The sequence below is a fragment of the Erythrolamprus reginae genome, chromosome 12, assembly GCF_031021105.1.
Source record: "Erythrolamprus reginae isolate rEryReg1 chromosome 12, rEryReg1.hap1, whole genome shotgun sequence".
NCBI classification, from domain to species: Eukaryota; Metazoa; Chordata; class Lepidosauria; order Squamata; family Dipsadidae; genus Erythrolamprus; species Erythrolamprus reginae.
This window is the reverse complement of record NC_091961.1, coordinates 2,272,515-2,559,857: the sequence shown is the minus strand read 5'-3', so window position 1 is coordinate 2,559,857 and position 287,343 is coordinate 2,272,515. Positions and strand designations below refer to the sequence as shown.

General features: G+C 43.0%; 9 protein-coding genes and 4 long non-coding RNA genes across 25 annotated transcripts in view; 2 read left to right on the top strand and 11 right to left on the bottom strand.

The window, feature by feature from the left end:
* ANK1 (ankyrin 1) overlaps positions 1-30,527 on the top strand; it is a 105,324-nt gene extending 74,797 nt beyond the window's left edge. For 3 of the 12 annotated variants that reach the window (XM_070765491.1, XM_070765489.1, XM_070765499.1), the window contains 14 exons: positions 1,108-1,336; positions 3,471-3,596; positions 4,543-4,662; positions 5,749-5,833; positions 7,779-7,859; positions 8,144-8,275; positions 9,562-9,708; positions 15,042-15,431; positions 15,528-15,600; positions 18,303-18,576; positions 23,514-23,597; positions 25,247-25,312; positions 26,261-26,378; positions 28,651-28,943. In XM_070765491.1, the coding sequence (XP_070621592.1) occupies positions 1,108-1,336; positions 3,471-3,596; positions 4,543-4,662; positions 5,749-5,833; positions 7,779-7,859; positions 8,144-8,275; positions 9,562-9,708; positions 15,042-15,431; positions 15,528-15,600; positions 18,303-18,576; positions 23,514-23,597; positions 25,247-25,312; positions 26,261-26,350 (1,897 nt within the window). In that variant the 3' untranslated portion in view covers positions 26,351-26,378; positions 28,651-28,943. Of the gene's footprint in view, positions 1-1,107; positions 1,337-3,470; positions 3,597-4,542; positions 4,663-5,748; positions 5,834-7,778; positions 7,860-8,143; positions 8,276-9,561; positions 9,709-15,041; positions 15,439-15,527; positions 15,601-18,302; positions 18,577-21,755; positions 21,874-23,513; positions 23,598-25,246; positions 25,313-26,260; positions 26,379-28,650 lie in introns of all 12 variants that reach the window. The other 9 variants (XM_070765497.1, XM_070765494.1, XM_070765498.1 and 6 more) reach the window with 7 other exon arrangements.
* Positions 30,528-30,684: 157 nt separating this feature from the next.
* On the top strand, positions 30,685-40,091 carry NKX6-3 (NK6 homeobox 3). Its single transcript, XM_070765500.1, has 3 exons — positions 30,685-32,639; positions 39,028-39,197; positions 39,788-40,091. Exons 1-3 carry the CDS (start codon positions 32,267-32,269, stop codon positions 40,010-40,012), a joined length of 768 nt encoding a protein of 255 aa, XP_070621601.1. The 5' UTR covers positions 30,685-32,266; the 3' UTR covers positions 40,013-40,091.
* A 17,143-nt stretch (positions 40,092-57,234) lies between these two features.
* Positions 57,235-88,984, bottom strand: GPAT4 (glycerol-3-phosphate acyltransferase 4). Its single transcript, XM_070765487.1, has 13 exons — positions 88,711-88,984; positions 73,034-73,792; positions 69,612-69,681; positions 68,942-69,239; positions 67,865-67,939; positions 64,458-64,547; positions 64,100-64,193; positions 63,234-63,349; positions 63,040-63,095; positions 61,478-61,563; positions 60,355-60,483; positions 60,165-60,244; positions 57,235-58,059 (listed from the first exon to the last, which is right to left on the bottom strand). Exons 2-13 carry the CDS (start codon positions 73,196-73,198, stop codon positions 57,951-57,953), a joined length of 1,368 nt encoding a protein of 455 aa, XP_070621588.1. The 5' UTR covers positions 73,199-73,792; positions 88,711-88,984; the 3' UTR covers positions 57,235-57,950.
* Positions 88,985-95,445: 6,461 nt separating this feature from the next.
* Positions 95,446-181,308, bottom strand: FER1L5 (fer-1 like family member 5). The gene is made up of 51 exons (XM_070765618.1): positions 181,287-181,308; positions 172,180-172,235; positions 171,318-171,409; positions 170,292-170,436; positions 169,103-169,187; positions 166,593-166,723; positions 164,387-164,515; positions 164,172-164,234; positions 163,465-163,515; positions 161,798-161,828; positions 159,657-159,772; positions 156,924-156,992; positions 156,153-156,196; positions 153,566-153,648; positions 152,059-152,171; positions 150,282-150,395; positions 149,019-149,196; positions 147,227-147,351; positions 146,012-146,112; positions 144,632-144,821; positions 143,826-143,981; positions 143,062-143,193; positions 141,540-141,703; positions 141,146-141,260; positions 140,048-140,150; positions 138,754-138,917; positions 137,402-137,575; positions 135,504-135,645; positions 131,549-131,626; positions 129,676-129,857; positions 127,072-127,233; positions 125,812-125,934; positions 124,849-124,947; positions 123,415-123,576; positions 121,269-121,434; positions 120,746-120,771; positions 118,099-118,218; positions 116,273-116,395; positions 114,889-115,044; positions 114,324-114,415; positions 113,038-113,208; positions 111,822-111,970; positions 110,637-110,776; positions 109,613-109,701; positions 109,333-109,428; positions 107,040-107,181; positions 104,701-104,800; positions 103,237-103,442; positions 101,804-101,913; positions 97,003-97,150; positions 95,446-96,783 (listed from the first exon to the last, which is right to left on the bottom strand). Exons 1-51 carry the CDS (start codon positions 181,306-181,308, stop codon positions 96,121-96,123), a joined length of 6,591 nt encoding a protein of 2,196 aa, XP_070621719.1. The 3' UTR covers positions 95,446-96,120.
* Positions 181,309-186,676: 5,368 nt separating this feature from the next.
* LOC139175016 (small serum protein 2-like) lies at positions 186,677-192,075 on the bottom strand. The gene is made up of 5 exons (XM_070765811.1): positions 192,066-192,075; positions 191,642-191,771; positions 189,819-189,912; positions 188,859-188,970; positions 186,677-186,867 (listed from the first exon to the last, which is right to left on the bottom strand). Exons 2-5 carry the CDS (start codon positions 191,738-191,740, stop codon positions 186,756-186,758), a joined length of 417 nt encoding a protein of 138 aa, XP_070621912.1. The 5' UTR covers positions 191,741-191,771; positions 192,066-192,075; the 3' UTR covers positions 186,677-186,755.
* A 2,393-nt stretch (positions 192,076-194,468) lies between these two features.
* Positions 194,469-198,417, bottom strand: LOC139175017 (small serum protein 2-like). The gene is made up of 4 exons (XM_070765812.1): positions 198,346-198,417; positions 196,541-196,634; positions 196,088-196,199; positions 194,469-194,630 (listed from the first exon to the last, which is right to left on the bottom strand). Exons 1-4 carry the CDS (start codon positions 198,346-198,348, stop codon positions 194,522-194,524), a joined length of 318 nt encoding a protein of 105 aa, XP_070621913.1. The 5' UTR covers positions 198,349-198,417; the 3' UTR covers positions 194,469-194,521.
* Positions 198,418-200,471: 2,054 nt separating this feature from the next.
* Positions 200,472-204,976, bottom strand: LOC139174757 (uncharacterized). Its single transcript, XR_011560420.1, has 4 exons — positions 204,896-204,976; positions 203,152-203,245; positions 202,698-202,809; positions 200,472-200,630 (listed from the first exon to the last, which is right to left on the bottom strand). It is a non-coding gene; the product is annotated as an uncharacterized lncRNA (long non-coding RNA).
* Positions 204,977-207,291: 2,315 nt separating this feature from the next.
* LOC139174756 (small serum protein 5-like) lies at positions 207,292-211,748 on the bottom strand. Its single transcript, XM_070765303.1, has 4 exons — positions 211,657-211,748; positions 210,305-210,398; positions 209,830-209,959; positions 207,292-207,479 (listed from the first exon to the last, which is right to left on the bottom strand). Exons 1-4 carry the CDS (start codon positions 211,657-211,659, stop codon positions 207,371-207,373), a joined length of 336 nt encoding a protein of 111 aa, XP_070621404.1. The 5' UTR covers positions 211,660-211,748; the 3' UTR covers positions 207,292-207,370.
* Positions 211,749-213,472: 1,724 nt separating this feature from the next.
* On the bottom strand, positions 213,473-217,360 carry LOC139175013 (small serum protein 2-like). Its single transcript, XM_070765809.1, has 4 exons — positions 217,247-217,360; positions 216,321-216,414; positions 215,859-215,970; positions 213,473-213,654 (listed from the first exon to the last, which is right to left on the bottom strand). The coding sequence occupies exons 1-4, from the start codon at positions 217,343-217,345 to the stop codon at positions 213,546-213,548; spliced, it is 414 nt and encodes a 137-aa protein (XP_070621910.1). The 5' UTR covers positions 217,346-217,360; the 3' UTR covers positions 213,473-213,545.
* Positions 217,361-219,268: 1,908 nt separating this feature from the next.
* Positions 219,269-225,323, bottom strand: LOC139175015 (uncharacterized). Of its 2 annotated transcripts, none has more exons than XR_011560458.1 (4): positions 224,073-225,323; positions 221,691-221,787; positions 220,881-221,010; positions 219,269-219,427 (listed from the first exon to the last, which is right to left on the bottom strand). It is a non-coding gene; the product is annotated as an uncharacterized lncRNA (long non-coding RNA). The 2 variants fall into 2 exon arrangements; XR_011560457.1 differs by having other exon boundaries at positions 219,269-219,423.
* Positions 225,324-226,175: 852 nt separating this feature from the next.
* Positions 226,176-229,342, bottom strand: LOC139175014 (uncharacterized). Its single transcript, XR_011560456.1, has 4 exons — positions 229,236-229,342; positions 228,272-228,359; positions 227,779-227,908; positions 226,176-226,330 (listed from the first exon to the last, which is right to left on the bottom strand). It is a non-coding gene; the product is annotated as an uncharacterized lncRNA (long non-coding RNA).
* A 2,968-nt stretch (positions 229,343-232,310) lies between these two features.
* LOC139175012 (small serum protein 2-like) lies at positions 232,311-237,413 on the bottom strand. The gene is made up of 4 exons (XM_070765808.1): positions 237,300-237,413; positions 235,485-235,578; positions 234,314-234,443; positions 232,311-232,495 (listed from the first exon to the last, which is right to left on the bottom strand). Exons 1-4 carry the CDS (start codon positions 237,396-237,398, stop codon positions 232,387-232,389), a joined length of 432 nt encoding a protein of 143 aa, XP_070621909.1. The 5' UTR covers positions 237,399-237,413; the 3' UTR covers positions 232,311-232,386.
* A 1,985-nt stretch (positions 237,414-239,398) lies between these two features.
* On the bottom strand, positions 239,399-245,829 carry LOC139174730 (uncharacterized). Its single transcript, XR_011560417.1, has 5 exons — positions 245,741-245,829; positions 244,530-244,623; positions 242,587-242,716; positions 241,512-241,586; positions 239,399-239,968 (listed from the first exon to the last, which is right to left on the bottom strand). It is a non-coding gene; the product is annotated as an uncharacterized lncRNA (long non-coding RNA).
* Between the last annotated feature and the right edge of the window lie 41,514 nt (positions 245,830-287,343).

Here is a 287,343-nt window from a genome sequence, read left to right as displayed (position 1 = left end):
TAAAAAAATACAAAGAGGGTGATAGATGTTGTACCAGCCTGTTATGGTACAAAACTAGGTGCCAAGGTTCTGACTGACAAACCCAATGAAAGCAAGCGCTGTTGGAATGGTCCAATCTCTTGATGCCAAACTTTATTGAGTACATCATTTTGGCTTGTTTGAAAGCAAAACCAGATCTAGAGCTTTCCTGTGCTAAAGTTCAAATGCTACCATCACCCAATTAGCTCCGGTCACCTTGTCCAATTCGGTCTCTGGATATTGGCTTCTGTAAGCACCTGCCAAAATGTCCTTCGTTCTCATGCCCACTCCTTGATGCCTGTGTTGTGGTTCATCAGATGAGTTTGAGGACACAAAGTTGGTGTCTGGGTTACCATCTGGACCTGCAGAAGGTTCTGAGGAGCAGGAGGACTCCAAGCCCAATGCAGGGCAGGGCCCATCTACTTGTGCTCAGGTGGACAGATAGCTGTTTTCATGATTTGAGCTGAGTGATGGGGAGCTGGGGGCCCACTCCAGATGCAAATATACACAGAGAATTGTGGACAGGAGAGCAACATAGGACCGAGAGCCAGCTACCCAGGAAATGAAGGATACATTGACAAGTCTCTCCCTGGCGGGAGTCATGGTTGTCTGAGACAACTGTTCATGTGAGAGGTAGTATTCAGATGGTTCTCACCGGTTCGTGTGAACCATTGGTGGAAATTTGGCCAAGGTCACTGAACTAGTAGCGATGGTGGGCTGCCAACGCTTGTGGACCACCTGTGGATGTATAACCTTGAGCTTTGTGAGTGAATGCCTTTCTAAATGAAAGGGGGTTTCTCCTCATTAGAGTGATGCTCGTGAAGGCTGGGTCAGAACAGTCTGGGTCATTTTCTTCCTCCCCCTTCCTTCCCCCCTACTTCATTGGCAACCTGAGATGTGACAATACTTGTGACAGCAAATGTCTTTTGAAGCTTGATAAAGGTGGTGTTGCCGCTGAATCAAGCTCGACTTTTATTGATCCCATAGAAACGTCCATGTTGTTTTCTTGGCAACTGTAACAGCGGTGGGTTGCTCACCCTTGGCATATTCTGGTGGTCTCCCATCCTATTAATCTTTTCCGCTACGTAGGTTCTGGCTGGCAGACTGCCCACGCACAGCCGAAGCTGTCCATTTCGCCACCCTGTTGTACAAGGAGCTGGCAGCTGTGCCCTACATGGCAAAGTTTGTGGTGTTTGCCAAAATGAATGACGGGAGGGAAGGACGCTTGCGCTGCTACTGTATGACCGACGACAAAGTCGACAAAACGTTGGAGCAGCATGAAAACTTCAGAGAAGTGGCACGTAGCCGAGACATTGAGGTAACTCCTCTGTTGTAATCATAGGTTTATGGGCACTGAAATTTGGGAATAAAATATTACTGGAGAGTGATGTTTTAGGCCCAATTGTGTGCTGAATAAAACCTTAATTCTTCCTCTATGGAAAGGCAGCAAAGTCCAGGCTGAGTAAGCAAGCTGCAGAATCTATGACCATGTATGGAAAGCATTTAACTTGGTATGCAATATGAAGAAAACCTATAGCTAACTTCCATATAAGGAAATATATGCCTTTTACTCTCATTCCTTTGCAAACACACAATCCAGGAAAAGGCTTCCGTTAATTATCTATAGGGAAGTCATGAGAAGCTTGCCTTATATGGTGTAGGAGTGAATGGTAGTTGGAGGATGGCTTAATGTATGTAGCGTTCGCAAATTGGTTATTATGTACCACATGTCAGAAGAGTGAAATACAATAAAAGGAGCGATCCTGATTTAACAGAGGTCGCCTCATCGAGAAAACTTTCTCTCTGTCGCTTCATTCTGATGTGGTGATCATGGCATTCAGTGCCTCCCTTGAGGTCGACCCACTGGGGGAGGGCTGCATGCCTTCACTCCTCGTATTAGGAGATGAGCCCGAAGGCAGAGTCAAATGCGTCACTAGTTTAGGGCAGAGGTCTTCAAACTTGGCAACTTTAAGACTTATGGACTTCAACTCCCAGAATTCCTCAGCCAGCTTTGGATGAGACAATGCCGCTAGCCGCTCCAGATCCCTCTTTGTTGGCTGAGTAATTTTGGGAGTTGAAGTCCACAAGTCTTAGAGTTGACAAGTTTGGGGACCCCTGGTTTACGGTCACTCTGGCCCCACAAGAGACCTAAAGCACCTTGAACAGAAAAGAAGAAAATAAGCAGAATTTTAAGGATAGTTGCAAACATTTGGGTTTCTCTATGTCCAAACGAATTCTTCCAACATGGAGCGAAGATACGCTTTTATTTCAAATAATCACTGCTTTGTTTCTTTTCAGTGTTTTTTAGTATCTTGAAATTATTTTAAGGGCATTTGTTTTTGTTTTTGTTTTTGGCTTGAGTTTTTTTATTAAAGTGGTACATAAAAATAAAATATTAAAAATGTATATACTAAGGGGAAAAAAGAGAGAAAAGAGACCTAAATTCGGGATCCCGTGAATTCCATTGACTTTTATCTAGCACCAATTTGCCTTGACAGTTAGTGGTTCAGATTCCTTTCTATAGGGAGTATAAAATTAACTTGTCATACTTTTGAACCCTACCCCGGCTCCTGATTTCTTGTGCTGGATACTAGGACACTTATTAATTGTCAGTCACTCCAAGGTTTAATCCCCCTCCCCCTGCCTGCCACCTTGGCTACTTTCCAGATTAATTTTCCATTGTAAAATAATTACAATTAGAATTTTCTGTAATAATTTATTATTTATTTTTATTTGATTTGATTTGACTTGACTTGATTTTGATGCAACCCAATTGCAGAATGCGGCCGCGAGAGCCATCATGGGGCTTCCTAGATTCGCCCACATTTCTGCAACACTCCGCAGCCTGAACTGGCTGCCGATCGGTTTCCGGTCACAATTCAAAGTGTTGGTAATGACCTTTAAAGCCCTACATGGCATTGGGCCAGAATACATCCAGAACTGCCTTCTACCGCATGAATCCCAGCGGCCGATAAGGTCCCACAGAGTTGGCCTTCTCCGGGTCCCGTCGACCAAACAATGTCGTTTGGCGGGCCCCAGGGGAAGAGCCTTCTCTGTGGCGGCCCCGGCCCTCTGGAACCAACTCCCCCCAGAGATTAGAACAGCCCCCACCCTCCTTGTCTTTTGCAAATTACTTAAGACCCACCTTTGTCGCCAGGCATGGGGGAGTTAAGTTATCCTTTCCCCCCTAGGCTATTACAAGTTATGCATGGTATGTTTGTGTGTATGTTTGGTTTTTTATAATAAGGGTTTTTTAGTTGTTTTTATTAATTGGATTGTTCATGTCGTTTTACCACTGTTGTTAGCCGCCCCGAGTCTGCGGAGAGGGGCGGCATACAAATCCAATAAATAATAATAATAATAATAATAATAATAATAATAATAATAATAATTCCACACTTACTCTGGGTGGCTGATGATCACCCAGAGAATCTTATAGTGGTCTTCCACAGGTGGCCGAAGGCATGCCACTTCACATGGAGCTTTCTGGAAACCTGCTACCAATCAAGAAGGCTGCCCAGCAACGGAGCTTCTTGTTCCAGTCATTCCATGAAAATCGTCTCATCATTCCAGTTAAGGTAACCAGCAAAAGTTTTGGAAATCTGCGGTTGTCACTGGTGGTAAGAGAGAAACATTAGGACATGGGACGGAAGGCATGCTGGTGCACTTATGCAGGCCCCTTACTGACCTCTGAGGAATCGGGAGAGGTCAACAGTGGAGAGTCTAAGGGTAAAGTTTTGGGGGTTAGGTGATGATACTACAGGGTCCGGTAGTGAGTTCCATGCATCAACTACTCGGTTACTAGAGTTGTATTTCTTGCAGTCGGGTTTAGAGCAGTTTACTATAAGTTTGTATCTGTTGTGCGCTCGAGTGTTGTTGTGATGGAAGCTGAAGTAGTCATTGACAGGAAGGATGTTGTAGCAGATGATTTTATGGGCTGTGCTTAGATCGTGTTTCAGGTGATGTATTTCTAAGCTTTCTAAACCTAGGATTGTAAGTCTGGTTGCGTAGTGGAGGAGTGGAGGGTTCTTGTAGTAAAGTATCTCTGGACATTTTCTGCAGTGTTTATGCCTGAAATGCAATGTGGGTTCCAGACAGATGAGCTGTATTCAAGGATTGGTCTGGCGAAAGTTTTCTGTCCTCTGGTTAGTAGTGTGAGATTACCGGAGCAGAAACTATGTAGGATTAGGTTAACAACTCTTGAAGCCTTTTTGACGATGTTGGTGCAGTGGCCTTTGGCACTTAGGTCATTTGATATGAGTATTCTGAGGTCTTATACAGAGTGAGAGTCATCTGTAAGGTCTTGTTTGTTCAGCTTGTATTTGGTGTTCTGATTCTTTTTGCCAATGTGCAGGATGGAGCATTTTTTGGTTGAGATTTGGGGGGGGCATTTTTTTGGGGGCATTGTTATGTATGTTGGGACTGGTCCTTAGGCGTTTCGTTGTATTGTATTATATATTTCATTGTATATACGGTGTATATACATACAATGACAATATTTGTAATGTATTATTATTTATGTAGGTGAGGGACAGTAGCCGGGAAGCCAGTGGCTCTTTGTCCTTCCTCCGCAAGCCCATGAAGTATGAAGAACTACAGCATGTGCTGTGCCATTTGAATGTCACAATGCCACCCTGTTCCAAGGTCAGTTAGTCCACCTTTTCTTGCCCTATCCTGCCCAGTGATGGGCTGCCAAAAGTTTTACTGCCACATCGTGGGCATGGCTTATTTTGTGGGTGTGGCTTAAAAACAGCTGGTCCAAATCCAAGAGTCTTACTATACTTGACACAAGTCCCAAAACTGGAAAATGCAATGTGCTGGAATGCAAACTAGAAACGCAGAAATCAAGATTTAGAAATGACGTTGTTACCTGCAACTATACTTGGCATGATTAGGGCTTAAGTAGTCTAAGGGTGTGGCCAATTAGCCTGCAGCTCTACTCTCAAGGAGACCTCTTCCTGTGTAGCCACTCTTGCCTTCTAACAGCCCTGTGTGCCCTAGCATCGAGAAGAAGAAGTCCCTCCTCCTCTTCTACATCACTCATGTGCACCTCTTAACTATCAGACTCTATTGCCAAGTGCACGGGGTGATGGGACTGCACCACAACCACCTCTTGGTCTTTGAGATCCATGACTAGCTGCGCGGGGTGCAGGCGGGCCACAACAGTATCCCAGATCCTGCCTTGCATTCTTTTATAACCTTTAACCTGATTTTAAAATGTTCCCTGCCACCTTAACTGCCAGATAGTTTCTCACCTCTTGGGCAATATAAGGGCATGGAAATGTGGTGTGGGCTGCATTACCGGAAGATGATGGCCCTGAGAAAGTTCTGTTATCTCTTTCTCAGAGTGGCCGATACAATAACATCTTCACACCTGCAGATTGGCTGAATCCACATTGGACTGTTGGGAGGGGTCTCTAATTTCCTTTATTGCAACTGTATGCTGTGAAGGACCTCAGAGCCTGCTTTGATTTTGCCCCGCTTTCACCTCTCTTCAATAAAAGGCTCCTTTTGAAATTCCAAGTTTCAAGAGTCTTTACTTTCTTGAGTAAGGAGGAGAGGCTGGGCCTCACAGGAGATCTCCCAAATCAATGTTCTCAGGCCCTTGGTCATGAGATGTCCCAAGCCGGTGGCAGAAGTGGGAGTCTTTCATTTTTGATTATTCGTTGGGTGGGTGCTCCTCTCCACTTTGATGCCGGACAATCTCAACCCCTTTCCTTGTTTTTCCAGACTTCTGGCAGTGAAGAGCGAAGGAGAACATTGACGCCACTTGCCCTGAGAGAGAGATACAGCCTGCTGAGTGACAGCATTTTGGGTAAGTGTTCTGTCGGGCTCTCTGGTAGAATCCTCCCAAAAATTCACAGGTACAAATTCCCTTAACCTAAGCCCTCTTTTGGTATAGCAAAGAGCACTCATCTCCAAACAAACTGGTAATTTGTACAAGTCCCTTATCAGTTCTGTGATACTTAGCTTGCAGCTGTGAGGCAATTCACAGTCCTTCTTCTTTCACAAAGTGAAACACACTTTGCTCTGGTTTAGTTTCAAAGCGGGGGGAAATCAGCACACAAAAGGTCAAAGTCAGCAGTCACGAAACACAACGATCAGATAATCCTCCACAATGGCCAAACCCACAGGCTGCTATTTATAGCAGCCTCACTAATGAACACAGCCCCACCCAACCACAGGTGGCCTCATTTTCTTTGATAATAATCTCTCAGTTGTTGTTGCCTATGCATCGCTCTCCGCATGCGTGGCTGTATCATTAACTCTTGTGCTGAATCCAAGGAGGAGCTAGATAATTGATCTCCTTCTGAGCTGTCTGCCCCACTCTCCTCCTCCCTGTCACTCATGTCTTCTTGGTCAGAGGAGCCTTCATCATCAGATTCCACCGGGAGCAAAACAGGCCTGCGGCATGTGGATGTCTCCCCCACATCCACAGTCCTTGGGGCAGGAGCTGGGCCAGAGCTAACCACAACAGTAAGGGGACAAGACCTTGGACAGAGCCCAGAACTCTATTCCTCCTTGCTAAACTCTTAGTATTTCCCTGGGTGAAATTAAATAACCAGTGTCAGGGTTGGTTAGCTGGAAAGTGTCAAGGTTCCAGGTAACTTCCAAACTAAATCTGAGTCTGTGTCCAAGTGCTCCTCAAAATTCCAATTTATCGCCGGAGCAAACCTGGCACCTACCCTGGGAAACCAGTTGAAAGTTCATATCCATTCAAGGCACAACATAAAAACCACACGAATTGTTTCCTTGTTTTTCAGTCCTGGGCCAGCACAAAATGAGTAACACTCACTCTAAAGTAGAAGTAAACATACATTTTATAATCAGTGTTTACAATCAATATTCAAAATGCTACGGATAGTTTAAAGACATAGGTATTCCTAAATACTATTTAATGTAAAGCTAAGCTAATTGACATTGAATCTAATACTGAAGTCAGCTATGGTATGTTGGGGTTATGTGATTCCATCAGAGGTGGGTTCCTCTCGGTTTGGACTGGTTCTGTAGAACTGGTAGTAACTTGGTGGCCTGGGTTGCTGAAATTGGCAGTGACCCAGGCCTCCCCAAAGCCCTGTTTTTGCTTCATTTGAACATAAGAACTTAAGAAGAGCCCTGCTGAATCGGGCCAAAGCCCACCGAGTCCAGCATTCTGTGTCCCACAGTGGTCCACCAATTGTCCATGGGGATCTTGAGCAGAAAGAGAAGGCAAAACCCTCCCTTTCCCTTGACCCCCCAACAAGTGGTATTCAAGGGAATCCTGCCTGCCTCCACCAACATAGAGGCGGCACTTGGACATCCATTTCAATAACCACCTATGATACACTCGGCATCCATGAATCTGTCTAATCCTGCCTTGAAGCTATCAAGGCTGACAACTGTCATGACCTTTTCTGGAAGGGAATTCCATAAACCAAGGACCCTCTGGGTGAAGAAATATTTCCCTTTATTTGTCCTCACTTCCTTACCTATGAGCTTTAGGGAGGGCCCCCTCGTCCTAGTATTGTGTGATAGAGAAAAGAATTTTTCTCTATCCACCTTTTCTATCCCATGCAGGATTTTATACCCTCCGAACAAGTCCCCTCTTCAATGCCGTCTTTCAAGGCTGAAGAGACCAAGGCGTTGCAACCTGGTATCATAAGGGAAGGGCTCCATTCCCTCGCAAATGCTTTGTTTTCAAGGCGGTGGGGAAGAAAGAACCCCAAGAAAGCCCAGTTGGATGGAGATGGTTGAGTTTGCCTTTGTTCCTCTCTTTCCAGGATCCTTTAACAGCACAGAGAAAGACAAGACCAACATGAAGTTGGCGGTCATTGCAGAACACCTGGGCCTCAGTTGGGCAGGTAAGTATCCCTGAACTGGGTGAAAGGTTGGGGAACCAAACAAGGTTAGGAGACAAAATGTTGGAGAGAAACCTGACCACCTAACCCTGAGACTGACAAAGAGAAACAGAGAGGGTGATGCAGAGAAATAAGCTTTAAAGTCTAGCTCCCTCTGTTGGCAGTCTGCAACACCTGCACCCAACAGTTATGGACAGAATCCTAACAGCGATGAAGTCTAGTTACATTCCATTTTTACCTGATGGTTGACCTGTCTCTTATACTGTATTTTCCCCAATTCTCTGCAGAGCTGGCTCGGGAACTTCAATTCGGAGTGGATGATATCAACAGAATCCGAGTGGAGAATCCCAACTCCCTCCTGGAGCAGAGCATGGCTCTCTTGAATCTTTGGACCAGCCGTGGTGGCCAGAGTGCCAACAGTGAGTATTAATGACGAGCGTCAGAAAGGAGGGCTTCATCTTTTGCGTATATCAGGGAGGGGCTTTAGATGTTCTCCAGAAATTTTCTATGATCAGCTCATGTCATCAAATATATATATATATTTGGGTTACATCCTGTAATACAGTAGTACCTCTAGGTACGAGCTGCTCCACATGTGAGTATTCCAAGTTATGAGCCGAGACGCGAGCAAAATTTCTGTTCGACACCCGAGCTCAAATTCGGGATACGAGCCAAGCTTCCACTAGGTGGCGCAAGAATTCCTTGCTTCCAGTTATCTCGGCGCGAAAAGCCAAGTCTAAAGGCATTCGTTCGAGATGCGAGTTGATCGACATACGAGCTCGGGTCTGGAACGAATTAAACTCGTATGTCGAGGTACCACTGTACCACAATGGAAGGGTACATCAAGAGCAGCGAGGGGATTCAATTTTTTTTACTACTGGTTCTGTGGGTGTGGCACGGTGGGCGTAATGTGGCAGGGGAAGGATACTGTAAAATCTCCATTCCCTGCCTGTTAATGTATGAGCAGAGTAAATCCTTGTTTGCCAAGGTTGTGCACACAACAGAAATGTTTAGATTGAGATCAGTTGTGAATAAATACTCAGCCACATACAGATATACTAACTTGAATTAAAGTTTACTTTGAAGAAATAACATATTCCTATAAACAGTCTAACGTCATACACGTAATAAGTTGGAATAACAATCCAAATACAGTATTACCAAGTGCCTAGTCTTTCTTACCGGTTGTCTTTGTCAAAATCAGATACAAGGATATTAAGCCTAAACACATTTTAGGTATAACACATGACTACAATACAGAGCATGCAGAGAATTGCAGAGCAAACCTAACAATGAGTAGCCATTAATTGTGAGTAGCTTAGACCAGTGTTTTCCAACCTTGGCCAGTTGAAGATATTTGGACTTCAACTCCCAGAATTCCCCAGCCAGCAAATGCTGGCTGGGGAATTCTGGGAGTTGAAGTCCAGATACCTTCAACTGGCCAAGGTTGGGAAACACTGGCTTAGACAAAGAGAAACAGACAGGGTGACTCAGAGAAATAAGCTATAAACTCTAGCTCCCTCTTGTGGCAGTCTGCAACACCTGCAGCCAGTATATTGACAATCCAACAGTTATGGACAGTTATGGAGTCCGAACACGATTTGCAGTCTCCGAACGCTCTTCAAAAGTAGCCCCATGCAGAGCCCCATTTAGGTCTAGCTCTGTTTCCTTGTTCTTACCCCGTTCTTACTCATCCTTTGTCCAGTGGAGAGCCTTTACGCAGCCCTTCGCAACATTGACCGTAGCGAAATTATCAACATGCTGGAAGGTTCTGGGCGACAGAGCCACAGCCTGAAGAGTGACAAGCGCTACCGGCACCGAGACTATTCTGGGTCTCCCTCCCAGTTAAATGGTGAGTCCCAGATCCGCTCTCTTCTACCAGCTTCGGGTCTTTCCGGGTTGCCTCCTGTGGTCGCCGCAGTCCTCCTTCCTGTCTCATTCTGGATCTAATAACCGACGCTTGGCAGAGGAATCATCGCGCTCACCACCCGGAGGGCAGTACGTAGCCTGAGTTCATCTTTATTTCATAGCCAGATCGTAGTCGACGGGGTTCAACCCCGTCTCTCTTTCTCCCTTAAAACATTGAGCAACGTTTCTCAACTTTGGCGGCCTGAAGATGGTGAGAATCAGTAATGGGTTGCAGCCGGTGCACCTGGGATCGGGGTTCCAGTGGCGGAAATTGAGATGCGTGTGCATCTCCGTAGGCTTAATGTGTGCATGTGCGTGAACGTGCAAGATTTGGCTTCTGAGCTCTCGTGCATGAGATTTTGACAATTTCCGGCGGTTTTTTGCTCCTGCGCATGCGTGGGAGCAAAGAAATCACCAAAGGTCAGCAAAATCTCGCATGCGAGAGTGTCCTCATGTGAGATTTTGCTTGCTACACATGCACAGAAGCCAAATCTCATGCTGACAGGTGTCCGTGAGCCCGCAACGATCCCAGGAGGACGTACCGGCAGCGGCCGGTAAGTGGAACCCCCACCTGGTGAACAGCATCCATTCCTAGAACTTGCCAGACTACAGCTAGCCACGTGTCTTAAAGCTGCCAAGGTTGACAAACAATGGCTTAAACATGGATAGATTAGACGCACACCTCTGATAGAGAGAGGGAAGTGTGTGGCCATTGTTCTCCGTGGGATTTGAGTTATTCGCCCCGCTTCAAAATTGAACCAGGAAACAGTTCCGCGGATGCAATGGTTTGGGAATAGCTGTTGAATCCGGAAGGTGACGCCCCACAGTTAGAGACCAGGCCTTGGACAGCTTAAGTTGAGATGGGGATGATCAGCGGCTTATCGAGGGGGAGGGATGGATGGGTTATCGAGGGACCCAGAGTTGCCATCAGGCGTCCCTTTGAAGATAACTTACACAGGTGCAAATCAAGAACGGGAGCGGGTTTTAGTGGGTGCCGGAGAGCAAAGTTGGCCCGCGAGGCTCTGATGCGATTAAGAGGGGTGCATTTAGCTTCTCTGCTGCACTGCCGTTCTTTTCTTTGTCTTGTCTTCTTCCCGGTGTGATCTTCCACTTTCTCTCCCGCCAGAGGGGGCGCTGAGTGTACCAAGTTGGCTGGCTGGGAGGTGCCCGATATGGCGCCACTGGCTTCACCCCGCCTCTCTTTCTCTGTCTCTCTTTCTCCCTCCCTCCCTCCTCCTCCTTCTTCCTCCTCCTCTGCCCCCTGTCTCCACTGTCTCGGCCTGTCCTGTTCCCTCTCTCGTGTGGGTCTGAGACACCCTAGAGCTGAGGCTCCAGTGAAGGGCTGCTTGTCTTGGGTGCTACCGGTGTGCCCTCCGAGGCCGTCGTGGGCGCACACGCCCGTCGGCATGAGATTTGACCTCTACGCATGCTCTTCAAGTGAAATCTTGTGAAGACCCGCGCGAGAGCGACATTTTGTTGATTTTCGCCGACATCGCACATGGCGAGAGCACTCACACGAATTTTCACTTGCTGCACATGTGCAGGAGCCAAATCTCGTGCAGGGGCATGCGTGTGTGTGTCGGGGGCGCATCCCAGAATTTCCTACCAGGACGAAGCACCTGACCGCACCGACTGCTGCCCATCACTGTAGCGGCTTCACTAACTAGCGCATGGATTGCCCGCTTGGCTTGGTCTTTCTCCCCCTTTGCACCTTCCTACTGGCCCCCTCCCTCCTTGCCTCTCCCCCTCCTGTGCTACTGCTGCTGCCGCCGCTTCTATTCCTTGCCCTCCGGCAGCTTAACCCCCCCCATGCCTGAGCTGAACTTGGGCAGAGCCAAGCCTGGCTGCAGCTGGGCACTTCTGTCTCCTGGCTGTATTGGACGATGGTCACACTCACACTGAATCCTTGGGGAAAAGAGACGCCCGAGTTCTTCCGCTTTCCTGCACTTTCCAGAGGTTCGGCCCCTGCAGAGGTTCCTGGAATCAACAGGAGAGAATATTTCTAGCTGACGGTTGATAGCGTTCTGTCTTGCACATCAGCTGGCCGGTCATTATCCCCAAATTAAAACTCAAACACAAAGGTTTCAAACAAGACCTTTGTTGAACTGCACAAATGTGAACCAAAAAAAGGCTTTCGACTGCCAAAATCCAAGTGTGAGGCCAGGTTGATAAGATAAAGTCCCACACAGTTGCTTTTCGAGCCAAAGTTTTCTTACAAGAAATTAGCCCTATAAACGTCCAGTACTGTATCAAGGTTTGTCAGGCAAAACCACTCTTTGCAGGCTCTTCTCCTCCCCTTTATATACCCTCTGGCAGTGCAGACTAAACACAGCTGTGGTTGCTTCCTCTTTCTGAGCCTCCATAAATGTTCCTGCCTCCCCTGCATCCTTCTTACCCGTACATTCAGGACTGGGTCCCTTATCTCCTCTTCCTCCTCCTCAGGCCCCAGTTGGGGGCTGCAAATCCCCAGTTGGGGTTCTACAGCCTCTGTAGGCTCCTCCCACCCACTCTCCCTCCTCCTCCTCCAGCTCACTGTCTGACTCCTCCGACAGCCACACAGGCCGACCGTGCCCAGAGGGCCCCAGTTCATCAGGCTCAACGTCAGTTGCCAGAGGACCTGGCTGCAAGCCAACCACAACAGATAGGAGGGGGCCTTTGATGCTCTTGGAGCTTGGTGGTTTTCTGGAAGACGTTTCCTTACCAAAGTAGGACACATCATCAACGTTGGTCGTTTTTCTCAGTCCTGGCAAAGATGGTTTGGGTAACGAAAAGTCTCCAAGGAAATCACCAAACTCAGAGAAGCATCAAGAACCTCCTTCACTCCAGAAATGTGGTTTATTGTTGTAAGGGTAGAAAAGCAGAACTTTGGGGGGAAATGGAGTGGACTTCCCTCCGTGGCATCTTCTAACCAAGCAAAGTCAAGGCGGCTGCTATTTACACTTTCTTTCTCATCTTTTCCTCCTACGCAAGACCCTTTTTTTCTGAAAGACCCTCCCCCTTAATACTTTGCTCACCCCTTCCTCTTTGCCAAAGTCAGAGCTCTCTCCCTTCTTTCGCACCACTTTCTCACCCTCCTGTCATTTTTGGTTGAAAGAGGGCCACAGTAGCTGTAGGGGAGCAATCCCCTCCCCACGATGCTCTCTGGCTGGGCCTAGAGTCTCCTGCAGGAATTCGTTTATTAAATTTATATGCTGCCCGTCTCACTACTGAGGGACGCTGGATGGGCTGCAGGCATCGTGGCCCTTTTGGCCATGGAAATAGAGCTGTCCAGGGAATCGGCCAAAGGACAAGTTGCAGGCAGCTGCTTTGTGATGTTTAGCAAATTGGAGCCCAAGAATGTATACTTTGGATGCAAGATGGCTAGATGATAGATAGGTAACCTATCATCCAGAGATAGATAGATAGATAGATAGATAGATAGATAGATAGATAGATAGATAGATAGATGGTGGATAGATAGATAGATAGATAGATAGATAGATAGATACAGAGACAGACAGAGACAGACAGATAGATGATAGATAGATGACAGATAGATAGATAACAAATAGAAGATAGATAGATAGATAGATAGATAGTTTCATAGATTCATAGATAGATTGATAGACAGAAGATAGATAGATAGATAGATAGATAGATAGACAGACAGATGATAGATAGATGACAGATAGATAGATAACAAATAGATGATAGATAGATAGATAGATAGATAGATAGATAGATAGATAGATAGATAGATAGATGGTGGATAGATAGATAGATAGATAGATAGATAGATAGATAGATAGATAGATAGATAGATACAGAGACAGACAGAGACAGACAGATAGATGATAGATAGATGACAGATAGATAGATAACAAATAGAAGATAGATAGATAGATAGATAGATAGATAGTTTCATAGATTCATAGATAGATTGATAGACAGAAGATAGATAGATAGATAGATAGATAGACAGACAGATGATAGATAGATGACAGATAGATAGATAACAAATAGATGATAGATAGATAGATAGATAGATAGATAGATAGATAGATAGATGATAAATAGATAGATAGATTGATAGATAGATTCCCAAACTCGATAGCATTCCGCAAGAAATGACAAATTGTGCTTTGATTGTTGCCTTATCTCAATGCAGAGGCAGCTTCCTGACTCTGCCCCCCCCATGCCCAATACATAGGCTTTATCCCAGAATCCTCAGCCCACACGACTGCTCAGGTGCAATTTTTACTCCCCTTAACCAAATGGATCCATTGTGCTGGGTCCAGGAAGCGCCAATCCAACAGGTTGGGATGGAGAGAGATCCTTCGATGCCCAGGATAATCTCCATGTTCAGAGTCTTGTTTCTCAACCTTGGTTGACTTTAAGAGGTGTGGACTTCAACTCCCAGAGTTCCCTAGGCTGGAGACTTCTGGGAGTTGAAGTCCAGGCCTCTTAAAGTTGCCCAGGTTGACCCACACTGTCCAGAACATTGGTTCTCAACCTTTATAATGCCGCGACCCCTTAATACAGCTCCTCATGTTGTGGTGACCTTCCCACCCATGTCTAGCGCCAATTCTCCCAACAGAGCTTTAAGCTGATTGGCAGGAAGGTCAGAGGGACACTCCCACTGTAAACATCTGATTGGTCAGATTGTAAAAATACGTTCCAAGGTGCCAGAATAGAAGCTTTAGTTCCTCACACGAGGGGAAGTTTGTCTTTTCCCATGGTCCTAAGCAGTGATGGTGAACGGTTTTTCCTCGTGTGCAGAAAGAGTGTGGGTGCATGCTATCACAGATGCACGAGAGCCCACACCCATAATTCAATGCCTAGGGAGGGCGAAAACAGCTTCCCCACCTCCTGGAGGCCCTCTGGAGGCTGGCAACGGCCTGTTTCCCAACTTCTGGTGGGCCCAGTAGACTCCTGTTTTGCCCTCCCCAGGCTCCAAAGGCTTCCCTGGAGCCGGGAGAAAATAAATCTGCCCTCCCAATCCCCCCGGAGGTTCTCTGGAAGCCAAAAATGTCCTCCCAGAACCTCTGCACAAGCCAAAAATCAGCTGGCCGGCACACACCTGCACATTGGATCTGAGCTTCAGCAACGGCCATAGCTTCACCATCACTGGTCTTAGGCGACCCCTGTGAAACGGTCGTTCGACCCCCCAAAGGGGTCCCGACCCCCCAGGTGAAGAACCACTGGTCCAGAGGGACAGGGTGGGGGCTGCTTAACCCTGTCTGCCCCCCCCAGCCCAGCTCAGTGTGTGAGTCTGTCGCCCTCTGTCTGCCCACGCAGGTTATGCTTCGCTGCAGGACGAGCTGCTGTCCCCCGCCTCCATGCACTACGCTCTGCCTTCCCCGCTCTGCGCCGACCAATACTGGAATGAGGTGGCCATCCTGGAAGCCATCCCCATGGCCGCCGGCGAGCAGGACGCCCTGCTGGAGATGTCGGACATGCAGGTGTGGTCTTCCGGGCTGACGCCCTCGCTGGTGACTGCCGAAGATTCCTCCCTGGAGTGCAGCAAGGCTGAGGATTCGGACGCCACGAGTGAAGGGCGGCTCACGGGGCCACCGCTGGAGGATGTGCATGGCCCTGACCCTCTTGGTTCCATGGACCTGGTGGAGGAAGATACAGTGGACTCAGACGCCATGAATGGCCTGATGGACATGTTAGAGCAGGAGGAAGGTCAGAGGTCAGAGGGGAGAAGGCCAGAGGGCGAGCGCTTAGCGGGGGCCCTTGGAGGGAGTCAGGGTGCCCACCGTGACCTCTTTCTCATTCCAGGCCAGCAGAGAGTCCAAGTGGGCATCACAGAGTCGCCCACTGTTAGCCGGGTGATAGAGAAGGGCAAGGACAGGTAAGGCAATGCCCAGCTCATTTATTTTATGCTTCGGATTTATAGGGTCGCCCTTTTCCTAGCGGACTCAGGGCAGCTTACAGTGATAAAATTTATTTATTTTATTAATTAATGGGATTGGTATGCCGCCCTTCTCCGAAGACTTGGAGCAGTTCACAGCATAATAAAAAACGGTATACAGTGACCCCTCATTTTATGTGGGGGATGCGTTCCAAGACCCCCCGTGAAAAACGGATTTCCGTGAAGTAGAGGAAAGATTTTTTTAATGTATTTAATGAGTATTTGGACTTTTAAAACCAACCCTTTGCATTAAACAGTCATTCTATAATCCCTAATCATCCCTAAGAGCCGGGGTGGCGCAGCAGGTAGAGTGCTGTACTGCAGGCCACTGAAGCTGACTGTAGATCTGAAGGTCAGCGGTTCAAATCTCATCACCGGCTCAAGGTTGACTCAGCCTTCCATCCTTTCGAGGTGGGTCAAATGAGGACCTGGATTGTGGGGGCAATATTGCTGGCTCTGTTCAAAAGTGCTTTTGCTAACATGTTGTAAGCCGCCCTGAGTCAGTTTCAAAATGACCAGTGTAGATTTCCTACCCCTGGGCTGCTGTCTTCTCGTTGATCATTCTGCCTTTGTGTTGTGGTTAGCTCTGGCCCAGCTCCTGCCCCAAGGAATGTGGAGGTGGAGGTGGGGGAGACATCCACATGTTGCAGGCCTGTTTTGCTCCCAGTAGAATCTGCCGACAAAGTCTCCTCTGACCAAGGAAGTGTGAGTGACAGAGAAGAGGGGAGTTTGGCACACAGCCCAGGAGGTGATCAGTCATCTGTATCATCCCTGGATTCTGAACAAGAATTAATGACACATCCACGCATGCGTAGAGTGATGCATAGGAGACAACAACTGAAGGATTATTACAAGAGAAAATGAGGCCACCTGTGGTTGGGTGGGGCTGCTGTAATTAGTGCTACAGATAAAAGCGCAGCCTGGTGTTTTAGCCTCATGGCAGTTTATCTGATTCATTGTTTCGTCAAGATCGTGGTTTTTGCTGTTCAGGATTGTGTGTGTGTGGACTCTCTGGACTTTAGAATTGGACTCAATTTCCCAGTTATTGGGTGAGCAATTGGATTGCATTTCACCTGTGCCTTGTGTGTACCAGAAAATCCCTTTGACATTTAAAAAGGGAGCTGTTTCTGTTTTTTTCTGTTGATAAAAACTTTTGGGTTTTCTTTTTATCGTGTGGTGTGTGTATTCCTGGACTAATTACCCTGTAATTACGGGCGGTTGGGACACGCCGGCAGAACACTTTGTAGCATAATAGTTTGCGTGTTTAGGTGTGATCGTCACAATCTTTTGCTCCTTAACGCAGAGAATCAGTCATTTTTATAAAAAGTTCAAAGTGTATTTAACAATGAAGGTGCTGCAGGATTGGGATCATAGTTCCCTCTAAGCTGAGCAGTGAGCAATCGCTCACTTAAAAATCATCATCAACTCAGAGTTTTCCAAACCTGCCCAGAAGCCGAGAGGGAAAGAGTGAGAGGGAAGGAGAGAGAGGGGAAGAGAGGAAGAGAGAGAAACAGATAGAAAAAAGAGAGGAAGGAAAAGAGAAAGAAAAAGAATGGGAGTAAAGAAGAGAGAAAGAAAATCAAAATCTAGTTTGAAACTAGCTCAACTATTTAAGTGGCATTTTGATATTGATAGAGTTGCCCTATTATGAGCTCACTGTTATAGGCACACAGTACAGTGTTTTATTTTGAAATTCTCTGAGGCAAAACAGGGTGGGTTTTTTGTTTGTTTGTTTGTTTGTTTGTTTGTTTATTCTTTCTGTGCCGCCCAGTCCCGAAGACACTATACTTTTCCGGCCACCCCCCAAAAATATTAGAGGGAACACTGATTGGGATGGGATGGAAATGGAATGAATTGAACGAGCGAAGAAGAGATAATGTGGCATATGAATTGCTTCTTTTTAGAAGTACAAAATTCTGTGGTTCTTTAAATAAAGTGTTTCCCTACCCCCCCCCCCCACAAAGTATGACCACTAGTATCTCCTCTCCTGTCTTTGGCCCTCCCCTCTACTCTTCTCCTTTCCTTCTCCTCCCTTCCCTATAATATTTGGATTGGAGAAACAAAGCCCATTTCTTTCCATCTTCTGGATAGAAACAGTCTGAGTAAGTAGATCAATGGAAAAAACCCTGCAAAGACTTAGGGCTTGGAAAACATTCTTCTTTGCAGAGAGCTTGGGTACATTAATAGCACCTGGTTAAAGCATCTGGAGCAAGTAAAGCGTTGAAAAAACCCCTATAAAGACAGGGTTTGGAATACATTCTTGGCAGAGAGTAACAATGAAAGAGCTTGCAAGCTGGTAAGAGCTGGGAACATCGTTAGCACCTGGTTAGGGCTGGAAAGAAGTTTACTCAGAGCAAGTCAGAACAATGAAAAAATAACTGCAAAGACTTAGGGCTTGGAAAACATTCTTTGCAGAGAGAATCAATGAAAGAGCCTGCAAAGTAAGAGCTGGGAAGATCGTTAGCAGCTTGGTAGGGCTGGGGGGAAAAGCTACATTCAGAGTATAAGACTCATCCAAATTATCAGGGAGGAAAATTGTACGTCTTACAAACTTAAATATACGGTGTGATTTCTGAGTCTGGGTTCGCTCCGAGGGCCATGCACAGAACACACACCCTGTCTTTATTTGTCCTTGACCGCAGGCTCGGCGAATGGGTGGTCGAGGGCGCCTTCATCTCCAGCTTGTCCGACCTGGGCAAAGGGGTCTCCTTGAGCCCACCGGCCTTGCGACAAGGGGTGTCGTCTTACAAGTTGCGGGGCCGGGAACAAGAGAAACTGGAGCACATGCGGATCGATTCCTCGGAGGAGCGGGAAAGCTCCCCTTTCCAGAGGGACTGGAGTCTCCACCCGGGGAGGCAGCAAGGCTTGGCCAAGTGGTTGGAGGACTCTGGCAGCAGCTGCTTTGCACAAATGCAGGTAAGGGGACAGGTGAGAACCTCAACGTCCGGCCCGCAATGGAGCCCCATTGGTTGACATTCAAATGAGACCTCGGCGACGTAGAGTTTGGCTCTCGGGTCGCCAACTTTCCTTGCCACCGTTATTAAGCGAATCGCTGTACCTGTTAAGTTGGGAACAAGGTCGTTAAATGAATCGGGCTTCCTGCTTGTCAAAAAGTTGCCAAACCTGCAACTGTCATAAATTTATTTATTTTATTGATTGATTTGATTTGGATGCCGCCCTAGGGCAGTGATGGCAAATCTATGCATAAGTGTGCCAGTGTGCCTGCCATCCTTGTCCTACGTTTCTCTTATTCTTTTATTTTATTTTATTTGTTTTGTCACATACATATTGGTAGTATACAAAGATATAATATTTATATACATGATACTAGTAAGAGAGAAACATTAGGATGGGACGGGAGGCATGCTGGTGCATTTATGCACGACCCTTACTGACCTCTTATGAATCGGGAGAGGTCAAGAGTGGGCAGTCTAAGGGTAAAGTTTTGGGGGGTTAGGTGATGATACTACAGAGTCTGGTGGTGAGTTCCATGCATCAACTACTCAGTTACTAAAATTGTATTTCCTGCAGTCAGGTTTAGAGCCGTTTACTTTAAAGTTGTATCTGTTGTGTGCTTTATGTGTTGTTGTGGTTGAAGCTGAAGGAGTTGACAGGAAGGACATTGTAGCAGATGATTTTATGGGCTATGCTTAGGTCGTATTTAAGATTATGTAGTTCTAAGCTTCCTAAGCCCAGGATTATAGATCTAGTTGCATAGGGTATTTGGTTGAGAGTGGAGGAGTGTAGGGCTCTTCTCGTAAAGCATCTCTGGACATTTTCTAATGTATTTATGTCCAAAGTGCGGTGTGGGTTCCAGACAGTTGAGTTGTATTCAAGGACTGGTCTGGCGAAAGTTTTGTATGCTCTGATTAGTAGTGTGATATTACTGGAGAAGAATCTACGTAGGATTAGGTCAACAACTCTCGAAGCCTTTTTGGTGATGTTGTTGCAATGGGCTTTGGCGCTTAGGTCATTTGTTGAGTATTCCAAGATCTTTAACAGAGGGAGGGTTGTCTGTCTTGTTTATTCAACTTGTATTTGGTGTTCTGATTCTTTTTGCCAATGTGAAGGACAGAGCATTTGTTGGTTGAGATTTGGAGTTACCAGATGTTTTCAGACACCTAGTTAAGGTCTTTTTGGAGAGTAGCTGATGTTGAAAAGTTTGACATCATCGGCGAAGAGAATGCAGTTGCTTGTAATGTGATCACAAAGGTATATATACATACATTGCATTTAGGACCAAGGGCCAGCAGATGGCGACCTGCTGCTTTTGCTATGGGAGGTCCAGCAACCCAGCTGGCCAGCCATAGCGGACTTCTGGGCTATTTATATCTGCTTGTCCGGCCAGCAATTCTGCTTGCTTCCTAATCGGGTAGAATCGGGGTCTTGCTTAGGGGGCAGAGCCAGCAGGACCAGAAATAGAGCCCCTCAGCCTGCCAATGGCTGGGCCTGGCTTCCGAGAGGGACCCTAACCTGGCGGAAAGATTGGCACAGCACATTCCCGACCCACGGATCCTGATCCAACCACCCCCTTGAGTTGAAGCCGACTTCTTGCCTCGAGAGGCTTAAGCTAGGGTGACTTTGACAAAGCTCTTCCTTGGAGAAGGGGGGGACGGACGAAGGACGAAGGCTTGGCTGAGCAGCTGCTCTGGGGCCGGGCTAAAATTACAGTCCCCCTCCTTCCTCGACATCTTCCACTACCTAGTGCAGAGAGAGAGAGAAGGAGGGGGAGTGAGTAGCTGCTCCGGCCACCGTCCCAGAAGGAGCCCTGCAGCCGTAAAGAGCAGAAGGCATTCGACTCAACCCGGCTGGGATGTGATCGGCCACCGGCCGCTCCTACGGGACCATGTGGGGCTTCCTGACTCAGCTGCTCATCAGTTTAGTCCTGCTGGGCTTCTTCCTGGTCAGCTGTCAGAACCTTTTGCATATAGCCCAGGGCTCCGTCCAGTTCGTCCTGAAACACATCCACCAGGAGCTGGACAAGGAGCTGGGGGAGAGCGAAGGGCTGAGTGACGATGAGGAGCCGGCTTCCACACGGGTGGTGCGCAGACGTGTCTTCGTTCAGGTAGACCTTTGCGTCATGGGCGGGCGTTAGACTCGGACGAAGGAGATGCCCACATTGATGGAGAAAGGTGTTCTTAGAAACATAGAAGACTGACAGCAGAAAAAGACCTCCTGGTCCATCTAGTCTGCCCTTATGCAATTTCCTGTATTTTATCTTAGGGTGGATATGTGTTTATCGCAGGCATGTTTAGATTCAGTTCCTGGGGATGGCCCAACCACGTCTGCTGGATGTTTGTTCCAAGCATCTACTACTCTTTCAGCCAAATAATATTTTCTCATGTTGCTTCTGATCTTTCCCCCATCTAACCTCAGATTGTGCTCCCTTGTTCTTGGGTTCACTTTCCTATTAAAAATGGACCAGAATATCTCCGGGACCGCCTGCTGCCGCACGAATCCCAGCGACCGGTTCGGTCCCACAGAGTTGGCCTTCTCTGGGTCCCGTCGACTAAACAATGTCGTCTGGCGGGACCCAGGGGAAGAGCCTTCTCTGTGGTGGCTCCGACCCTCTGGAACCAGCTCCCCCCAGAGATTAGGATTGCCCCCGCCCTCCTTGCCTTTCGCAAACTCCTTAAAACCCACCTCTGCCGTCAGGCATGGGAGAATTGAAACATCTCCCCCTTGCCCATGTAGTTTTGGTCTATGATTGATTGTGTGCTTGTTTTTTATATATATTGGAGTTGCTTTTATGGACTTTTTAATTTAAAACTGTAAATTAGATTGCCAAATATTAGATTTGTTACTATGTACTGTTTTTGCCATTGTTGTGAGCCGCCCTGAGTCTGCAGAGAGGGGCGGCATATAAATCCAATAAATCTAATCTAATCTAATCTAAAAACACTTCCCTTCTGAACCTTATTTAACCCTTTAACATATTTAAATGTTTCGATCGTGTCCCCCCTTTTCCTTCTGTCCTCCAGACTATACAGATTGAGTTCATGAAGTCTTTCCTGATACGTTTTATGCTTAAGACCTTCCACCGTTTTTGTAGCCCGTCTTTGGACCCGTTCAATTTTGTCAATATCTTTTTGTAGGTGAGGTCTCCAGAAGTGAACACAAGCTTCTTCTGAGCTTTTGGGTACCAGTTGAGGAATCTGTGGCCCTGGTTGAGTTTGGCCAATTGGCAAGAGAACATTGTCAGGCAGGGAATATGTGAGTTCGATCTGGACAGGGAATATGATTTTGGGGACTTAAGTAGAAACATCGCAATTAAAAACCAGGCATCCCATGACAAAATGATGATGGAATCAAATGAAAAAGAAGACTCAAAATATTATGAAATTTGGAACACATTTTATGATTGGCTTGAAATGCGAAAGCAAAATAAATCGGCAAATAACGCTGGTCAACACAAAAAAATTATCAGCAAAAGTAATGTCTGTTTTATAGAGTTTGATTCAAAAAATATGCCGAGTTTTGCTCTATCACATAAAGTATCTGATGTAGAAGCATTTTTGTTATTATGTTATTTCTGATATGTAGATTTTAAAAATGTCGCCAGTAAATTCCTACACCTTATAATAATGATGCCGCTCCATAGAAACTATACCTACTACAGAAAAACTATACACACTTTTAAAATCAGAACAAAAAATGATTCAGAAAAATACAAGGTCAACTGCAATGGTTACAAAAAATATTTTTTTGTAGACCTGTATAATTAATTTAGAAGTGTATTTATGATGATTCTTAACTATGCTTAAATTACTACAATAATATCAATGGATTATTTCTTGGGCAAGATTTATTTTGCTGGAAGGATGTTTTTGCATTTGGTCTTTTAAATGTTACGCTGTACGGGTTCGAATCCCAGAAAGGGTGCTGCTAGCGGATGAGAGGTAAATAACTTGAAATAGATCTATGCTAGTCTTCCTTTATTTCTTTGTTGGTAAATATAAATTCAATACAAAAAGAATTTTTTTTTCCAAAAATGATGGTCTGCAAAAGCTCCTGGATTGTGGCTGAAAAGTGAAAATAGAAGCAGTATGTTCTGATCCATATTTGGATAGACCAAGTTTCCCTGATAGACAGGTGTCACTGGGTGGGTGGGGGGAACAGTTATGTTGTATGATATGCCTAATTTTATAAATAAATTATTATTATTATTATTATTATTATTATTATCATCATCATCATCATTATTATTTAGATTTAGATTTGTATGCTGCACCTCTCCGAAGATATAAAAAATAAATAAATAATTTATAAAATATAATTTATAAATAAATTTACTTATTTATATTTAAAAACAACACAAAAGAAAACAAAGACAAAAAATAGACAAAACAAAACAATACAATCATACATATAGCTACACTACGTAACCTTTAGGGTTGTAATACAGCAATTTACATTGACAGTAAATTCATGCTCATGTCACGTTTGTGATAATGTAATTGTGTAATCTTTTTCATTAACGTATTTAATTCACTGAGATTATCACAGTCATTTAGCATAGTTAAGAGTCATCATAAATGCACTGCTCAATTAATTATTTACAGATTTATTTTGCTTTCTCTTTTCAAGGCGATCGTGAAAGGTATTCCAAACTTCACAGGATTCCGAGTCCTCTTTTTTGTTTAATTCCATTTGTCGTTTTGTCGAATTCACAGTATGCCTGGTTTATAATGGCGACGTTTCTGACACAAATGAAACAAACGAACGTTACTGGAAGAGCCCAGATGTGGGCAGAGGAGAAGCGATCCGGATCCCAAGTGGATCTCTGCTTCTCTTAGTTTTATTTTTATTTATTTATTGGATTTATATGCTCTGTGTTTTTCCACCCTCTCCAGGGTAACGAAATATTGGATATCCCTGGAGAACAAGTGACCGAAGAACAATTTACCGATGAGCAAGGCAACATTATCACCAAGAAGGTGAGTCTATGGTGCAAAGAAAGAGAACAAAATATAAGAGAACAGCAGAGTTGGATGGGACCTTGGAGGTCATCTAGTCTAACCCCCTGCTCAAAGCAGGAGACCATTCTGGACAAACAGCTGTCCGGTCTGTTCTTTAAAAGCTGATGGAGCACCTACAATTTCTGAAGACAATTTCTGTTCCACTAGTTAATTGTTCTCACGATGAGCAGATGTCTCCTTAGTTCTAGATTGCTTCTCTCCTGGATTAATTTCCACCCGTTATTATTTATTTATTCATTCATTCATTCATTTTTATTTGTTTGTTTGTTAATCAGATTTGTATGCTGCCCCTCTCCGTAGACTCGGGGCAGCTAACAACAATAATAATACAATGTAAACAAATCTAATATTTAAGTTAATTAAAAAAAAAAAACCAATTTAAGAAACCAATCATACATACTGACATACCATGCATAAATTTTATAAGCCTAGGGGGAAGGGAAAGTCTCAATTCCCCCATGCCTGACGATAGAGGTGGGTTTTAAGGAGCTTACGAAAAGCAAGGAGGGTGGGGGCAACTTTGATATCTGGGGGGAGTTGGTTCCAAAGTGTTGGGGCCGCCACAGAGAAGGCTCTTCCCCTGGGTCCTGCCAAGCGACATTGTTTAGTTGACAGGACCCGGAGAAGACCCACTCTGTGGGACCTAACTGGTCACTGGGATTCGTGCGGCAGAAGGCGGTCCCGGAGATATTTTGGTCCGGTGCCATGAAGGACTTTATAGGTCATAACCAACACTTTGAATTGTGACTGGAAACTTATCGGCAACCAATGCAGACTGCTTTCTGGAGCTTTGGAAAATAAGTTGGTGCTCTATTTTTGTGTGTGTGTGTTGCAGCCCCTCAGATATTGGAACATAGCTACCATGTCATCGTATGCACATCACAAGCAAACAGCCTGAGACCAGACTGTTCTGCATCACACAGCAACCTGAGCACTAATTAACGTCCAATTAAGGCTCAGACACAGAGTTTTGACATGAAATGATCTATTTACAATCCAGGTTGTGGAAAAATACAAATTAGAGCCAAGGAATGTCTTTTAGTTCAGAGCAGGAGGCGGAGTTGATCAGCAAAAGCAGAATTACTCACAGGCTTCTTTAACCCTATAATTGTCCAGAACTGTAACAAGGTAGGTTTGAACAACAGGCAAAAACTTTGAACGTGTTCTTTTTCCTTCGAAGGATCAAACGTTGATTTTCTGCAAAGGGAACCTCCCAGCTCCTCCCCCTTATATATACAACCTGGGAGTACAGACTGTGCCCAGCTGTGCTCAAGTCCTCCTTCTTAGTCTGTGTAACTGCTCTTGCCTCCCCTGCATCCTTCTCACTCTTGCATCCAGTATAGGGTCCCTCATCTCCTCTTCCTCATCAGACCCAGGCAAAGCCCCAGTTGGGGGCTGCAAAGCCCCATTTGGGAGTTCTATAGCCTCTGCAGGACCCTCACACCCTATCTCTCCCTCCTCCTCACTGTCCGACTCCTCTGACAGCCACACAGACGGACCATGCCCAGATGGACTAAGAAAACCTCTGCCTTCAAGTTTGAACAGACCCGGTCCCCTACTTCCTTCCCCTTCGTCCACCCTTGACCTCTTGATTTCTCCAATTACAGATTATTCGGAAAGTGGTCCGGCGACTGGAAAGCGAAGACGGGCGGGCGCACGAAGAGGTGATTACCGTGAGTGCCCCTCCCAGCCCAGGGACTGGGGGGGCATGTCTGGATGTGAGGCTGGTTTTACAAACATGTCCTACGATGGCTGGAGAGGATGAGCAACCCCCTCCCCCTCCCAAAACCTGCTTGCGATGGTCTTGAGCCCAGCGTTGTTCCCTTCCTTATGAGCTTCGGTGGCACAGTGGTTAGAGTGCAGTACTGCAAGCTACTTCTGCTGATCACCGGTTGCCAGCAGTTTGGCAGATCGAATCTCAGTAGGCTCAAGGTTGACTCAGCCTTCCATCCTTCCAAAGTCGGTAAAATGGCGACCCAGATTGTTGGGGGCAATAGACTGACTCTCTATAAACTGCTTATTGAGGGCTGTAAAGCACTGTGAAGTGGTATATAAGTCTAAATGATGATGATGATGATGATAATAATAATAATAATAATAATAATAATAATAATTAATAATAATTAATAATAATTTATTAGATTTGTATGCCGCCCCTCTCCGAAGACTGGGGGCGGCTCACAACAACAATAAAAACAATATTATAGTGAAACAAATCTAATATTAAAACAAAATCTTCAGATTTAGGCTGATATACTACTTTACAGCCCTCTCTAAGCGGTTTACGGAGTCAGCCTATTGCTCCCAACATTTTGCTCCTCATTTGACCGACCTTGGAAGAATGGAAGACTGAGTCAACCTTGAGCCTACGGAGATTCAACCTGCCTAACTGCTGGCAGCCGGTGATCAGCAGAGGTAGACTGCACTGCTCCACTGAGGATCTTTCTTATGGCTATTGCTATTCCTCCGTTGGGATTCCGGATTCTCCCTCCTGCCCTCTGACCCCTTCTCCTTCTGTCTCTCTCTCTCTGCCTGTCTCTCTCCTCTCCTGTCGCATCTCCGTTGGGTTTGCTGGCGATGGGCTCCTGCTTGGCTCTTGCTGTCTGGCTGACCTCCCCCAGGACGAGGATGTCCCGAGATCGGAACTGCTTGGGGGAAGGATGGGGGCTCAGATAGTCAAGCGAGCCAGCCTGAAAAGGGGGAAACAATGACCCACCCCCACCAGTGGCCTCTTTGGAGGTAATTCACCCCTTTGGTCTTAATACATATGCCGCCCCTCTGTGGAGAGGGGCGGCATACGAATCTAGTAAATTATGATGATTATTAATATGGGCAGGTTGGGGACGGGAGGGTTTAACTTAGGGATGCAGAGTTTAGCATTTAGTATTTAGACTTTTATACTGCTTTGTAGTGCTTTTACAGCCCCCTCTAAGCTGTTTACAGAGTCAGCCTCTTGCCCCAAACAATCTGGGTCCTCATTTCACCCACCTTGGAAGGATGGAAGGCTGAATCAACCTTGAGCCGGTGGTGAGATCTGAACTCTGGGCAGTGGGCAGAGTTTCCCTGCATTCTAACCATTGTAGCACCAGGAAGGAGAAGGAAAAAGGGAAGAAGGAAGGAAGGAAGGAAGGAAGGAAGGAAGGAAGGAATAGCACTTATATACCCCTTCACAGAGCTTTACAGCCCTCTCTAAGTGATTTACAGTCAGCCTCATGCCCACAACAATCTGGGTCTTCACTTGACCCACCTTGGAAGGATGGAAGGCTGAGTCAACTTTAGGGAATCGAACTCCTGGCAGTGGGCAGAGTTAGCCTGCAAGACTGCATTCTAACCACTGTGGCACCAGGAAGGTGAAAGAGAAGGGGAATAAGAGGGAAGGAAGGAAGGAGATTGTGGAAAGGAAGGAAGGAAAGAGAGAGAGTGGGAAGGAAGGAAGGAAGAAGGAAGGAAAGAGAGAGAGAGAGTGGGAAGGAAGGAAGGAAGGAAGATAGCAACAGCATTTAGACTTCATGGGGTTTTTCCAGCCCTCTCTAAGTGGTTTGCAGAATCAGCTTCTTGCCCCCCAACAATATGGGTCCTCATTGACCCACCTGAGAAGGACGGAAGGCTGAGTCAAACTTGAGCCGGTGGTGAGATTTGAACTGCTGAAATCCAGCTAATAGCTGAAGCAACCTGCAGTGCTGCACTCTAACCACTGCGTCACCCTGGTTGAGGGCATGCTATATTGGGTACTCCCCCCCCCAAAGGCCAGACACTAAGGCAAGAAACTCCCCCTAGGGCTGCATAATGCCCAGCGCTTCAGTAACTCCGGGGACTGTCCGAGATTGTTTCCTTTTTCCACGGCTGCCCTTGTGCCATCAGGCCAATTGGAAGAAACACAGTTGGTGCATTTGTACACCTGTTTCCACCACTCTGGCTTCAGAGGTTCGGTGGGGCTGGTGTGTAAGGCGAATCCCAGCCTGTTTAGAGTTAGTGTGGGGGGCGCCATAAAGGCTACAAAACAAGCTCATGGTTTGAATGCAGTTTTCAATTGTGCCGTAAGCAACTGGCAACCTTTTTTGGTCCTGGATTTGGGGTGTGTGTTTGTGTTGTGGCTTGCTCTCATTGTGCCTAGCCTTCAATGGGGATCTTATGACAAAATGGAAAATAGGGTCACCTTCTTTATCGCAGCTCCACCAATATTGGAACTTGGAGCAATCAGTAGATTGGTAGAGCAGACGTCTTAACAGGGGCTGCAGCCACGGTGGCGCAGTGGTCAGAGTGCAGTACTGCAGGTTACTTCTGCTGCCTGCCGCTTGCCTGCAATTTGGCAGTTCAAATCTCACCACTGGCTTAAGGTGCAACTCAGCCTTCCATCCTTTTGAGGTGTGTCAAATAAGGACCCAGATTGTTGGGGGCAGGAGGCTGACTCCGTAAACCGCTTAGAGAGAAGTGTCCTTCCTTCCTTCCTTCCTTCCTTCCCTCCTTCCCTCCCTTCAATCCTTCCTTCCTTCCCTCCTTCCTTCCTTCCTTCGTTTCTTCAATTCATCCTTCCTTCCTTTTGTATATTAAGGGGTTTTAATTCGCTTTTAGTATTGGATTATCATTGTATATTGTTTATGATTGCTGTTAGCCGCTCCGAGTTTTCGGAGAGGGGCGGCATATAAATCCAATAAAACTTGAAACTTACTTACTTCCCTCCCTCCCTCCCTCCCCTCCTTCCCTTTCTTGCCATAGTGGCGCAGTGGTTAGAATGCAATATTGCAGGCTAATTCTGCCCACTGCCAGCAGTTCGATCCTGACTGGCTCAAGGTTGACTCAGCCTTCCATGCTTTTGAGGTGGGTAAAATGGGGGGGGGGGTCTAGATTGTTGGGGGCAAGAGCCTGACTCTGTAAACGGCTCAGAAAGGGCTGTAAAACACTGCAAAGCAGTCTATAAGTGCAGGGACTATTGTTAAGTGCTGTCATTTGTGAATGTCGATCCCAGCCTCTCCTCTTCTCCCCTCCCTCCCTTCTTTCTCCCTCCCTCCAGGGCCTCACCTCAACACCCATCCACTAAACCTCCACTCTCCTTGTTCCTCTCCACGCGGCCAGGCGAGCGGAACAACGAACCTCCAGAGGCCGGGCTGTCTGTCTGCGAATTCTTTAGGTTAATGGCATGATTTCTTCCGTAAGAGACATAACTTTACCGTCTTAATCCGCATGACCGACCGACTGCCGACGCATGAGCTAAAAAAAGTTCTTTCTCCTGACTTCGAGAGGAGAGGGGCCGGGACAATTCCCCAGGAGAAGGAGGGGAAAAAAATAATAACGGATGCAATTGTGTTTTTGTGTGTTTTTGCGTGCGCGTGGCGTAGGGGGGGCCTTCTTTCCAAAAGCCCCCTACTTTTGACGTGGTGCCTTGGCCTCCTGGGGAAGAAGGAGTAAGCTGGATGGAGATCCTACTCGCCGTCCCATCGTCCCCGGCTCAGCCCTCCATCCACCCATCTGGAACCCCAGAAGGCTTCTCGCTGAGCCCTTCTGGCGACTCGGCCCAGTTGGAGAAACGCTGAGGTCTCGTGTAGAATAAGAATACGGACAGATACTTACTATGCAAACACCGACCGAGAGGCGTTCGGCAGAAAACGGATCTTTGGAAACGTCTGCAGGCAGCCGGCCCCTTTGGGGGGGCAGGAAACCGAGAGCCGTGGAGAGCAGGAAGGTCTTCGAATCGGGAAGGTCTCCCGGGGTCCTCCCGGTCTCCTTGGAACCCATTCACACATGCACACAGGCCTGCCCACCCCCACTCACGCCCACACACGCAGGGTGGTGGTTTTAGACCCGCGTGGGGAAGGAAGGAAGGAGGAAGAGAAGGAGAAGAAGAAGGGCTAGTACATGAGCCTCTGCCGCCAAGGGCATCTGTCGCCTTCCCGCAACTTGGCCCCGGGCCGGAAGTGTGCGACCGCCCGTGTGCGCCGATGCTTGGCTCCACCCAGCACAATCTGTTGCTCAGGAGAAGAAGGGCAGTGTGGTTCCCTTTTGCCTGCACTTCCGTACGGGAGGACCCCAGGGGGCCTCTCCACTCAGCACAGTCGTGGCATCCTGCCAACACTTCTTGGACCAGTCCTAGCTGGGAGGGGGGAACCGAATTCCTTCCCTCTGCCCGCTTCCCCCTCCGTCTCCCGCTCCTTCCCCCCCACCAGCCACTTCCTGGATCAGACCTGGCAATGGAGGGAGCGATGCTCCTCCTCCTCCCCCCTCCTTTTTCTCCCCCCACCTCATTAAATTGGCCGTCCCTATTGCTTGGGAGGAGGAACTTTCTCCAGCCCCTTCGCCACCACCAACGGGCTACTCTCTTGGGAACAATAGGTCCTTTGACCTCTGCTTCAAATTTTGGAGCATCCCTCCCCCCAGGAATACAAGGGGCACAAGGGTAGGGGGTTGGTGGGCACAGGGGCTGGCCCAGCAGTCACGGGGACGATCAAGAGTAAGCATGGAGCATCTCGGATTCTTTGGCCATCCCCTGTGGTCACCCCTGGCAGCCTGGCACTCTTTGCCGGCCGCGGTGCCACTTTCCAAGCCCCTGCACCTGGGATTCTGCCCCCCAGCCCTGCCCAGGAGGAAGTCCTTGTAGGGTTGGGGGGAGGAAAGGCAGGAGGGCCGGAACTGTTGGAGGATCCCTCCCAGTGAGACTAACGGAGCATCCAACTCTCCTTGTCCACCACTCTCCCATCATCTTGATTTGCAGCCTCGTACGGCCTGCCCTTCAAACACTCCCCCCTCCCTTCCCAAATTGCTGACACGGAATTGCCCTAGATTCTGGCACGGGCATTCCCACCCACCCAACCCCCAGCCCTCCGCCTCCATTGCTTTTGGCCTCCAGTAGTGCATAGGAAAATTACAAAAAAAAATAAAATTAAAATAAATAAATTTCGAGCTGTGAACTGCGTCCCCCTCGCCTGCCTGCGGGGGGCGCCGCTTTTGCCCGCCGATCGCTAGTTGGCGCTGTAAAGGAGGGCAATGCCTAGAGAATGCTGCCAGTCTCTGCACTCTAGATGCTTTTTAGAAGTTTCGGGGTTACTTTTTCCTTTCTTTTTTTATCATTACGGGGAATTTGAGCCGATTTGGCTCCTTCGTGTCTTCCCTCCATCCTCCCCCACCCCCACTCCAGTGTATAGAACCATCCTCCCCCTCCACCGGCCCCCAGAATCCAAGTTAATAAAGAAATCAACACCACTCTCAAGTGTCCCCTCTGTGGCTTCTTTGACTTGCCTGGGTATCGGGGGGCAAGGGGGGATCTCGACTGACCGTGGGCACTGTTGGAGCTTTCGGGGGTCGCGTTAACTGGAGGGGAGGGAGAAGCGAGGAGAAGTCAGGTCAGGAGTGAAAGTTGGCAAAGGATGGTGCCTCTTTTAAAAGAGGGAGTAAAGTACTAGTAGTCTCCCCCCTGTGTGTGTGTGTGTGTGTGTGTGTGTGTAAGAGGTTTGGGGGAGGGTTGGCATTGGGTCTTCATTTCTTTCCTTTGAGCTTCATTTCCTGACAGCACCGTTGGGCTCCTCATCCAAGGATGTCCCTCCAGAAGGGGCCTTGACCTGATCAGAGACCCCCCACTTAGATAAGCAGGACTGCTTCGTACATCAGAAAGTATTAGTCTGGTTGCTGTCACCCCAAAACTATGTGGTTATTTTGTGCTTAGATCATCCATCCCTCCATCCCATACATTTCTTTCTTTCTTTTTCTTTCTTTCTCTCTCTCTCTTTCCCTCCCTCTCACCCCTATCTTCTTTTTTTCTTATTTCTTCCTTCCTTCCTTCCTTTTTTCTTTCTTTGTTTCTTTCTTTCCTTCTTTCTTTATTTCTCTCTCTCTCTTTCCCTCTGTCTCCATCTCTATTCTTTCTTTCTTTCTTCTCTCTTTCCCTCCCTCTAACCCCTCCCTTCTTTCTTTCTTTCTTTCTTTCTTTCTTTCTTTTCTTTGCTCTCTCTGTCTCCATCTCTCTTCTTTCTTTTTCTTTCCCTCTTCTCTCTCGGTGTCACTCTGTCCCTCCCTCTCACCTCCTTCCTTCCTTCCTTCCTTCCTTCCTTCCTTCCTTCCTTCCTTCCTTCCTTCCTTTCCTTCTCTTTCATCCCCTCTCTCTCCGTTTTCTTTCTCTTTCTCTCTACTCTCTCACTCCATCCATCACACCCCGTCCAAAGCAAAGGCAGCCTCTATCATTCCCTCCTCCCTCCTGCCAGCATTATTAGCCATGTGTTAAGGTTCTGGTGTTGACCGTGGAGCTCTCAAAGGGTCATTTATCTCGGAGCAGCCAATCCAGGCCCTGCACTCCGATGGAGCCCAATGAGAAGTGGGAGCACCCACGGCCTCCACCTATCAGGGGGGCGGCATTCTAATCAGCCCGGCCTTTTATCAGAGGAGAGGGAGCTTCCTTTGAAGTTCAGTGGGGTGGCCGGTCACTCAGTCTTGGCTTCGGAATTTGCAGGAAACTCATGGACTTGAGTCACTGTTGCCTCGGCCAGCAGGGCAGCTCCGGACTGCCACCTGACTCGATCCACACAGAGCGGCAGGTGGACCTTGCAAGGGTTTCGGGATGGCATTGCCCAAGCGCCAATCACCTTGGGAAGCGTAGAAGCGACACTCCTTGGTAGGTGCCTTCGCGAGCAAGCGGCCGAGCTATGGACTCCAACCTGCAGGGCACGTTCCTCCTCAACGGCCCTCAACTCCCCCCTTTCGCGGAGGTGAAAGCCCCCATGTGCCAGTACGCGGTGCAAAACTCCTTTTACAAGCTCAGCCCGCCTGGGCTCAGTGCCCAGTTGGTGTCCGGCACGCCCCACGGCATCAGTGACATCCTGAGCAGACCGCTGGCTCCTCCGAACAACGGCCTCCTCTCCGGCTACTCCCACGTTGGGGGATTCAACGGGCTGGCCGCCCAGGGCATTTACTACGGCCCCCAAATGGGCAACTTTGCCAAGGCAGGAAGCGAATATGGAGCCAGGGGCAGGAGCTGCTGGGCCGAGCCAGCCCAGGAATGGCACGAATGTGGCAATTGTAAGTAACCACTTGGGCACGGGGGAAGGTTGCATGATGTGGGGACGTGGCTGTGGTGGAGAGCACCCTGTAGGGATGGTGGCGGTGCCATTGGTCTCAAAGGGTGAAGGATAGGTAGCACAGAAGCATGGAAACATAGAAGATTGACGGCAGAAAAAGACCTCATGGTCCATCTCGTCTGCCCTTATACTATTTCCTGTATTTTATCTTAGGATGGATCTATGTTTATCCCAGGCATGTTTCAATTCAGTTCCTATGGATTTACCAGACACGTCGGCTGGAAGTTTGTTCCAAGCATCTACTACTCTTTCAGTAAAATAATATTTTCTCACGTTGCTTCTGATCTTTCCCCCAACTGACCTCAGATTGTGTCCCCTTGTTCTTGTGTTCACTTTCCTATTAAAAACACTTCCCTCCTGAACCTTATTTAACCCTTTCACATATTTAAATGTTTCGATCATGTCCCCCCTTTTCCTTCTGTCCTCCAGACTAGACAGATTGAGTTCATTAAGTCTTTCCTGATACGTTTTATGCTTAAGACCTTCCACCATTCTTGTCGCCCGTCTTTGGACCCGTTCAATTTGATCAAAAAACTTAAATCAGCTTTGGAACTTGGTCCCAGAATTTGCCCGGTCATCCCAGTGAGTTATTGGGGTGCTAGTTGGCTCAAATGCATGGTGTTCCCCAAGGTGGCCTGGACAGGTCTGCTGGAAGTTTGTTCCAAGCATCTACTACTCTTACAATTCAAGTTTGTTCCAAGCATCTACTACTCTTACAACTCAATTCCCGTAGAGAAGAAAACACTGCGTTGTGTGTGTGGACAATGGAGCACAAAATATATAGAAGGGAAGATTGTTGCTGAGAAATGTGGATTTGTGTTGGAGCTGAAGGCTGAGTGAAGTTGGGAGGACCTGGAAAAAAAGGGGTGATCCGAATAAGATCCTAAGGGACCAGGTGGGTTATTTTTTCCCCATAGGAATAAGAGCCTAGGCTACATTCTATGGAGATGCTGATGAATACAGAACATGATAGAGTCGCCAGTGCTAAGGAATATATCCGGAGCTCCCCCCGGAGATTAGAAAACTGCCCCCACCCTCCTTGCCTTCCGTAAAACTCCTTAAAACTCACCTCTCCCGTCAGGCATGGGGGGATTGAGGCCTCCCCCCCCCTCCCGGGCCTATACAATTTATGTATGGTATGTTTGTGTGTATGTCTGCTTTAATAATGGGGTTTTTAAATGTTTTTTAAATTTATTAGATTTGTTATGAATTGTTTTATTGTATAAAATAAAATAAAATAAAATAAAATAAATAAACTGCTCAAAACAATAAAGGGAGCCCTCAAAGAACCCATCCTAGATCTGAATGGATGAAATATCCTCATTGAATCCTTTGTTCTGTACAAAGTGGAATGCGTACAACAGCAGGTGAAATGGATGGTCCATCAGTGTTGCTTCCTAAGTGGATGGTTTGATTGGAGTTATATTGTGTTGTTTAAGTGTTCCCTTTATTTTTTTGAGCAGTGTACAAACTCCATAGCAGTAATAATAAGAAGAAGAGGAGAGAAGAGAAGAGAGAATAGAAATAGATAGAAAAGAGAAGAGGAAGAGAGGAGAGAATTAGTTAGAATTAGAATTATTAAAACCAGGGACTTGGAAGGGACCTTGGAGGTCTTCTAGTCCAACCCCCTGCTTAGGCAGGAAACTCTACACCACTTCAGACAAATGGTTACCCGACATCTTCTTAAAAGCTTCCAGTGTTGGAGCATTCACGACTTCTGGAGGCAAGCTGTTCCACTGGTTGTTAAACCTGTCAGGAAATTTCTCCTCAGTTCTAAGTTGCTTCTCCCTTTGTTTAGTTTCCACCCATTGCTTCTCGATGTACCCTCAGGTGCTTTGGAGAATAGGTTGACTCCCTCTTCTTCAGGGCAGCCCCTCAGATATTGGAAACCTGCTCTAACGTCACCCGTAGCCTTTCTTTTCAAAGCAAGAGAAAGTTTAGAGATGCTAGACTTCATGAACTCCATCTGTGTAGTCTGGACTCTGGAGGACAGAAGGGAAAGGGGGGACATGATTGAAACATTTAAATATGTTAAAGGGTTAAATAAGGTTCAGGAGGGAAGTGTTTTTAATAGGAAAGTGAACACAAGAACAAGGGGACACAATCTGAAGTTAGTTGGGGGAAAGATCAAAAGCAACATGAGAAAATATTATTTTAGTGAAAGAGTAGTAGATGTTTGGAACAAACTTCCAGCAGACGTGGTTGGTCAATCCACAGTCACTGAATTTAAACCTGCCTGGGATCAACATAGATCCATCCTAAGATAAAATACAGGAAATAGTATAAGGGCAGACTAGATGGACCAAGAGGTCTTTTTCTGCTGTCAATCTTCTGTGTTTCTATGTTGTTTTTTAATGGCTTTGTAAGAACTCCACCAAATTCAATGGGGCGGTGGTGGGAGGGACGGGGACGGAAGGGTTTCTTGAACCTTCCTGATTGGCCCGTTTTCCTAGACAATGGCACAAACCCCTCTTGACTCTCCGCTGCCACCCGGGTGCCCCTTGGAATGAGGGAGGGTGCCAGGGAGTCCGAGACAGCCGATAGGAGCCTCAATTAAGAGCTAGGAAGGAGGCGAGGAGCAACTCATTAGAAGCGAGGGCAGGGCCAACCGTTGACCCCGTGGATTTAACAGCGAGGAAAAGAACTCTGGTCTCTCTCTCTACCCCGTTGCCTGATGGTGGGGACCCTGAACCCCAAAGCTTCATTGGGTTCTTGGGTAGAATCTCCTGGCTTTTGCAATCAGTGTAGACTTCAAGAAGGACTTGAAGGAGAAGAACCAAAAAGAACCAAAATTTCATGAATCCATAATGGGAGTCATGAAAGAAAAGGGTGGGGGGAGAGACAGAGACAGATACAGAGAGAGAGACAGAAGGAGAGAGACAGAGAGACACACGGAGAGACAGAAGGAGAAACAGAGGGACAGAGAGACAGAGAAAGAGAGACAAAAGGAGAGAGACAGAGACAGGAAGACAGAGACAGAGAGAAGGTGAGAGACAGAGACAGAGACAGACAGAGATGAGAGAGAGAGAGACATACAGAGAGAGGGACAGAGAGAGAGAGAGAGACAGAAGGAGAGAGACAGAGAGAGGCAGAAAGACAGAGAGACAGAGAAAAAGGAGAGAGACAGACAGAGAGACAGAGAAAGACAGAGACAGAGAGAGAGAAAGGAGAGAGAGAGAGACAGCCAGACAGAGAGAGAGACAGAAGGAGGCAGAGAGAAATAGAGACATAAATAGAGATGGAAACTGAGATGGATATATAGATAAAGAGACCGAGCACAGGGTTCAAAAACACCCTCTTTATACCCAGAGCAGGCTCCAAAGGTTTCCCTCTTCTGCACAAATGGAGATTCCTAGAAACGTGGTTTGATTTTTGCAAAACCACATACAGTATTGGGTAGAACCGAGTCAATTATATTAGTCCGGCCCTCTAAAACCATCCCAATGTCTTATGCGGCCCTATGGCAAAATTAATTGCCCACCCCTGGACTAGAAGATCTCTAAAGTCCCTTCCAGCTCTATTCCGATTGATTGATTTGCTATATGAGTTTGTTGCCTTGAGTTATTGGTAAACAATAATCCTGGTGGGCTAAAAGTAAATGGAATTACAGTGGTGCCTCTACTTAAGAACTTTTCTAGATAAGAACCGGGTGTTCAAGATATTTTTTGCCTTTTCTCAAGCACCATTTTCTAATTAAGAACCTGAGCCTGGAAAAATTTCCCAGGAAATTTGAGAGCGGCACAAAGGCCCCGCCAGTTTCCTGCCATTCCCCCTTGAATCCCGGCCATCCTGGGCTTTTCTGGGCTGCCAGAGGAGCCTTTCGGTGGCGCATAAGGAGGCTTTGGCAGCCCAGAGCAAACGAAGCATTTTCCTTTCTCTGGGTGCTTGGAGAGGGAATCAACCTCTGCCAGCGCCCAGAGAAAAGAAAACGCTCCTTTCGCTCTGGGCAGTGACTGTCCTCCTCCTCTTCTTCCTCCTCCTCCTCCTCCCACCCAAATTCTGGGCTTTTATTTCTTTCCCAGTGGGTTTGCACACATTACTTGCTTTTACCTTGATTCCTATGGGAAAAATTACTTCTACTTACAAACTTTTCTACTTAAGAACCTGGTCACGGAACAAATTAAGTTCTTAAGTAGAGGGACCACTGTATTTGTAAAGAATAATAATGGTGGGATAAAAAAATTAATAAAGGACACATATACAAACACACGCGCACACAAACCCATTATCCATAACACAGACAGTAAGGAAGGTGATCAATTATTTCAGCCAATTAATCCAGTAGTGGGTTGCTACTGGTATGGTTGAAAATGGCACACTGGTGGCGCTCGGTGTGCTGCGCATGCAGCTTCAATTCTCTTGGGTGCGCGCACGTCCCACTGTGTTTTTGCTTCATGCGCATACACAGAAGCAAAAATCTCGCAAGGGGATGCGTGTGCAAGATTTTGGCAATTTTGTTTGCTTTTGTGCGTGCACATGGAAGGAAAACAATCGCTGAAAATTCCCGTGTCCACACAACGTTTTGTGAGTTTTTTTGCATAGAAGCAAAAATACGCTGGGACCCACGCACGGGCACGCGAGGGAACCGAAGGGTGCTGCCCCTGGGGGAAGCTGGATGCCAATCAATGACCATGATGCCCATCTTGTCTGGATATATGCAGAGTAATGCAGGAGGAATAGATACGGGTTTTTTTTGTGTGTTAGCAAAAACTCCAGAAGAGAAGGATTTAGGGGTTGTGATTTCTGACAGTCTCAAAATGGGTGAACAGTGCAGTCAGGCGGTATGGAAAGCAAGTAGAATGCTTGGCTGCATAGCTAGAGGTATAACAAGCAGGAAGAGGGAGATTGTGATCCCCTTATATAGAGCGCTGGAGACCTCACCTACAAAAAGATATTGACAAAATTGAACGGGTCCAAAGATGGGCTACAAGAATGGTGGAAGGTCTTAAGCATAAAATGTATCAGGAAAGACTTCATGAACTCAATCTGTATAGTCTGGAGGACAGAAGGAAAAGGGGGACATGATCGAAACATTTAAATATGTTAAAAGATTAAATAAGATCCAGGAGGGAAGTGTTTTTAATAGGAAAGTGAACACAAGGACAAGGGGACACAATCTGAAGTTAGTTGGGGGAAAGATCAAAAGCAACATGAGAAAATATTATTTTACTGAAAGAGTAGTAGATCCTTGGAACAAACTTTCAGCAGACGTGGTAGATAAATCCACAGTAACTGAATTTAAACATGCCTGGGATAAACATAGATCCATTGTAAGATAAAATACAGGAAATAGTATAAGGGCAGACTAGATGGACCAGGAGGTCTTTTTCTGCCGTCAATCTTCTATGTTTCTATAAGATACCAGAATACAGTGATACCTCATCTTACGAACCCCTCTTCATACGAACTTTCGTAATAAGAACCAGGTGTTTAAGATTTTTTTGCCTCTTCTTCCGAACTATTTTCACCTTCCGAACCCCAGCCACCGCCACTGCCCCCCCCCCTGGACTTCCATTGCCAGCCGAAGTGCTGGGATTCCCCTGAGCCTCCCCTCGCTGGGATTCAAAGCAGCGCTGGCAAAAATGAAGGGAATCCCAGCGAGGGGAGCCTCAGGGGAATCCCAGCATTTCAGCTGGCAATGGAAGTCCGGAGGTGGGGTTTCCCAGTGAGGGGAGCCTCAGGGGAAACCCAGTGCTCCGGCTGGCAACGGAAGTCCGGAGGTGGGGTTTCCCAGCGGTGCAAGGCAAAAGGGTTGACTTTTGGGATGGGGTTGCATGCATTATTTGCTTTTACATCGATTCCTATGGGGAAAATTGCTTCGCCTTACAAACTTTTCTACTTACGAACCTGGTCACGGAACAAATTAAGTTCGTAAGATGAGGTATCACTGTATATTGCACCAAGCAAGGAACCAGATAAATGATGAAGATACGTTTGTAGAAAACAACAGTTTTACACTTCAGTGCAAAATATCTACTGCTTCAGTCTTCTATATACAGGAACCTTACTTTAGGTTTCTAGCAGATACTAAACCAATCTAGGCTTCTTCGTATTACTATCACTACTCTACTCAATATTTAACTCATGCTCAAACTGCTCCAGCCAGCCAACTAACAACCACCACCATCATCAACAGCAAGGAACAGCAGACAGAAAGACAATCATGGTAAAGTTGATTTGCATCTTATAATGTTCTGGCCCAATCAGGTTGCAGTTCCCGCCCTATGACTCAGCATTAACATGCTGTACGTTCTGCTTTTTACCTTATATGGCAATACAATGAAATATCACCCAGGATGGCTAATCCTGACCTGTCTTCCTCCACGCAGCCACAGGGCACCTGGGTGACGGCCTCCACAAGAAGAAACATACGCGGCCGACCTTCACCGGCCACCAGATCTTTGCACTGGAGAAAACCTTTGAGCAGACCAAATACTTGGCTGGGCCTGAGCGGGCACGACTGGCATATTCCCTGGGCATGAGCGAATCCCAGGTAAAGGTGAGTTTTGCATACTCAAAACTTTGGAGAACGTGGTAGATAGACTCTCAGGCCCAAGGAGGTCAGGGTTCCGTACCAACCAGGTTTGGTAAAGGTCAGCTTCATAGATAAACCACCTTCTGTTGTGGTAACTCAGAGGTGGAGCAGTGGGTGTAACTAAGTGGAAAGAAGGGGAAATAACTAAGGCAGAATGCCAGCAAATAGCCCGAATCTGTAAAGATGAAGTAAGGAAAGCTAAAGCTCACAATGAACCAAGGCTTGCAACAAGAGTAAAAAGTAACAAAGAAAGAGAGAGAGAGAGAGAGAGAGAGAGAGAGAGAGAGGTGGAGCCTTGGCCGTCCGTCAGCCTTCAGCCTGGAGGTGGCTGATGCAGAAGAAGAGAACAGCTGGGTCCTGTGCCTGATGCACCAATATGCAGAAGGCGCTGACTGGCACACACATGCACGTTGGAGCTGAGCTAGGGCAACGGCTTGCGTGCCAACAGATATGGCTTCATGTGCCACCTGTGGCGCCCCTGCCATAGGTTCGCCATCACTGATTTAAATCCAGGATCCCTGATGGCCTTCCCTACCTCCCCTCCTCCTTCCCAGGTGTGGTTCCAGAACCGCCGCACCAAGTGGAGGAAGAAGAGCGCCCTGGAGCCTTCCTCCTCCTCACAAGTGGGCGCTGGACCAGGAGAGCGGGCCGCCTCTGACGAAGACGACGAATACAACAAGCCCTTGGATCCAGACTCCGACGACGAGAAGATCCGACTCCTGTTGCGCAAACACCGGGCCACCTTCTCCATCGTGGGCCTAGGCTCCCACAGTGGCTGAGAAGGGCAGGGCCTTGATGGGGCCTGCAGCTTCCAGGGGCGAAGGAGTTGGATTCAGCAGGCTGGACATGGGGAGTGGTGTCGACGGTGGCGGGGAGGCCTTTCTTCAAAGTAGGGCCACAGAGCTTCTGGATTTGGTGCAGATGGGTAGCTATTGTGGCTGTACACAAGTTTGGGGCTGGACATCAGGTGGAAGAAGCCAGCTAATATCCAGGCTTGCCAGCAACCTTCCTTTCAGTTGGAAAGAGATGGGCTTTCATTGGTCACTGCATTTTTAATAACAATCATAATAATACCCATAGGCGAAGTGTTTCAATCAAGCTGCAAAATGGCTCCCAAGATTTACGAGGACAGCATGATGGGGCCGTTACAGGCGTTGACTCAGTCCTTTCATAGCTCCTTCTCCCTGGTTCAAACTGAACTACGTTGGGAATTTTGCAGGGATTTGGAAGTGGGGTGTGTGTGTGTTTGGAGGGGGCAAAGGAAAGTTGGGTGCTTCTAATGGAGTTACGATTTTATGATGCAACCACTATGTTTCATCCAACTACCGTGTCCAGCATTCTGTGTCCCCCAGTGGCCCACCAATTGTCCATGGGGATCTTGAGCAGAAAGAGAAGGCAAGACCCTCCCTTTCCCTTGACCCCCAACAAATGGCACCCAAGGGAACCCTGCCTGCCTCAACCAACATAGAGGCGGCACTTGGACCTCCATTTCAATAACCACCGATACCCTTGGCATCCAACTCCCGTGTTTCCCTGAAAATAAAACCCTGTCTTATATATATGTATATTGAACCCTGAAATAAGCCCTTGGCTTTTCTGCCATGCATTCAAAAGCTGATTGGGCTTATTATCAGGGGATGCCGTATTTTTGGAAAAACAGGGTATCTGTCTGTCTGTCTGTCTGTCTGTCATCTATCTATCTATCTATCTATCTATCTATCTATCTATCTATCTATCTATCTATCTACCTTTCTATCTATCTATCTATCTACCTACCTACCTACCTACCTATCTACCTACCTACCTACCTACCTACCTATAATCTATCTAAATATCTACCTAAATATCTATAATCTATTTAAACCCTGTCTTATATATATTTTTTAAACTCTGAAATAAGCATTTGGCCTTATTGCCATGTACTCAAAAGCCGATTGGCTTATTATCAGGGGATGTTTTACTTTGGGGAAAACAGGGTATCTATCTGTTTGTTTGTCTGTCTGTCTGTTTGTCTATCATCTATCTGTTTATTTGTCTGTCTCTTGTGTTTCCCCCAAAATAAGACCCTGTCTTATATTTTTTTGAAACCTGAAATTATTGCCATGCACCCCAAAGCCTGATTGGGCTTATTATCGGGGGGGGGGGGTCTTATTTCTTTCCTTTGAGAATAGATGGAGCGTCAATTAATTTAAGGTCAAGCAACTGACAAATAATTCCAGTGATGAAGAAGAGGGCCTCTGAATGAGGGTCACTCTCCTTCACGCTTTCTTAACCCACCTTCAAGAAAGAGAATTGGGAGGGGGAGGGAGGTCAATTCACACGTGGCCACGCATGACGCCTTTCTAGATGTCCTGTGCATGTAACTTGTATTGGGAAAAGGACAGCACTTTATTAAATTGCCGGCCAGAGTTGTTTCGAATAGCGAGATGGGTGGCATATAAATTTAATTCATAAAACAAAATGAAGTAAATCAATTATATGGCAAACGCCTTCCTGGTGGGAAGAGAGGGGTGGTCCTATGGGGTCTTTGGAACTCTCTGAGCTTAGTGGTTTTTTCTCCCAGATCTTACATGACTCAACTAGGGAACATTTTCAGTGCTAAAAAGCAATGGGCTTGACTCTTTGTGGTCTGCCTGCCAGTGTCAGTGTTGGTGATTCTTGGTGGTTTCTTGATTAGGTTGTGTTGTTGCTGTTTTTGAGTGTTGTTTGTTTGAGTTGGTATGTCCTTGATTTTGGGGTATTGTTTACATTAACATAAGAACATAAGAGCCGTGCTGAATCGGGCCAAAGCCCATCGAGTCCAGCATTCTGTGTCCCCCAGTGGCCCACCAATTGTCCATGGGGATCTTGAGCAGAAAGAGAAGGCAAGACCCTCCCTTTCCCTTGACCCCCAACAAATGGGACCCAGGGGAATCTTGCCTGCCTCAACTCAAAGAGAGACAGAGAGGGAGGTAGAGAGGAAGGGAGGAAAGAAGGAAGGAAGGAAAGGAAGGAAGGAAGGAAGGAAGGAAGGAAGGAAGGAAGGAAGGAAGGAAGGAAGGAAGGAGAAAGACACAGAGAACATAAGAACCTAAGGAGAGCCCTGCCTGAATCGGGCCAAAGCCCATCGAGTCCAGCATTCTGTGTCCCACAGCGGCCCAAGAGTTGTCCATGGGGATCTTGAGCAGAAGGAGAAGGCAAGACCCTCCCTTTCCCTTCACCCCCAACAAATGGGACCCAAGGGAACCCTGACTGCCTCAACCAACATAGAGGCAGCACTTGGACATCCGTTCCAATAACCACCGATACCCTTGGCATCCATGAATCTGTCTAATCCTGCCTTGAAGCTATCAAGGCTGACAGCTGTCACAACATTCTGATTGTTGGCCTGGTATTAATTTTGCTGTTAACCTCTGCTTACTTGGATATTGATTGCTGGCAAGGAGAATTTGTGATCTTTTAGCTTTTGGATTGTCTCTTTTAAACAGTGTGTAGATGTTGTTTATCTCCAAGCGCCTCTTGATGGCTGAATTGTCTGAATGACATGCTTCTAGGAATTATTTTTGGACTTTGCTTGGTTAAAGCTGCTCATAGTTCCCCAGTTCAACTGCAAGGAACACCCAGATATAGCAGAGATTCATTATCCCAAACAAGGAGCTACCAACTAAAACACTCAAACAGTAAACAACAGCCTTGGAATCACCAAGAAGGCTCTTCTATGACACGTGGACTTCAACTCCCAGAATTCCTGAGCTAGCACGATTGGCTCAGGAATTCTGGGGGTTGAAGTCCACAGGTCATAGAAGGGCCAACTTTGCCTATCCCTGACCTAGAATACTCTCACCAATACTGACAAACAAACAGAGACCCATCCCTTCTAGCACTGATGATGTTATCTAGTTGGGTAATGAAACATTTGCAAGAACAACATCAACCAAGCTCACCGGGGTGCCATAACCTCCCCTGTTTTGACCGCCTCTTGCAAACATTCCATTCTGGAGCTAAAATAAAAGAATATGAAGAATAGCATGAAATCAGAGCACTTTACTTGGCTTCATTCTTTTGCTATCTTCCTCAAGAGATGCCTCCTCCAATGGTTTGCGATTTTGTCCAAGTCCTTTGCAATGCACAAGGTTAGGGGAACGACATAGAGTAACCGATAGAGACTTGTAACTTAGTGTAGGAGGGATAAATTAAAACCTAACAGCCTTCTGAAGAATAATTCTGACAAATGCAATTCCTAGGACAGGAGTTGGATGACAGAGGAAAACACACCTGGAGCATTGTTTTGGAATATATATATATTTGTTTTCGTAGATTTTCACGGGTACAGGTATGACGGTCTTGGTATATTCGGGTTTCTTCCCGTGTAGGATTTGGAAATTTCTGGCGACGTTTCGACGAGGTCCCACAACCCCAGGTGTTACCCCACTGACTCACCAGGAAGTTTCTACACAGCAGGCAATTGCTGAGCCATCAAACCACACCCAGCCACCAGTATTTATAGAAGGAAGGCAGCTCAGGTCTCGCAGTGTTCGCCTTAGAACAAGGACAGAAACACCAGCCTGAAGATGATGAGTGGGACCTCATCGAAATGTCGCCAGAAATTTCCAAATCCTACACGGGAAGAAACCCGAATATACCAAGACCGTCATACCTGTACCCGTGAAAATCTACGAAAACAAATATATTGGTTTTCGTAGATTTTGATATATATATTGATATATATATTGATATATATATATATATATATATATATTGATATATACATACCTATACCCGTGAAAATCTATAAAAGCATATATATATATATATAAGGCAGAGCCCCAGGTTCAAATCCCAGTAAGGGTGTGGCTACCTGATGAGGACAAATAAGCCCAAAATAGATCTATAGCTGCATTCGCTGGCTGGGGCCTCCTGGGAGTTGAAGTCCAAATATCTTTAAGTTGCCAAGGTTGGGCAAACCCTGAGCTAGCCATACCCTTACCGGGAATCATCATGGCTCTTTCACCGAACCCACGAGAGTCAGAGTAAAAATTCCTTCGGTATGGAAAATTCTGCAAAACTGGGAAGTAACATCAATCAAACTGAACCTTCCGAGAGTTTTTTTGTCTGTAGCGCCTTTGCTGTGCCCGTTGCTGCACCCAGCTTGGTTACAGCTGCTAAATGGCAGAAGGTTCGTTGGCGCCCTTGGCGTGGGTGGGCGCATGCGTGGCGGGAGAGAGGGCGAAGTGCATGGGGTGACGATGGATGTGCTACGGCGGGGGGCGGGTAGGGAATGAGGTGTACATACAGGGGCCGGTCAAATTCCTCAATAAAAAGCATAACTTGGATGCGCTAATGGTCTTGTTTTATTTTCCCACACATCTCAAGGAAGAATCCGTAGGGAACGGTCCATGTGTCTTTCGGGAGTTGGGCGCTGGGGTGGAATGCTCCCACTGCCGTTACCGGTGCTTTAAATGTGCAGTTATGGGTGTCTTGCATACATGCGTACACATTACAACGTGTTTTGATTCTGCGCATGCACAGGATGTAAAATCTTGCAACAGGATGCGCACAGGTACGCAGAACCGGTAGAAAAAAATTGAATTTCTTTCTTTTTTTCCCCCTTCTGGGCTCCAACTATGTTTTTCCTATCGCAGTAAATGTGTATAATTTTAGAAGAGCTGTGCGTGTGTGTTTGTGTACATACACATATAGCATATATAGTAGGTAAGGTATATTTTTGTATGCCTGTGTGTAATATGTATGTACAGATGTGGCATATATACATAGAATTAAAGAGTATATTTTGGATGTTCAGTAATAGTAAATAGATAGGAAAGATGAGCTGTTTCTATTTGTTGTAACCCAGTTCTTTCTTTCTTTCATTCTTTCTTTCATTCTTTCTCTCTCTCTTTTCTTCCTTCCTTCATTCTTTCTTTCTCTCCCCCTCTCCTTCCTTCCTTCCCTTCCTTCCTTCGTATCTTTCTCTCTCCCCCTCTCCCTCCCTTGCTCTTCTTTCCTTCCTTCCTTTCCTTCCTTCGTATCTTTCTCCCTCCCCCTCTCCTTCCCTTGCTCTTCTTTCCTTCCTTCCCTTCCTTCCTTTGTATCTTTCTGCCCCTCTCTCTCCCTCTCTCTCCCTTGGTCTTCCTTCCTTCCTTCCTTCTTTCCTCCCTCCCTTTGTTTCTCCTTCCTTCCTTCCTTCCTTCCTTCTTTTCTTATTTATATGCCGCCCCTCTCTGAGGACTCGGGGCAGCTTACAACTTGCAGCTAGAAAAAAGAGAGAGCAAGATCTTTGCCAGGGGCCCTTGTACTTTTCCCAAGTCTTGCAAGACCACGGGCCGCCAGTTCTTCCAAAGTCCTTCCAAAGCCGCTCATGCTGGCACCTATTAGCACGCAATCAATCTCAATTTATCTTGAGCCGACCAGCAGAAACCTATTGAGTTGTCAAAGGGGCAGAATTGATGTTGTATCAATAGCTCCTGTTTGCTTCCATTCCTCTCCTCCTGGCCAGGCGTTGGGTGGACTTGGCTCACATGCTGAAGTCTAAAAGGGTTGGGTCAGCGGTGAAATCGACTCGCCTTCCCTAAAGGTTTGGAAGCTCTCGCTCTGCGCTTTTTTGGCCCATGCGCTGCTCGTGCACAAGCTTTTAGAATAGAATAGAATCCTTTATTGGCCAAGTGCGATCAGAAACATAGCGAATTTGTCTTTGGTGCACATGCTCTCTTTTCACCCTCTGTCCATGCTCAGAATGCTTTATGCGTGTGCAGAAGGTAAAAAACCCCAAGAAAATTAAGAGCCTTGGTGGTGCAGCAGTTTGGCACATCGAATCTCAGTAAGTTCAAGGTTGACTCAGCCTTCCATCCTTCTAAAGTCGGTAAAATGAGGACCCAGGTTATTATTATTATTATTATTTATTAGATTTGTATGCCGCCCATCTACTCAGACTCGGGGTGGCTCACAGCAATGATAAAAACAATATACAGTAACAAATTTAATATTAAAGTTTAAAATAATAATTTTACATTAAAAAGCCTAAAAACTCCAGTATATAAAAAAGTAAGCTTGGCTGCATAGCTAGAGGTATCACAAGCAGGAAGAGGGAGATTATGATCCCACTATATAGAGCGCTGGTGAGACCCCATTTGGAATAATACTGTGTTCAGTTCTGGAGACCTCACATACAAAAAGATATTGACAAAATCGAACGGGTCCAAAGACGGGCTACAAGAATGGTGGAAGGTCTTAAGTATAAAACGTATCAGGAAAGACTTCATGAACTCCATCTGTAGAGTCTGGAGGACAGAAGGAAAAGGGGGGACATGATCGAAGCATTTAAATATGTTAAAGGGTTAAATAAGGTCCAGGAGGGAAGTGTTTTTAATAGGAAAGTGAACACAAGAACAAGGGGACACAATCTGAAGTTAGTTGGGGGAAAGATCAAAAGCAACATGAGAAAATATTATTTTACTGAAAGAGTAGTAGATCCTTGGAACAAACTTCCAGCAGACGTGGTAGATAAATCCACAGTCACTGAATTGAAACATGCCTGGGATAAACATATATCCATTGTAAGATGAAATACAGGAAATAGTAAAAGGGCAGACTAGATGGACCACGAGGTCTTTTTCTGCCGTCAGTCTTCTATGTTTCTATGTTTCTCATTTGTGGGATTTAAGCTGTGGGTTTGTTGAAAGCAACTCACCCAGAATTCCTGAAGGCCCTTAAAAGGAAAGGTGCTTCTTTCAGAGGTTTATAGGTGCCATGGTGGCGAACCCCATGGTCATATGATCAGAATTAAAGATGCTTTCTGTGTAATGTAGACACCCCCCCCCCCCCTTTCTCAAGATCGTAGTTCCTGGTGGAATCTACCTTCGAGGGAACTTGAGGTGAGATAGCTAATGGCTCCTCTCCGCCAGCCGGGATAGGACCAGCCTTGACTCCATCCCAGGTGGCAGCTGGCTGGAAGCAAACACAGCTGCAATATATGTGAAGAGGGGGAAAAATCAATGGGCGATAAGACCCATCAAGCAGCAATTAATAAAGGAGGCAGGAGCAACCATGGAGGCGGAAGAAGGGCTGGGATCCATTGCCCATCGCTAAACCTGCCTTCATGAGTCGTTTCTTCCAAGCTAGAAGGTCAATTACATCTTGGTCCACGTCACTCACCCTCCTGGGACGTCAGCGAGGAGGAGGTTAAAAATAGACTGAAGATGGCGGCTTGTAGGCCAGTGTGCTCCAAAGCCATGCCACCAACGTTAGGGGGGCTTCAACCAGCCTGATTTGAGTCCTCTATCTTGGGTTTGTTGACTGTGGATTCCCCTGTATTCAATCTGGCCATCTTGAAAATGGTGGACATTTTAATACACATGGCTTCTGTTTGGGGGATTGTCATTGTACACAGTTGGACGTGGTCCTTTTTGAATCTGTAATACTCACTTACTTTTAGAATCATAAAATTACAGGGCTGGAAGGGAGAGTTTAGAATTAAGAATTTAGAATAGCAGAGTTGGATGGGGACTTGAAGGCCTTCTAATCCAGCCCCCTGTTTAGACAGGAAGCCCTTTGCCCCTTTAGATAAATGGTTATCCAATCTCTTCTTAAACAATCCTCCTCTCCTCTCCCCTCCCTCTTTCCTTCCATCATCCTCTTCCTTCCTTCCTTCCTTCCTTCCTTTCTCTCTTTCCTTCTCTCACTCCCTTCCTCCTTCCTTCTTTCCTTCCTACCTACCTACCTTTCCTTCCTTCCACCCTTTCTCTTTCCTTACTTATCTCCCTCCCTTCCTCCTTCCTTCTTTCCTTCCATCATTTCTCCCCTTCCTCCTTTCCATCCTTTCTCCCCTTCCTTCCTTTCATCCATCCATCCAACCATCCATCTTCTCTTTCTTTTTCTCTCTCCCTTCCTGTTCCCTTCTTTCCTTCCATCCTTTCTCTTCTTCCTTTCTTCCTTCCATCTATCCTCTTTCTCTTTCCTTCCTTCCTTCCATCTATCCTCTTTCTCCTTCCTTCCTTCCTTCCTTCCTTCCTTCCTTCCTTCCTTCCTTCCTTCCTTCCTTCCTTCCTTCCTCTTCTTCCTTCCTCCTCTGAAATGGATCCAATACCCAGCATGCAAGAAAGCCCGATGTAATTATCTCACATTTCCTTTTTGATGTTGTCAGAAGGACCCCAGTGCTGTTTGTCCGAGCCCTTCCAAAGAGGTTCTTGAGGCTGTTTCTGACCGTAATGGTGGTCAGGGATAAAGTCTTGCCAACTTCCCTGGCGCAGTTAGGTCTTTTTTCGCTCACCTTGGGACCCTTCGTGCCGATGGAAGATGTTTTTGACATTTTCTAAGCTGTTTTGGCGTTGCTGACAATTTTTAATGTACTAACTGCCTGGTCCAGTGAGCTGATTAATTGGCGCAAGAGGGATCAATACAAAACAGAAAATTAAAACAATTTTAAAGTGATTAAGTAGTTTAACACCTGTCTGCCAGGCTGTCAGCACAGGAAGAAAAATACGGCAGGTGGCAAAAGGCCCTTGCGCAGCCGGAGAGGATGACAAATGGACCTTCTCCGACTGGCCCATTTTCATGCCACGGGAGAACGGGAGCTTTGGCCAATGTCCCTCCAGGATCTGCAAAGCCACAAACAAACACCAGCCCTGATCCTTATTCTGGGACAGAGATGGCACACCCATTTTCTCTCAGGTGCCAGAAGCACCTGCGCATGCGTTATCCACACCCATAATTCAATCTTCTTCTTCTTCTTCTCCTCCTCCTCCTCCTCCTCTTCTAGTCCTCCCCCTGCTCTGTTTTGGTGGTCATCTTCTTCCTTTTCCTCTTCCTTCTTCTTCATCCTCTTCTCCTCCTCCTTTTCTTCTCCCTTTTCCTTTTCCTCTTCTTCTTTGTCCTCCTCCTCCTCCTTCCTCCTCCTCCTCCACCACCTCCTCTTCTTCTTCTTCTTCTTCTTCTTCTTCTTCTTCTTCTTCTTCTTCTTCTTCTTCTTCTTCTTCTTCTTCTCCTCCTCCTCCTCCTCCTCCTCCACCACCTCTTCTTCTTCTTCTTCTTCTTCTTCTTCTTCTTCTTCTTCTTCTTCTTCTTCTCCTCCTCCTCCTCCTCCTCCACCACCTCTTCTTCTTCTTCTTCTTCTTCTTCTTCTTCTCCTCCTCCTCCTCCTCCTTCCTCCTCCTCCTCCACCACCTCTTCTTCTTCTTCTTCTTCTTCTTCTTCTTCTTCTTCTTCTTCTTCTTCTTCTTCTTCTCCTCCTCCTTCCTCCTCCTTCTCCTCCACCACCTCTTCTTCTTCTTCTTCTTCTTCTCCTCCTCCTCCTCCTCCACCACCTCTTCTTCTTCTTCTTCTTCTTCTTCTTCTTCTTCTTCTTCTCCTCCTCCTCCTCCTCCTTCCTCCTCCTCCTCCACCACCTCTTCTTCTTCTTCTTCTTCTTCTTCTTCTCCTCCTCCTCCTCCTCCTTCCTCCTCCTCCTCCTCCTCCACCACCTCTTCTTCTTCTTCTCCTCCTCCTCCTCCTTCCTCCTCCTCCTCCTCCACCACTTCTTCTTCTTCTTCTTCTCCTCCTCCTCCTCCTCCTCCACCACCTCTTCTTCTTCTTCTTCTTCTTCTCCTCCTCCTCCTCCTCCTCCTCCACCACCTCTTCTTCTTCTTCTTCTTCTTCTTCTCCTCCTCCTCCTCCTCCTCCTCCTCCTCCTCCTCCTCCTCCACCACCTCTTCTTCTTCTTCTTCTTCTCCTCCTCCTCCTCCTCCTCCACCACCTCTTCTTCTTCTTCTTCTCCTCCTCCTCCTCCTCCTTCCTCCTCCTCCTCCTCCTCCACCTCTTCTTCTTCTTCTTCTCCTTCTTCTCCTCCTCCTCCTCCTCCTCCTGTACATAAACTTCTTCTTCCCCCTCCTCCTCTTCTAGTCCTCCCCCTGCTCTGTTTTGGTGGTCATCTTCTTCCTCTTTCTCTTCTTCCTTTTTCTCTTCCTTCTTCATCCTCTTCTCCTCCTCCTTTTCTTCTTCCTTTTCAACTTCTTCTTTGTCCTCCTCTCCTCCTCCTTCTCCTCCTCTTCTTCTTCCACCTCCTCCCCACAACCCCCACTGATGATGTTATCTAGTTTGGTGACGAAACATCCACAAGAAAGCCTCCACGTTCAGAGACCACTTAGAACCCCTCATTTCAACACCGAGCTACACATATTCTATTCTATTGGCATCTTTCTCATTTCAGATTACAGTGGTACCTCTACCTAAGAATGCCTCTACTTACGAACTTTTCTAGATAAGAACTGTGTGTTGAAGATTGTTTTGCCTCTTCTCAAGAACCATTTTCCACTTAAAAACCTGAGCCTCCGAAACTGTAATCGGAGAAGGCAGGGAGAAGCCTCTGTGGGGCCTCTCTAGGAATCTCCTGGGAGGAAAAAGGCCAGGAAAAGGTGGGGAGAAGCCTCCGTGGGGCCTCTCTAGGAATCTCCTGGGAGGAAACAGGGCCTCCACCCTCCCTGTGGTTTCCCCAATCGCACACATTATTTGCTTTTACATTGATTCCTATGAGAAAAAATCGCTTCTTCTTACAAACTTTTCTACTTAAGAACCTGGTCACGGAATGAATTAAGTTCGTAAGTAGAGGCACCACTGTACTTAATTTTAAATCCGCCCACTCAACCATTCCTCCAGTTCTCAAGCTTCGCTTGCTCGATTGCAGGGTTCGAACACGAGACAAAGTTTTGCTGGGTTGTAACTTTGGCCAGGATCTTCAGGGGGTGGGCAGTGAAAGTTGAGCAGATGATACGAGGGGGTGTAGAATTGAGTTTGTGTGCTGGGGCTGGGGGTGGGGGGAGACGTTGGCAGCTGGATGGATGATTCTCCCCCTTCAATTCCACATCTCTTTTCTTCCAGACAAACCCCGTCGGATTTTCATAAATCAAAGCACCCCACTCTTTAATAAAAATTTATTGACTTACAAGTGATTATTTATCAAAAGGCCATTAATAGCAGATCCTGGAATGATGTGCTATTGGGTGGTGCAAGGAGACTAATAGGAAATCAATGCTTACACCCGGGTGGAATGCAGATAAGGGGGCTCTGTCTCCCCCCAACCACCCATTTGCAGCCCGAGCCAGCCCTTGCCTTCCTGGTTGCCCAAGTAGTCCCCAATTTATATATCATTTACAAATGAAGGGATCAATACTTTTAATCTAGAGCTAAATTTATTAACTTTCCCATCGGAGAGAGAGAGGGGTATTGACTGGGGGGACGGGGAGCGATGGTGGCAGGAGGGAGAAGAGGGGGACGCGAGAGCAAGACGGATGCTTTGGAAGTCACCTGGGTGGCCTTGTAGCTCTGGACGCCTCTTGTCTCCTTTCCGCTCGCTTTCCTTCTTGGCTCCCTGGGCGTATGTCCTTCAACAGATCAAGAGAATCACCGGACAAGATGATGGCGGGGAGACTCAGCTGTCACTCACTCTAGGAAAGGCGTGACACCCAAGGTACAGTGGTCCCTCTACTTACGAACTTAATTCGTTCAGTGACCAGGTTCTTAAGTAGAAAAGTTTGTAAGAAGAAGCAATTTTTCCCATAGGAATCAATGTAAAAGCAAATAATGTGTGCGATTGGGGAAACCACAGGGAGGGTGGAGGCCCTGTTTCCTCCCAGGAGATTCCTAGAGAGGCCCACGGAGGCTTCTCCCTGCCTTTTCTGGCCCTGTTTCCTCCCAGGAGATTCCTAGAGAGGCCCCAGGGAGGCTTCTCCCCGCCTTTTCCAGCCGTTTCCTCCCAGGAGATTCCTAGAGAGGCCCCAGGGAGGCTTCTCCCCGCCTTTTCCAGTCCTGTTTCCTCCCAGGAGATTCCTAGAGAGGCCCCATGGAGGCTTCACCCTGCCTTTTCCATTTACAGTTTCGGAGGCTCGGTTTTGTAAGTGGAAAATGGTTCTTGAGAAGAGACCAAAAAATCTTGAACATCCAGTTCTTATCTAGAAGTTTGTAAGTAGAGGCGTTTGTAGGTAGAGGTACCACTATGGTCTCTCTGAACCCCTTGCAGCGGTCCACCAAAACACACACACACTCTAGTGGTGGGATTTAAGTTTTTGTTACTATGGGTTCTGTGGGCGTGGTGTAGATTGGTGGGCGTGGCAGGGGAGGAATACTGCAAAATCCCCATTCCCTTCCGATCAGCTGGGACTCGGGAGGTAGAGAATAGATGGGGGTGGGGCCAGACAGAGGTGGTACTTACCAGTTCTCCAAACTACTCAATTTTTCCACTGCCGTTTCTCCGGTGGCTCAAAATTTCCACTACCGGTTCTCCGAACTACTCAGAATTTCTTCTACTTACCGGTTCTCCGGATGGCCCCAGCTTGAGGTCCAGTGGGAAGGGCCACCTTCTGAAATCTTAAAATCGAGGTTTGCTCCAGTCTATCTAGGGCCTGTGGGGAAGCAAGACACAGAACAATGGCATCGCATACACACACACACACATACATACAAACACATGCGTATATATTTATTATATATTGATAAGTTATTATGAACAAACGTAGTGAAAACATTTTTAAATTGTTGCTTTATTATCGTTTTTATGATGTTTATGGAAATGGAAATTGCATTTTCTTTGTTTTGTTTGTTTTGTCATTGTTTTTCTTTGCTTTGATTTCTCTTTTTGTTATATATATATTTTTAATGTCTTTTTTAAATAATCAATAAAGACCATTTAAAAAAAACCCACCAAGCTCCGAGAACATCAAGGACTCTCCAGAAAGGATTCTGTAATGAAGGCAGGCAAGACAGGACATGGTTGTACAAAGTCCGTGGCCTACCCTTAATTCTCCTAGCTATGAAACACCGTTAGCAATACTCGTTCTCCCAGATCGAACAGAGAAGCGATAGAATAAAGGCCTGTGGACTTGGCGCTAGTTTTTTTTTAAATTCACAGGTTGAGAGACGTCAAGGTGACAGGCACAGGTCAGGAGCTGCTTGTGCTGAAGGAACAAATCTCTTTTTATCAAAGCGGGCCAAAGTTCAGGGTTGTACATACGTACACACAAACACAAACACACAGAGAAACAGAGGGCTTCTCCCTAGACTGATCACGGCCCGTTGCTCTTTCCCTTCCAGGAAGTTGAGAATGTTGGGAACCGATCCCTGTCCAAGGTGGGGCCTCCCTTTGCTCGGCTGTTGAGGGACTCATTTTATTTTTTTTTATTACTTAGATTTGTATGCCGCCTCTCTCCGAAGACTCATGTTGGTCCAAAGGGCATCTTCCCATGTTCTCAGGGGCTGCAGCCCAAGGAGACGGAGAAAGCGCATTTTCCTTCCATGTCTCGAAAGAGGGCAAACCCCTGACCCAGAATCTTGGGTGGTGGCATGTGGGAACAGGTGATGCCCTGTCGCTGGATCTAAGGAGGCTGTTGTGAGTTGAAGACAATCCTCCTCGGGGAAATTTATGTATTGATTAGATTTATATGCCATGCCTCTCCGAGGACTCGGGGCGGAAATGTTAAGATGCCAGCAAAGTCTTCCAGTCTACAATGGCTGAAAGAAGGGAGGTAAGTTCTTTCTTCGCCATAAATGTCTTAAGGTCCAGTTGGAACCTTTGTAAAGTTGGAGAAAAATTCTTATCACTTCTGGAAAAAGAGCTGAGGTGGCGCAGTGTGGGTAGAGTGTAGTACTGCAGGCCACTAAAGCTGACGGCTAGATTTGCAGGTCAGTGGTTCAAATCTCACCTCCAGCTCAAGGTTGACTCATCCTTCCGAGGTGGGTCAAATAAGGACCCGGATTGTGGGGGCAATATTGCTGGCTCTGTTAAAAAGGGCTATTGCTAACATGCCGTTATGCCCTTTGTTAAAAAGGCATTATAAACAAATGTTTAAATTTTTTTTAAAAAGTGGACCTTAAGTTCTCATGCTGGCTTAGGAGCAAGGGGAATTGCAGTCAATATACATTACAATAAACAAACTAACAAACAAACAAATAAAACCCTTGAACCACAAAATATAACTCCAAGTAAACCAAACTTCTGTGAAATCAAACTGTCCATTTAGGAAGCAACAGTGATTGACAGTCAATTTCACCTGCTGTTGTGCACATTCAACTTTGTACAGAACAAAGGATTCAATGAGGATATTTCATTCATTCAGGTCTAGGATGGGTTCTTTGAGGGCTCCCTTTATTTTTTTGAGCAGTATATTTAAAGAGAACATTCCATAGGAGTCTTTTCACATGTTATACCAGTGGTTCTCCACCTGGGGGTCGGGACCCCTTTGGGGGCCGAACCACCGTTTCACAGGGGTCGCCTAAGACCATGGGAGAAGACAAATTTCACGTGGTGTTAGGAACTAAAGCTTCTATTCTGGTGCCTTGTAACATATTTTTACAATCCGACCAATCAGGTGTTTACAGTGGGAGTGTCCTTCTTTCCTTCCTGCCAATCAGCTTCAAGCTCTGTTGGGATAATTCGCGCTAGACTTGTGGTTGGGGGTCACCACAACATGAGGAACTGTATTAAGGGGCATTAGAAAGGTTGAGAACAGCTGATCTAGAGGTTTGGCTCTGAGGATGGATCTATGTTTATCCCAGGCATGTTTACATTCAGTGACTGTGGATTGACCAACCACGTCTGCTGGAAGTTTGTTCCAAGCATCGACTACTCTTTCAGTCAAATAATATTTTCTCGCGTTGCTTTTGGTCTTTCCCCCAACTCACCTCAGATTGTGCCCCCTTGTTCTTGTGTTCTTTCCTATTAAAAACACTTCCCTCCTGAACCTTATTTAACCCTTTAACATATTTAAATGTTTCAATCATGTCCCCCCTTTTCCTTCTGTCCTCCAGACTCTACAGATGGAGTCCATTAAGTCTTTCCTGATACGTTTTATGCTTAAGACCTTCCACCATTCTTGTAGCCCGTCTTTGGACCCGTTCAATTTTGTCAATATCTTTTTGTAGGTGAGGTCTCCAGAACTGGACACAGTATTCCACATGGGGTCTCACCAGCACTCTATATAAGGGGATCACAATCTCCCTCTTCCTGCTTGTTATACCTCTAGCTATGCAGCCAAGCATCCCCCCTTTCCCTTCTGTCCTCCAGACTATACGGATTGAGTTCATGAAGTCTTTCCTGATCATCTTTATGCTTAAGACCTCTCACCGGTCCGTCTTATGCTCCCAAAATATGGTATCTCGAACAATGCAAGGGATCCAAGCACTAGAGCAGTGTTTCCCAACCTTGGCAACTTGAAGATATCTGGACTTCAACTCCCAGAATCCCCCAGCCAGCATTCGCTGGCTGGGGAATTCTGGGAGTTGAAGTCCAGATATGTTCAAGTTGCCAAGGTTGGTGAAACACTGCACTAGAGGACCGAAAAGCCTTGGGAGTTAAAGCAAAGAGGTGGGTGGTGTTTCTAAAATAACAGAAAGTTAAAACGGCCACGTCGCTGGCACCCTGACTTCAGCAACTGACCCTCTCTGCTAAATGTTGCCCTTCTTTGCAGCTGGAACTTAGTGGGGATTACTTGAGAGGTCTGGAAGCTGGAAGGGACGGTGGGGAGAACGGAGCCTGTGTAATTCGGCCCAGAGTTATTTGCAGAATCTGCTGACGGCAGGCCAAGTTTCCAAAGGACCGAGTTCTTGAGGGGTCAAATGGGTCACCTGACCACAGGCCGAATTTATCAATTCCTTCCCCTCAAGGCCGCCGCTCCCACCCGGCCCTTTTCCTTCCAGTGATGCCAGGAGAAAGGAATTCACGCAGGGCAGCAAAGAGGGAAAGGGTCAGACTAACGAAAGGCTTAATTTCTAAGTAAGGGAGCCCCCTTGCCTCCTTTTTAATACCCAGAGAGATATACAGTGACACCTCGTCTTACAAACGCCTCGTCATACAAACTTTTCAAGATACAAACCCAGGGTTTAAGATTTTTTTGCCTCTTCTTACAAACTATTTTCACCTTACAAACCCACTGCTGCCACTGAGATGACCCGCCTCCAGACTTCTGTTGCCAGCGAAGCACCGGTTTTTGCGCTGCTGGGATTCCCCTGAGGCTCCCCTCCATGGGAAACCCCACCTCCGGATTTCTGTGTTTTTGTGATGCTGCAGGGGAATCCCAACGGGGGAATCCAGCAGCGCAAAAACGGGCGCTTTGCTGGCAACGAAAGTCTGGAGGTGGGGTTTCCCAGCAAGGGGAGCCTCAGTGAAATCGCAGCATCACAAAAACACAGAGGTCTGGAGGTGGAGTTTCAAGGACTTTGGTGTTTTTGCGATGCTGCGATTTCACTGATGCTCCCTTCCCTGGGAAACCCCACCTCCGGACCTCTGTTGCCAGTGAAGCGCTCGTTTTTGCAATGCTGGGATTCCCCTGCTGGGATTCCCCTGCAGCATCGCAAATACACAGAAATCTGGAGGTGGGGTTTCCCATGGAGGGGACCCTCAGGGGAATCCCAGCAGTGCAAAAACGGGCACTTCACCTGGCAAAAGGGGTGAATTTTAAGCTTGCACACATTAATCGCTTTTCCAGTGATTCCTATGGGAAACATTGTTTCGTCTTACAAACTTTTCACCTTAAGAACCTCATCCCGGAACCAATTAAGTTTGTAAGACAAGGTATCACTGTAGTATCTGATATATCTGTTTGGAAACTTCACATGCAGCCGTGCGAGCAGTCCTGGGTCTCCTCAGATATACCCATGCTTCTCCCACACTCCGCAGACTGCATTGGCCGCCAATTGGTTTCCGGACACAATTCAAAGTGTTGGTGATGACCTATAAAGCCCTACATGGCATCGGACAAGACTACTTACGGGACCACCTTCTGCCGCGCAAATCCAAGCAACCAATTAGGTCCTACAGAGTTGGCCTTCTCCAGGTTCTGTCGGCCAGACAATGTCTGGCGGGACCTGGGGAAGAGCCTTCTCTGTGGCGGCCCCGGCCCCCTGGAATCAGTTCCCTCTGGAGATTCGTACTGCCACCCCCCTCCTCGCCTTTCGCAAGAGCCTCAAGACGCATCTAGGTCGCCAGGCATGGGGCAGCTAGATCACGCCCCCCTTTTCTGACCATGAAATGTTTATGTGTGGATGTGATTGAGTTATTGACTGCTTTTTAATGTAATGGGACTTTAGCTTATCGTTTTTAATTATTAGATTTGTACACATCATATTGTTTTTGTATTGTGTTCTGCCAGCTGCCCCGAGTGTTCGGAGAAAGGCGGCATACAAGTCTTAATAAATAATAATAATAACAATGCAGCCCAGGCCGAGAGGACACGACTCTACACCGGACGTGCCTCCTTCAACATTGTTTAATACAAAAATGCAGAGCGGGACCCATGCGGCAGCTGCACTCGGGTTGTTTTCTTGAGAGGGGGAAGGCGGGATCCAGGGTGGACGGTGCAATGAGGGGGGCAGCCCCCTCCTCTGAAGCGCTTCCCCACAGGAAGTGGCCGGAAGGGATCTCTCGGTGGCCGCAGAGGTCAGAACAGCCCCCGCCCGTCTCCGGGGCACTCCTCTGGGGATACAGGGGGGACATCAGCCCATTCTCGCAAAAGATGACCAGCACTGGCGAAAGTCCCACAAGTGGTCGCAGCTGCTGGGCTTGAGCTGGAGGAAATTAGGACAGGGTCTCTTTCCCTTTGTAAGGGGGCGGCGGCAGCACCGCAGGAAGAGGAGGAGGGGGGTAGTGAATTAGGACCCCCCCTCCCCGCTGAACTTGAAATGCCGCTGCAGGTCAGCTAGGAGTCCCGAGACCAGAAATTGTTCTTTGGGCAGTTCAGTGCTGTAACAGATTCTCCCCCCGCAACTCTCGTCCGTGGGGGCTCAGGAACGGCTGCGGTCCTGGTGGTTGCCCACGATCATCTTGCTGTAGAGCTTCTGCTGCTCTTCTTTGAAGGTGTCCTTCACCTTCTCCCTCTTCAGGCCCCCGTCCCTGGGGGGGGGGAGACAGAAAGAGAGAAAGAAAGAGAAGGAAGGAAGAAGAAAGAATGAAAGAATGAAAGAAGGAGGAAGGAAGGAAGGAGGGAGGGAGGAAGGAAGGAGAAAGAAAGAATGAAAGAAGGAAGGAAGGAAGGAAGAAAGAGAAGGAAGGAAAAGGAGGGAATGAGAGGAAGGAAGGAGAGAGAGAAAGAAAGAAAAAGAAGGAAGGAAGGAAAAGGAGGGAATGAGAGGAAGGAAGGAGAGAGAGAAAGAAAAAGAAGGAAGGAAAAGGAGGGAATGAGAGGAAGGAAGGAGAGAGAGAGAGAGACAAAGAAAGAAAGAAAGAAAGAAAGAAAGAAAGAAAGAAAGAAAGAAAGAAAGAAAGACACCCGTGAGAGTAGAATGGTCGTGCTGGTCTGGAGTGAGAGGTCAGCTATGAAACTGGTCTTTGGGGAGCATCTAGAACGAGATTTTAATGTCTAGGGATATCGCTGGTCATCCAGGTCATGGATGTCCCAAAGGTGCCTTTTTTCAGGTGGCACAGTGGTTAGAGTGCAGCAGCACTGCAGGCTACTTCGGCTGTTAGCTGTAGTTCAGCGGTTCAGATCTCACCACCGGCTCAAGGTTGACTCAGCCTTCCGTCCTTCCGAGGGGGGTCAAATGAGGACCCAGGTTGTTGGTGGAAAGAGGCTGATTCTGTAAACCGCTTAGAGAGGGCTATAAAACCACTATGAAGCGGTATATAAGTCTAAATGCTGAGTGCTTCTGGTTTTGTCTTTGAAGATGTTGCTCTTCTCATCTAAGAAGGTTCTTCAGCTCCGACTTAGATGGTGGGGAATGGAAGGATTTATAGCCATTCCCCAATATCCAAGTCAGCTGAAGAAGTTTCTTGGCTGAGAGGCGAAACATCTTCAAAGAAAAGGAAGGAAGGAAGATAGCAACATTTAACACTGTAGAGCCTCGGTGGCGCAGTGGTTAGAGTGCAGTACTGCAAGCCACTTCTGCTGATCACCGACTGCCAGCAGTTTGGCAGATCGAATCTCAGTAGCCTCAAGGTTGACTCAGCCTTCCATCCTTCCAAGGTGGGTAAAATGGGGACCCAGATTGTTGGGGGCAATAGGCTGACTCTCTATAAACCGCTTAGAGGGCTGTAAAGCACTGTGAAGTGGTATATAAGTCTAAATGCTATCGCTTTACAGATCTATCTAAGCGGTTTAGAGCATATTGCCCACTCCAACAATCTGGGTCTTCATTCTACCGATCCCGGGAAAGCTGAGTTAACCTTGAGCCGGTGAGAAATGAACTGCCAAACTACTGGCAATCGGCAGTTAGCAGAAGCCTGCAATACCGCCTTCTAACCACTGCGCTATCTATCTTTATCTATCTATCTATCTATCTATCATCTATCTATCTATCTATCTATCTCATCTATCTATCTATCACCTATATCTATCTATCTATCTATCTATCTATCTATCTATCTATCTATCTATCTATCTATCTATCTATCATCTGTCTGTTTATCTCGTCTATCTCATCTATCTATCTATCTATCTATCTATCTATCTATCTATCTATCTATCATCTGTCTGTCTATCTGGTCTGTCTATCTCGTCTACCTATCTATCTATCTATCTATCTATCTATCTATCTATCTATCTATCTATCTATCATCTATCTATCTATCTATCTATCTATCATCTGTCTGTCTATCTCGTCTACCTATCTATCTATCTACCTACCTATCTATCTATCTATCTATCTATCATCTATATCTATCTATCTATCTATCTATCTATCTATCTATCTATCTATCTATCTATCTATCTATCTAATTAGATTTGTATGCCGCCCCTCTCCGAGGACTCACACAATTCAACAAACCATGCATAAAACGGGACAGAGCCAGGGGAATCAATTCCCCCATGCCTGGCGACATAGGTGGGTTTTTAAGAGTTTGCGGAAGGCAAGGAGGGTGGAAGCAGTCCTAATCTCTGGGGGGAGCTGATTCCAGAGGGCCGGAGCCGCCACAGAGAAGGCTCTTCCCCTGGGTCCTGCCAAACACTTCTCTCCTTCCCTTCGTTGCCCCTTCCAACCGATCAGTCTGGATTGGCTTACCACAAGAGATCCACCAGGCCTCCCTGCCTGGCGATGGCGGACTTCACCCGGTTGGCAAACTGCACGGCGTCTTCAGAGGGCTGAAAGGGAAGGCAGCCGAGAGGGTCAGTGGTCTCCAAGAAAGAATCCGGGGGAAATCTCAGCTGATTTTTTTTTCTGGTGTCCAGCGGTCCTGATCCAGTTAACTCACCTCTCTGACCATTGGAGGCAGGTACCAGACGCTGCAGACAATGGCCCAGCTGGTCATCATCCGGAGCAGGTAGTTCACCATGCCGTATTTGCTGCTGTTAAAAAAGGCGTCTCCAAACTGGGGGTCATACTGAACGGGGGGGGGGGGACGGAGAAAAAGAGTGGATGGGCGGGAGAAAAAAAAAGGAAGATGGTGAGAAGATTCACCTAGCATACAAGAAGAGAAGCCTGCAAATTTATTTATTTATTCGATTTTTATGCCACCCTTCTCCTTAGACTCAGGGTGGCTTACAACATGTTAGCCACAGCATTTTTTTTAAACAGAGCCAGCTTATTGCCCCCCCCTCCAATCCGGGGCCTCATTTGACCCACCTCGGAAGGAGGGAAGGCTGAGTCAACCTTGAGCGGTGGTGAGATTTGAACCGCTGACCTACAGATCTAGCAGTCAGCTTTAGTGGCCCTCATTACTGCACTCAACCCCCTGCGCTACCTCAGCTCATTGTATAGGGCAGTGTTTCCCAACCTTGGCAACTTGAAGATATTTGGACTTCAATTCCCAGAATTCCTCAGCCAGCGAATGCTGGCTGGGGAATTCTGGGAGTTGAAGTCCAGATACCTTCAACCTGCTAAGGTTGGGAAACACTGGTATAGGGCACTGTATGCCAGAACTAGACACAAGGACAGTTTTTTTTCCTGAATGCCATCACTCTACTAAGCAAATAATTCCCTCAATACTGTCAAACTACTCAATACGGCTGCATAACTATTAGTCTTCTCATCGTTCCCATAACTCATTTCCTCCCACAAATGACGGTATGACTGTTTGGCCGAATCCCATAGAAAAAGGGGAAATTAAACAAGGTGGGCGGATCCCAGCAGGTATTCTCCTACCTGGGGATTAATGAACTAAATAAGGCCCCATGGGTCAGGGAGAGTACCGAAGCCCATGTTCTTCCAATTACACATGATTGTGGGATTACAAGACGGCATTCCAGAAGCCGCCTTGGTGAAATGTTGGGTCCTTCCTACTTTCAGCCACACCCAGAAAGTACAGCCACGCCCACCTTTCCAGGTGCCACTCTTACCTTCAATGTGTTTGCTGCCAAGCGGCAACCAGCCCTTACCTTGATGGCAACAGGATACACTGTAGCGTCAATCTCAAAACTCCCTTTCTTAAACATCATCACCGAAGTGTTGTTGATACACGTTCCTATTAAGAGAAATGAGAGAATATCTATAGGAGCTATGCGTGCTCCTGGGCCCCATAACCTGTTGGGCAGAGAGAGAGTTTTGCGCACACGGACGTTAACCCACCAGGTAGCCATAGTTAACCACTATACCGAATTGAAGTCTTCAATGAAACACAGCAGCAAGGTTTCTTGTAAAAATATATTTTACTTTCTCTTTTATCAAACTGCTTCTCTAAATAAACTATCATACAGTACAGTGTTCCCTCGATTTTCGCGGGTTCAAACTTCGCAGAACGTCTATACCACGGTTTTTCAAAAATATTAATTAAAAAATGCTTCGCGGTTCCCCCCCCATACCACGGTTTTCCCCGCCCGATGACGTCATAGGTCATTGCCAAACTTTTTTCTGCCTTTAAAAAACATTTTAAAAATAAACTTTAATAAATAAAAATGGTGAGTAATAATCTAAATGGTAGCTAAGGGAATGGGAAATTGTAATTTAGGGGTTTAAAGTGTTAAGGGAAGGCTTGGGATACTGTTCATAGCCAAAAATGGTGTATTTACTTCCGCATCTCTACTTCGCGGAAATTCGACTTTCGCAGGCGGTCTCGGAATGCATCCCCCCACGAAAATCAAGGGAACACTGTACTTTCATATAACTCTTATAATATCCACCACTGCAGCCACTAAGCGCTAACCACCCAGTATCAAACCACTCTCTGTAACAAAACCTCTCTGTATCACACCACACCCATACAAGGGTGTTCCTCCTTATATAGGATGCAGCCAATCAGGTTGCAGTACAACTAGCAAACCTATGATTACATGAAGATTATGGCTTACATCAGCCTCTCCCACGGTTACAAACCATTTACTTGCATTGTGATATTACCTTCAGAAATGAATTTATTTCTGAAGACCGCCTTCTGCCGCACGAATCCCAGCGACCGGTTAGGTCCCACAGAGTTGGTTTCCTCCGGGTCCCGTCAACTAAACAATGTCGGTTGGCGGGACCCAGAGGGAGAGCCTTCTCTGTGGCGGCTCCGACCCTCTGGAATCAGCTCCCTCCAGAGATTAGAACTGCCCCCACCCTCCTTGCCTTTCGTAAACTCCTTAAAACCCACCTCTGATGTCAAGCGTGGGGGAACTGAAACACTTCCCCCTGCCTATGTAGTTTTGTGTATGATATGATTGTATGTATGTTTTTTATATATTGGGGTTCCTTGTTTTTTAGACTTTTTAAAATGTATTATTGTTATTTTAGAGTTTAACTATTAGATTTGTCATTATATATTGTTTTTATCATTGCTGTGAGCCGGCCCGAGTCTACGGAGAGGGACGGCATACAAATTTAATTAATAATAATAATAATAATAATAATAATAATAATAATAATAATAATAATGTTTGTGTGTGTCCCTCTCTCCTTTCCCCTGACTATGATTTAAAAATGTCAACTTTCCATTTAAGGAACAGACTCTAAATCTGGGGCTTACCTTCAGGGAAAATAAGGATGGGCAGTTTACTTTTGTCGTTAGCGTGCTCCGATAGCCTAAGGGAAGACCCAGAAAGAGAAGAGAATCTTAGAAGAAACGTCTTTGGCAGATCCAGAAACAAGAGGTCAGCAACGCTGGAGTGGCCTTGGGCTCCACTTCACTCTACCAGAGGGAGTAAGTCATGAGCTACGTACCGTCTAGCCACCAGGTGGCGATCTTTGACCTCAGACCGCTCAAACCAGACGTGTGGACAAGCTTTCACCATGGCCCTCTGAATGACGCCCATCAGCCCTCCATGGATTTGGCCCACCTGAGCAAAGAGGAGGAGGGGGAGGAGGTCAGAGGTCACTTCCCGCAGCAGTACCAGAATAACATGGCTGCCCTCCCCCCAAAATAACAGTTTAATTCAGAAAAGTTTAATTCAGAAAAGTTTAATTCAGAAACCAAGCGCCTTTCGCTCCCAAGACTCGCTTGCCCCACAAAACATCTGAATATACTGCTCAAAAAAGTAAAGGAAACACAACACTCAAATAACATGTCTTACATCTGAATGAATGAAATATTCCCATTGAATATTCCATTTGCACAACAGCAGGTGAAATGGATGGTCAATCAGTGTTGCTTCCTAAGTGGACAGTTTGATTTCACAGAAGTTTGATTTACTTGGAGTTATGTTTTGTTTTTTAAGCGTTTCCTTTATTTTTTTGCGCAATGTATTATTATTGTATTTTTCAGTGTATAAGATGCACCTTTTTCCTCCCTAAAAGAGGCTGATAATTAGGGTGCGTCTTATATTGTGAATGTAGCTTTTTTTTTCTCAGGTAGCGATCTTCCCAGCTCTGACCTTGCGGGCAATTTCATTGTTTCTCTCTGTGAAGAATGTTTTCCAAGCCCTAAGTCTTTGCAGGTTTTTTTTTGTTGCTCTAACTTGCTCTGAGTAAGTTTCTTTCCAGCCTAACCAGGTGCTAATGATGTTCCCAGCTGTTATTAGCATTGCTACTCTCTGCAAAGAATGTTTTCCAAATCATGTCTTTGTAGGGTTTTTTAAAATTGCCCTTACCATAGCATAGTAGCCATCGCTGGCCAGAATGATGACATCAATCGGAGACGTATGGTTAGCCACACAGATCCCTCCGTTGCGGGGCCTATTTTCCCTAAGGTTGAGGAGGAAAACGAGATCAGATCAAATCAAATCAAATCCAATAAATAAATGAATGAATGAATGAATGAATGAATGAATGAATGAATGAATGAATGAATAAATAAATGTTTTTAGAATGTTTCGGTATCAAATCCCTAGCCAGTTCTACATTTTGCCTGTGCTCCCTTTCTAGGGAATCATGGTACAAAGAAAGATTTGTTCTCTTTCTTTGGACAAACATCTCACCACCTCCCTCCCAGTCCCCACCAGAGCATACTTGTGATGGTAGGTGATGATAGCCGTCAGAGCTCGTATGCAGATCCGGTAGCACATCAGGTGCACATGCTTGCTGAGGAATTCTTTGTGCCTAAAGAGAAGAAGAACCACCACCGTGTTGTTATTCCATCCGGGTTTATAATTCAACCCAGCTGCTGACGGGCTAATAATTTATAGCTTACAAACCGCAGGGGAAAATAATAACCACAACAATAACAACAACAAATACACATGTCTACAAAAATATTTTTTTGTAATCATCGGAGTTGACCGTGCACTTTTCTGAATCATTTTTTTGTTCTGATTTCAAAAACGTCTATAGTTTTTCTCTAGCAGGTACAGTTTCCATGGAGCAGCATCATTATTATAAGGTATAAGAAATATACCGGCGGCAGTAATTACCGCACACATTGAAAATGTAGAAATAACGTAATAACAAAAATGCTTCTATATCAGAAACTTTATGTGACAGAGCAAAACTAAGCTTGTTTTTGGAATCAGCACATCAAACTCCATAAAACAGACCTATCTGTCTGAGCTTAGCTGTTTTATCTACAAGGGTTATGCGGAAAGGAAGGTTACAAGGCACGCAGCTCTCGCGGGGGAAGCTGGTACGACTATCGTGTAACAGGAAGCCAGTGGAAGAGAATGACCACTGCTAGTGGTCAGTAGATCACTGACTGGCGTTGTGGTGAAGGCTAGAGATGAGCGTCCTCATTCCGTTTCCCTCCAAGGGCGAAGTGCGTGCTGTCATATGCTCCCTGAATGCTAAGGGCATGAATGCTGCTGTGATGGGGGCCCAAGATTTATTTTTATTTATTTATTAAATTTGTATGCCACCCCTCTCCGTAGACTGACTGAAGTGCATAAAATCGACAGTCAATTCAATTCACTTTATTAGATTTGTATTCCACCCCTCTCCGAAGACTCGGGGCGGATCACAACAATAATAAAAACAAAATTCCAGCGAAAATAAATCTAATATTAAAAAGCACATAAAACCCCATCATATTTAAAAAAGCAAACAACATATCCATACCCAAACATAAATATATAAAAAAGCCTGGGGGAAGGTGTCTCAACTCCCCCATGCCTGGCGGTATAGATGGGTCTTGAGTAATTTACGAAAGTCAAGGAGGGCGGGGGCAGTTCTAATCTCCGGGGGGAGTTGATTCCAGAGGGCCGGGGCTGCCACAGAGAAGTCAGTGCCGCCCGAGAATTTCTTGACCGTTTCAAGATTGAAGGCGAGGCTTTCCTCCACTGTAGAGTGACAGGAGATGAAACTTGGGCTTATCACCAGACTCCAGAGGACAAACGTCAATCAATGCAGTGGCGCCAGACCCCTTCTCCTCCAGCCCAAAAATGCAAAACTCAGCAATTGGCGAGAAAAATCTTGGGCCCCTCTCGCGCACAAATCTTGGGCCCCCATCGCAGCAACATTCCTGCCCTTAGGATTCAGGTAGTGTATTACAGCGCCCTTCGCCCTTAGAAACATAGAAGACTGACGGCAGAAAAAGACCTCATGGTCCATCTAGTCTGCCCTTATTCTATTTTCTGTATTTTATATTAGGATGGATATATGTTTATCCCAGGCATGTTTCAATTCAGTGACTGTGGATTTACCAACCATGTCTGCTGGATGTTTGTTCCAAGCATCTACTACTCTTTCAGTGAAATAATATTTTCTCCCGTTGCTTCTGATCTTTCCCCCAACTCACCTCAGATTGTGCCCCCTTGTTCTTGTGTTCACTTTCCCATTAAAAACACTTCCCTCCTGGACCATATTTAACCCTTTGACATATTTAAATGTTTCGATCATGTCCCCCCCTTTTCCTTCTGTCCTGCAGACTCTACAGATTGAGTCCATTAAGTCTTTCCTGATACGTTTGATGCTTAAGACCTTCCACCATTCTTGTAGCCCGTCTTTGGACCCGTTCCATTTTGTCAATATCTTTTTGTAGGTGAAGTCTCCAGAACTGAACACAGTATTCCAAATGGGGTCTCACCAGCGCTCTATATAGCGGGATCATAATCTCCCTCTTCCTGCTTGTTATACCTCTAGCTATGCAGCCAAGCATCCTACTTGCTTGCTCCCTTGAAGGGAAACGGAATGAGGACGCTCTCTTCCGCTGGCTTCCTGCTACACAATACCAACTTCTCCCGCGAACATTCCCTGCCAGAGCTACGGGCCTTGTCAACTTACTTTCGTAATGAAATGTCTGAAAGAAAACCACCAGCTCAGAGAGCACCAAGGACCAACTCTGCTTCGTATATCTTACAAGAACCCACTCCTGGGAAACACCCTCCGCAAAGCAAGGACCCTTCACTCTCTTGCCATAATTGGCTGATTTCAAAATAAGATCCCAGGCGAAGAGCTTCCTCTCGAATTACCCTATAAACCTGAGCAGTGTAGCCGAGGGCTTACGACAGGCATTTCCTTAAGATGCTATCTGTCAAGTAATGAAGTCAACCTTCTGAAATAAATATACCCTGAGAATCCTGACCTGCCAGTCTTTTTACAGAACGATCTCTTGCCCCATTCCAATCTCTTTTTTTGCATGGCCTCAAGTCATTCTTGACTGTCTAGTGACTGCCCGGATTAAGTCCGAGCTGTTTCCTGGGCTAAATTTTGAAAGTGGTTTGCCTGCCTCCTTCTTCCCACATCTAAATGCCTCTCTAACCCGCCCATTAAGTTTATTTAATGCTCCTTCAAGGCTCTGAGGACAACGTCCCACATAATTGAAAGGAATGACAGCCAGAGAAGATGCCTCGCTCCTTTTTCACTCTTGGCTCTTCTGCCGAAACAGTTGGGTAGAGAAGGAAAGTCAGTTTACCTTGAAGGACAATCCGGGGGTGGGATTCAGCCGATTCTGACCGGTTCGCATAAACCGGATCCTAATTTTACAAGGACCGGCTGGCCCTGCCCATCCTGCCCTTCCCAGGAGTCTCCATGCCATCCATTTTGGATGCCAGGGGACTGCAGGGCCCATGTGGAGGCTCTGGAAGGGTAAAAAACCCCGGGCCTACTGGAAGTACTGGGAATGGGCTGCTCTCCAGCCCCTGGAGGGCCTCTGGAGGCCAGGGGAGGGCGAAAACGGCCTGGGGCCATTGAGCAATACCATTTAGTTCCGTCCAAGAAGAAACAAATGATTCTACTTTGAGAGATTTTAATTGTTTTTTATATTGTTCTTCATTGTTGTATGCTGCCCACAGTCCAATAGGAGTTGGGCGGTCTATAAATCAAATCAAATCAATCAATCAATAAAAGATAGATAGATAGATAGATAGATAGATAGATAGATAGAGAGAGAGAGAGGGATGGATGGATGGAGAGAGAGAGAGAGAGAGAGAGAGAGAGAGAGAGAGAGAGAGACGGACGGACAGATAAATACGCTGCTGAGGACTCACCTTCCATTGGGTAAGAAGCCCACCATGGTAGTGCCTGACACCAAAAGGCTAATACCAGTAAAGGCCAGGGCAACCCTACAAGGGGGAGGGGGGGGAGAGAAAGGGAGGGAGAACAAGGTATCAAGGCTTAGAATCTCATTCAATCGCATTCGAATCATGGCAAGAGAGCTAGTTATACGTGTGTTAAAAACCTTTTGAACTGGGGGCTGACCAACAGCTGAGGGATAGGGAGGGGGCAGTGGGATGTGAGGTAGCTGGGATTCTGTAGCCAAAACAAAATATTTTCATTGGGAACCAAGGACATTCTCACACCTGGTCGGAGGAAGACGCAGTGATGTCACCAGGCAACCAGAGCGCACCGTGATTGGATCATGTTAGGACTCTGTCCATAACTCTTGGGTTGGTCGGCTGCAAGTGTTGCAGACTGCCACAAGAGGGAGCTAGAGTTTATAGCTTATTCCTCTGAGTCACTCTCTCTTTGGCTACGCACTGTTAATGGCTACTCACTGTTAGTTTGCTCTGCAACTCTCTATGTGCTCTGTATTGTAGTTATGTATTCTAGCTTAAATGTGTTTAGGCTTGATATCTTTGTTTACTGATTTTGACAAAGACAACTGGTAAGAAAGACTGTGTACTTAATAATATTTGGATTGTTATTCTGACTTATTATGTGCAGGACTGTAGACTCTTTATCTGAAGATGTTATTTCTCAAAGTAAACTTTAATTCAAGTTAGTATATCTGTGTGTGTTTGAGTAGTTATTCCCAACTAATCTCAATCTAAACGTTTTTGGGTGTGCACAACCTTGGTAAACAAGGATTACTCTGCTCGTACGTTAACCTGTGACTGATTGTTTTGGGAAAGTGGGAAAACTTTTACTTTCAATTAGGTGAAAACCGCAGGGACTTTTCAGAGTCGGTTTTCACCAGATCTGGGCCTATATGATATTTCCAATAAATCTATTCTTCGAGGAATCTACCTGCCTTGGGAGTTTCGCTTGCTGGGGGTCTATTACTTGGAACACCTGACGCAGGGTTTGTCCTGGCTGCCCAATGAGGAGCCCGAACTGGCCCGTACCTGAGCGGCAGCAAGAAGCAATAGCGGACCAGGAAGCCCAACCCCCACAGGATGGTGAGGCGCAGGCTGATGTAGTGGAAGTTGTAGTTGGTTCTGCTCAGCAGGTTCCAGGATGCCAGCTCTTCCGCCGAGAAACGCTTGGTCACTTCATCGTCCATAATGCTCTCCACGCCTTTGCGGGAGAAGTAGAAGATGTCGGACAGCTCAAACTCAGGGGCGTTCAGGGTCTTGTTGCTGGAGCTCCTGCGGTTCTCCTTCATCTCCTCTTCCAGCGAAGTGGGCTCTTTGGCAATGATTCCTGCAACAAAGACACAGGCCTTTTTCAGCTAAACAGTAGGAGAAGCGGTGCCTGACGCCTCTCTCTCTCTGTCTGTCTGTCTCTCTCTCTGTCTGTCTCTCTCTCTGTCTGTCTCTCTCTCTCTGTCTGTCTCTCTCTCTGTCTGTCTCTCTCTCTCTGTCTGTCTCTCTCTCTGTCTGTCTCTCTCTCTGTCTGTCTGTCTCTCTGTCTGTCTGTCTGTCTCTCTCTCTCTGTCTCTCTCTCTCTCTCTCTGTCTCTCTCTCTGTCTGTCTCTCTCTCTGTCTGTTTTTTTCTCTGTCTGTCTGTCTCTGTCTGTCTATCTCTCTCTCTCACACACACACACATTTAAGAAAAGGCACCTGGCCCTCTTACCATTTACACAGGGCTTATAAACAGGGTGGTTCATCTCTTTGGCGCCACGCTCAATTCTTAACGTTGCCCACTGCAAGACATAAAGAGAAAGAACAAGTGAGATTATTATTATTATTATTATTATTATTATTATTATTATTATTATTATTATATTTGTATGCCGCCCCTCTCCGCAGACTCGGGGCGGCTCACAGCAGTGATAAAACAGTATACAATGACAAATCTAATATTAAATCTAAAATAACAATTTTACATCAAAAACCTAAAAAAACCCTTATATAAAAACATACACACAAACATTCCATACATAAAACTACATAGGCAAGGGCAGATGTCTCAGTCCCCCCATGCCTGACGGCAGAGATCCTTTGGAGCCAGACGTGAAACCTATTTCTTTGAACTATAGCAGTAGCATTTAGACTTATATACATCACTTCATAGTGCTTTTAATCTTTTCTTTTATGTGTTAGTTGGGGGAAAGATCAAAAGCAACATGAGGAAATATTATTTCACTGAAAGAGTAGTAGATCCTTGGAACAAACTTCCAGAAGACGTGGTCAGTAAATCCACAGGAACTGAATTTAAACATGCCTGGGATAAACATATATCCATTGTAAGATAAAATACAGAAAATAGTATAAGGGCAGACTAGATGGACCATGAGGTCTTTTTCTGCGGCCGGTCTTCTATGTTTCTATGTACACTGAGAGCATTTGCACCAAGACAAATTCCTTGTGTGGCCAATCACACTTGGCCAATAAAGAATTATATCCTATTTTACAGCCCTCTCTAAGCGGTTTACAGAATCAGCATATTGCCCCCAACAATCTGGGTCCCCATTTTACCCACCTCAGAAGGAGGAAAGGCTGAATTAACCTTGAGCTGGTGGTGAAATTTGAATTGCTGAACTACAGTGAGCAGTTAGCAGTGCTCCATTATCACCACTGTGCCACCCCGGCTCTGTACTAGGGTGCAGATGGTAAGGAGCGACAACGGAGGCTGGCAACTAACACAATGCCTTAATTTTATCCTTGGAGTGGACAAGCGGAAGCTTCTCTACCCCGAGGATAAAACACCCAGGCAGAAACTGAGCATTGTGGCATATGTGATACAATGGTGTGAGCCCTGCACAGATCTGCACATTGGGTTAACAAAACAACCAGTTCACAAAGGCACGGCGCATCGTAGGAGAACAAATTCGGCAGTCCATCTCCATTTCAAAGACACAGGCCAGAGTTTTGAAGACAACCAAGTCCACGTTTCGGACAGAGAAGACCGCTGGTTTGAAAGGGGGGGGGGGTCGAAGAGGCCATCTGTGTCCAAATTGAACAGCCCTTCCTCAACAGAGGGGGAGAGATACGATATCATCTATCTCCAATCTACAACACCCTTCACAGTTCCTATACATATATCCATCCTAAGATAAAATACAGAAAATAGTATAAGGGCCGACTAGATGGACCATGAGGTCTTTTTCTGCCATCAGACTTCTATGTTTCTATGTTTCTATACCAGTGGTTCTCAACCTGGGGGTCAGGACCCTTTTGGGGGCCACCTAAGACCACGGGAAAAGACAAATTTGCAGGCTCTTTCATTGTTACTCTCTCCGAATAAAGTTTTTTTTAAGCCCTAACCAGGGGATAATGTGCTGAAGCTGACCAGATGAAGGACGCTATCCAGGAGAATATCTGGTAAGCAAATTCTTTTCCCTATTTTCCTCCCCCAAAAACTAAGGTGCGTCTTATACTCTGAAAAATACGGTACTTCTGTCATCAACTTCCTTTTAAAGGAAACCAAAGAAAAGCCCTAAAAGCCCTCTGCTATCCAGGCTTTCACAATGGCGCCTTCATTCTCCTTTATTCCCATTTTAAATTTTTCCATAGTTTCATTATCGTTAACAGGAGCTGCTTCCGACACAATCTATTTGCACAGTACGACGGTTTGACTTTAGACGATTTCAAAAATAACGCACACCGGGGAAACCAAAGTAATAGGCATTCTTAGAGTTAAATGCCATGCGCATTCTTACTCTGGCTGAAATGAGGGTTTTGGAGGAGGAGACACAATTTCCCCGCGAGTGGCTCCGTAGAGACAGCTGCTTGTGGGGCTGCCTATGCCAAGGCTCTGGCAGAATTAATGAACAGTGGTAAACGGATGTACAGGGTCCCAGGTGGGCCCTGCGTTTTCGGGCGAGGCAGCCCCCAGGAAAGTGACAAATGGAAACAAGAGGGAGGTTCTTTCACGCGAGGGCTTCAAGGTGACCCTCGAGGTGATGAATAGCTTGTTTTTATACCCCCCCCCCCACTTCCATCCTTGAAAAGTGATTGGAGGGTGGGGGGTGGGGAGACGATGGTATTATAGAAACCTAGAAGATTGACGGCAGAAAAAGACCTCATGGTCCATCTAGTCTGCCCTTATACTATTTCCTGTATTTTATCTTAGGATGGATCTATGTTTATCCCAGGCATGTTTCAATTCAGTTCCTGTGGATTTACCAACCACGTCTGCTGGACGTTTGTTCCAAGCATCTACTACTCTTTCAGTCAAATAATATTTTCTCCCGTTGCTTCTGATCTTTCCCCCAATTAACTTCAGATTGTGCCCCCTTGTTCTTGTGTTCGTTTTCTTATTAAAAACACTTTCCTCCCGAAGCTTATTTAACCCCTGAACATATTTAAACGTTTTGATCGTGTCCCCCCTTTCCCCTCTGTCCTCCAGACTAGACAGATTGAGTTCATGAAGTCTTTCCTGATCAGTTTGATGCTCAAGACCTTCCACCATTTTTGTAGCCCGTCTTTGCACCCATTCCTTTTGTAGGTGAGGTCTCCCATCGTCTCCCCTTTTGATCTACACCAGAGACTGTATTTGAGTAGGAGAAGAAGAGCTATTCTCTGTCTGGCTACTTCTCCATTTTGAATGGATAGCAATCCCCACGCAGGGGAAATTTTAATGGTTAAGCAACGCCCTACACCTGCCTGCCAGGAATATCTTCACTTGTCCTTACGTCACAGGTTCCAGTCATGCCCACAACCCATGGACTCGCCTGAAACTCCCTGTTTCCTCATCCTGTGTCGCAAGAGATTCCTTCATTCTCTGCTGGTTGCTGGCACAACCCAGGATTGCTCCCCCAACCCCAAGGCATGTTAAAAGCCTACCTCCCAGAGACCAATAAGAGCTCACAGGGTGGGCCTCCTCCAGGTCCCGTCGACTAAGCCCGTGTTTCCCAACCATGGCAACTTGAAGATATTTGGACTTCAACTCCCAGAATTCCCCAGCCAGCATCCGTTGATTGATTGATTGAATGAATGAATGAATGAATGATTGATTGATTGAATGCATGAATGAATGAATGAATGAATGAATGAATGAATGAATGAATGAATGAATGATTGATTGGATGGATGGATGGATAACAAACTCACCTGGAAGATCTGCAGGAGAGTTTTCATGTAGAGACGGCGGATGCCGAAGGAAACGCCAAAGATGGCCGGCACAATGATGAAGACCAAAAGCAGAGTGAAGAGGACGGTCAAGGAAATGCCCAAGAGGTTAACGACCAAACTGTCAAAGGGCAGCAGTATAAACATGATGAAGGGGGGGAGGGGGGCAGGCTAGGCCAGCTGCCCTGCAAATTCCTGAGGCAGGAAGAAGCTGCCCTGGTCAGGCAGTCAGTCCAGTTCCCCTGTCCACCAACAACCACCGCCTTGTGTGTAGAGCAGGTCTCTGGTTTATCACGGGGGCCATTTCAGAGTTCACACCCTTCTTCTGATGGGCTTCGGGTGGCCAAGATCCCCCATGACCTACTCTGGAACGAGGCCACAGCACAGGCAGGGACTGGGGAGACTGGCTAGGGGCGAGGTGGTTACACAAGGGGTCACTGCACAAGCCGCTGGAGGGGCAGGGAGACCCGTGCCCAGAAACAGCTCCCCGAATGCTGGAAGGACGAGTCTCGTTTGAGTTTTCGGAAGCACACAACGTCTCTTTGCAAGAAGTAGGTGGGCTCTGCATTGGCGGGAACGCTGGCTAGAGCCCTTGCCCCCTGGACACAAGAGCCAGCTCTGGTTCTCCCATGGCAAAAATCCTCCGAAGGTCCCTAGATCTCATCCACTGCTGAAGGAGTCGCTCTCCAGTCCATGGGAGTCGCCCTGAAAAGTGCAGTGTTCCCAGATCGCAATCGCTACCTGAGGAAAGAGAAAGAAAAATCTCAGTGCAACCACAAAGGAAGTAACTTGTGAAGCCACATAACCACAAAGTACTGTGAGGCCACATGAAAACTTCTCCTCCAGGCAGAAGCAGCTTCTCACTTTAAAGGCAGGCGAGGTGAAAGAATCGGAACACAAAATACAAACTTGGCAGAAATGAACTTGTAGACCAGGAGTCTCCAACCTTGGCAAATTTAAGCCCAGTGGACTTCACCTTTGCTGGCTGGGGTATTCTGGGAGTTGAAGTCCACCAGGCTTAAAGTCATCAAGGTTGGAGGCCCATTGATGCAATGATGCCTTGCATGGAGACCTTTTCCTGCTAATCTCAGAAGAGGACTCTGGATCGGATTAGAGAGGGAACCAATCCGGAGAAAAGAGGTTTAAGGGATCTGTCTTCTAAGCCACCAGAATACATATCTCAGGGGTTGCCACAAAGAAGGAGTCAACCTATTCTCCAAAGCACCTGAGGGTAGAACAAGAAGCAATGGGTGGAAACTAAACAAGGAGAGAAGCAACTTAGAACTAAGGAGAAAAATCCTGACAGTTAGAACAATTAATCAGTGGAACAGAAGTTGCCTCCAGGAGTTGTGAATTCCCCAACGCTGGAAGTTTTTAAGCAGATGTTGGATAACCATCTGTCTGAAGTAGTGTAGGGTTTCTTGCCTAAGCAGGGGATTGGACTAGAAGTCCTCCAAGGTCCCTTCCAACTCTGTTGTTGTTGTTATTACAACTACATTGAAAACACTAGCACTACATGCCACCAAATATACAGATGTTGTCATAAACCAGGCATTTTCAAAGGTGCTATTCCCCCTTTTTTCTTCTTCTGCCCTGAGGAAGGAGGCTAATAAACCTGATGTAAAGTCTCCTGCACCAACACGGGGCTGGACTAGATGACCTTCAATGTCCCTTCCAACTCTAATAATAAATAAAAAACAGGAAAGGTGTACATGGCACAGCTAAATAAAATAAAAACAAGAAAAAGTGCACAACCCAAATGGACTGGGAAATCCCCCTTTAAAATATTGCTAGACATTGCTGAATGTAATGTAAAAGTACAGTTTAATCCAGGGGTCAGGAAGTACCTTAAATACTCAACAAGCCACAAAGGTCCTACCCCGAAGCTTCCCATTTGATTCTGAAGCCGACCAGGTCTGGGTCCCCCACCATAGAGTCTCTTCCTAGCACAATGTCCTTTTTCTTCTGCGGACTGGAAGTCTGGCTCCCCCACCATAGAGTCTCTTCCTAGCAATGTCCTTTTCTCTTTGCCGACTGGAAGCCTGGCTCCCCCACCATAGAGTCTCTTCCTAGCACAGCATCCTTTTTCCTCTGCCGACTGGAAGTCTGGCTCTCCCACCATAGAGTCTCTTCCTAGCATGATGTCCTTTTTCCTCTACCTGTCCTAACCGAAAGCCCTATCAATTATGGAGCCGACTGGCCACAGGTAGCCGCAGCGGAGGGCTGAAAGAGCCACACCTGGCTGACCCTGGGCAATCCATGAAGCACTTCACTCCCGAGGGGGTAAAAAAAAATATGATCCCACTTTATAGAAAACTCTGCATTTTACTCACAGCAAACACAGGGTAAAGAGGAATCACACGGGAACGGAATACAGAGCCATAGCTACCGTCCAAAGCGTTTCGGCTGACAGTCAGGGAAGTGTCTCTGGAGAGCGACTCCCCTCCAGGCAGCCTCTGGCGAGGTCTGAACTGCAATAGCTTATAGCCTTGCATCACAGCTGGAACGGAACAGCAGCCAGATATTTGCAACCACGTGTAATCCCTACACGGTGTTCCAAGAGATTCCAGAGTACAGGCTCAGGGTGAGGGACGTGTTTTTTCCCATATACAAATACGCCGGAATCATGACAACCGACGGCCTGGCCAGGCCTCAACTAACCCAAGAGCTGGCAATGAGGGACAGCATACCTCTTTCTCCACAAGGCTAAAAAATGCCCATCTGATGCAAGCTAGAACAATCCTCATTACCGCACTCAGTACTGTCAACCCCTAACCCCCAACATTGTTCCCTTAGACTATCCACGATTGACCTCTCCAGGTTCCTAAGAGGTCAGTAAGGGGCGTGCATAAGTGCACCAGTGTGCCTTCCGTCCCCTGTCCAATTGTCTCTCCTTTATCTTATTCCCCTTATATAGAGCGCTGGTGAGACCACATTTGGAGTACTGTGTTCAGTTCTGGAGACCTCACCTACAAAAAGATATTGACAAAATTGAATGGGTCCAAAGACGGGCTACAAGAATGGTGGAAGGTCTTAAGCATAAACCGTATCAGGAAAGACTTCATGAACTCAATCTGTAGAGTCTGGAGGACAGAAGGAAAAGGGGGGACATGATCGAAACATTTAAATATATTAAAGGGTTAAATAAGGTTCAGGAGGGAAGTGTTTTTAATAGGAAAGTGAACACAAGAACAAGGGGACACAATCTGAAGTTAATTGGGGGAAAGATCAAAAGCAACATGAGGAAATATTATTTTACTGAAAGAGTAGTAGATCCTTGGAACAAACTTCCAGCAGACGTGGTTGGTAAATCCACAGTAACTGAATTGAAACATGCCTGGGATAAACATATATCCATTGTAAGATAAAATACAGGAAATAGTATAAGGGCAGACTAGATGGACCATGAGGTCTTTTTCTGCCGTCAGTCTTCTATGTTTCTATGTTTCTATGTTATCTCATATATCTTTTCTTCCTTTCATATATCTTCTCCCCTATTTTGATATCTTTTCTTCTGTCCTTTTCTTTATATATATTATTACATGTCTATTCTCTTCAATATGTATTGTGTATTGGACAAATAAATAAATAAATAAAATAAAACCAGATTAATGTTAATCACAAGACAGTTGATTATTATAGTCCCAAGGGCAAGAGTAAAAGATATTTAATCCGATCCTCTCAAAATGTATTTGGATGCAACTCCCAACTTCTGCAGCCAATTTGTGGGAATTGTACGAGTAGTAATGCACCACATTTACTACTCGTACAATTCTCCGCCTACAGTAATGGTACGAAGTCATGGTACGAATGCAAAGCTTTAGATATACATTATTTGAATTGTTAGAAGTGTGTGTGTAAATTTTGTATTTCTTCAGATAGATAGCGTAGCTGCAGCAGTGTTTCGAAATGGCGTCTGTAAGTGATGTAGGTTACAAGCAGCGAGTCGTCATTGAACTTCTCACTGTGGAGAAAGAAACTGTTGGGAACATTCCCAAACGTTTGTGTCCAGTTTATGGAGAATCTACAGTCGACAGAAGGACGGTTAGTCGCTGGGGAGAGAGGGGGAGGCCCCTTGCTCTAAGGCAGGGGTAGGCAAAGCTGGCTGTTCTATGATTTGTGGACTTCAACTCCCAGAATTCCTGAGCCAATCATGCTAGCTCAGGAATTCTAGGAGTTGAAGTCCACATGTCATAGAAGAGCCATCTTTGCCTTCCCCTGCTCTAAGGCAATGTTTCTCAACAAATTTAGGATTTCAGCTTCCCAAATTCTCTAGCCAGGATGAGGAATTCTGGACATTGTCTCTTTCCAGGCTGAAGAGTCCTTTGAATGGGAAGAAAATTATTACTGTAAATCAAAATATCTAAAATGTGTGTATGTGGGGTGGGGGATCAAACTTGGCAATTTTAAGATGTGTGGACTTCAACTTCCCAGCTAGACATTTTGGGAATTGAAATTCACACATCTTAAAAGTTGAAGTTTGAAAAACACTGATTTACATTATGTAGACTAATTGATACTAAAATACCTACCCTAAATATGGGATTTGTTGGCTTTCTCTTCCTCCTGCTCTGGTAAATTCTCAACTGTTCAAGAGAATCATGTTCTTTTACATCATTTTGGTTAGTTCTCATATATACTGTAGTATCATTCTTTTAAGATTTACTTCTTGACATCTGGATAATGAAGTTAATGCTATTTTTTTTAAAGCCAGTGTCTAAGGAAAACGTTCAACTTAGTTCAATGGGGGGTTGAACTAAGCTTTGAGCTTTGAGAAGGGCGGCATAGAAATCTAATAAATAAATAAATAAAATAAATTTACTGATATCCGTTATAGAAACATAGAAGACTGACGGCAGAAAAAGACCTCATGGTCCATCTAGTCTGCCCTTATACTATTTCCTGTATTTCATCTTACAATGGATATATGTTTATCCCAGGCATGTTTAAGTTCAGTTACTGTGGATTTACCAACCACGTCTGCTGGAAGTTTGTTCCAAGCATCCACTACTCTTTCAGTAAAATAATATTTTCTCACGTTGCTTTTGATCTTTCCCCCAACTAACTTCAGATTGTGTCCCCTTGTTCTTGTGTTCACTTTCCTATTAAAAACACTTCCCTCCTGGACCTTATTTAACCCTTTAATATATTTAAATGTTTCGATCATGTCCCCCCTTTCCCTTCTGTCCTCCAGACTATACAGATTGAGTTCATGAAGTCTTTCCTGATACGTTTTATGCTTAAGACCTTCCACCATTCTTGTAGCCCGTCAATTTTGTCAATATCTTTTTGTAGGTGAGGTCTCCAGAACTGGACACAGTATTATTCCAAATGTGGTCTCACCAGCGCTCTATATAAGGGGATCACAATCTCCTTCTTCCTGCTTGTTATACCTCTAGCTATGCAGCCAAGCATCCTACTTGCTTTTCCTACCGCCCGACCACACTGCTCACCCATTTTGAGACTGTCAGAAATCGCTACCCGTTTTATTTATCCGTTATAATAACTGCAGTCTGGAAAAAACTCTCTTTTCCCAAGTATCCAGATCCAGTTGGGGGGAATATATTCCCTGCCACAGTTTCCAATTGCACTTTAAATGCAAGTTGCTTCATTGATCAGAGGAAATTGGCAAAATTGGCACTTCTAGAATACGTCAAGGTCCAAAATTCATTACTCCACAAAAAGCAAACATTACTTGTTATTTCTCAATTATGTGTCTTCAGCAGTACTGAAGTAATATCCAAATATGCACACACACACACACACTGAGGGGGAGAAAAGTACAGTGTGTTATTCTCAGAACTAGGTAGTCATTATAGGAAACAAAATTGTGAGTTCTTTTTCTCTGCCCCTTTGATCCAATAATTCTGTTTTGGCCCCAAATCCATTTAACTCAACAGCCTGCAATCCTCCTGCCACAAATAAACCCTTTACATAATATAGAGCTCTTATGCATTTTTGCAGAAAATCCATGCAGGACATTATTTAAGATGCATGTATTCGATGTATGTTAAGTATCAGTTAATTTGTTCCTCTCCTAAAATTGTATATCGTAGCTAACTTGCAGAAGAAACCCTATTACGGGAAAATGTTTTCATAAATACAAAACTTCCCATTAAAAATGTTAATGTTCCGTGAAAAACATGAACACTTTCTCAAAACGAACCCAACTTCCCCAACTAACAGAAACTGGGCAAGCTGTAGCTTCTCTTATTTGCTTCTTAGAAAGTCAAATACAGTAGAGAGAAAACTGAAGTTCTGTTTTGCAATAGCACAAGTAGCATATACCCTCTAGTTCTCCTGTAATTAAGACTCCAGTCCAAAACCAATTCTGCAAACTTAGGAACAAGTTGCTACAAGCTCAGCCTATAAAATATTTCCACTGCATAAATAGTTGGGAGTCTGCAGTTCCCAAGAGACCTGGGCCTTCCCTCCGGCAGAGATTATTGTAAGTGACTAAAACTAAAATCAAAATAGCTTTTTTTAAAGCAATCTGTTAAATTTGACACAACCAAGGCCCTAGATAATCTGTGTATTTACTTACATAATACATCGAATTTAGAGGCCACCCAATTCTGGATGACTTATATAATGAGAGGCGAGGACAGTAAAAAAGAGACAGAGAGAGAGAGTACATTGTGTCTACTTAAAACAACATTATTTACAGGTAAAGGACATTTTCAAAAAGCAAGGAAGCTAAAGCAACCTCCCCTCTGACTCAAAATAAACAATGACTGGAATATTCACTGACTTGGTTCCTATGTCAGGCTACGAAATAATTGTGCTTAATTTGCTCTTGGTTTAGCATATACTATGAACTATCTATTGTCCTGTGGAAGCTATAATTTATATGTGAAGATAACTGCATTAACTCAGCTGTAATTTAATAAGCCACAAATATGTAAGGCATCGGATGCAACAACCTACTGCTTGTTTTAGATACATTTTAAAAAAAAACTACTATGCGAATATCAATGTATTCCCCATTGACTCTGCTTGCCAGGCGGTCATAAAAATTGATCATGTGATCTTGGGACCACTTGCCAAGCGTCTTAATTTTGATCAACTGTCCATGGAGATGCCGCAACTCATTAAGTGAGAAAAACGATCAGTGCTGTTGGTAAACCCACTGTTGTAAGTCGAGGGCAACCTCTAGATACCGTCCTATCTACTATAAATAAATATAAATATATAACTGAAAGTAACTACAAGTGTGTATTCTTCTTCTGTGCTTTTCCACTCTTTATTTTATAGTTCCACTATTTTACTTCTGTTTTGTTCACACTCTTTTCTTTTTATTGCTGTCAGCTGCCTAAAGTCGACCAAGGGTGAGAAAGGTGGCAAACACATTTAACAAATAAAAATAAGTATAAGTACTTTTTTATATTTTTTGTAAATTTTACAAGTTATATAGAATTTTAAAGTTAGCTAAAACCTGGCTAAAGAGAATATACATACAGACTTGCTGTGCACTCCCCCATATTTTATTACGGTATGTGTATTTCAATCGTTGTATTGTCCTTTTTTTTGCGTGAGTATTGTCTTTGTATTGGTTTTTGTATTTATATTTGTAAATAAAAATTTCTATTTAAAAAAAAGTAAGTACTGTATAAGTATCTCTAAAGCACCAGAGGGCAAGACAAGAAGATCATAAAAGGCAGTTTCAATCTATAACTAAGGAGAAATTTCCTGCCCGTGATAACCGTTAATCAGTGGAACTGTCTCCAAAAGTTGTTGGTGCTGCATTGTGGGAAGTTTCCCAGAAAAGAATGGACAGTCATTTGTCCAAAATTGGTATGTAGGGTGAATCTCCTGCTTGAGCAAGAGACTGGGCTAGAAGACCTCCAAGGTCCCTTCCAATCCTGTTATTCTACGTTCTAATATCTGTGTCCTCTTGCAAGCACTTTTGATAAAAGTAGCTAATATTTTGAAATACTTAACTGATATTTTTTGGAGCTCAAAAGATTTCAAGAAAAACCCCCCACTCCCCAGTTGTCTAAATAGTGCGGGCACACCTAATTATTGTTTTCTGTATAGCTAAACCACACTGCTGAACAACCGAAAAAACCCTCACTGAAGGCTTCCATTCAATGTTGTTTTCTGAAAGTATAATCCTACTCAATCCTACAGCTTGCATAAATACATTGTGAGCATTGTGAATATTCTTTTCAAAGGCCGAGGTGCTGTTTCTGGCTGATTTTGAGAGATGGGCACAGGGAATATGGTTAAATAATCTGTAATATCCCTCTGGAATGGGTCATATATTTCAGCGTGTACTTCAAACCTGGCGTCTAAGGTGATTTCCTGGATTGACATAATGTGGAATTTGTTATTTTTAGTCACACTGGACGCAATTTAAAGTCATCAGAATTTAAATGACCTGAAGCCCTTTGAGGCAGGCTGAACAGCAGGTTTTCAATCATTGTAAGGTTTTCACAGGTCCTCTGAAATTGCCGTTGTTATCAGCACACTTGGCAACTTTAAGACTTGTGGACTTCAATTCCCAGAATTCTGGGAGTTGAAGTCCACAAGGCTTAAAGTTGCCAAGTTTGGGGACCCCTGATTAACAGTATCTCCATACAGTAAGGAGACTCTGACTTTTTGAGCTTCTCTTATGCTATATTAGGGGGGGAAAGCAATGAAGCAGTCTGCATTGGTTGCCGATCAGTTTCCGGTCACAATTCAAAGTGTTGGTTATGACCTATAAAGCCCTTCATGGCACCGGACCAGATTATCTCAGGGACCGCCTTCTGCCGCACGAATCCCAGCGACCAGTTAGGTCCCACAGAATTGGCCTTCTCCGGGTCCCGTCAACTAAACAATGTCGTTTAGCGGGCCCCAGGGGAAGAGCCTTCTCTGTGGCGGCCCCGACTCTCTGGAACCAGCTCCCCCCAGAGATTAGAACTGCCCCTACCCTCTTTGCCTTTCGTAAACTCCTCAAAACCCACCTTTGTCGTCAGGCATGGGGGAATTGAGATATCTCCCCCGGGCCTATATAATTTATGTATGGTATGTTTGTAGATATGTCTGCTTAAAAATGGGGTTTTCTTAACTACTTTAAATTTTAAATTTTAAATTATTAGATTTGTTATGAATTGTTTTATTATGTTGTGAGCCGCCCCGAGTCTACGGAAAGGGGGGGCATACAAATCTAATAAATAAAATAAATAAATATAAATAAATAAAACTTTAAGACTTGTGGACTTCAATTCCCAGAATTCTGGGAGTGGAAGTCCACAAGCCTTAAAGTTACCAAGTTTGGGGGCCCCTGATTAACAGTATCTCCATACAGTAAGGAGTCTCTGACTTTTTGAGCTTCTCTTATGCTATATTGGGGGGGGGGGGGGGAAGCAATGATCATTGCACAAATAAATCCCAAATTTTCATTCAAAAACACCAATGACAAAAGCTAATTTTATCCCACTGTCGCCACATTACGCCAAGACCCATTTCTCCAGAGAAGGCTGATGTTAGGAAAGGCGGAAGGGAAAGAGAAGAGGATGACCAAGAGCAGGGGGGAAATATAAATAGTACATATATTATATAATATGGTACATTACTTCTCTGCAGCATCAAACCCATAGATCCCTATCAGTTTGTGTCAGTCTTCATGCACCTGTAGCTGAGCTACAATTCCTTTCATTCCTGCCTATCATCAGTGGCCAATGGCCCTGCTTGCTGAGGATGACAGAGATGTCACAATCTACAAATATTTGAAGAATGCCAGATAGAGAATGCTGAACTACAGCATGTATGTCACCCTTCATCCGCCTGATTAGCCAGGTGATTATTACCGCTACTGATAAGATACCATTAGGCTTATTAAAAGTATTCCAATTAGATTTTTACCATCGTAAAAGCATTGCTAACAAAAAGCCTCTGTAATCATGTCTGACCAAATCCCATAAATTGCTAATCGAGCTATCCAATTAAAATACTCCAAAAGTACATGCAAGGTTCTGAATTTCCCAAGAGCCATTATTGGACAGATATTCCTGAAATCAGAGAACAGGGAAGAAAGAAAGAAAGAAAGAAAGAAAGAAAGAAAGAAAGAAAGAAAGAAAGAAAGAAAGAAAGAAAGAAAGAAAGAAAAAAAGAAAGAACTAAAGAAAGAAAGAAAGAACTAAAGAAAGAAAGAACTAAAGAAAGAAAGAAAGAAAGAACTAAAGAAAGAACTAAAGAAAGAAAGAAAGAACTAAAGAAAGAAAGAAAGAACTAAAGAAAGAACTAAAGAAAGAAAGAAAGAAAGAACTAAAGAAAGAAAGAAAGAACTAAAGAAAGAAAGAACTAAAGAAAGAAAGAAAGAAAGAAAGAACTAAAGAAAGAAAGAAAGAACTAAAGAAAGAAAGAAAGAACTAAAGAAAGAAAGAACTAAAGAAAGAACTGAAGAAAGAAAGAACTAAAGAAAGAAAGAAAGAAAGAAAGAAAGAAGAAAGAAAGACATGCATATACAGTATATGAAACATAGAAACATAGAAGATTGATGGTAGAAAAAGACCTCATGGTCCATCTAGTCTGCCCTTATACAATTTCCTGTATTTTATTTTAGGATGGATCTATGTTTATCCCAGGCATGTTTAAATTCAGTTACTGTGGATTGACCAACGACGTCTGCTGGAAGTTTGTTCAAAGCATCTACTACTCTTTCAGTAAAATAATATTTTCTCATATTGCTTTCCCCCAACTAACCTAATTTATTTGATTTTTTTAATGCCCCCTTTCTTCTTAGGGAGGCTTATAACCTGTTATGCCCAGATTTTAGCCCAGATTGCTTATGTTGCTTGGTTTGGGCCTCATTTAGAATATATTTTTATTTAGTTTTTTATGATTTTTTTTGCTTTCAAATGATTTTTTTACATTTTAACTACAGTTTAACTGTAAGCCAGCCAGAGTCATTGAATGAGATGGGTGGTGATAGAAACTGAATAAATAAATATGCTCCCTCCTTTGAACATTAAAACTACTCTAAGTAAGTTTCAATTTCAGCAACTTGAAGATATCCCAAACTCCCCAAATTCTCTAAATCAGCATGTTTTAAAGGCGGGTTTAAAATCCCAGGTTTCCTAAATCAGCATTTGTCGGGGACATTGCTGCGGAAATTTTGGCAGCTTAAGTCATGCATCTTAAAATTGCCAAGGTTCAGAATCATTATTCTAGAGCTGCTGTTATTAAAAAGTTTGCTTTGGGGACCAGTGGAGGTTCCTGGGACTGTCTCTGTGGGTCTGCAAAGTCAAATAATTGTTTAAAAACATCTCCAATTTAATTTCTAGTGCAGGAAATATCAATAGCTGCAACCCAGATAAACCAAAGGGATCTTTAGTCATTTTTAAGAATTGAGGACCTGTATACTGCACGAGTCAAAAAGAGGGCGGGGAAGATATTTACTGACCCCTCACATCCTGGACACAAATTGTTTCAACTCCTACCCTCAAAACGTCGCTACAGAGCATTGCACACCTAGACAACTAGACACAAGAACAGTTTTTTCCAAACGCCATCACTCTGCTAAACAAATAATTCCCTCAACATTGTCAGACTTTCTACTAAATCTGCACTTCTATTCTACTAGTTTTTCTCATCATTCCTTTCACCCACTTCCTCCCATGTTGGCTGTATGACTGTAACTTGTTGCTTATATCCTAAGATTTTTATTAATATTGCTTCTCCATTGCTTATTTGACCCCTATGACAATCATTAAGTGTCGTACCCCATGATTCTTGACAAATGTATATTTTATTTTATGTACGCTGAGAGCATATGCACCAAGACAAATTCCTTGTGTGTCCAATCACACTTGGCCAATAAAAAATTCTATTCTATCTATTCTATTCTAAAGGATTCTGAGGGCAACATGTTTGAAAACCTCTACTCCACACAAGTGGCTTTCAAACAGGGCAATTTTTAAATTATAGGGTTTTCAACTCCCAGAATTCCCCAGCCAGCATCAAGATTCGAAGCCCGTTTTGCTGTTGCAACCATTATCGCTTCCCAGCTTGCCTAACAAACTGGGTGGGTGGGAAATAGTATGTAGGCTCCAGACATCAAGAACACAGCTGTTAGAGCCAAGGACACTTCCACAGGTGTTTGCCAGAGCTAACGCGTTTTTTTTCCTCACAAAAATACCAAGAGATTCAATTTGACAAAGTCACCTGGGAGGATTTTATAACTGAATTATGTGCGGGAATTAGTTAGATGAGGTTTGCCCTCATGATGAGTGCTGAAATGATGCACTCAATAAAGTTTTGCATTCGGAGCTTGGAACGTCTCGCTCGTGCCTGCTTTGCTTGGGTTCCTCAGTCGGAATGTGGACAGCCAGCATGGTTCCCATTGTGTGGTTGGGGAAGTTCTGACAATTAAAGTCCACCCCTCTTAAATTGGCCCAGGTTGAAAAACATTGCTCTAGAGCCGTGGAAGGTCTTAAGCATAAAACGTATCAGGAAAGACTTCATGAACTCAATCTGTAGTCTGGAGGACAGAAGGAAAAGGGGGGACATGATTGAAACATTTAAGGGTTAAATAAGGTCCAGGAGGGAAGTGTTTTTAATAGGAAAGTGAACACAAGAACAAGGGGACACAATCTGAAGTTAGTTGGGGGAAAGATCAAAAGCAACATGAGAAAATGTTATTTGACTGAAAGAGTAGTAGATCCTTGGAACAAACTTCCAGCAGACGTGGTAGATAAATCCACAGTAACTGAATTTAAACATGCCTGGGATAAACATATATCCATCCTAAGATAAAATACAGGAAATAGTATAAGGGCAGACTAGATGGACCACGAGGTCTTTTTCTGCCGTCAGACTTCTATGTTTCTATGTGTTTCCCAAAGTGTGGTACCCACAGGGGTATGGGAAGAGTTTGCTGGGGGTACGTGTTCAGAAAAAGTTCTGAAATACATCTTGTCTTTTCCAGCTTCATATTTATGTGAAGTTGCTTTTTCAGCATTTGTAGACATTAATTCGAAAAAAAGGAACAATTGGACGTGGAACCGCATCTCAGATTAAAATTAACAACCAGGGAACCAAATTATGATGATCTGTCAACCCAGCACAAACAATTTCATCCTTCTCATTGATCCAAATTAATGTTATTTATAATATAATTTTTATTTATATTTTATTATGAACAATTTTATTTTTCATTTATTATCATTTTATGTATGTACCCAAAAAAGAAAAAAATATATTTTGATTGTTATTAAAATACATCCATTTTTTTTTGATGAGGGGTACTAAGCATTACGAAAATTATAGAAGGGATACGCATGTCAAAAGTTTGGGAAACACTGCTCTAGAACATGTGTGTGTGTATATGTGTCCAACCATGACAACTTGTGGACTTCACCTCCTAGAATTCCCCAGCCAGCATACCTAGCAGGGGAATTCAGGGAGTTGAAGTCCACAAGTCTTAAAGCTGCCACCTTTGGACATCCCTGAGTTAGATTATGAATCCCAGGAGCTGTGTGGGGAATTCTGGGAGTTGAAGTCTTGGCAGAGAGAAAGGAGTCAAGCTATTTTCCAAAACATCCAAAGGCCAGACAAGGAATAATGGAGGGAAACTGATCAAGGAGAGATTCAACCTAGAAACAATTTTCTGACAGTGAGAGCAACCAACCCATGGAACAGAAGTTGCCTTCAGAAGTGGTGGGAGCTTCACCACTGGAGGCTTTCAAGAACAGACTGTCAGAAATGGTGTAGGGCAGTGGTTCTCAACCTTTGGGTCGGGACCCCTTTGGGGGTTGAACGACCATTTCACAGGGGTCGCCTAAGACCATGGGAAAAAACAAATTTCCAATGGTGTTAGCAACTAAAGCTTCTATTCTGGCATCTCGGAACATATGTTTACAATCCAACTAATCAGGCGTTTATGGGGTGGGTGGGTTTCCCTCTGACCTCTTGCCAATCAGCTTAAAGATCTGTTGGAAGAATTGGCGCTAAACTTATAGTTGGGGGTCATCACAAGATGAGGAAATGTATTATTATTATTATTAATAATAATAATAATAATAATAATAATAATAATATATTGGATTTGTATGCCACGTTAGAAAGGTTGAGAACCACTGGTGTAGGGTGATGGGTCTCCTGCTTGGGTGGAGGTTTGGACTAGATGACCTCCAAGGTCCCTTGCAATTCTATCATTCTATATTCAATGGAACAACTTGCCTTCAGAAGCCATGGGAACGTCATCCCTGGAAACTTCCAAGAAATGATTGGACTATCTTGTCAAATATGCGGGTAGGGGCCTCCTGCTTGGGCAAAGGGGGTTGGACTAGATCAGGGATAGGCAAAGTTGGCTCTTCTATGACTTGTGGACTTCAACTCCCAGAATTCCTGAGCCAATGATGCTAGCTCAGGAATTCTGGGAGCTGAAGTCCACATGTCATGGAAGAGCCATCTTTACTGCTGCCCCTGGACTAGATGATCTCCAAGGGGAAGAGCCTTCTCTATGGCGGCCCCGACTCTCTGGAACCAGCTCCCCCCAGAGATCAGAACTGCCCCTACCCTCCTTGCCTTTCGTAAACTTCTCAAAACCCACCTTTGTCGTCAGGCATGGGGGAACTGAGATATTTCCCCCGGGCCTATATAATTTATGTATGGTATGTTTGTAGGTATGTCTTTTTAATAATGGGGTTTTTAAAATATTTTAAATTGTAAATTATTAGATTTGTCATGAACTGTTTTATTGTGTTGTGAGCCGCCCCGAGTCTACGGAGAGGGGCGGCATACAAATCTAATAAATAAATAAAATAAATAAATAAATAAGGTCCCTTCCAACTCTGTTACTCCATATTCAATGGAATCACTTGCTTTTAGAAGTCATGGGAGCTTCTTCATCCCTGGATGCTTCCAAGAAGAGAAATTGGACTGCCATCTTATCAAAAATGAGGGTAGGGGGCTCCTGCTTCGGCAAAGTGGGGTTGGACTAGATGACTTCCAAGGTCCCTTGTTAAAGCCTAAGATCTGCCACGTTTGGACAACCCCGAATGTCGTCTGGCGGGTCCCAGGGGAAGAGCCTTCTCTGTGGCGGCCCTGACCCTCTGGAACCAGCTCTCCCCTGAGATTAGAATTGCCCCTACCCTCCTTGCCTTTCGTAAACTCCTTAAAACCCACCTCTGCCGTCAGGCATGGGGGAACTGAAATAACTTCCCTAGGCCTATACTGTTTATGTATGGTGTGTTGTGTGCATGTTTTTAAATTATGGGTTTTTAGTTTAAATTATTAGATTTGTATTACATATTGTTTTGCCACTATTGTTGTGAGCCGCCCCGAGTCTATGGAGAGGGGCGGCATACAAATTTAATAAATAATAATAATAATAATAGCTGCCCAAATTTGGACCCCCCCACTTGCAAAGGGGCTATTTATTTCAGCTAAATTATCTTGAGATCGAATCCCGCCTCCTTAATTTGCATTGGTTATGATTTATACTCCCCTTACCAGGCGGGGGTGGGAGGGGGGAATTTAGGGGGCGACCCCCTCCCCCTTTTTCTTCACACAACCCCTTTGAGAAAGAGAACACCCCCCCCGCAGCCTTGTGACGTCATATCAAACAACACTACTGCGAGGTAGGCCAGAAAGGGGGTGAAGGCAAGACGGGGTCTAACCGCCGTCTCCCAAAGCGACCCCTCCCCGCAGCCCTGGGCGTGGTCACTCACCTGCCGCTGCCCCTTCGGCCCGGGCACCTCCCCCACCCAGGCCGCGGCTCAGGAGACCGTGAAGCGCCGCTGCCGCTGCCGCCGCCGCCTCAGCTGGAGCCAGGAGAGCCAGCCGCGCGGGGCTAGCGCGCATGCGCGCTGGGCCCTCGACGTCACCGCCTCGCCGCGGGGTCGTCAGCCGGCGCCGTGGCTCCTCCCACGCCGCTTTGCCTCACCTCTTCTCTCCACCACCTCCCTTGCCAGCTCGCTCTCGATTTCTCTTCCCGACCGACCAATCGCAGCTCGGCCCATCAGAGGTGGACGGCGCCTGCGCAGAAGAATCCTCCCCCCCCCTCCAGTTCTCGCGTATTGCTTTCTTTACTGGACACGTCACAGCTTTTCGGGACATTTTCTGTGGGCGAGAATGTGTGTAGGGGGGAGGCTGGGGTGTGTGGGTGGGGCGGTGACGTAGACATGCGCCTTGTTGGAGGAATCATTGCTTGAGATCCCGCCCTCGGACCCCTGGACCAATGAGAAAGCCGCAATTCTTTGCCCGATGACGTTGATGGAAGCAATAGGAGCTGCCGGTGTGAGGCGGCCTTTTTGAGGGAATAGAGAGATGGAGATCGAGAGATAAGTGATAACTATTAGGACAGAACAGAATATCAAACAATTAATAGAAAATAGAATAGAATAGAATTTTACAGCAGGCTAGAGTAGAATGGAATATGAAATAATTTGACTAGAATATGAAATAATAAAATAGAACAGAATGGAATTAGAATAGAATATGAAACAATAAAATAGAACAGAATAGAATAAAATATGAAATAATTAAAATAGAATATGCAATAATTAGAATAGAATATTAAATAATAAAATAGAATGGAATATGCAATAATTAGAATAGAATATGAAATAATTAGAATAGAATAGGATATGAAATAATAAAATAGGACAGAATAGAATGGAATGTGAAATAATTAGAACAGAATAGAATATATAGAATAATTAATAAGTGACATTTGTAGGAATTAAATATATATCCATAAAATGTTAATAAAATGTTAGCCGCCCCGAGTCTATGGAGAGAGGCGGCATACAAATCTAATAAATAAATAAATAAATAATATAGAATTAGTTTTGAAGTACTGAAAAATAAACTGCAGAAAAAGAGGAAAAACAGGGGAAATAAACAGGAAAATGGAGAAGCTGTGGAGCACATAATATTATAAGGTTAGTACATATTATGCTACCTGAAATTCAGTGATTCTGGATGCCTCACAATAAATCAAATTACAATAAAACATACAAAATAATAACAGCAAATCATGATCTTTTAGGATCTTTGTCTGCCTGTCAGTCAATTATGGTTCAGTCACTAACAAAAAGAAAAACAGCAGCATTTTAAAATTCTGCCATCCCACCGAAGCACTTCACCCAGTTGGACTGTTTAACACTTTAATTTACAGCAGATTAGTGTTTTTCAAAGTTGGCAACTTTAAAGTTCTGGTTAGGGAGTTCTGGGAATTGAAAGCCCATATATTGAGTTGCAGAATTTGAAAAAGATGAGTGTAAATTCTCCAGATATTAAATTATTTAATCCATCAAGTCATTTATTGTCATTTTAGAATTCCAAAAATAAAAACAATGCTCGATTTTCCCTGACAGTTTTCAAAGTTCAAACGAAAACCTTTTGAAGGGCAACGCTATCTTTCATACAACCTTCTCACCTATTAGCGATAACACGTTACTAAATCATTTGTAAGTCTAATTTTTTTATTATTATTTTTTGCCTGGAGGAACTTTGAAGAAGTCAAATACCGAGATGGTCTGAATTGATAAAAGTTCTGCTGCCTCCTACTGATTCAGCATAATAGCCAGATTTGAAATATTAACATATTTTGAAAAGGAAGTACAGGGTTTTGCTTAGTAGAAAGGATGAAATATCATTGCATCCTGAAGATCAACATAAAAAATGACCCTCATGTAGCATAGAAGGAGTCCAGCCTGGGACAATATGTTCTTTGGCACGAACAAGCCTTTTCTTTCAACTGTTCCCTCTTGGCTTAGAAAAGATAGTTGCCATTTCAGTTTGCTGACTTTCTTGTCACAATTCCAGTTCATCCCATCAGCAGACAATATGAGAATTTGAGCTCCGTGATCCAAGGACAGAAAATCCAGGTTAACAGCTAAAGGTGGAACACATGAAAAGAACGCGAGTGAAAGGGCAACATAATTTTCCTGGCAACACATCAGTGGCTTTTTAAAGAACAGGAAACCGTGTTTGTTTAAAACATTGGGGTTTTTAAAAAGAAAACAAAAGCCACTATTATTTTGTGCCCATTGAGATGGCGAGATTGTGTTTTCCGCCAGTTATAATAAAGTTCCCCTCCACCCACAATTGAATTCGGCTCCCACTGTCTGCAATGGCGTTTCTCAACTTTGGCAAATTTCAGGTTTGTGGACTTCCGTTCCCAGAATTCTCCAGCCAGCTTTGAAATTGGAACTGGAGCCCATACATCTTACAGTAGCTAGGAAGGAAAGGAAGAGGAGAGAGGGAGGGAGGAAGAAGGAAGGAAGAGGGAGGGAGGCAGGGAAGGAAGGAAGGAAGGAGAAGAAGGAGGGAGGGAGAAAAGAGGAAGAAAGTGGGGGAGATTTTTGATGTTCACTACCATCTTCCCAAAAGCAAACTCAATTGTGAAACTCTGGAAGTTGGAAGTCATTCTACTGAGTTTTTAATCCAACCATGATCATTCTGTTTAGGTAAAGAAATAGCCCTGAAACAGTAACCCAACAGGTTGTGAGTTGTGCAGTAGGATACAATAACAATTTTACTATGTTTGTTTGTTTGTTCATTCATTCAACTTCTGTGCTGACTCAGGGCAACTTACAACAAAATATAAAAATATAGTTAACAATAAAAAGAAGTTCAATATAAATTAAAACAATACTGTAACCCCAGTAAAAAATTTACAACTCAGCAAAAAAACTCACTTTGAGTTTTAAAACAGCTCCTCATAAGAGGGACAGGAAAAATATGTGTCCATATTTTTCCTGTACTTCTGATGAGAAGCTCTTTTACTTGACCCATCTGCACAAAAGCCACACAGGTATTTATTTCTGGTTGTGTTCCCATGTCCTTGGTAGGGCCTACAACTTTTGCTGCTATCTTTGTTGACCATTAATTGGTGACCAATTAGATCTTTTTACTGCCAGCTGAACCACCGAGTTGTATTTTCTCCCTAATGGTCCCTGTTTCGATTATCTGATCCTTTCCTTGCTTTCACTTACAGGGTCATAAAAAGGGGTTCGAAGCCATTAAAACATTGTTTGTAATCTTTGGCCACAAAGAAAGAGTTATTCAATAGGAAGTGACTGGCCTCTATATTCTTTGGAACTTTATCTCCCCCCCCCAAAAAATAAAACATTCTTGCAAGTTCCTACTTGTAATTAGCTTCCCTTGCAAGGGCCAGATATGACTCCGTTTAACCTTTCTGAACCAAGTCAAAGATGCTTAGAGGTTGCCAGGGAGGGCAACATGCCTTTACAGTGGTACCTCTACCTACAAACACCTCTACTTACAAACTTTTCTAGATAAGAACTGGGTGTTCAAGATTTTTTTCCCTTTTCTCAAGAACCATTTTCCACTTACAAACCCGAGCCTCCAAAACTGTAATCGGAAAAGGCAGGGAGAAGCCTCTGTGGGGCCTCTCTAGGAATCTCCTGGGAGGAAACAGGGTTGGAAATGGTGGGGCGAAGCCTCCATGGGGCCTCTCTAGGAATCTCCTGCGAGGAAACAGGGCCTCCACCCTCCCTGTGGTTTCCCCAATTGTACTCATTATTTGCTTTACATTGATTTATATGGGAAAAAGTGCTTCTCCTTACAAACTTTTCTACTTAAGAACCTGGTCACGGAACGAATTAAGTTCGTAAGTAGAGGTACCACTGTATTTTAAAAAACAACTGATATAAGACATACAGGTATTAGAGGGGAAAAAATGTTCCCAAGTTGCAGAGACCACAGATTGAACATTCGGGCGAGTTGATCTGTCCTCGCAAATATTTCTGCTGTCAACGACAGGTTTAATTTTATTCCCGAGCCAATGTTCAGAATAATACAGGGACCCTGGCAGGAATTGGGGAGAGGAAGAGAAAAAGGGAAACAGAGTTCAATGGCAAAAAATGACCGTAAAGCAAGAGGGCCAGGACTTTTGCACGTCCAAGAAATCTTGGAAGGAATGGAATGCGCTATGCAGGACTCCAAAAATTTTTGGCTGTCTCCCAGGTTCTCAAATGCTCACCGTCCACAAAAGAAGCCCAGCTCTGAATGCCACATCAAAAGATGAGTGCGTCATGCACCTGCCTCTCTTGATGTGCGTCATGGGCAGCACATGGCAACAGTCTGGGAAAGTCACATGTGCCTTTGTAATGCCAGCCTGTGGGATTGTCCTGGAAGGACAGCGGTCAGAAGAGGTCAAAAGACCGACAACGAGTTAATAGAAAATAATAATGGCATGTGCAGAAATGGATAGAATAACAATGATAATGAAAGACAAGGATGAGATGGGCTGTTACAAAATTTGGGAGAAATTTTTACCAAGGTCTAGGGAAGGCCACACTTGGAATCCTGCATTCAGTTTTGGTCACCACGATGCAAAAAGGATGTGGAGACTCTAGAAAGAGTGCAGAGAAGAGCCACAAAGATGATTAGGGGACTGGAGTCTAAATCATATGAAGAACGGTTGCATGGCTAGTTTAATGAAAAGAAGGACCAGGGGAGACGTGATAGCAGCATTCCAATATCCCAAGGGTTGCCACAAAGAAGAAGGAGTCAAGCTATTCTCCAAAGCACCTGAGGGTAGAACAAGAAGCAGTGGGTGGAAACTAAACAAGGAGAGAAGCAATTTAGAACTAAGGAGGAATTTCCTGACAGAACAATTAATCTGTGGAACAGAAGTTGCCTCCAGAAGTTGGGATTGCTCCAACACTGGAAGTTTTTAAGAAGATGTTGGATAACCATCTGTCTGAAGTAGTGAAGGGTTTCCTGCCTAAGTAGGGGGTTGGACTAGAAGACCTCCAAGGTCCCTTCCAACTCTGTTATATTTTGCCCAAACAATCTGGTTTAATCCGCAGTTTCTTGATTTTCTTTCCCTGTGGAATTATTTTCGTTTAGGCTTTTATTATAGTTTCCCAAGTGTCTCGAATGTTTTTTTCCCCCTGATGGATTTTCCTCTATGGAACCTCTTATAAGTGTGTTGAAATCATCAGTCTTGAAATAATACAGTATTAGTTCATTTCCTCCCTGGTTTACAGGAGGGCCAACCATCATGGACACTTTGTGAAATACTGCAACCTGGTGGCACAACAGAATATTGCTGACCCAGTGGGTGAAAAGAGAACGGTAATCGAATCTACAGTAAATATTATCTGTAAATATAATCTACAGCAATTCCAAATATGTAAAAATTATATAATTATGATTTGTAACTTTATGTGCTAATTTGTCTCCTAGTCCAGGGCTTTCCAATCTTGGCAACTTTAAGACTTGTGGACATCAACATCGCAGAATTCCTCAGCCAGCTTAGGAATTCTGGAAGTTAAATTCCACAAGTCTTAAAGTTGCCAAGGGTGGAGACCCTCTGCGATGAAATGGACAATGCAAAATTGGTATAGGTACATGGTGGACCATATTCAATTTGAAATTATGGATAAAAGGATCAATTCGGATAATGAAACTGAGTTGAGACAACTGATGGGACGGTGGGACAAGGTAAGACGATATATGACGAGCAGAATCCGAGACCAAGCTACAAGAAATAAATTGGAATCACTCTATAATATGTAAACAGATATATTGCTCTTGGGTCAAGTGGACTATACAAGAAACACCCCCGATTTGGTGGTGGGGAATGTGTGTGTGTCTGGGTGGTGGGCACAATTCACTATGCACTGTTTTATGTTGTGTGATATAAAAATTGTTAAAAATTAATTTAAAAAATTAACTTTAAAAAAAAGGGTGGAGACCCTCCACCATTCCAGACAGGGGGCTAGTGTTTGATCTCAGTTTGTAGATACAAAACGGTGACAGACAACCTATAGACTTCAAGTCACATAGTAACCCAAACCGTTTTTTAATTCATTTTGACTCATGATTATTTAACTAATTGTGAAAGTATCCAAATTTTCAGATCAGCTTGGTTCAGGGAAAGCCAAACAACTGTTCGTAAACCTTATGTGGACTTTTTGCTGAAAAGAAGAAATAAACGATGGATGAATTTGAACATTAAGAATGTTTTTTGGCTTGTCCAAAAATCCTAATATGAGGAAAGACTACAGTAAGACCTCACCTATCGCTGGTGTTACGTTCCAGACCCAGCCGCGATAGGTGAAATCCGCAATGTGGAATTTTTCGACTGATAGTACTTATTTAAGTATTTATATTGTAATTGTTTGGTAAGTTTTCATTGTTTTAAGTGTTTATAAACCCTTCCCACACTCTTACAAAATACATATCACAGTAGTACATATATAATATAACTTAAAACTAATAAAAATAATAAAAAACAATAAAGCAACAACATTCTTTTTCTCTCTCATACGTATACGTAATCTCTCTCTCTCTATCATATATCCTAAGAAATATTTCTTGAAAACCCGTGATGAAGTGAAGCCGCGGTAGGTGAAGCGCGATATAGCGAGGGACTACTGTATAAGATTGTAATGGTTTTAAAAAAAAAGCCAGACATAATTATATTTCTTAAATGTGTTTATTGTTATTTTTCCACTTCTTCCTTTGCCTTGTTATCCATTTCTTTTTCTCTTTGGATTTGCTTTCTACTCCATGAAAAATTTCTTAATATATATATGTATTTTAAAAAAGGACGATCTCACCCAAATCATCAAAGGACCATCGATGGCATATTTATTTGCATAGCATGATTTGGCTCAAGTGATGGCTGAAATCATGCGTAACTCAGCTATTTAAGGTTCTATTAACTCACAAGGCTTTTGACTTCCCCCAACCTACATTTGATTTTAAGGATGGACCTTCTTCACCACTGGAAAATAGTAGGACAGCATTCAGAAAGCTACTTTCTTCTGAAGTCCTACCAAAGTCCACACCTGTCTTCTCTCTTCCTCCCCCTGCAAGAATTTCAGGAGTTGGCTTTGAACTCTGAGGAACATCATCACAAAAGTGAAAAGTGGTATCAAATTCATAGAAGTCTTGAGTGTTTCTATTCCTTATAAGACCCTTTGAGGGCAACAAGGATGATGAAAGAACGGCCCTTCGGTGCAAGACATTTCAAATAGACTGGGCAAGAATTTCTGTTGGGTGGCCAAAAAGTGGTCACTTAACTATAACAGACCAAAGCCTTAGCAGATGGTGGTATCCTGTAAGGATTTTATTTTATTTTTCAAGAATAACTATTATTTATGGGGTGATTTCGGAGTTTTCCGTCTTTTTTTAGGAGTTGGAATTTTTTTTGTGGGACCTGTTTTTTTCTTGAAAGAAGTTGGCCGTAATTTCTTGTTAATTGGTTGTGGTGGCCTTGGGACAGTTGTTTTTGGTGTTTTTTTAGGAGATGGCTTCTTCGAGGTGGGAGGTAACACTTTCTTCGGAGTTGTTGGCTTCAGTTTCTTCGGAGTTGTTGTTGGTAGTTTCTTCAATGTTGTTGTTGGCACTTTCTTCAGAGATGTTGTTGGCACTTTCTTCAGCGTGGTTCTTGGAAATTTGCTTGGAGTTGCTGGTGATGTTTTCTTGAGAACGGTTGTTGGCACTTTTTTGGGAGCTCCAGGTGGTCTTTTCTTGGGAGCTCCAGGTGGTCTTTTCTTGGGAGCTCCAGGTGGTCTTTTCTTGGTAGGTCCAGGTGGCCCTTTCTTGGGAGCTCCAGGTGGCCCTTTCTTGGGAGCTCCAGGTGGCCCTTTCTTGGGAGCTCCTGGTGGCAATGACACATTTGAAATTGTCTGCTTTATTTCTGAGGTTGTCCGTGTTATTTGAAAGCTTTGGTTAATATTATTCTGTGGAGACTGTCTGGACCAAGATGGAACTTGAAGTTTCATTGGGTTAACCAACTTCATGGCCATATAACCCTGAGTAAGGAAAGTTAGAAGATGGAGGAAACCAGTGAAAACTGAACTCTATTCTCTTTCTCTCTCTCTTTCTCTATCCCTCTTTCTTTCCCTCTCCCTCCCTCCCTCCCTCCCCTCTCCTCCTCATTCTCTCCACTGACATAGTTCCACCTCTACTACTTATAGTGCTCGATTCCCCTTCAAGGTTCCATTTTCAGATTCTTTTCTCAGAAAACGTACTGGAGCAGCGTAGATGAAATCTATGAACAGCCAGATCACCAGCAGGATGCAAATCAAAATTAAGATCTTCCATTTACTCTTCTGCCATACGATAAAATGGATGCTCTTTAAGGGGGCTGTGAACCATAGGAAAGAGGTCTCCGGTCTCCTGGTTTGCGGGAGGAGAAGGGAGAGAGGAGAGGTGGTGAGATAACAGCTGTATGTGTCCATCTTTATTTATTTATTTATTTATTATTTATTTATTTATTTAGTTAGTTAGTTAGTTAGTTAGTTAGTTAGTCCAATACACAATGAGGGCTTTAGAGTACAGTATCTCCTCTATAACCTTCATCATGTATTTTACTATGTGTATGTATATATATCCCAGTGGGTATGGTTAGCTGATGAGGCCAGAATAAGGCCGAAATAGATCTATCATGGTCTCCCTTAATTTTCAAATTCAGCAAAAAAACATGTGACATATATATATATAGATAGATATATAACCACTAAAACTCTCATTGTGTATTGAACAATATATATATGTAGATTGTTCTGAGTTTGGGTTTTGCCCTGTGTAATATTTTGCATGTTTATGCGACGTTTCGGTGAAATCACATTCACCATCATCAGGCTGAATGATGGTGAATGTGATTTCACCGAAACGTCGCATAAACATGCAAAATATTACACAGGGCAAAACCCAAACTCAGAACAATCTACATACATATACCCGTGAAAATTTACGAAAACAATATATATATATATACATACACATACACACACACACACACACACACATAGTAAAATACATGATGAAGGTTATAGAGGAGATACTCGTAGTAAAATATATCTAAGAAAGAATAGAAGAGAAGATATAGGAATAGAACATATCAATGAAAGAATAGAAGAAGAGATATAGGAATAGAAGAAAGGTATAGGAGATATAGGAGAGCAATAGGACAGGGGACGGAAGGCACTCTAGTGCACTTGTACTCGCCCCTTACTGACCTCTTAGGAATCTGGAGAGGTCAACCGTAGATAATCTAAGGGTAAAGTGTTGAGGGTTTGGGGATGACACTATGGAGTCCAGTAATGAGTTCCACGCTTCAACAACTCGGTTACTGAAGTCATATTTTTTACAGTGAAGTTTGGAGCGGTTAATATTAAGTTTAAATCTGTTGTGTGCTCTTGTGTTGTTGTGGTTGAAGCTGAAGTAGTCATTGACAGGCAGGAGAGGGCAGTAAAAGCACTATGAAGCGGTATATCTCCGAGACCACCTCCTGCCGCACAAATCCTATCCTTCATTTGCTTATGCTCAGCTGGCTTCTTTGATCGCTTGCCATTCATTTCTGCTTCATCTAGAGATGCAGGAGCCCCCAATGGTGGTCACTGGGACCAGTGATGGGCTCCTACAGGATTGGCCAGGTACGCAGAACGGATAGGGCTCTGGGTATGTTTTTCCTATCTCAGTAAATGAGGTTGAATGTGTAATATGGCACATATTCATAGAATTACATAGTATATTTTGTGTATGACACATGGCATATATTCATAGAATGTATTCGTAGAATTACATAGTATATTTTGTGTATGACACATGGCATATATTCATAGAATATATTAGTAGAATTACATTGTATATTTTGTGTATAACATGGCATATATTTATAGAATATATTCGTAGAATTACATAGTATATTTTGTGTATGACATGGCATATATTTATAGAATATATTCGTAGAATTACATAGTATATTTTGTGTATTACACATGGCATATATTTATAGAATATATTCGTAGAATTACATAGTATATTTTGTGTATGACATGGCATATATTTATAGAATATATTCGTAGAATTACATAGTATATTTTGTGTATGACATGGCATATATTTATAGAATATATTCGTAGAATTACATAGTATATTTTGTGTATTACACATGGCATATATTTATAGAATATATTCGTAGAATTACATAGTATATTTTGTGTATGACATGGCATATATTCATAGAATATATTCGTAGAATTACATAGTATATTTTGTGTATGACATGGCATATATTCATAGAATATATTCGTAGAATTACATAGTATATTTTGTGTATGACATGGCATATATTCATAGAATATATTTGTAGAATTACATAGTATATTTTGTGTATGACACATGGCATATATTCATAGAATATATTCGTAGAATTACATTGTATATTTTCTGCGTGACACATGGCATATATTCATAGAATGTATTCGTAGAATTACATAGTATATTTTGTGTATGACATGGCATATATTTATAGAAGATATTCGTAGAATTACATAGTATATTTTGTGTATGACATGGCATATATTCATAGAATATATTCATAGAATTACATAGTATATTTTGTGCATGACACATGGCATATATTCATAGAATGTATTCGTAGAATTAGATGGTATATTTTGTGCGTGACACATGTCATATATTCATAGAATATATTCGTAGAATTACATTGTATATTTTGTGTGTGACACATGGCATATATTCATAGAATATATTCGTAGAATTACATAGTATATTTTGTGTATGACATGGCATATATTCATAGAATATATTCATAGAATTACATAGTATATTTTGTGCATGACACATGGCATATATTCATAGAATGTATTCGTAGAATTAGATGGTATATTTTGTGCATGACACATGGCATATATTCATAGAATATATTCGTAGAATTACATAGTATATTTTGTGTATGACACATGGCATATCTTCATAGAATGTATTCGTAGAATTACATAGTATATTTTGTGTATGACATGGCATATATTCATAGAATATATTCGTAGAATTACATAGTATATTTTGTGTATGACATGGCATATATTCATAGAATATATTCGTAGAATTACATAGTATATTTTGTGCATGACACATGGCATATATTCATAGAATGTATTCGTAGAATTAGATGGTATATTTTGTGCATGACACATGGCATATATTCATAGAATATATTCGTAGAATTACATAGTATATTTTGTGTATGACACATGGCATATCTTCATAGAATGTATTCGTAGAATTACATAGTATATTTTGTGTATGACATATGGCATATATTCATAGAATATATTCGTAGAATTAGATACCGTAGTATATTTTGTGCGTGACACATGGCATATATTCATAGAATATATTCGTAGAATTACATAGTATATTTTGTGTATGACACATGGCATATATTCATAGAATATATTCGTAGAATTACATAGTATATTTTGTGTATGACACATGGCATATCTTCATAGAATGTATTCGTAGAATTACATAGTATATTTTGTGTATGACATATGGCATATATTCATAGAATATATTCGTAGAATTAGATACCGTAGTATATTTTGTGCGTGACACATGGCATATATTCATAGAATATATTCGTAGAATTACATAGTATATTTTGTGTATGACATGGCATATATTCATAGAATATATTCGTAGAATTACATAGTATATTTTGTGTATGACACATGGCATATCTTCATAGAATGTATTCGTAGAATTACATAGTATATTTTGTGTATGACATATGGCATATATTCATAGAATATATTCGTAGAATTAGATACCGTAGTATATTTTGTGCGTGACACATGGCATATATTCATAGAATATATTCGTAGAATTACATAGTATATTTTGTGTATGACATGGCATATATTCATAGAATATATTCGTAGAATTACATAGTATATTTTGTGTATGACACATGGCATATCTTCATAGAATATATTCGTAGAATTACATAGTATATTTTGTGTATGACACATGGCATATCTTCATAGAATATATTCGTAGAATTACATAGTATATTTTGTGTATGACATGGCATATATTTATAGAATATATTCGTAGAATTACATAGTATATTTTGTATATGACACATGGCACATATTCATAGAATATATTCATAGAATTACATGGTATATTTTGTCTATGACACATGGCATTGGTTGCTGATCAGTTTCCGGTCACAATTCAAAGTGTTGGTTATGACCTATAAAGCCCTTCATGGCATCAGACCAGAATATCTCTGGGACCGCCTTCTGCCGCACGAATCCCAGCGACCGGTTAGGTTCCACAGAGTTGGCCTTCTCCGGGTCCCGTCAACTAAACAATGCCATTTGGCAGGACCCAGGGGAAGAGCCTTCTCTGTGGCGGCCCCGACCCTCTGGAACCAGCTCCCCCCAGAGATTAGAACTGCCCCCACCCTCCTCGCCTTTCGTAAACTCCTTAAAACCCACGTCTGCCATCAGGCATGGGGGAATTGAAACATCTCCCCCGGGCCTATACAGTTTATGTATGGTATGCTTGTGTGTATGTTTGCTTTTAATAATGGGACTTTTAGTGTTTCTTTTAAATTATTAGATTTGTTATGTATTGTTTATTATTGCTGTGAGCCGCCCCGAGTCTACGGAGAGGGGCGGCATACAAATCTAATAAATAAGTAAGTTAGTAAGTAAGTAAGTAAGTAAGTAAGTAAGTAAGTAAGTAAGTAAGTAAGTAAGTAAGTAAATAAATATTCTGACTTATTATGTGTATAACTTTAGACTGTTCATCAGAATATGTTATTTCTCAAACAACCTTAATTCAAGTTAGTGTTCCTGTGTGTGGCTCAGTAGTTATTCACAACTAATCTCAATCTAAACATTTCTGTGTGTGCACAATCTTGGCGAACAAGAATTACTCTGCGCACACATTAACAATATTCATCCCTCGGCCAGGTTTTATATCAGAGCACCCCCCGTATTCTGATCTTACTGTGGTTCACTCAGAAAGGGGTTTGCGTTGGGCTCTTCTCTTCCTCTCCCAGCTGGAAATTCATCAGCTTCCAAATCGGTGAGCAATTCCAGAGACATTTCAATCTTACCCTGGAAAGCCGGAGACACAAGGACATAAGTTGGGGTTACAAGTCATTCCAGGTAGCCTTGAATGTAGAATTACCAGAGATGGAAGGGACCTTGGAGGTCTTCTAGTCCAACCCCCTGCTTAGGCAGGAAACCCTACACTACTTCAGACAGATGGTTATCTAACAACGTCTTAAAAACCTCCAGTGTTGGAGCATTCACAACTTCTGGAGGCAAGTTGTTCCACTGATTAATTGTTCTAACTGTCAGGACATTGTTCTAACTGTCAGGACATGGAAGTCCTCGAAACCCCATCTCCGGACTTCCTTTTTTTTGTGATGGTGCGATTTCGCTGAGGCTTCCCTCGCTGGGAAACCCCACCTCCGGGCTTCCGTTGGCAACAGAGCGCCTGTTTTTGCGATCCTGGGATTCCCCTCCTGGGATTTCCCTACAGTATTGCAAAAACACAGAAGTCCGGAGGTGGGGTTTCCCATGGAGCGGAGCCTCAAGGGAATCCCAGGATCGCAAAACGGGAGCTTCGCTTGCAACGGAAGTCCGGAGGCGGGGCATCCCAGCGGCGGCGGCGGGTTCGTAAGGTGAAAAAAGTTTGTAAGAAGAGGCAAAAAAATTCCGAACCCCGGGTTCGTATCTCGAAAAGTTCGTATGATGAGGGGTTCGTATGACAAGGTACCACTGTATTTGTTTGAAGATCACAGCCTTGGGAAAGAGTTTTGTGGATTTGCCTTCGTTGGACCAAATGAACTGCTGTAAATCAAGGACTACTCACAACAGAGATACCTTACTACAGTGTTCCCTCTAATTTTTTGGGTGGGTGGGTGGAAAAGTATAATGTCTGAGCGGCAGTCCCTCCGGGACTGGGCGGCACAGAAATAATAAACAAACAAACAAACAAACAAACAAACAAACAAACAAACAAATAAAAAACCCACCCTGTTTTGCCTCAGAGAATTTCAAAATAAAACACTGTACTGTGTGTCTATAACAGTGAGCTCATAATAGGGCAACTCTATCAATATCAAAATGCCATTTAAATAGTTGACCTAGTTTCAAACTAGATTTTGATTTTCTTTCTCTCTTCCTTACTCCCATTCTTTTTCTTTCTCTTTTCCTTCCTCTCTTTTTTCTATCTGTTTCTCTCTCTTCCTCTCTTCCTCTCTCTCTCCTTCCCTCTCACTCTTTCCCTCTCGGCTTCTGGGCAAGTTTGGAAAACTCTGAGTTGATGATGGTTTTTAAGTGAGCGATTGCTCACTGCTCAGCTTAGAGGGAACTATGCCTTACTACAGTAACACACACACACACACACGTCTCCAATCTCTTCCTGCTTACGGACACCCGTGGCTTGTCTTTCTCGAAGACGATGCACGGCCACCAGCCTCTCATATTCCGTTGGGTGAACAAGGAAATGCATTTTTGTTTCCGCCGGTAGAAAGGAAGGCGGCTCCTGCCGCTGTCGTCCTGCAGGACTTTCAAAGTGCAATCGCGAGGCCGCTTGGCAGGTCGTGGGATGCTGGTTAAGTTGATTTCCAGATTGCCTGCAGTAGGAACAAAAGTAGAAAGTCTCCGGCCTTGAGCAGGGGGTTGGATTAAAAGTAGCCACAGCAATAGCATTTAGACTTATATTTATTTATTTATTCATTTATTTAATTGGATATTGTATGCCGCCCCTCTCCAAGGACTCGGAGCGGCTCACAGCATATATTAAAAACAGGACAATAATGTATATCCAATTAATACTACAATTTAAAAACAATTAAAAGAAAAACTTATCGACCAAACGTTCAACAATCATACTTAAGGCATTCAGTGGTCAGGGGGCAGATCTAAAAGTCCCAAGCCTGTCGGCAAAGATGAGTTTTTAAACTCTTTCGGAAGGCAAGGAGTGTGGGGGCAGTGCGAATCTCTGGGGGGAGCTGATTCCAGAGGGTCGGGGCTCCCACAGAGAAGGCTCTTCCCCTAGGTCCCACCAGCCAGCATTGTTTGATCGATGGGACCCTAAGGAGGCCAACTCTGTGGGACCTCACCTGTCGATGGGATTTGTGTAGCAGGAGGTGGTCTCGGAGATATACCGCTTCATAGTGCTTTTACTGTCCTCTCCTGCCTGTCAATGACTTCTTTAGCTTCAACCGCAACAACACAAGAGCACGCAACAGATTCAAATTTATTATTAACCGCTCCAAACTTGACTGTAAAAAATATGACTTTAGCAATTGAGTTGTCGAAGCGTGGAACTCATTAGTGTCAACCCCTAACTCCCAACATTTTTCCCTTAGATTATCCACGGTTGACCTCTCCAGATTCCTAAGAGGTCAGTAAGGGGCGAGTACAAGTGCCCTAGAGTGCCTTCCATCCCCTGTCCTATTGCTCTCCTATATCTCCTATTCCTTTCTTCTATTCCTATATCTCTTCTTCTATTCTTTCATTGATATATTTTACTACGAGTATCTCCTCTATAACCTTCACCATGTATTTTACTATGTGTATATAGATATATACCCACTAAAACCCTCATTGTGTATTGGACAAAATAAATAAATAAAATAAATAAAATAAAATAAATAAATAAATAAATAAAAAGATCACAAAAGAAACAGAGGAGGTTCTTTGGAGGAAGTTCGAAGTAAAGGAGAAATGTTTTGAAGTGGGTTCCCCCCCCTTTTTCTTTCATATAAATCAAATAAATATAAATATATAAATATATATGACATGTGTCTGCCGAGAGGGAACTCTTGTTGAGAAGCAGCAGGTAAAACCTTGTCCCAAGAGCCCCTCTTCCCATTTCAGAAATCTCACCTATGAAATCATCGGCTGAGAATTTATCATTGTCCCAGACCTGGATGATCAGCTTGGGTGGCACTTTCTGCATCGTCTCATCCAGACTCCAGAAATGTTGCTGCAGGAAAAACGGGAGGGAGGAAAATAGGGTTATAAAACGAAAGCACTCAAAGGGAGGGATTGGAAGGGAGGTCCCCTCAAGTGGCCTGAGAAGGAAGGGGGGATATAAAGGGGTAGATCAATGAAATCATTGAAACAGGCGCCCGTCAAAGCTGATGCTTCTATAGAAGATATTTTGATCGGATCAATCAGAAGAAAAAACTGAAACTCTGCTATCAATCCTTGAGGTTATTACAGGATGATAATCCCTTCCTCCCTCCTTCCTTCCTTCCTTCCTTCCTTCCTCCTTCTTTTTTTTCTTCCTTCCTGCCTGCCTGCCTTCCTTCCTTCAATCCTTCCTTCCTTCTTTTCTTCCTCCCTCCCTCCTTCTTTTCTTCCTTCCTTCTTTCCTTCCTTCCTCCTTCTTTCCTTCCTTCCTTCCTTCCTGCCTGCCTGCCTGCCTGCCTGCCTGCCTGCCTGCCTTCAATCCTTCCTTCTTTCTTTCCTTCCTTCCTTCCTTCCTTCAATCCTTCCTTTCTCCCTCCCTCCTTCCTTCCTCATTTTTCTTTCTCCTTCCTTCCTTCCTCCCTCTTTCCTTCCTTCCTTCCTTCTTTCCTTCCTTCCTTCCTTCCTCTTTTTTCTTTCTCCTTCCTTCTTTTCCTCTCTCCTCCTTTTCCCATTCCTTCCTTCCAGTGGTGAAATCTACTTACCTACCCTAACGGTTTGGAAGCCCCCACCCCCCATCATGTGCTTTTTCACCCTTTGTGCATGCACAGAAGGCTTAGCTCCCCACATTGGGAAAAACGAAGCTCTTAATAGCTGTCAAGGGAGTAACCTGCTTTCCCCATTGACTTTGCTCAAAAAGGGATCACGTGATCTTGGGGCTGAGCAACAGGTCATCAATACAAACCAGAGGCCCAGCGTCTGAAACCTTGATCACGTTATCGTGGGAATGTGGCTGCAAAGCTCATAACTGTGAAAAACGATCGTAAGTCGCATTTCTTTCCAGCACTGTCGTAACTTTGAACGGTCACTTAAGTGAACTGTCATAAGCCAAGGACTCCCTGTATTCTTGCAACTTAGAAAGACTAGAAAATATTTCTTGGTCTGCTCTCAGAAGGTGGCAGCATTTCATCAATTTTGGGGCTTGGAAGATAACAGCGAATGCTCAGGTAGAGATCAGCGGGACATTTCACAGCTAAAAGTGAAATTGGGAAATTAAAAAAGAATTTAAGTGACCGGTCAGGTCCCACAGAGTTGGCCTTCTCCGGGTCCCGTCAACTAAGCAATGTCATTTGGCGGGACCCAGGAGAAGAGCCTTCTCTGTGGCAGCCCCGACCCTCTGGAACCAGCTCCCCCCAGATATCAGAGTTGCCCCCACCCTCCTTGCCTTTCGCAAGCTCCTTAAAACCCACCTCTGTCGTCAGGCATGGGGGAATTGAAATTTTTCCCTTCCCCCTAGGCTTATAGAATTTATACATAGTATGCTTGTATGTATGAGTGGTTCTTTAAATTGGGGGTTTTTAAGATTATTTTTAATATTAGATTTGTTTACATTGTCTTTTTATATTGTTAGCCGCCCCGAGTCTTCGGAGAGGGGCGGCATACAAATCAAATCAAATCAATCAATAAATCATCATCATCATCATCATCATCATCATCAGGAAAGAAGCCAGTGGCTTCTCCATAAAATCCCTAAGAGTCAAGACTGACTGGTAGGAGACTGGAAAATGGAACATAATCCTAATAGCACCGAGGACACCCTCAAAATCTTGTTTCCGGTGTTACCTTCAAGTTTCTACCTTATTTATTTGCATTCCACCTTTGTTAGTTTTACAAATAAATCAAAGGCGGTGTGGACATCCAGCACACATCTTCCTTATCTTATTTTCCCCAACAACAACCATCCTATGGGGTGGGGTGGGCTGAGAGAAAAGGGGGAGGGAGGGAAATGACCAGGGATGGGCTACCAAAATTTTTACTACTACACTATGGGTGTGGCTTATGCATTTTGTTTCACCAGCTTTCAGTGCAAATTGGGAGCTCCAAATTTTGCTACCGGAACTATGTTCCTGACCGTTCCCGTAGGTGCCCATCACTGGAAATTACCCAAAATAACTCAGCTGAATGTCATGGCTAAGATGGGACTTGAACTCATGATCCAAGTGCTTCCTAGCTTGGCATCTTAACCCCTCTAGTTCTTCAAAGAGTTGGATTCCAGTCTCCTGAAGAGCTTTATATAGAAGGTACATGCCTACCTTCTTAGTGAGAACACAAACTTGCTCCATGGACAAATAATCCAGCGTGAATATGAATCGCCAGTTGAAGTTGCCTTCTCCTGCCAAGGACCTATAGTGGACATCAGTTCTTTGCTTGTCTTCCTCCTGGCCATCCATCCATCTGGGACCAAAGCAAAGGAGTGGGACAGAAATAATAAAAGAATAAAAATTGGGGATGGATTTCGTAAAGGGTCATGATGGCACATAATCTATATGAGCTCGGTTCTGTACTGCATCGAAGAATTGCCGAAATCTCGCTCCTAATAAATGGCTATATTTCTTTTGAGGCGTGGCTCGTGGCTCATGAATTAATTAGGGAATATTAGTTTCAGAAGAAACTTAAGAAAATCTCCCTGTATTATGTTGTTATGTTTGAATATTGTGCAACCTTCACTATCTCCCTCTGGAGGAAAAAAAATAATCACATACTATTAAGAATGAGGGAAATGGATTCCTTACAAAAATGTAACTGTTTGGGTCTCTTGGATTCCCTATCAAGGTTGCTATCAAGGGATGATTTTCTACAGACATACAAACATGCCATATCATATACCTTCAATATACTGTAACATATTGTATGTATAAACATATTTCAATCATCAAATATAATTATAAATACAGTAATTCTTTTTTTAAAAAAATGTTTTATTTTTGTTTTTATTACATACAGAAATATATCTATTTACAGATCATTGCCCATTTTTGGTATACATTCTAAAAAATTATTATTTATTTATTTATTAGATTTGTATGCCGCCCCTCTCCGTAGACTCGTAAAAGTTTTCAATTATATAGCACATGGGTAGAAACACGCAACGGGAAAGGATGGATCTTACATCAATCTCACTTATTATGTGTTAATAATTAAAAAGAAGGGTGGAAGAGAAAAGAAAAGAGATTTTTAACATGTAGCCATAATTAACCATATGGTGAGATTTATTTATTTTATTTTTATTTATTACTTGGATTTGTATGGATACTCAACAATTCGGTACAAGTGTGATCTAAGGCTTACAATTCTTCTGTCGTATATCTTTTTTGAATCCATTTATACCAATTCTCCCATATTTTAGTTGATTCCATTTCTTTAATTCCCTTAATATCTCTAGTCATCTCATCTAGTTCCGCACATCTGTACATTTTAAATAAATAATTCTTTAGTCCATATCTATTTACTTTCGGCATGCATCATTTATCTCATACTACCTCTTTTTCTAGTTTTGTCACCTGGATTACAAAAATTGTTCTCTTATCAAGTGCAATTTAGTTGCTGTTGATCGTTAGTTTCTCTACTAGCTGTTTTCTCTTGCCTAATAAATCCAAGCCATGGTGCTTCAATCATTATTGCCTTATAGCTTTACTTATTCATCCATACTTCTTGTCCCCTATTTTCCATAAGTAAATGCTCTTTTTTAAAATCAATCAAACAATAGATGGCCATTCATAATAAGGGATGGCACAAGCATTTTGTACATTTATTTATTTATATTTATTTACAGTGATACCTCATCTTACAAATGCCTCATCAAACAAACTTTTCAAGATACAAACCCAGGGTTTAAGATTTTTTTGCCTCTTCTTACAAACTACTTTCACCTTACAAACCCACCGCCGCCGCTGAGATGCCCCACCTCTGGACTTCCGTTGCCAGCGAAGCACCCGTTTTTGTGCTGCTGGGATTCCCCTGAGGCTCCCCTCCACGGGAAACCCCACCTCCGGACTTCCATGTTTTTCTGATGCTGCAGGGGAATCCCAGCAGGGGAATCCTAGCAGCGCAAAAACGGGCGCTTCGCTGGCAACGGAAGTCTGGAGGTGGGGTTTCCCATGGAGGGGACCCTCAGGGGAATCCCAGCAGCGCAAAAACGGGCGCTTTGGCTGGCAAAAGGGGTGAATTTTGGGCTTGCACGTATTAATCGCTTTTCCATTGATTCCTATGGAAAACATTGTTTCGTCTTACAAACTTTTCACCTTAAGAACCTCATCCCGGAACCAATTAAGTTTGTAAGACAAGGTATCACTGTATTTAGTCCAATACATAATACACATTGAAGAGAATAGATAGGTAGTAATCTAACTAAAGAAACGAATAGAAGAAAAAATATAAAAGTATAGGTGAACAAATTTGAAAGGAATTGTGCCTGGCCTCAAAAAAATATACAAATAGGATAGCATAGAGCTATCTATGCGAGTGGTTGGGCTGGCCAACCGCAATTTCAATCACTGGTTCAGGCAAAGCAGTCCAAGCCACCTGAATGCCACCGCTGTCTCATACCCTTTCACGTAGATGTCACTCATCTTGTCTCCAAAGACATTGGTATCTTCTAGATCCACATCTTTCGTGTTCCAAATGATGCAACGGAGCTCGAATCTAGAAAGAAGGGGGAAAAAAGACGACTTTCCAATGGTTGAGAGCAAACGTGAACCCATGCACAGAAGGAAAAAGCTTGCTAACATGTTGTAAACCGCCCTGAGTAAGAAGAAAGGTGGCATTAAAAAAAAATCAAATAAATAAATTAAAATAAACCCACTTTGCACAAGTGGGCAGCACCTACTTTCTGGGCCTCCGTGGGGTGATGTCGAAAGGAGGTCCTGGCTCCCCCATGTAGAGTGGGAAGATGTCTACCCACAACTGCAATTTACCCTGGAGAGGAGAGAGGTGCAGGATTTATAAGACAATATCCACTAGGCCAGTGTTTCCCAACCTTGACCACTTGAAGATATCTGGACTTCAACTCCCAGAATTCCCCAGCCAGCATTCGCTGGCTGGGGAATTCTGGGAGTTGAAGTCCAAATATCTTCAAGTTGCCAACACTGCACTAGGCTACAGTAGCGGGTTGCTACCGGTACAGTAAAGGACAGCGCTTGTCTTTGTCCCAGTGTGTTTTTGCTTCTGGGCATGTGCGGAAGTAAAAAAAAAAATCACTGATATCTCGTGTGTGCCCCCTTACGAGATTTTATTTATTAATTTATTAGATGTCTATGCCGCCCTTCTCGAAACGACTCAGGGCGGCATGCAACATGCAACAATATGTAGAAAGAAATCTAAATTACTTTAAAAATAATTATACAGAATTACTAAAACAAATGTTAGAAAACCCCATATCTCTGGTACAAATGTTAGAAAACCCCATATCTCTGGTACAAATGTTAGAAAACCCCATATCTCTGGAAGGAGTTTGTTCCAGCGGGCCGGGGCCGCCACAGAGAAGGCTCTTCCCCTAGGCCCTGCCAGTGAACATTGTCTGGCCGACGGGACCCAGAGAAGGCCGACTCTGTGGGACGTAACCAGCCGCTGGGATGCGTGAGACAGAAGACGGTCCCAACGATAATCTGGTCCTAAGCCATGTACGGCTTTGTGGGTCATAACCAGCACTTTGAATTGTGCATGTGCAGAAGCAGAAACATGCCAGGAGACACATGTGCGCATGCAACATAACCGATGCTGCGCACTCAGTGCACCGATAGCAGCGGTAACAGGCATCCTCCCCTGCCACAAGGATGGATTTGCTGGACTGTTCAATTCTGTTGTTTATCAGTGGACAAGCATAGCGTTAAAAAACCGAGATTAAGGTTTACTTGGTCAATTCCAGGCAGAGCTGGATCCATCAGGGTGCGAGTTTCTATGTGTTCAGGGACCAAACCACACGTCTGGAGAAGGTGGAGGGCCATACGTTCTTTGGCGGGTCCCAGGAATCCATGCGAAGGGACTGTGGTCTCTGAAAGGAGGAAGCATCAGATGGAATTCAGCCAGCTTGGACTGGTACGGGCGAACTGGTTGTTAATTTTAATCTGGTTCAATGAACTGGTTAGTCTAAGGACTAGCTGTGCATGCGCACGAAGCAAAAAATACAAAAAATTGAAGGAAAAAATGGGCCAATCACCCATGAATTCGAGTTCCACTTTAGGCATGAAACCCAGCTGGGTGATTTAGGGCCAATCACCAGAAGACAATGAGTTCTAGTACTGCCTTAGGCATGAAAGCCAGCTGGGAGATTTTGGGGCCAGTCCCTCTCTCTTAGCCCAAACCACCTCACAGGGTTCTTGTTGTCATGGGAAACATAGAACGAACAAGGCATGTTGGATAGAAACATAGAAGATTGACGGCAGAAAAAGACCTCCTGGTCCCTCTAGTCTGCCCTTATACTATTTCCTGTATTTTATCTTAGGATGGATCTATGTTTATCCCAGGCATGTTTAAATTCAGTTCCTGTGGATTTACCAACCACGTCTGCTGGAAGTTTGTTCCAAGCATCTACTACTCTTTCAGTCAAATAATATTTTCTCACGTTGCTTCTGGTCTTTCCCCCAACTAACCTCAGATTGTGCCCCCTTGTTCTTGTGTTCACTTTCCTATTAAAAACACTTCCCTCCTGAACCTTATTTAAGCCTTTAACATATTGAAATGTTTCAATCAAGTCCCCCCTTTCCCTTCTGTCCTCCAGACTATACAGATGGAGTTCATGAAGTCTTTCCTGATATGTTTTATGCTTAAGACCTTCCACCATTTTTGTCTTTGGACCCGTTCAATTTAATCCATCTCTTTTTGTAGGTGAGGTCTCCAGAACTGAGCACAGTATTCAAAATGTGGTCTCACCAGCGCTTGGATACATTCAGTGCCTTGACTTTCATATCAAAACAATAAAGGTGTGATACAAAGAAATTAACAAAATGGGGCAGCCAAGCCAGCAACGGGAATTCTGGGAGTTGAAGTCCATACAAAGCTGCCAAGAGTACAATTCTGAAAGTTGCATGGGAACCTACCAAAGTCAGAGAGCAGGTAAGTTTTTCCCACGAAAACGGCTTTGCTTCCATCTTCACTTATCTCTGCCTGGGGCAAGTTTTTGTCCTGAGTGTAATTTTCCAAGAGTTCACTAGGGAGAAGCTGATCCCTCCATTGTGTGGGGCCAGCCCTGCGAGACGGAGAAGGGGGTCAGACCATGTTTGCAGAGAGCATTTTCAGGAAGACTTTGTTACAGGATAGCTGAACTGCAAGGGACCCTGGAGAGCCTCTATCCTAACCCCTGCTCAAGTTGGAGGACTTATCTTCTTCCAGACCAATTGCTATCCAATCTCTTCTGACTTTAAGGCCTCCAGGAATTGAGGATTCACAACTTCTGGAAACAAGCCATTCCACTGACTTTTGACTTTATTTATTTATTTTTATTTTATTTATTTTATTTATTTTATTTTATTTTATTTTATTTTATTTTATTTTTTTTATTTTTTTTATTTTTTTTATTTATTTTATTTTATTTTTATTTTTTTTATTTTTTTTATTTTATTTATTTTATTTATTTTATTTATTTATTATTTATTTTTTGTTTATTTATTTTTTGTTTATTTATTCATTCATTTATTTATTTATTAGATTTGTAGGCCGCCCCTCTCTGAAGACTTGGAGCGGCTCACAACAGGAATACAGAATACAAATCCAATGATTAAAAGAGCAAAACAGTTAAAAAACCTTGATTAAAAACATTCATACGACCCAAACAAACCATACATAAAACGGAACGGCCCAGAGGAATCAATTTCCCCATGCCTGGCGGCAAAGATGCGAAAGGCAAGGAAGGTGGGGGCAGTCCTAATTTCCAGGGAGTGTTGATTCCAGAGGGTCGGGGCCGCCACAGAGAAGGGGCCGCTCTCTGGAAATTTCTCCTTAATTCTCGGCTGGATCTCCCTCAAAGACCAATTAGATCCCACAGAGTTGGCCTTTTCCAGGTCCTGTTAACGAAGCAATGTCGTTTGGCAGGGGAGGGCCTTCTCTGTGGTGGCCCCAGCTCTTTGGAACCAACTAAGCAAAAAAAAAGGTTCGCCATCACTGGACTAGACATTTCCAGTTCCTGCGTATGGTACATAGAAATAACCTGAAGTTCTAAAGTTGTTCCTGGGAATTTCTGCGAGATGACTCCCCAAACATCGAGAAGCTGCTAGGACGAGAAAGATGGAATTACTCACACCTAAGCTTAATACTTACACACAGTAAGTCTGCGGCAGCCCACAGTTGGCCCCATAATGCGACATGAACCGGTCCTCCAAGTCTATGGTGGTATCCCCAACGGTGTCATCCGGGGAAAAGAGGTCGAAATCAAATAACGAGATCTTCAGGTCCTTTTCCAATGGGATGGTACAAGTGAGTTCGTATGTTCTAGAGAGGCCACCGAAAAAAGACGAAGAAGATATCAGTGCCCCACTCCTATCCATTCTGGGGTCTTGTAGAATTCATTGCAACAATAGGCTCCTAGGGATTTTGGGAGCTGTGACCCCAACAGTCTCACATGATGCCTGGTTAGAGAAGGCTGGACCAGACCTTTGAATGCCTTGTTCGTGAAAGCAGAAAACTAGAACTTTTTTATAGGGGAGCCTTGGTAAAACTATTTTTTGTTTTTAACAATTAAAAGAGAACGACACACTTGACTTACAATTACAGAAGGAAACCAAATATTTCAACATTAGACCTATTGAAAGGATATTTTGAACCATCGATCCAGAAGTTAATTTTAAGAATATCTGTCCCTATAGATACTCTGTTATGAAGGTGTTATGGAAGAGGAAATAGTGAGTAGAGTAGAGTAGAACAGAACAGAGTTCCTTATTGGCCAAGTGGTATTAGATACACAAGGAATTTGTCTTCAGTGTGTAAACTCTCAGTGTACATTAAAAAAAACATTAATCATGAATCATTTAATACAATGCTTAGTGCTAATCATACAATACTAAATAATAAATAAAACAATATACAGGGGTGGACAAAAAGATGGAAACACCTTGCAGCTCTTCCGTGGAATCCAGATTTGTGAAGCTCCCTTCGAACAGTTTTTGTGGAAACTGGGTTCTGTACGTGTCTGTTGAGCTCTGCAGTGATTTTAGGAGCTGCGGTCTTGCGATCCGCTCTAACAATTCGCTTTAGAGTCCGACGGTCTCTCTCAGACCACTTCGACTTTCGACCAGACCTGTGTTTGGCTGAGGACATTTTCCCTTCTCTTTCAAAAGCAGTCATGACAGTATCTATCTATCTATCTATCTATCTATCTATCTATCTATCTATCTATCTATCTATCTATCTATCTATCTCTGTCTCTCTATTTATCTATCTAGCTATGACCACGAATCAGTTAACCATCTTTGAGAGGAACATGATACTCTGCTCCTCATGGGAAAGTAATTTTCAGTGTACAGTATTCTGCAGTCCGAAACTATGGTTAGGCACAGGGCTTGCTCAGCAGAGCAACAAAGCCACCAGATCCAATTGGTTAGACTGACCTTCCAAAGACAGGGTCCAGGGTGTTGGGTATATATTCTTCTCGGTCATCCATCCTTTCTCTCCCTAGCTTGATCTTGACGTAGGGGTCACACTATAAAGGGATGCAAAGAAGAAGCTCTATCTTCTGTTTTCTGTGTCATAACATAAGAACATAAGAAGAGCCCTGCTGAATCGGGCCAAAGTCCACGAGTCCAGCGTTCTGTTTCACACAGTGGCCCACCAATTGTCCATGGGGAATCTTGAGCAGAAAGAGAAGGCAAGACCCTCCCTTTCCCTTGACCCCCAACAAATGGGACCCGAGGGAACCCTGCCATTTGTCCTTATAGTAGATAAAATGTATGGGTATGTACATGCACACGCAAACACACAGCTCTTCTAAAATTATACACATTCAACCTCATTTACTGAAATAGGAAAATCATACCCAGAGCCCACAAAAGAAAAAAATTTCAAAAATTTTCTACCAGTTCTGTGTACCTGACCGTACCCATAGGAGCCCAGCATTGCTCTGGAAGGTAACTTTTTAGAATGACAGCAAAACAGCAGAGAAAAGAATCCAATTACCAATCCATTGCGGTCCTTTGGCTGGAGATTAAAAGCTCGGATAATATAAACGCGAACCACACACTCCTGGGCGACATTGGCGGGAAGTTCTTGGAACTGACGTGGTGGAGGTAGAACCCTGGGATCTTCTGGTAGAGGATAGATCCGGAAAAGCCCCTGTAGAACAAAGCCTTGGTTCAGAGGAGGCTTCAAGGGGAATCACTATGGCCTTTTCTTTTCCCGAGACAAATTCTGCGATTTTTGAGAAAAGGAGCAAATGGTTTTGTTCCTGTGAAGCTGCCGCAAGGTGCCCTAATTAATTCATGAACCTGGAGCCAAGCTTCCAAAGAAATCCAGTCATTTATTAGGAGCAACATTCCGGCAATTACTCAAGTTACTCAATTACTCCTTGACTATTGCCAGGCGCTCTACATAGGGCTACCCTTGAAGAGCATTTGGAGACTTCAGCTGGTTCAAAATGCAGCTGCGCGAGCGATAGCAATTTATTTTAAATACGTTGGTCTTGTATAAATGTATACTTTATATTTTGTATCTTATACATGTTCTGTCAGGCTCTCTGGTAGACTCTTCCCAAAAATTCACAGGTACAAATTTCAGACACACACACGTTTGAAAATTCAAAACAATGTTCTTTATAATGAAAATTCACTTAAACTAAGCCCTCTCTTGGTATAGCAAAGAGCACTCGTCTCCAAACAAACTGGTAATTTGTACAAGTCCCTTATCAGTTCTGAGATACTTAGCTTGCAGCTGTGAGGCAATTCACAGTCCTTCTTCTTTCACAAAGTGAAACACACTTTGTTCTGGTTTAGTTTCAAAGCGGGAAAAATCAGCACACAAAAGGTCAAAGTCAGCAAGGCACAACGATCAGATAATCCTCCACAATGGCCAAACCCACAGGCTGCTCTTTATAGCAGCCTCACTAATGACCACAGCCCCATCCAACCACAGGCGGCCTCATTTTCTTTGATAATAATCTCTCAGTTGTTGCTGTCTATGCATCGCTCTCCGCATGTGTGGCTGTATCATTAACTCTTGTTCTGAATCCAAGGAGGAGCTGGATAATTGATCTCCTTCTGAGCTGTCTACCCCACTCTCCTCCTCCCTGTCACTCCTGTCTTCTTGGTCAGAGGAGCCTTCATCAGCAGATTCCACCGGGGGCAAAACAGGCCTGCAGCATGTGGATGTCTCCCCCACATCCACAGTCCTTGGGGCAGGAGCTGGGCCAGAGCTAACCACAACAATATGTTGCTTTGTTTTAAATTCAATTAAAAAGAGAGAGAGAGAAAAGCAGGGACATCAGAAAGGAAGAAAAATCCAGATTTTCTGGGAGAATTGTCTCAGGCATTTTGCGAGAGGGGGGGAATTGAGGTCATGTTTTCACCTTAAATTCTCCCCCCACCATAGGATCCTCATCTTGGACTTTTCCTCGGTACAGCTGAAAGGTCTGACAGAAATCCTCGAGACAGTAGAATTCGGGAACTTCTTCTAGCTCACAGTTGTAGATCTGGGAGCAAATTATAAAAAAAAAAAAAATCAGTTGAAACGTTCTTCATTTTCTCTATATAGGTTTGTGTGACCTTTATTCTCTAGTCCAGTAAAAGTGGATCATTTTTGGCTCTCGTGTCAAAAACAAAAGGAAAGAAAAACTCTCCCAGAAGACCCTACAAAAATAGACTAACTATCCTGGGTCTTGAAAGCTTAGAACTGCGGCGCCTAAAAAAAGATTTAAGTATTGCCCACAAGATCATATGCTGCAATGTCCTTCCGGTCAACGACTACTTCAGCTTCAACCGCAACAACACAAGAGCACGCAACAGATTCAAACTTAATATTAACCGCTCTAAACCTGACTGTAAAAAACATGACTTTAACAATCGAGTTGTCGAAGCGTGGAACTCATTACCGGATTCAATAGTGTCAACTCCCAACCTCCAACATTTCTCCCTTAGACTCTCCACGATTGACCTCTCCAGGTTCCTAAGAGGCCAGTAAGGGGCCGTACATAAGTGCATTGGCGTGCCTTACGTCCCCTGTCCAATAGTTTTTCCTTATCTCATATATCATATATATTCTCTCCCTCTCATCTACTTCTCTTCTTTTTACTTACTATCTTTATATATATTACTTAATGTCTATTCTCTTCCATATGTATTGTATATTGGACAAAGAATAAATAAATAAATAAATAATAAATAAATAAATAAATAAATAATAAATTTCTCAGCCAGAGTTGCCTTTTCCTTTGCAAAAGGTGACTTACAATATTCAACTTCACTGGACGTCGAGACCAGCACCAAGTTTCGGAAAAAAGTGGGGATCCCTTTGGTGGGAATTAGATGAAATGAGACACAGTTGAGTCACCTGCTGTCTCTGAAGGGACTTCGGGAGTGGGTGGCATACAAATTTAATTAATAAATAATAACAACAACAATAATATAAACAAACAAACAAATATAAACTTGGGAGCTGGTATTTATTTGTGACTATTGTTTCCTTGCCCCATATTCTTACAACATTTCTCTTAAAATAGAACAGAATAGAATAGAATAAAATAGAATAGAATAGAATTTTTATTGGCCAAGTGTGATTGGACACACAAGGAATTTGTCTTGGTGCAGATGCTCTCAGTGGACATAAAAGAAAACATAGATTTGTCAAGAATCATGAGGCACAACACAATGATTGTCATAGGGGTCAAATATGCAATGAAGAAACAATATTAATAAAAAATTTAGGATACAAGCAACATTACAGTCATACAGTCCTAAGTGGGAGGAGATGAGTGACAGGAATTATGAGAAAAAACTAGTAGAAATAGTCAGGCATGGGGGAACTAAGATAATCTTTCCCCCTAGGCTTCTACAATTTATGCATGGTATGTTTGTATGTATGATTGGTTTTATAACAAGGGTTTTTAGCTGTTTTTAGTATTGGATTTATACATGCTGTTTTTATCACTGTTGTTAGCTGCCCCGAGTCCACGGAGAGGGGCAGCATACAAATCCAATAGATAGATAGATAGATAGATAGATAGATAGATAGATAGATAGATAGATAGATAGATAGATAGATAGATAAATGCAAAGTTTGACAGTGTTGAGGGAATTATTTGTTTAATAGAGTGATGTTCTTGTGTCTGGTTGTCTTGGTGTGCAGTGCTCTGTAGCAATGTTTTGAGGGTAGGAGTTGAAGCTGTTTATGTTTCACCTTTATGGTATCATAGCCCTTTTCCAGGTAATGTCCACTCTTTGATAAATCTCCCATTGTGGCATAGTACTTGCTCCACCAATCGATTTCTTCTTCTTCCTCCTCCTCCTCCTCATCAGTCTGTCAAAAAAGGAAAGTAAGAAGCTTATGCGTGACCCTCTCCATGTTTTCCAAATGGGATGATTTCTGCCCATGTTCGGGCTCTCTCTCTCTTCAACCTAAATTAAAAAGACTTCCTTGCGGGGGAGGGGGGATCCAGCAGGCTCTGACAGGTTCTGGAGAACCAGTAGTGGAAAAGTCTAGTCGTTTGGAGAATTGGCAAATGCTGCCTCTGGCTAGCCCCTTTGCAGTATCCTTCCCCTGGAACAGTAGCAGGTTGCAACCGGTACGGGGCAATATGGCGTCCTGGTAGCGAAAAGGGAGCTGCGCGCGCAGTTCCAGCTGTCCAGTGGGCACATGCATGTCGGAGCAAGATTTGGCTTTTGTGCATGCGCCGGAAGGGAAATCTTGCTTGAGGATGCACACGAGAGTGAGATTTCGGCGATTTATACCGATTTTTTGCTTTCGCACATGGCAAAATCTCTCTCACGCACGCGTCCTGGCACAAGACTTCACTTCCGGCACATGCGCAGAAGACGAATCCCGTGCTGACATGCGTGCACCCATGCCGGTCACCAGGAGAAATCCGGTAGCGCTGGTGAAGAGGAACCCTCGCCTGCCCTGGAATGGGGAGGAAGTGAGGATTTTGCAGTATCCTTCCCCTGCAATGAGGAGGGAACGGGGATTTTGCAGTATCCTTCCCCAGGAGTGGGGAGGAAGTGAGGATTTTGCAATATCCTTCCCCTGCAATGAGGAGGGAACGGGGATTTTGCAGTATCCTTCCCCAGGAGTGGGGAGGAAGTGAGGATTTTGCAGTATCCTTCCCCTGCAATGAGGAGGGAACGGGGATTTTGCAGTATCCTTCCCCAGGAGTGGGGAGGAAGTGAGGATTTTGCAATATCCTTCCCCTGCAATGAGGAGGGAATGGGGATTTTGCAGTATCCTTCCCCAGGACTGGGGAGGAAATGAGGATTTTGCAGTGTCCTTCCCCTTGGCCTTTCTCTCTCAGGTAGCAAAATATCTCCAAAGAAATGCTTGGGTGGGTTAAAAAAAGCACCAGAGTCCACATTTGGGAAGATCTACAAAGCCTTTTTGTCTCACAAAACCCCAGCAATGTCGAAATGAAACCTTGAACCTGAACTTACCTTCTTTTCTTTTGCTTTCCTCCACGACCATAATTTAAAGCCGGCAAATCTCTGTAAGATAGCAGCCTAATTAATCTTCATTTTTAATTGTTATTATTAGAAGAAGTAATTCTGTTAATCTCATCAATAAATCCCATCAACCGATTAGTCCTCATGCTATACCTTCTATTAGAGAATCCTGGGATTAAAAACTTGTAGGGGAGGTGAAATTACGAGGGTCGCCCAGAAAGCAATGCACCACATAAATAAAATAATGCTTGGGAACGATGGAGGGCAAAAGAAGAAGGGGATGACAGAGGATGAGGTGGCTGGATGGAGTCAATGAAGCAGTAGGCATGAAATTAAATGGACTCTAGAGGACAGGATAGGACATGAAGGCCTGGAGGAACATTGTCCATGGGGTCGCCATGGATCAGACATGACTTTGCAAACCACAAAAACATCAACACAATGCACTACAATCAACCACAGTTCCCTCTAAGCTGAGCAGTGAGCAATCGCTTACTTAAAAACCATCATCAACTCAGAGTTTTCCAAACCTGCCCAGAAGCCGAGAGGGAAAGAGTGAGAGGGAAGGAGAGAGAGAGGAAGAGAGAGAAACAGATAGAAAAAAGAGAGGAAGGAAAAGAGAAAGAAAAAGAATGGGAGGAAGGAAGAGAGAAAGAAAATCAAAATCTAGTTTGAAACTAGCTCAACTATTTAAGTGGCATTTTGATATTGATAGAGTTGCCCTATTATGAGCTCACTGTTATGGACACACAGTACAGTGTTTTATTTTGAAATTCCCTGAGGCAAAACAGGGTGGGTTTTTTGTTTGTTTGTTTGTTTGTTTGTGTGTTTATTTATTTATTTATTATTTCTGTGCTGCCCAGTCCCGAAGGGACTGCCGCTCAGAGACTATAGAGGGAACACTGCAATCAACACAGTAGTACACCAGATCAGTGTATTCTTAGCATGACAGCTGGGAAATTCTGGGAGTTGAAGTCCATCCATCTTAAAGTTGCCAAGATTGAAAAACAGCCATTTAGAGTTTTGTAACTGAATTAATGGTACCTTGAATTAATAACAAATGCAGGTGGCACAATAATGTTTTGTCACACCAGGTCTGGCTCATAGGGGATAGCAACTTATTCTACAGCAAACGAAGCTTCCCAATATCCGGCCAGGGCAGCTCCATGTAAAGTAAATGACAGTAGTCCAAGTGATAGGTAACAAAGATAGGTAACCAATACTTGAGTGACAACAATGGTTTAGAAAAGGCTACAACTGATGCAGCAGCTGAGACAGGCGCTCCCAAATCTCTCTCCCTCCCTCCCTCTCTTTCTCTGCTAAACAACAGGTCCCATCACAAAAAAGGAGAGAGGCAAATGTTGATTGTGACACCAAACAATAAGGAGGCTTACCTTTTTCCTCTTCACCTTTTTAGTGACTGTTGAGGGGGGAAGAAACACAGCAATGAATAATGATGTCCAATTTTTTTAAAAAAATGGTTAGCCTGGAAAGGATTAAGACTCTATGCTGCCTACTTGGGACTGTTTTGTGCTATTCTATTCTCCTAAAGTATTCGGCGAATAACTTATTGATAACTAATGAGCCGTGGTGGTGCAGCAGGTAGAGTGCTGTACTGCAGGCCACTGAAGCTGACTGTAGATCTAAAGGTCAGCGGTTCAAATCTCATCGCTGGCTCCAGGTTGACTCAGCCTTCCATCCTTCCGAGGGGGGTCAAATGAGGACCCGGATTGTGGGGGCAATATTGCTGGCTCTGTTAAGAAGTGCTATTGCTAACATGTTGTAAGCTGCCCTGAGTCTAAGGTGAAGGGCGGCATAAAAATCGAATAGATAGATAGATAGATAGATAGATAGATAGATAGATAGATAGATAGATAGATAGATAGATAGACTTATTAAGATGTTTATCACGTTTACCTCGGGGCGGCAGGGTGTGGACTTTGCTTTCTTTCAATGGATTGCAGTAATATTGACTCAGAGATCTGACTGTCGCTTGACCCACCACCGGCTTGTATCCAAACTCCCGGTGGTCTATCACCTTCAGTTCAATGGGAGGGGAATAATCCTCGTCAACAGGCAGGTACTGCAGAAAGTCAAGATGAAAAAAAGAAGCTTTTCAAGAGAGTCAACAAAGGTGGCGATCCCTCTGAGATAATATGTAGAGTACAGTGGTACCTCTACCTACGAACTTTTCTAGATAAGAACCGGGTGTTCAAGATTTTTTTGCCTCTTCTCAAGAACCATTTTCCACTTACAAACCTGAGCCTCCAAAACTGTACACGGAAACGGCAGGGCGAAGCCTCCATGGGGCCTGTCCAGGAATCTCCTGGGAGGAAACAGGGCTGGAAAATGCAGGGAGAAGCCTCCATGGGGCCTCTCCAGGAATCTCCTGGGAGGAAACAGGGCTGGAAAATGCAGGGAGAAGCCTCCATGGGGCCTCTCCAGGAATCTCCTGGGAGGAAACAGGGCCAGAAAAGGCAGGGCGAAGCCTCCATGGGGCCTGTCCAGGAATCTCCTGGGAGGAAACAGGGCTGGAAAATGCAGGGCGAAGCCTCCATGGGGCCTCTCCAGGAATCTCCTGGGAGGAAACAGGGCTGGAAAATGCAGGGAGAAGCCTCCATGGGGCCTCTCCAGGAATCTCCTGGGAGGAAACAGGGCCAGAAAAGGCAGGGCGAAGCCTCCATGGGGCCTGTCCAGGAATCTCCTGGGAGGAAACAGGGCTGGAAGATGCAGGGAGAAGCCTCCGTGGGGCCTCTCTAGGAATCTCCTGGGAGGAAACAGGGCCAGAAAAGGCAGGGAGAAGCCTCTGTGGGGCCTCTCTAGGAATGTCAGGGGGAATTGTTGGCATGGATGTCAAGACAAAGGAGTGTTTATGCATATGTTTTGGGAATGCCCGATAGTGCAGGAATTTTGGCAAAAAGTGAAAGAGGATATCAACAGAATGTTAAATATACAATGGACAATCACTAAGGAAATGGCAGTACTAGTAAAAAGCAATGTGATGGGAGATTTTAGAGAAATAAAAAAAGCAGCAATAGAATAGCGCTCAGGCAGTAATAGTTCTGGGTTGGAAGGATGCGACAAAATGGACAATGCAAAATTGGTATAGGTACATGGCGGACCATATTCAATTTGAAATTATGGAAAAAAGGATAAATTTGGATAATGAAACTGAGTTGGGACAGCTGATGGGACAGTGGGACAAGGTAAGACGATATATGACGAGCAGAATCCGAGACCAAGCTACAAGAAATAAATTGGAATCACTCTATAATATGTAAACAGATATATTGCTCTTGGGTTAAGTGGACTATACAAGAAACACCCCCAATTTGGTGGTGGGGAATGTGTGTGTGTCGGGGTGGTGGGCACAATTCACTACGCACTGTTTTATGTTGTGTGATATAAAAATTGTTAAAAATCAATAAAAAAATATTTAAAAAATATTTAAATATTTTGTTTAAAAAAAGGGAGGAAACAGGGCCGGAAAAGGTGGGGAGAAGCCTCTGTGGGGCCTCTCTAGGAATCTCCTGGGAGGAAACAGGGCAGGGAAAGGTGGGGAGAAGCCTCTGTGGGGCCTCTCTAGGAATCTCCTGGGAGGAAACAGGGCTGGGAAAGGAGGGGAGAAGCCTCTGTGGGGCCTCTCTAAGAATCTCCTGGGAGGAAACAGGGCCTCCACCCTCCCTATGGTTTCCCCAATCGCACACATTATTTGCTTTTGCATTAATTCCTATGGGAAAAATGGCTTCTTCTTACAAACTTTTCTACTTAAGAACCTGGTCACGGAAGGAATTAAGTTCGTAAGTAGAGGGACCACTGTACTATGTGCTCTGAGTCCTCGGAGAGGGGCGGCATAGAAATCCAATTAATAAATACGATTGCTTTAAGAGCTAGTGCTATAGACTGCACCACCAGCACCCCCGAGGCTCAGACTGGTCATAAGTGCCACTCATTCAGTGCTGTCACAACTTCAAACAATCACAGAAGAAATGGCCATTACTCAAGGACTCCCTGTATTCAGTTCCTCCCTCAGTTTTACTTCAACTTTGCTCGTGCTACTCACCACTTTCATGAGATAGATGTTGATTGAAAAATTGGGGTATTCCTGCATGTTTCTGATGATTGTTGTCTGAATGGTCTCTCCTCCACACTCTATGATGAGGCTGGGATTGTTCACCGCCATCAGTTTGTAATGCTTCATGTCTCGAAGACCCCACGCAAGAATCTATGGGGAGATTTGGCAAAATAGTCAGGTGAATCTTCCATCGATTGGGTATCAATTCTCCCCTGTCTTTTTCAGTTGGCCTGGGCTCTTAATAACTTTACAAGTACGTGCCAAAAAGATTTCTGATGATGTCTGCTAGTGCAGTGTTTCCCAACCTTGGCAACTTAAAGATATTTGGACTTCAACTCCCAGAATTCCCCAGCCAGCAAATGATGGCTGGGGAATTCTGGGAGTTGAAGTCCAGATATCTTCAAGTTGCCAAGGTTGGGAAACATTGCACTAGAGATTCCAGAAACACATATTTTTTATTTTGTTGATTTGTTGTATGACTGAATCTTCACTGTCTTGTTAAATACTGTACATCTACGGTAGCTTTCATTGTTTCCCCACTTTCCATTCTGATTTATTATACATATTTCTTGATTCCTTGAGGCTTTAATTGGGTTCAATGGCTAAATGTCACCATGTTTTTACCAATATTACTTTGACACAGAGAGAGAGAGAGAGAGAGAGAGAGAGAGAGAGAGAGAGAGAGACATAGCAATAGCACTGGCACTTAGACTTATATACCTATTCCACAGTGCTTTACAGCTGTCTCTAAGTGGTTTACAGAGTTGACATGTTGCCCCCAACAACCAGGGTCCACATTTTACTGACCTCGGAAGGATGGAAGGCTGAGTCAACCTTGAGCCGGTCAGGATCAAAACTCCAGGCAGTGGGCAGAGTTAGCCTTCAATGCTGCCTTCTAACCACTGGGAGGGAGGGAAGGAAGGAGGGAGCGAGGGAGGGAGGAAAAGGAAGGAAGGAAAGAAAGAAAGAAGATAAGAAAGAAAGAAGGAAGGAAGGAGTGAAGGAAGGAAGGAAGGAAGACAGCAATAGCAAACTTATAGATCACAGTGCTTTCCAGCCCTCTCTAAGTGGTTTACAGAATAAGACTCTTGCCCCCAACAATCTGGGTCTTCATTTTACCCACCCCAAAAGGATGGAAGGCTGAGTCAACCTTGAGCCGCTGAGACTCGAACTGCCAAGTTGCAGGCAGCCGGCAGTCAGCAGAAATAGCCTGCAGTGCTGCACTCTAACCACTGCGCCACTGTGGCTCATATATTCAGAAAGCTACCAATTAATTGTCATAAGGTAGGGCCGACGGGATGAAGGCTCTCCTATCACTGGATTGCTGGGCCTGTCCCCATTCCTCCATTCCCAAGGCATTTGTGGATACGTTTCTTGCCAACCAACATGTCTGGAGCCACCTGGACAGTTTCACAAGCTGACCTCCACAGCCATCAGCTGCAAAATGGGCCGGATTCCTTTGGGGATGATATAAACACCGTCTTTCCAAGCAGGAGGTGGAAGTTTCCCCATGGGTCCGTCCTGGAAGAAGAAAAGGGGAAACATTGTTTTATGTTGGGCAGCATGGCTTTCAGACACACGAACCGTCCATGCCATGCACCTCAGGGGTGAAGAATCAGGATGACTCATAATTGGCGGGGCCCAGGGGAAAAGCCTTCTCTGTGGCGGCCCCGACCCTCTGGAATCAACTCCCCCCAGAGATTAGAATTGCCTCCACCTTCCTTGCCTTTCGTAAGCTCCTTAAAACCCACCTCTGTCGTCAGGCATGGGGGAATTCTTTCCCCCTAAGCCTTTATAATTTATGCATGGTATGTTTGTTTGTATGGATGTTTAGTTTTATAATAAGGGTATTTTAGTTGTTTTTAGTATTGGATTTACATGATGTTTTTTATTACTGTTGTTAGCTGCCCCGAGTCTGCGGAGAGGGGCGGCATACAAATCCAATAAATAATAATAATAATAATAATAATAATAATAATAATAATAATAATAATACATACATACATACATACATACATACAAACATAAGAATCTAGTCATCTAGCAGTTGGCACTAAATTGGCACTGGAGAAGAGTTATCCAGCGACAGTTTGCTTCTGCGCATGCACAGGGGACAAAAATTGTAAGGGGGTGCGCGTGACATTCCGGTGATATTTTTTGCTTCTGCGCATGTGCAGAAGCAAAAAAATTCACCAAAATCTCACACACGTCCATGTCCCTTTGCGAGATTTGCATGCAAAATCTCGCTGGAACATGCGTGCGCCTACGCCAGAGACCCAGAGCTGCACACTCAGTGCATGGGTAGCAGTGGTAGTGCCAACCACCAACTGCCCTACACCATTTCTGGAAGGGACCCTGGAGGTCATCTACTCTAACACTCTTTGCCCAAGCAGGAGATTCTACACCACTGATGGTGAACCTATTTTGCTCGGCTGCCAAAAGGGTGCTCCAGAGGGCCCACTGGGTCTGTTTTTCACCATCCACAGGCTCCAGAGGGTTTCCTGCAGCCTAAGGAGGGCAAAAAACAGCCTCCTTAGCCTTCCAGAAGGCTGAAAATCAGCTGGCCAGCACACTGGAGCTGACATAGGATAGTACCTCATGTGCCCTTAGATATGGCTCTACGTGCCACCTATGTGCCATAGGTTTGCCATCCCAGACCTATACCATTTCTGACAGGTGGCAGTCATAAGAACTTAAGAAGGGCCCTGCTGAATCAGGCCAAAGCCCATTGAGTCCAGCATTCTGTGTCCCACAGTGGCCCACCAATTGTCATTGGGGATCGTGAGCAGAAAGAGAAGGCAAGACCCTCCCTTTCCCTGGACCCCCAACAAATGGGACCCAAGGGAATCCTGCCTGCCTCAACCAACATAGAGGTGGCACATGGACATCCGTCCAGTCCAGTCTCTTCTCGAAAGCTTCCATTGATGAAGTTCCCACAACTTCCACTCCATGGGTTGATTGTTCTCACAGTGAGAAAATGTCTCCTTATTTCCAGGTTATATCTCTCCTTGTTCAGTTTCCATCCATTGTTCCTTGTCTGGCCTTCGGGTGCTTTGGAAAACAGCTTGACCCCCTCCTCCACTCTGGGGCAGCCCCTCCAATATTGGAAGGCTACTATCCTGTCTCCCCTGGTCCTTCTCTTCACCAGACTAGCCATGCCCAGTTCGTGCCACCATTCACCATAGCACTTGTGGCAGTTCCTCCAGAGTCCTCAAAAACATGTACAGTGTTCCCTCGATTTTCGCGGGTTTGAACTTCGCGAAATGTCTATACCACTGTTTTTCAAAAATATTAATTTAAAAAATACTTTGCGGGTTTTTTCCCTGTACCGTGGTTTTTCCTGTCCGATGATGTCATATGTCATTGCCAAACTTTTATCTGCCTTTAATCAATATTTTTTTAAATAAACTTTAATAAATAAACATAGTGAGTAATAATCTAAATGGTTGCTAAGGGAATGGAAAATTGCAATTTAGGGGTTTAAAGTGTTAAGGGAAGGCTTGTGATACTGTCCATAGCAAAAAATAGTGTATTTACTTCCGCATCTCTACTTCGCGGAAATTCGACTTTCACGGGTGGTCTCGGAACGCATCCCCCGCGAAAAACGAGGGAACACTGTAATGTGATTTTGTTTGTTTGTTTTACCTTCCTGTCCCAGAGGAGCTCAAAAGCAGCCATCAGATAACCATTCTCCTCTTCGTTTTTGGTGATAGGATACTTCTGGAGACGGGGTATTTTCCGTAGCTTGAGATCCAGACACACAATTGGAATGCAGGTGCATCGACCCATAAAATCATTGGATCGGGCCTGTCAGAAGGACGTAACGCAAAGCAGGTAAGCGTGAGAACAACGTAGCCAAGAGCAAAGAAGACGCCTCTGGATATTGGGTAAGATTATTATTATTATTATTATTATTATTATTATTATTATTTTGATTATAATACAAACAAACAAGCAAACAGAACAAAACATATATACATACCTATATATATACAAATTAAATTAAATTTACTTCATGATTGATACTTTACAATTCTGTTTTTGTTAGTTCATTTCTTTCCCTTTAATATTAGTTCAATTTCTTATTTATTTTTCTATCCAATTATACAGTTTCCCCCACACTCTATAGTAGTCCTTATTTTGTTTATTCTGTAATGCATAAGTTAATTTACTTAATTTAGCCCAGTCTAACGTTTTCCTAATCACCATCTCTTCATTGGGTATCTTTTCCTGTTTCCAAGTTTGTGCGAACACCAATCTTGCTGATGTTAGTATGTGAGTTATTAAATAGTAATCTATGGATATTGGGTAAGATTAATACAGCAACCAGCCATATGCTGAAATGGGATGTTTTATAAAATAGTTTATTTACTAATAAAAAAAGGGGGAGGGGAAGTATAAACAGGAAGAGGAAAAAAGTAAGGGGAACGGATACAAAATCAAGGAGTTTGGGAAAGTGATAGTATCATACATAGTAATACATAAAATTCTTTGTATCAATAATATATTTCTCAAACTATGTAAATAAAAGATATCCTTATTGTTACCATTTATATCATATATTATATTTGTAATTCATACATTTATTTTCCAATTAAATTCCAATTTCTAATACGTATATTATATATATACTAGTTAGTAAAAGATAATTTATGAAAGAGGAAAGTGAGAACAGAATAGTTAAGAAGATTTGAAGTTTATTTAAGTAAACGATATAATTAAGGAAGTTTAGAGTTTGGAAAATATTGAGGGGGTGGATCTGCGTATGGCGCAGACGTTTTTAGGTGATACGACATTATGTAAAAGAATAATAAGTGGTGTGTATGTATAATATAGTAAATCTATTCTTGTGTATAAAAAGAAAGGAAGTGAGAATTGATATAAAAATTAGTAAGTATTTGTATTGATATGTTATATGGTGTATAATCTATTGATTTAAAGACGAATTAAGAAAGATATGATATAGAATCTTTTTCGAATTGAATTTCAATTTAGTTGGTTTTGGAATTGTTTTATAGATTAGTTTTGTTTCAATTTTGAACGTTCAAAGATGAGATAGGCTTATTACTTTCATGATATAAAAGTCTGATATTTTTTTGCTGAAACCCATTTGTACCAATTATCCCATATTTTATAGTATTCTGAGTCTTTTTTATTTTGGATCTCTATTGCTATTTTGGACATCTCCGCGCACTCCATAATTTTAGTAATGACTACCAGTACTGATGGTTTTTTTTTCTTGTTTCCAGAAGGGGGCAAATGAAATTCTTGCTGCAGTCAAAATTTGTAAGATACGATATTTTTGTGTTTGCGTAAGGTTTTGCCTGAATATACCGAGAAGATATATTTCAGGTTTAAGTAGTAAATTGATTGACATGACTTGGTCTATTAAGTTTTTAATGCTTGTCCAATATTTTTTCGAAATGGGATGTTCCTATGTAGGGTTAGATATTCTATGTGAGTTAGAGTTCTCTGCATTATCTATGACAGTGGTCTCAATTGAGGACCTATATACTGCACGAGTCAAAAAGAGGGCAGGGATAATATTTACTGACCCCTTGCATCCTGGACACAAACTGTTTCAACTCCTACCCTTAAAACGTCGCTACAGAGCACCGCACACCAAGACAACTAGGCACAAGAACAGTTTTTTTCCCGAACGCCATCACTCTACTAAACAAATAATTCCCTCAACACTGTCAAACTATTTACTAAATCTGCACTTCTATTCTACTAGTTTTTCTCATCATCCCTATCATCCTTTTCCTCCCACTTAGGACTGTAGGACTGTAACTTGTTGCTTGTATCCTAAGATTTTTATTAATATTGATTGTTTCTTCGTTGCTTATTTGACCCCTATGACAATCATTAAGCGTTGTAGCTCATGATTCTTGACTAATGTATATTTTCTTTTATGTACACTGAGAGCATCTGCACCAAGACAAATTCCTTGTGTGTCCAGTCACACTTGGCCTATAAAATTCTATTCTATTCTATCCCATTCCATTCCATTCTATTCCATTCTATTCTATTCTATTCAATGTTGGCAACTTTAAGATTTGTGGACTTCAACTCCCAGAATACTGGAGAAATAAGCAGACACAACCTTTGAATTTCCTGGAAATTACTGTAAACCAAAATAACGAAATGCCAAAATGACAAAGACTGAATCTCGGCCCGTGTCAAGAAACTGACTTATCCTGATGTTCACTGTTCTCGTGGACCACTGAAAAGTCCTCCAATACGTACGCTTGAATCATAGTCAAAGATCTCCACGGCCACAATGGGGGGGTCCTGTGAGGTCCCATGAGGGTCTCCATAAATCAAGATGTCTTCAAAGAGAAGGGTCTCGTCCCAGCAGGGGTGCAGGGTGCCGCTGATCATGTGGGTGCAGTAGCTCATATGAAGGCAAGAGACATGAGCCACGGGATCTGTCAGAGATAACAAAACCTCACTTCACTTTGCTTATTTATTTCATTTGTATCCTGCCTCTACTAATTTTTTTTTTTTGCAAATACAGTGGTACCTCATGATACGAACTTAATTGGTTCCAGGAGGAGGTTCGTAAGGTGAAAAGTTCATAAGATGAAACAATTGTTTCCCATAGGAATCAATGTAAAAGCGAATAATGCGTGCAAATCCTTCAGGAAAATCCCAAGCTTTAGAAGGGAGGCGAACAGAGGGCAGGGAGGAGCAGCGAAAGGGGGCGGGTGGTAGAAGCAAGGCTAGGCTAAAGGGTGAGTGGGAAGGAAGAAAGGCAAAGGGTGCACCCCTCCCTTTTCTTTCTTCAAAAGACACCCTTTCAGTGCTTTTGCAAGCATGCAAAATCTTTACTCCTCCAATCCGCCCCTCCCTTTTCTTTCTTCAAAAAAGGGGGAAAAAAGAAACCCCTTCATCCTAGCAGCAGCTGCTTGGGTTCGTAAGGTGAAAATAGTTCGGAAGAAGAGGCAAAAAAATCTTAAACACCAGGTTCGTATCTTGAAAAGTTCGTTAGAAGAGGCGTTCGTAAGATGAGGTACCACTGTACAGTGGTACCTCTACTTAAGAACACCTCTACTTAAGAACTTTTCTAGATAAGAAGATTTTTTTGCCTCTACTTAAGAACCATTTTCTATTCAAGAACCCGAGGCCGGAAAAAATTCCCAGGAAATTTGAGAGCAACATGGAGGACTGGACAGTCTCCTGCCTTTCCCCCTTTAATCCCGGCCATCTCGGGCTTTTCTGGGCTGCCAGAGGAGCCTTTCGGTGGCACTTAAGGAGGCTTTGGCAGCCCAGAGCGAACGGAGTGTTTTCCTTTCTCTGGGCGCTTTGAGAGGGAATAAGCCACTTTGCTGTGGTGACTCCCTCGCGCTGCCTCCCATACACCTGGCGTGAGGTTGCCTCCCAAAGCACCTGGGCGCGGAAAGGCAAAAGGGAGCGCTCACCTCACCTTCTTCCTTCGGCAGCAACTGTCCTCTTCCTCTTCTTCCTCCTCCTCCTCCCACCCAAATTCCGAGCTTTCGTTTCTTTCCTAATGGGTTTGCACGCATGATCTGCTTTTACATTGATTCCTATGGGAAAAATTGCTTCTACTTAAGAACGTTTCTACTTAAGAACCTGGTCACAGAATGAATTAAGTTCTTTAGAGGTACCACTGTAAGTCAATGTAGCAAACATATCCAACGCACGTTCCTATTTTCTCTACCACACTTGTGAAGTGAATTGGGCTGAAAGAGAGGGCCTGTGCTATTGGTGCGCCCTCTGAGGCCGTCGTGGGCATATGCGCGTTTGGCATGCACATGGGCATGCCTGTTGGTGTGAGATTCGACTTCTGCGCATGCACAGCAAGTGAAATCTTGTGTGAGGGCATGTGCACGGGTAACATTTTGGCAATTTTCACGGATATTTTTGCTTTCGCGCATGCGCAGAAAATTAGCAAAATCGCACTTGTGCAAGCGACCTCACATTTTTCCAACTGAAGCTGCCCACTCGTCCGCATAACCAACAGCCCATTACTGACTTGTGCCTTTTTACGCATCTGAATAAATGAATTGGATGTTCACAATAGTCAGATATGAGAGCAAGGGCGAACTAATTTTATCTTGGTTTGGTTTGTAGGAAGCATCTTTTCCGAACTGCTCACCTGCGGTCCCTTTCACAAGGCTTCTCAGGAGGTCCATGGCTTGGTACATGTAGCAGCGCAACTGGAAATACACTGGACCTAAAATGAGGAAGAGCTCAATTTTTCTTCTGGCTCCTTTTCCAAAAGGATCCTCTCTATCAGTTCTTAGAAGGCCCTTTGGGAATCTTAGGATTTGAATGCTTGGCAAATGATTCATATCGATGTGATCACAGCAAAAGCCGACGAGAAAGACATATTTACCTAGCAACCATGTTACTTATTTAACAGCTACCTGCAATGCTTAGTTTAACAGACGTGGCAAGAAAAAATCATAAAATACGGTGAAACTCAACCAATTTCTCACCTGGCAACATAAATTCTGGACTAGCTGTAGTTGAGCTCAAGTAAGGCATTTGACAAAGTAGAGTTTTACAGTCTACTTCTTGGTAAGTTAGAAAAATGTGGCATGCACAGCATCACCGACAGATGCAGGGGTGGGTTCTTTTAGCAAACCAATGGTGATGTGTTCTGTCGGACTCTCTGGTAGAATCCTCCCAAAAATTCACAGGTACAAATTGCAGACACACACACGTTTGAAAATTCAAAACAATGTTCTTTATAATGAAAAGTCACTTAAACCAAGCCCTCTTTTGGGATAGCAAAGAGCACTGGTCTCCAAACAAACTGGTAATTGGTACAAATCCCTTATCAGTTCTGTGATACTTAGCTTGCAGCTGTGAGGCAATTCACAGTCCTTCTTCTTTCACAAAGTGAAACACACTTTGCTCTGCTTTAGTTTCAAAGCGGGGAAAAATCAGCACACAAAAGGTCAAAGTCAGTAAAGCAGTCACGAAACACAACGATCAGATAATCCTCCACAATGGCCAAACCCACAGGCTGCTCTTTATAGCAGCCTCACTAATGACCACAGCCCCACCCAACCACAGGTGGCCTCATTTTCTTTGATAATAATCTCTCAGTTGTTGCTGCCTATGCATCGCTCTCCGCATGCGTGGCTGTATCATTAACTCTTGTTCTGAATCCAAGGAGGAGCTAGAGAATTGATCTCCTTCTGAGCTGTCTGCCCCACTCTCCTCCTCCCTGTCACTCATGTCTTCTTGGTCAGAGGAGCCTTCATCAGCAGATTCCACCGGGGGCAAAACAGGCCTGCAGCATGTGGATGTCTCCCCCACATCCACAGTCCTTGGGGCAGGAGCTGGGCCAGAGCTAACCACAACAGTGATGTAATTTTGGCATCACAGATCCTGTTCTGTTTGTGCCGGTCTGTGCTCGCTGCCGTCTTTTTTTCTGAATTTTTGGCCGATTTTACTGTGTTTGGATGGTTTCTCCACATTTTGAGGTTTGAAAAAAGCCCTCCCGCCTGCCCCCGGGTTAATACTGACCTTTATTTCTTCACCCTCGGCTGTGTTTCGGGCGGAGTCCACTTCTTGAGCATGTGCGGAAGTGAAATTGCACAAGGGGGCACATTCATGAGCAGACCGGGCATGCCGCGTGCAAAACATCACAATGCGAACTACAGTGGAACCCCGACATAAGAGCTGCTCTACTTAAGAGCAACTCAAGATAAGAGCTGGGAGGGGAGAGATATTTTTGTTCTACTTACAAGCCCAAATTCGAGATACAAGCGCCAAGGAGCTGTCTCCTGAAGCCAAACGCTAACTTATGCGTTCGGCTTCAGGAGACAGCTGCGAAGCGGCGCGCGTGTTTTAAAAGGTTGCAGCCGGCCTGGGGGGCTCGGGGGGGTGCTTGCAGCTTTCTTTCTTGCTCTTTTTCTTTCTCTCTTTTACCTTCCCTTCCTCTATTTCTTCTTTTCTTTCTCCTTCCCACCTTCTTCCCTCCCTCCCTCCCTCCCTTCACTCATTCCTCTCTTACTCTCCCCTTTCATAAGTTTCCTTGCTTCCTTCCTCTGTTCCTGTCCCTTCCCCCTTTCTTTCTTTCTTTCTTTCTTTCTTGCTCTTTTTCTTTCTCTCTTTTACCTTCCCTTCCTCTATTTCTTCTTTTCTTTCTCCTTCCCACCTTCTTCCCTCCCTCCCTTCACTCATTCCTCTCTTACTCTCCCCTTTCATAAGTTTCCTTGCTTCCTTCCTCTGTTCCTGTCCCTTCCCTCTTTCCTTCCTTCCTTCCCACCCTCCATCCATTCATTCACCCATTCCTCTCTTGATCGCTTAAAGCCGGTCCCTGGTGCAAAAAGGGTTGGGGACCTCTGTCCTACAGGATTGGGTGGCAGAGAAGTTGAACATATGTAAATTTAAAAGTTTAAGAAAGTTTACAAGTTAAGTGAAAGAAACTTCATTATTCATTTATATGTACATGTACATTTCTTCATTAAAAACATGTCTTTCTGCATAATTTAGACTAACTTTGTGAGTTTTTTGAGGGCTGGAACCAATTAAAATTATTTACATTAATTCCTATGGGGAAAAGTCGTTCGAGATAAGAGCTGCTCGACTTAAGAGCCCAGGTCCGGAACGAATTAAACTCGTATCTCGAGGTACCACTGTAGTGGCGAAAGTAAGTGGAACCCACCCCTGGCCAGAGGGATTCATAAATGCCTGGCTGAGTGTATACAACATGTAGTTGTTAATGGAACTACATCCCCATGGGGGTGAGTAAGCAACGGGGTACCCCAAAGCTTCTGTTGTATTCTTTGATACCTTCATAAACGATTTGGGCGAAGGAACAGAAGAGGAACTCAACCAGTTTGCTGATGACACTAAGTTGGTTGGTTTTCCAAAGCAAGGGTCTCCAACCACGGTATACTAATAACAAAAGTTTCAAGTGCCAAAGCCCACTGCAACAACATAGCCAAGAAGGCTTCAAGAGTTGTAAACCTAACCCTACATAGCTTCTGCTCTGGAAATCTCACGCTACTTACCAGAGCTTACAAAACCTTTGCCAGACCCATCCTCGAATACAGCTCATCCGTTTGGAACCCGTATCGCATCTCAGACATTAACACTCTTGAAAATGTCCAAAGATACTTCACCAGAAGAGCCCTTTACTCCTCCACTCGAAACAGAATCCCCTACGAGACTAGACTTTCAATCCTGGGCCTAGAAAGCCTTGAACTAAGACGCCTTAAAGAAGATCATATGCTGCAACGTCCTGCCTGTCAAAGACTACTTCAGCTTCAACCACAACAACACAAGAGCACACAACAGATTTAAACTTAATATTAACCGCTCCAAACTTGACTGTAAAAAATATGACTTCAGTAACAGAGTTGTCGAAGCGTGGAACTCATTACCGGACTCCATAGTGTCATCCCCAAACCCCCAACACTTTACCCTTAGATTATCTACGGTTGACCTATCCAGATTCCTAAGAGGTCATTAAGGGGCGAGTACAAGTGCACTAGAGTGCCTTCCATCCCCTGTCCTATTACTCTCCTATATATCCTATATCTCTTCTTCTATTCTTTCATGATATACTCTATTCCTATATATATATATATGTATGTATGTATGTATGTATGTATGTATGTATGTATGTATGTATGTGTATGTGTATATATGTGTATGTATATATATATTCTGTTACTATATTCTATATATTCTATATATTCTATTCCTATATATTCTATTCCTATATCTTCTTTTCTATTCTTTCTTAGATATATTTTACTATGAGTATCTCCTCTATAACCTTCATCATGTATTTTACTATGTGTATATTGATATATACCCACTAAAACCCTCATTGTGTATTGGACAAAATAAATAAATAAATAAAATAAAATAAACCTTGGCAACTTTAAGACTTGTGGACTTCAACTCCCAGAATTCTCAGCCAGCTTTGCTTTTTTTTTTTTGGAGACCCCTGTCCCAAAGAAATCAATTGGACACCTTTCATCACTGTCCTTGCAGAAACCAATGTTCCTTTAACACTACTGGTTGGGTTTTTTAATGTGTGAAGGCCAACCCCATCTGAAACACCCCATCTGAACGGAACTCACTCTTGAAGACGCAGTAGAGAAGGGGAGTGTTCATCTTCAAGAGGCCTTGGGAGGCAGGCGGTCCTAGTGGAATCTCCTCTTTTTCATCTTTCCTTCCTGCAACCGTTTTTTTCTTTTCCGACGGGCCACCAACCTCCACGCCCTAAAATCAAGGAGACATTCTTAATGCAACTTTGAGAGAAAGCAAAAGGTTGACTTTGGCTTCTCCTTTTGGCAGGGATATCCCCAGGGTGTGAAGATGGAGGTTGCAACCATGTAATTGAAGTCTGGAGGTGGTATGCTGCCAGTTTGAACCAGTTCGGGTGAACTGGTAGTGCCGATTGAGGGTTGGCTCACCCACCCGCCTGTGTTAAGGAGTGTGCGGAGTAATCTCTTAGTAGTCAAAGATACACACCCACGGAGGAAAACGTGGAGACTTTGCAGATATCCATCTGACAGCCCAGAGATACTAGTAATAATTTAATAATACAATCCAGATATACAGGATCGAAACATTTAAATATGTTAAAGGGTTAAATAAGGTTCAGGAGGGAAGTGTTTTTAATAGGAAAGTGAACACAAGAACAAGGGGACACAATCTGAAGTTAGTTGGGGAAAAGATCAAAAGCAACATGAGAAAATATTATTTCACTGAAAGGGTAGTAGATCCTTGGAACAAACTTCCAGCAGACGTGGTTGGTAAATCCACAGTCACTGAATTTAAACATGCCTGGGATAAACATAGATCCATCCTAAGATAAAATACAGGAAATAGTATAAGGGCAGACTAGATGGACCAGGAGGTCTTTTTCTGCCGTCAGTCTTCTATGTTTCTATGTTTCTATACTAAGTATACAAAATATTATTTACTTTAGCAAATACCTTAGTTAAGAACAATCCTACACAATTACATCAGTCAATAACTCTCTATACATATACAATACTAAGATTGATTGATTGATTGATTGGGTCCTCATTTTACCCACCTCGGAAGGATGGATGGCTGAGTCAACCTTGAGCCAGTGAAGAGATTTGAACCGCTGACCTACAGATCTACGGTCAGCTTCAGTGGCCTGCAGTACAGCACTCTACCTGCTGTGCCACCCCGGCTCTTACTTGGTCAGCTTACAAATACATTAAACCAGCATTTGAACACACAGTTGTACAGCATAGTCACAAAGACAAACCAGCAGAGAATAGCCGAGAGAGAGAGAATCACAATTCTGGCTCCCTCTTGTGGCAATCCTTAACACTAGCTCTTAAAGCAATAGTGTTCTATTGCATGTAAGCATACATTGTTGCTTTGTGTTATATAAGTGCCAAACCCAACTAGTTATGTACATAGTACTAACAGCCTGGATGTAATGCCATCCTATTTAGCCACGTTTTCATGACTGAGCGCATGCGCCAAAAGTGCATGTGTGAATAAAGAGCATGCATGGGAGACTGTGCGCAAGGGCAGAGGTGGGCATGCATACGCTCACATTTGCTAACACCCCCCCTGTTGGAGTCCATCCCCTTTTAATCACTGCCCTCTTTTTTGACCAACCCTCTAGAGCCGTGATGGTGAAACAATGGCACGCATGGCCACTGGTAGCCCACAGAGCCCTCTCTGTGGGCGCATGAGCCGTCACCCAGCGCATGCTGGCCAGCTGCTTTTCAGGACTCTGCTCCACAGAGGGCAGGGTGCATGTAGCTCATGCACAGGGATTGTGCGTGCATGCACAGGGGATGGGGCACATGCAGGGAGTCCTGTACATATGCAGAGGGGGAGCACAGGGGTCATGCAAGCCGGGGTGGGAGAGTGCAGAGGTAGCGTGCGCAGGGGTCCCACATGCATGTATTATGGGGTTTGACACGCGGCGACAAGACGTTTAGCCCTCACTGCTCTAGAAAACACTGGTTACACCTTCTCTTACCAAGGAGCCTTCCAAGTAGAAAATGGGCGCCACCAGGCTGGGTGCCACCGGAGCAAGCTTCCTGCGCCAACACCGTCGCCGAAAAACGTCGTCTGGCTGCCTCTGGAGGTGGAACCGCCAGCCGTAGAGAGGGGCGTATTCCCAGACTTCCTCTTTCGGTTTAATGTCTGCATGCTACAGGAAACACAGGGAGAAAGTTTTTTTATTATTATTATTATTATTATTATTATTATTATTATTATTATTATTATTATTATTTATTTGTTTTGTCCAATACACAATAATACACAATGAGGGTTATAGAGGATATAATCAGGTAGAATGTATTAAAGGGGGAATAGAGGAGAAAATAAAGGAGTGAATGAGAGAATAGCAGAAAACGATATAGGGATACAAGAGAAGATATAGGAGATATAGGAGAGACAATAGGACAGGGGATGGTTGGTGCACTTATGCATGCCCCTTAATGACCTCTTAAGAACTTGGTGAGGTCAACCGTGGACAGTCTAAGGGTAAAGTGTTGGGGGTTAGGGGATGATACTACAGAGTCCGGTAGTGAGTTCCACGCTTCGACAATTCGATTACTAAAGTCGTATTTTTTACAGTCAAGTTTGGAGCGGTTAATATTAAGCTTGTATCTGTTGTGGGCTCTTGTGTTGTTGTGGTTGAAGCTGAAGTAGTCTTTGACAGGCAGGACGTTGCAGCATATGATCTTGTGTGAGGCATCTTAGTTCTAAGCTTTCTAGATCCAAGTCTAGTTTCGTAGGGTGTTCTGTTATGGGTAGAGGATTCTATTACGGGTAGAGTTATTGATTATGAAGTCCTGTTTGGGTCAGAATTTTGCCTTTCTCAAAAGGGTAACCCAAACTTTGGTCCAATCACCAGGAGACTCTGAGTTCTAGGTCCTGCCTTAGTGTTGAAGGCCAGCTGGGTGACTCTGGTCTCATCAACAGCAGACTCTCAGTTCTTGTCCCACTTTAGCCTTGAAAACCAGTTGGGCAACTTCGGACTAATTCCCTCTCTCTCAGTCCAACCTACCACCCCGGTTGTTGGTGAGAAAGGAGAAGAAGATTTATTGGATATGGTTCTCTGCCTCGAGATTTGTAAATGTAATAAAGGTGGGATATAAATAAAATAAAATGTAATAAATCATGATGGTAGCGTAATGGAGCATCTCCTTGGTAGATGAGCTTCATGCTAAGATGACTGCCTTCAAGCCTAGCCTCCATGGTTGCCTCCTGGGTCAGCTTGCTCTCAAAACTATAACCCCCCTCCACAGTAAAATGCCCTCCCTTCCAAAGTTCCCCCTTCATGCGTCGCTGACCCCAAACTCCCCGAGGGAGATTCAATACCAGCTGGAGAAAAGCCACCATCTGATTTTGCCGGGTCTCCGTGCCGAGGTTCCGGAAACGCTTCCTGAGCCAGCGTCGCCGGCGGTGCGTGTGGTAGGTCTTCTCTGCGGCGTTCCAGAAGTGAGGAAACTCCGCAGGTGGGATGGCGATGCCGTACTCCCACCCTAAGGAGGAAAGAAGTGCCGTGAGGAAGCCCAATGCTGCAGTGCTCCCCTTCAAACTCTGCCCCTGATCGACCCACTTAATGACTGTCAATGACCATTCCGTCATTGGTAACTATGAGACGATATTCATGCATTGAGTAAGGTTTCTGTATTATCTATCTATCTATCTATCTATCTATCTATCTATCTATCTATCTATCTATCTATCTATCTATCTATCTATCTATCTAATCTATCTATCATCTCTCTCTCTCTCTCTCTCTCTCTCTATCTATCTATCATCTCTCTCTATATATATATATATATATATATCTATCTATCATCTCTCTCTATATCTATCTACCTATCTATCATCTCTCTCTATATCTCTCTATCTATCTATCTATCTATCTATCTATCTATCTATCTATCATCTCTCTATCTATCTATCTATTTTCTCTATATCTATCTATCTATCTATCTATCTATCTATCTATCATCTCTCTCTATATCTATCTATCTATCTATCTATCTATCTATCTATCTATCTATCTATCTATCTATCTATCATCTCTCTCTCTCTCTCTCTCTCTATCTATCTATCATCTCTATATCTGTCTATCTCTATCTATCTATCTCTATCTATCTATCTCTATCTATCCATCCATCCATCCATCCATCTATCTGATTTATCCGACCCAAAACAATCATTCAATATTCAATATATTTGACACAGAACAAACATATGGCTCTTCCCTGGTACAAGCTGATTTGGAGACGAGTCTGTGGCGTAGAGGTTAAAATCCTGCCTTGCAGGCAGAAGTTCACAGGTTCAAATCCCAGGAAGGTTATGGCTACCTGACGAGAGCATAATAAGCTCAGAATAGGTCTATACTAGTCTCCCTTCCTTTTTGCTTATCAGAAAAAATATGTCTCTCTCTCTCACACACATACACACACCCTGCTTATTCTCCATCCAAAATTTCGATGGACGATCCCCAGTCATTTATTTGCCCTTCCCTCAGTACTTTTCTTTCCGCTTAAAATTGCTATACCTGTTCTTTTCTACATGTTAGACAAAAATAAATATAATAACAGAACAGAAACAGCAGCAGCAACAACTACAACAATAATTGCAGCCGAACACTTACCGGCATCATCTACCGCCCGGTTCAACTCCACTTTCCATTCTTCTACAAAGATCCATCCAGGAGGACACAAGATGTCTTCTTTCGGGGGAGCAGGAGTACCACTCTAAGAAGGGCAAGGCACAACACGGAGTGAAAAATGGGAGGAGAGATCTAAAGAGATATTTGAAATGCAACTTTCCAGAAGTTTATAAAACCAGACCAAGGCAGGCAAGCAGGCAACTAGCAGAATAGAATAGAATAGAATAAAATAATGGGTAGAGTGTTCTGTCTGGGTCACTCCAGAAGCCAATACCAACCCAAAAAGAGAAGCCAGACACACTGGTAAAAGGCAAAGGCAGTTTTATAAAATTCAAGAAAAACACAGGTAACAGAAAATGTCCTTACAAACAGGAAAATGCTGTATCTTCAGATATATCCACGAAGGCAAAAGTCCATGCAGCAATACAGAATTCTTGCTTCCAAGCCGAGGCTGTAGATAGCAGACCTACACCTCCCACGGGTCTTCCAAAGCTGCTGGGCCACAAGCCAGGAACAGAGACGCCGAGAAACAAGACAGGATAACGCAACTCCAAACTGATAACACTCCACATGGCTTCAAGGGCTTGCCTGCCTTTTAAACCCTGCTGGTGAGGACCACACCCAAACCCAGCTGTTCCTAATTCAGTGCTGATAATACTTCTTTAATTGCTCCTTTCTTTGATCTGACCATCTCTGTCGCATGTCAATGACAGCTTGAGCTTCATCACCTAATGACTCCAAGCTACTGGCTGGGGAGAGCCCCCCCCCCCCGGGGGCTCTCATGCTGTCCTCCTTCGTCCCATTCCTGATGTTCCTCTCCCCCGTCCGACTGCTCAGCCCCCTCCTCTTCGCTGTCATCCTCCTCCGGGCATGGAGCTAGCAGAGACACAGCCGGTCCCTGAGCAGCCTCAGGCTGAACCACAACAGTAGAGTAGAATAGAATAGAATAGAATAAGGACTAGACTGGAATAATGGGTAGAATAGAATAGAATAGAACACAACAGAAGAGATGTCCCCAGCAACAAATCCTGGCTCGCCTTCTTCACTTCTTTTTCATAAATCCCAACCTGAGTCACTCACCGCGTCGCTGTAAGGGACACTGGCTGGTTCCCACCGGCGGCTCGGCTGTCGACTCTGGTTCTCGTAAACCTCCTGCATCACTTCGGAATAGTTGGTCTCTTTGTCCAGCAGGAGCCTAGTCGGAAGAACAGGCGCAACAGGAAGTTTGGGCTGCCCTCAGTGGAAGATCTTTTCTCCTGGACTTCCATCACTGAGGGTCTTGCAGAAAGGACTGGACAACCATTTGTCTAGGATGGAATAAGGTCTCTGTGCTGCCCCCCCTCTCTGTCACACGCACACACACACGTTAGTGTGCTTTTTAATTAAAAAAAAAGAGAATAGAGACAGACAGAGACACGGAGAGAATGTTAAAGAAAAAAAGTAGATACGGTCATGATTCAATCTCTCAACTCACCTCCTTTGGGGTTCCACAGCCCACTCGCCATCCCATTGCCAACCGGTGGGTAGCTGGAACTTGTTTTTGGGAAGGCTGACCTGTCCAGCCACATCTGAAAAGCTGGGGTGCGGCATAAGATCCATGGCTCCCCAGATTCCATGCGTCTTCTTTTGGTTTTCATACTGAAAACACCAGAACACAAACGCTCATCCACGGGCCAACCCTGGGGGGACTTTCGAGCCTATTCTTTCACACCTTTGGGTCCCTTCCCTTAAATGTTGTCATTTTGGAACATGCCCCCCTCCAGGAGTGGGTTGCTGCTCCTGATGCTCCTGATGCGCAACTCTACATCTCCAATGTGCTCGTGTGCGCATCTGAGTGAGATTTTGTCTCTGCGCATGCGCAGTAGGTAATTTGTTTTCAGAGGATGTGCGCATGTATGAGATTTCAGTTATTATTTTGCTTCCGTGCCAAATTCGGCGGTGTTTTTGCTTCTGTAATTATTATTATTATTATTATTATTATTATTATTATTATTATTATTATTATTATTATTTAATTGGATTTGTATGCCGCCCCTCTCCAAGGACTCGGGGCAACATAATAAAAACAGTATACAAGAGCTGGGGTGGCGCAGCAGGTAGAGTGCTGTACTGCAGGCCACTGAAGCTGACTGTAGATCTGTAGGTCAGCGGTTCAAATCTCATCACCGGCTCAAGGTTGACTCAGCCTTCCATCCTTCTGAGGTGGGTCAAATGAGGAACCGGATTGTGGGGGCAATAGGCTGGCTATGTTAAAAAGTGCTGTTGCTAACATATTGTAAGCCGCCCTGAGTCTAAGGAGAAGGGCGGCAAAGAAATTGTATGAATGAACGAACGAATGAATGAATGAATACAATATGAAATCTAAAATCCAATTAATATAGTTAATTACTCTAAAAACACTGGAGCATTAAAATCATTCATTCACTTTCAACAACAGACATACTTTGCACTCGTCGGCCATGACCCTAGGCTTGGTGGCATAGATGGGTTTTCAAGTTCTTACGAAAGGCGAGAAGGGTGGGGGCAGTATGAATCTCTGGGGGAAGCTGATTCCAGAAGGCTGCCCCCCCCCCCAGAGAAGGCTCTTCCCCTAGGCCCCACCAAACGACATTGTCTAGTTGACGGGACCTGGAGAAGGCCGACTCTGTGGGACCTAACTGGTCTCTGGGACTTATGCGGTAGAAGGTGGTCCCACAAGTAATCTTTTTCACTTTTGCATTGCTACCAGTACGATGGCGTCGACCGTACCAGTAGGAACCCACTACTGCCTCCCTCCACCAAGATCTGGAGGGCCCTCATCCCCTTACCCTGGATGAAAATGACCCGACAATTATTAAGTTGGTGAGATATTGTGGGGCCGCGATGTCTCATTTGGAGTTTTGTGGGCATGTATTGATAACCCTTGGCTTATGAGCATAATTGGACAGGGACTTCTGTCATGGCGATGTTAAGAGCAACCTGGATGTCCCACCCTGAACTGTCCTGGCTCGTCTCACCGTTTCTGCGTAGACCGCGATCTTCCCTTCGCAACATCTCATGAAGTCTGCACAGTCGGTCATCCGCCCCATCCACATTCGAACCCGGAGCACGGCGGGGATGGGGTTGTAATTCATTTGCGTTTGCATATCCTGGGGAGGTGGGTGGATGAGAACGAGAGGGTCAGGCCCTTCAACAAGGCTGAATCAAGCTCGTCAGAATCGAACCTCTGGCAGTGGGTAGAGTTAGCCTACAATACTTTATTCTAACCACTGAGAGGGAGGTAGGGAGGGGAGGGAGGAAGGAAGGAAGGAAGGAAGGAGAAAGACAGAGAGAGGGAGGAAAGAAGGCAGGGGAGAGAGAGAGAGAAAGGAAGGAAGGAGAAAGACAGAGGAAGGAAGGAAGGAAGGAAGGAAGGGCAATAGCACTCAGACCAGAGGTTCTCAACCTGGGGGTGAGGACCCTTTGGGGGTTGAACGACCATTTCACAGGGGTCACCTAAGACCATGGGAAGAGACAAATTTCCTCTGATGTTAGGAACTAAAGTTTCTATTCTGGCGTCTTGGAACATATTTTTACAATCCGAACAATCTGCCGTTTACAGTGGGGGGTGTCCCTCTGACCTTCCTGCCAATCAGCTTATAGCTCTGTTGGGAGAATTGGCACTAGACTTGTAATTGGGGGTCACCACAACAGGAGGAACTGTATTGAGGGGTCGCAGCATTAGAAAAGTTGAGAGCCACTGTAGTAGCAAAAGCAACCAGAGCCAAAGGCCTCTTGATACCTTTAAGAAGAGGGTATGGGTTTTGCCGCACAGCCTGCCTTTGGCATAGGGCCCATCTTTGGAGAACATGATGGTCTGGGACTTCACCCGGGCATAGGCCACCCGTCGGTCATCCCACAGCATCCAGATCACCACGTCTGGGATACTTATTTGAGTCTGAAAAGAGCAGAAGGGGAGAGAGGCAGCCGTCACTTCCTGGTCTCACTGGTGTTTCTCCTGATAACTCTGAAAATTCCCACTACTAGTTCTATAGAACCAGTCCGAACCAGGAGCAACCGATCTCTGAGAAAGAAGACATCTTCACTGGGTAGAGCCCCTCATCCTTAACAGTCTAGGCCAGTGGTGGAGAACCTTTTTTCCCTCGGGTGCCGAAAGAGTGTGCACACGCACTATTGCACATACGCGAGTGCCCACACCCTTAATTCAATGCCTAGGGAGGGTGAAACCAGCTTCCCCGCCCACTGGAAGACCTCTGCAGGCTGGAAACAGCCTGCTTCCCAACTTCTGGTGGGCCCAGTAGGTTCATCTTTTGCCCTTTTGCCAAAGGCTTCCCTGGAGCCCGGGGGAGGGTAAAAAAGCCCTCCCAATCCCCCCGGAGGCCATCTGGAAGCCTAAAACACCCTCCTAGAGCCTCTGTATGAGTCAAAAATCAGCTGGCCAGCACACACATCACATTGGAGCTGAGCTAGGGCAACGGTTCGTATGCCAGCGGTTATGGCTCCCTGTGGCACCTGTGCCATAGATTCGCCATCACTGGTCTAGCCCTCCTGTATTTTTCACCCGGTTAAAGCTGCAACAAAGAGTACCTCAATTGCAACGGACGCAATCCGATTCAGCCAACCTTCTACTTTAGGGATGAGTTTATGCAGGGGGGTTTTCGAGTTGGTTTTCTCCGCCGCTTTGCCGATCTGTTGAAGCACTCGAATCCGTAGCTTCCACAGCTGTTTATCAAGGACATTCACAGCTTTCTGGACCTCCAAGGCTGGCAAAGGCTTCCTGAAGATGGAGCAAGGGGAAAGAAGACTCAGGGTGGCTCAGGAGATCGATGTCCTGTGGAGATAGAACTAGGTAGATATAGGGAAATAATGCTTTCCCAATTTTGAGACTGTTTCAGAAGAGGGCTGCAGTGGCCTAGAGGGGGCACCTCTCGCCTCACAATCAGGAGGCAGGGAGTTCGACCCTAGGTAGAGGCAAATATTTCTCTCTCTGGGCATGATGAGAATATATCTGCTGAACAAAAACTCCACATTGGCTACAGGAAGGGCAATGGGCAAGTAAACGCTCAGCTACATTCAGTTGCCCAGACTCCACCCCACAAGGAATTATGGGGTCATTAAAAGGAGGGAGAAATATTTCCTTCCTTCCCCCTTTCTTCTTCTTTCCTTTCCCCCTTTTCCTTCCTTACTTTCTTCCTTCCTCCTTCCTTCCTTCTTTCCCCCCTCCCCCTCTCCCCTTTCTTCTTTTTTATTTCCTCTTCATCCTCTTTCCTTCTTTTTCCTTCTCCCTTGCTCTTTTCCCATCTTCCCTTCTTTTCTTTGTTTCTCCTCTTTTTCCCTTTCTCTTTTCCTGTCCCTTTTTGCATGCTCTGGTGCAAAAGGGGGAAACAATTCTCCTTTTGTTTTGTTTTTAGTTTCTTTGGCTACCCCTCTGCTGGCAAAAACTGAGCTCAGGGGGTGGGGTGCAGATGACAGTCTTCGTTTTCACTGGCAGAGGGCCACAGGAGGCTGTTGCAGCCAAAGAGTGCCCAGATCCTCCCCTAAGCTCCATTTTCACTGACAGAGGCACCATGTGCCCTGATCCTTTGCTGTTTCCAGGTGGGCACTGCAGGCCAGACCTAAGGACCCCGCAGGCCAGATCTGGCCCACAGGCCTTGAGTTTCATACCCCTGCTCTAATGGAAGAACAAAAACGAGTTTCTGCTTGGTTCTGTCCTCAAAAACGACATTCCTGTTACAGTAGCTCAAGGGTGAAATTTTACCAGTTCGGCCCGGTTTGGGCGCACCAGTAGCAGTGGCCATTGGTGGTTCAGAGAACTGGCAGTGGCAGCACAAGGCTCCACCCCTCCCGCCTGGACATTGCCATATTCTTTCTTTAAACCCTCTGTGCATGTACAAACCCTTCCGAACCACTAGGGGAGGGAACTCTATTTCACCACTGGAGTAGCTCCTTCAGTCCACGAAAGCTTACTTGCAGTGTTCGACCAACTCTTTCTGCAGCTTCTTCCAAACTGCAGCCACCGACGGGTCGTGGGGCTGGTGGATGGTTTTAAGAGCATCCAAATTCTTTTTCTGTTGGGGGGAAGAAGCACACATTGATTGTTGTCATCCGTATCTCTTCAAGGGAAGCCAATACTCTGGGGGCCAAAATGCAGACCATTTCCTAAACCTATCCACCTGCTTCCAACCTTTATAGTTGAAAGCAGGGGTGGGCAGCAGGCAGGATGGGGTGGAACACAGTTCCCCCTTCGGAAATGAAGATTTGTGTGCAGCTCCAGCTGATCGGTGGCGTCCTGAATTACTAGTTTCGGCTCTCCTTTTTTCCCCTGCTGCTGCTGCGCTCCTTGCTTTTTTCCTCTTTCATCCTTCCTAGCCTCGGACAAGCTTCCCTCTCTCCTGCCCGGCTCCCCTCCAGCCTCACGCGGCCACCTCCTGCCTGAGGTGCAAGCAGAAGGCGTGGGTGGAAGTGACGCTGGCAGCATTTATGCTTCTAGCAGCCCCCATTTGCCTAGGTACCCAGCCTGAGACCGGGGTGGGTGGGTGGGTGGGTGACCCAGGAAGGAGAGCGCAGGAAACATGAAGCAAATTGTCACCCCAGGTAAGGTTGTAAGTCGAGGACTTAACAGTTCACTTGTACTATCTACATAACTCGTTGGGTTTGGCAATATATAAAACAAGCCAACAATGTATGCTTAAATGTATTGAAATACTATTGCTTTAAGAGTTAGTGTTATGGATGGCCACCAGAGGGAGCCAGAAGTGGCTCTTTGCTATTTCTCTTATGTTCTCTGTGGCTGTTGTAGTAGAAACTGTGTGTTAAATACTGGTTTATGTATTTGTAAGCTGAACAAGTAAGTATTGTATACGTATTGACTGATTTAATTGTGTATGACTAGGACTGTTCTTGACTAAGATATTTGCCAAAGTAAATAAAATTTTATTATTATTATTATTATTATTATTATTATTATTATTATTTATTTATTTATTTATTAGATTTGTATGCCATCCCTCTCCGTAGACTTGTATACACTTAATGTATCTGGCTTTTATTACTGAACCATTACTCGTATCTCTGGGCTGTCAGCTGAATATCCACGTTTCCTCTGTGTATGTATAACTTTGAAAACTCAGAGATCCCTCTGCACACTGCTTAACAACTGCTTCCCTTCCTCTTGAAGCTTACCAGCCTGTCATGAATGAACTGGAGGGTGTTTGTGCAGGCCACACGGTAGCTAACATCCTCCCAGAACGAGGTGATGGTCACCATGGGTTTAGTGTCATACCACGGTAGGTAATAGTAGAAATTACCTGCAACAAGAAGCAATCTGGTTTTGCATGGGGTTGATGAGGGAGCTATTGAGGATCAAATGATGTCACTAGTCCTTATTTATTATTGGAGTGTCAGGCTTCTCCCAACACAGCTCCTTAGGAAAAGAAGACCCTCGACTCCGTTTGTAGTGAAAGGTCGGCTTTTACTAAATGTAAGTGATTACAGTGTAAGCAAAGCCAGACCTAAATATTCCCACGTAACCCTGTCTTTTTCCCTTTTCCTGGAGCATTTATCTCCCTTAGTCATCTTGGTAATGTCCAACAATATTCCAGTTGGGTGTTTTAGTAACAGTTCCCCCATTTGGGTGCCTCTTTGATGGTTTGCATTTCGTACCCATGCTGTAGTGATGGGCTTCTAAAGGTATGGTCAGCTATGGAGAACCATTAGAAAAAGTTTTGGTCAGGTAGAAAAATTTTGAATTTGTTTCTATTTTTTCCCTTCTGGGCTCAGGGGTTTTTTTTCCCTATCAAAGGAAATGAGGTTGAATGTGTATAATTTTAGAAGAGCTGTGCGTGCTGGTGTGTGTGTGTGTACATACACAAGCAGTTTATATAGTTGGTAATGTATATTTTTGTGTGTCTGTGTGTCTGTGTGCAATATGTATGTACACATATGGCATATAAACATAGAATTAAGTGGTATATTTTGGATGTTCAGAAATAGTAAATAGAGAGGAGAGGCCAGGCACCCTAACCCAAACCCTTGACTTGAGTGACGTCAAGTTGGCCACCTTTAAGCCAGCCCCATGGCCTTTAAGCCACCCCGGGTCACGTGATCATCAAGCCACTCCCACTTGGTCACATGGCCAGCAAGCCACACCCAAAAAATAAGTCACACCCACTGTGCGGTAGTAAAACTTTTTGCAGTCCTTCACTGCCATGCTGGTGACCTTGAATCGTTCAACCTTTGACTCTGATTGCTGTTTCCGTTTTTTTCTTTATTAAATTTGTATGCCGCCCCTCTCCACCCACCCTATATCCCCCCTTTCCCCTCCCCCCCCTTATGGCAAGATGCTACCGTGTTTCCCCGAAAATAAGACACTGTCTTATATTAATTTTTGCTCCAAAAGTTGTGCTATGTCTTATTTTCGGGGGGTGCCTTATATTTCTCAAATAAGACAAATTCACAGGCAGAAAAGCTGACACCCCCAAAGAAAGTGTATCGTACGGTACACTGATTACGGTACGGTACCTGCCACACACACACAAACGATGGCACTTATATGGTACAACAGTATACTCCCGCTATTGCAGCTTCCGGCCACCAGAGGAACTACAGTCTACGCACTGTAGTGGAGACTGTAATGGCGGTGAGACAGCAGCAGATTGTGTCTGCTGTACTGGGCGGTACAAAGCGATGGAAGGGGCCAGCAGGAGACGCCACATCGTTACGGTACCACTATGAACAGCTTTGAATGGTACCGTATGTTTTTCCTCCGTACCGTATGTAAACTTGACTATGCCTTATTTTCGGGGGGTGCCTTATATTAGCAAATTCTGCAAAACCTCTGACACGCCTTACTTTCGGGGTACGTCTTATTGTCAGGGAAACAGGGTATCGAAGTGAAGCCGTACTGAAACGGTACGATGGCGTGGAGACTTTGATTCCTCTCCACTCGTTCCTCCTTCTGCCCTCCCTGGCTTACCATCATAGACAGCGTGGCAGTACTGAGTAGTAGAGGCAAAGGGCTTGCAAGTCTCGTCAAATTTGTTCCCGTAGTTCCCTAGGCTGACCTCAAACTGGACCGGTTCCATGATATCAGCCAACATGGTAGCAGAATAAAAGACAACGCATAGACCATATCGGAAATGAGGCAAGAAATGCTGAAAAAAAATTGTCATGGGTTGTGCGACAAAGCTATAGGTTAGCTCAGTTCTCCCCGCATAATTTTCCATGTCTAACTTCTTACTTACTTGCTTTCTTTCTTGATTTACTAGGTTTGTAAATTTGACCACATATTCCTACTTCCATTCATTCAGCTTAAAGCAGATTAATTGATTAAAGCTCAATTACTAGAGGTTTCCACAATGGAACTTTAGCAATCCAGGAAACTCAAGCGGGGTGGGGGCAGATATTTTTTTTGGAGGGGTAATCTTACATTTTGCCAGTTTTCACCTTCGTGGGTTGGTTAATTTCAATGATTTCAAGATCAATACTGCCCACCTAAGACTTGAGAAAAAAACCAGGGAAATTCAAAAGAGCTCTCTATTAAAACTCTTAAATACGTTAAAAATATTAAGCCAATAGCCTAAATACGAGGGTAACCTAGAAGAAGTGTTTCCCAACCTTGGCCACTTGAAGATATCTGGACTTCAACTCCCAGAATTCCCCAGCCAGCGAATGCCCATATTTCTACACTGTTTATCATAGTTCCCTCTAAGCTGAGCAGTGAGCAATCGCTCACTTAAAAATCATCATCAACTCAGAGTTTTCCAAACCTGCCCAGAAGCCGAGAGGGAAAGAGTGAGAGGGAAGGAGAGAGAGAGGAAGAGAGGAAGAGAGAGAAACAGATAGAAAAAAGAGAGGATGTATGTATGTGTTTATTTATTTATTTATTATTTCTGTGCCGCCCAGTGCCAAAGGGACTGCCGCTCAGACACTATACTTTTCCGCCCACCCCAAAAAAAAATTAAGAGGGAACACTGCTGTTTATACATCTTTTGGATTACTTTCTGGATTTTCCTGGCTGGGAATTATGGTTAACCGTGAAAGCTATAGAGGGATGAAAACTAACAGGAACACCTTCCACCCATCCGATGATCAAAAAGATCACAAAGAGCAATTGGAAGGAAGTTCACAAGCCCTTTGAACGTAAGGCCGAGAAGCAACTTTGTGGGAAGTCTGCAACATATTTCTGTTCTGGGAAATATATATATATATATATTTTGCAAAATAATTTCCAGATTACCTGCATCTTTTTAACAGTTTCTCCGGGGATGTCTTCAATTTTCTGAAATGGGATTGGTTCCCTGATAGTCTGCAGCTCCATAAGAACTCTCCCACGGTACGTGGTTCCTTCTTCCTGGAGAAAAGTGTGGAGATACGGAGAATAGACACGCACATATGTTCTGCTGGGCTCTCTCTGATGGGAGCCTCCCGAAAATTCAAGGGTACAAATTTCAGACACACACACGTTTGAAAATTCAAAACAATGTTCTTTATCACAAAATTCAAAATAAAAGAAGCACTCTTTTTGTATTGCAAAGAGCACTCGTCCCAAAACAACCTGGTAGTTTGTATAAGTCCCTTATCAGTCCTTAAGTACTTAGCTTGCAGCTGTGAAGAAACGTCACAGCCCTTCTTCTTCCACGAAGTGAAACACACACACACACACACACTTTGCTCTGCTTTGTTTTCAAAGGCGTGAAAAATCAACAAAGTCCAGAAAACAGCAACACACGATTCCCGAAGAACTGCGATCATATACTCTTCCACAACGGCCAAACCCACATGCTGCTATTTATAGCAGCAGCCCTAATTACTGGAGCCCCACCCAAACACAGGTGGCCTCTCTTATCTCCTGTAATATGTTCTTACTTGGTCTCTTCTACGCATAATTCTGCGCTTGCGTGGGTCCAAGACATCTTCATCCGAATCAATGGAAGATAATGGAGATTGACTTCGTGGGCTGTGTGCCAAGCCCCCCTCTTCCAAGTCACTCCCACCTTCTTCTTCGTCCAAGGAAACTAAACTCTGAACTGACTCTATCGGCAATAACACAGGCCTGTGACATGTTGAGGTTTCCCCTGCATCCACCTCCCCATTCCCTGGGGCAGGAGCTGGGCCAGAACCAACCACAACACACATAAAATAATAGATTTGGAAGGGACCTTGGAGGTCTTCAAATCCAACACCCTGCTCAAGCAGGACACCCCATACCAGTGACCGCTAACCCTTTTGGCACTGAGTGCCAAACCTGGAATGTGTATGCACGTGTGCCACAGGTTTGCCATCATGGCACTAGGCTATTTCAGACAAAGGATTGTGCGATCTCTTTCTAAAAATCTTCAGTGTTGGAGCACCCACAACTTCTGGAGGCAAATTGATCCACTGATTAATTGTTATAACTCTCAAGAAATCTACTCCACTCCACTGTATTCCATTCTATTCCATTTCTTATTCTACTCCAGTCCACTCCAGTCCACTCTACCCTACTCCACTCAAATTCCATTCCTTATTCTATTCCATTCCATTCCTTATTCTACTCCACTCCACTCTATTCCATTCCATTCCATTCCTTATTCTACTCCACTCCACTCTATTCCATTCCATTCCATTCCTTATTCGACTCCACTCCACTGCATTCCATTCCTTATTCTATCCACTTCACTCTATTCCACTATATTCCATTCCATTCCGTATTCTACTCCATTCCTTTCCATTCATTATTCTACTCCATTCCATTCTATTTCATTCCATTCCATATTCTACTCCACTCCATTACATTACATTCTGTATTGTACTCCATTCCACTCCTCTCCATTCCATTCCATTCTATTTCTTATTCCACTCCACTCTGAATAGCCCTAAACCTATGGATAGACAGGCAAGATTGACCTCTTTCCCAAAGTCTGGGCCATAATCAATCTGTTAGCTTTTTAGCTACTGTGTCTTGCAAGACAAATGGACAGTCCACTTTCGACCTCCCCTAAGGAAACTTTGCTAGGTTAATGGGACAGGTTTACCGCCTGAGTCCTGTGTTGCTCAGGAGTTTCATCTGGACTCAGAAACTCATTCTGGCTTCCGTAGAACGTGAGAAAGCTCGGTCCAAAGCAAGGCATGAACCCCGAAGCCTCTTCTGAAAACACAAGGAGTTTAGGAGAAAAATGAATTAGTACATCGGCTGAGGAGTTCTCTTGGCTTATTTCCTGAATGACACCTCAGTCCAGTTCCCAAATCTGACCGATCAGTTTAGACCCACTTTTAATGCAGAGAGGCAAACTGTCAGGCCCCTGTCCGAGTCTGACTCTGCTGAAAGATGACCCAGAGCAAGAACTGAAGACGATTGAGAGGGCAGCTCTGTTGGCCTTCAGGGAAACTGGGGAAGGGCAGAGTCAGGCCAGGCCAGGCTGTTCACAATTAGCAGTGCCTGCATGCAGGGAGGAACAGAACTCAGCCCAGGAGCATAAACTACCCCTCCCTTCTGATGCAAGGGCTTGGAGAGTGCAGAGGAGGCAGGATCAGCTCAGATGGAGGACGCCACTCATGAGAAGAGTGTCTCGCTCAGCTTTTATTATTTATTTATTTATTTATTTATTTATTTATTTATTTATTTATTTATTTTGTCCAATACACAATGAGGGTTTTAGTGGGTATATATATACATAGTAAAATACATGATGAAGGTTATAGAGGAGATACTCATAGTAAAATATATTTATTTATTTATTTATTTATTTATTATTTAGATTTGTATGCCGCCCCTCTCCGCAGACTCTAAGAAGATATCTAAGAAAGAAGAGAAGTTATAGGAATAGAACATATCAATGAAAGAATAGAAGAAGAGATATAGGAATAGAAGAAAGGTATAGGAGACTGGTGTGCCTTTTGTCCCCTGTCCAATTGTCTCTTCTTTCTTTCACCTATCTTATATATTCTCTTCCTTTCATTTATCCTCTCCTCTTAGTTCACTTTCCCTCTTTTATATTATCACATGTCTATTTTTCTTCCTATGTATCTGTGTATTGGACAAATGAATAAATAAAAATAAATAAATAAATAAATATAGGAGAGCAATAGGACAGGGGACGGAAGGCACTCTAGTGCACTTGTACTCACCCCTTACTGACCTCTTAGGAATCTGGAGAGGTCAACCGTGGATAATCCAAGGGTAAAGTGTTGTGGGTTTGGGGATGACACTAGGGAGTCCGGTAATGAGTTCCATGCTTCGACAACTCGGTTACCGAAGTCATATTTTTTACAGTCAAGTTTGGAGCGGTTAATATTAAGTTTAAATCTGTTGTGTGCTCTTGTGTTGTTGTGGTTGGAGCTGAAGTAGTCGCCGACAGGCAGGACGTTGCAGCATATGATCTTGTGGGCAATACTTAGATCTTAGATCACCAGGCACACCTAGGGAATGAGACTTAAGGAGGCGTTGTGGGGAGAGGTATTTGTCGGGAACAAACACTGAATTCTGTAGGCTCAAGGGAAGTTGGAAGGTTAGAGGGAGTGGAGCCACCAGACTATTCTTACTTTTTGTTTCCGCTCCTGTGCAAGAGATCTGGGCGAGGCTGAGGAAGGCGGTACCCAAAACAAAGCCATCTCCTTCTTCTGCCCTGGGGGAAACAAGGGGTACAATGGAGTCTTCGCCTCCAGAAATACGGGGAGTCTTGACAATATTTCATGCTTAAAAATCCCTTGTAGAAATATCCTTTTTGATGGGATGGGAGTTAGAATCAAACCCTTCCGCACTTTCTCTTTAAAAATAATTTTATCTACCGCATTTATTGTAGTATAAGAAGCACCTTCCCCCCCCAAAAGAAGGTGAAAATCCAGGTGCATCTTGTACTCTGAATGTAGCCCTGCCCAGCCTCTCAGATGGAGGTTTCAGAGGCTGAAAAAAGCCTCTGAAATGGAACTTCAGAAAAAGAGCCTCTGCAATTGAAGTTTCAGAGGCAGAAAAAAAAAAGAAAGGCGCAGGTTGAGCTCACAACCAATGAACCTGTTGCTAAAATCCACCTCTAGGAACAGCTGATTGGGGTTATTGCAGGAGGCCAAGCTACCCGCCAATCAGCTGTTTTCTTATTTTCCTCCCCAAAAACTAAGGTGCGTCTTACACGCTGAAAAATATGATATATCATAATATATATATATATACAATATATCTTTTTCTATACCTATATCTTCTTCTATATTGATATCGATATGGATATCTGTCTGTCTGTCTGTTTTTCTGTACGTCCGCCCATCCATCTACCCATCCATCCATCCATTCTCTATATATCATCTCTCATCTCTCTCTTGATAGATAGATAGATAGATAGATAGATAGATAGATAGAGAGAGAGAGAGAGAGAGAGAGAGAGAGAGAGAGAGGGACATATAGATATAGATGATATAGATCATGTGGCCCACTGAGGCCATTTATCTGGCCCGCAAGTGAGTGACAAGAGTACAGGGAAAAGAGAGAGAGAAAGAAAGAAAAGGGAAAGAGAGGGAGGGAAGGAGAAGTGGAGAGAATGAAGGAGGGAAGGAAGAAAGGAAAGAAGGAGAAATGGAGGGAACAAGGAAGAAAGGATGGAAGAATGAAATGGAGGGACAGAGGAAGGAAAGACTGTTTTTGGGGGGGGTGTTAATTTTTTTAAATTTTTCTCTCAACGTACATTCAAACAACACAGTGTACCATCTAATTTTCCATGAATAAAATGTGGTATTTTGTTAGTAACTAATATCAATCATCAAAAAAGTTGCAAAAGGTTTTTTTTTCTAATTTTGTCATCCAGTTACATTCATTTTCTTTTAATTAAATTCCCTCCTTAATGTTCCTTCAAAAAGTGCAACACCAATTATATTTCTAACTTATTAACCATTATGCCAAAGTGCTTCCTTCTTTCTTTATACATTTTTCTATAAGCCAAGAAAACCTTGTATAGCCAATCAGATGTCAACAAAAGAAAATTAAAAACAAAACATAAACATATATGAATTTCAGATCTTCTCCCCCCCCCCTCTAAATAGTACGTTCCCATTTTGTTTTTTACTTTAAAACAAGGCATGTGCAGTGTGCATAGGGATTTGTTCATAGTTTTTTTTTATAGTCCGGCCCTCCAACAGTCCGAGGGACAGTGAACTGGCCCCCTGTGTAAAAAGTTTGGGGACCCCTAATAAAGATGTATATAGAAACAAGAGCCTTGGTGGCACAGTGTTTAGAGAGCAGTACTACTTCTGCTGATCACTGGCTGCCAACAGTTTGAGAGATCGAATCTCAGTAGGCTCAAGCTTGGCTCAGCCTTCCATCCTTCCAAGGTGGGTAAAATGAGGACCCAGACTGTTGGGGGCAAGAGGCTGACTCTCTATAAACCGCTTAGAGAGGGCTGTAAAACACTGTGAAGCGGTATATAAGTTTGAATGCTATTGCTATACATATACAAAGGAGATGAACTTACTTAAGAATATTTTATATCAGTATCTTAGTTTTGTTTAATATAATCCTTTGCACAAGTTATATTCTCATGTTTTACTACTCAATTTTAGCTTATTATACTGCATTTTAACTTATTATTTATTCAAATTCCCTCTATTTTAGCCAATTTTACTGTATTTTAACCAGTCACAGTTTTATGATGACCGATGTGGTCCTTTTTCTTGCTTTGATATGGTCGATTGACTAATCAAATAAAGTTGATATTGATACATATGCTTCTCAATCATGGGCAGTGAAATAAACCAGATTGATGTGTTTTTGACCATAACCATTTTGGTGATCCTGATACCATCATGTTGTCCTAGGGCTAATTTCAATTTTTGCTTAAAATGTGCAATGGTACTCCAATATTGTTTTCACCAATTAAAAAAAAAATCAATAAAGCTTCATCGTGAAGAATTGATTTGTCATGGGGAAGGATGATTTACAATTTAAAACAGAAAAACCTTAAGGAGGTTTTTCCCCCCTCCCCTATTCCTGGCTGGGGAATTCTGGGAGTTGAAGTCCAGATATCTCCAAGTTGCCAAGGTTGGGAAACACTGGTGTAAATGCTTCATTTGCTACTTTGGGGCAAACAGTCAAGTTTTATGTAATATCACAATGGGGAAAAAAATGACAGAAATTGCTGGTACTCACCCATCCATTATAGTGAGTTTAATGAGGTCACAGAGAGAAGGCAACTGCAGTTAAAATACAAAGAAAAAATAAAGACATCGTAGGCGATTTCAATGGTTCTTAACCATTGTAGAAGGTGGCTAAGTTCTCCATGAAGTTAGCTGTAGCCACCTTATACTATAGCTAATAACATTTTTGGCATCCCTCACCAGGGAAATCTTTATGTGTAGGAGAGGATTCCCAGACTATTTATGGACGTACCTCCCAGAGACCAATTAGACCTCACAGGGGTGGCCTTCTACGGGCCCCGTCGACTAAGCAATGTCGGTTGGCGGGCCTGTGGGGGAGGGCCTTCTCTGTGGTGGCCCCAGCTCTTTGGAACCAACTAACCCCCAAAGTCCGTACTGCCCTTGCCCTACTGGCCTTCAGAAAACCCTTGAAGACCAGGCCTTAACCCATGGCCAAACATTTTCTGACTGTTATGTGTGATGGTGTGATAGTATGATTGGATTAAGGGCCAGAAAAGGCTGGGAGAAGCCTCCGTGGGGCCTCTCTAGGAATCTCCTCGGAGGAAACAGGGCCTCCACCCTCCCTGTGGTTTCCCCAATTGCATGCATTATTTGCTTTTACATGGATTCCTATCAGAAAAATTGCTTCTACTTACAAACTTCTACTTAAGAACCTGGTCATGGGATGGATTAAGTACCTATATTGTTGGGTGTCCTCTTGCTTATTGATACATTTAACCTGCAGTCAGTGTCATCCCATCCTTTATTTTCAGCCCCAGCTTACCTGCATGGGAAAACAGAGCATCTGGTTCCACACGGGGTTGGTGTCGCCCCAAACCACCTTGGTCCTTAGCTGAACATAATTGAGAAAGAAAGAAAACCAATCAAGAGCAGGCAGGCAGGCAAGGCAAATAGTCCAGCAGAATGTCACTCTGACTTCTAAATCTGAGGTCAAGGGTCACACGGCCAGGTTTATATAATGTGACTCCCCTGCGATAACTAAGGTGTCAGGCTGAAGCCATTTTAGTTGGGGTCTTTGACCTGCCACACTTTATAGTATTATCTTATCTTATCTTATCTTATCTTACTTTACCTTACCTTACCTTACCTTACCTTACCTTACCTTACCCTACCCTACCTTACCCTACCTTACCTTACCCTACCCTACCCTATGTTACCTTACCCTACCCTACCCTACCTTACCCTACCTTATCTTATCCTACCCTACCTTACCCTACCTTCCCTTACCCTACCTTCCCTTACCCTACCCTACCCTACCTTACCCTATCCTACCCTACCTTACCGTACCTTCCCTTATCCTACCCTACCCTACCTTCCCTTACCCTACCCTACCCTACCTTACCCTACCCTACTCTACCCTGCCTTCCCTTATCCTACCTACCCTACTCTACCCTACTTTCCCTTATCCTACCTTACCTTACCCTACCCTACCTTACCCTATCCTACCTTACCCTACCTTCCCTTATCCTACCCTACCCTACTCTACCCTACTTTCCCTTATCCTACCTTACCTTACCCTACCCTACCTTACCTTACCTTATCCTACCCTACCCTACTTTACCTTACCTTACTTTATCTTATCTTTGATTGGAAGTTTGGCACGCTCCCAAGAGTCCAAGCCGAAGCCGCTTACTAATAGCACATAGGTGTCTCTTAAAAGTAATAATTCTGCTAAGAAAAGTGAACTCCAGTTTTCATGACACCCACCACTCGTCCTGCAAAATTAACTTCCAGACAAGGATCTACGGAGATGTTGAAAGGCTCCACAGGTGAAGCCTTGAAAGGTGTCACCGTGCCGTCTTGTACTGCAAAGGATAACAAGCAACAGGCTAATTATAAAGCAAGGAAGAGGCTTATTTTTAGCACCCCACATTATTAAAGGTGTGTGTATTGGTGGTGGTGGTGGTTGGAAATTACGAGGTCTGTTAATTCTCGGCTTGCATGTGGCTCCTTGCAGAAAAGCAGTTTGTCTGAAGCAGGATTTAAATCCAGTCACCATTGACTTTCGGGTGGAAGGAATGTTCCATAAAAACCCAACACTACAATTGCCACCCCCTCATTCTTGCATCCGTACCCAGATTCCTCCCTCTGGCAACGCCGTTAATTTCTTTAGTAGAGCAAAGGGGTGATTTGTTGACCTGAGCACCTACTTTGCGGCACATCTTCAGCTCGGTAGATGTACAGCTGGAGGGAGGCTGTGCGTGCGGCTGGCACACTTGCTAGCTGTAGAAGATTGGATTCTACCTCACCGGTCTCGGTTGGCTGGTCCAAATCCTACACAGAGTAGAGAAGGAATCAACCAATCCACCTGTAAGCTAATCCACTGCAATGTTCATAGATCTCCATCCACAAAATGCGTCTGAATGTTCTAGATTCTGACAAGACGTTGTGTTGGATGGGAAGATCCAGGTTCCAATCTATCTCAAATCAAGGAGATTTCCTTAATGACTTTAGACCACGAGTCACTGTCTCTAGCCCAACTTGTAGGGAAGACACAGAGAGAATTAGAAGGAAGAAAAGCTATGAACACCATGTTTAGCTCATGAAGAAAAGGTAGAAGGATTTTGAAGACGTTGGACCAGGTACATAGGTAGATCTTGCTTAATAACCACTTTCAGGATTGGCAATTCCATAGCTGTGAGAGGATCATTCAGTGAGACATCAAACATTGTGTTTAACTAGCCCACAGTGGTCATTTAATGTGCTTCAAGGCCAAATGAGACCCTGTGAGCCCAAACAGGTAGACCAGGCCAGAAAAATTAACTCCGCAGTATGACTAGACCAATCTTTTTGGAGATTCCCTCCCTCCCACCAAAATCAAAACCAGAAGTATACACAGATGATTGATTCAGCTGGATTAATAAACTTCTTTATAAACATAGTAAGAGATGAATTTACAATACCATAAGCAGAGTTCTTCTTTAAGTAGTTATAGACAGCAGAGAACAGTTAGTTTCATTTAAGCAGAGTTCAGAGTGGACAGAGAGTGCAGAGTGGACACAGAAAGCAGAGTGAACTGAGCCAAACCAGCCTTCCAGTTTCAGTTTCGATTCTCTGCACAGACTCAGAAGTGGTTAGCTCCCATTGGCTGACCTAGTTGCTACGCCTATTCATTGGCTAACCTTGTTAGCATGGCTCTCCCAGTTCATGAATACCTTAACACTTCCTCCTTTCTCTCCTTCCTTCCTCCCTCTCTCCCATTATTGCACACTATTTTTTTTGTCTAATGAAGATACAACCCTAATGGGATTCTTGACCTTGTTACTAATCTGTAATTTTTAACGCATTGAGTACATTTATTCAATTACCCTATGAAATTTAAAACATTTGGACATCAGCATTGCTAAATAAATGAAATTATATTTAAAAAGAAGATGCAACCCTAACACAAACATTTTTATAACTACCTTTCCAACAATTTAATAACTATCATCATATTCAATTACCCTGGATAATGATTTTATATCGCTGAGCATTAAAACAATAAGAGCTTTACCGGTAGACGATCCCCAGCTCCCAGGACACAAAGGGTGACCTTCACATAGCCCTTAAATCCAGCATTGAGGTTGGCTGGGTCATAGAGGCTCAACCATTTGGAAATCAAAGCATGACCTAAAGAAAAGGAAATAACAAACACACTGACCCACACTTGCCTTCGCTAAATTGTCCTCAGTGATCCCTACTGCGATCCCTACAGCCAAATCTAATGGATTATTCAGCCACAATGGGATCTATGAGCTCCCTGGTTAGCAAAAACCATTTTAATGTTTCGTCTACTGGTTAAAACGCTGGATTAGAAGACCATGAATTATAGCTATATTTTAGGGATGGAAGCCAACTAGATGATTTTGGGTCAGTCATCATTCAAATATTTATTGGCCCAAATGTATGGTCACCTCAAATGATTTCTGCTGATTTCACTTTTTTGAAATGTATTCATCAACTATGACAGTGATGGCGAACCTATGGCATGGGTGCCACAGGTGGCACGCGGAGCCATATTTGTTGGTACATGAACCATTGTCCTAGCTTAGTCCAATGTGCATGTGTGTGCCGGCCGGCTGATTTTTGGCTCACACAGAGGCTCTGGGAGGGCGTTTTTGGCTTCCAGAGGGCCTCCAGAGGGATGGGAGGGGGCGTTTTTACGCTACTCCGGCCTTTGGAGCCAGGGAGGGTGAAACAAGAGCCTACTGGGCCCATCAGAAGTTGGGAAACTGGCCGCCTCCGGCCTCCAGAAGGCCTCTGGGGGGTGGAGGAAGCTGTTTTCACCCTCCCCAGGCATTGAATTATGGGTGTGGGCACTTGCGCATATGCAATAATGCACGCCCATGCTTTTTCAGCACCTGAGGAAGAAAGGATTCGCCAACTATGACAATAAATTCAACGGGAAGTCGAAACACTAGAAAATAAAGTGCCCGGTGCTTTTAGCATTATTTTGGTCTCAAGGAATGCCTCAGGTTGTAACTTCAGATACCTGCAACCAGGGTTCACCTGAAAAAGGTATTCATCCCCCTGTCTACAGAAGAAGACAAAGCACATTGGGGAAACAATAGGAGGTGTATCTGGACCTTTTGTGGACTTGGAAGCTAAATCGAGCGGAACTTGTATGGGAGACCTCTGGGAATCTGGTTGTCGGATAGAATCTCCGACTATTCTAGCGTTGGTCTTGAAAAAGCCAAGGGCCCCAAGTCATGGTTTGGGGCACTACCCCAGCTCAAAACAAAGTAGATTTTGTCTTTACAGATTGGAATAACATCTAAAACTGGGTTTTCCAAACTCGGCAACTTGAAGACTTGTGGACTTCAAGTCCAATATCTCAGGGGTTGCCACAAAGAAGAGGGAGTCAAGCTATTCTCCAAAGCACCTGAGGATGGAACAAGAAGCAATGGGTGGAAACTAAACAAGGAGAGAAGCAACTTAGAACTGAGGAAAAAATTCCTGACTGTGACAACAATTAACCAGTGGAACAGCTTGCCTCCAGAAGTTGTGAATGCCCCAACATTGGAAGTTTTTAAGAAGATGTTGGGTAACCCTCTGTCTGAAGTAGTGTAGGGTTTCCTGCCTAAGCAGGGGTTGGACTAGAAGACCTCCAAGGTCCCTTCCAACTCTGTTGTTGTTGTTATTATTATTAATTATTATTATTATATTATAATAATAAGAGAGGCGGGGTGGCGCAGCAGGTAGAGTGCTGTACTGCAGGCCACTGAAGCTGACTGCTAGATCTGAAGGTCAGCGGTTCAAATCTCACCACCGGCTCAAGGTTGACTCAGCCTTCCATCCTTCCAAGGTGGGTAAAATGAGGACACGGATTGTGGGGGCAATAGGCTGGCTCTATTAAAAAGTGCTATTGCTAACATGTTGTAAGCCACCCTGAGTCTAAGGAGAAGGGCAGCATAAAAATCAAATCAAGAAAGAAAGAAAGAAAGAAAGAAAGAAAGAAAGAATGATAATATTAATATTATTAATAATATTAATCTCCCGGAATTCCCCAGGCAGCCATTATGGGAATTGAAGTGTACAAATTTTCAAATTGCCATGTTTGGAGACCCCTGCTCTATAGAAGACTACAAATAGGTGTCCAGTGACAGGAGAAACCCTCATATTCCCCAAGCCGTAAGGTAAGAACGGAGGACGTACCTGGAGAGTCATATACCAGCCCCATCTCAATCTGCAAGAAGAATGAAGGGCACAAATCATAAGGAATGGCCCAGGAAGGGGGAAAAAAGTCGAGCAGCTAAGATGATTAAAGGCCTGGAGGCTAAACCATATGAAGAACGGTTGCAGGGTTTGGGTTTGGCTGCTCTAAAGAAAAGAAGGACTAGGGGGGTTGGGAATTTATGTTCTTCTTTCTCTTTTCTTCTTCTTATCTGTCTTTCCTAAGATTTCAGAAGATCAAGATTAGATATTTTATGGCATCAAGTGTTTCTAGGGGCAAGTTGGGGGAAGAAGATACAATCACAGGCTGAGCTGTAAGGCAGTGTTTCCCAACTTGAAGACATTTGGACTTCAAATTGCCAAGGTTGGGAAACACTGCTGTAAAGGACTTTGTTCATTGTTTGTCAGGAAATTTCTTCCCCGTTCTTAATTCTAGGTTGCTTTTTTCCTTGATTGGCTTCCATTTTTGGTTGAGAGGTTAAACATTTCGTTGACAGGTTAAACAGGGAAAAAAAATTGACCTGGTGATAGGATGGTAGGTGGTAAGATAGCAGAGCAGAAAGCATAAATTAAGCATTGTCCAGCCAACGAAGCAGTGGAAGTGATGGGCCGGTGCCTGGAGGATGTTAGGGCCTGGATGAGTGTCAACAAGCTCAAACTCAACCCAGACAAGACGGAGTGGCTGTGGATCTTACCTCCCAAGGACAACTCCATCTGTCTGTCCATTACCCTGGGGGGAGAATCACTGGCCCCCTCAGAGAAGGTTCGCAACTTGGGCGTCCTCCTCGATCCACAGCTGACATTAGAGAAACATCTTTCAGCTGTGGCGAGGGGGACGTTTGCCCAGGTTCGCCTTGTGCACCAGTTGCGGCCCTACTTGGACCGGGGGTCACTGCTCACAGTCACTCATGCCCTCATCACCTCAAGGCTTGACTACTGTAACGCTCTCTACATGGGGCTACCTTTGAAAAATGTTCGGAAACTTCAAATCGTGCAGAATGCAGCTGCGAGAGCAATCATGGGCTTTCCCAAATATGCCCATGTCACACCAACACTCCGCAATCTGCATTGGTTGCCGATCAGTTTCCGGTCACAATTCAAAGTGTTGGTTATGACCTATAAAGCCCTTCATGGCACCGGACCAGATTACCTCAGGGACCGCCTTCTGCTGCACGAATCCCAGCGACCAGTTAGGTCCCACAGAGTGGATCTTCTCCGGGTCCCGTCAACTAAGCAATGTCGCCTGGCGGGACCCAGGGGAAGAGCCTTCTCTGTGGCGGCCCCGGCCCTCTGGAACCAACTCCCCCCAGAGATTAGAACTGCCCCCACCCTCCTTGCCTTTCGTAAACAACTTAAAACCCACCTCTGCCGCCAGGCATGGGGGAATTGAGATCCTCTTTCCCCCTAGGCCTTTACAATTCTATGCATGGTATGTATGTATGTATGTTTGGTTTTTATATTAATTGATTTTTAATCATCAATACCAAATTACTATTGTACACTGTTTTATTGTCGCTGTTAGCCGCCCCGAGTCTCTGGAGAGGGGCGGCATACAAATCCAATAAATAAATAAATAAATAAATTGTTAACAAGTCTAGAAGTCTACCGAATAAGTAAATATAGTCACCATTAAAGTAGAAGTGGCTCACCTTAAAAACACCTATAAATGCATCAGTTCTGACAGATCGGGAATTCAGCACCTATTTAAGATCAGGTAGAAATTCTCATTATAATAATTGTTATAATAGAGGACTGCAGAATAGAAAAGAAAGACCTGGAGACGATAACAAAATGGAAACGCCTGCAAATAGAAAAGGAACAATGGTAATTCATGAACTATCTGTAATTTTAATGCAGATTGTGCTTTAGTCTGGCAAGATTCCAGTCTATAACTGAGCAACCATAAAGTAACTACTGTACCGCAAATAAATCGACGTCTCGTTGTTGGTTCCTTGTACCTGACAATAATCTTACTCCTCTGCAACATTGCACTACAACGCACTAGCACATCAAACGGGGTGAAGGGCAGACTAGATGGATCATGAGGTCTTTTTCTGCCGTCAGTCTTCTATGTTTCTATATTTCTATCCATCCATCCATTTGTCAAATCATGTACAAGATAACAGGCATAAACATAAACATTGTGAAATATTTCTGGACACTCTCAGTTGTATTAATGTCCTGTTGGACTGAAGATTGCTGCACTTGGATTTCATTCTCAGTGTTGTTTCTGCTGCCACAATGCAGCTTCACCCCAGCCAGGAGAAATATTTCATTAGCGTAGCCAAAAAGGACACACACAAGAAGGAAAATGGAATTCAGATGTCTAAAAAGAGGCCACAAGGACTTTGCTTACCTGTATGGTAATCAACTGGTCAAAAAGGCGAAGAGGGGTTTCGTTGAAATTTTGGACGAAGGTCTGCAAGAAAAGCAAACCAAAGTTTCATGTTATTTTCTTGCAATTGCACACAAGGATGGACTTTCGTTTGGCCTTTGATGACTTTTTTTTTACTGAGCAAAATGCTTGTGAAAAACCTTCCAATCCCAGAAAATGACATCCAGAATGCCAACCTCATTATAATATGGATTGTTTCCACGTCTGATTCTGGTCCGGAATGTATAATCTCCAATAATGACTTTCACCACTGGCTTGACGTTGTTTTCTTGCAGTTGTCGACATTCAATGACGATCACCCGCACCTGCAAGAGAGAAATGGATGGTCAGTCCCATCACCCCAATTCACTTTCTCATGAAGTTTGTCCAAATGGTTCAGGAAGTGTTGTGAATTATCCGGCGTTGTGTGCCAGTAGCCAGTAACATGAAAATGGGATGGTCCAGCTGTAGGAACTTGTTTCTCTTTGTTCTGTCTGGGTCACTCAGGAAGCTATGACCAACCCAAAAAGATAAGCCAGACACACCGGTAGAATCCAAACACAGTTTTATAATGGTAAAGAGAAAAGAAGCCAACAGAAAATGTCCTTACAAATCAGGAAAACACTGGAACTCCAAATGGATACATGAAGGCAATGGTTCATACAGAAACACAGGATCCTTAATGCCAAGACGAGGCTATAGATAACAGACATACACCTCCCACGGGTCTTCAAGACTGCTAGGCCACGAGCCAGGGACAGAAACGCTGAGAGACAATGCAGATAACAGCAACTCCACTCTGATAACACTCCACGCTGCCAAAAGAGTTTGCCTGCCTTATAAACCCTTCCCTGCTAATGAGGACCACACCCAACCCCCTGGTGTTCCTCATTCAACGCTGATAATATTTCTTCAATTGATTCCTCCTTTGATCTATGCGTCTCTGTCGCATGCTAATGATAGCTTGTGCTTCGTCATCCAATGACTCCAGAGACTCTAAGCTACTGGCTTGAGAGAGCCCCTCCCCAGGCCTTCCAGGTCATTCTTCCTCGTCACGTTCCTGACTGTAATCTCCCCTGTCTGACTGCCCAGAACTCTCCTCTTCGCTCTCATCCTCCCCCGGGCATGGAGCCAGCAGAGACGCAGCTGGTCTTTCATCTGACTCAGGCTGAACCACAACACTCTTGAGAAAAAGACCTTGGGATACTCATATCGAATGAGTTGCAGTCGGTGTTAGTGGGGGTTCAGAGGTCGACCCTCCAAAGTGCAAAAAATAGCACAACAGCAAACTGGAAGTGTATTTTCCCAAATTTCCAGTTTGTCTGTCGGAGGATATTTTTTGCCTCCAGGGCTTCAGGGAAACTTCTCTGAAGTATCCAGATCATAAAATGGCCTTTCCCAAGGCCGAAAATCAGCTGGTCAATGCGCATTGCTGGTCAGTGTGCACTGGAGCTGAAACATGGTAAAGTCTCACATGCCCTGCAATATGGCTCCACGTCATCACAGGTATAAGGTCTCTTGCTTGAGCAAGGGTTGGATCAGAAGACGTCCAAGGTCTTTTCCACCACTGTTATTCTGTTAAGTCCTAGTATAGCTTTATGCTGTACTGAACATAAGAACCTAAGAAGAGCCCTGCTGAATCGGGCCGAAGCCCATCAAGTCCAGCATTCTGTGTCCACACCAATTGTCCATGGGGATCTTGAGCAGAAAGAGAAGGCAAGACCCTCCCTTTCCCTTGACCCCCAACAAATGGTATTCAAGGGAATCCTGCCTTCCTCAACCAAACATAGAGGTGGCACATGGACATCCATTTCAATAACCACCTATGATACACTTGGCATCCATGAATCTGTCTAATCCTGCCTTGAATCTAGTCTGACAGCTGTCATGACCTCTTCTGGAAGTGAATTCCATCAACCAAGGACCCTCTGGGTGAAGAAATATTTCCCTTTATTTGTCCTCACTTTCTTACCTGTGAGCTTTAGGGAGGGCCCCCTTGTCCTAGTATTGTGTGATAGAGAAAAGAATTTTTCTCTATCCACCTTTTCTATCCCATGCATGATTTTATACACTTCGATCAAGTCCCCTCTTCAACGCCGTCTTTCTAGGCTGAAGAGACCAAGGCATTGCAACCTGGTTTCATAAGGGAGGGGCTCCATGTCCTCGATCATTCTTGTTGCCGTTTTTTGCACCTTTTCCAGTTCCATTCTATCCTCCTTGAGGTGTGGGACCTCAGGTGGTGGGACTACATTTGAAATAAATGATTTGTGATGTTCGGACTTAAAGGTCCAGTTCCATTTACAAGAATTGCTCTTACAACAGAAATAACATCTGCCGAAGGACGTCCAGTCCTCTCAATGCATTTCTTTCTTTCGAATGTCAAGAGCTGAGAAATTGCGTTACCTGGAAGAGTTGTTTCTTGTTGGAAAGCTCTTTCATCGTGGCTGATGTTGGAGCTGGCACTTGAGATGCCTCCGTTTCTTTCGGAGTAAATTCTTCTGTGACAGAGGTCTTGGCAAAGACAGGGCAGCAGACTGTGGAAGAAGACAAGAAGCAGCATGACTTTATATTAAGGGGTCTTAAATTGTTTTTAACTATTGGATTTGTACTTTTTTTCTTGTTGTGAGCCGCTCCGAGTCTGCAGAGAGGGGCGGCATACAAATCTAATTAATAATAATAATAATAATAATAATAATAATAATAAGAAGAAGAAGAAGAAGAAGAAGAAGAAGAAGAAGAAGAAGAAGAAGAAGAAGAAGAACAGATGATCCACTGGAACTTGTACCAGAACTACCATTTACCAGTGGCAAAGAACGGGTGGGATCATTTATTTTTTTATTTTATTTTTTTATTTATTTTGTCCAATACACAATACATATAGAAGAGAATAGACATGAAGTAATGATATCAAATCATAATATATTAAAAAATAATAATATATCAAAGAAAGGATAGAACAAAAGATATGAGAATAAAAGACGTCAATGGAGAATAGCGGAAAAGATATATGAATGGAAGAAAAGATATAGGAGATATAGGAGAGACAATTGGACAGGGGACGGAAGGCACACTAGTGCACTTATGCACACCCCTTGGACTGAAAGAGGAGTAGATGCTTGGAACAAACTTCCAGCGGACGTGGTAGATAAATCCACAGTCACTGAATTTAAACATGCCTGGGATAAACATAGATCCACCCTAAGATAAAATACAGGAAATAGTATAAGTACCAGGAGGTCTTTTTAACCTGTCAATCTTCCCAGGTTTCTATGTTTCTATATCATAAGCCCGAAAAAGTGGTCCAAAATGAGCAAGCAAAACTACTGTGGGACTTCCGACTTCAGACTGACCGAATTCTGAAGCATAACACACCAGACATTGTGATCGTGGAGAAAAAGAAAGCATGGATCATCGACATTGCAATCCTAGGGGACAGCGGAATTGAGGAGAAGCAGCTAGAGAAATTAGTGAAATACGAAGATCTAAAAATCGAGCTGCAACGACTCTGACATAAGCCAGTGAAAGTGGTCCCAGTGGTACTTGGCACGCTGGGCGCAGGGCCAAAGGATCTCAGCGGACATTTGAAAACCTTCGGAATTGACAAAATCTCCACCTGTCAATTGCAAAAGGCCGCTTTACTGGGATCAGCAAACATAATGTGCCACTACATCACGCAGTCCTAGGTGCTTGGGAAGCGCCCGACTGGTGATGAAATACGAAATCCAGCATAACGATCTCGTTTGCTGTGTTGTACTGACATAATAATAATAATAATAATATTGGTTGAGGTCTGAATGTGTACGACTGTTTTTTTTAAAAAAATACTAGGGATTTTAGGTTAGTTTTAGTTAATTAATTGGATCAGTCACTGTATTTTACTGTTTTTATGATGTTGTAAGCCGCCTTGAGTCTGCATAATAATCCAATTAATAAATAAATAAAATAAATAATCCATCATCTTAATCAATAGACCATGTCAGTTCTCAGTCAAGTCTTCACATTGACCCCTACATTAACAAATAAACAGAACCATTAGTCCTGAAAAAAATTGGTTCAAATATCCAGGGTGTGTTATATTAAAGAGTCTTTGACTTAGTGATAATTGAGCTCAAAAAATTCAGTTGCTAAATGAGACAGTTAAGTGAGTTTTGTCCCATGTCACGAACCTTCTTGCCATTGTTAACTAACAAAAAGTTTTGGGTTTTGTTTTTACTCCAACAGGAACACACAAATTTTACTCATGTCTCTTTTCACGTTGCAAAACATCTGCTTTAGAAACATAGAAACATAGATGATTGATGGCAGAAAAAGACCCCAGGGTCCATCTAGTCTGCCTTATACTACTGTATTTCCTGTATTTTGTCTTAGGAGGATCTATGTTTATCCCAGGCATGTTTACATTCAGTTATTGTGGATTTATTAACCATGTCTGCTGGAAGTTGTTCCAAGCGTCTACTACTCTTTCAGCAAAATAATATTTTCTCACGTTGCTTCTGATCTTTTCCCCAACTAAGCTCAGATTGTGGCCCCTTGTTCTTGTGTTCACTTTCCTATTAAAAACACTTCCCTCCCAAACCTTATTTAACCTTTTAACTTATTTAAATGTTTCGATCATGTCCCCCCTTTTCCTTCTGTCCTTCAGACTATACAGATTGAGTCCATGAAGTCTTTCCTGATCGGTTTTATGCTTAAGACCTTCCACCATTTTTGTAGCCCGTCTTTGGACCCAGTTTGGTCCAATTTGGTTCAATTTTACCCATATCTTTTTGTAGGCGAGATCTCCAGAACTGAACACAGTATTCTATTCTTTCTTCTAAACAGGAAGAACTCAAAACAGTCCAGACGGGGAATTAGATATTAAAATCCATGCAAATTCAATGGGTTTATTCCAAAAATAAATACCCAATACTTACTAAGTTTCTTTAAACCGTGCTTTCTTCGTTTGGCCACCATTTTAGGTTCCGGGGCTGAGAAGCAGATTTTGAGAGTTATGGTGCACTGAAAATATAAAATCACAAGAAACTCTTTTTAATTCACCCGCAGATAAAAGCAAAATCGGGCTGTGTTTTTTCTTTTTAAAGGGTGGTATTTTATCCACGGTTCCAAATAGATTTCTATATGATGAGAAAAACCAACCTTTTGAGGGGGCTTCCCCCTTTTCATGCAAATGTGAAGACCACTTTCTGCTTTAATATTTTATTTATTTATATTTATTTAATTTGTCAAATACACAATAATACACAATGAAGGTTATATAGAGGATACACTCGAAGTAAAATATATCAAAGAAAGAAGAGAAAATATAGGAATAAAATATATCCACGGAGAGGGGCGGCATACAAATCCAATGAATGAATGAATGAATGAATGAATGAATGAATGAATGAATGAATGAATATCAATGAGAGAATAGAAGAAAAGATATAGGGATAGAAGAGAAGATATATGAGATACAGGAGAGACAATTGGACAGGGGATGGGAGGAACGCTGGTGCGCTTATGTACGCCCCTTACTGACCTCGTAGGAATCTGGAGAGGTCAACCATGGATAGTCTAAGGGTAAAATGTTGGGGGTTAGAGGAGGACACTATGGAGTCTGGTAATGAGTTCCACGCTTCGACAACTCGATTACTAAAGTCGTATTTTTTACAGTCAAATTTGGAGCTGTTAATATTAAGCTTGAATCTGTTGCGTGCTCTTGTGTTGTTGTGGTTGAAGCTGAAGTAGTCTTTGACAGGCAGGATGTTGTAGCATATGATCTTGTGGGCAATACTTAGATCATGTTTGAGGCATCGTAGTTCTAAGCTTTCTAGACCCAGGAGTGTAAGTCTAGTTTTGTAGGATGTTCTGTTATGAGTGGAGGAGTGAAGGGCTCTTCTGGTGAAGTATCTTTGGACATTTTCGAGGGTGTTAATGTCCAAGATGAAATGAAAACAGAGGCTGTGAATAATAGATGGTTTCACAGCCGATTAAGAGTTTCCTGCTTGTATTAATATTGATAAGGAAATACTTGCTATCTTTTACATGTGTGGCAAACAAATAAATACAATAAATAAATAAATAAACTTTAAAACATTATTTTTTATTTCCTTCCTGACTTACCCCCGTTGGCTCCAGACTGTAATTTTTCAGCACTTGATTCTTCTTCATAATCATAACGTTTGGTTTTTCAGCTGCTCCTCCTAAAACTACTTCCATACTGCCAAAATCACTAAATTTGTGGAGAAGTGGAAGAGTCAAGAAGGAGCTTCCAAAGAAAGACAGGTTGTTAGAGCCAACCATAATGTTTTAACTGGGTTAGGAGGAAGAATGATGTGACATTTTGGGAGCAAGAAGGAACATCCTCACGGGGATAATAAGTACTCAGTGGAACAGCTTGCATCCCTGAGTTATTCAATTCAGCAGGGGTGGTGGACTAGAAGACCTTTAAGGTCCCATCCGACTGGTATTCTGCTATTCTTCAAGCTTTTGCTGCAATGAAAGGAAGTGACCTGGACAGCCCTAATTTGGCCGAAAAAAAGAAATAATAAATAAATAACAACAACAGATGTGGAAGGGGCCTTGGAGGTCTTCTAGTCCAACCCCTGCTTAGGCAGGAAACCCTACACTACTTCAGAGAAATGGTTATCCAACTTCTTAAAAATTTCCAGTGTTGGACCATTCACAACTTCTGGAGGCAACTTCTGTTCCACGGATCAATTGTTCTAACTGTCAGGAAATTTATCCTTAGTTCTAAGTTGCTTCTCTCCTTGTTTAGTTTCCACCCATTGCTTCGTGTTCTACCCTTAGGTGGTTTGGAAAATAGGTTGACTCCTACTTTGTGGCAACCCCTGAGATATTGGAAAGATGCTATCACGTCTCCTTCTTTTCATTCAACTAGCCATGCCCAGTTCCTGCAACCGTTCTTCGTATGTTTTAGCCTCCAGTCCCCTAAGCCAGTGTTTCCCAACCTTGGCAACTTGAAGATATCTGGACTTCAACTCCCAGAATTCCCCAGCCAGCTGGGGAATTCTGGGAGTTGAAGTCCAGATATCTTCAAGTTGCCAGGGTTGGGAAACACTGCCCTAAGCAGAAGACTTGTTCCCATCAGACAGCCTAACCATACAGCTCCTTCTTTCTGCGATTCACCTGTCTTGAATATTTGGGCCCCATTCAAGAAGTTTGACGACAGCAAAAGAACTGTTGTCCAGAAGGTCCTCATCCAGGTACCACATCAGAGTCTGGAGGACAAACACACAAGGAACAATCAACAATGCAACATTTGAAGATCCGTCTCTCGCTCAAGTTTGTGGAGAGGGGCGGCATATAAATCCAATAAATCTAATCTAATCTAATCTTGCTTTGGACAAATTCACAGCGAGCATTTGCAAGCATTCTTTCTGCTACCTCTTCCTATCTACAAATAAGTATTTATCTGCTACTTGACAGTTGTATTTTATGGCATGATCTTTCTTGGTCACTGGCAACTTTACCAACTCAGTTTATTTGATATCGTGCATTTTGTACATGTTCATTTAAATATAGCAATAGCAATACCATTTAGATTTAGACCCATCTCTGCCGTCAGGTATGGGGGAACTGAGACATCTCCCCCGGGCCTATACAGTTTATACATGGGATGTTTGTGTGTATGTTTGCTTTTAATATTGGTTTTTTTAGTGTTTTTTAAATTATTAGATTTGTTCTTACATTGTCTTTGTTATTGTTGTGAGCTGCCCCGAGTCTACGGAGAGGGGCGGCATACAAATCTAATTAATAATAATAATAATAATAATAATAATAATAATAATAATAATAATTTATATACTGCTTCACAGTGCTTTGCAGCCCTCTCTAAGCAGTTTGCGGAGGGTAAGCATACAATCTGGGTCCTCATTTTACAAATTTTAGTGGTCCCTGTGGTCCGGACCCTGTTCTAAATAACAATATGGGAGTGGTTTGCTGGGATCCTTTTTTCCAGGACATTTCTCAACGTCCTTGTGTAGTTTACCTCATTCCAAATGGGATTCTGTTCCTTCTGTAGAACTCTTGTGCTTCTTTCAATGCCTAGGAGGAAAGAAAATCATTGGAGTTAATTCCAGCTGTAATAATAATAATAATAATAATAATAATAATAATAATAATAATAATAACAACAGAGTTGGAAGGGACCTGGGAGGTCTTCTAGTCCAACCCCCTACTTGGGCAGGATACCCTACCCTACTTCTTATCCAACATCTTCTTAAAAACCTCCAGTGTTGGAACATTCACAACTTCTGGAGGCAACTTCTGTTCCGCGGATAAATTGTTCTAACTGTCAGGAAATTTCTCCTTAGTTCTAAGTTACTTTTCTCCTTGTTTAGTTTCCACCCATTGCTTCGTGTTCTACCCTCAGGTGCTTTGGAAAATAGGTTGTCTCCTTCTTTGTGGCAACTCCTGAGATATTGGAAGTCTGCTCTCTGATCTCTGATCCTGCTCTGTGTGTAGTGTGCTCTGAAGTTGCCGTATTGATCTGTTGGTTCCTGTGAGTTATTGTAACTGAGATAGTTGTAGTGAGATACTAGTGTGGTGTATGTATACTAAAGCAGAATACAGTTAGTAGTGTAAATAAGAAATAAATATATTTTTCCAAGACTTCCTACTGCTGCTGTGTTTCATTGAAGACTTCAACTCCATATCTATTGGTCTGTGGCTGGCTGGTTGGGCTGGTTAGCTGGTTGGGCTTGCTAGCTTCCGCAAATGCAGCTCTGATACCCACAACTTGTGCATCAGACAACTCTAAACACACAATCCAAAACATTTATCCACACCGGAGTCAGCCATTGGGAGTGGGCAGCATCGAAGTCAAATTAATAAATAAAATAAGATATGGTTTTACCTCTGAAGGTACCAACCACAAATGTGTTGGGCAGAATTGCATATTCGGGAGGCACGTGAGCTGACAGAATAACAATATGCAGCATGTTTGGTTCTACCAGGCTGTTTTCCTCCCCCAAAATATATTACTGAGCAACTTTCACGCCGTCTTTCTCTTTCTGGAGCCCAGGGACTATTGAAGATCTTGCATCAGCTCTATGTCTTCATTCCAGAATCCACTTGAAGTCTTTTTCAGAAGGTCCAGTGCAAATGATTCTGGAAGTGGAACTAAGGAAATCCGATGTCACAAAGCATAGAGCAAGGGGCTATGACATAAAGCATAAAGCTTAGAAGTACGTCGCCTTAAACACAACCTAAGCATCGCCCCGTCTGCTACAACGTCCTTCCTGTCAATGACTACTTCAGCTTCGACCACAACAACACAAAAGCATACAACAGATACAAACTTAGAGTAAACTGCTCTAAACTCGACTGCAGGAAATACAACTTTAGGCTTTGTTTTTTAAGAGGAGAAAAACCAACCATTTGTTATTGACTTGTTCAGTTGAAGAATTTTCCAAAGCTCCTGAAGGTCAGACAAGGAATTATGGAAGGACACCCACATCGCATTTCAGACATAAACACTCTAGAAAGTGTCCAGAGATACTTTACCAGAAGAGCTCTCCACTCACAACCGAGCACCCTACGAAACGAGACGTACAATCCTAGGTTTAGAAAGCTTAGAACTACGTCGCCTTCAACACAACCTAAGCATAGCCCATAAAATCATCTGCTACAACGTCCTTCCTGTCAACGACTACTTCAGCTTCAACCACAACAACACAAGAGCACACAACAGAAACAAACTTAAAGTAAACCGCTCCAAACGTGACTGCAGGAAATAGGACGTTAGTAGCTGAGTAGTTGATGCATGGAACTAACTACCAGACTCTGTAGTATCATCACCTAACCCCCCAAAATTTACCCTTAGACTGTCCACTGTTGACCTCTCCTGATTCCTAAGAGGTCAGTAAGGGGCGTGCATAAGTGCACCAGTGTGCCTCCCGTCCCCTGTCCTAATGTTTCTCTCTTACTAGTATCATGTATATCAATATTATTATATCTTTGTATACCAACAACAACAAAAACTCAAGTCACAAACCAGCCCCAAGAAACGAAACAATCACATAGAGAAACAGAACAATTTTGTTAATTTTGAGTACCAGAAAGCAATTTAAATTTAAGTTGGAAGGGATCTTGTAGGTCATCTAGTCCAACCCCCGGCCCAAGCAGGTGATGCTACACCAGTGATGGGTAACCTTTTCAGCACCAAGTGCCGAAACTGGAGTGGGCGCGCATGCAGATGTGGGCATATGTGCTGGAGTGCTGGAACACAGAAAAAAGCAGCAGGCAATGGTGCGCATGCACGTTGGACCAGCTGTCCGGTCCGCCTGCACACGACGGAACCCGGAATGATTTAATAAAAAGAAAAGGCAAGAGAAATTTGATGCTGATGTGAGAGATTTATTCAGGTTCATCGAGACATGAGAGATTGATTCTGGTTCATCCGTGTGAAGAGATCAGACGTCACAGCGCTGTGATGGGTCATCAAGTCGATAGTGTTCATATTCACATGTTACGGGATTTACCACCGTACTGCACCCTTCAACACGTCCAATACCACCATATCTTTGAGCAGGGAAAAAAGGGGGAGATGGAGGTAGAAGAAGAAGGAGAGATTATGGCCACGCAAAGTTTCAGATGTCATTTCTCTTTTTATTGTGTCTAAATAATCTAATTTCTTTCTTTCTTTCTTTCTTTCTTTCGTCTTGTTTCTTCCTTCCTTTTTCTATCTGTCTGTCTGTCTGTCTCTCTTCCTTCCTTCCTTCCTTTCTTCTTTTTTCTTCCTTCCTTTTTCTGTCTGTCTCTCTCTCTCTCTCTCTCTCTTTCTTTCTTTCTTTATTTCTGTCGGTCTTCCTTCCTTCCTTTCTTTTGGGGTGGGTAAAATGAGGACCCAGATTGTTTGGGGGCAAGAGTCTGATTCTGTAAACCACTTAGAGAGGGTTGGAAAGCACTGTGAAGTGATCTATAAGTTTGCTATTGCTGTCTTCCTTCCTTCCTTCCTTCCTTCCTTCCTTCCTTCCTTCCTTCCTTATTATTATTATTATTATTATTATTTATTGGATTTGTATGCCGCCCCTCTCCGTAGACTCGGGGCGGCTAACAACAGTAATAAAAAACATCATGCAAATCCTTCCTTCCTTCCTTCCTTCCTTCCTTCTTTCTTTCTTTCTTTCTTTCTTTCTTTCTTTCTGCCATCTCAATAAATGCCCGTGGCTTAACCCTAAGAGAAAACTAATTAATTAATATATCTGATGGTGGCCTGGAACCTCTTCCTACCTGTGGCAGCAACCTAATCCAACTTTCATGCAATGGCATCTTAAACAATGAGCTGTGTTCCAAGTGGACCCAATGAGATGCTTTCTCCGATCATGTCTATCAAGACATGTGTCTGGCAACGCTGCTTTACCTAAGGAAAAAAGAACAGAAGAGTTGAAAGTTGAACCTTCAGCCGGACTCAAAGAGTGTTGATAAACCTGCTGGAATTGGAAATCTACTCTTGGACAAATGTGGCTAGTATACAAATTCTCCACATTTGCCGAATATCGATCCACAGCTCACATTAGAGAACCATCTTTCAGCTGTGGCGAGGGGGGCGTTCGCCCAGGTTCGCCTGGTGCACCAGTTGCGGCCCTATTTGGACCGGGAGTCACTGCTCACAGTCACTCATGCCCTCATCACCTCGAGGCTCGACTACTGTAATGCTCTCTACCTGGGTCTACCTTTGAAGAATGTTCGGAAACTTCAGATCGTGCAGAATGCAGCTGCGAGAGCTATCATGGGCTTTCCTAAATTTGCCCATGTTACACAAACACTCCGCAGTCTGCATTGGTTGCCGATCAGTTTCCGGTCACAATTCAAAGTGTTGGTTATGACCTATAAAGCCCTTCATGGCACCGGATCAGACTATCTCAGGGACCGCCTTCTGCTGCATGAATCCCAGCGACCTATTAGGTCCCACAGAGTGGGTCTTCTCCGGGTCCCGTCAACTAAACAATGTCGCTTGGTGGGACCCAGGGGAAGAGCCTTCTCTGTGGCGGCCCCGACCCTCTGGAACCAACTCCCCCCAGAGATTAGAATTGCCCCCACCCTCCTCGCCTTTTGTAAACTACTTAAAACCCACCTCTGCCATCAGGCATGGGGGAAATGAGACACTCTTTCCCCCTAGGCCTTTACAATTTTATGCATGGTATGTCTGTATGTCTGTTTGGTTTTTACTTTAATGGGTTTTTAATTGTTTTTACTATTGGATTATTGTGTATACTGTTCTATTATTGCTGTTAGCCGCCCCGAGTCTCCAGAGAGGGGCGGCATACAAATCCAATAAATCAAATCAATCAAATTATATATATATATAATAGTTATTGATTTTTTTCAACATTTAAAATCACATATTCACTTCTATATTTTAATGATTGTTCAGATTTGTAACGATCATTGATGATGAAACATCTTCTGCATTAATACAGTCGGTGTTTCCTGGCCCACTTTAATGAAAACCTGGGTTGCAAACATTAAGCCCACAATGTTTCTCCTGGCTTTACTAAGCGGTGATTTGATCAAACGTATAAAGAGTTTGATTACCATTTTTCAACTCAACTTCAAGGGGAACCACAAGGCATGCTCCTTGACATGTAGGCAGCATGAAAGAGAAGAGGATTAGGCTGAGAAAGATTTTCTGAGAAAGAGAAAGAAAAAAGAAAAAAAATAAGCCAAGAGAGATCTTACTAATTATTTCAGAAACTGGTTATTCAAAGTCTTTCTCATTCCCCCTCTGATAATACGACAAAGTTCATGAACTTCGGAACAAGACCTCTGGGTTAAGTTGACAGTCTTGTGCAAGTGTGCAGTTTGATCTCTGTTGCACAAGAGGGTCAACATGGAACATCTCCCTCCCCTCTTTTGTGCCAGCTGCACACAATCCAGGATAGCCCAAGATCTCAACCATTTGTTCACCCACCTAGTAGTCCTCCGAATGGGATATTTTTCAGGCCTTCCCCCCTCCGGAGGCAAACCCCTCCATTGGTATCGTTGGGATTGACTTCCACAGATGTGCCTCAGTCCCACATCATTTTCTTTCCCTTTCTCATAGTTTCTTCATTGTGCATTTATCCGTCATACTTTCAAACAACTAGAAAATAAACTTTGTCCTTGCCCAAAACTTAGACCACCGACGTCAGGGTTTTAAACTTATCTCACACATCCCTAAATGCAATTCTTTAGTTTTGGAAACATTTCTGTTTGTCTATCTCTATTTTGGAGTTTTGAAGGGGCATCCAATGACATCTGATCTTCATTTCTTTCTGTATTTCTGTCTTTATTGTATCTAAATCATGTACAGAGTATTTATTCCATTATTACAACCACAGTTGTGACTTTTAGGTTCTGCTGTGAGAGCGTGACAGTCCCAATGGGCCACTTTATTCCTCCAGCCTTTCTCTTCTCACATCCAAGTCAGTTAAAACTCCTCTTGCAAGTGAAGAACAAACCGTTTCACTTACCATCTTGGCTTTGGGGAAAGACCAGGTAACTCCTAGTAGGGTGGAAGGACCAGGAGCAGCTCTTCTCTCTGAGTTTGGCAAGGAATCTGCTCCTCCCATTTATACAAAAACCAAGACCTCCCCTTGGGCACTTTTTTTAAAAAAAATGCTGAGTGAAAGTTTTGTCAGCCACTGCTAGAAGAAAAAGAACCAGGAGGGAAATCAAGTTTACTCTGTCAAATGCCTTCTTGAAGATTTAAATGGACAGACAAAAAGGATGCAGGGAAAACCATATAAAGGCAGGACTCAGAGGACATTACCAAAGCTCTAAAGTGTCTAATTTTGGTTTGGGAGTCCCTGGACAGGGATAACAGTAAGTCCCACTCCCAAGTGTAAGAAAACCAAATTGCTGGGTTGGTTGCAATCCTCAAAATGGGCAGGGCTCATCTTGGGAGAAGGAAGGGACTAAGCTGCACATCTGGCTGGTTCAGATGTGGACAAGGGAATAAAAGGGGAACTAATAAAATTTGCAGATGACACCAAGCTGGCGGGGGTAGCCAACACTCTTGAGGACAGGCTCAGAGTACAAGAAGACCTAGACAGACTATCACAGTGGGCCCATACCAACAAAATGAGGTTCAACACCGACAAATGCAGAGTCCTCCACCTCGGCAAAAAGAACCCTAGACATACATACAGCCTGGGAGATACCCCACTCAGCAGTAGTGACTGCGAAAGAGATCTTGGAGTCTTGGTGGACAATCAACTAAACATGAGTCAGGATTGTGCAGCAGCAGCCAAAAAAGCCAACTCAATCCTAAGCTGCATCAACAGAGGAATACGCTCCAAGACCAGGGAAGTACTAATACCACTCTACTACGCCCTGGTCAGACCTCACCTGGAGTACTGCATCCAATTTTGGTCACCTCACTACAAAAAAGACATCGAAACTCTGGAGAAGGTGCAAAAAAGAGCAACCAAAATGATTAGGGGACTCGAAACCAAGACTTACGAAGAGAGATTGAAAGAACTGGGCATGGACAGCCTAGAAAAAAGAAGGTCTAGAGGGGACATGATAGCAGTTTACAGATACTTGAGGGGTTGCCACGGTGAGGAGGGGGTCTCTTTATTCCCCAGGGCACCAGAGGGCCGGACGAGGAACAATGGTTGGAAGCTGACCAAGGAGAGATTCAACCTGGAAATAAGGAAGAACTTCCTGACGGTCAGAGCGATCAACCAATGGAACTGCCTGCCAGGGGAGGTGGTGAACTCCCCAACTCTAGACACCTTCAAGAGGAGATTGGACTTCCATTTGGCTGGGGTGCTGTAGGGTTTCCTGCTCAGGCAGGGGGTTGGACTCGATGACCTAACGGTCCCTTTCAACTCTATTAATAAACAAAAATAATAAACAAGCTATAAACATCTCACATTCTGCCAGAGGCTTCCAATCTCACCATAATTTGGTCTTTTTCTAGCCCTGCTGCTCTATACCTGACACAATACTTTCCCTGTATCACAAGCACAAAAAAAACAAAACACAAATTAGTCATAGAGCAAATGTTTCTCTCTTGGTTACAATCTCACATGTTTTTGTTCTGCATGAGTCCTACCCACATTCTCTCTGACTCTGCTGGAGGGGAATTGAATAATCTCCTGTGGAGTTCATGCAAATTTCCTCCTCTTTCTGTTAAAGCTGCACATAGTGCTTTGCACCTGTTCTGTCTGGGTCACTCCGGAAGATAAAACCAACCCAAAAAGGAAAATGCTGGAACTTCAAAGATATACACGATTCCTGCTGCCAAGACGAAGCTGTAGATAGCAAACATACGCCTCCCACGAGTCTTCCAGACTGCTAGGCCACAAGCCAAGATCAGAGACGCCAAGAATCCAACTAGGTCACCGCAACTCCAATTGATAACACTCCACATGGCTTCAAGGGCTTGCCTGCCTTTTAAACCCTGCTGGTGAGGACCACACCCAAACCCAGCTGTTTCTAATTCAATGGTGATAATATTTCTTTAACTGCTCCTTTCGTTGCTCTGAACGTCTCTGTCGCATGTCAATGACAGCTTGTGCGTCATCACCTAATGGTTCCAAGCTACTGGCTGGGGAGAGGGCCCCCCCGGGGCTCTCCTGCTGTTCTTCCTCATCCCATTCCTGACTGTCCCCTCCCCCGTCCAACTGCTCAGCCCCCTCCTCTTCGCTGTCCGCCTCCTCCGGGCATGGAGCCAGCAGAGACGCAGCCGGTCCCTGAGCAGCCTCAGGCTGAATCACAACAGCACCCATTCTTGGTCTTTGCAGAGACAAAATTCCCACTTTCCAGAAATCCCAACACTCCAAGGCACTTGATGGCCCAGAGCAGTAAGAGGCTTCCATGATTCTCTGCTCCCTTCTTGTGCAGTTCTTTGCGCTGGTCACAAATGTTGTTGCAAACCCCTTCCAAAGCATCAGGCGTTTAATGCTTCTCAAGAACTGCACATCCAATCTTTTTACTTTAAACAACAGGAATACTTTATTGAATGGCGGGATTCAAAGTATTTAACAATTATTTGTTTTCTGCCTTCATGACTGGCTGGGTGAAGCTGGGTGGTCATGTGACTGGGTGGGCGTGGCCAACTCGACATCACTCATCGCACCCAGCCCCGCCTCCTGATCATTCTGCTTTTCTCCAGGCCTTGGCATATATGCAGTGATACACTGACACACTAATGCACAAGCATTGATACACTGACACACCAAAGTGACGCAGGCTGTACCTTGCTGCACTGCATGGCTGACATTAACCCCTGAGCTTCCTGCTTTACATAATTGTTATTTAATAAAAAGAAAAGGCAAGAGAAACGATTGCAGATGCTGATGTGAGAGATTTATTCAGGTTCATTGATACATGAGAGATTGATTCTGGTTCATCCATGTGAAGAGATCAACAGAGTTGCGTTGGGTCATCAAGTCGATAGTGTTCAAGTTTGCATGTCACGGGATTTACCACCGAATTGCACCCTGCAACATGTCCAATACCACCATATCTTTGAAGGAGAAAGAAAATGGGAGATGGAGGAAGAAGTAGAAGGAGAGGTTATGGCCAGTCAAAGTTTCAAATGTCATTTCTGCCTTTATTATGTCTAAACAATCTACAGAATATTTCTCCCATTATTATAACCACTGCTATGTCTCTTGGTCTCCTCATTCCTCTGGCCATTCTCTTCTCAGATCCAAGTCAGTTAAAAATCTTCTTACCAATAAAGAACAAACCACATTAAGAAGGATGGTGCAGTGACCAACTGTTGACTTCTGTTATTATTTTTGTCAGTAAAATGAATGAGTCTAAATTGAGCAAACTACCCCATAGTTATGGATTTGACTGGCTTCTTCAAGAGGATTCTGAATTTAATAAGACACCCCCACCGACCCCCAATCCTTCTTCCTTCCTTCCTTCCTTCCTTCCTTCCTTCCTTCTTCCTTCCTTCCTTTCTTTTTTCTTTCATTATCCACTTTCCTTTTTCCTTTCCAAATTGATCTAATATTTGCTTTTCTATTCCTCTTGTATATCATATAATAAATTAATGAAACTATGAATATATAAAAATAATTGTTTGTGGCTTACTCTAAGAGACAACCTGCAAATTAATATATCTGATGTTGGCCCTGAACCTCTTCTTACCTGTGGCAGCACCCCATTCCATGTCCGCTACTACAAGAGCATCTTAAGCATTCAGCTGTGTTCCAAGAGGACCCAATGAGATGCTTTCTCCCATCATAGGTATCAGTGCATGTTTCTGGCAACACTGGTTTACCTAAGAAGAAAGAATGGAAGAGTTGAACTCTCACCCTGTCAACAGAATCCAGAACTGTCGAGCTGTGCTGAGAAACCTACTCATTCTACAAATCTACCATTGGACAAATGTGACTAGTATACAAATTCTCTGCTTTCGATGCAAACCATTTTATTTTATTGATCGATCAGTTTTGGAAGAAAACCTGATGATCAAACAACTTCCACATTAGTGCAAAAGGTGTTTTGTGGCCCAGTTAACAGACCTTTAATGAAAACCTGGGCTGCAAAAATTAAGCCAGCAACATTCCCGTGGCATTTCCTAAACCTTTGCAAGCAGTACAGCGATTATTTTTTTCAAATGTATAAAGAGTTTGGTTACCATCTATAATCTCAGCCTCAAAGGGACCTGTAAAGCATGCTCCTTGACACGTAGCCAGCATGAGAGAGAAGAGGATCAGGCTGAGAAACATTTTCTGAGAAAGGGAAATAAGCACAAAATAAGCCATCAGAGAACTTAGCGGATGTTTGAGCAACTGACTGTTCAAAGTTTACTAAATTTCCTCCCCAATAATGCGATGTTGTCCATGAACCTTAGGAAAAGCCCTCTGGGCTAAGTTGACAGTCTTGTGCAAGTGTGCAGTTCGATTTCCGTTGCACAAGAGGGTCAACCTGGAACATCTCCAACTGCACACAATCCAGGATAGCCCAAGATCTCAACCATTTTTCCATCCACCTTGGAGTCCTCCAGATGGGATAATTTTCAGTCCTTCCCCCCTCCAGAGCCAAAACCCTCCATTGGTATCATTGGGATTGACCCCCACAGATGTGCCTCAGCCCCACATCAGTTTCCTCCCCTTTCTCATACCATCTTCCACCTGGGACACTTTGTGGGGGGAAATGACAATTCAGACTTCATATGTCCCCCATACTTAATATTGCGTTTCTGCATTTGTCTACGGAGTCTACGGAGAAGGGCGGCATACAAATCTAATAAATAAATAAATAAATAAATTTGTGCATCTATCGGTCATACTTTTATCAACTTTTAAACTTTAACCTTAGATTGTCTACAATCAATTTCTCCCCGTTTCTAAGAGGTCTGTAAGGGGCGTGCATAAGTGCATCACTGGGCCTAGGGGCCTTGTCCTACTGTCCTCTTTTATCGTTACTTTTTCAATATGTTATATTTATACAAACTACCACTATCCCATACATGTTAACAAACAAACCCTAGAGTCCTTGCCCAAATATTAGACCAGCAATGCCTGGATTTTAAACTTATCTCACACAACCCTAAATGTAATTCATTGGTTTTGCAAACGATTCTATTTCTCCTATCTCTATTTTGGAGTTTTGAAGAAGCATTTGAAGACATCTGATCTTCATTTCTTTTTGGCTTTATTGTATCTAAATAAATGTTTCCACTATTATAGCCAAATTACCGCATTTTTCAGAATATTAGACGCACCGGAGTATAAAATTTGCCTTAGTTTGGGGGAGGAAAGTAGGGGGGAAATCTACCTATCATGTATTCATCTGGCTAGCGTCCTTAGTCTGGACAGCTTCACAACATCATTTAAACACCTGGTTAGGGCTGAAAAAACCTTTTTCGGCAGGAATAGCAATCAAAACAAGCCTGCAAATATCTAGGGCTAGGAAAAAACTTCAGAGTGGAAATGAAAAAATCCTGCAGGAAGGAAAGATTGTTAATAGCTTGTTAGGGCAGAAAAAAATTTTTTCAGAGGGAATAGCAATGAAAACAAGCATTCAAAGACTTCGGGCTGGAAAAAATATTTTGGAATAACAATGAAAAAATCCTGCAAGATGGGAAGATCGTTAGCACCTTGTTAGGGCTGGGGAAAAAAGCTTTGAAAAATCTTCATTGGGGGTATAAGACACACCCAAAATTTCAGATTTAGGGGGGGGGGAAGTGCGCTTCCGAAAAATATAGTTTGACTCTCAGTTCTGAAGTGAGAGTATGGCCGTCCTCATAGGGCCTCTTCATTCCTCCAACCATTCCCTCCTCACATCCAAGACAGTTAAAGCTCCTCTTGCAAGTGAAGAACAAACCGTTTCACTTACCATCTTGGCTTTGGGGAAAGACCAGGAAACTCCGAGTAGGGTGGAAGGACCAGGAGCAGCTCTTCTCTCTGAGGTCGGCACGGAATCTGCTTCTCCCATTTATATAAAAACCAAGACCGCCCCTTGTGCCCTTTTTTTTTTTAAATGCTGAGTGAAAGTTTTGTAAGAAGAGCCCCTGCCAAAAGATAAACATTTGCTCTATGTGTAATTTGTGTTTGTTTTTTGTGTGTTTGTTCTGGAGATGTGATAAAGGGAAAGTATTGTGTCATCTTTAGAGCAACATAGCTTCAACCAAGATGAGCCCTATACATTTTGATGATTGTAACGAACCCAGCAATTGCTTTTCCTATAGTTGAGAGTGGGGCTTACTCTTATTCCTTTCCATGGATTCCCAAACCAGAATTAGACACTTTAGAGCTTTGATAATATCCTCTGAGTCCTGCCTTTATATGGTTTTCCCTGCATCCTTTTTGTCTATCCATTCAAATCTTCAAGAAGGCATTTGACAGAGTAGATTGGCTTCCCCTGCAGGCTCTTTCTCTCTTGCTTACAATCTCACATGGTTTTGGTCTGTGTCGGTCCTACCCACATTCTCTCTGACTCTGCTGGAGGGGAATTGAATGCTCTCCCGTGGCTTCCTGCAAATTTCCTCCTATTTCTGTTAAAGCTGCACAGAGCGCTTTGCACCCATTCTTGGTCTTTGCGGAGACAAAATTCCCACTTTCCAGGAATCTCAACACTCCAAAGCAGTTGATGGGCCAGAGAAGTAAGAGGCTTCCATAATTCTCTGCTTCCTTCTTGTGCAGTTTTTCGCACAGGCCATAAATCTTTCTGCAAACCGCTTCCAAAGCATCAGGTGTTTAATGCTTCTCAAGAAATGTGCATCCAATCTTTTTTGTTTTAAGTATCAGAAATACTTGATTGCAGTGGTGGGATTCAGAGTATTTAACAATGATTTGTTTTCTGCCCTCATGACTGGCTGGATGAAGCTGGGTGGTCATGTGACTGGGTGGGCGTGGCCAACTTGACATCACTCATCACACCCAGCCCCGCCTCCTCATCACTCTGCCTTTCTTGAGTCCTTGGTCCTATATGCAGTGATACACCGACCCACCAATGTGCAAGCATTGACACACTGACACACTAATGCACAAGCATTGATACACTGACACAATGAAGAACAAACCACAGAAGGATGATGCAGTGTGATATTGTTTAAAAGTATGATGCATAGATACATGATGCTCTCATGCTATCTACATGTCAAGGTGGGAATGCTCTCAGGCTCCCTTTGCATTTATGATTCAAGATGGTAACCAAACTCTTTATACATTTGAAAAAATCTTCACAGTGTGGCTTTCAAAGGATTCGTAATCCCAGGAGAAACCTTGGGGTCTTAATTTTTACAGCCCAGGTTGTTTGACCATCACTGGCCCTCCAAGGGCGATCGATAAGGCACAGGTTACGGATGAACAAAGCAATAGGCAAATTGTTTGAAGCAGAAGGGGGAGCAGTGATTAGGCATCCAGAAATTCGGATACACGGACCGTATTTATATCGTGAGGACGGGGTTCACTTGTCTGATGTCGGCAACAACATCTTTCTAGCAGACCAGCAGAGGGGCCTGCAAGAGCTGGTGCAGGCTTAGGGGGGAGCAGGGGGCCAAGATAGAGATCTGACACCCCCCCTGTGGCATTGGCACACTGACACTGTCAAGCAGCCAGTCAGAATTCAGACCAGTGTGCCTTCCGTCCCCTGTCCAATTGTCTCTCCTTATCCCATTTATCTTTTCTTCCTTTCAAATATGTTCACCTATACTTTTATATCTTTTCTTCTATTCTTTTCTTTACTTATATTATTACATATCTAGTCTCTTCAATGCGTATTGTGTATTGGACAAAATAAATAAATAAATAAATAAAATAAATAAATAAATAAATAAAACTCAGAGTCCTTTTATAAAGGTTCAAAAAAAGTGAATTTATCAAAATCAGAACTTGAAGCATTGAAAGAAAAACAAAGTCTGAGAAAATGGCGCGATACAAGCCTATATCAAAACCCCGTTTCCAACCCCTTTTGGGATTTTGCCCAATCCTCATTGTCTATAATCATCAGGTGGCACCTGTTTATTTATTAGATTTATTTATTTATTTATTAGATTTGTATGCCGCCCCTCTCCGTAGACTCGGGGCGGCTCACAACAGTAAAAAGACAATATGACAATATGGGTCAGGGGCGGATGCAACAGCCTTGTCCTGGGGCCACTCACCCACAATGCTTGGGTTTCATCTCCACCCCACCGTTAAAGATAAAATATGGAGGGGAGAGTATGTGGATGTATTCTCCTTAGTAAACAGGGAGGTTCCCAAAAATGGAAAGGAGGAGGAGGGTGGTACATTAAAGCCCATTTGCACACCAAAAATAATAAATATATAACAGAAAGAGAAAGATTGCCAATACTTTTGCGCAGACAATTCTGAAAGAGACTAAGCTAAAACTGGATAGCCTTCTTTCCTTCCCTCCTTCATTCCATTGTTCCCTTTTACCATCTCCCAATTCCCATCTCTTTCCTTCCTTCCTCCCTCCCTCCCTCCCTCCCTGCCTCTCTTCCTTCCTTCCCTCCTTCCTTCGTTTGTTCCCTCCTTCCTTCGCCTCCATCCCATCTCTTTATTTCCTTTCTTCCTTTCTCAACCTATTTTTCAGACTTTTTTCAGGCAGTTATTGGGGCCATTTTTCACCTGAGAAATGGCCTAAAATGCCCCCCGCCCCCAACAATCTGAAAATGGCTGGAAAACAGTCTGGAAAGCCGGCTGAACATGCCCTCCAACACAGCCATTTTCTGGGGCATTTTTGGACTCATTTTTGGGCTGTTTTTTCACTTAAAGCAATGTAGGCAGATTCCATGACAGTCATACACTAAGGACGGATTTTCCCCCTGTCCCAGTTCCAGTCTGGTCTATTTGTGATAGCGGGGAAGCTAAATCTGTACACAGCTTTGGTCAAGCATTGATACACTGACACATCAATGCACAAACATTGACACACTGACACACCAATGGAAAAGCATTGATACACCGACACACCAAACTGATGCAGGATATACCTCGCTGTATTGCATGGCTGACATTATGACCTGAGCATCATGTTGAACATAATTGTTATTTAATAAAAAAAGAAAAGGCAAGAGAAAACGATTTTAGATGCTGACGTGAGGGATTTATTCAGGCTTATTTGCACATGAGAGATTGATTCTGGTTCATCCATGTGAAGAGATCAGACGTCGCAGCGCTGCGTTCGGTCATCAAATCGGTAGTGTTCATATTCACATGTCACGCGATTTAGCAGCGCTAGGCACCCTTCAAAATGGCGAGTAGGACCGGGATTTCTTTGAAAGGGAGGAGAAGGAAGAAAGAGAAGATGAAGAAAGAGATGAAGAAGGAGAAGTAATAGGAGAAGAAGGAGAAGAAGGAGAAGGAGTAGTAGAAGAAGGAGATAGAATAGGAAAAGGAGGAGGAGGAGGAGGAGAAGAAGAAGTAGTAGAAGAAGAAGAATGAGAAGTGGGAGGAGGAGAAGAAAAAGGAGAAGGAGAGGTTATGCTCAAAGTTTCTCTCTTTATTACATCTAAATAATGTACAAAGTATTTCTCCCTTTATTGCAGCCACAGCTATGACTCTCAGTTTGGCTATGGGAACATGACTCTCCCAAAGGGGTCATCACATCCCTCCAGCCATTCTGGTCCAAATTGAGCAAAAAAAACCCCATAGCCACGGCTGCCACCAGCGTATTCAACCAGAACTCCAACAGGACACACACACACACACACCAAATGTGTACCAGCACAATACAGGGGAGTGCCTCCCAGTGTAGAGTCGAAGGTGATACATGACCTGATCACAGGTGGGTTCCACCTACTTGCCTACTTGTACACTGCACAGGCACATTTTTCACGCCCGCCCGCTGATTATGCGAATGTGCGTGTGCACCTCCCCGCCTGCTCTTTTTCTTTCGTGCAGGCGCATGAAGCATAAAAAGGGCCAAAACGGGATGGGGCCGGACGACCGTCTGATGAAGATGGAACTGGAGCCGTCGCAGGCAAATTGCACGATCAATGGGCCATTATTGGAACGGTGCACCCCACCACGGGACCTGGACCTTTGAACAGGGAGTGGGGAAAGCTGACAACATTTCAATGCTGTGTCCCACTCTGAAAGCAGGCTGAGAAGAGCCTGGGTAATTTGTGCACTCCCAACCCTCTTCCTCAACAAGGGAGGATTGGACACCACACAAAAGTTGTCTGTTGGGTCTAAGGAGGGCCTCTCAAGACAGGAGGGGGCTCCACCCTTTCACAGATTAAGAGAGTTGGAAGGGACCTTGCCAAGCAGGAGACCCTACATCTGCCTCTACCTAGGATTGAACTCACAACCTCCTAATTGTGAGGCAAGAGCTCTACCTCTAGGCCACAGATGATCTAGGTCACCCTCTTCCATAAAGAGACATTAAATATTTATCCTTCCTTCCTTCCTTCCTTCCTTCCTTCTTTCGTTTCTTTTTCTGTCTGTCTGTATTTCTGTCTTTCTGTCTGTCTTTCAGTTTTTTCTTTCATTTTTCTTTCTGTCTTTCTTTTTTTCTGTCTGTATTTCTGTTTTTTGTTCTCCCCTGTCTGTCTGTCTTTCTTTCTGTCTGTGCCTTTCTTTCCTTCTTTCTTTCTTTCTTCTTTCTTCTTTCTTTGTCTTTCTCTATCTCTGTCTTGCTTTTATCTTCCTTCCTTCCTTTCTTCCTTCCTTTCTTTCTTTGTCTCTCTATCTCTGTCTTGCTTTTATCTTTCTTTCTTCCTTCCTTTCTTTCTTTCTTTCTTTCTTTCTTTGTCTTTCTCTATCTCTGTCTTGCTTTTATCTTCCTTCCTTCCTTTCTTCCTTCCTTTCTTCCTTCCTTTCTTTCTTTGTCTCCTTTCTTCCTTCCTTCCTTTGTCTTCCTTTCTTCCTTCCTTCCTTTCTTTGTCTCTCTATCTCTGTCTTGCTTTTATCTTTCTTTCTTTCTTTCTTTCTTTCTTTCTTTCTTCTTCCTGTCTTTAGTCTTTTTGTCTCTCTGTCTGTTTTTCTGTCTGTCATTCTTTCTGTTTGTCTGTCTCTTTTTTCTGTCTCTTTCTGCCTTTCTTTCTGTCTGTCTATCTGATCCCCCCTTTTCCCGTGCTTTCCACGATTATCCACCTCCCCTTTTCCTTTACAAATTGATCTAATATTTGCTTTTCTGTTCTTTTTATGTGTGATATAATAAATTAATGAAACTATGAATATATAAAAATAATTATTTGTGGTTTAATCTAAGAGACAACCTGAAAATTAATATATCTGATGGTGCCCTGGAACCTCTTCTTACCTGTCGCAGCACCCCAATCCATCGCTGTCACAATCGCATCTTAAACAATGACCTGTGTTCCACTTGGACCCAAAGAGATGCTTTCTTCCATCATAGCGATCAGTGCATGTTCCTGGGAACACCAATATACATAAGAAGAAAGAATGGAAGAGTTGAAAGTTGATCTGTCAACAGAAGCAACAATTGCCGAGCTGTACTGAGAAACCTACCCATTCTACAAATCTACCATTGGACAAATGGCATTCAATGCAAAGCATTTTATTTTATTGATTAATCAGTTTTGGAAGGACTCCTGAGGGTTCATGCAAAAGGTGTTTTGTGGCCGAGTTAAGAGGCCTTTAATAAAAATCTGGGCTGTAAAAATTCAGCCAGCAATCATATGCTGCAACGTCCTTCCGGTCAACGACTACTTCAGCTTCAACCGCAACAACACAAGAGCACACAACAGATTCAAACTTAATATTAACCGCTCCAAACTTGACTGTAAAAAATATGACTTTAACAATCGAGTTGTCGAAGCGTGGAACTCATTACCGGACTCAATAGTGTCAACTCCCAACCCCCAACACTTCTCCCTTAGACTCTCCACGATTGACCTCTCCAGGTTCCTAAGAGGCCAGTAAGGGGCGTACATAAGTGCACTGGTGTGCCTATCGTCCCCTGTCCAATTGCCTTTCCTTATATCATATGTCATATATATTCTCTCCTTATCTCTCTCTCTCTCTCTCTTTATATATATATATATATATTATATATCATATATATTCTCTCCCTCCCATCTACTTCTCTTCTTTTTTACTTTCTATCTTTATATATATTACTTAATGTCTATTCTCTTCCATATGTATTGGACAAAGAATAAATAATAAAAAATAAATAAATAATTTCCCTGGCATTTGCTAAATCTTTGCAAGTAGTACACCTATTACTTTTTTTCAAATGTATAAAGAGTTTGGTTACCATCTATAATCTCAGCATTAAGGCGAACCGTAAAGCATGCTCCTTGACATGTGGCCAGCATGAGAGAGAAGAGGATCAGGCTGAGAAAGATTTTCTGAGAAAGGGAAATAAGCACAGAATAAGCCATCAGAGAACTTAGCGGTTGTTTGAGCAACTGACTGTTCAAAGTTTACTAATTTCTTCTCCAATAATGCCCTGTTGTCCATGAACTTTAGGAAAAGCCCCCTGGGTTAAGTTGACAGTCTTGTGCAAGTGTGCAGTTCGATCTCTGTTGCACAAGAGAGTCAACCTGGAACATCTCCAATTGCACACAATCCAGGATAGCCCAAGATCTCAACCGTTTGTTCATCCACCTAGTAGTCCTCCAAATGGGATAATTTTCAGTCCTTCCCCCCTCCGGAGGTAAAATAGTAATAATAATAATAATAATAATAATAATAATAATAATAATAATAATAACAACAACAACAACAACAAAATATCCTGATTGTGGAGAAAAAGAAAGTATGGATCATCGACATCGCAATCCCAGGGGACAGCAGAATAGAGGAGAAGCAGCTAGAGAAATTAATGAAATACGAAGATCTAAAAATCGAGCTGCAACGACTCTGGCATAAGCCAGTGAAAGTGGTCCCAGTGGTACTTGGCACGCTGGGCACAGTGCCCAAGGATCTCAGCGGACATTTGAAAACCATCAGAATGGACAAAATCTCTATCGGTCAATTGCAAAAGGCTGCTTTACTGGGATTGGCAAACATAATTCGCCTAGATGCTTGGGAAGCGCCCGACTGGTGATGAAATACAAAATCCAGCATAGTGATCTTGTTTGCTGTGTTGTATTGATGATAATAATAATAATAATAATAATAATAATAATAATAATAATAATTTATTAGACTTGTATGCCGCCTCTCTCCGAAAACCCTCCGTTGGTATCATTGGAATTGACCCCACAGATGTGCCTCAGCCCCACATCCGTTTCCTCCCCTTTCTCATCCCTTCTTCCACCTGGAACACTTTGTGGGAGGAAAGTGACAATCCTGACTTCATATGTCCCCCATACTTAATATTGCATTTCTTCATTAGTGCATCTATCTGTCATACTTTCTAGCAACTAGAAAATAGTCCTTGCCCAAATATTAGACCAGCAATGTCTGGGTTTTAAACTTATCTTTGGTTTTGCAAACAGTTCTGTTTCTCTAATTTTTGAATTTTGAAGAAGCATCCAATGACATCAGATCTTTTTGTTTTTGTTGTATCTAAATAATATACAGCGTATTTCTTCCAGTATTATAACCACAGTTACCGTATTTTTCAGAGTATAAGACACACCGGGGTATAAGATTCGCCTTAGCTCAGAGGAGTAAAATAGGGGAAATCTACCCACCAGATATTCATCCTTAGCGTCCTTAGTCTCGTCAGCTTCAGGACATCATTTAATCTTCTGGTTAGGAGTGAAAGAACCTTTTTCAGAGGGAATAGCAATGAAAACAAGGCTGCAAAGAGCTTGGGACGGGGGAAAAACTTCGTAGTAGTAATGAAAACAAGCCTGCAAGCATGGAAGACATTAGCACCTCGTTAGAGTTGGGTTGGTAAGCTTCGAATAGCTTCATTCTGAGTATAAGATGCACTCAAATTTTCAGCCTCTTTTAAAGTGGTGAAAAGGTGCATCTTATACTCCGAAAAATACGGTACAGCTCTTGGTTCTACTGCGAGAGTGTGACTGTCCCAATGGGTCCATTTCATTCCTCCAGCCTTTCTCTTCTCACATCCAAGTCAGTTAAAACTCCCCTTGCAAGTGAAGAACAAACCGTTTTACTTACCATCTCGGCTTTGGGGAAAGACCAGGAAACTCCGAGTAGGGTGGAAGGACCAGGAGCAGCTCTTCTCTCTGAGGTCGTCACGGAATCTGCTTCTCCCATTTATACAAAAACCAAGACCGCCCCTTGTGCACTTTTTAAAAAAAAAAATTGCTGAGTGAAAGTTTTGTCAGAAGAGCCCCTGCCAGAAGGAAAACATTTGCTTTGTGTCTAATTTGTGTTTGTTTTTTTGTGTTTGTTCTGGAGATGTGATAAAGGGAAAGTATTGTGTCATCTTTAGAACTGGGCTAGAAAAAGACCAAATTATGGTGAGATTGAAAACCTCTGGCAGAATGTGAGGAGTTGAACCAGCCAGATGTGCAGCTTCCTCCCCACCTTCTCCCAAGATAAGCCCAGTACCATAAGGCTGGGGAACTCTACAACCCACCTGTTGCCCCTCACGTCACTCTTCTGGAATTTTCCCTCTAACGGTCTCCTGGTACCTAGGAAAACGACACTTAACTCTCCTCCTGCGGTCTTCCCAACCCCCCTTCTTCTCTAACCCACCGCGTACTCTATGACAACCAAGCGAAAGTTTGCAGCAGCATAGCGAAGGTTGACAGACACACTGGTGCGCAGGCATTGACACACTGACATGAAATGAGGTGAAGCCCCAGCCCCCATCTCGCCCCAAATGCAGAGCTCCCCACTAGGTGAGGCAGTTAATGATTTTATTCCCAAAATTTTGACATCAGTAAGTTACACCTCCTTTGACGAGGCCATAAGAATGGTACGTGACTGCGGGAAAGGTGCCTTGATGAGTAAATGTGATACTAAATCACTTTTCACTTGTACACCTGGACAATTTCGATCTACTGGGGTTTTGTTTTGAGGAGGGGTATTATATCCAGATTACCTCCGGAACCGCCTGCTACCGCACGAATCCCAGTGACCGATAAGGTCCCACAGAGTTGGCTTTCTCCGCGTCCCATCGACTAAACAATATCGTTTGGCAGGCCCCAGAGGAAGAGCATTCTCTGTGGCGGCCCTGGCCCTCTGGAACCTACTCCCCCCGGAGATTAGAACTGCCCCCACCCTCCCTGTCTTTCATAAACTACTCAAGACTCATTTATACCGCCAGGCATGGGGGAGTTGAGATATTCCTTCCCCCTAGGCCATTACAAGTTATGCATGGTATGTTTGTGCGTATGTTTGGTTTTATAATAGGGGTTTTAGTTGTTTTATTATTAGATTGTCACATGTTGTGTTTATTATTGTTGTTAGCCGCCCCGAGTCTGCGGAGAGGGGCAGCATACAAATCCAATAAATTATTATTATTATTATTATTATTATTATTATTATTATTATCATCATCATCATCATCATCATCATCATCATCATCATCATCACCATCAATAGAGCCCTCCCCATGGATTGCTCCATTTTTTGTTCCCTCTTTGAGCATTTTAGCTCATTCCTGGAATGGGCACAAAAGAAATGGACCAAGTCGGACTCCATAGTCCATTACCTGGATGATTTCATGGTTGCAGGCCCTACCAACATCCCCCAATGTAAGGGAAGCATTCGGGGCGCTTTGTACAGATTTGGGTATCCCCCTTGTGGAGGAAAAGATGGACGGGCCCCTCCCCTGTGATGACCTTCCTTGGTTTTGAGATAGACTCAGTGGTCCAAACACTTCCCCTAGACAAGCTGATTAAGCTGAGGGACAAGATATCAGGAGCGCTAGCATCTAGCAAGGTGGCTTTCAGATAATTGCAGGAAATCTCAGATTTGTTGAACTTTGCCTGTCGGGTGGTGGCTCCAGGCAGGGCTTTCGCCAGGAGGATTTTCTGAGCCATAAAGGGGCTTAAGAAACCCCATCACAGGACCAGGGTCAGTCAGGGAGCAAAAAGGGACCTCGGGGTGCGGTTAAAATTCCTTAACCAGCACAACAGAGCCTCATTTTGGAGGCAGGAACGCCTATTAGAAGCCAAGTTGCTGGTGCATTCCGACGCAGCAGGGGGTGCCGGTTTTGGTGTGGTTTTGGCAAACAGCTGGTGCCACACAGCGTGGCCTAAAGAGTGGCTAGAGAGTGACATTTGTAGGGACTTGACATTCCTTGAGTTTTTCCCCATCATTGTGACAGTGAAAATATGGGGTGAGGATTTTAAGAATAAATCGGTTTTGTTCTGGTGTGAGAACTTAGGCGTGGTGCACGTTATTAACTCTCTGTCGTCTAAGAGCAAGCGTGTGATGCATCTAGTTCGCCTCTTTGTTAGCAGGTGCCTTGAAATCAATGTATTGTTCACGGCCCGACATGTCCCTGGCGTGGAGAACAGCCTGGCTGACACACGGATTAGCCATTTTAAAGCTTTGGTAATATTTTTGTCCATTCAAATCTTCAAGAAGGCATTTGAGAGAGTAGACTTGCTTTCCCTGCAGGCTCTTTCTCTCTCGGTTACAATCCCACATGCTTTTTTTCTGTGTCAGTCCTACCCACATGTTCCCTGGCTCTGTTCTCCTTCCTTCCTTCCTTCCTTCCTTCCTTCATTTCCTTCTTCCTTCTCCTCATTCACATATTTTGGCTTGACAAAGTTAGCAGCGATAAGGAGACGGGAGGGGTGAGAGAGAGAGAGAGAGAGAGGCCAAAACATCTCATTTCACACAATACTTTGCGCCCGACACATTGATAAATTGACAAACCAATGTACAAGGATGGACACACTGACACACCAATACAGAAGCATTGAATCACTGACACACCAATACAAAAGCACTGACACACTGACATTATGACCTGAGCTTCCTGTTTTACATAATTGTTATCTAATAAAGAGAAAAGGCAAAAAAATGATTTTAGATGCTGATGCGAGAGATTTATTCTGGTTCACCCATGTGAAGAGATCAGACGTCACAACGCTGTGTTAGGTCATCAAGTCGATAGTGTTCGTATTTACATGTCACGGGATTTACCACCGAATTGCACCCTGGAAAATCTGCAACTCCACCAAATCTTTGAGGGAGAAAGAAAACGGGAGATGGAGGAAGAGGAAGAAGGCATTTATGTCTTTATTATATCTAAATAATCTACAGAATATTTCTCCCTTTATTATAACCACTACTATGACTCTTGATTCCATCTTTCTTTCTTTCTCTCTCTCTCTCTCTCTCTTTCTTTCTCTTTCTTTCTTTCTTTCCTTTCTTTCTTTCCTTTCTTTCTTTCTCTTTCTTTCTCTCTCTTTCTTTCATTCTCTCTTTCTTTCTTTCTTTCTTTCTTTCTCTTTCTTTCCTTCTCTCTCTCTCTCTCTTTCTTTCTTTCTTTGATTTTTGGGCCGATTAACACAAAGTAAAAAGTCTATCACAACTGCCAAGGCTGGTTAAAACTAGTCTGGTCTTCAAAATGTTAGAGAGATAGATGGAAAAATTTCTCTTTAACAATAGTCTTATCGCTATGGCATAGGGCAGTGATGACGAACGTATGGTGCGGGTGCCACAGGTGGCATGCGGAGCCATATCTGCTGACACGTGAGCTGTTGCCCTAGCTCAGCTCCAATGTGCACGTGTGTGCCGGACAGCTGGTTTTTGGCTCACATAGAAGCTCTGGGAGGGCATTTTTGGCTTCCAGAGAGCCTCCACGGGGATGAGGGAGGGCATTTTTACCCTCCCCTGCTCCAGGGAAGCCTTTGGAGTCTGGGGAGGGTGGGAACATACTGGGCCCACCAGAAGTTGGGAAACAGACTGTTTCCAGCCTGCAGAGGGTCTCCGGGGGTGGGGGAAGCTGTTTTCGCCCTCCCCGGGCATTGAATTATGGGTATGGGTACTCGTGCATGTGTGATAGCGCACACGCATGCTATTTCAGCACCCAAGGGAAAAAAAGGTTCACCATCACTGGCATAGGGTAAGATGGAAACAGTTCACAAATTTGGTTTGAAATACCATGGAAGACCAAGTGAAACTAGTAAGAATCCAATAAATGGTGGTACTTCTGTTGAACCTGAGCTGTACCGGACAAAGGTCTTTTATTAGAATCTCATCTCTCCTGGTTGCTGTCTGTCTTTCTGTCTGTTCTGTCTGTATGTTGGTCTATTTTCTTTTTGTCTTTCTTTCTTTTGTCTGTCTGTCTGTCTGATCCCCCCCCTTTTCCCTTTCTTTCCACCATTACCCACTCCCGTTTTCCTTTCCAAATTGATCTAATATTTACTTTTCTATTCTTCTTGTACATCATATTATAAATTAATGAAACTACGAATATATAAAAATAAATATTTGTGGCTTAATCTGAGAGAGAGCCTGCGAATTAATATATCTGATGGTGGCCTGGAACGTCTTTCTTTCTTTCTTTCTTTCTTTCTTTCTTTCTTTCTTTCTTTCTTTCTTTCTATCTTTCTTTCTTTCTTTCTTACTTACTTACTTGCTTACTTGCTTATTTATTAGATTTGTATGCCGTCCCTCTCCGTAGACTCTTCTTACCTGTCGCAGCACCCCACTCCATCTCTGTCACAATCGCATCTTAAACAATGACCTGTGTTCCACTCGGACCCAAAGAGATGCTTTCTTCCATCATTGCTATCGGTGCATGTTCCTGGGAACACCAATATACATAAGAAGAAAGAATGGAAGAGTTGAAAGTTGATCTGTCAACAGAAGCAACAATTGCCGAGCTGTACTGAGAAACCTACTCATTCTACAAATCTACCATTGGACAAATGGCATTCAATGCAAAGCATTTTATTTTATTGGTTAATCAGTTTTGGAAGGACCCCGGAGGGTTAATACAAAAGGTGTTTTGTGGCCGAGTTAACAGACCTTTAATGAAAACCTGGGCTGAAAAAATTAAGTCAGCAAACATTTCCCTGGCATTTGCTAAACCTTTGCAAGCAGTACAGCAATTATTTTTTTCAAATGTATGAAGAGTTTGATTACCATGTATAAGCTCAGCATTAAAGGGATCCACATAGCATGCTCCTTGACATGTGGCCAGCATGAGAGAGAAGAGGATCAGGCTGAGAAAGATTTTCTGAGAAAGGGAAATAAGCACAGAATAAGCCATCAGAGAACTTAGCGGTTGTTTGAGCAACTGACTGTTCAAAGTTTACTAATTTCCTCTCGATAATGCCATGTTGTCCATGAACTTTAAGAAAAGGCCCCTGGGCTAAGTTGACAGTCTTGTGCAAGTGTGCAGTTCGATCTCTGTTGCACAAGAGGGTCAACTTGGAACATCTCCCTCCCCTCTTGTGCCAGCTGCACACAATCCAGGATACCCCAAGATCTCAACCATTTGTTCAACCACCTAGGAGTCTTCCGGATGGAATAATTTTCAGTCCTTCTCCTCTCCAGAGGCAAAACCCTCCATTGGTATCATTGGGATTGACCCCACAAATGTGCCTCAGCCCCACATCTGTTTCCTACCTTTCTCATCCCTTCTTCCACCTGGGACACTTTGTGGGAGAAAGTGACAATCCTGACTTTATTTATTTATTTATTCATTCATTCATTCATTCATTCATTCATTCATTCATTCATTCATTCATTTATTTATTTATTTATTTATTGGATTTGTATGCCGCCCCTCTCTGGAGACTTCATATGTCCCCCACACCAAATAGTGCATTTCTGCATTTGTGTATCTGTCCGTCCTACTTTTAAACAATTAGAAAATAAACTCTGCTTTTGAGTCCTTGCCAAAATATTAGACACACAACCCCAAATTTAATTCAATAGTTTTGCAAATATTTTGTAGTTTTGAAGAAGCATCTGATGACATCTGATCATCATTTCCTTTTGCCTTCATTGTATCTAAATAATATACAGTATATTTCTTCCACTATTATAACCAAAGTTACTGTATTTTTCAGAGTCTAAAATGGTGGTGGTGGGGAATAGGGGGAAAAACCTAGCTACCAAGTATTTATCTGTCTAGCGTCCTTAGTCTAGTCAGCTTCAGGACATCATATACAGTGTTCCCTCGCTTTTCGCGGGGGATGCGTTCCGAGACCGCCCGCGAAAGTCGAATTTCCGTGAAGTAGAGATGCGGAAATAAATACACTATTTTTGGCTATGAACAGTATCACAAGCCTTCCCTTAACACTTTAAGCCCCTAAATTGCAATTTTCCATTCCCTTAGCAATCATTCAGATTATTATTCACCATGTTTATTTATTAAAGTTTATTTTAAAAAATATTTATTAAAGGCAGATGAAAGTTTGGCAATGACATATGACGTCATCGGACGGGAAAAACCGTGGCATAGGTGAAAAACCCGCAAAGTATTTTTTAATTAATATTTTTGAAAAACCGTGGTATAGACTTTCCACGAAGTTCGAACCCGCGAAAATCGAGGGAACACTGTAATCTGCTCGTTAGGGCTGAAAAAACCTTTTTTGGAGGAAGTAGCAATGAAAACAAGCATTCAAAGATTTAGGGCTGGAAATAAACCTTGGAATAGCAATGAAAAAATACTGCAAACCAGGAAGATCGTTAACACCTTGTTAGGGCTGGGAAAAAAAGCTTTGAAAAACTTAATGTGGAGTATAAGAAGCACCCAAAATTTCAGCTTCTTTTAGGGAGGAAAAGGTGCTGCATCTCCAAAAAGTATGGTATAACTCTCAGGCCTGCTGCGAGAGTGAGACTGTCCCAATGGGTCCATTTCATTCCTCCAGCCTTTCTCTTCTCTCATCCAAGCCAGTTAAAACTCCTCTTCCAAATGAAGAACAAACCGTTTCACTTACCATCTTGGCTTTGGGGAAAGACCAGGAAACTCCGAGTAGGGTGGACGGACCAGGAGCAGCTCTTCTCTCTGAAGTCAACACGGAATCTGCTTCTCCCATTTATACAAAAACCAAGACCGCCCCTTGTGCACTTTTTTTTTAAAAAAATGCTGGGTGAAAGTTTTGTCAGAAGAGCCCCTGCCAGAAGAAAAAATATTTGCTCTTTGTGTAATTTGTGTTTGTTTTTTGTGTGTTTGTTCTGGAGATGTGATAAAGGGAAAGTATTGTGTCATCCTTAGAGCAACATAGCTAGAAAAAAGACCAACTTTTGGTTAGATTGAAGATCTCTGGCAGAATGTGAGATGTTGAATCATCCAGATGTGCCACTTCCTCCCCACCTTCTTCCAAGATGATCCCTATACATTTTGAGGATTGTAATGGACCCAGCAATTGCGTTTCTTATACTTGGAAGTGCGACTTACTCTTATTCCTTTCCATGGATTCCCAAACCAGAATTAGGCATTTTAGAGCTTTGGTAATATCCTCTGAGTTAAAACCAGTCCACCAATTCACGAGTTGGCCCAAAACAACACTGACACACCATTTCCTGTGCTCACCTGTGCAGCTTTGCAGAACGATGTCAGGAACAGATGAACACCCTGAAGAAGGCCAAATGGAAATTCCAGAGATTTTAATTCTTTCCTGCTCTTTATGACCTTTTGGACTAGCAAGGAGAATTATGCAAGCATTGATGTACTGACACACCAATACATAAGCATTGTGTCAGGCCCAAAGTATTGTGTGTTTTGGCTTGACACAGCAGCGATAAGGAGACAGGAGGGGTGAGAGAGAGAGAGGCCAAAACATCTAACTTCACACAATACTTTGTGCCTGACACATTGATAAATTGACCAACCAATGTACAAGGATGGACACACTGACATACCAATTCAGAAGCATTGACACACTGACACACCAATACACAAGTATTTTTAAAAAAATTTTTTTTATTGATTTTTAACAATTTTTATATCACACAACATAAAACAGTGCATAGTGAATTGTGCCCACCACCCCGACACACACACATTCCCTACCACCAAATTGGGGGTGTTTCTTGTATAGTCCACTTGACCCAAGAGCAATATATCTGTTTACATATTATAGAGTGATTCCAATTTATTTCTTGTAGCTTGGTCTCGGATTCTGCTCGTCATATATCATCTTACCTTGTCCCACCGTCCCATCAGTTGTCCCAACTCCGTTTCATTTTCCAAATTTATCCTTTTATCCATAATTTCAAATTGAATATGGTCCACCATGTACCCATACCAATTTTGCATTGTCCATTTTGTCGCATCCTTCCAACCCAAAACTATTACTGCCTGAGCTCTTTCTATTGCTGCTTTTTTTATTTCTCTAAATTCTCTCATCGCATTGCTTTTTACTAATACTGCCATTTCCTTAGTGATTGTCCATTGTATATTTAGCATTCTATTGATATCCTCTTTCACTTTTTGCCAAAATTCCTGCACTATCGGGCATCCCCAAAACATATGCATCAACACTCCTTTGTCTTGACACCCATGCCAACAATTCCCCCTGACATTCTGCTGAAAGTGTGCGAATTGAACGGGAGTAAAATACCACTTATGTAATATTTTCCTTCTCATTTCCCTGATTCTTGTATTTTTAATTTCCCTTATATCTTCTACTATATTTTCCATCTCTTGTACCTCTACTTGTATCTCATTTTGCCACCACTTAGTCAATCCATCAATTGTATCCCCTTCTGACTGCACTAGCAATTTATATATATTGCTTGCTTGTGCCTTTATCCCCTCACTTTTTTCTCTTATTATTTTCTCTAACCCTGTCTCCTCCCTCCATAGTACTTCTTTATTCTCCCTTTCATTAAGATATTTATATATTGCATTTATTTGTAGCCTACAAATAAACCAATACACAAGTATGATACACCGATACACAAGCATTGAAACACTGACACACCAATACACAAGCATTGACACACTGACACACCAAACTGATGCAGGCTACACTTTGCTGTATTGCATGGTTGACATTATGACCTAAGCTTCCTGCTTTACATAATTGTTATCTAATAAAGAGAAAAGGCAAAAAACTGATTTTAGATGCTGATGCGAGAGATTTATTCTGGTTCACCCATGTGACGAGATCAGACGTCACAGCGCTGTGTTAGGTCATCAAGTCGATAGTGTTCGTATTTACATGTCACGGGATTTACCACCGAATTGCACCCTGGAAAAACTGCAACTCCACCAAATCTTTGAGGGAGAAAGAAAATGGGAGATGGAGGAAGAGGAAGAAGGCATTTATGTCTTTATTATATCTAAATAATCTACAGAATATTTCTCCCTTTATTATAACCACTACTATGACTCTTGATTCCATCTTTCTTTCTTTCTTTCTTTCTTTCTTTCTTTCTTTCTTTCTTTCTCTCTCTCTCCTTCTCTCATTGCTCACAGTCACTCATGCCCTCATCACCTCGAGGTTCGACTACTGTAATGCTCTCTACATGGGGCTACCTTTGAAAAGTGTTCGGAAACTTCAGATCGTGCAGAATGCAGCTGCGAGAGCAGTCATGGGCTTACCTAGGTATGCCCGTGTTTCACTATCACTCCGCAGTCTGCACTGGTTGCCGATCAATTTCCGGTCACAATTCAAAGTGTTGGTTATGACCTTTAAAGCCCTTCATGGCATCGGACCAGAATATCTCCGAGACCGCCTTCTGCCGCACGAATCCCAGCGACCGATTAGGTCCCACAGAGTGGGCCTTCTCCGGGTCCCATCAACTAAACAATGTCGGTTGGTGGGTCCCAGGGAAAGAGCCTTCTCTGTGGCGGCACTGGCTCTCTGGAACCAACTCCCCCCGGAGATTAGAACTGCCCCTACTCTTCCTGCCTTCCGTAAACTCCTTAAAACCCACCTTTGCCGTCAGGCATGGGGAAATTAAACATCTCCCCTGGGCACGTTTAATTTATACATGGTATGCTTGTGTGTGTGTCTGTTAGTATATGGGGCTTTTAAATCTTTAAATATTTTAATTAATTGGATTATTATGATTGTTTCACTTGTTGTGAGCAGCTCCGAGTCTTCGGAGAGGGGCGGCATACAAATCCATAATAGATAGATAGATAGATAGATAGATAGATAGATAGATAGATAGATAGATAGATAGATAGATAGATAAATAAAGTATCACAACTGCCAAGGCTGGTTAAAACTAGTCTGGTCTTCAAAATGTTAGAGAGATAGATGGAAAAAATTCTCTTTAACAATAGTCTTATCGCTATGGCATAGGGCAGTGATGACGAATGTACGGTACGGGTGCCACAGGTGGCATGTGGAGCCATATCTGCTGACACGTGAGCTGTTGCCCTAGCTCAGCTCCAATGTGCACGTGTGTGCCGGTCAGCTGGTTTTGGGCTCACATAGAAGCTCTGGAAGGGCATTTTTGGCTTCCAGAGAGCCTCCAGGGGGATGAAGGAGAGCATTTTTACCCTCCCCTGCTCCAGGGAAGCCTTTGGAGTCTGGGGAGGGTGGGAACATACTGGGCCCACCAGAAGTTGGGAAACAGACTGTTTCCAGCCTGCAGAGGGTCTCCGGGGGTGGGGGAAGCTGTTTTTGCCCTCCCCGGGCATTGAATTATGGGTATGGGTACTCGTGCATGTGTGATAGCGCACACGCATGCTATTTCGGCACCCAAGGGAAAAAAAGGTTCACCATCACTGGCATAGGGTAAGATGGAAACAGTTCACAAATTTGGTTTGAAATACCATGGAAGACCAAGTGAAACTAGTAAGAATCCAATAAATGGTGGTACTTCTGTTGAACCTGAGCTGTACCGGACAAAGGTCTTTTATTAGAATCTCATCTCTCCTGGTTGCTGTCTGTCTTTCTGTCTGTTCTGTCTGTATGTTGGTCTATTTTCTTTTTGTCTTTCTTTCTTTTGTCTGTCTGTCTGTCTGATCCCCCCCCCTTTTCCCTTTCTTTCCACCATTACCCACTCCCGTTTTCCTTTCCAAATTGATCTAATATTTACTTTTCTATTCTTCTTGTACATCATATTATAAATTAATGAAACTACGAATATATAAAAATAAATATTTGTGGCTTAATCTCAGAGACAGCCTGTGAATTAATATATCTGATGGTGGCCTGGAACGTCTTTCTTTCTTTCTTTCTTTCTTTCTTTCTTTCTTTCTTTCTTTCTTTCTTTCTTTCTATCTTTCTTGCTTGCTTGCTTGCTTGCTTCCTTCCTTCCTTCCTTCCTTCCTTACTTACTTACTTATTAGATTTGTATGCCGCCCCTCTCCGTAGACTCTTCTTACCTGTCGCAGCACCCCAATCCATCTCTGTCACAATCGCATCTTAAACAATGACCTGTGTTCCACTCGGACCCAAAGAGATGCTTTCTTCCATCATAGCGATCAGTGCATGTTCCTGGGAACACCAATATACATAAGAAGAAAGAATGGAAGAGTTGAAAATTGATCTGTCAACGGAAGCAAAAATTGCCGAGCTGTACTGAGAAACCTACTCATTCTACAAATCTACCATTGGACAAATGGCATTCAATGCAAAGCATTTTATTTTATTGGTTAATCAGTTTTGGGAGGACCCCTGAGGGTTAATACAAAAGGTGTTTTGTGGCCGAGTTAACAGACCTTTAATGAAAACCTGGGCTGTAAAAATTAAGTCAGCAAACATTTCCCTGGCATTTGCTAAACCTTTGCAAGCAGTACAGCGATTACTTTTTTTCAAATGTATGAAGAGTTTGATTACCATGTATAAGCTCAGCATTAAAGGGATCCACATAGCATGCTTCTTGACATGTAGCCAGCATGAGAGAGAGGAGGATCAGGCTGAGAAAGATTTTCTGTGAAAGGAAAATAAGATGAAATAAGCCATCAGAGAACTTAGCGGTTGTTTGAGCAACTGACTGTTCAAAGTTTACTAATTTCCTCTCGATAATGCCCTGTTGTCCATAAACTTTAAGAAAAGGCCCCTGGGCTAAGTTGACAGTCTTGTGCAAGTGTGCAGTTCGATCTCTGTTGCACAAGAGGGCCAACTTGGAACATCTCCCTCCCCTCTTGTGCCAGCTGCACACAATCCAGGATACCCCAAGATCTCAACCATTTGTTCAACCACCTAGGAGTCTTCCGGATGGAATAATTTTCAGTCCTTCTCCTCTCCAGAGGCAAAACCCTCTATTGGTATCATTGGGATTGACCCCACAAATGTGCCTCAGCCCCACATCTGTTCCATCCCCTTTCTCATCCCTTCTTCCACCTGGGACACTTTGTGGGGGAAAGTGACAATCCTGACTTTATTTATTTATTTATTTATTCATTTATTTATTTATTTATTTATTTATTTATTGGATTTGTATGCCGCCCCTCTCTGGAGACTTCATATGTCCTCCACACCAAATAGTGCATTTCTGCATTTGTGTATCTGTCCGTCCTACTTTTAAACAATTAGAAAATAAACTCTGCTTTTGAGTCCTTGCCAAAATATTAGACACACAACCCCAAATTTAATTCAATAGTTTTGCAAATATTTTGTAGTTTTGAAGAAGCATCTGATGACATCTGATCATCATTTCCTTTTGCCTTCATTGTATCTAAATAATATACAGTATATTTCTTCCACTATTATAACCAAAGTTGCTGTATTTTTCAGAGTATAAAATGGCTGGGGGGGGGGGAAATAGGGGGAAAACCTAGCTACCAAGTATTTATCTGTCTAGCGTCCTTAGTCTAGTCAGCTTCAGGACATCATATACAGTGTTCCCTCGCTTTTCGCGGGGGATGCGTTCCGAGACCGCCCGCGAAAGTCGAATTTCCGTGAAGTAGAGATCCGGAAGTAAATACACTATTTTTGGCTATGAACAGTATCACAAGCCTTCCCTTAACACTTTAAACCCCTAAATTGCAATTTTCCATTCCCTTAGCAACCATTCAGATTATTATTCACCGTGTTTATTTATTAAAGTTTATTTTAAAAAATATTTATTAAAGGCAGATGAAAGTTTGGCAATGACATATGACGTCATCGGGCGGGAAAAACCGTGGCATAGGTGAAAAACCCGCAAAGTATTTTTTAATTAATATTTTTGAAAAACCGCGAAAATCGAGGGAACACTGTAACCCGCTCGTTAGGGCTGAAAAAACCTTTTTTGGAGGAAGTAGCAATGAAAACAAGCATTCAAAGATTTAGGGCTGGAAATAAACCTTGGAATAGCAATGAAAAAATACTGCAAACCAGGAAGATCGTTAACACCTTGTTAGGGCTGGGAAAAAAAGCTTTGAAAAACTTAATGTGGAGTATAAGAAGCACCCAAAATTTCAGCTTCTTTTAGGGAGGAAAAGGTGCTGCATCTCCGAAAAGTATGGTATAACTCTCAGGCCTGCTGCGAGAGTGAGACTGTCCCAATGGGTCCATTTCATTCCTCCAGCCTTTCTCTTCTCTCATCCAAGCCAGTTAAAACTTCTCTTCCAAATGAAGAACAAACCGTTTTACTTACCATCTTGGCTTTGGGGAAAGACCAGGAAACTCCGAGTAGGGTGGACGGACCAGGAGCAGCTCTTCTCTCTGAAGTCAACACGGAATCTGCTTCTCCCATTTATACAAAAACCAACACCGCCCCTTGTGCACTTTTTTTAAAAAAAAAAATGCTGAGTGAAAGCTTTGTCAGAAGAGCCCCTGCCAGGAGAAAAAACATTTGCTCTATGTGTAATTTGTGTTTGTTTTTTGTGTGTTTGGTCTGGAGATGTGATAAAGGGAAAGTATTGTGTCATCCTTAGAGCAACATAGCTAGAAAAAAGACCAACTTTTGGTTAGATTGAAGATCTCTGGCAGAATGTGAGATGTTGAATCATCCAGATGTGCCACTTCCTCCCCACCTTCTTCCAAGATGATCCCTATGCATTTTGAGGATTGTAATGGACACAGCAATTGCTTTTCTTATACTTGGAAGTGCGACTTACTCTTATTCCTTTCCATGGATTCCCAAACCAGAATTAGGCATGTTAGAGCTTTGGTAGTATCCTCCGAGTCCTGCTTTTATATGGCTTTCCCTGTCCATTGAAATCTTCAAGAAGGCATTTGACCGAGTAGACTGGCTTTCCCTGCAGGCTCTTTCTCTCTTCGTTACAATCTCACATGGTTTTGTTCTGCATTAGTTTTACCTACATGCTCTCTGGTTCTGCGTGATGGGAACTGCCTACTCTCCTGTGGATTTCCTGCAAATTTCCTCCTCTTTCTGTTAAAGCTGCACAGAGCGCTTTGCACCCATTCTTGGTCTTTGCGGAGACAAAATTCCCACGTTCCAGGAATCCCAACACTCCAAGGCAGTTGATGGCCCAGAGCAATAAGAGGCTTCCATAATTCTCTGCTCCCTTCTTCTGCAGTTCTTTGCACTGGCCACAAATGTTGCTACAAACCGCTTCCTAAGCATCAGACGTTTAATGCTTCTCAAGAACTGCGCATCCAATCTTTTTGTTTTAAGCAAGAGGAATACTGGATTGCAATGGCAGAATTCAAATTATTCAACATTTTCTCTGACCTAATGACTGGCTGGGTAGGTATGGCTGAAGGGTCTGGTGACTGGATGGGCGTGGCCAACTCGACATCACTCATCACACCCAGCCCCGCCTCCCAATCACTCGGCCTTTCCCCAGCTTTGGGCCTGTACGCAACACCTCCCGAAATGAAAGGCTTAACCAACCCTCTGTTTCCTGGTGCAAATGTCACCCCCTACCCCACTCAGGGAAAGCAAAGGGAGAGACCAGCAATGCCCATCGACAAGGAAAGGAAGATATTGGAGGCTGAGCTTATTAAGAAGAAATATATTGTGTCAATAGAGCCAACATTTCACACCTGAGAAGGCAGAGGCAATAAATCCTGTTGACCCCTTTACAATTAAAGTCCATTTGCACCCCAAAAGTAATAACTATAGTATAGAAAGAGAAAGGTTGCCAATACATCTGTATAGACAATTTTCCTATGCTCACTTGTGCACCTTGGCAGAATGATAATGTCCGGATAAGACGGACCTCCAGAAGAATGGCACATGGAAATCTGACATTGAATTCCTAAGTCATAGAAACATAGAAACATAGAAGACTGACGGCAGAAAAAGACCTCATGGTCCATCTCGTCTGCCCTTATACTATTTTCTGTATTTTATCTTAGGATGGATCTGTGTTTTTCCCAGGCATGTTTCAATTAAGTTACTGTGGATTTACCAACCACGTCTGCTGGAAGTTTGTTCCAAGCATCTATGACTCTTTCAGTCAAATAATATTTTCTCCCGTTGCTTCTGATCTTTCCCCCAACTAACCTCAGATTGTGCCCCCTTGTTCTTGGGTTTCACTTTCCTATTAAAAACACTTCCCTCCTGGACCTTATTTAACCCTTTAACATATTTAAATGTTTCGATCATGTCCCCCCTTTTCCTTCTGTCCTCCAGACTATACAGATTGAGTTCATTAAGTCTTTCCTGATACGTTTTATGCTTAAGACCTTCCACCATTCTTGTAGCCCGTCTTTGGACCCGTTCAATTTTGTCAATATCGTTTTATAGGTGAGGTCTCCAGAACTGAACACAGTATTATTCCAAATGTGGTCTCACCAGCGCTCTATATAAGGGGATCACAATCTCCCTCTTCCTGCTTGTTATACCTCTAGCTATGCAGCCACAGAGCTTTTAATTTTTTTCTGCTCTTTATGACCTTTTCAACTAGCAAGAGAAGTATGCAAGCATTGGTACACTGACACACCAATGCTCAAGCATTGACACACTGACATATCAAACTGATACCGGCTGTATCTCATTTTATTGCATGACTGACATTATGACCTGAGCTTCATATTTTACATAATTGTTAATTTAATAAAAAGAAAAGGCAAGAAAAACCATTTTAGATGCTGATGTGAGATATTTATTCAGGTCCATTTACACTTGAGAGATTGATTCCGGTCCATCCGTGTGAAGAGATCAGATACGGCAGCGCTGCGTTGGGTTATCAAGTCGGTAGTGCTCATATTCACATGTCGCACGATTTAGCACCGTATTGCACCCTTCAACACCGCGAGTACCACCATGTCTTTGAAAGGGAGGAGGAGGGGGAGGGAGAAGAAGGAGAAGGAGAAGTAAGAGGAGGAGGAGGAGGAAAAGGAGAAATAGTAGTAGAAGAAGAAGAAAGAGAAGGAGGAGGAGGAGAAGGAGGAGGAGAATAGTAGTAGTAATAGAAGAAAGAGAAGTAGGAGGAAAAGGAGGAGGAGGAGGAGAAGTAGTAGTAGTAATAGTAGGAAAAGTAGTAGTAGTAGAAGAAGGAGAAGTAGTAGTAGAAGGAGAAGTAATAGTAGTAGTAATAGAAGAAAGAGAGGAGGAGGAGGAGTAGAAGAAGGAGAAGGTGTAGTAGTAATAGGAGAAGGAGAAGTAGAAGAAGGAGAAGGAGGAGGAGGAAGAGTAGAAGAAGGAGGAGGAGAAGAAGTAGTAGAAAGAGAAGAGGGAGGAGGAGGAGGAGAAGAAAAAGGAGAAGGAGAGGTTATGCTCAAAGTTTGTATTTATTATATCTAAATAATGTACAAAGTATTTCTCCCTTTATTGCAGCCACAGCTATGACTCTCAGTTTGGCTATGGGAACATGACTCTCCCAAAGAGGTCACCACATTCCTCCAGCCATTCTGGTCCAAATTGAGCAAATCCCCCCCCCCCCAATAGTCATGGCTGCCACCAGCTTCTTCAATTGGAGCTCCAACAGGACATACACACAGCAATTGTGTACCGGCACAATACGGGGGAGTGCCTCCCAGTGTAGAGTTGAAGGTGATACATGACCTGGTCGTGGGGGATTCCACCTGCTTGTACACTGCACAGGCACCATCACACTTTTCACGCCCGCCCGCTGATTATGCGAATGTGCATGTGCGCCTTCCCTCGTGCTCTTTTGCTTTCGTGCAAGTGCATGAAGCAAAAAAAGGGCCGAAAACGGGATGGGGCCGGACGACCGTCTGGTGAAGACGGAACTGGAGCCGTCGCAGGCAAATTGCACGATCAATGGGCCATTATCGGAACGGTGCACCCCACCACGGGCCCTGGTCCTTTGAACAGGGAGTGGGGAAAGCTGACGACATTTCAATAATAATAATAATAATAATAATAATAATAATAATAATAATAATAATTATTATTATTATTATTATTATTATTATTATTATTATTATTATTATTTATTAGATTTGTATGCCACCCCTCTCCGAAGACTCAGAGCAGCTCACAACAACAAAACAGTACAAATCCAATGATTAAAACAATTTAAAACCCTTAATATAAAAAAACAATCATACATCTCATACAAACCATACATAAAATGGAAATGGCACAGGGGAATGCCTGACGACAGAGGTGGGTTTTGAGGAGTTTGCGAAAGGCGAGGAGGGTGGGGGCAGTCCTAATCTCCGGAGGGGAGCTGATGCCAGAGGGTCGGGGCCGCCACAGAGAAGGCTCTTCCCCTGGGCCCTGCCAGATGACATTTTTTTGTCGACGGGACCCGGAGAAGGCCAACTCTGTGGGACCTAACCGGTCACTGGGATTTGTGTGGCAGAAGGGGGTTTCGGTGGTATTCTGGTCTGATGCCATGTAGGACTTGTGTGTCCCACTCTGAAAGCAGATTGAGAAGAGCTTCACGTCGGTCCCTACGTCTGCCTCTACCTAGGATGGAACTCACAACCTCCTAATTGTGAGGCAAGAGCTCTACCTCTAGGCCACAGATGATCTAGGTCACTCTATTCCATAAAGAGGCATTAAATATTTATCCTTCCTTCCTTCCTTCCTTCCTTCCTTCCTTCTTTCCTTCCTTCCTTCCTACCTTCCTTCCTTCCTCCTTTTTCTTTTTCTGTCTGTATTTCTGTCTGTGCCTTTTTTCTTTCTTTCTTTCTTTCTTTCTCTCTCTCTCTTTCTTTCTGTGGCTATCTCTATCTTTCTGTCTTTCTCCTCTGTTTGTGTCTTTCTTTCTTTCTCTCTCTTTCTTTCTTTCTGTGTCTATCTCTGTCTTTCTTTCTGTCTTTATCCTCTGTTTGTTTGTTTGTGTCTTTCTTTGTTTCTTTCTTTCTTCTTCCTGTCTTTAGTCTTTCTGTCTCTCTGTCTGTTTGTCTTTTGTTCTTTCTGTTTGTCTGTCCTTTTTTCTGTCTTTCGTTCTGTCTTTTGTTCTCTCTGTCTTTCTACCTTTCTGTCTGTCTGTCTGTCTGTCTGATCCCCACCCTTTTCCCTTGCTTTACACCATTATCCACTCCCCTTTTTCCTTTCCAAATTGATCTAATATTTGCTTTTCTATTCTTTTGTATGTCATAAATTAATGAAATATGAGTATATAAAAATAATTGTTTGTGGCTTAATCTAAGAGACAACCTGCAAATTAATATATCTGATGTTGGCCCTGAACCTCTTCTTACCTGTGGCAGCACCCATATCCATGTTCGCTACAAGAGCATCTTAAACATTGAGCTGTGTTCCAAGTGGACCCAAGGAGATGCTTTCTTCCATCATATCTATCAGTGCATGTTTCTGGCACCACCAGTTTGCCTAAGAAGAAAGAATGGAAGAGTTGAAATTTGACCCTGTCAACAGAATCCAGAACTGTCGATCTACTCATTCTACAAATCAACCATTGGACAAATGTGACTGGTATACAAATTCACTGCATTCGATGCAAAGCATTTTATTTTAGTGATCAATCAGTTTTGGAAGGAAACCTGATGATCAAACAACTTCCACATTAGCGCAAAAGGTGTTTTGTGGCCCAGTTAACAGACCTTTAATGAAAACCTGGGCTGCAAAAATTAAGCCAGCAACATTTCCCTGGCATTTCCTAAACCTTTGCAAGCAGTACAGCAATGATTTCTCCAAATGTTTAAAGAGTTTGATTACCATCTATAAACTCCGCCTCATTGGGAATCACCATGCATGCTCCTTGGCATGTAGCCAGCATGAGAGAGAAGAGGATCAGGCTGAGAAAGATTTTCTGAGAAAGGAAAATAAGATGAAATAAACCATCAGAGAACTTAGCGGTTGTTTGAGCAACTGACTGTTCAAAGTTTACTCATTTCCTCTCCAATAATGCCATGTCGTCCATGAACTTTAGAAGAGCCCTCTGGGTTAAGTTGCCAGTCTTGTGCAAGTGTGCAGTTGGATCTCTGTTGCACAAGAGGGTCAGCCTGGAACATCTCCCTCTTCTCTTGGTGCCAGCTTCACACAATGCAGGATAGCCCAAGATCTCAACCGTTTGTTCATCCACCTAGTAGTCCTCCAAATGGGATAATTTTCAGTCCTGGGCTCCTCTAAATATGCCCATGTTACACCAACACTCCGCAGTCTGCATTGGTTGCCGATCAGTTTCCGGTCACAATTCAAAGTGTTGGTTATGACCTATAAAGCCCTTCATGGCACCGGACCAGATTACCTCAGGGACCACCTTCTGCCGCACGAATCCCAGCGGCCAGTTAGGTCCCACAGAGTGGGTCTTCTCCGGGTCCCGCCAACCAAACAATGTCGTTTGGCGAGACACAGGGGAAGAGCCTTCTCTGTGGCAGCCCTGACCCTCTGGAACCAACTCCCCCCAGAGATTAGAATTGCCCCCACCCTCCTTGCCTTTTGTAAACTACTTGAAACCCACCTCTGCCACCAGGCATGGGGGAATTAAGATTTCTTCTCCCCCTAGGCCGTTACAATTTATGCATGGTATGTTTGTATGTGTGTTTGGTTTTCTATATTAAGGGGTTTTAATTTGGTTTTAGTATTGGATTATTATTATATATTGTCTATGATTGCTGTTAGCCGCCCCGAGTTTTCGGAGAGGGGCGGCATATAAATCCAATAAAACTAAACTAAACTAAACCTTCCCCCCTCCGGAGGCAAAATGATGATGATGATGATGATGATGATGATGATGATGATGATGATGATGATAATAATAATAATAATAATAATAATAATAATAATAATAATTTATTAGACTTGTATGCCACCCCTCTCCGAAAACCCTCCATTTGTATCATTGGAATTGACCCTACAGATGTGCCTCAGCCCCACATCCGTTTCACCCTCTTTTAAAGTGATGAAAAGGTGCATCTTATACTCCAAAAAATACGGTATAGCTCTCGGTTCTACTGCGAGAGTGTGACTGTCCCAATGGGTCCATTTCATTCCTCCAGCCTTTCTCTTCTCACATCCAAGTCAGTTAAAACTCCCCTTGCAAGTGAAGAACAAACCGTTTAACTTACCATCTTGGCTTTGGGGAAAGACCAGGAAACTCCGAGTAGGGTGGAAGGACCAGGAGCAGCTCTTCTCTCTGAGGTCGGCACGGAATCTGCTCCTCCCATTTATACAAAAACCAAGACCTCCCCTTGGGCACTTTTTTTTAAAAAAAATTGCTGAGTGAAAGTTTTGTCAGAAGAGCCCCTGCCAGAAGGAAAACATTTGCTTTGTGTCTAATTTGTGTTTGTTTGTTTTTTGTGTTTGTTCTGGAGATGTGATAAAGGGAAAGTATTGTGTCATCTTTAGAACTGGGCTAGAAAAAGACCAAATTATGGTGAGATTGAAAACCTCTGGCAGAATGTGAGGAGTTGAACCAGCCAGATGTGCAGCTTCCTCCCCACCTTCTCCCAAGATAAGCCCAGTACCATAAGGCTGGGGAACTCTGCAACATAGCTGCCACCTCTAGCAGCACAGGCAGGGCCATTGTAATGCAGCTGGGAGGCAGGTACATCGGCCCTCGGGAACCAACTCCCCCCGGAGATTAGGGGTGCCCCCACCTTCCTGGCCTCTCGTAAACTTCTGAAAACTCATCTATGTCACCAGGCATGGGGAATTAATACACCCCTTAGCAAGTATAATTTATGTATGGTTTGTTTGAGCTGCATGATTGTTTTTATAAGGGTTTTTAAAATTGTTTTTAACTATTGGATTTGTATAATGTATATTGTCCTGTTGTGAGCTGCTCTGAAAGGCGGCATACAAATCTAATTAATAATAATAATAATAATTATTATTATTATTATTATTATTATTAATCAGCAATAAGCCCAATGGAACCCCTTAGTCCAACTTCAAGAGAAGAGAATCACACCCAACAATCTTTGGGGCAGGAGACCCTGCAAAGAAGAAGACTGCTGCGGGCAAGAATTGCCATTCCTCCACCCCTTCCCTGGGGTCACGGCTGATGCAGTACAGTGGTCCCTCTACTTACGAACTTAATTCATTCTGTGACCAGGTTCTTAAGTAGAAAAGTTTGAAAGAAGAAGCAGTTTTTCCCATAGGAATCAATGTAAAAGCAAATAAGGCGTGCGATTGGGGAAACCACAGGGAGGGTGGAGGCCCTGTTTCTTCCCAGGAGATTCTTAGAGAGGCCCCACAGAGGCTTCTCCCGGCCTTTTCTGGCCTTGTTTCCTTCCAGGAGATTCCTACAGAGGCCACACATAGGTTTCTTCCTGCCTTTTACGGCCATGTTTCCTCCATGGAGATTCCTAGAGCGGCCCCACAGAGGCTTCTCCCCACCTTTTCCGGCCCGGTTTCCTCCCAGGAAATTCTTAGAGAGGCCCCACTGAGGCTTCTCCCCGACTTTTCTGGCCCTGTTTCCTCCCAGGAAATTCTTAGAGAGGCCCCACTGAGGCTTCTCCCCGACTTTTCCGGCCCTGTTTCCTCCCAGGAGATTCCTAGAGAGGCCTCACGGCGGCTTCTCCCCGCCTTTTCCGGTTACAGTTTCAGAGGCTCAGGTTTATAAGTGGAAAATGGTTCTTGAGAAGAAGCAAAATAATCTTGAACACCCAGTTCTTATCTAGAAAGGTTCGTAAGTAGAGGCGTTCTCAGGTAGAGGTACCACTGTACTTGAAACCTGTCTGGACACATCTCTGAGAGGGGGACACCTCCTTCCTGGCCCAGCCAGGTCTCAGTTATACACACCAATGCGCAAGCATTGATACCATGACACACCAAACTGATGCTGGCGGTAACTTGCCATCCTGCAGGGCTGACATTATGACCTGAGCTTCATGCTTCATATAATTGTTATTTAATCAAAAGAAAAGGCCAGAGAAACGATTTTAGATGCTGGAGAGATTTATTCAAGTTCACCTACAAGAGAGATTGATCCAGGTTCATCCGTGGGAAGGGATCAAACATTGCAGCGCTGCGTTGGGTCATCAAATCTATAGTGTTCATATTCACATGTCACGGGATTTCGCACCGTACGGCACCCTTCAACAATGGTAAGGTTACCATATCTTTGAGGGGGGGGAAAGGGAGGAGGAGGAAGAGGAGGAGGAAGAAGAGGAAGCGGAGGAGGAGGAGAGGAGGAGGAAGATGAGGAAGCAGAGGAGGAAGAGGAGGAGGAGAAGAGGAGGAAGAGGAAGAGGAGGAAGAGGAAGAGGAGGAAGAAGAGGAACCAGAGGAGGAGAAGAGGAGGAGGAAGAGGAGGAGGAGGAAGAAGAGGAACCAGAGGAGGAGAAGAGGAGGAGGAAGAGGAGGAGGAGGAAGAAGAGGAACCAGAGGAGGAGAAGAGGAGGAGGAGGAAGAGGAGGAAGAAGAAGAAGAAGGAGAGGTTATGCTCAAAGTTTGTATTTATTATATTTACATAATGTACAAAGTATTTCTCCCTTTATTGCAGCCACAGCTATGACTCTCAGTTTGGCTATGAGAGCATGACTCTCCCAAAGGGGTCACCACATTCCTCCAGCCATTCTGGTCCAAATTGAGCAACCCCCCCCCCCCCATAGCCAGGGCTGCCACCCGCTTCTTCAACAGGAGCTGTGAGTTTAAGAAGACCCCCCCCCCCCCGACCCAAATTGTGTACCAGCTCAATCTGACGGAGTGCCCCCCAGTGTAGAGTCAAAGGTGATACATGATCAGGGGCAGGTTCCACTTGCTGCCTATCTGTGCGCTGTGTCATCACATTTTGCATGCGTGCCGTCTCTCTACGCGAATGTATTTGCACGCTTCCCCTCACACGATTTTGCTTCTGTGCATGATGCGCAGGAAGCAAAAACAATGACCAAAATCTCGTGCACACGAATGTCCCCTTGTGGGAATTTGCTTCTGCGCATACACAGGAAGTGAAAAAAAAAAGGAGGGCCTAATTTTTTTTTTAAAGAGGTGGCGCCATGCGATGGACTGGTGAAGATAGCACTGGAGCCAAATTGCACAATCGGCAGGCAGCTACAATTGCACAGCCGGCACGCACCCCACCACACCAATATGAACCCACCATTGGCCCTGGTGCTTTGAGTGGGGGGGGGGGGCAAACTGATGAGATTTCAATGCTGTGTCCCACTCTGAAAACAGACTGAAAAAAAGTTGGGGTAATTTGCTTCAAATTGGTCCTTTTGTGCACTTTCAACCATCTTTTTCCACAAGAGAAGATTGGAGGCTGCATGAAAGTTGACAGTTGGTCTAAGGATGGTCTCTTAAGACAGAAGGGGGTTCCACCCTATGTTAACAGAGTCTGATTATCTCTTTTTTTCTTTTCCTTCCTTCCTTTCTTTCTTTCTTTCTTTCTGTCTCTTTCATTATTTCATCTTTCTTTCTGTGTCTGCCCTTTCTTCTCTCTCTCTCTCTCTCTCTCTTTCTCTTCCTTCCTTCCTGAATATGTGCTACCTCCAATAAATTCCTGTGACATATAGAAATGGCTAGTTTCTATTATTATTTATTTGTTTGTTTGTTTATTTGTTTATTTGTTTATTTGTTTATTTGTTTATTTGTTTATTGATTTGATTTGATTTGATTTGATTTGATTTGAATGCCGCCCCTCTCCGGAGACTCGGGGCGGCTAACAACAGTAATAAAACAATGTACAATAATAATCCAATAAATACTAAAAATGATTTAAAAACCCATTAATATAAAAAACCAAACATACACACAAACATACCACACATGAAATTGTAAAGGCCTAGGGGGAAAGAGTATCTCAATTCCCCCATGCTTGGCGGCAGAGGTGGGTTTTAAGGAGCTTACGAAAGGCAAGGAGGGTGGGGGCAATTCTAATCTCTGGGGGGAGTTGGTTCCAGAGGGCCGGGGCCGCCACAGAGAAGGCTCTTCCCCTGGGTCCCGACAAGCGGCATTGTTTAGTTGACGGGACCCGGAGAAGACCCACTCTGTGGGACCTAACCGGTCGCTGGGATTCGTGCAGCAGAAGGCGGTCCCTGAGATATTATGGAAAAGTAAAAACTTGAGAGTAGATTTTAAAGCCTTATTTTACTGAACCAAACGAGTCTAGATATTAATACCTCCTTCTGCCTCTTTCCCCTTGCTTTCCCCCATTATCCACTTCCATTTTTCTTTTCAAAATTGATCTAATATTTCCTTTTCTATTCTTTTTCTATATCATATTATAAATATAAAATATAAAAAATTAAATGCTTGTGGCTTAACCTAAGCGAAAACATGGGCAAATTAATATAGGTGAGGCTTGCTTGGAACCTCTTCCTACCTGTCGCAGCATAACAATCCATTATTGCCACACTCGCATCTTTCACATTGAGGTGTGTTCCAAGTGGACCCAATGAGATGCTTTCTTCCATCATAGTCATCAGCGCATGTATCTGGCGGAGAATGGGAAAAAATGGAAGAATTGAAACAAAATCCACAGCTGCCGAGCTCTGTACTGAGAAACCTGCTCATTCTACAAATCTACTATTGGATAAACTTTATCTAGGATACAAATTCTCTGCATTCGATGCAAATCATTTTATTTTATTGATTGATCAGTTTTGGAAGGACCCCTGATGATCAAACAACTTCAACATTAATACAAAAGGTATTTTGTGGCCCAGTTAAGAGGCCTTTAATGAAAACCTGCACTGTAAAAATTCAGCAGGCAACATTTCCCTGGCATTTGCTAAACCTTTACAAGCAGTGATGATTTCTTCAAATGTATAAAGAGTTTGGTTACCATCATAAGGTGCAGGTGCATAGGGACCCACAAAGCATGCTGCTTGACATGTGGTCAGCATGAGAGAGAAGAGGATCAGGCTGAGAAAGATTTTCTGAGAAAGGAAAACAAGAACAAAATAAGCCATCAGAGAACTTAGCGGTTGTTTGACCAACTGACTGTCCAAAGTTTACTAAATTTCCTCTCCGATGATACCATGTTGTCCATGAACTTTAGGAAAAATGCTCTGGGCTAAGTTGACAGTCTTGTGCAAGTGTGCAGTTCAATCTCTGTTGCACAAGAGTCAACTTGGAACATCTCCCTCCCCTCTTTTGTGCCAGCTGCACACAATCCAGGATAGCCCAAGATCTCAACCGTTTGTTCATCCACCTAGTAATCCTCCAAATGGGATAATTTCCAGTCCTTCCCCCCTCCGGAGGCAAAACCCTCCATTGGTATCATTGGGATTGACCCCCACCGATGTGCCTCAGGGTCACCTCAGTTTCTTCCCCTTTCTCATGCCTTCTTCCATCTATCTGTCAAACTTTCAAACAACTAGAAAATAAACTCCTTGCGCAAAACTTAGATCAGCAACGTCTTGGTTTTAACTTTAACTCACACATCCCCAAATGTAATTCATTGCTTTTTCAAACAGTTCTGTTTGTCTTATCTCTATTTTGGAGTTTTGAAGAAGCATCTGATGACATCTGATCATCATTTCTTTTTGCCTTTACTGCATCTAAATAATGTACAGAGTATTTCTTCCACTATTATCACCACAGTTACCATATTGTTCGGGAATGCACCAGAGTATAGGATGCAAAATATATGGAGTCTATGGAGAGGGGCGGCATACAAATCTAATTTCATTCCTCCAGCCATTCTGTTCTCATGTCCAAGCCAGTTAAAACTCCTCTTGCAAATGAAGAACAATCCATTTAACTTACCATGTTGGCTTTGGGGGAGACCCAGGAAACTCTTGGTAGGATGGACAGACCAGGAGCAGCTCTTCTCTCTGAGGTCGGCACCGAATCTTCTCCTCCCATTTATAGAAAAACTAAGACCGCCCCTTTTGCACTTAAAAAAAATGCTGAGTAAAAGTTTTGTTAGAAGAAGAACATTTGATTAATTTGTATTTGGTTTTTTTGTGTTTGTTTTGGAGATGTGATACAGCAAAAGTATTGTGTCAGCTTTAGAACAACAGGGCTAGAAAAAGACCAAATTATGGTGAGATTGAAAACCTCTGGCAGAATGTGAGAAGTTGAAGCAGCCAGATGTGCAGCTTCCTCCCCACCTTCTCCCAAGATGAGCCCTACCCATTTTGAGGATTGTAACCATCCTACATAATAATAATAATAATAATAATAATAATAATAATAATAATAATTTATTAAATTTGTATGTCGCCTCTCTCCATGGACTCGGAAGGGCTTTGGTTTTCCTATACTTGGAAGTGGGACTTACTCTTATTTACTTAATCCATGGACTCCCAAACCATAGTTAGGCATTTTAGAGCTTTGGTAATATCCTCTCTGCCTTTATGTGGTTTTCCCTGCATCCGTTTTGCCTGTCTATTGAAATCTTCAAGAAGGCATTTGACAGAGTAAACTTGCTTCCCCTGCAGGCTCTTTCTCTCTTGCTTACAATCTCACCTGGTTTTGTTCTGCATGAGTCCTACCCACATTCTCTCTGATTCTGCTCGAGGGGAACTGCCTACTCTCCCGTGGAGTTCATGCAAATTTCCTTTTCTTTCTGTTAAAGGTGCACAGAGCGCTTTGCACCCATTCTTGGTCTTTGTTGAGACAAAATTTCCATTTTCCAGGAATTCCAATACTCCAAGGCAGTTGATGGCCCAGAGCAGCAAGAGGCTTCCATAATTCTCTGCTCCCTTCTTGTGCAATTCTTTGCACTGGTCACAAATGTTGCTGCAAACTGCTTCCAAAGCATCAGGCGTTTAATGCTTCTCAAGAAATGTGCATCCAATCTTTTTGTTTTAAGCGACAGGAATACTTGATTGCAGTGACGGGATTCGAATTATTTAACAACATTTTCTCTGACCGAATGACTGGCTGCGTGGGTGTGGCTGAGGGAGTCTGGTGACTGGGTGGGCGTGGCCAACTTGACATCACTCATCACTTCCAGCTCCGCCTCCCGATCACTCTGCCTTTCTCCAGGCCTGGGGCCTGTACGCAACACCTCCCAAAATGAAAGGCTTAAGCAACCCTCCGCTTCCTGGTGCAAATGTCCTCCCCCCACCAGTGAAAGGATGGGGAGAGACCAGCAAAGCCTTCTGCTCCCATCACCAAGGAAAGGAAGATATTGGAGGCTGAGCTTATTAAGAAGCAATATATTGTATCAATAGAGCCAACATTTCACATCTGAGGAGGCAGAGGCAATAAATCCCATTGACTCCTGTACAATTAAAGCCCATTTGCACCCCAAAAATAATACATGCATAACAGAAAGAGAAAGATTGCTTAACCAAACCTTCATTTCCTGGTGCAAATGTTCTCCAGAAAATTCTGAACCCTTTCCTTCCTTCCTTCCTTCCTTCCTTCCTTCCTTCCTTCCTTCCTTCCTTCCTTCCTTCCTTCCTTCCTCCCTCCCTTCCTCCCTTCCTTCTGCTCATTCCCATCTTTTAACTTTCTTCCTTCCTTCCTTTCTTTTTCAATCTGTTTTTGCCCATTTTAAGGCCTTTATTGGGGCCATTTTCTGGGCCATTTTTAGCTCGTTTTGGGGGCTGTTTTTTCCTTTAAACCATGTGGGCAGAATGTGTTGCAGTCCTAAGTCAAGGATCACTTTTCCCCCTGTCCCAGACACACTGACACACCAATACACAAATATCGACACACTATCACACCAAACTGATGCAGGCTGTACCTTGCTGCATTGCATGGCTGACATTATGACCTGAGCTTCATGTTTTATATAACTGTTATTTAATAAAAAAGAAAAGGCAAGAAAAACCATTTTTGATGCTGACGTGAGAGATTTATTCAGGTTCATCCATGTGAAGAGATCAGACATCACAGCGCTGTGTTAGGTCATAAATTCTGTAGTGTTCATATTGACATGTCACGGGATTTACCACCCTAAGGCACCCTTCAACAACGCTAGGACCACCCTAGCTTGGAGGGAGGAAAAGGGAGGAAGAGGAGGAGGAAGAAGGAGAGGTTATGCTCATAGTTTCTGTCTTTATTATATCCCAGCGGCCAGTTAGGTCCCACAGAGTGGGTCTTCTCCGGGTCCCGTCAACTAAACAATGCCGCTTGGTGGGACCCAGGGGAAGAGCCTTCTCTGTGGCGGCCCCGGCCCTCTGGAACCAACTCCCCCCAGAGATTAGAATTGCCCCCACCCTCCTTGCCTTTCGTAAGCTACTTAAAACCCACCTCTGCCACCAGACATGGGGGAATTAAGACTTTTTCTCCCCCTAGGCCGTTACAATTGTATGCATGGTATGTTTGTATGTATGTTTGGTTTTGTATATTAAGGGGTTTTAATTCGCTTTTAGTATTGGATTATTATTGTATATTGTTTATGATTGTTGTTAGCCGCCCCGAGTTTTCGGAGAGGGGCGGCATATAAATCCAATAAAACTTGAAACTTGAATTATATTATATTCTCCCATTATGTACAGAATATTTCTCCCAGGTTTTTTAAAACCACTTCTGTGATTCTTCATCCCCTCATTCCTCCAGCCATTCTCTTCTCAGATTCAAGTCAGTTAAAACCCTTCTTGCCAATGAAGAACAAACCACATTAAGAAGGGTGATGGAGTGTCCAACTGTTGGGTGGTGTTATTGTTTTTGTCAGTTAAATGAAGGTTAGTCGAAGTTGAGCAAAAACCCCTCCATAGCCATGGCTGCCACCGACTTCTTCGACAGGACTGTGAGTTTAAGAAGACGCCCCCACCCCCCAAATTGTGTACCAGCTCAATCCAGGGAGGAGGTGGCACCCAGTATGGAGTCAAAGGTAACCTATGACCTGGTCCTTTGGCTGGGGGCAAAAACTACACCCATCCTATGATGCCATGGTTGAGTCACAATTGTTTCCTTCTTATCCTTTAAGGCCAAAACCACCACGGCATCCTCTATCTGAGTAGGGGTCGGTCTATAGTTGGGAATCATCAATAGGTTGATACTGCACCCAACACCTCCCAAAATGAATGGCTTAACCAACCCACCATTTCCTGTTGCAAATGTCCTCCAGATAATTCTGAAAGAGACTAAGCTAAAGCTGGATAAAGCCCTTCCTTTCCTTCCTTCCTTCCTTCCTTCTTTCTGTGTGTCTATATGTCTGTCTTTTTCTCTTTCTGTTTTTCTTTCTGTCCTTCATTCTGTCTTTGTGTCTTTCATTTTTCTGACTTTCTGTCTTTCATCATTCTTTCTTTCTTTCTGTCTTTTTTCCTTCCTTCCTACCTTTTTTCTTTCTGTCTCTCTGTTTCTCTTTCTTTATTTCTGTCTCCATCTGTCTTTTTTTCTTCCTTCCTTCCTTCCTTCCCTTCCTTCCCTTCCTTCCTTCCTTCCTTCCTTCCTTCTGAAAACATGCAAATTAATATATCTGATGGTGGCCTCTTCCTACCTGGGACAGCACATCAATCCATCTTTGTCGCACTCGCATATGTAACAATCAGGTGTGCTCCAGGTGGACCCGATGAGATGATTTCTTCCATCATAGTGATCATAACAGGTGTCTGGCAGCAGCACTAGACCTAAGAAAAAATAATGGAAGAATTGAAAGTTGACTTTCAGAATCTACAATTGCCGAACTGTACTGAGAAACCTACTCTTTCTACAAACCTACTATTGGGAAAATTTTGATTAGTATACAGATTCTCTGCATTTGATGCAAAGCATTGAGGCAACATAATCGCACTAGTGTGCCTTCCGTCCCCTGTCCAATTGTCTCTCCTTATCTCATTTATCTTTTCTTCCATTCCTATATCTTTCCCTCTACTCCTCATTGACATATTTTATTCTTATATCTTTTCTTCTTTCTTTGATAAGTCCACGGAGAGGGGCGGCATACAAATCCAATACAATAAGTAAGTAAGTAAGTAAGTAAGTAAGTAAGTAAGTAAGTAAGTAAGTAAGTAAATAAATAAATAAATTTTACTACGTGTATATTCTCTATAACCTACATTGTGTGTTGAACAAAGTAAAAATAAAAATAAATAAATAAATAAATTTTATTTATTTATCAGTTTTGGAAGGACCTCTGATGATCCAACAACTTCTACATTAATGCAAAAAGTATTTTGTGGCCCAGTTAAGAGGCCTTTAATGAAACCTGGGCTGTAAAAATTAAGCCCCCAATATTTCTCCTGGCACTACTAGACCTTTGCAAGCCGCACAGCAATGATTTCTTCAAATGTATAAAGACTTTGGTTACCATCTTGAATCGTAGGTGCAAAGTAAACCTGGGAGCATTCTCCACCTTGACACGTAGCCATCATGAGAGAGAGGAGGATCAGGCTGAGAAAGATTTTCTGAGAAAGGAAAATAAGCCATCAGAGAACTTAGTGGTTGTTTAAGCAACTGACTGTTCAAAGTTTACTCATTTCCTCTCCAATGATGCCATGTTGTCCATGAACCTTAGGAAAAGCCCTCTGGGTTAAGTTGACAGTCTTGTGCAAGTGGGCAGTTCGATTTCTGTTGCACAAGAGGGTTAACTTGGAACATCTCCCTTCCCTCTTTTGTGCCAGCTGCACACAATCCAGGATACCCCAAGACCTCAACCTTTTTTTCACCCACCTAAGGAGTCCCCCGGATGGGATAATTTTCCGTCCTTGCTCCCTCCAGAGGCAAAATCCTCCATTGGTATCATTGGGGTTGACCCCCACACATGTCCCACATCAGTTTTCTCCCCTTTCTCATCCCTTCTTTCACCTGGGACGGAAAGTGACAATCCTGACTTCATAGATCCTCCATACCAAATATTGCATTTCTGGATTGGTGCATCTATCCGTCATACTTTTAAACAACTTTTAAACTTTAATCTTGGATTGTTTACAGTCAACCTCTCCCCGTTTCTAAGAGGTCTGTAACGGAAGTGCATAAGCGCACCAAACTGCCTATCATCCCTGTCCTAATGTCCTATTTTATCATTACTTTTTACATATGTTGTACTAATATCCTATACATGTTTGACAAATAAACAAATACATAAATAAAATTCTAGAAAATAAACTCTGTTTTTGAGTCTTTGCCCAAATATTAGACCAGCAACATGTGGATTTTAAACTTATCTCACACAACCCCAAATGTAATTCATTGGTTTTGCAAACGATTCTATTTCTCCTATCTCTATTTTGGAGTTTTGAAGAAGCATCTGATGACATCTGACCTTCATTTCTTTTTTGGTTTATTTTACCTAAATAATGTACAGAGTATTTTTTCCACCTTAATAAGAAAATTTACCATATTTTTCAGAGTATAAGAGACACCAGAGTATAAGATGCACCTTAGTTTGGGGCAGGAAAAAAGTGGGGGATGGAATCTACCTACCAGATATTTATCTGGTTAGGGTCCTTAGTCTGGTCATTATTTAATCCCCTCATTGGGGCTGAAATGAAAGCAATAAAAACAAGCTTGCAAGCAGGGAAGGTTATTAGCACCTTGCTAAGGCTGAAAAAAACTTTTTCAGAGGGAGCAGCAATGAAAACAAGCATTCAAAGACTTACGGCTAGAAAACTTCAAAGTAGCAATGAAAAAATCCTGCAAGATGGGAAGATAGTTAACACCTTGTTAAGGCTGGGAGGGGGAAAAAAGCTTCCAAAAAGCTATGTTGGGAGTATAAGATGTACCCAAATTTTCAGTCTCTTTTTTTCCCCCCAATAAATTTTATTAATTTTCATAAAATAGACAAAACTGGCAAACATAACATTTAACATAAAAATGGGGTTGTATCTTCCCCGCTTATTCTAAAAGTAAAAATTTCAATACAGAAAAAAGAATACTTAAAAAAAATATTTAAAGTCAACTTATTATTATAAATGAAAAGAAGAAATTTGTTTAACTTTTTATAATAGGTCTTCATGCATAAACTAATTCTAACATAATTCTAAAATCTTTTCCCTACTAATTCTAATATAACACTTAAATCATATCTCTACTAATACAATTCTCTGATTTGTTTGTTTGTTTTAACTTTTTATTATTTCTTCTTATTTATCCATATACTGTATACACTTTGTTCCATATTTCATAAAATTCTGTTTCTTCTTGATCTTTTAACCGTCTTGTTATCATATCCATTTCAGCGCAATCTAATATTTTTTTAATGACTTCCTCTTCTTTGGGAATATTTTCCCCTTTCCAATTTTGCGCATATATTATCCTGGCCGCGGTCAAAATGTGAATAACTAAATACAAAATTTCTTTCTTATATTTCTGATTGGTTATTCCCAGTAAATAAAATTCCGGGGTTATTTCTATCTCCTGTTTTCCTATTTCTTTTATTATTCTTTCTATCATTTTCCAGTAAAGCTTAACTTTACTACACATCCACCATTGATGGTAGTAGGACCCTATTTCCTTCTTACATTTCCAACATAATGGGGAAGTCTTTGGGAACATTTTTGCTATCCTATTTGGTGGAAGGTCAGTCTCTTTTAGGGGGTAAAGATGCGTCTCCAAAAAATATAAGTCTCGGTTCTTCTGCCAAAGCGTGACTGTCCCAATGGGCCAATTTCATTACTCAAGCTATTCTCTTCTCACATCCAAGACAGTTATTCCTCTTGCAAGTGAAGAACAAATCATTTTCCTTACTTACCATTTTCACTTTGGGGAAAGACCAGGAAACTCTTGGTAGGGTTGAACGACCAGGAGCAGCTCTTCTCTCTGAAGTCAGCACGGAATCTGCCCCTCCAATTTATACAAAAACCAACACCGCCTCTTGTGCACTTTAAAAAAAAAGTGCTGTGACAGTTTTGTCAGAAGAGCCCCTGCCAGAAGAAGAACATTTGATCTATGTCTAATTTGTGTTTCTTTTTTTGTGTGTCTTTATTTTGGAGATGTGATACAAGGGAAATATTTTGTCAGCTTTTAAGCAACATTGTGAAAAATTATGGGGAGATTAAAAGACTCCGACAGAATGTGAGGAATTGAACCAGCCAATGTGCAGCTTCCTCCCCACCTTCTCCCAAGATGAGCCCGACCCATTTTGAGGATTGTAACCAACCCAGAAATTGGTTTTCCTACACTTGGGAGTAGGACTTACTCTTATTACTTTCCATGGATTCCCAAACCAGAATTAGGCATTTTAGAGCATTGGTAATATTTTTCTCCGTCCATTCAAATCTTCAATAAGGGATTTGACAGAATAGACTTTATTTCTCTGCAGGCTCTTTCTCTCACATTTCTGTTTTGCGTTAGTCCTACCCACATGCTCTCTGGCTCTCTTCTCCTTCCTTCTTTCCTTCCTTTTTTCCTTCCTTCCTTCCTTCCTTCTGTTCTGTCAGGCTCTCTGGTAGGAGCCTCCCGAAAATTCAAGGGTACAAATTGCAGACACACACACACGTTTGAAAATTCAAACCAATGTTCTTTATCACACTGTACAATTTCCCTTAAGCAGTCATTAAGTACTTAGCTAGCAGCTGTGAAGAAACTTCACATCCCTTCTTCTTCCAATGAAGTGAGACACACACACACACACACACGTTGCTCTGCTTTGGTTTCAAAGGTGTGAAAAATCAGCAAACGAAGTCCAGAAAACAGCTCACACGATTCCTGAAGAACTACAATCAGATACTCTTCCACAATGGCCAAACCCACACGCTGCTATTTATAGCAGCAGCCCTAATTACTGGAGCCCCACCCAACGACAGGTGGCCTCATTTTCTCTTGTAATAATCCTTCAGTTGTTGTCTCCTATGCATCACTCTACGCATGCGTGGATGTGTCATTAATTCTTGTTCAGAATCCAGGGATGATACAGATGATTGATCTCCTGGGCTGTCTGCCAAACTCCCCTCTTCCCTGTCACTCACGCTGCCTTTGTCAGAGGAGGCTTCATCGGCAGATTCCATCGGGAGCAAAACAGGCCTGTGGCATGTGGATGTCTCCCCCACATCCACCTGCACATTCCTTGGGGCAGGAGCTGGGCCAGAGCTAACCACAACACCTTCCTTCTTCCCCTCCTTCCTTTTTCAACCTGTTTTTGGCCATGTTCAAGCCTGAACAGGGACTTTTTTTTTCATCTTAAACATTGCAGAAACTGACACCAAAACCAGCCTAATAACTGGGCCAAAGATAGCCCTAAAATGACAATTTTATGGGCCATTTTCTGGCTCATTTTGGGGGCTGTTTTCCAGGAGGTTTTTCCGTTTAAACCATGTGGGCAGAATGCATTGCAGTCATAAGTCAAGGGCAACTTTTCCCCTTCTCCCAGTTCCAGTCTGGTGTAATTGTAGTAGCGGGGAAACTCCATCTCAAACCAAAGCTCCCAAAACAATCTTGCCCATTTAAAAAAAAAAGTTTCTTTTCATGGCTGAGTTAAAATCCATCCACCAATTCACGAGTTGGCCCAAAACAACACTGACACACCATTTCCTGTGCTCACTTGTGCACCTTTGCAGAACGATGTCAGGAATAGATGATCACCCTGAAGAAGGCCAAAATGGAAATTGGACACTTCTAGAGATTTTAATTCTTTCCTGCTCTTTAGGACCTTTTCGACTATCAAAAGAGAATTATGCAAGCATTGACACACTGACACACCAATACACAAACATTCATACACAGACACACCAGTGCTCAAGCACTGACACACCAATATGCAGACTGTACCTGGCTCTACTGCATGACTAACATTATGACCTCAGCTTCCTGTTTTACATCATTCTTATTTAATAAAAAGAAAAGGCAAGAAAAACCATTTTAGAGGCTGATGAGATTTATTGAGATTCATTTGGAAGTGCGATAGGGCCATTACATGGCACTGTTGGGTCATCAAGTCGAAATATTTCATATTGGCATGTCACAGGATTCAGCGATGTTTTGCACCCTACAAAATGTGAAATTTTGCCATATCTTTGAAGGAGAGAAAAGAAGGGGGAGATGGAGGGAGAAAAAGAAGGAGAGGTTATGGGTAGTTAAAATTTAAAATGTCATTTCTGTCTTTATTACCCTATTTCTCAGTGTATAAGACGCAGCTTTTTCCTCCCTAAAAGAGGCTGATAATTAGGGTGTGTCTTATACTGAATGGAGCTTTTTCCCCAGCCCTAAATAGCTGCTAATGACCCTCCCAGCTCCTCCCTTGCAGGCTCTTTCATGGTTTCTCTCCGGGAAGAATGTTTTCCAAGCCCTAAATCTTTGCAGGGTTTTTTCATTGCTCTAACTTGCTCCGAAAAAGTTTCTTTCCAGCCCTAGGTGGAAAGGTGCTAACAATGTTCTTAGCGTCTTCCTTCCTTCCTTCCTTCCTTCCTTCCTTCCTTCCTTCCTTCCTTCCTTCCTTCCATCCTTCCTTCCATCCATCCTTCCTTCCTTCCTTCCATCCTTCCTTCCTTCCTTCCTTCCATCCTTCCTTCCTTCCATCCTTCCTTCTGTATATCTGTCCTTCTGGTTTATTGTCTTTCTGTCATTCTTTCTTTCCTTTCTTTTTTCTTTCTTCCTTCCTTCCCTCCTTCCTTCCTTCCTTCCTTCTGTATATCTGTCCTTCTGGTTTATTGTCTTTCTTTCTTTCTTTCCTTTCTTTTTTCTTCCTTCCATCCTTCCTTTTTTCCTTCCTTCCTTCCTTCTGTATATCTGTCCTTCTGGTTTATTGTCTTTCTGTCTTTCTTTCTTTCCTTTCTTTTTCCTTTCTTTCTTTTTCCTTTCTTCCTTCCCTCCCTCCCTCCTTCCTTCCTTCCTTCCTTATATCTGTCCTTCTGGTTTATTGTCTTTCTGTCTGTCTTTCTTTCTTTTTCTTTCTTTCTTTTTCCTTCCTTTCTTCCTTCCTTCCTTATATCTTTCCTTCTGGTTTATTGTCTTTCTGTCTTTCTTTCTTTCCTTTCTTTTTCTTTCTTTCTTTTTCCTTCCTTCCTTCCCTCTTTCCTTCCTTTCTTCAACTTTCTGTCTTTCCATCTGTCTGTCTCTCTGCCTTTCTTTTTCTTTCTGTCTGTCTTTCATCTTTCTCTCTCTCTTTCTCTCTCTCTCTCTTTCTTTCTGAACTTGTGCTATCTCCAATAAATTCCTGTGCCTTATAGAAATGGCTAGTTTCTATTATTATGAAAAAGTAAAAAGTTGAGAGTAGATCTTAATGCCTTATTTTACTGAACCAAATGAGTCTAGACGTTAATCTCCCCCTCCCCCCCTTTCCCTTACTTTCCCCCATTATCCATTTCCATTTTTCCTTTCCAAATCGAACTAATATTTGCTTTTATATCCTTTTGTATGTCATATTATAAATTAATGAAACGATGAATATGACTTGTGACTTAATCTAAAAGAAAACCTGAGCAAATTAATGTATCAGAGGGTGGACTGAAACTTTTTCCTACCTGCGGCAGCAGTTCAATCCAGTGTCGATACACTCACATCTGAAACATTCATCTGTGTTCCAAGTGGACCCAGGGAGATGCTTTCTTCCATCAAATGTATCAATGCATATTTCTTGAGGTACAATTTTATCTAAGAAAAAAGAAGGGAAGAGTTGAACATTGATCCATCAACAGAATCCACAACTGCCGAACTGCACTGAGAAACTTACTCATTCTACAGATCTACCATTGGACAAATGTTGACTGCTATAGAAATTCTCTGCATTCGATGCAAACATTTTATTTTATTGATTATTGATTAATTTTGGAAGGACCCCTGATGGTCAAACAACTTCTACCTTAATACAAAAGATGTTTTGTGGTTTAGTTCAGAGGCCTTTAATGAAAACCTGGGCTGTCGAAATTCAGCCAGCAACATTTCCCTGGCATTTGCTAAACCTTTGCAAGCAGTACAGTAATGTTTTTTTTTCAAAGGCATGAAGAATTTGATTACCATTTTCAATCACAGGCATACTCGCAAAGCATGATCCTTGACACGTAACCAGCATGAGAGAGAAGAGGATCAGGCTGAGAAAGATTTTCTGAGAAAGGGAAATAAGAACAAAATAAGCTGTCAGAGAACTTACCGGTTGTTTGAGCAACTGACTGTTCAAAGTTTACTTATTTCCTCTCCAATAATGCCCTGTTGTCCATGAACTTTAGGAAAAGCCCCCTGGGTTAAGTTGACAGTCTTGTGCAAGTGTGCATTTTATCTCTGTTGCACAAGAGGGTCAACCTGGAACATCTCCAACTGCACACAATCCAGGATAGCCCAAGATCTCAACCATTCGCTTCCCCACCTAGGAGTCCTCCAGATGGCATAATTTTCAGTCCTTCCCCCCTCCAGAGGCAAAACCCTCAATTGCTATCATTGGGATTGACCCCCATAAATGTGCCTCCGTCCCACATCACTTTCCTCCCCTTTCTCCAATTAATATATACCTAGAGGTATTAATCTGCCTAGGGTCCTTCGTCTGCCCAGCTTCAGGACATTATTTAATCCCCTGGTTAGGACTGAAAAAACTTTTTTCGGAGGAATAGTCATGAAAACAATCCTTGTTTTTTCTTCAATAAAGAAACTATTATTTTAAAAAAAGAATCCTTCAAATAATTTAGGCTGGAAAAAAGAATCCAAGTAGACATGAAAACAAGCCTGCAAGCAGGGAAGATCGTCAGGACCTGGTAAGGGCTGAGAAAAAAAGCTTTCAAGAAGCTTCATTTGTAGTATAAGATGCATCCAAACCTTTCACCTCTTTTAAAGTGATGAAAAGGTGCATCTTATACTTCGAAAAAATATGGTATAGCTCTCGGTTCTGCTGCGAGAGAGTGACTGTCCCAATGGGTCCATTTCATTCCTCCAGCTACATCCAAGACAGTTAAAACCTCTCTTCAAATGAAGAACAAACCGTTTCACTTACCATCTTGGCTTTGGGGAAAGACCAGGAAACTCCGAGTAGGGTGGACGGACCAGGAGCAGCTCTTCTCTCTGAGGTCAGCACGGAATCTGCTACTCCCATTTATACAAAAACCAACACCAACCCTTGTGCCCTTTTTTTTTTTAATTGCTGAGTCAAAGTTTTGTCAGAAGAGCCCCTGCCAGGAGAAAAAATATTTGCTCTACCTGTATGTCTAATTTGTGTGTGTGTGTGTGGGTTGTGGGGTTGTTTTTAGAAAGGGGAATAAGCCATCAGAGAACCTAGCAGCTGTTTGAGCAACTGGCTGTTCAAAGTTTATTAATTTGTCCATGAACCTTAGGAAAAGCCCTCTGGGTTAAGTTGACTGTCTTGTGCAAGTGTGCAGTTCGATCTCTGTTGCACAAGAGGGTCAACCTGGAACATCTCCCTCCCCTCTTTTGTGCCAGCTGCACACAATCCAGGATACCCCAAGACCTCAACCTTTTTTTCACCCACCTAGCAGTCCTCTGGATGGGATAATTTTCAGTCTTTCCCCTCTCCAGAGGCAAAACCCTCCAATGGTATCGTTGGGATTGACCCCCACAGATGTGTCTCAGCCCCACATCAGGTTCCTCTCCTTTCTCATCCCTTCTTCCACCTGGGAGGCTTTGTGGGAGGAAAGTGACCGTCCTGACTTCATATGCCCCCATACCAAATATTGCATTTCTGCATTTGTGCATCTATCCGTCATTCTTTTAAACAACTTTTAAACTTTAACCTTAGATTGTGTACAACCGCTCCAAACTTGATTGTAAAAAAAATGACTTCAATAACCAAGTTGTCGAAGCGTGGAACTCATTACCGGACTCCATAGTGTCATCCCCAAACCCCCAACACTTTACCCTTAGATTATCTACGGTTGACCTCTCCAGATTCCTAAGAGGTCAGTAAGGGGCAAGTACAAGTGCCTTCTGTCCCCTGTCCTATTGCTCTCCTATATCTCCTACACCTTTCTTCTATTCCTATATTTCTTCTTCTATTATTTCATTGATATGTTTTATTCCTATGTCTTCTATTCTATTCTTTCTTAGATATATTTTACTATGACTATATCCTCTATAACCTGTATTTTACTATGTGTATACCCACTAAAACCCTCATTGTGTATTGGACAAAATCGATCAATAATAATAATGTTGAACCAGCCAGATATGCAGCTTCTCCCAAGTTGAGCCCTAACCCTCTTGAGGATTGTAACCTACCCAGCAATTGCTTTTCCTACACTTGGAAGTGGGACTTACTCTAAATCCTTTCTAGGGACTCCCAGAATTAGGCATTTTAGAGCTTTGGTAATATCATTTGAGTCCTGTCTTTACATGGTTTTACATTGTCTGTCCATTCAAATCTTCAAGAAGGCATTTGACAGAGTAGACTGGCTTTCCCTGCAGGCTCTTTCTCTCTTGCTTACGATCTCACATGGTTTTGTTCTGCGTCAGTCCTACCCACATGCTCCCTGGATATGCTGGAGGGGAATTGAATACTCTTCTGTGGATTTCCTGCAAATTTCCTCCTCTTTTTGTTAAAGGTGCACAGAGTGCTTAATCTGGGCTGAGACAAAATTTCCACTTTCCAGAAATTCCAATACACCAAGGCAGTACGAGGCTTCCATGATTCTCTGCTCCCTTCTTGTGCAGTTCTTTGCGCTGGCCACAAATGTTGTTACAAACCGGTTCCAAACCATATGGCATTTAATGCTTCTCAAGAACTGTGTCCAGGTCTCTGGAGAGGGGCGGCATACAAATCCAATAAATAAATAAAATCCAATAAATAAATTTTTTGTTTTAAGTGACAGGAATACTTGATTGCAGTGATGGGATTCAAATGATTGAACAACATTTTCTCTGCCTGTACGACTGGCTGGGTGGGTGTGGCTGAGTGTTCAGGTGACTGGATGGGTGTGGCCAACTCCACATCACTCATCACACCCAGTCCCGCCTCCTGATCACTGCTTTCCCCAGGCTTTGGGCCTACGTGCAACACCTTCCGAAATGAAAGGCTTAACCAACCCTCCGTGAACCTGGACAAAGGTGCCCCTGGCCACATCTGAAAGGTGATGGTCAAAGCTCAGCTGTGGGTCCAGGAGGTCCAACCCAAGTTGCAGACCCTATCTGAGGGGGGACAATGTTTTCCCCCACCCTACCAGAACAATGGACAGACAGATCAAAGAGTCCTTCGGAGGAAATGCCCACAGCCACTTGGTCTTGTCTGAGTTGAGACTGAGCCTGTTGGTATACTCACACACATTGATACACTGACCCCCCTATGCACAAGCATTAATACATTGATACACCAATGCATAAGCATTGATTCATGGACACACCAATATGCAAACATTGATACACTGACATACCAATGTGCAAGCATTAATTTATTAATTTATTTATTATCATTTAGTTTAATTTATTTATTATTTAGTTTAATTATTATTTAATTTATTATTTATTCATTATTTAAATTTTTTTAATTAATATTATTTAGCCGCTCCAAGTCTCCGGAGAGGGGCGGCATACAAATCTAATAAATAATAATAATTTATAACCCTTAGATTATCTATGGTTGACCTCTCCAGATTCCTAAGAGGTCAGTAAGGGGCGAGTACAAGTGCACTAGAGTGCCTTCCGTCCCCTGTCCTATTGCTCTCCTATATCTCCTCTACCTTTCTTCTATTCCTATACCTTCTTTTCTATTATTTCTTAGATATATTTTACTATGAGTATCTCCTCTATAACCTTCATCATGTATTTTACTATGTGTATATAGATATATACCCACTAAACCCCTCATTGTGTATTGGACTAAATAAATAAATAAATTAAATAAATAAATAATTTATAAGTTAAATTCAGGGCAGCTATTGATACACTAACACACCAGTGTGCAAGCACTGATTCACTGACACACCGATGCTCAATCATTGATACACCGACACACCAAACTGAGTTAGGCTGTACCTTGCCCTCCTGCAGGGCTGACCTTATGACCTGAGCCTCATGTTTTACATAATTGTTATTTAATAAAAAGAAAAGGCACGAAAAACCATTTTAGATGCTTATATGAGAGATTTATTCAGTTTCATTTGCACAGAGATTGATTCCAGTCCATCCATGTGAAGCGATCAGATGTCACAACGCTGTGTTAGGTCATCAAGTCGATAGTGTTCATATTCACATGTCACGGGATTTACCACCGATTTGCACCCTAGAAAATCTACAACTCCACCATATCTTTGAAGGAGGGGGGGGGAAGGTGGAAGAAGAAGAAGAAGTCAGAATTCCAATAAACACCCCCAACAAAACAATTAATCAGTGGAACAGCTTGCCTCTAGAAGTTGTGAATGCTCCAACACTGGAAATTTTTAAGAAGAAGTTGGATAACCTTTCCTACGCAGGCAGGGGATTGGACTAGAAGACCTCCAAGGTAGAAACATAGAAGACTGATGGCAGAAAAAGACCTCCTGGTCCATCTCGTCTGCCCTTATACTATTCCCTGTATTTTATCATAGGATGGATCTATATTTATCCCAGGCATCTTTAAATTCAGTTACTGTGGATTGACCAACCACGTCTGCTGGAAGTTTGTTCCAAGCATCTACTACTCTTTCAATAAAATAATATTTTCTCACGTTGCTTCTGATCTTTCCCCCAACTAACCTCAGATTGTGCCCCCTTGTTCTTGTATTCACTTTCTTATTAAAAACACCTCCCTCCTGAACCTTATTTAACCCTTTAATATATTTAAATGTTTCGATCATGTCCCCACTTTCCCTTCTGTCCTCCTGACTATACAGACTGAGTTCATGAAGTCTTTCCTGATACGTTTTATGCTTAAGACCTTCCACCATTTTTGTAGCCCGTCTTTGGACCCGTTCAATTTCATCCATATCTTTTTGTAGGTGAGGTCTCCAGAACTGGACACAGTATTTCAAATGGGGTCTCACCGGCGCTCTATATAAGGGGATCACAATCTCCCTCTTCCTGCTTGTTATACCTCTAGCTATGCAGCCAAGCATCCTACTTGCTTTTCCTACCGCCCGACCACACTGCTCACCCATTTTGAGACTGTCAGAAATCACTACCCCTAAATCCTTCTCTTCTGAAGTTTTTGCTAACCCAGAACTGCCAATACAAGACTCTGATGGAGGATTCCTTTTCCCCAAGTGCATTATTTTACATTCGGAAACATTAAACTGCAGTTTGCAGCTCCTTTCCAATTCTGTTGTTGTTGTTGTTGTTAATATTAATATTCAAGACTTTGAGAGCAGAAATTCCTCAAAGTTCCCATAACAAGACTCAATCAGGGTCTTCCCAACTGACCTCCAACTCTGAGGAAAGCTGAAATATCACCTCAAATCCTGACTATAGCAACGCGCTCTACATGAAGCTATCCTTGAAAAGTGTTCTGAGACTTCCGTTAGTCCAGAATGCGGCCGCGAGAGCCGTTGTGGGTTTACCTAGGTACACCCACACCACACCAACACTCTGTGTGCTGCAGTGGCTACCAATTGGTCTCCGGTCACAATTCAAGGTGTTGGTTATTACCTATAAAGGTAAAGGACTAGTCTATTTACAGGACCATCTCCTGCCACATACGATTAGAGCCCACAGTCGGCCTTCTCCAGGTCCCGTCAACTAAGCAATGTTGGTTGGTGGGCCTGTGGGAAAGGCCTTCTCTGTGGTGGCCTCAGCTCCTTGGAACCAACTACCCCCCGAGGTCCGTAGTGCCCCCAGAGTCCGTACTTCCGTAAGGCCCTAAAAACCTGGCTTTACTGGCAAGTCTGGGGGCCGTGAGACTGACACCTTATTCCAGCCGATATGTGATTTGATTGAGTTGTTTGATAGTATGATGGTAGTGGGTTATTTGGGGGTTTAAAGTACAGTGGTACCTCTACTTAAGACCTTTTCTAGATAAGAACCAGGTGTTCAAGATTTTTTTGCCTCTTCTTGAGAACCATTTTCTACTTAAGAACCCCAGCCCAGGAAAATTTCCCAGGAAACATGAGCAAATGAATAAATATGTGATGCTTGCTTGGAACCTTTTCCTACCTGTGGCAGCATCGCGCTCCATTGTCATTGCAAGAGCACCTGTTACAGTGTTCAGTGTTCCAAGTGGACCCAATGAGATGCTTCCTCCCATCATAGATGTCAGTGCATGTGGAAGGATTCACCACTTCACCTGAGGAAGAAGAATTGAAGAATTGAAAGCTTATCTATCTATCTATCTATCTATCTATCTATCTATCTATCTATCTATTTATTAGATTTGTATGCCGCCCCTCTCCGTAGACTCGGGGCGGCTAACAACAATAATAAAACAGCATATAACAATAATATTTAAAATAACTAAAAAACCCTTATTAAAAAACAAACATACCCACAAACATACCATGCATAAATTGTATAGGCCTGGGAGAAAGGAATATCTCAATTCCCCCATGCCTGACGACAGAGGTGGGTTTTAAGGAGCTTACAAAAGGCAAGGAGGGTGGGGGCAATTCTGATCTCTGGGGGAAGCTGGTTCCAGAGGGTCGGGACCGCCACAGAGAAGGCTCTTCCTCTGGGTCTCACCAGACGACATTGTTTGGTTGACGGGACCCGGAGAAGGCCAACTCTGTGGGACCTAACGGGTCGCTGGGATTTGTGCGGCAGAAGGCAGTCGCGGAGATATTCTGGTCCGTTTCCAAACACTTTTCAAGTTTGTAGTTTGTTTTTCGTTGCTCTAACTTGCTCCAAATATTTCTTTCCAACCCTAACCTGGTGCTAATGATTTCCCCAGCTCTTACTTGCAAGCTATTTCATTGTTATTCTCTCTGAATAAAATATTTTTTTAAAAGCCCTAATCTAAATCCTTCCATTCTCCACCATCCAGTCAGAGTTGAAGAGGTTGCTTGGATGAAAAGTGAAATGTCTTCAAAAGAAAAAAACAAGGAAGTCCAGTGGCCTCCTGAAAAAAACCATCTTTTGGATAAATATGACAAATATATAAATTCTTTGAAGTTAACTGACTACCATTATATTTTAATGATTGATTAGATGTGTAAGGACTCCTGATAATCAAACAACTTCTGCATTAATACCGTTGGTGTTTCCTGGCCCACTTTAATAACAGCCTGGATTGTAAAAATTAAGCTCCCAATGTTTCTCCTAAACATTTCTCCTAAACCTTTGCAAGCAGTACAGCGATTACTTTTTTCAAATGTATAAAGAGTTTGGTTACCATCTATAATCTCAGCCTTAAAGGGATCCAAAAAGCATGCTCCTTGACACGTAGCCAGCATGAGGGAGAAGAGGATCAGGCTGAGAAAGATTTTCTGAAAAAGGAAAATACGAAAACAAAATAAGCCATTAGAGAACTACGTGGCGTTAAACACGACCTAAGCATAGCCTACAAAATCATCTGCTGCCACGTCCTTCCTATCAACGACTACTTCAGCTTCAACCACAACAACACATGAGCACACAACAGATATAAACTAAACCGCTCCAAACTCAACTGTGGGAAATATGAATTCAGTAACCAAGTAGTCAATGCCTGGAACTCACTACCAGACTCTGTAGTATCATCACCTAACCCCCCAAACCTTACCCTTAGACTGTCTACTGTTGACCTCTCCCTGATTCCTAAGAGGTCAGTAAGGGGTTTGCATAACTGCACCAAAGTGCCTTCCATCCCCTGCCCTAATGTTTCTCTCTTACTAGTATCATGTATATAAATAGTGTTATATCTTTGTATACCACCAATACGTATGTGACAAAACAAATAAACAAATAAATAAATAAAAGTTAGTGGTTGTTTGAGCAACTGACTGTTCAAAGTTTACTCATTTCCTCTCCAATGATGCCATGTTGTCCATGAACCTTAGGAAAAGCCCTCTGGGTTAAGTTGACAGTCTTGTGCAAGTGGGCAGTTCGATTTCTGTTGCACAAGAGGGTCAACTTGGAACATCTCCCTCTTCTCTTGGTGCCAGCTTCACACAATCCAGCATAGCCCAAGATCTCAACCATATTTTCACCCACCTAGCAGTCCGCTGGATGGGATATTTTTCAGTCCTTCCCCCCTCCAGAGGCAAAACCCTCCATTGGTATCATTGGGATTGACTCCCACAGATGTGCTTCAGCCTCACATCTGTTTCCTCCCCTTTCTCGTCTCTTCTTCCACCTGGGATGCTTTGTGGGAGGAAAGTGACAAACTTGACTTCATAGGTCTCCATGCCTAATATTGCATTTCTGCATTCGTGCATCTATCCATCCTACTTTTACAACTTTTAAACTTTAACCTTGGATTGCCTACAGTCGACCTCTCCCTGTTTCTAAGTGGTCTGTAAGGGGTGTGCATAAGCGCACCACTATGCCTACAGTCCTTGTCCAACTGTCCTGTCGTTCTCTTTTTATCATTTCTTTTTACATATTTTATGTTTATACAAACTTCTACTATCCTATACATCTTTGACAAACTAAATAACTAAACAACTAAACAACTAAATAACTAAATAACTAATATTTAATAAATAAATAAATAAATATTTAAAAAAATAAAAACTAGAAAATAAACTCTGTTTTTGAGTCCTTGCCCAAATATTAGACCAGCAATGTCTGGGTTCTCATAAACCCCCAAATGTAATTGATTTCTTTTGCAAACATTTCTTTTTGTGTCCTACCTCTATTTGGGAGTTTTGAAGAAGCATCTGATGACATCTGATCTCCATTTCTTTTTTGCCTTTTTTGCCTATAATGTATAAAGTATTTCTTCCACCCTTATAACCACAGGGGTGGGCTTCTGCCCGGATAAGGGGGGAAGGAAAAGTGGCGTAGGAAAAATGGGGCTCCCAGAGCCCCCAATGTGCACTGAGAGATGTTGAAAGAAAATGCAGGGCGTCGTGCATAAGCCATGCCCACAGTGTGGTAGTAAAAAATTGGGTAGCCGTTCACTGGTTACAACTCTCAGTTCACTTCATTCCTGCAGCCATTCTGTTCCCACGTCCAAGCCAGTTAAAACTCCCCTTGCAAATGAAGAACAATCCATTTAACTTACCATCTTGGCTTTGGGGAAAGACCAGGAAACTCCGAGTAGGGTGGAAGGACCAGGAGCAGCTCTTCTCTCTGAGGTCGGCACGGAATCTGCTTCTCCCATTTATACAAAAACCAAGACCACCCCTTGTGCACTTTTTTTAAAAAAATTGCTGAGTAAAAGTTTTGTCAGAAGAGCCCCTGCCAGGAGAAAAAATATTTGCTTTGTGTCTAATTTGTGACTAATTTCATCAGAGCTTCCGAACTATCTTGTTAGGGGGAAAAAAGACCGAACAATGGAGAGATTGAAAATCACCAGCATAGATAGATAGATAGATAGATAGATAGATAGATAGATAGATAGATAGATAGATAGATAGATAGATAAGGTAGGTAGGTAGGTAGGTAGATGATAGATAGATAGATAGATAGATAGATATAGATAGATAGATAGATAGATAGATAAGGTAGGTAGGTGGGTAGGTAGGTAGATGATTGATAGATAGATAGATAGATAGATAGATAGATAGATAGATAGATAGATAGAGAATAGATGATGATAGATAGATAGACAGATAGATAAGGTAGGTAGGTAGGTAGGTAGGTAGATAGATATAGACGAGATAGATAGATAGAGAGACAGACAGACAGACAGACAGAAATGTCCAAATAGGCAGCCTCCAGCCCAGCTTCCCCCATGCCCCCCCCCCCCACCCATATTGAATACTCAGGATTGTAGACTTGGCAATGGGCTGCCCTCTTGGAAGTGGGATTTACTCTCAAGGGACTCCCAAGCCATAAAATAAAACAAATAAAACAAAAAGAGATGAAAAATATTGAGATGAAGGATTTATTCAAGGTTCATTTAAACAGAAAGGTATTGATTCAAGTTCAGCCGTGTCAAAAGAGGAGAATCCAACAAGCTTAACAGTGCTACGATGGGTCCTCAGCGTAATAGAAATCATATTCACATGTTGCTGCACCTACCACTGTTATGCATCCCAGACGGTGGGAGACGCCAACATGTCTTTGATGGGAAAACAATGGGATGGGGAAGAAGATGAAGAAGGAGAAGAAGAGGAAGAAGAAGGAGGAGGAGGAGGAGGAGGAGGAGGAGGAGAGGAAGAAGAAGAAGAGGAAGAAGAAGAAGAAGAAGAAGAAGAAGAAGGAGAGGAAGAGGAAGAGGAAGAAGGAGAGGAAGAAGAAGAAGAGGAAGAAGAAGAGGAAGAAGAAGAAGAAGGAGAAGAAGAGGAAGAAGAAGATGGAGAGGAAGAAGAAGAAGAAGAGGAAGAAGAGGAGGAAGAAGAGGAGGGGGAGGGTATGGTCAGTCAAAGTTAGCCTTCATTGGTAAGGACCTATAAGATCACATGCCACCTTTTTTTAAAAAATGCCACCTTTTAACTTGCAGAGAACTATTGAGTCTTCCTGGGAGAAAAGTTGATCCAGCCAAGATCTGATTTGATTCTAAACACTCAGTTCTTGGACATCCTCCTTGGCATAGATAAATCTCAAGGTTGGGACAGATAGGAATTGATTTTGGATGGTCCTGTGTTTGATTCTTGGAGACCTGCAACCATGGCCAACACAATGGACAAAACGACGGCCAGACATTCCCCTCTCCTGATTGGCCAAGAAAAGGAAGGGAAGCCTCGGTTTCTCTACTCCTTTCTGTACCCAACAATCCTGGGTCTCCACATAATGTTGATTGCTCAGCATTGGAAAGATATTGCATGTATGCTGCCCAGGCTAACCTTGAGATAAGATGGCAAGGCTGTAAATTTTGTAAGTAGGTAAATATTTAAGACAGGCAAACATCTGGCTCAACTTCTCAATGGCATCCAAAGTTAACATGAACCAGAAAGGGACAGGACACCTATTAACTTAGATTAGCTATGGGGGATTATCATGAAATAGTAACCATCATTGAAATATTTATTGAAACAATTGATCTTGCCACCCATCGACTGGAATGGAATGGAATGGAGTAGGGTAGGGTAGGGTGTGGAATGGAATGGAATAGAATAGAATTCTTTATTGGCCAAGTGTGATAGGACACACAAGGAATTTGTCTTTGGTGTCAATGCTCTCAGTGTACATAGAAAGAAAATATATATTTGTCAAGAATCAGAGCAGAACAGAATTCTTTATTGGACACATAAGGAATTTGTCTGTGGTGCAGATGCTCTCAGTGTACATAAAAGAAAAGATATGTTTATCAAGAATCATAAGGTACAACACAGTCCGAGTACAAATAAGCAATCAAATCATATTAGGAAACAGTCAATATAAATTGTAAAGATACGAGCAACCAAGTTACAGTCTTGGGGTCATTTGTGGAAGGAGATGGGTGATGGGAACAATGAGAAGATTAATAGTAGTGTGGACTTAGGAAATAGCTGGACAGTGTTGAGGGAATTGTTTAGCAGAGTGATGGGGAAAACTGTTCTTATATCGAGCTGTTCTAGCATGCAGTGCTCTCTAGCATTGTTTTGACGGTAGGAGTTTTAAACAATTTGTGTCAAGGATGCAAGGGGTCAGCAAATATTTTCAGGGCGCTCTTTTTGACGTGTGCCGTATACAGGTCCTCAATGGAAGACGGGTTGGTAACAATCGTTTTTTTCTGTAGTTCTAATCCTCCTCTGAAGTCTGTGTCTGTCTTGTTGGAAGAATATTGAAGGACGGATGTCTACCAGCCTACAATTAAAGCAACATCATAGAACAATTAGTGTGTATGTGTATTAAAACCACAAATAGTAAAATCCTGGCACCATAACCATGACCAATAACCTATCATAAGCAAGTTCATCCTTTTCACCCTTTCACTCTATGTTTCCGAAATCTTGAAGAAGCCCAGCAAATATCAGCTAGAAGGGTAGTCACCTACTCACCCCTCCTCTCCCTCACCCAGGAGAGACCTATAGGGTTGCTGGTTGAATTCTCTACCATTAAACTTTCCCATTCCTATCACTCTAGCCTTCTCTGTGGCAGCCCCGACTCTCTGGAACCAGCTCCCCCCAGAGATTAGAACTGCCCCTACTCTCCTTGCCTTTCGTAAGCTCCTTAAAATCCACCTTTGTCGTCAGGCATGGGGGAACTGAGACATCTCCCCCGGGCATATACAATTTATGCATGGTATGTTTGTATGTATATTTGCTTAGTAAATGGGTTTTTAAAAATATTTTAAATTACAATTTAGATTTGTCATGAATTGTTGTATTCTGTTGTGAGCCGCCCCGAGTCTGCGGAGAGGGGCGGCATACAAATCTAAATAATAAATAATAATAAATAATAGAAGGTTTGTCCTAATATAGCCTCGTATTTCTGCTCACTCATCCTCTCCTTTGAGCAGTGCTCTAGGTCAAAAATGAAATTCAACTGGTGAAAAAAGTAAGGCTCTACATTTAATGCACAGGTACAGTATAGGTGGTGCCTTGCTCAACAGTAGTAACTGTGAGAGGGATCTTGGAGTCCTAGGGGACAACCATTTAAATAGGAGCCAGCCGTGTGCAGCAGCTGCCAAAAAAGCCAACACAGTTCTAGGCTGCATCAACAGAGGGAGAGAATCAAGATCACGTGAAGGGTTAATTTATAAGGCCTTGGTCAGGCTACACTTGGAATGCTGCAATCGGTTTTGGTCACCACGATGCAAAAAGGATGTGGAGACTCTAGAAAGAGTGCAGAGAAGAGCCACAAAGATGATTAGGGGACTGGAGGCTAAAACATTTGAAGAACGGTTGCAGGAACTGGGCATGGCTAGTTTAATGAAAAGAAGGACCAAGGGGGACATGATAGCAGTCTTCCAATATATGAGGGGTTGCCACAAAGAAGAGGGAGTCAAGCTATTCTCCAAAGCACCTGAGAGTAGAACAAGAAGCAATGGGTGGAAACTAAACAAGGAGAGAAGCAACTTAGAACTAAGGAGAAATTTCCTGACAGTCAGAACGGTTGATCAGTGGAACAACTTGCCTCCAGAAGCTGTGAATGCTCCAACACTGGAAGTTTTTAAGAAGATGCTGCGCAGCCATTTGTCTGAAGTAGTGTAGGGTTTCCTGCCTAAGCAGGGGTTGGACTAGAAGACCTCCAAGGTCCCTTCCAACTGTTGTTCTTATTATTATTATTAGGACTCCCCAAGCTCTGTCCAGGGTCTAGCACCGGTCCTTGGCATGCCATCTAACTGGGCCGCGGAAACAAGCAAAGCCCCATCTGTGGGATGTAGGAGATATGTGAAACTACTCACCCTTTGGTTCACGGTTAAACTTCTGTCCTTTTTATGTAGCACTTAGGCAGTAAATCTTTTTCTGGTTCAGGAAACCTAGGTACAAAATTTATTCATATTCATGAATATGGATGAACTTATGAAGTCCATGAACGTATCAGGAAAGACTTCATGAACTCCATCTGTATAGTCTAGAGGACAGAAGGGAAAGGGGGGGGGCATGATCGAAACATTTTAATGTGTTAAAGGGTTAAATAAGGTTCAGGAGGGAAGTGTTTTTAATAGGAAAGTGAGCCCAAGAATAAGGGGGCACAATCTGAGGTTAGTTGGGGAAAAGATCAGAAGCAACGTGAGAAAATATTATTTGACTGAAAGAGTAGTAGATGTTTGGAACAAACTTCCAGCAGACGTGGCTGGTAAATCCACAGGGACTGAATTTAAACATGCCTGAGATAAACATAGATTCATCCTAAGACCAGAATATCTACGGGACCGCCTCCTGCTCCACGAATCCCAGCGACCGGTTAGGTCCCACAGAGTTGGCCTTCTCCGGGTCCCGTCGACTAAACAATGTCGTCTGGCGGGACCCAGGAGAAGAGCCTTCTCTGTGGCGGCCCCAACCCTCTGGAACCAGCTCCCCCCAGAGATTAGAACTGCCCCCACCCTCCTGGCCTTTCGCAAGCTCCTTAAAACCCACCTCTGTCGTCAGGCATAGGGGAATTGAGATATTCCCTTCCCCCTAGGCTTATAGAATTTATACATGGTATGCTTGTATGTATGATTGGTTCTTTAAATTGGGGTTTTTTAGATTATTTTTAATATTAGATTTGATTTCATTGTGCTTTCATTGTTGTTAGCCGCCCCGAGTCTTCGGAGAGGGGCGGCATACAAATCTAATAAATAAATAAATAAATAAAATACAGGAAATAGTATAGGGGCAGACTAGATGGACCAGGAGGTCTTTTTCTGCCATCAACCTTCTACTTTTCTATGTTTCTAATATGTGCTATCGTTAAAGAAAATGCTTCTCGCTTATTTTAGGAAAACACATGAGGAAAATTAAAATATCTGAAGGGGGCCCAGGGCCTTTCCTCACCTCTCGCAACACTGTGATCCCGATACAAGGCACTCACAACGGAAGTCGGGATTTGTGTTCCAGCTCGACCCAATGAGATGACTTCTCCGGTCATATTGGTCAATGCATGTGATTGGCCATCGCGCTACACCTAAACGCAAAAAAGACCAAACCTTGAGTCCTTCGTTCAGTTTTGGTCACCACGCTACAAGAGACATTGATACTCTAGAGAAAGTGCAGAAAAAAGCAATCAGAATGATAAAGGGACTAGAAACTTAAACATACAAGGAAAGAATAGAATAGAATAGAATAGAATTTTTTATTGGCCAAGTGTGATTGGACACACAAGGAATTTGTCTTTGGTTCAGATGCTCTCAGTGTACATAAAAGAATATATACATTTGTCAAGAATCAGGAGGTACAACACTTAAGGATTGTCATAGAGGTCAAATAAGCAATGAAGAAACAATCAATATTAATAAAAATCTTAAGGATACAAGCAACAAGTTACAATCATACAGTCCTAAGTGGGAGGAAATGGATGATAGGAATGATGAGAAAAAACTAGTAGAAATAGAAGTGCAGACTTAGTAAAAAGTTTGACAGTGTGGAGGGAATTATTTGTTTAGCAGAGTGATGGCGTTTGGTAAAAAACTATTCCTGTGTTTAGTTGTCTTGGTGTGCAAGGCTCTGTAGCGACGTTTTGAGGGCAGGAGTTGAAATAATTTGTGTCCAGGATGCGAGGGGTCAGTAAATATTTTTGCAGGAATTGGGTTGCAGGAACTGGGCATGGATAGTCCAGCAAAGAGGAGTCCCCGGGGGAGGGGGACACATGATAGCAGTCTACAAATACTTTATGAGCTTTGAAAGGCCCCCTGATGATTTTACTTCACTTCATTTCACTTTATTTATTTTATTTTATTTTATATTTTATTTTATTTTATTTTATTTATTTTATATTATTTATTTTATTTATGTTATTTGTTTTATTTGTTTTATTTATTTTATTTATTTTATTTATTTTATTTATTTTATTTCATTTATTTTTTATTTTATTTTATTTTATTTTATATTTTATTTATTTTATTTATTTTATTTATTTTATTTATTTTATTTATTTTATTTATTTTATTTATTTTATTTATTTTATTTATTTTATTTATTTTATTTATTTTTTATTTTATTTTTTATTTTATTTTATTTTATATTTTATTTATTTTATTTATTTTATTTATTTTATTTATTTTATTTATTTTATTTATTTTATTTATTTTATTTATTTTATTTATTTTATTTATTTTATTTATTTTATTTATTTTATTTATTTTATTTATTTTATTTATTTTATTTATTTTATTTATTTTATTTATTTTATTTATTTTATTTATTTTATTTATTTTATTTATTTTATTTATTTTATTTATTTTATTTATTTTATTTATTTTATTTATTTTATTTATTTTATTTATTTTATTTATTTTATTTATTTTATTTATTTTATTTTATTTATTTTTTATTTTATTTTATTTTATATTATATTTTATTTTTTTATTTTTTTATTTTATTTTATTTTATTTTATTTTATTTTATTTTATTTTATTTTATTTTATTTTATTTTATTTTATTTTATTTTATTTTATTTTATTTTATTTTATTTTATTTTATTTTATTTTATTTTATTTTATTTTATTTTATTTTATTTTATTTTATTTTATTTTATTTTATTTTATTTTATTTTATTTTATTTTATTTTATTTTATTTTATTTTATTTTATTTTATTTTATTTTATTTTATGAGCTCTGAAAGGCCCCCTGGTGATCAAATAACTTCTGCATCCATACAGAAGGTGTTTCCTGGTCCACTTAGTAGACTTGACTGAAACCTGGATCAACATTTGATCCACGTTTCTCCTGGCATGATTAGACCTTTGCAATTTGTTGAGGCGAATCAGGAGTCAGTTTACCATCAATGTCCTCTGGTAGCAAAGGATTAAAATAACATTTTCCTTGACACGTAGCCAGCATGAAAGCGAAGAAGATCAGAATGAAAACAGCTCTCTGGAAAGAAAGGAAAATTTAAAAAAGTAACCCATCAGGAAACTTAGTAATTGTTTGAGCAACTGACTTTTTGAAAGTTTTACAAAGGCCCTGTTTGATAAATGCAATATCAATATCATTGATAACGTTGCCCACGAACTTTAGGAAAAAGCCCTCTGGGTTAAGTTTACAATCTTGTGCAAATCTACAGTCCGATCTCTGTTGCAGAAGAGCTCTGCTTTTAAATCCTTGTCCCAAAATTAGACTAACAACCTCTACTACCCATGTAGTTCACTAGTTTTGCAAACGGTTCTTTTTTTTTGTCCTGTCTCTTTTTTGGAGTCCTAAAGAAACAGCTGATGGTGTTTGAGTTCTTTCTGTATTCTTATCTTTATATCATCTAAATAATGTACAGAATAATGTACAGACTTTCAACCCTGGGCCTAGAAAGCCTAGAACTAAGACGCCTTAAACAAGATCTAAGTATTGCCCACAAGATCATATGCTGCAAAGTCCTGCCTGTCGGCAACTACTTCAGCTTCAACCATAACAACACAAGAGCACACACAAATTTAAACTTAATATCAACCGCTCCAAACTTGACTGTAAAACATACGACTTCAGTAACCGAGTTGTCGAAGTGTGGAACTCATTACCGGACTCCATAGTGTCATCCCAAACCCCCAACACTTTACCTTTGGATTATCCAGGGTTGACCTCTCCAGATTTCTAAGAGGTCAGTAAGGGGCAAGTACAAGTGCACTAGAATGCCTTCCGTCCCCTGTCCTATTACTCTCCTATATCTCCTATACTTTTTTTCTATTTCTATATCTCTTCTTCTATTCTTTCATTGATATGTTCTATTCCAATATCTTCTCTTCTATTCTTTCTTAGATATATTTTACTATGAGTATCTCCTCTATAACCTTCATCATGTATTTTACTATGTGTATATAGATATATACCCACTAAAACCCTCATTGTGTATTGGACAAAATAAATAAATAAAGAATGACCCTCTGATTATTTTCCCCACGCTTACAAATTTGCTGACCCAAAGAGTCGGCCCTTCGCTTCTTGCTTCCAAGGCAAATTGGGCTCCAGTTGCAAATAATGAAGAACAAACCATTTTACTTACCATCTTGGCTTTGGGGAAGACCCAGGAGACTCTTAGGAGCGAGAAAGGACAAGGAGCAGCTCTTCTCTCTCAAGCCAGCAAGAAATGTGCTTGTCCAATTTAAATAAAAACCAAGACCGCCCCTTCTGCAATTTCCCCCCCTAAATATTCTGAGTGAAAGGTTTGGCAAAATGTCCCCTTTCAGGGGGTAAACATTTGCTTCACAAACAGTTTCATGTTTGCTTTGCAGAAAGCATTTCATCAGCTTCAGATCCACCTTGCTAGAAACATAGAAACATAGACCTCATGGTCCATCTCGTCTGCCCTTATTCTATTTCCTGTATTTTATCTGAGGATGGATATATTTTTATCCCAGGCATGTTTCAATTCAGTTACTGTGGATTTACCAGCCACGTCTGCTGGAAGTTTGTTCCAAGCATCTACTACTCTTTCAGTCAAATAATATTTTCTCACGTTGCTTTTGATCTTTCCCCCAACTAACTTCAGATTGTGTCCCCTTGTTCTTGTGTTCACCTTCCTATTAAAAACACTTCCCTCCTGAACCTTATTTAACCCTTTAACATATTTAAATGTTTCGATCGTGTCCCCCCTTTTCCTTCTGTCCTCCAGACTCTACAGATGGAGTTCATGAAGTCTTTCCTGATACGTTTTATGCTTAAGACCTTCCACCATTCTTGTAGCCCGTCTTTGGACCCGTTCAATTTTGTCAATATCTTTTTGTAGGTGAGGTCACCAGAACTGAACACAGTACTCCAAATGTGGTCTCACCAGCGCTCTATATAAGGGGATCACAATCTCCCTCTTCCTGCTTGTTATACCTCTAGCTATGCAGCCAAGTATCCTACTTGCTCTTCCTACCGCCCGACCACACTGCTCACCCATTTTGAGACTGTCAGAAATCACGACCCCTAAATCCTTCTCTTCTGAAGTTTTTGCTAGCACAGAACTGCCAATACAATACTCAGATTGAGGATTCCTTTTCCCCAAGTGCATTATTTTACATTTGGAAACATTAAACTGCAGTTTCCATTGCTTTGACCATTTATCTAGTAAAGCTAAATCATTTACCATATTACAGACCCCTCCAGAAAAAGACCAAGTGATTGAGAGAATGAAAATCGCCAGCAGGAATTTATTTATTTGTCAAAAATATGTACAGGAGAGTAGTTGTTGTATGGATAATTGAAGACAATAGGACAATAGGACAGGAACAGTAGGCACACTGATGTGCTTATGCACCCCCCTTACAGACCTCTTAGGAAGGGGGTGAGGTCAACAGTGGACAGTCTAAGCTTAAGTTTTTGGGGTTTGGAGAAAAAACCACAGAGTCAGGTAGGGCATTCCAGGCATTGATCACTTTGTTGCTGAAGTCGTATTTTCTGCAGTCAAGCTTGGAGCAGTTTATTTATTTATTTTTTATTTATTTGTTTATTTTGTCCAATACACAATACATATAGAAGAGAATAGACATGAGGTAATATATATAAAGATAATATGTAAAAATAGAGGAGAAGATATATGAAAGGAAGAAAATATATATGATATATAAGATAAAGGAAAGACAATTGGACAGGGGACGAAAGGCACACTGGTGCACTTATGTACGCCCCTTACTGACCTCTTAGGAACCTGGAGAGGTCAATCGTGGAGAGTCTAAGAGAGAAGTGTTGGGGGTTGGGAGTTGACACTATTGAGTCCGGTAATGAGTTCCACGCTTCGACAACTCGATTGTTAAAGTCGTATTTTTTACAGTCAAGTTTGGAGCGGTTAATATTAAGTTTGAATCTGTTGTGTGCTCTTGTGTTGTTGCGGTTGAAGCTGAAGTAGTCATTGACCGGAAGGATGGACAATCGACTCTCACTCTTTCTCAGGGACTCCCAGGCCTTAGCAATGTCCTCTCCTAATATGGCTTTCCTAGTGGGCTCTTTGTGGGTTACAATTTTGGGGCTTTGTGCCCTGAATAATATTGTCTACTTAGTCTCTGGCTCTGCTCGAGGGAAGCTGTGTATTTCCCCAGTGGACCTCCTGTTATCCCCAATGGATCTTTCTGTCAAATGTTCTAACGTCCTCTTTCATCATATGATGTTGTTCATGAACTTGGGGGAAAAGCCCTTTGGGTTAAGTTTACAATCTTGTGCAAGTGTGCCTTTGAAGTCTATTACACAACAGGGTCAACCTAGAACACTCATGGCTCGGCCTTTTCTCACCGTGTGCCAAAAATGGGCACCCTCCACATTTCTCCACCCCCTTGCCCCACCACAGATGCACATGACCCACCACATGTGTATTTATTTATTTCTTTATTTCCCTATAGAAACATAGAAACATAGAAGACTGACGGCAGAAAAAGACCTCATGGTCCATCTAGTCTGCCCTTATACTATTTCCTGTGTTTTATCTTAGGATGGATATATGTTTATCCCAGGCAGGTTTAAATTCAGTTACTGTGGATTTACCAACTATGTCTGCTGGAACTTTGCTCCAAGCATCTACTACTCTTTCAGTCCAATCAAATTTTCTCACATTGCTTCTGATCCTTCCCCCAACTAACCCCAGATTGTGTCCCCTTGTTCTTGTGTTCACTTTCCTATTAAAAACACTTCCCTCCTTGATCTTATTTAACCCTTTAACATATTTAAATGTTTCGATCATGTCCCCCCTTTCCCTTCTGTCCTCCAGACTCTACAGGTTGAGTTCATGAAGTCTTTCCTGATACGTTTTATGCTTAAGACCTTCCACCATTCTTGTAGCCCGTCTCTGGACCCGTTCAATTTTGTCAATATCTTTTTGTAGGTGAGGTCTCCAGAACTGAACACAGTGTTATTCCAAATGTGGTCTCACCAGCGCTCTATATAAGGGGATCACAATCTCCCTCTTCCTGCTTGTTATACCTCTAGCTATGCAGCCAAGCATCCTACTTGCTTTTCCTACTGCCCGACCACACTGCTCACCCATTCTGAGACTGTCAGAAATCACTACCCCTAAATCCTTCTCTTCTGAAGTTTTTGCTAACACAGAACTTCCTTCTTTCTTTCTTTCTTTCTTTCTTTCTTTCTTTCTTTCTTTCTTTCTTTCTTTCTTTATTAAATTTGTATGCCGCCCCTCTCCGGGCGGCTCACGACAGTAACAGAAAAAACAATGTAGAATACAAATCTAATAATTGAAACTAAAAACCCATAATTTAAAAAACATGCACACAAAATATCATGCATAAACAATATAGGCCTGGAGAAGTCATCTCAGTTCCCCCATGCCTGACGACAGAGGTGGGTTTTAAGGAGTTTACGAAAGGCAAGGAGGGTGGGGGCAGTTCTAATCTCAGGGGGGAGCTGGTTCCAGAGCGCCAGGGCTGCCACAGGGCTGGGTCCCGCCAAACGACATTGTTTAGTCAACGGGACCCGGAGAAGGCCAACTCTGTGGGACCTAATCGGTTGCTGGGATTCGTGCGGCAGAAGGCGGTCCCGGAGATATTCTGGTCCGGTGCCATGAAGGGCTTTATAGGTCATAACCAACACTTTGAATTGTGACCGGAAACTGATCAGCAACTGTGGAGTGTTGGTGTAACATGGGCATATTTAGGGAAGCCCATGATTGCTCTCGCAACTGCATTCTGTACCACGCCCCCTACGGATCCCCCAAATCAGCTGTCTGTCCCGAGGAACACGCACATATGTGTGTTGGAGCAAAGCTGGGTGATAGTTGTGGGCCTGCAGAGAGAACTCTGCGTGCCAGCTGTGACAAATGGGCCATAGGTTCACCATCTTCCTTCAGAATGCTTGAATATGTCTCTATCAATGTTGTTGAGCCCTCCACACAGGTGTCTTTCATTGGTGGTATCGGCCACTTTTTCTTCCTTTTAAAATGTTTTTATTTAAGACAAAACAAAACATACAAGCTCACAAAAACTCACCAAATATTTTTTTTTAAAGACAAAAAATACACGCATCGCAATTTCCTCCAGAAGTGCAAACGGAGTTGTATAGGTTTCTACATCAAAAATTAAAACATATTAATCTATATTCACTGTCGATAATATGCGTTTGATGGAATAAAGAGAAAGAAGGAAAAAAAGAGTTTTTGTGATAGACAGAATTTCAAAGAGAGAAAAATAGGAATAAAAAAGAAAGCGAGAAAATCTAGTTTCTTATTTTACAAAAAAAGAGAAGAAAACATGAATCTTTGATCCTTTGAAACCTTACATTCCTTTTTACTTACTGATCGTTTCTTTGATTGAACCACTTATAAAATTTATCCCAAACTCTATAGTACAGAAGTCCCTCACCTATCACTGGTGTTACGTTCCAGACCCGACCGCGGTAGGTGAAATCCGCGATAGGGAATTTATCGACTGATAGTACTTTAGGGGGGACGCTCCCTGCTCCCTTTCTCCTCCTTCCCACCAGCTCCGGATGCCTGGAGGCGAGCAACGGCCGGCTAACCTCCCCCCCCCTACTACTTACTCTGCGCCTGAGGAAAAGAAAGGGAGGGGCCAAAAGAATCGCCGCCCCCGAGCATTCCCGACCCACTGCTATTCTTTGCAGCAGTTCGGCCAAACGTTGTCTTTTTTGCCTTGCCCCGGCTGGAAAGTCCCTGGTGAGCTGCCCCGGCTGGTTCTTTTTTTCTCTCTCTCTCTTTTCTTTTCTTTTTTCCCCCCTCCACCCGCCCAGCACTTCCTCTCCCGCCCTCGAGCCCAGTCTGGAAATCCCCGCCGCGTCACGTTCCTTTCTTTGCTCGTGCTCGCTCGTTCGCACACTGCCGGGAGCTCTTTCTACAACCCCAAGCACGCCGACGCCAACCACTAAACGTGCCTCCAAAGACTGCCTTCTCGGCACTGGCGAGGCGGGTTGAATGAGGGGACGGGCCTCTGCCGGAGCTCAGTCCCCGCCCCGCTCATCATTCGCCCAGCCACGGGCTGGTTGGCTTGTCCTGCCCTTCCAAACTTCTAAGCGCCATATCTGTGCCAACGCTGACTTCAAAACCCGCGATGAAGTGAAGCCGTGGTGGGTGAAGCGCGATATAGCGAGGGACTACTGTAGTCTGTTTCTTCTTTTCCCTCTAATCTTTTAGTTAACATATCCATTTCTGCGCATTCTAAAAAAATGTAATTCATTCATTTGGTGTCCTTTGTCTCTTCTGAAATTCTAAAGAAAATTTATCCGATGGCATTCGATCATCATCTCTTTGTTTTATTTCTATCTCTATTTTATCCAAATAATGCATAGAATGAACCCCTTATTATTTCCCCCAGAATTACAACCCTGTGGGATGATTTGGCTTCGAAAGCAGGACTGTTCCAAAGGTTAGAGTGCAGCACTGCAGGCTACTCCAGCTAACTGCTAGCTGTAGTTCAGCAGTTCAAATCTTACCACCAGCTCAAGGTGGACTCAGCCTTCCATCCTTCCAAGGTGGACCAAATGAGGACCCAGATTGTTGGGGGCAATATGCTTAGTCTATGTAAACCGCTTAGAGAGGGCTGTAAAAGCACTATGAAGCAGTATAGAAGTTTAAATCCTATTTATTTATTTATTCTTTGTCCAATATACAATACATATGGAAGAGGATAGACATTAAGTAATATCTATAAAGATAGAAAGTAAAAAAGAAGAGAAGTAGATGGGAGGGAGAGAATATATATGATATAAGAGATAAGGAGAGAATATATATGATATATGATATAAGGAAAGGCAACTGGACAGGGGACAATAGGCACACCAGTGCACTTATATACGCCCCTTACTGGCCTCTTAGGAACCTGGAGAGGTCAATCGTGGAGAGTCTAAGGGAGAAGTGTTGGGGGTTGGGAGTTGACACTATTGAGTCCGGTAATGAGTTCCACGCTTCAACAACTCGATTGTTAAAGTCATATTTTTTACAGTCAAGTTTGGAGCGGTTAATATTAAGTTTGAATCTGTTGCGTGCTCTTGTGTTGTTGTGGTTGAAGCTGAAGTAGTCATTGACCGGAAGGACGTTGCAGCATATGATCTTGTGGGCAATACTTAGATCGTGTTTTAGGCGCCGCAGTTCCAAGCTTTCAAGATCCAGGATAGTTAGTCTATTTTCGTAGGGTCTTCTGTTTCGAGTGGAGGAGTGAAGGGCTCTTCTGGTGAAATATCTTTGGACGTTTTCGAGAGTGCTGATGTCTGAGATGTGGTGTGGGTTCCAGACAGATGAGCTGTATTCGAGAATGGGTCTGGCATAGGTTTTGTAGGCTCTAGTCAGTAGTGTGAGATTGCCAGAGCAGAAGCTACGTAGGATCAGGTTAACAACTCTGGAAGCCTTTTTGGCGATATTGTTGCAGTGGGCTGCTATTGTTATTGCTATTCCTCTAGCCATCCGCTTCTTAGATCCGAGTTAGTTTAAACTCTTCTTGCAGATTAAGAACAAACCGGGTTTTAAAAGATGATATAGTGGCCAACTTTGGGTTTGTTTTATTGGTTTTGTCAATAAAATAGCAATAGCACTTATATACCACTTTACAGTGCTTAGCCCTCCCTAGGCAGTTTACAGAATCAGCCTATTGCCCCCAACAATCCGGGTCCTCATTTTACTAACCCCAGAAGGATGGAAGGCCCAGTAATTCATCTGAGCCAACCTGCAACTCTTAGGTTTTTTGAGTTCAAATCCCTAGCACAACTATTAGATGGTGTGTACCTGGGACCTTCTCTTAGCTTTGTCCCACTGCAGTTATTTCACCCCAATTTCTAATCTGCTCAATTCCCCGTTGCATCTTCAACGCAAGTGAAGACATGGAGGCTAGAATGCTGGGAGTGAAGAGGAGATTATTCCAGGGCACGTCAAATTCCTGATTGAGACTGGAATTCCTTCCTCGGTGTTGTGGTTAGTTCTGGCCCAGCTCCTGCCCCAAGGACTGTGGATGTGGGGGAGACATCCACATGCTGCAGGCCTGTTTTGCCCTCGGTGGAATCTGCAGATGAAGGCTCCTCTGCCCAAGAAGACATGAGTGACAGGGAGGAGGAGAGTGTGGCAGACAGCTCAGAAGGAGATCAATTCTCTAGCTCCTCCTTGGATTCAGAACAAGAGTTAATGATACAGCCACGCATGCGGAGAGCGATGCATAGGCAGCAACAACTGAGAGATTATTATCAAAGAAATTGAGGCCGCCTGTGGTTGGGTGGGGCTGTGGTCATTAGTGAGGCTGCTATAAAGAGCAGCCTGTGGGTTTGGCCATTGTGGAGGATTATCTGATCGTTGTGTTTCGTGCCTGCCTTGGTGTGCTGATTTTCCCCCGCTTTGAAACTAAACCAGAGCCAAGTGTGTTTCACTTTGTGAAAGAAGAAGGACTGTGAATTGCCTCACAGCTGCAAGCTAAGTATAAGGGACTTGTACCAATTACCAGTTTGTTTGGAGATTTTCGGTATAAAGAACATTGTTTTGAATTTTCAAATGTGTGTGTGTGTGAAATTGTATCTGTGAATTTTTGGGAGGATTCTACCAGAGAGCCCGACAGAACACTCGGGTATCCTGCTTACAGTCCAGTCATACACGTTCAAATCAGTCAGTATCTCTCAATGCAATAATAATATTACAAGCCTGTCTTTGTCTTACATATCAGACATACATTACAGCTTACAAACACATCAAACTATCATCAAGCTTACTACATCAGTCCCAGTGAATCAGCCGAAAGAACAGAGAGTGTATCCTGCTTAGCACCAGAGGATGGACTTCAAAGAATATCAAAGATTAAGGTGCTTATTTGTGACATGCATATTCAGCTATCTGTTATGATTCCTCAATATGTGGCTCTTTTATGACCCATGGACTTTCATGGCTGGCTGAGGAACTCTGGGAGTTGAAGTCCACAAGCCATAATGAGTCCATAGCTCTCCACCTCTGCTCTATGTGAAGGGGTGGTCATCAGTCCTATAGAATTCGTGTCCCGATGTTTCTGCCTTTAACGTGATTGTTATTTAATAAAACGAAAAGAGAAGAAAAATATTGAGTTGAAGGATTTATTCAAGGTTCATTTCAACAGAAAATATTGATTCAAGCTCAGCCGTGCGAAGAGAGGAGGATCCAACGAGCTTAACAGCGGTACAATGGCGCTAGAGTGTAATAGAAATCATATTCACATGTTTCTGGATTTACCACTGTTGTGCATTCTGGACGATGGGACAGGCGAACATGTCTGATGGAAAAAAACAGGATGGGGAGGAGAAGGAAGAAGAGAGTATAGTCAGTCAAAGTTGGCCTCCATTGGCAAAGACCTCTAAACTCATCTGCCACCTTAGAACTTGCAGAGAACTATTGAGTCTTCCTGGGGGAAAGGTTGGTTCAGCCAAGATCTGGTTTGAGTCTAAAAACCCAGTTCATGGACATCCTCCTTGGCATAGAGAAATCTCAAGGTTGGGACACATAGGGATTGATTTTGGATGACCCTGTGTTTGGTTCTGATATGGCTAAGGAGCTTCTTGGAGACCTGCAACCATGGCCAACACTATGCGCAAAATGGCAGCCAGCCATTCCCCTCTCCTGATTGGCCAAGAAAAGGAAGGGAAGCCTCGGTTTCTCTATTCCCACCTGCACCCAACAATCCTGGGTCTCCACAAAATTTTGCTTGCTCAGCATTGGAAAGATATTGCATGTATGATGCCCAGGCTGACCTTGAGATAAGGCTGTAAATTTTGTAAGCAGGTAAATATTTATAAAAGGCAAACATCTGGCTCAACTTCTCAATGGCCTCCAAGGTTATTTATAGTTAGCCAGAAAAGTAGCCGGTCTTCTATTAACCTAGATTAGCTACGGGGGACTATCATGAAACAGTAACTATCTGTGAAATATTTATTGAAACCATTGATCTAGAGCCTTCTCTGTGGCGGCCCCGGCCCTCTGGAACCAACTCCGCCCAGAGATTAGAATTGCCCCCACCCTCCTTGCCTTTCGTAAGCTCCTTAAAACCCACCTCTGCCGTCAGGCATCGGGGAACTGAGATACTCTTTACCCCAGGCCTTTACAATTTTATGCATGGTATGTCTGTATGTATGTTTGGTTTTTATATTAATGGGTTTTTAATCATTTTTACTATTGGATTATTTTGCATACTGTTTTATTATTGTTGTTAGCCGCCCCGAGTCTCCGGAGAGGGGCGGCATACAAATCCAATAAATCAGATCAAATCAAATCAATCATCTAAAACTGAAGAATGGATGTCTACCAGTCAACAGTTAAATAATAATAATAATAATAATAATAATAATAATAATAACAACAATTTAATAATTTATTAGATTTGTATGCCGCCCCTCTCCGCAGACTCGGGGCGGCTCACAACAATAATAATAACAATATGCAATGTAACAAATCTAATATTAAAAGAAAGTATTTTTAAAAAATCATTTAAAAAACATACAACACAAACATGCCACACATAAAGTCTATAAGCTTGGGGGAGATGTCTCCATTCCCCCATGCCTGGCGATATAGGTGGGTCTTAAGCAATTTACGAAAGGCAAGAAGGGTAGGGGAAGTTCTGATCTCTGGGGGGAGTTGATTCCAGAGGGCCGGGGCCGCCACAGAGAAGGCTCTTCCCCTGGAGCCCGCCAGACGACATTGTTTCATCGACAGGACCCGGAGAAGGCCAACTCTGTGGGACCTTATGGGCCGCTGGGATTCGTGCGGCAGGAGATGGTCCCGGAGATATTCTGCTCCGGTGCCATGTAGGGCTTTATAGGTCATGACCAACACTTTGAATTGTGACCGGAAACTGATCGGCAGCCAATGCAAGCCACAGAGTGTTGGAGAGATGTGGGCGAATCTAGGTAACCCCACAATAGCTCTCGCGGCTTCTAAAGTAGCATCATGGAACGATTAATGTAAGTGTTTGTACTAAAATCACAAACATTAAAAACCTGGCACCATAACCAACGCCAACAACCCACGAATCTTTGGAGAACACGTGAGAAAATAAAAATGTCTGAGAGTTGCTCGGAGCCTTTACCTCTTGCAACAATACAACTCCCGACTGAGACACACACAGCGAAAGCAGCGAGCTGTGTTCCAGATGGACCCAACGAGATGCTTTCTCCCATCATAATAGTCAACACATTCGTTTCGCTGCACCTTTTTACCTAAGGGGGGAAAGTCAAGTTTGTTTATTTATTTCTTTATTTCTTTATTTGTTTGTTTGTTTCTTTCTTTCTTTCTTTATTCATTCATTCATTCATTCATTCATTTATTTATTTATTTATTTATTGGATTTGCATGCCGCCCCTCTCTAGACTCAGGGCGGCTAACAACAATAATAAAAACAGCATGAAAATCCAATACTACAACAACTAAAAAACCCTTATTTTAAAACCAATCATACCTACAGGCAAACATACCATGCATAAATTGTAGAGGCCTAGGGGGAAAAAGTATCTCAGTTCCCCCATGCCTGACAGCAGAGGTGGGTTTTAAGGAGCTTACGAAAGGTGAGGAGGGGGGGCAATTCTAATCTCCGGGGGGAGTTGGTTCCAGAGGGCCGGGGCCACCACAGAAAAGACTATTCCCCTAGGCCCCACCAGCCAACATTGTCTGGTTGATAGAACCTGGAGGAGGCCAACTCTGTGGGACTTTTTTTATATTATTATTATTATTATTATTATTATTATTATTATTATTATTATTATTATTATTATTATTATTTAGATTTGTATGCCGCCTCTCTCCGGAGACCTGGGGCGGCCCACAGCAGTAATAAAACAATATACAGTAACAAATCTAATATTAAAAGTCTAAAATAACAAATCTAATATTAAAAGTCTAAAACCCCATTATTTAAAAAGCATACACACAAATATACCGTACATAAAACTACATAGGCAAGGGGAGATGTCTCAGTTCCCCCATGCCTGATGGCAGAGGTGGGTTGTAAGGAGTTTACGAAAGGCAAGGAGGGTGAGGGCAATCCTAATCTCCGGGGGTGGGGAGCTGGTTCCAAAGGGTGGGGGCCACCACAGAGAAGGCACTTCCCCTGGGTCCCGCCAGCCGACATTGTTTAGTCGACGGGACCCGGAGAAGGCCAACTCTGTGGGACCTAACCGGCCGCTGGGATTTGTTTGTTTGTTTATTTATTTATTGGATTCCTATGCCGCCCCTCTCCAAGGACTCGGGGCGGCTCATAACATATAAAATATACAATACTACAATATCTTAATCCAATTAACTAATTAAAAATCTAAAATTAAAAAAAAACACAGAAACCATAAAAAACAATCATTCCATTCACTCCTCATCCTCTCAATGCATTCATTGGGCCGAGGGCAAAGATCAAATAGCCTCAGGCCTGGTGGTATAAGTGAGTCTTTAGACTCTTGTGGAAGGCGAGGAGGGTGGAGGCCATACGAATCTCCGGAGGGAGCTGATTCCAGAGGGCTGGGGGCCCCCACAGAGGAGGCTCTTCCCCTAGGCCCCGCCGGCCGACACTGTCTGGTTGATAGAACCTGGAGGAGGCCCACTCTGTGGGACCTGACCGGTTGTTGGGATTCGTGCGGCAGAAGGCGGCCTCGGAGGTATTCTGGTCCCAGGCCATGTAGGACTTTACGGGTCATAACCAAACACTCTGAATTGGGTTGAACTTACAACCGCAATGGAATTGTCAAACGGCAATTCAAATAATTCAAAGTTACAATGGTGCTGAATGAAATGACTTCCAACCATAGTCACCTGGTCAAAATTCAGATGCTTGGCAGCTTATTCATATCAGTTCACTCTTATCTTATCTAATCTCTTATTTTATCTTATCTTATCTACCTTATCTTATCTTTCCTATCTATCTTATCATCTTATCTTACCTTATCTTTTCTATCTATCTTATTTTATCATATTATCTAATCTTATCTATCTTATGTTATGTTATTATATTATATTATCTATCTCATCTATCTTATCTTATCTTTCCTATCTATCTTATCTTATCTTATCTTATCTTATCTATGAGCTTTCCTGATGATCAAATGACTTCTGGTCCTGGTTTCCTGGTCCAGCTTCCTCTTTTGACCGAAACCTGGGTCAACATTTAATCCACATTTCTCACAGCATCATTAGATCTCTGCCATTTGTTCAGATGAATAAGGAGTTCGCTTACCAGCTATATGCTTATCGGGGGAAAAAGTTATAATACATTCTCCTTGGCACGTAGCCAGCATGAAAGAGAAGAAGATCAGAAGGAAGAAAACTTTCTGGAAAGAAAGGAAAACAAGAAAAAAAATTTAAGCCATCAGGGAACTTAGTCGTTGTTTGAGCAACCGACTTTTTTCAAAGTTTTACAAAGGTCCGGTTTGACCAATCGATCTTGCCCATGAACTTCAGGAAAAACCCTCTGGGTCAAGTTTACAATCTTGCACAAATATGCAGTTCGATCTCCGTTGCACTAGAGGGTCAACTAGGAACATCCCTCCCCCCTCTTTGAGCCATCCCCACACATTTCAGGATATCTGAATATCTCGGCCCTTCGTCTGCCTCCTTGGCAGTCCACCTCCTGGAATGTCTTTCCGTCCTTCTCCCGTCCAAGAGGCAAAATTGCTGGGATTGACCCCAAACAGTGAAGCCTTTTCCCACCCCCGCGAGGCTTTGTGTGTAGGGGAATGACAATCTTGACTCTGCGCCCCGGAGTTGTCATGTCTTCACACCCAAAACCGCGTTTCAATATCTGCATATCTGCCATTAATCCTTCTAAACAGCTAGAAATTTTATTTATTTATTCTATTTTGTCATGCACATATTAGATAGCAGATATAAGTATAAACATGATTATGAAGAGCAGTAGCATTTAGACTTATATACTGTTCCATGGTGCTTTTCCAGCCTCTCTAAGTGGTTTACAAAATTTTATTTATTTTTATTTATTTATTTTGTCCAATACACAATAATACACAATGAAGGTTATAGAGGATATAGTAGAGAAGAAATACGAGATATAGGAGAGACTATAGGACAGGGGACGGAAGGCACTCTCATGCGCTTATGCACGCCCCTTACTGACCTCTTAGGAATCTGGAGAGGTCAACCGTGGATAGTTTAAGGGTAAAATGTTGGGGGGTTAGGGGATGATACTACGGAGTCCAGTAATGAGTTCCACGCTTCGACAACCCAATTACTAAAGTCATATTTTTTGCAGTCAAGTTTGGAGCGGTTAATATTAAGCTTGAATCTGTTGTGTGCTCTTGTGTTGTTGTGGTTGAAGCTGAAGTAGTCTTTGACAGGCAGGACATTGCAACATATTGATCTTGTGGGCAATACTTAGATCATGTTTAAGGCGTCGTAGTTCTAAGGATTTTAAGTCTAGTTTCGTAGGGTGTTCTGTTACGGGTAGAGGAATGAAGGGCTCTTCTGGTGAAGTATCTTTGGACATTTTCAAGGGTGTTAGTGTCTGAGATACGATATGGGTCCCAAACAGATGAGCTGTATTCAGCTCTATTGCCCCCAACAATCTGGGTTATCATTTGACCCACCTCGGGAGGATGAAAGGTTGAGTCAACCTTGAGCCGGTGGTGAGATTTGAACCGCTGAACTACAGCTAGCAGTTAGCGGACGTAGCCTGAAGTGCTGCACTCTAATCACTGCACCACCCTGGAGTACAGAAAATGGATATGGATAAAAGAGAATATTGGGACAGGGATTGTAGGCACAATGGTGCGCTTATGCACGCCCCTTACGGACCTCTTAGGAACGTTGTGAGGTCGACGGTAGACAGTCTAAGGTTAAAATTTTGGGGCTTTGGGGGAAGAAACCACAGAGTCAGGTTGGGCAGTCCAGGCACTGACAACTCTGTTACTGAAGTCATATTTTCTACAATCAAGCTTGAAGCAGCTTACCATAAGTTTGTATCCGTTATGTGCTCATGTATTGTTGTGGTTGAAGCTGAAGTCATAGAAACATAGAAGTCTGATGGTCCATCTAGTCTGCCCTTATACTATTTTCTGTATTTTATCTTAGGATGGATCTATGTTTATCCCAGGCATGTTTAAATTCAGTTACTGTGGATTTATCTACCACGTCTGCTGGAAGTTTGTTCCAAGGATCTACTACTCTTTCAGTCAAATAATATTTTCTCACGTTGCTTTTGATCTTTCCCCCAACTAACTTCAGATTGTGTCCCCTTGTTCTTGTGTTCACTTTCCTATTAAAAACACTTCCCTCCTGGACCTTATTTAACCCTTTAACATATTTAAATGTTTCAATCATGCCCCCCCCCTTTCCTTCTGTCCTCCAGACTCTACAGATTGAGTCCATGAAGTCTTTCCTGGTCAGTTTTATGCTTCAGACCTTCCACCATTCTTGTAGCCCGTCTTTGGACCCGTTCAATTTTGTCAATATCTTTTTGTAGGTGAGGTCTCCAGAACTGAACACAGTATTATTCCAAATGTGGTCTCACCAGCACTCTATATAGCGGGATCACAATCTCCCTCTTCCTGCTTGTTATACCTCTAGCTATGCAGCCAAGCATCCTAAATTGCTTTCCCTACCGCCTGACTGCACTGTCATCATTGACAGGGTGGACATTGTAGCAGATAATTTTATGTACTATGCTTAGGTCAGATCAAAGATGGAAAAATTCTAAGTTGCCTAAGCCCAAAATTTCAAGCCTGGTGGCATAAGGTATTCTGATGCAATGAAGTGGCTGTATTCAGTGTATAAGATACATCAACATTTCCACCATCTTTTAGCAGGGGAAAGTGAGACTTATACTCTGAAAAATGCAATAGTCAAGGTCTTTTTGTAGGGTAGCGGCATTGTTGGTGAATAATTTTACATCATTGGCAAAGAGATTGCAGTTGCTTATAATATGATCGCAAAAGTCATATATGTAAAGTTTAAAGAATGTGGGTTCCTTAATTGCTACCTTTTAAAATTCTGCCTTTTAAAATTCTGCTTTTAAACCCTTGTCCCAAAATTAGACCATCAACCTCTGAAATATACATTGCACCACCAAGAGAAAGATAAATTATGATGAGAATGAACAGGATGATGGTTTGGATTCTGCTCCCTACTTGATAAGCTATTAAACAGAATTTATACAAAAAGAAATTATAATTTGATGTCGAATATTAAATATACGCATAAGTGGATTTATTATTGGATAAGGGTTTTTAGTTATTAGGAAAGTAAATACAGATGAAAAGGAGGCACTATGGCTCAGAATTAAGAAATTACAGGTATATTATTAAGCACGTGAAGGAACATTTAATAGAATAGAATAGAATAGAATTTTTATTGGCCAAGTGTGATTGGACACACAAGGAATTTGTCTTGGTGCATATTTATTTTATTTATTTATTATTTATTATTTGGATTTGTATGCCGCCCCTCTCCGAAGACTTGGGGCGGCTCACAACAAGTGTAAAACAAATCATAAATAATTCAATTAATTAAAATATTTAAAGATTTAAAAAACCCCATATACTAACAGACACACACACAGGCATACCATGTATAAATTAAATGTGCCCAGGGGGAGATGTTTAGTTCCCCCATGCCTGACGGCAAAGGTGGGTTTTGAGGAGTTTACGGAAGGCAGGAAGAGTAGGGGCAGTTCTGATCTCCGGGGGGAGTTGGTTCCAGAGAGTCGGGGCCGCCACAGAGAAGGCTCTCCCCCTGGGGCCCGCCAACCGACATTGTTTAGTTGACGGGACCCGGAGGAGGCCCACTCTGTGGGACCTAATCGGTCGCTGGGATTCGTGCGGCAGAAGGCGGTCTCGGAGATATTCTGGTCCAATGCCATGAAGGGCTTTAAAGGTCATAACCAACATGCTCTCAGCGTACATAAAATAAAATATACATTTGTCAAGAATCATGTGGTACGACACTTAATGATTGTCATAGGGGTCAAATAAGCAATGAAGAAGCAATATTAATAAAAATCTTAGGATATAAGCAACAAGTTACAGTCATACAGTCAACATGGGAGGAAATGGGCGAAAGGAATGATGAGAAAAACTAGTAGAATAGAAGTGCAGATTTAGTAGAAAGTCTGACAGTGTTGAGGGAATTATTTGTTTAGTAGAGTGATGGCGTTCGGAAACAAACTGTTCTTGTGTCTAGTTGTCTTGGTGTGCAGTGCTCTGTAGCGACGTTTTGAGGGTAGGAGTTGAAACTATTTGTGTCCAGGATGCGAGGGGTCAGTCAATATTTTCCCTGCCCTCTTTTTGACTCGTGCAGTCTACAGGTCCTCAATGGAAGGCAGGTTGGTAGCAATTGATTAGAATTAATTAGAAGATAATTGGTTTATCTGGATGATGAAATTAGAAAAGGAGGCAGAAAGCGATAAGCAATATATACTGAAAGATAAGATATAATAGAATGGATATGTGGTTAAAATTGTACTTAAGGAGATACGTGTGTTGAAGGTATATGATGTTGCACGTATGTTTTTATTGTGGTGAAAAAATAAATAAACTTTTTTGAAAACCTCTGGATTTTAAACTCATCCCACTCATCCCAAAAGGCAACTAATTGGTTTTGCAAACCGTTCTTCTGAGAAATATGTGATGGTGTTTGATTTCTTTCTGCACTAATATCTTTATTTTATCTCAATAATGTACAGAATGAACCTCTGATTATTTCCCCCACAGTTACAACCTTGTAGAGTGCGACTGTGCCAAAGGGGAGCCCTTATTTATTTTATTTTATTTATTTATTTTGTCCAATACACAATGAGGGTTTTAGTGGGTATATATCTATATACACATAGTAAAATACATGATGAAGGTTATAGAGGAGATACTCATAGTAAAATATATCTATAAAAGAATAGAAGAGAAGATATAGGAATAGAACATATCAATGAAAGAATAGAAGAAGAGATATAGGAATAGAAGAAAGGGATAGGAGATATAGGAGAGCAACAGGACAGGGGACGGAAGGCACTCGAGTGCACTTGTACTCGCCCCTTACTGACCTCTTAGGAATCTGGAGAGGTCAACCGTAGATAATCTAAGGGTAAAGTGTTGGGGGTTTGGGGATGACACTATGGAGTCCGGTAATGAGTTCCACGCTTCGACAACTCGGTGACTGAAGTCGTATTTTTTACAGTCAAGTTTGGAGCGCTTAATATTAAGTTTAAATCTGTTGTGTGCTCTTGTGTTGTTGTGGTTGAAGCTGAAGTAGTCGCCGACAGGCAGGACGTTGCAGCATATGATCTTGTGGGCAATACTTAGATCTTGTTTAAGGCGTCTTAGTTCTAAACTTTCTAGGCCCATTCTCTTATCACATCCAAGTCAGTTAAAACTCCTCTTGCAAATGAAGAATAAACTGTTTTACTTACCATCTTGGCTTTGGGGAAGACCAGGAAACTCCTTGTAGGGCGGAAGGACCAGGAGCAGCTCTTCTCTCTGAGGTCGGCAAGGAGTCTGCTCCTTCAATTTAAATAGAAACCAAGGCCGCCCTGGTGCAATTTCTTTTTAAAAATTATTCTGAGTGCAAGTTTTGGCAAAATATCCACTTTCAGAGGGTAAACATTTGCTTTACAAATAACTTTGTGTTTGTTTTGCAGATGTGATAAGGGGAAAGCATTACATCAGCTTCAGATCCACCTCGCTCTGTTCTGGAGACCTCACTTACAAAAAGATATGGATAAAATTGAATGGGTCCAAAGACGGGCTACAAGAATGGTGGAAGGTCTTAAGCATAAAACGTATCAGGAAAGACTTCATGAACTCAATCTGTAGAGTCTGGAGGACAGAAGGGAAAGGGGGGACATGATCGAGACATTTAAATATATTAAAGGGTTAAATAAGGTCCAGGAGGGAAGTGTTTTTAATAGGAAAGTGAACACAAGAACAAGGGGACACAATCTGAAGTTAGTTGGGGGAAAGATCAAAAGCAACGTGAGAAAATATTATTTTACTCAAAGAGTAGTAGATCCTTGGAACAAACTTCTAGCAGACGTGGTAGATAAATCCACAGTAACTGAATGTAAACATGCCTGGGATAAACATATATCCATCCTAAGATAAAATACAGAAAATAGTATAAGGGCAGACTAGATGGACCAGGAGGTCTTTTTCTGCCGTCAATCTTCTATGTTTCTATGCTCGAAAAAGACCAAATTATATTTGATTCTCCCCCCCCCCCCCCCAAAAAAAAAAAAGACAAGAACTTGGATCATTCACAACTTCTGGAGGCAAGGTTAATTTTTCTCGCTGTTAGGAAAGTTCTAACTTCTTTAGTTTCCACCCATTGCTTCTTCTTCTACCTTCAGGTTCTTTGGAGAACAGCTTGACTCCCTCTTCTTTGGGGCAAACCCCTGATTTGTGTGTTGTTGTTTTTAATGGAAAAATTAATAAAGATTATTTAAAAAGGAAAACGTCCAAATGATCGAGAAATTGAAAATAGCCAGCAGAAATTGAACTGGCCAGAAATCGAAACGGTGAGAAATTGAAAGGGCCAGATGGGCAGCGCCCTACTCAGTTTCCTCCAAGAGGACCCCCTACCCATATCGAGTGCTCAAGATTGTAGACCACCTGTCGATGGGCTGTCCTCTCGGAAGTGGAATTTACTCTCTCTCCTTCCGAGGAACTCCCAAGTCCGAATGGGGCATTTTTTGGACTGGGACTCACTGCTCACGGTCACTCATGCCCTCATCACCTCGAGGTTCGACTACTGTAATGCTCTCTACATGGGGCTACCTTTGAAAAGTGTTCGGAAACTTCAGATCGTGCAGAATGCAGCTGCGAGAGCAATTATGGGCCTCTCTAAGTATGCCCATATTACTCCAACACTCCGCAGTCTGCATTGGTTGCCGATCAATTTCCAGTCACAATTCAAAGTGTTGGTTATGACCTATAAAGCTCTTCATGGCATCAGACCAGAATATCTGCGAGACCGCCTTCTGCCGCACGAATCCCAGCGACCGATCAGGTCCCACAGAGTGGGCCTTCTCTGGGTCCAGTCAACTAAACAATGTCAGTTGGCGGGCCCCAGGGGAAGAGCCTTCTCTGTGGCGGCCCTGACTCTCTGGAACCAGCTCCCCCCAGAGATTAGAACTGCCCCTACCCTCCTCGCCTTTCGCAAACTCCTTAAAACCCACCTTTGTCATCAGGCATGGGGGAACTGAGATATCTCCCCTGGGCCTATACAATTTATGTATGGTATGCTTGTATGTATGTCTGTTTAATAAAGGGTTTTTTTAAAATATTTTAAATTGTAAATTATTAGATTTGTTATAAACTGTTTTTATTGTGTTGTGAGCCGCCCCGAGTCTACGGAAAGGGGCGGCATACAAATCTAATATATAATAATAATAATAATAATAATAATAATAATAATAATAATAATAATAATAATAATAATTTCAGAGCCTTAGCAATGTCCTCTCCTGATATGGTTTTCCGTGCAGGCTTATTGTGGGTTACAATTTGGGGGGTTTCTGTCCTACATTAATGTTGTCCACTTGGTCTCTGGCTCTGCTCGAGGGGAGCTGTGTAGTTTCTCAGTGGATCTCCTGCAGGAGATCTTTCGGTTAAATGTTCTAATGTTGTTCATGAACTTGGGAAAAAGCCCTCCAGGTTAAGTTTACAATCTTGTGCAAGTGTGTGTTTGAACTCTATTACACAATGGTGGTCAACCTATAACATCTTCCTCCAGGAAACTTGAATCTCTCTCTCTCTCTCCATTGATGTTGTTGGGATTTAAGCCAACCCCAAATGGGCAGAGATGCGTCTTGCCCTCAAATTTGGTGGTATCTGCCACTTTTTCATGCGCTCTTTCACTCGAAAGATGCCAGGAAATTACACCTGGAAGGTTTGGGTGTTGCATTCATAAGAACATCAGTAGAGGCGTGTATGCATACACACCCTTGTGCCTCGCTGGAGGAAGGCCATAGAACAGGATGAGACTAGACTTTCAATTCTGGGCCTAGAAAGTTTAGAACTAAGACGCCTTAAACAAGATTGCCCACAAGATCATATGCTGCAACGTCCTGCCTGTCGGCGACTACTTCATCTTCAACCAAAACAACACAAGAGCACACAACAGATTTAAACTTAATATTAACCGCTCCAAACTTGACTGTAAAAAATTTGACTTCAGTAACCGAGTTGTCGAAGCGTGGAACTCATTACCGGACTCCCTAGTGTCATCCCCAAACCCCCAACACTTTACCCTTAGATTATCTACGGTTGACCTATCCAGATTCCTAAGAGGTCAGTAAGGGGCGAGTACAAGTGCACTTGAGTGCCTTCCGTCCCCTGTCCTATTGCTCTCCTATATCTCCTATACCTTTCTTCTATTCCTATATCTCTTCTTCTATTCTTTCATTGATATGTTCTATTCCTATATCTTCTTTTCTATTATTTCTTAGATATATTTTACTATATCTCCTCTATAACCTTCATCATGTATTTTACTATGTGTATAAAGATATATACCCACTAAAACCCTCATTGTGTATTGGACAAAATAAATAAATAAATAAAATAAATAAGGATGCAGATTACATGGAAAAATAGAGAGTGTGGAAGAAACTTCATTCTTTCTTGCGTGTAAGTTTCGTTGTGTTCAATTATTGTTGAAGAAAAAAAATATGGTGCATTACTTTCTGGGCAACCCTCGTAATTTATAAATTACAAGATGAAAAATCACTTGGAAACCTTAATGGAGAGATCGAGATCTAGATTTGGAGATCTTTTCAGCTTTTTAATAATCTTCAGCCGACATCATCATCAGAAGGTCACATGATCCCGGAATACTGCAACCGTCATAAAGATGTGGCCAATTGACCCAATTTTGATCATACGTCCAAGGAGATGTTGCAATGGTCATAGTGTGAAAAATGATCATAAGTTACTATTCTTCAGTGCCGTTGTAAATTCAACTTTTATGCACTTTACTGATGGGATGCCGTTGTAAGTTCAAGCTATCATTAAACACACTGATGTAGCCTCACTACATTTATCCTATCAGGAAGGTGCATAAAAGTGCTTTGGTTATTGAAAGATTTTCATCATTCCCTGAGAAGTGGGGGTGGGGGTGTCCATTTGGGCCAACTTGAAGCTATTAAGCTTTCTGAATTCAAGTCCCTAACACAACTATTAGATGGTGTGTACCTGGGACCTTCTCTTAGCTTTGTGCCACTGCAGTTATTTCATCCCAATTTCTAATCTGCTAAATTCCCCGTTGCATCTTCAACGCAAGTGAATTATGGAGGCTAGAATGATGGGAGTGAACAGGAGAATATTCCTGGCCACATCAAATTCCTGATTGAGGCTGAAATTCCTTCCTTGGGTATCCTGCTTAGCACCAGAGGATGGACTTCAAAGAATATCAAAGATTAAGGTGCTTATTTGAGACCTACATATTCAGCTTCATTTCCATGTGAGCTATCTGTTATGATTCCTCAATGTCAGAGGTAGCTCCTTTATGACCCATGGACCTTCATGGCTGGCTGAGGAACTCTGGGAGTTGAAGTCCACAAGCCATAAAGAGGCCATAGCTCTCCACCTCTGCTCTATGTGAAGAGATGAGACACCAATGGTGGTCATCAGTCCTATAGAATTCATGTTCTGATGTTTCTGTTTTTAACATGAACAGATCACGTGAAGTGTTAATACCACTTTATAAGGCCTTGGTAAGGCCACACTTGGAATACTGTGATCAGTTTTGGTCACCACGATGCAAAAAGGGTGTTGAGACTCTAGAAAAAGTGCATGGAAGAGCGACAAAGATGATTAGGAGGCTAGAGATTAAAATATATGAAGAACGGTTGCAGGAACTGGGCATGGCTGGTTTAATGAAAAGAAAGACCAGGGGAGACATGATAGCAGTCTTCCAATATCTCAGGGGTTGCCCCAAAAAAGGGGGAGTCAACCTATTCTCCAAAATACCTGAGGGTAGAGCAAGAAGCAATGGGTGGAAATTAAACAAGGAGCGAAGTAACTATAAACTTAGGAGAAATTTCCTGACAGTTAGAACAATTAATCAGTGGAACAGAAGTTTCCTCCAGAAGTTGCGAATGCTCCAACACTGGAAGTTTTTAAGAAGATGTTAGATAACCATCTGTCTGAAGTGGGGTAGTGTTTCCTGCCTAAGCAGGGGGGTGGACTAGAAGACCTCCAAGATCCCTCCCAACTCTGTTATTGTTGTGGTTGTTGTTTAACATGGTTGTTATTTAATAAAACAAAAAGAGGAGAAAAATATTGAGAGGAAGGATTTATTCAGGTTCACTTAAACAGAAAATATTGAGTCAAGTTCCGCCGTGTGAAGAGAGGAGGATCCAACGAGCTTAACAGCACCACGATGGGTCTTCAACCAGATAGAAATCATATTCACATATTTTTGGATCAGACATTGCAAAACATCCCAGACGATGGGAGACATCACCATATCTTTGATGGAAAAAACGAGATGGGGAGGAGAAGGGAGAAGAAGAGCGTATGGTCAGTCAATGTTGGCCTTCATTGGTAAAGACCTAGCCCCCCATCTAATGCTAAGGAATGGATAGCTACCAGTCCAGAGTTAAAGCAGCCTCATAGAACTATTAATATTCAAACCACAAATAGTCAAAACCTAGCACCATAATCAACACCAACAACCCATCACAAGCAAGCTCATCAATCTCACCCTATCCCTGTTTTTCCTACATCTTGAAGAGCTCCTGGAAACTTCAGCTGGAAGGATGTTCACTTCCCCACCCCTCCTCCCCCTTAGCCGGGAGAGACCTATGGGGCTGTTGGTTGACGGTCTACCATTACATTTTCCCATTCTTATCACTAGAAGACCTGTCCTATTTCTCATATTTCTCTCAGTTGGCCTCACTCATCCTCTTCCTTGAGAGTGCTCTAGGTCAGGGTTTCACAAACTCCAGTCCAGGGACTAGCAGAGTCTTTGGCATCAGTGAAGGGCTACAATTTTTTTTACTATTAAACTGTGGGCGTGGCTTATTTTGTGGGTGTGTCCTGCCTATCATGTGACCAGATGGGAGTGGCTTGACAATCATGTGACCGGGCAGTGGCTTGAAGGTCATGTGACTGGCTTAAAGGCGGCCAACTTGACGTCATGTCAAGGGTTCGGGTTAGGGTGCCTGGCTTCTCCTTGCCTCAAAGAGATACAAATTTCCCTCTCTATTTACTATTATATGTCATGTGTGTAAATATAACACAGGCGCACAAAAATATACATTATTTATTTATTTATTTATTTTGTCCAATACACAATGAGGGTTTTAGTGGGTATATATCTATATACACATAGTAAAATACATGATGAAGGTTATAGAGGAGATACACATAGTAAAATATATCTAAGAAAGAATAGAAAAGAAGATATAGGAATAGAACATATCAATGAAAGAATAGAAGAAGAGATATAGGAATAGAAGAAAGGTATAGGAGATATAGAAGAGCAATAGGACAGGGGACGGAAGGCACTCGAGTGCACTTGTACTCACCCCTTACTGACCTCTTAGGAATCTGGATAGGTCAACCGTAGATAATCTAAGGGTAAAGTGTTGGGGGTTTGGGGATGACACTATGGAGTCCGGTAATGAGTTCCACACTTCGACAACTCGGTTACTGAAGTCATATTTTTTACAGTCAAGTTTGGAGCGGTTAATCTACTCTATAAACTGTATGTACAGCTCTTCTAAAATTATACACATTCAACCTCATTTACTGCAATTGGAAAAACATACCCAGAAGGGGGGGAAAAGGGGGGGGATCAAAACCTTTCTACTGGTTCTGCGTACCTGACCGTACCTGCCCTTCACTGATTATAATGCATTTATACTATTTTACCATATTTATTATTCCTGTGTATTTTATATTATTGGTATTTATCATCAATACTGTAAGGCGGCCAGAGTCCAATTGGAATTGGGGGGGGGGCAGATAAATCCCATTCATTCATTAATTAAATCAATAAATGTGAAACTACTCACCCTCTGGTTCTTGGGAAAACTTCTCTCCGGCCCCTGGTGCCCTAAACGTTGGCGGGCAATGCTATAAGTGGCGGTGTTGTAGGAATCCTAGGTAGAAAGTTTATCCATGTGTAAGTATCCATGAATCTTAGGAGGACACGTGAGAAAATTAAAGTAAGTTAAAGAGACGCTCACTTTCTGCAGCAAAACCATCCCTCTCTACGGCAGTCACAACGGTAGCCTTGATCTGAGTGCCAGACGGACCCAATGAGGTGCTCCCTCCGATCGTATCTATCAGAGCATGTGCTAGGCAAAACCTCTTTACCTAGGGGGGAAAAAGTCAAGTTGAACTTATTTATTTATTTTATTTCTTTATTAAATTTGTATGCCGCCCCTCTCCGTAGACTCGGGGGCGGCTCACAGCAATAACAAAGAACAATGTAAAATACAAATCTAATATTTCAAAGAGCTAAAAACCCATAATTTAAAAAACATACACACTTACAATTAATAATAATAATAATAATAATAATAATAATAATAATAATAATAATTTATTGGATTTGTATGCCGCCCCTCTCCGCAGACTCGGGGCGGCTAACAACAATAATAAACACAACATGTACAATCCAATAATGATAAACAACTAAAAACCCCTATTATAAAACCAAACATACACACAAACATACCATGCATAACTTGTAATGGCCTAGGGGGAAGAGCTATCTCAACTCCCCCATGCCTGGCGGTATAAATGAGTCTTGAGTAGTTTACGAAAGACAGGGAGGGTGGGGGCAGTTCTAATCTCCGGGGGGAGTTGGTTCCAGAGGACCGGGGCCGCCACAGAGAAGGCTCTTCCTCTGGGGCCCGCCAAATGACATTGTTTAGTCGACGGGACCCAGAGAAGGCCAACTCTGTGGGACCTTATCGGTTGCTGGGATTCGTGTGGTAGCAGGCGGTTCCGGAGATAATCTGGTCCATTGCCATGTAGGGCTTTAAAGGTCATGACCAACACTTTGAATTGTGACCGGAAACTGATCGGCAGCCAATGAAAGCCACGGAGTGTTGAAGAAACGTGGGCGAATCTTGGAAGCCCCACGATGGCTCTCGCGGCTGCGTTCTGCACGATCTGAATTGTAATGCAAATGTTTTTCATAATGCCAGCTATTGTAGAATCCCAATAATCCTGTGATCAAAAATCAGATCTCTGCATTTTATTTATTTATTATTTATTTGATGTTTTATACCGCTCTTCTCCTTAGTCTCAGGGCGGCTTACAACCTGTTAGCAATAGCACTTTTGAACAGAGCCAGCAATATTGCCCCCACAATCAGGGTCCTCATTTGACCCACCTCGGAAGGATGGAAGGCTGAGTCAACCTTGAGCCGGTGGTGAGATTTGAACCGCTGACCTGAACACTCTACCTTCTACGCCACCTCGGCTCTATTAGTTGCATACCATTATTTTTTAAAAAATAAATAATTTTTAATTGAGAATTTTAAAAAAACATAAACAATATTGTATAAATTTAACAATAATGACAAAATAAGAAAAGGAAAACCTAAACAAAGACAAAAAATTTAAAAGAGAGAAATATCCTATTTATTTATTATTAATTTATTTATTAATTAATTGGAGATATATTCCACCCCGCTCCGAGGACATCTATTTCTCTCATAGCTATCTTATTCTCATATATATCGTTCCATATCATATGAAGTTAGTCGTATCATTTAACGTATTACCATTCTTATAGTTAGTGATTGATAACTATTTATATTAAATTGCAATTAGTATTAAGGTTATTAAAGTTACATAATTTATCTGTCGCTCACTCCACATTTACATAATAAAGTATCTTCAATTTTACACTTTTCCATCTCTCGTTAATATCACCTCTAAATTTTATTATTTTATTTCTTTCGCTTTATTTAACCATTGGTACCATTTATCCCAAATTTTATAGTATGTTTCTTCTTTTTTCTTTTATTCGCATTGTAAGTCTATTCATTTCTGCAATATCATTTGATTTGATTTGATTTATGAGGTTTGAAAAGCCCCCTGATGATCAAATGACTCCTGCTTTAATACGGAAGGAGTTTCCTGGTCCAGTTTGGAAACATTTGACCGAAACCTGGGTCAACATTTAATCCACGTTTCTCCTTTTTTTTTCTAATTTTTTTATTGGTTTATTTACTAAATTAACAACAAACAAAAAATACTTAAAAGAAAACGTGCCCAACACCAATAAAAACCCCACCACCATTTAGGGGGTTAAATTATTTACAGTAAGTTTCAATTTCTTCCTTAGCTCCGGTTTACATTTCTTTACATGCAAAAAATGATTGGAATTTATTTTTCACATTGTCGTCATAAATTCTACTTAAGATATAATTGTTCACCTTATTCCATCGTGCCATCAGCTTCTCCAATTTATTTTCATCAAATTTATTTAATCTTATTTCCGTAATTTCGAAGTGGATGTGGTCCACCATGTACCAGTACCAATTCTGGATTGTCCATTTATTGCTATCCTTCCACCCTAATACCACTACTGCTTGAGCGCTTTCCAAAGCTGCTGTTTTGATTTCTTTAAATTCTCGCAATTCCCCATATTTAACTAGTATTGCTAATTCTTTTGCAATTATCCAATTAATGTTTAGCATATTATTTATTTCATTCTGTACTTCCTTCCAAATTTTTTGAACTTCAACGCATTCCCAGAGCATATGCATAAAAACTCCTTTTATTTGGCAACCATGCCAGCAATTTCCTTTCCCTTTCCTCTGGAAGTGTGCTAGTTTTACTGGCGTGAAATACCATTTATGTAAAATTTTCCTTCTCATCTCTCTAATTCTTGTGTTCTTTATCTTATGTATATTTTCTACTACTTCTTCCATCTCGCTTTCATTCATCCGTAATTCATTTTGCCAATATCTTGTTAGGCCTTTAATCACTTCCTCTTCCACTTGTAATAACATGCTATAAATATCGTTTCTCCTGGCATTATTAAACCTTTGCAGTTTGTTCAGATGGATAAGGAGTTAGATTACCATCTATAGGCTCAGGGAGAAAAAGACCTATAATACATTCTTCTTGACATGTCGCCAGGATGAGAGAGAAGAAGATCAAAGTGATGAAAACTTTCTGGAAAGGAAAACAAGAAAAAAAAATTAAGCCATCGAGAAATTTAGTACTTGTTTGAACAACTTTTTCAAAGTTTTACAAAGGTCCTGTTTGATAATGCGATGTTGTCTGTGAACTTTAGGAAAAGCCCTCTGGGTCCAGTTTACAATCTTGTGCAAATATGCAGTTCGATATCTGTTGCACAAGAGGGTCAACTGGGAACATCTCCCTCCCCACTTTGTGCCTTCCCCACACATTTCAAGTCTACGGAGAGCGGCGGCATACAAATCCAATAAATAAATAAATGAAAATAAATAAATCTGAATATCTTGGCCCTTTGCAGGCTGGGGTTCTACTTACTGGCTGCTACCGTTATGCCCTCCGGGATTATTTGTTTGTTTGTTTGTTGATTTATTTTGTCCAATACAAATTGAAAGTTAAAAAGAATAAAAACATGTAGTGGTAAATATCAGGGAAAGGATAGAAGAAAAGATATGAGAATAGAATACGTCAATGAAGAATAGAGGAAAAGACATATGAATAGAAGAAAAGATACATAATACACATTGAAGAGAAAGATAATGATAATGATATAAGTAAAGAAAAGAATAGAAGAAAGGATATAAAAGTATAGGTGAACATATTTGAAAGGAAGAAAAGATAAATGAGATAAGGAGAGACAATTGGACAGGGGACGGAAGGCATGCTGGTGCACTTATGCTTGCCCCTTACTGACCTCTAAGGAACCTGGAGAGGTCAATCGTGGATAGTCTAAGGGAAAAATGTTGGGGGTTGGGGTTGACACCCCAGAGTCCGGTAATGAGTTCCACGCTTCGACAACTCAGTAAGTAAAGTCGTATTTTTTACAGTCCAGTTTGGAGCAGTTAATATTAAGTTTGTATCTGTTGCGTGCTCTTGTGTTGTTGCGGTTGAAGCTGAAGTAGTCTTTGGCAGGCAGGACGTTGCAGCGTATAATCTTGTGGGCAATACTTAGATCATGTTTGAGGCATCGTAGTTCTAAGCTTTCCAGACCCAGGATTGTAAGTCTAGTTTCGTAGGGCATTCTGTTTCGAGTGGTGAAGGGCTCTTCTGGTGAAGTATCGTTGGACATTATTGTATAATGCATCCCCTTTTCTGACCCTTAAACTTATGAATGGGTATGATTGTGTTGTATCGATTGTTTTTAAGATAATGGGTTTTAGTTACAGTTTTAACTATTAGATTTGTTCTGTATTGTTTTATTGTTTTGTGAGCCCCCCTAATAAATTATTATTATTATTAATAATTATCATCTATTTAAATATTATTATATCCTTGTAAACCAACAACACGTACTTGACAAATAAACAAATAAATAAAATAATAAATAAATGGCCCTTTGTCTGACTCCTTGGCAGCTCTGACCCTGAAAGACCTTTCCATTCTTCTCGGCTCCAGAGGCAAAATTGCTTGAATTGACCCCACACCATGAAAATAAATATTATTTTATGCCCCTCTCCATACCTTCTCCTATGCATGAGGTGACAATCCTAACTCTTCATTCCAGAGCTTGATATGCGGCCCGCACAATAATTTATCTTGTGTGTTTGTTTACCTACAATTTATCACACAAAATAGCTAGAAAAACACAAAATGCAAGTCTCCTTTCCCATGTAGTAACCAGGAAATTTTGAATATTACTTCCGTCCAACACACACTACTAGAAACATAGAAACATAGAAGACTGACGGCAGAAAAAGACCCCTTGGTCCATCTAGTCTTCCCTTATACTATTTTCTGTATTTTATCTTAGGATGGATATATGTTTATCCCAGGCAGGTTTAAATTCAGTCTCTGTGGATTTATCTACCACGTCTGCTGGAAGTTTGTTCCAAGCATCTACGACTCTTTCAGTGAAATAATATTTTCTCACGTTGCTTTTGATCTTTCCCCCAACTAACTTCAGATTGTGTCCCCTTCTTCTTGTGTTCACTTTCCTATTAAAAACACTTCCCTCCTGAACCTTATTTAACCCTTTAACATATTTAAATGTTTCGATCATGTCCCCCCTTTTCCTTCTGTCTTCCAGACTATATAGATTGAGTTCATGAAGTCTTTCCTGATACGTTTTATGCTTAAGACCTTCCACCCTTCTTGTAGCCCGTCTTTGGACCCGTTCAATTTTGTCAATATCTTTTTGTAGGCGAGGTCTCCAGAACTGAACACAGTATTATTCCAAATGTGGTCTCACCAGCGCTCTATATAAGGGGATCACAATCTCCTTCTTCCTGCTTGTTATACCTCTAGCTATGCAGTCAAGCATCCTACTTGCTTTTCCTACTGCCCGACCACACTGCTCACCCAATTTGAGACTGTCAGAAATCACTACCCCTAAATCCTTCTCTTCTGAAGTTTTTGCTAACACAGAACTGCCAATGCAATACTCAGATTGAGGATTCCTTTTCCCCAAGTGCATTATTTTACATTTGGAAACATTAAACTGCAGTTTCCATTGCTTTGACCATTTATCTAGTAACGCTAAATCATTTACCATATTACAGACCCCTCCAGGAATATCAACCCTATTGCACACTTTAGAGTCATCGGGAAATAGGCAAACCTTCCCTACCAAACCTTCCCCTATGTCACTCAAAAACATATTAAAAAGAATAGGACCCAGAACAGACCCTTGTGGCACACCGCTTGTAACCTGTCTCTGCTCAGAGTATTCGGAGTCTTTTCTGTCATTCAATTTCATCGCCGACATATCTGCTTCCGCACAATCCATCATTTTTCTAATCAGTATATGTTCATCTGCTATCTCCCCATTTTTGCACGATAATGATTTTAGCTGCAGTCAGAATGGGTAAAATTATATAATAATGTGTGTGGGGGGGGATGTTTTCAATTTTTGATCTATTATTCCCAGTAAAAAGGATTCTGGTTTTTCATTTATTTCTATTTTATGGATGACTGAGGATCTCCATAAGCAACTGATTTGATCTTCACATATTTCTGCCTTTATTTGATCTTAATAATGTACAGAATCATCTTTTCATTATTTTAATCGTAGGTACGATTCTGGGTTCAGCTGCAAGAGAGGGGCTGCCCCAAAGGATCCACCTCATTCTTCAAGCCATTGGCTTTTCACGTCCAAGTTAAATCGAGCTTTGTTTGCAAATAAAGAAAAAGAAATTTAACTTACCATTTTGTTTCTTGGGGAAATTCTTGATAAGGAGGAAGAATAAAGACTGGCACCTCTTTCTCTCCCAGGAGGGCAAGGGATTCGCTTTTCCAATTTATACAAAAACCAAGGGTGGCCCTTGTCCACATTTTTTAAAAAAACAGGGTGTAAAGTTGTGCCTAAAGATCCATTGCCAGAAGGAAAAATATTTGCTTTATAAATAGTTGGTGTTTGCTTTGTCGATGTGATGAAAGGAAAGTATTTCATCAGTTTCAAAACAATTTGGTCAGAAAAAAGACCGTTTTTCCCTTTGGAAAAAGTTTATTAAAAAATGGAATTTTGTTACTATATATGTTGACCGCAACAAAGCTATTGTACGTAGGAAAATGGAAGGACGCTTTGATCCTTGCCCTGCACAAATGTATTCTAGAATACAGCACACCTGTCTGGAACCCAGGTTGCATATCAGACATTGATACAATCGAGATAGTCCAGAAATATTTCACAAGAAGAGTCCTTCACCCCTCCGCTTGCAACAAAACAATGTTGTTTGGCGGGCCCCAGGGGAAGAGCCTTCTCTGTGGCGGCCCCGGCCCTCTGGAACCAACTCCCCTGGAGATCAGAACTGCCCTCACCCTCCCTGTCTTTCGTAAACTACTCAATTTATGCCGCCAGGCATGGGGGAGTTAAGATATTCCTTCCCCCTAGGCCATTACAAGTTATGCATGGTATGTTTGTGTGTATGTTTGGTTTTATTATAAGGGTTTTTAGTTGTTTTATTAATTGGATTGTTACATGTTGGTTTTTATCATTGTTGTTAGCCGCCCTGAGTCTGCAGAGAGGGGGGGCATACAAATCCAATAAATAAATAAATGAATTAATTAATCCACCAGACTTGAAATACTGCAATAAGACAATTTACAACTGATCTAATTTAACTATAGTTCCTTCCTTCCTTCCTTCCTTCCTTCCTTCCTTCCTTCCTTCCTTCCTTCCTTCCTTCCTTCCTTCTTTCCTTCCTTCCTTCCTTCCTTCCTTTCATCCATCCATCTATCCACCCTCCCTTCAATTCTTCATCCTTCCCTCCATCCCTCTCTCCCAGCTTGGGGCAAACCTAAGAGCAGACCCACAATGGATCTCTGTGAGTCCAGAAATATTTCACAAGAAGAGTCCTTCACCCCTCCGCTTGCAACAAAACAATGTCGTTTGGCGGGCCCCAGGGGAAGAGCCTTCCAGATTTCAGGTGGCTGAAAGGGTTGGGAGCATAGATCACAATGCCAGACAGGATCATTTTTAGACTTCATTGGGAACCAGTGCAAATCTTCACATTGACATGAGGTGGCGCCATCCGTTCAGTGTGGCCTAAACCAGTGTTTCCCAACCTTGGCCACTTGAAGATATTTGGACTTCAACTCCCAGAATTCCCCAGCTTGTGCTCTGGTTCTAAATCCCTAATTGGTTGCTCTGGAAAGATTATTAAAACAATTTACAACTACGTCACCTCCGATCGGATCTAAATGTAGTTCATAAAATCATCTCCCATAATGTCCTTCCTGTTAATGACTACTTCACCTTCAACCACAGCAATACACAAGCACGTGATAGATTCAAACTCAATGTAAACCGATCTAAACTCGACTGCAGAAAATACGAATTCATCCATCAATTTAAAAACAGTCATTCCAATCCGGCAACATACTTTCCCTTTCAACATCCATCCATTCATGGGCAGGGGCTGATGAGTAGTGCCCCCAGGCCTTGTCGGCACAAATAATCCTGTAGGTTTTCACTTTGTTCCTCCATGAAGCTTTTAAATGTAGAATCTTAAGTCTTCACGTCCTGGCGCTGTCAATTTGTGCCAAGAGTCTGGGCCCATTACATGTGCAATGAGTAAATTGATTGGCAGTACATGAAAGCAAGCATCTCTTCAATGGCAGTTTAACTCAAGTTATGTCCCACAGAGTGGGTCTCCTCCGGGTCCCGTCAACCAAACAATGTCGCTTGGCGGGGCGCAGGGGAAGAGCCTTCTCTGTGGTGGCCCCGGCCCTCTGGAACCAACTCCCCCCAGAGATTAGAATTGCCCCCACCCTCCTTGCAATATAAAATGCTATACCGTTGGCATCTTCCACCCAAAAAACTAGCTAAAATGCACAAAAATTACAGCCCAACGTGTTGGAAATGTAAAAACACTCAAGGCACCTTCTTTCACCTATGGTGGTTATGTCCAGAGACAAGAAAATACTGGAAAATAAATAAATAATTGGTTGCGTCAAATAACAAATACAAAAATAGAATATACGCCAGAATTTTTTTAATTGGGTATTATGAGAGGTACCTATTCTAAAAATGTAAACTATTTAAGCTTGCATATTACAACAGCTGCAAGGATTGTATTTGCACAGAACTGGAAAAATCCGCAAATACCTGATCATCAAGAAAATATACGACTGTGCAGAGATGGACAGATTGACAATGGCACTTAATAATCGATGGAGTCCTTCGAGATACAGCATACAAACGTAATAAATAATTTAATAAATAATTGAATACATAAAACTATAACAACAACAATAGGAACGTTATCTAATCTAAAGTTATCTAATCTAAAGTTATCTAATCTAAAGTTATCTAATCTAAAGTTATCTAATCTAAAGTTATCTAATCTAATCATAATGTCTCTTAATCATTAGAAGTTCAAGCCCAAACGTAGCCGGGCGCTCCCAGCCTGCAATTTAGCCGTGGGAGAAGCCCAGGAGGATGACCGCCACGGACAGCCAAAACTAGGGTATCCGTAACGTAAGGAGACGTCCATCTCCTTTTCACGCTCCTCGAAGATCTTGATCCTCCCCAGCGAAGTCCAGCGGGCGGCCTCCTCCCTCGCCAGCTGTGCCTCCCGCTTCATCCTCTCCCGAATAGGCCGCTGCTCATCTGTTATTGGTCGCGAGACCTCCAGGTTGGGGGGTGGCGCTCTCCAGGGCCTGAAGGTGTCCCCTTTATAAGGAGGTGATGAACACCGACCTTTCAGTGCTGGGACTTTATATGACGGTGCCATGTTGCTGGGGCGCCCAACGTTGGGCCCTAAGCCAGGTGCCTTCGACCCCAGGTTGGTGGGCTTCCAATCCGCAGTACCATGGGTCCTCCAGTCCCGGTTGTGGGCAAGCACAGAATCCCAGTTCTTTGGGGCAGATGGGATTGTGGCAGGGGGCACCGGCCTCCCCAGAGGGTTCGGGGGCTGGGTAATCACAGGGACAGGAATCATGGACCGTTTTTGGAAAGGCTGAGATTGGGGCTTGGGCAGATGATGGGACGAAGGCTGGGACTGAGGGTGTGGAGGCCATGTTGCTGGTGGGTTGCACTGGGGTTGCAGCTGGGGGGCCGGGAGGAAGCGCAATGGCGGCTTGGGTGCAGTGGTCGGAGGTTGGGAAGATGCGGTCAGGTCATCCGGAATGGGATTGCACGGTGGAACGGGATGGGCTTTCTTGCTTGGCAGCGTTGAAACGGTCTGCTTGCCCAGTGGGTGGAACACTTGCACGGACTCCATCAGCTTGAAAGCCAGGTGGGTCTTTGGGACCGGCTTCGGGGCTCCCTCCGCTGCTCCTTTGGGGCCGCACTTCCTGCTTTTGGGGCCACCCTGGCTGGCGGTCTTCCTGGCTTCCTGCTTCTCTAGGCTTTGGTGGGGCTTCTCCACAGCCAAAGAGGCCTGGCCTGCCGTGGGGTCTTTGGCAGACGAAGAGTCATCCCAGGGTTCACCCGGTGCCTCTGGAAGGACTCCAGGAAGCGCCACCTTTGCGTCTTCCTGGGCAGCCAGGAGTTCGGTGGGCATCTTGGGCTGGGGGAGATCTTGAACCTCCAGGATGCAAGGGAGGGTTTTGGATTTTGGGGCATCTGCTGACCCCTTAGCAGAGACGCCTTTGGATGGTTTTGCCCTCTGCTGCCCCTTTGCCCTGGTCTTAGCGGGCACTTTCTTGTCCTCCTCCTCCTTGATCACTTTTTCAGGAGGTTCGTCTGTCCAGGCGATTTTCCGTTTTTCTTTGGTGGACATGTGACCTCCATCTGGAAAGGAAGGAAGAAAAATACTGTTCAATGTCAGGAGCTCCAGCACCACATTGAACTGGACCTTTAAGCCTGCCAAGTGAGGTCCTTCATGGTCCTCTGGGAAGGAGGAGACGCATGGCCCTACACCTGCCCAATGTGAACCCCACCTCTCTGAAATTACAAAAGAAGAAAGGAAGGAAGGAGAGAGAGAGAAAGAAAGAAAGAAAGAAAGAAAGAAAAACAAAGATAGACAGGAAGGAAGGAAGGAGAGAGAGAGAGAAAGAAAGAAAGAAAGACAAAGATAGACAGGAAGGAAGGAAGGAGAGAGAGAGAGAAAGAAAGACAAAGATAGACAGGAAGGAAGGAGAGAGAGAGAGAGAGAAAGAAAGAAAGAAAAAAAGAAAGAAAGAAAGAAAGAAAAAAAGAAAGACAAAGATAGACAGGAAGGTAGGAAGGAGAGAGAGAGAGAGAAAGAAAGAAAGAAAGAAAAAAAGAAAGAAAGAAAGAAAAAAAGAAAGACAAAGATAGACAGGAAGGTAGGAAGGAAGGAGAGAGAGAGAAAGAAAGAAAGAAAGAAAGAAAGAAAAAAGAAAGAAAGAAAGAAAGACAAAGATAGACAGGAAGGAAGCAAGGAAGCCCAAAGTTTTTGCTAGGGTCTCGCTCTGATGCTTCTTGAGCTTGAGAGACCTGTGGGACCTCAGTCTTCAACTGGCTGCTGACAGGTGTCCGCCCAGACAAAGATATCAAGTGGTGATTCTTCAAGCAAGGAGGGTCTACCCCACTATCTCCCAGCTATGGATTCCTATCTTAAGGGTCCACCAGCCTTAAAGCCCAGGAAGGCTAACAAGGGCCAGCACCTACAGGGAACACCTGGCATCACGTATATTTCATACTCACCTTCCAATACTGGAAGGAGGTGAGGAATGTCCTCCAAATCATAACGCAGGGATGAGGAAGGAGCCAAGGGTGAGCCCACAAACTGATGGAGACTTCCTGGAGGATGGTATGCCTGGGCCTTCTGCGGCTCCTCTTCAGGGGCGCTGACCTCTGGAAGGGTCAAGGAGAGAAGAGTGAGCAAGAGTGGTGGACACTCTACCATCAAAGCTGATCCTGACTTGGTGGCTCCATCTGCCTTAGACTCCTATCAGGATTTCCATCCCAGCTCTACGGCAGAAGAGGATGGTGACAGCTCTTGACTGAGGCTGTGCCCACCAAGCACCTGCTCCTGTTTCACACATTAACTCAAGAAACATCACCTAGGACAGTGATGGTGAATCTTTGCTCTCCTCGGGTGCCGGAAACGTACAGGCACACACTTCTTAAAACCCACCTCTGCCGTAAGGCATGGGGAAATTGATTCCCCTGGGCCATTCCCTACATGGCATTGGACCAGAGTACCTCCGGAACCGCCTGCTACCGCACGAATCCCAGCGACCAGTTAGGTCCCATAGAGTTGGCCTTCTCCGGGTCCCGTCGACTAAACAATGTCGTCTGGCGGGCCCCAGGGGAAGAGCCTTCTCTGTGGCGGCCCCGGCCCTCTGGAATCAACTCCCCCCAGAGATTAGAACTGCTCCCATCCTCCTTGTCTTCCGTAAACTACTTAAGACCCACCTATACCGCCAGGCATGGGGGATTTGAGACACCTTTCCCCCAGGCTTATTAGAATTTATGTTTGGTATGTATGTGCTGTTTGGTTTTTAATTATGATAGGGTTTTTAGTTTTTTTTTAATATTGGATATTTGCCAGTATAATATTGTTTTTATCGTTGTTGTGAGCCGCCCTGAGTCTTCGGAGAGGGGCGGCATACAAATCTAATAAATTATTATTATTATTATTATTATTATTATTATTATTATTATTATTATTTATGTAGGGTTTGTCTGAGACGTAGGATTGCTTTTCTATTAAGGGTTTTAAAATTGTTTTTGGATTTGTATTGTTCTGTTGCTGTGAGCCGCCCCAAGTCTTCGGAGAGGCGCGGCATACAAATCTAATAAATAAATAAATTGCGCCCCCTGCGCCCCCGAAGCTCTCTGGAGGCCAGAAAAGTCCCCCCAGAGACTCTGGGAAGCCAAAAATCAGCTGGCGCATGTGCGTGCTGGAGCTGAGCTAGGGCAACGGCAGATACGGCTCCGCGTGCCACCTGTGCTGTAGATTCACCATCACTGACTTAGGTCTTCAAGAAACATATCTTATTCTAGCTCTAAGCTTTCTCGAAGACCTCCAAGATTGGTGGCACAAGATTCGTACGTCTGTGGCCAGGTCTAACCTATGGCGCTGGGCATGAGAGCCAAATTTCCAAGGTTTCACAAGTAGCTCTTACCTAGAAACGAGGCTGGTTGGCTGGTCAGGTGTTCAAGCGGCCACCTCTGGCCCAGTTGAAGGCCCACGTCACAGGAGGCCTGTGGTTCTGAGCAACCGGACAGCCGATGATGGGGATAGGAGGGTCTGGGGATGTTGTGCAGGGTGCCAGGAAGGGTTGGATAGGGAGGGGGCAGAGGTGGGTAGAAAGGCTGGGGGTAGGTGGAGACGGGAGGGTTCAAGGCGGTCAGGTTTGTCAGTTGAAGTTGCTCGCCGTGGAGGGTCTGGAGGTGCGCTGGAGGTCCGAAACCTTGAATTCTGGCACTGCTTGGGACCAGGTGGGCAGGAAGGTGGGGGAAAGGTGGCTGGACCCACAAGTTGGTCAATACTGGGGCTGCCATCCCAGAGATGTTTGGAATGTTGTTTGCAAGAGCAGGGATAGCGATTAAGATTGGGCAACCTGGACTCGGAAGAGTCAGGCTTTCCGGGCGGTCAGTGCTGTGCGCTGGATCTGTAAAAGACACCCAAAGAAGGACAGAAGTCAGAAAATGGATTTTCCATTTCCATCAGAAGACATCTGATGGCACAAAGCCATCCCCCCACCCTGCATAAATGGCTAATAATAATAATAATAATCATCATCATCATCATCATCATAATAGAAGACCTCTAAGGTCCCTTCCAGCTCTGCTATTGTTATTATATGATAATGATGATGATGATGATGATGTCAATACAACACAGTAAAGTAGGGTTTCCTGCCTAAGCAGGGGGTTGGACTAGAAGATCTCTAAGGTCCCTTCCAGCTCTGTTGTGGTTGTTTTTATTTTTATTTTTATTTTTATTTTTATTATTATTATTATTATTATTATTATTATTATTATTATTATTATTATTATTATGTCAGTACAACACAGTAAAGGAGATCACTATGCTGGATTTCGTATTTCATTACGAGTCAGGCGCTTCCCAAGCACCTAGGACTGCGTGATGTAGCAGTGAATTATGTTTGCCCATCCCAGAAAAGCAGCTTTTTGCAATTGACAGATGGAGATTTTGTCAATTTTCACGGACATTTGAAAACCGTTGGAATTGACAAAATCTCCATCTGTCAATTGCAAAAGGCGGCTTTACTGGGATCGGCACACATAATTCACCGCTACATCACGCAGTCCTAGGTGCTTGGGAAGCGCCCGACTGGTGATGAAATACAAAATCCACCATAGTGATCTCGTTTGCTGTGTTGTACTGACATAATAATAATAATGATAATAATGATAATAATGATAATAATGATAATAATGATAATAATGATAATAATGATAATAATGATAATAATGATAATAATGATAATAATAATAATAATAATAATAATAATAATAATAATTATTATTATTATTATTATTATTATTATTATTATATAACAGAGCTGGAAGGGACCTTAGAGGTCCTCTAGTCCAACCCCCTGCTTAGGCAGGAAACCCTACACTACTTCAGACAGATGGTTATCCAACATCTGCTTAAAAACCTCCAGTGTTGGGGCTTTCAAAACTTCTGGTGGCAAGCTGTTCCACAGGTTAACTGTTCTGACTGTCAGGAAATTCCTCCTTAGTTGTCCAGGGAGGGGAGGCTAAGCACTTATTCCCCCCTCCAGGCACAAAGCCCTCCCCCACCCCGCATAAATGGCCCAGAATAAAAGGAATAGGTAAATGAGTGAGTAAGAAAAGACCATTTTTCTTCTGTGGAAGGAGACCGGGTGGTTGAGAGAATCATGTACTTTAGCCATCCTGAGTCCCATCCTGAGAGCTTTGAGAGATGTAGCCCTGCCTGCACCCTCCTGATCTTAGGGTCCTTCCCAAGAGAGATACTTGGGGACTCAAAAGTAGGGGCCACCCCCGAGTAGATATCCCTGCAGATCTTTCAAAGGATGCCCAACTGTCTTCTTGGCCCCAGACAAACAACGCAAGGTGGTTCAGCCTGAGATTTAGTTTCTGTTTTCTGACACCTGTTTCTTTCCCTCCCCCTGTTCCATGAGTCCCCCCCCTAAACCTTTGAAGGGATGAGGACATCAGTTTCCATCCAAAACTACATTGGGGAATATTCCTTGGAAGTGGGCGTGAAACTCCACTGAATCCAGGGCCATAACCCAAGAAAAAGAAGTCAAGAACTTCCCAAAATTGGACTGAGAGATGGCTCGCCCCACTGGTTTTCTCCCTATGGAGGTTCCCATCTCCTCCCCTTGGGGAGCCCACCCCCAAACCTCTGCCTTTCCCCAGCTGTGCTGCGCATCTAACACCCTACTGGCCTCTCAGTGAGACTCCTGGGGGAGCAAGGCATCCCGTCCTAGAGTCAGGGTCCCCAATTCCTACCTGCCATTATGGGCAAAAGGCTATAATTTGAACGATGGCAAAGACAGATGCTGCCTCTAGCCTGCCAGCATCCAGTAAAGAGTTGACAGTTAGGATGGCATCCTGCGAAAGTGTTTACTCCGGTCCCTACGGCAACCCTGGACATTCCGAGACGCCCAGGAGCATCTTCAGAGTAGAACCTGATGATGAAACGTGATGTCACTGCCTGGAGCACATCAGCCAATCAGAAAAGAAGATGTCCAGGCCTTCTCCTGACCCCTCACCTTCCCTCGTAGCCTGTTATCACTTTCAGGGCATAATCCACTTAACATAATCATAACATAATCCACTTAATCCCCAAGATATAAAGAGCCGAGGTGGCGCAGCAGGTAGAGTGCAGTACTGCAGGCCACTAAAGCTGACTGTTAGATCTGCAGGTCAGCGGTTCAAATCTCATCACCGGCTCAAGGTTGACTCAGCCTTCCCTCCTTCCGAGGGGTCAAATGAGAACCCAGATTGTGGGGGCAAGAGGCTGGCTCTGTTCAAAAGTGCTATTGCTAACGTGTTAAAGGGGCATTATAAATAAATGAATAATGATGATGATAATAATAATAATAACAATAATAATAACAACAATAATAATGTTTAATTTCAAAGAGCCATCCCTATGTGCTGTAGATCTTTGGGTGTTGGCAATATCCAAAGACTTACTTAGATGGCCCTTCCATAGAAGTCAAATAAATGAATGAATAAATAAATACATAAATACATAAATACATAAACAAACAAACAAACAAATACATAAATACATAAAAATAAATACATAAATAAATAAAAATAAATAAATAAATAAATAAATGAAAATAAATAAATACATACATACATGCATAAATACATGCATAAATAAATAAATAAATAAAAATAAAAATTAATTAATTAATTAATTAAAATAAATTAAAATATATATAAATAAAAATAAAAATAAATACATAAATAAATAAATAAATAAAAATAAATAAATAAAAATAAATAAATAAAAATAAAAATAAAAAAATAAATAAATACATAAATAAATAAATAAATGAATGAATGAATAATAAACTTTTAGACTCATTATCTGACTTTCCATTTGCTATCAGCACCATTGAATTGTACAGGAAATGAAGGTTTCTTATAGCACCCCTCTTTTATTTTTCATGCAAACACTTTTTTCCGTCATTTGAACAAATTAATGGCCCAAGATCTAGTCCTCAAGTTTATCTGTTGTTGTTCCAAATCTCCTGATGAATTTTGAAGTTGTTCCCTACAGATAAATATGGGGTTGGGGAATGTTGTTGTGCCACCTTTCAGCATTTCCACGACATTTACAAAGTTATTATTCAAGGCTAATAAAAGACAAGAGACTAAGACGCTTAGGTGGAAGATGTATTCAGCTGCATTTACAGGGAAGAGATTTGAAGGGTGCGGTGGCCTAGAGGTGGAGCCCTGCCTTGCCTCACAATCAGGAGGCTGTGAGTTCGATCCTGGGTAGAGACGGATATTTCTCTCTGGGTCCGATGAGAATATATCTGCTGCAAAAAAAAAATTGCACGTTGGCGACAGGAAGGGCATCCGGCCAATAAATACTCCGCTCCATTCAATTGCCCAGACTCCATCCCACAGGGGGTTATGGGGTCATTAAAAGAGGAGACCCTCTGAAACCAGCTCCCCCCAGATATCAGAGTTGCCCCCACCCTCCTCGCCTTTTGCAAGCTCCTCAAAACCCACCTCTGTCGTCAGGCATGGGGGAATTGAAATTTTCATTTATTGATTGATTGATTGATTGATTGATTGATTGGATTTGTATGCCGCCCCTCTCCGTAGACTCGGGGCAGCTCACAACAGTGGTAAAAACAACATGCGACAATCCAATACTAAAACAGCTAAAACCCTTATTTTAAGAACCAATCATACATACAAACATACCATGCGTAAATTGTAAGGCCTAGGGGGAAAGAATAACTCAGTTCCCCCATGCCTGACATCAGAGGTGGGTGTTAAGGAGCTTGCGAAAGGCAAAGAGGGTGGGGGCTATTCGAATCTCTGGGGGGAGTTGGTTCCACAGGGCCGGGGCCATCACAGAGAAGGCTCTTCCCCTGGGTCCCACCAAACGACATTGTTTAGTTGACGGGACCCGGAGAAGGCCAACTCTGTGGGACCTATCCAGTCGCTGGGATTCGTGCGGCAGAAGGCAGTCCCCTTCCCCCTAGGCTTATAGAATTTATACATGGTATGCTTGTATGTATGATTGGTCCCTTAAATTGGGGTTTTTAAGATTGTTTTTAATATTAGATTTGTTCACACTGTCTTTTTTATTGTCGTTAGCCGCCCCGAGTCTTTGGAGAGGGGCGGCATACAAATCTGATAAATACAAATACAAATGTACAGGTGAGACATTTACCCAGGTTCCTCTGTATGAACATATAGAACTTGGCAGATTGCAGGTCCTCTAACCCAGAATTTAAAGAGGTTCTGGGCCACTACTGGTTCTTAAAGTAGATTCAAACTCAATATAAACTGGTCCAAACTCGACTGCAGAAAACACGACTTCATCAACAGGGTGATCAATGCCTGGAATGAACTACCTGACTCTGTGGTTTCTTCCCCAAACCCCAAAAACGTTAAACTCAGATTGTCTACAGTTGACCTCTCCCTGTTTCTAAGAGGTCTGTAAGGGGCCTGCATAAGCGCACCATTGTGCCTACTCTCCCTCTCCTATTGTCCTATTGTCTTCTA

Bases quoted from the DNA above. Each gene is read 5' to 3' on its own strand.
- NKX6-3 (XM_070765500.1), top strand. From the start codon at position 32,267: ATGGACTCCAACCTGCAGGGCACGTTCCTCCTCAACGGCCCTCAACTC. The intron at 32,640-39,027 runs GTAAGTAACCAC...TCCTCCACGCAG, and splicing joins ATGGCACGAATGTGGCAATT to CCACAGGGCACCTGGGTGAC. The intron at 39,198-39,787 runs GTGAGTTTTGCA...CCTCCTTCCCAG, and splicing joins TGAGCGAATCCCAGGTAAAG to GTGTGGTTCCAGAACCGCCG.
- GPAT4 (XM_070765487.1), bottom strand. From the start codon at position 73,198: ATGTTTATACTGCTGCCCTTTGACAGTTTGGTCGTTAACCTCTTGGGC. The intron at 67,940-68,941 runs GTACGGGCCAGT...TCCCCCTTGTAG, and splicing joins TGCTTCTTGCTGCCGCTCAG to GGTTGCCCTGGCCTTTACTG. The intron at 60,245-60,354 runs GTGAGTTAACTG...CTTCCCTTTCAG, and splicing joins TGCCTCCAATGGTCAGAGAG to CCCTCTGAAGACGCCGTGCA.
- FER1L5 (XM_070765618.1), bottom strand. From the start codon at position 181,308: ATGGAATGGGGTGCTGCCACAG. The intron at 113,209-114,323 runs GTCAGTCTAACC...TGGCCTCTCTAG, and splicing joins CTGGACCCTGTCTTTGGAAG to AACATACGAACTCACTTGTA. The intron at 103,443-104,700 runs GTGAGATTTCTG...TTCCTACTGCAG, and splicing joins CTCAGCCGATGATTTCATAG to GCAATCTGGAAATCAACTTA.
- LOC139175016 (XM_070765811.1), bottom strand. From the start codon at position 191,740: ATGGGAGAAGCAGATTCCGTGACGACCTCAGAGAGAAGAGCTGCTCCT. The intron at 188,971-189,818 runs GTAACCAAACTC...TGGTGTTCCCAG, and splicing joins TAATGCTGAGATTATAGATG to GAACATGCACTGATCGCTAT. The intron at 186,868-188,858 runs GTAAGAAGAGGT...TCCCTTTCAAAG, and splicing joins GGATTGGGGTGCTGCGACAG to AAATCCCGGTCCTACTCGCC.
- LOC139175017 (XM_070765812.1), bottom strand. The intron at 196,200-196,540 runs GTAATCAAACTC...TGGTGTTCCCAG, and splicing joins TAATGCTGAGCTTATACATG to GAACATGCACCGATAGCAAT. The intron at 194,631-196,087 runs GTAAGAAGAGTC...TCTCCCTCAAAG, and splicing joins GGAGTGGGGTGCTGCGACAG to ATTTGGTGGAGTTGCAGATT.
- LOC139174756 (XM_070765303.1), bottom strand. The intron at 209,960-210,304 runs GTAATCAAACTC...CTTTCTTCTTAG, and splicing joins TGAGGCGGAGTTTATAGATG to GCAAACTGGTGGTGCCAGAA. The intron at 207,480-209,829 runs GTAAGAAGAGGT...TCCCTTTCAAAG, and splicing joins GGATATGGGTGCTGCCACAG to ACATGGTGGTACTCGCGGTG.
- LOC139175013 (XM_070765809.1), bottom strand. From the start codon at position 217,345: ATGGGAGGAGAAGATTCGGTGCCGACCTCAGAGAGAAGAGCTGCTCCT. The intron at 215,971-216,320 runs GTAACCAAACTC...ATTCTCCGCCAG, and splicing joins TGCACCTGCACCTTATGATG to ATACATGCGCTGATGACTAT. The intron at 213,655-215,858 runs GTAGGAAGAGGT...CCCCCCTCAAAG, and splicing joins GGATTGTTATGCTGCGACAG to ATATGGTAACCTTACCATTG.
- LOC139175012 (XM_070765808.1), bottom strand. From the start codon at position 237,398: ATGGGAGAAGCAGATTCCGTGCCGACCTCAGAGAGAAGAGCTGCTCCT. The intron at 235,579-237,299 runs GTAAGTTAAATG...TTCCTTTTTCAG, and splicing joins CTTTCCCCAAAGCCAAGATG to AAAATCTTTCTCAGCCTGAT. The intron at 234,444-235,484 runs GTAACCAAACTC...CTTCTTCCTCAG, and splicing joins TAAGGCTGAGATTATAGATG to GTGAAGTGGTGAATCCTTCC.